Here is a 288358-nt window from a genome sequence, read left to right on the forward strand (position 1 = left end):
TTAAATAAAGAAAAAATATGCATGTCTTACTTTATACATGGTACATTCCCTCTGAGGAAAGTGCGTGGTCCAGCGCACTCAATATCCTTTAGTGCAGAGCAGCGGACTGGGGTATGTTGCACTTCATTGTAAGCTTGGCCACCAAACTGTTGATAAAGTAAAAGGGGAATTATGAATTTAACTTCTGGCCCTTCAGCAACAATCAAGGTAACATTTTCATCATACTGAGGATAGTGGTGGTGCTGGTGAAAGAGTGAAAGATTAAAACTAAACAGTTCTGGGTGTCTAATGTGTTTGAACATTGTAAATACTCAATAGATCATTTAAAGTCTCTAGACGGTAAAGTAGATTTAGCATTTCAGATCAAAGGCTTTTCATGAGAGCTCACAAAACATTAACTGTTTTCTTCTTCACAGATGCTGCCTGACCTGCTGAGTATTTATATTTGCGCTTATTGCATTGTGTTTATATTAGTGAGACACATTCAGCAATGTTTGTCAGGAATAAATCTCTATTCTACACACGATTTTCTACAATTTTAATACTGCACATATAAAATGGTAACATACACAAAATGCCAGAGAAACTCAGTGGATCAGGAAGCTTCCTCAGAAATGAATAAATAGTCGATGTTTCGGGCCGAGACCCTTCTTCTGGACTAGAAAGGTGATTGGTCTTAAGCACAACCCTTACATCAAGAATTCCCTTTACATATTGCTCTTCCTTACTGAATTCTATGACCACACAATGGCAATTCAAATAATTTCACTCTTTCCATTTCACTGAGCAGATTCCTGTAAACAGATCTGCCACAAACTGCCTAATTTTATGATTATGAACTCTATGCAATTATCAGAAGCTGAATGTTTGACCAGAAATTCCTCCCGCCAGCAGAGGACAATTCTGGCAGCTTCACCACCATATATAAGTATCCAAAACCAGGAAAAAAAAATCAAAGTTCTAGATACACTCGGGTAAGTCAGCGTATTTTAGCAGAAAACATTTCAAGTATAATACTTTACTCATGTGCTGTTTGATTGGGCGTTTTATTGATCTACATAATGAGAGCTGACAACTTCGAACAAAAAGCCAAGACAGAAATTAAGTAAAAGTAAATACAAACTACTGGAGGAATTCAGCAAGTCAAACAACATCTGTTTGAGGGCGGTTGGGGGAAAAGGAACTGTCAATGTTTCAGATCAAAACCTTTATCAGGATTGGTCCTGATGACTCAATTCGAAATGTCAACAATTCCTCTTCCTCCACAGATGCTGCACGACACAGTAAAGTTTCTTCAGCAGTTTGAACTTTGCTGCAGATTCTGGAATCTGCAGTCTCTTCCTGCAGTTTATACTGTGTCAAAAACAAAAATGTAGTTTCCTTACTTTTACACAGCCATATCCTTGTTCCTGGTATGCTGTTGTGTTTCCGAGAAGGTCCACTGGATCATCACATTCAACAAATTCATCTGGCCTGCAAGGAAAACAGTGCTAAATTAAATCTACAAAATATTGTTTAACAAACCAGAAACTTGGAACTCTTATTTAATAAATATGAACTTACTTTTACTCTGATAGATGAAGAATTTCAGAGTTGCATAACAAATAACGCTTGAATCTTTTAAACCTGAATTGTTAATACAGGTTGAGCATCCCTTATCCGAACTCCAAAATCCGAAAACCTCCAAAATCTACAATTTTTTTGTGCAGCGACATAACATCACAAATGGAACATTCCACAGGGCACTGGGAAGGTTCCCAGGCAACGTGCAGGTCTCTGTGCACCCCAGGCAGTTTTGAGAAGTGACCTCACATATGTGATGAACAGAAGTAAATGAAGAATAGAAAAATACTGCATAAAGTGTAATATGAAGATCTACTGTGAATTGAAAGAGTGGATGTGTCAGCAATGGAGTGAACATGTGTTACTTAACAGCATGCTAATCATGAAACAAGCAAAGATTTATCATGATGAATTGAAAATTGAAGGTAATATGAATATTCAATTTAATTCAAGTTTAATTGTCATTCAACTATACTGAAATATCTATGGCTACAGCCAAAAGAGATAGTATTTCTTCGGGGCCAAGGAGCAAAACACAGTACCAACAGTCACACAACACAAAAACACATACAAGATAGAAAACACATAAAAATATCAGTATGATACAGCCATGCAAAAAAATAGTCCAGACCCGAGCCATGAATGCCACAGAATTCTGTAGTTGACCACTATACTGCTTGGCTTCGACAGAGTGAACACTGTGGGGGGGGACTCCGGCCTGGACACTGTGTCACTTTGCCCCTGGTGGAACACACCAGCTCTGTCACCACTCTCCTGGCAGCTGTGAACAGGCAATACTGAGGCTCGAGGCCCAGTTCTCGCAAATGACTGAGGCCACGCATCTCCCCTGCTCTCCGCCAATAAATCACTGAATCAAACTTGAGGCATTCAACATTATCAATGTCCAAAAGTGTCCTGCAATCACAAGGAAAGCGACCACGACAGTCACTCATTATTAGATTGTACACCTCCTTTGATACAGGCAGCAGCGTGATGCACAGCAACTTCATTTTCTCTGCCAACGAGTAACTTGCTGATGGGGTAGACATACAATACTTTAAATTCTTAATACCTAGCAGATTCTTGCAATCATTGCAAAAAATACATTTAAAAAGGGCAACAGCACCTCCTGTTGACCCTGTAGAAGCCACAGCAAACAAACACGCCACCATCTTACCCCAATCCGCAGGCTGGTTGCAGAAATTTAAGGCATGACATTAAATTTTTAAAGATTCGTGGTGATAAAGCACCTGCTGATCATGAAGCAGCAGAGAAATTCATTGATGGTTTTGCCAAGATCGTCAATGATGCAAACCTAACACGTGGAATAGCTGCATCATAACAGGTGTGTGATGGTGAACAAGTGCAAGACAAAGACTGCTTTCTGGTAGCACACAAATTCAGAGTCGGGAATGATGGTGATCCCAGTCACTGATTGTCCCAGTTGCTTGAAAGGCCAACTTCCTGATTGTTCAATGTACATATTATTGTTTCATGCATAAAATTATTAAAATATTATGTCAAACTAGAAAATATTGTGTAAAACGACCCCCTCCCCATTGTAGTTGATGTGGAGCAGCGACTGCTTGAAAACAATGGCGGATATGAAGCCATCGGCTGCGCTGGAACCTGGTAACAGACACGGTCAGGGGGCGGGTGGTCATGCTCTGACAGTTTGTGAGGGACTCAGCTCCATCATGTCAGATTGTGCTCTGACAGCAGACTGCCACCTCTACGAGCTTCACACTAGCTCTACATAAGCTGTAAGTGTAGTGTAAATGGATCTCGTGTTTAGACTTGGGTCCCATCCCCATGCTATCTCATTATATAGATGCAAACATTCCAAAATCTGAAATACAAAGCACTTCTGGCCCTAAGCATTTCGCATAAGGGTTGCTAAACCTGTACCTCAGAACCCGACAAGCATTCTAAATAACAAAAAACAGAAAATGCCAGAAACACTCAAGAACCTATGGAAAGATGAAGTTAATATTTCATGTCCAGGACCCTTCATCAGAGAAAATACGTTAGCTTTGGGAAGCAAAAGTGGAGGAGAGTGGGTTTTTATTTTCAATGAACATTTTGTTTTGTCTGCAGTGTCCCAATCAGATTGATAATATAGGAGATTCAGCAGTTGCATAGAGAGATTGGATAGGCTGGATACTTTCCCAGGAACGGAAGAGGCCAAAGGGTGACCTGCTGGAGGTACTAAGGGGATCAATAGGGTAAATTGTACAAAAACATTTTTCCACTGGTGGAGGTGTCTCACACAATCAGGCATAGGAATAAGTTAGAGGGGTTGGAGGAGGAATTATTTTCCCCTTAAGAGTTTGGCTGAAATCTGAAATGGGTGCCCAATGGGTGGTGTGGTTTTTCTCACCGTTAAGCAGCAGTAACAAGCACTAAGCGATGGAAGTTTGAAATTCTTGCACAAAGTGCTGACCCTGTTATTGGATTCTCCAGTGTCCTGCTGTCAGATTCTGCACCAGGCTGGAACATCCAATAACCTGACCATTTCAAAGCAGTCTTGACAACTGCAATGAAAACAAGGTAAAATTAAGTGAATGTATGATTTATTGGTGCTTATAGATCTTTTAAGTATTTGGGCATTGTACTTATCGATTCAAAATTTTATTTGTAGTATTTTAATTAATTTATAATTCAGTAGCACAGTGAAATACTGACCACTTTGACAAAGGGCAAAGCTGAATGCAGAGCTTTGCCACAAGTTAAACTCTTCTGAGGCATTTCATGCCATGGCTTCTCCTCCCTCATCCACTTGCCAATTATACAGTACAATGAGGTCCTACCACAGCTCGAGGCACCACTACTCATTCCAGGACCGTCTAGGCCAGCCAGAATAACTCTCCACTATATTGATGCGCCCTTACTGGTAAATACAAAGAGGCGGGAAACCTTCAGTAAGATCCCAAGCTAATGTTTAAGGCTAAGGACTCTGGGATTGAGCTTCCTGAGTTGAGATGGTGGTTGCCCATGGGGAGAAATTTAAAATTTACCGCAGGGGTTTTTCAGTCCTAAGTGATTGTGCCAAACAAGGAAAATTTCTAACCCCGCCTTCCAGTCAGAAGCCAAGGAAGTCTGAGTTCTTCAACCATGCATGCAAATATTTTTTAAATGGGACTAGATCTTCTGCCTCTGAGCAATCCCTCCAGCATTTGTGTGTGTGTGTGTGTGTGTGTGTGTGTGTGTGTGTTGCGATTTCCAGCATTTGCAGATTTTCTCATGTTGGGATTCTTCTGCCTCTGACACTCTTTCAGACACTGAGTCCCAGACGTGCATCATGAGAGGAAACACTCATGTTCAAGGGTGGGAAAAATGAATAAACTCATGTCCTATAGTAATAGAAGATCCTTTATGAGGGGATCACTGGGAAATAACAAATAAAAACCTTTCCCACTCCATCCACCTCATCCATACCGCTTTCCCCATCCCTCCATCCCCCCTCATCCTTCTCCCTCCTCCACCAACTGCCCTGGGACGGTGACGTCCCATCCCTCCCTCTGTCCCTGCGGAACCCACCACTCGGTCGGGGTCCACACTCACAGGAAGCTGCAGAGGACGAGCGGGGACCGCGGATCGCGGTACTCCAGCATCGTCGTCGTCGTCGCGGGCACCGACACCGTCACCGCCTCCGCCTCCTCCCCCTCGGCCAGCTCAGCCGTGCCGTTTGACGAAGCAGAGCCCGACAGGCCCTGCAGCAACGCGGCGATCGCCAGCAACGCCACCTGGACCCCCAGTAGCAGGTGACTGGGCGACACGCCCGGCATCCTCGCCCAACAGGCCGCGCTAGGCCTTCACCACCATCACAACCTCCCGTCTCTGCCCATAATAGACAGCAACAGCACCCAATCAAGTGTCTGAACTGGTCCTCCCGGGTGTTTCCGGCAGATTCCGTTTTTCGATTGACATAGATAAACACCAATCGGTAACGTAGCCGGCATTGGTGGGCGTCACCGGACAGCTGATACTGCGGCAATTGATGACTTTGTCCAATCAGTAGGCCGTTTCTCACATGTCCGCCTGATGATTGGGCGGTGGTGCCGGCTTACTCAAGCGTCCTGTCCTACCATTGCAGGAATTGTAGAACACGTTGGTTGACTGACATGAAGTGATGTCCTATCAATGAGAGATGGAGGCGGGATTTCTCCAGCAAGGAAAACACAAGCGGTTTAATGTAGTAATCAAAGTTTCTGATTTGATTTCTAATTGTCATTTGAGGCTTGAATTACACTGACGGCAGTATAAAAGTTTGCAGTATAAATCTTTTTGCTTTATGTTTGATTCTAGGAATTAATCTTCGACATATGTTACATTACAACGACAGGATCCCTGCCTTGCAGATTACCTGAAATAGCTTTAGCTTTAGAAGACAACTGCATAGGCCAGGTCTCAGGGTATCCTACCATCCCTGGACATACAGTACTCCCTATCATTTACCCCAGAGCGCTCATCAACTGCTGGATTGCAAATTGCACTGACATTATTTCAGTTGTACCTTCAATCCTCTTTTAATAGCATCAGAAATTGGGTCGGCTTTATCGGGGATGAAGTCTAGGCAGCACATAATGCTATTTATCTTGGGTGGCACACATTCTCCTCAAACGAACATGCTTTATTAGTTGTTTGCTGACAGTCAAAGCAGTGTAATGCTACTGAATTTACGATATGCTCCCCACAGCAAGTCAGCACGTTACTGCCTGGATACGGGGGGGGGGGGGAGAAATTGTTTGAGACCAGTCCTGACGAAAGGTCTCGGCCCGAAACATCGTCCTATAGATGCTGTCTGGCCTGCTGCGTTCCACCAGCATTTTGTGTGTGTTGTTTCATTATTTGTAGTGTTATGGCAACACAAAAAACAATTACATTTCACTTTGAGTAGACTGAAAATGAGTATAGTAGCCCCTATTAGGGGCTTATCTCTAAAAGCAGTCACAACTCTTTTTATAAGCACATTCCATCCTCAGGCAACAATAAACATACAGGGAAACTTGATTCAGATACAATGTAGTACTGTTCATTTATAATCGGCACCCGTTACTTTTATGATTCATCCACATTCTCGTTCATTTCCTGTCAGTCCCAATCCTCCCAGCTTGAATGCCTTTACTATTACAGCTCCCAAATACTTTTTTTGAACAGATGCAATGGAGCGATGATGCAGTTGAATTCAATCTACAAGATGGCCTACGTCCCACTGCCTTGGTGTTTCCATTCAAATGCCGAGTATGCCCAAGTCTGTTTATTTAGGGAGCATGAAGGAAATACAGATCTATTGGCTCCCCAAATAGCAGCTAAGAAAGTTCACAGTTGAAAGTACATTTATTAGCAAACTATATATAAATTATACAGCCTTGAGATTTGTCTCCTTACAGGCAGTGTAAAACACGAAAGAACCCCATTTTAAAAAAAACTAACAACCAATGCACAGAGAGAGAGAAAAAAACACAAATCATGCAAACAATAAGAGCAAGCAACAGCAATCAGAACGAAAGTGAGACGAAGCCCGGAGCAGGCCCACAGCCTCAGACTCGATCTCTGTGCTGCAGAGGGTAGAGTAAGGATAGTTCCCTTCAGATAATGTCCTGGTTTCTCGTTTCTCACAAATGACAAGGAGATGCAGAAAACTCGCCAAGACGTTTTAAATTTTAATTTGCAAATCAAAGCTGAGACAATCAGAAAGCTAGTAGCTGACTGCCCATCGAGGCTTGTATACAACATTTTTTATAGCAATTTCTTATCTTAGCTATATTATCATATCCAGTCGGCCTGTGATTACATATCATCAATATACCCACTCTCGACTTTCCACTCTTGTTTTATTCCCCAACTTAATTATGTCCTAGTTTACATTTTAGACCAGGTGTCCTCTCATCCCTAACCACAGTTATTTCTTAATTAGTCTTGTGTTGACATACTGCCACATATTTCATCACCTTACTCGCCACGGTTATCTTTCTACTTGGTTTCATTCTAGTTCTGTTCATGAATTAATAGTGAACAGGTCAAAAGTCATGGCTACATAGTGAATACCTTCTATTGAGCTAGCAGTGGTTACATAGTAAATATAGAAAATACAATGTGTGCATTTGAGTAAATACTGTAATACATAGAAAATACAATGTATGCGTTTACATTTTCCAATAATAACATTACCGGTCAAGCTTTTCTTTACTGGGCACTTGTCTCCTTTCACCATCTCTCAGTTTAGATTCAGCCACAAAGTCAACCCTGTGTAGAAAATTTTGGAACATCTTGCAGGCCAGGCGGCATATGTGGAAAGAGATACCAGGTTGAGGATTGATTGACAGAACCGGGAGAGGGGTTTTGAGTACTGTTGGTCTTTGTTCTGAAACTTTCACCTTGTTTCTCTCTCCACAGACACTGCTTGGCCTACTGGGTGTTTCCGACACAGTCTGGTTTTATTTCAGATTTTCAGCAACTGCAGTTTTTTCTTTTCGAGTCATGGAGCCATTCATCATATAAATGAGCCTTCAGCCCACCACATCCATTCTGATCAGTGGATGTTCATCATGCTGATGTCATCTTCCAGCACTTGTCCCACAGCCTCCTTACGACCGGGTCATTCAAGTGGTTACAGACATCCCACCCTTCAAAAACTCATTTCATGGAGGTAGCACCATCAATTTGCGAAGACTCCCGGAACTTCCAGGAGAAGTGGGATGTCTGCAATAGAGTAGCTCCTTAGCAGCTAACCCACTAGTTTAAATAACATTAGCTATGCTAATGGATGAATGACACCTGTTAAACTCACCTCAACATGTCTTTTACAGTCTTAACCCACCATGGGCGATAGAAAGGTCACTGTTGCAAACAGTGCAGCGAGCAACACTGTGATTATTTTTGACCCCTATTAGGCAGGGGTACACTTTAGTGTAGTCTGGGGTGACGTACGTTTTATTTCTGGAACACTCTCGCTCTTGCTCTTTCTCTCTCTCTCACGCGCTCACTCTCTCGCGTGCGCTTGCTTTCTCGCTCTTGCTCTTGCTCTCTCTCTCGCTCTCGCGCGCTCTCTCTCCCGTGGTTGCTCTCTCGCGCTTGCTTTCTTGCTCTCGCTCTCTCGCTCGCTCGCTCTCTCACTCGCGCTCGCTGTCTCGCGCTTGCTTTCTTGCTCTCGCTCTCTCACTCGCGCTCGCTGTCTCGTGCTTGCTTTCTTGCTCTTGCGCTCGCTCCCACGCTCTTTCTCGCGCGTTCTCTCACGCTCGCTCTCAAAAAGTTCAATTTCCGGGACATTGTATATAATTTGCGGGCATCAGGGAGCCACTATTAATATGCGGGAGACTCCCGGTACTTCTGGGAGAGGTGGGATATCTGTGGTTATATAGACACTGTCAGTGACTCTACTTCCATCATTTTCTCAGGTCATAATTGTACTCACCACTCTCCGGGTGAAAACTTTCCCTCAGGTTGGCCCTAAAAATGCCCTCTTGTCTTTTCTACCTCCAATATGAGAAAGGTGGGGTTTTTTTGCTCGATCTAAAGTGCGAAGTAAATTTGTTATCAAAGTACATATAAGTTACCATATACAACCCAGAGATTCATTTTCTTGCGGGCATACTCAATAAATGCAATAACCATAATAGAATCAGAAAGACCCCACCAACAGGGCCGACAACCAATGTGCAAAAGACAACATACTGTGCAAATACAAAAAAAAGTAATAATAATAAATAAGTAAGCAGTAAGTGTCAAGAATATGAGATGAAGAATCCTTCAAAGTGAGTCCATAGGTTGTGAGAACAGCTCAGTGGTGGGGCAAGTGAAGTTGAGTGAAGCTGTCCCCTCTGGTTCAAGGTTGAGGGGTAATACCTGTTCCAGAACCTGGTGGTGAGAGTCCTGAAGCTCCTGTACCTCCTGCCTGATGGTGGCAGCAGTGAGACAAGATCATGTCCTGTGTCCCCATTTCACGTACATCTGCTCTCACTCCATCCTCCCACCACCCCACTAGGAATAGGGTTCCCCTGGTCCTCACCTACCACGCCACCAGCCTCCGAGTCCAACATATTATTCTCCGTAACTTAAGCCACCTCCAACGGGATCCCACCACTAAGCACATCTTTCCCTCCCCCCCTCTCTCTGCATTCCGCAGGGATCGCTCCCTACACAACTCCCTTGTCCATTCGTTCCCCCCCATCCCTCCCCACTGATCTCCCTCCTGGCACTTATCCATGCAAGCGGAACAAGTGCTACACATGCCCTTACACTTCCTCCCTTACCACCATTCAGGGCCCCAAACAGTCCTTCCAGATGAGGCATCACTTCACCTGTGAGTCGACTGGGGTGATATACTGCGTCCGGTGCTCCCGATGTGGCCTTTTATATATTGGTGAGACCCGACGCAGACTGGGAGACCGCTTTGCTGAACATCTACGCTCTGTCCGCCAGAGAAAGCAGGATCTCCCAGTGGCCACACATTTTAATTCCACATCCCATTCCCATTCTGACATGTCTATCCACGGCCTCCTCTACTGTAAAGATGAAGCCACACTCAGGTTGGAGGAACAACACCTTATATTCCGTCTGGGTAGCCTCCAACCTGATGGCATGAACATCGACTTCTCTAACTTCCGCTAAGGCCCCACCTCCCCCTCGTACCCCATCTGTTACTCATTTTTTCTCTCACTCTCCTTTTTCTCCCTCTGTCCCTCTGAATATACCTCTTGCCCATCCTCTGGGTCACCCCCCCCCCGTCTTTCTTCCCGGACCTCCTGTCCCATGATCCTCTCGTATCCCCTTTTGCCTATCACCTGTCCAGCTCTCGGCTCTATCCCTCCCCCTCCTGTCTTCTCCTATCATTTTGCATCTCCCCCTCCCCCTCCAGCTTTCAAATCCCTTACTCACTCTTCCTTCAGTTAGTCCTGACGAAGGGTCTCGGCCTGAAACGTCGACTGCGCCTCTTCCTATAGATGCTGCTTGGCCTGCTGCGTTCACCAGCAACTTTGATGTATGTTGCTTGAATTTCCAGCATCTGCAGAATTCCTGTTGTTCATGTCCTGTGTGGTGGTTCCTGCTGGTTGACGGATAATACCTGTTCCTGAACCTGGTGGTGCAAGTCCTGAGGCTCCTGTACCTTCCCAATGGCAGCAGTGAGAAGGGAGCATGTCCTGGGTGGTGGGGGGTCCCTGATGATGGATGCTGCTTTCCTGCAACAATGCTCAATGTCGATATGCTCGGTGGTAGGGAGGGCTTTGCCCATGACGGACTGGGCCATATCCACTCCATTTTGTAGGGTTTTCTGTTCTAGGGCATTGGTGTTTCCATACCAGGCTGTGATGCAGCCAGTCAATATATTCTCCACCGCACATCTATAAAAGTTTGTCAAAGTTTTAGATGGCACGCTGAATCTTCACAAACTCCTCAGGAAGTAAAAGCACTGCCAAGCTTTCTTTGTAATTGCACTTACATACTGAGCTCTGGACAGGTCCTCTGTAAGAATAACACTGAGGTATTTAAAGTTGCTGACCCCCTTCACCTCTGATCCCCCAATAAGGACTGTCTCATGGACCTCTGGTTTCCTCCTCCTGAAGTCAATAGTCAGCCGCTTGGTCATGCTGACGTTAAGGAAGAAGGTGTTATGGCATCACTCAGCCAGATTTTCAGTGTCCCTCCTATATGCTGATTTGTCACCACCCTTGATTCAGCCTATGACAGTGGTGTCGTCAGCAAACTCAAACGTGGCATTGGAACTGTGCTTAGCCACACAGTCACAAGTGTAGAGCGAGTAGAACAGGGGGCCAAGTGCATAGCCTTGTGGTGAACCTGTGCTGATGGAGATTGTGGAGAGGATGCTGCTACCAGTCCGAACTGACCTGGGTCTGCAGGTGAGAAAATCCAGGATCCAGTTGCACAAGCAGGTATTGAGACCAAGTTCTTGAAGATTATTGATTAGTTTTGAGGGGATGATAGTATTGAATGCCAAGCCATAATCGATAAAGAAACATAGAAACATAGAAAATAGGTGCAGGAGTAGGCCATTCGGCCCTTCAAGCCTGCACCGCCATTCAGTATGATCATGGCTGATCATCCAACTCAGAACCCTGTACCAGCCTTCCCTCCATGTCCCCTGATCCCTTTAGCCACAAGGGCCATATCTAACTCCCTCTTAAATATAGCCAATGAACTGGCCTCAACTGTTTCCTCTGGCAGAGAATTCCACAGATTCACCACTCTCTGTGTGAAGAAGTTTTTCCTAATCTCGGTCCTAGAAGGCTTCCCCTTTATCCTCAAACTCTGACCCCTCGTTCTGGACTTCCCCAACATCGGGAACAATCTTCCTGCATCTAACCTGTCCAATCCCTTTAGGATTTTATACATTTCAATCAGATCCCCCCTCAATCTTCTAAATTCCAACGAGTACAAGCCCAGTTCATCCAGTCTTTCTTCATATGAAAGTCCTGCCATCCCAGGAATCAATCTGGTGAATCTCCTTTGTACTCCCTCTATGGCAAGGATGTCTTTCCTCAGATTAGGGGACCAAAACTGCACACAATACTCCAGGTGTGGTCTCACCAAGGCCTTGTAAAGAGAATCCTGGTGTGTGCATCTTTGCTGTCCAGACGTTCCAGGGTTACGTGAAGAGCATCTGCTGTGGACCTGTTGTGCTGGTGGGCAAATAGAAGCACATCCGAATAGATTCTCAGGCAAGAGTTGATATGGTTCATCATCAACCTTTCAAAAGACTTCATCATTGTGGATGTAAGTGTTACTGTACGATACTCATTGAGGCAAGTTACCAATTTCTTCTTAGGCACTGGTATAATTGAAGCCTGCCTGAAGCACGTGAGTACCCCAGACTACCTCACACTCCAGTCAGTTGATCAGCACTAGTCTTTAGTGCTTGGCCAGGTACTCCGTCTGGGCCGGATGCTGTCCATGAATTCACCCTTCTGAAGGATGCTCTCACGTCAGCCTCAGAGGTTGAAGTCACAGGATCATCAGGAGCTGTGGGAGTTTGTGATGGTTCCTCCATGTTTTGACGGTCAAAGGCATTGAGCTAATCTAGAATCAAAGCCCTGCTATCATCTACATTGCTTGATTTCACTTTGTAGAAGTTGACAGCATTCAAGCCCTGTCACACTGTCAAGCATCCTTCATTGATTCAAGTTTACCCATGAGGTAACTTCACCTACAAGGTGGCTTTCTAGAGATTGTACCAGGACCTCTTGTAACTTTCTTGGTCACCAGACATGAAGTGCCTCTGATCTGACCCTCAGCAGATTGTGGATCTCATGGTTCATCCAGGGCTTCTGGTTGGGAAGACACTGAATGATTTTGCGGGGATGCACCTGTCCACGACTGTTTGTATGAAGTCCATGAGAATCTTGCAGATCCACAGATGAGTTTTTGAACATGGCCCAGACCACCGACTCAAAGCAGCCTCATAGCCACTCCTCTGCCTCCCACGATCACCTCTTTGTTGTCCTCATCTCTGAAGCTTTGCTCTTTATCCTCTGCCTGTATGCTGATAGGTGACGGACACAAAATGCAGTCTGGGAACAGAACAGAAGGCATTCCTTATCTTGGTACAGCAGTGGTCTAGTCTGTTGGGACCTCTGGTGCAACTGGTTATATGCTGATGGTAATTGGGCAGGGATTTCTTCAAACAAGCTTGATTGAAATCCACAACTATGATCTGAAATTCATCAGGGTTAACTGTTTTTTTTTTGTGTGGTGACAGTATCATGCAGTATCTCAAGGATCTGATTATAGTCAGCTATTAGAATGGTCAGCATTTGATCGTTAGATGTTCAAGGCTGGGGGAACACCAGTACGGCAAAGCAGCCACACTGGAGCACTACAGTTTGTCATGAAGCATACACCCCCACCTTTTGCTTTTTCTGAATTAGCAGTTCGATCCATCTGTGTATGGAGAAGACTTCAGGTCTGATCACCATATCTGATGTACTCTTGAGTAAGCCATGTCTCGGTAAACCACAGAACACAAGTATTTCTCATTTCCCTTCGATACAGAAAACTTACCCTTGGGTCCTCAATTTTGTTCTACAGGGATTGCACATTTACTAACAAGAACCTGGGTAGAGGGGGCCTCATCCCTTGCTTTTCAGCTTGGCTTGAAGTGCATTCCACCACAACCCCACCCCACTACCAGCCATGGCAATCAACCTTCCTCCGCTTAACGGTGCCATACCTATTTGCTTGAGAGTTAAGTCCACCCAAGTCCTTTAGAAAATCATAATACCAGTAGTTCCTTAAGGCAATTCAAAAGTGTGTTGCTTAAAGGAAATTACATGCTTCAGGTTGCAGTGAGAGGAATTCAGAAGAGGTATATTTAGAAGTATTGTACGTAGCCTGCAGAACATCACCATGGGTCACCAGCACCATTTTGATCTTGATCTTGACATTGTAAATCTGTACTCTTTGTAATTTTATATACCTCGAACACACCCCCTCTTAATCTCCTCTGCTCCAAGGAAAAAGACCCAGCCTCTTCAATCTCTCCTCATAACTGAAACATTCCATCCTAGGCAACATCCTGGTGAATCCTCTCTGTGATATTAATTATTTTTAAGAAATAGGGAAATCTAATTCACCATTAGATTCAACAGTTGGAGAAGAAAGTAAGAAAGGCGTTTAGAGATTCAGTAGGAGGAAATGTGGGCCTCCTCGTGAGTATTAAGGTGGATAAGTCCCCAGGGCATGATGGGATTTACCCCAGGTTATTAAAGGAGGCAAGAGACAAGATTGCTGGGCTCTTGACCAGTATCTTCGTGTCCTCTCTAGCCATAGGCAAAGTCCTAGAGGACTGGTGAGTGGCTCTATTCAAGAATCCTGTGAAATATAGACTGATGAGTCTCATGTCAGTTGTAGGGAAATTGCTGGAGAAAATTCTTAGGGATAGGGTATATGAGTAGTTGGAAACTCACAGCCTAACCAGGAAGAGCCAGCATGGCTTTGTGGGTGGCAGGTTGTGGCTTACCAACTTGATTGTGTTTTTTGACAAGGTGAGAAGAGAGATTGATGAGAGTAGGGCAGTGGATGTTGTCTAGATGGGTTTTCATAAGGAATTTTACAAAGTCCCTCATGGGAGGCTAATCCAAAAGATAATGATGCATGGGATTTGCAGTGAATTGGCTGATTGGATTCAGAACTGGCTTGCGCATAGAAGACATTGGGTAGTGGTTGAAGGGACTTTGGAGCTGGAGGTCTGATATGAGTGGAGTTCGATAGGGATCTGTGCTGGGACCTCTGCTGTTTATGATGTATATAAATGATCTGGATGAAAATATAGATAGGTGAGTTAGTAAATTTGCAGATGATACCAAGATTGGTGGAGTTGTGGATAGTGTAGAAGACTGGCAGAGAATACAATACAATATAGATCAGCTGTAGATATGTGCTGAGAAATGGAAGATGGAGTTTAACCTAGATAAATGTGAGGTGTTGCACCTCAGTGGGGCAAATGAAGAGACAGTATATTGTTAAGGGCAAAGTCTGATAGAGGTTTATAAGATTATGAGAGGCACAGTCAGAGTGGGCAGAGAGTATCTGTTTCCCAGGGTTGAAATACCTTACACCAGAGGGCATGCATTGACGGTGACAGGGGTAGGTTCAAAGGGGGATGTGAGGGGTAAGTTTTTTACTCAGAGCATCCCGGATGCCTGGAATGCACTGCCTGGTCTGGTGGTAGAAGGCAAACACATTGGAGGCTTTTAAGGGACGTTTGGATAGGCACATGACTGTAAGGAAAATGGATGGATACGGACATGGTGTAGGTAGGAGGGATTAGTGGCTGGGAGTTTTTGAGTTGCTTTTTAGCTGGTTCAGCACAACATTGTGGGCCGAATGGCCTGTTTGTGTGCTGTACTCTTCTATGTTTTATGCTCTATGCTCTACTTTCTAAGGGTGTAAGAAAAGTACATGCTCTGCTGAATCTACGACAAAGGGGTTCCTTAATATGAAGGGGAAGTTGCTTCTTCCACCTTTCATGTCCCTGCAACAGTCATGGAATCTTCCATGGCTTGGCTCTGTGGTGCTGGCTACGCAGCAGGTGATGGTGGCAGGATTGTCCACCAGGAAGACTTTCAGGGCCATGGTGTGGACTATGTGTAGGTACAGAACTTCTAAGCAAATCAAAGGGAAATTGAGGGGCAAGTGAGAAGTAACAAAGTAGGGAGATAGAGGGGGAATGGGACTGATGGGATCACTCTGCTGTGAGCCAGCATGCATAGTGGGCTGAATGGTCTCCTTTGGCGTCATAAGCAGAAATTCATGAACTAGTAGTTTGTCCCTGAAGCCTCAGGTAAGATCCTTAAGTAAAGTCAACAGATTCTGACGGAGGAAGTCTGTACCTTTTTTATTAACTTTAGGGTTCTTCCACTCTCTTTCTTTCTCTATCTCACGCACACACATACAGTCACTCTCTCTCTACTGTCTTTAATCCGTAGTAGTAGTAGTCGGCAGCCATCAATCCCAGGGAATCATGGGCTTGTGCCTCTGGTGGACTGTGTCCTCTCCAGGGCACAAGCCTGGGTGGGAAGATTTGAAGAACTGGCTGTTGCCCATGCAGGTTCCCCTCTCCACGTCACTGATGTAGTCCAAGGGAAGGGCAAGTGCCCATACAGCTTGGCACCAGTGTCGTTGCAGAGGTTGCCAGAGTGAAGTTGTAAACAACATCAAACTGCCTTAGGGACCCCAGCTCCAGATTTCTTCCTTGGGGTTTACTCCTGAAGCCTTTCCCATTGGGGGGGTATGGTCACAAGGCAGTGGAGGTTTAAAACCAGAGTTTTCCTTCTCCTCGGCGGGCTGCCGTCCAAGGCTGATGAGCCCCACCTGCCCGAATTTTAATCAATATTACCCTCAAAAAAACATCTGAAAACACAGCCATTTTACTGTCGTTTGCTATCCATGATATTGATGGATTTTTTAACAAAAACATACTGCAGAAAATGCGATTGGAGTTTTGAGCAGTTTCAAAGTGAGTACGTTATTGAATCACGTTTCACTTAAGTACAATGATTCTCACCTTCCCATTCCTGTCAAATTCTATGGGTTTTTATTCCCAACCTTTCAATTTATTTACACCATTACCAGTGGACTAGTTTTGAGCCAGTTTATCAATCCACATTGTGTAGGCCTGGAGATACTATTGTGCCACTTAAGGCTGGCTGCCAAACCCATCAAAACTGTCAGTACTGCTGGACAATGTGACTTTTTTTTGTACTTAGTGAGACAGCAGACTAGAACTAATCCCACTCCAACCACCTAAGGATAACATCAAGCTCTCTCAGGTCACACATATCATAATTAGTCAGCATTACACTTCAGGTCCTCATTGTCAGTAGCCCCATCTTGGTTAATCATTCTAAAGTGTTCTTAATTCACTGCACCTGCCCTCCCATGGTCTCAGTGAGCGAGATTACCTTCTCAAAGCCTTTTAATTATGAATTGTCAACGTTCTGTTGAAGACCAGGATCTGGCTAAAGTGCCTGCACACTGGCCTCGTGTGCGATCCTTCAAGCAGCAGGAATCTTCACATCCTGTGTCAGGCTGGCTTTGGGGCCCTCAGATTGGAAGCTCTGGTTTATTTCTCCATTCTGTGTGCTTCAATCTGATACCACTGCCATAGAATCATGGACTGCACAGGAGGAGAACTGAACTACCCCTGTGATTCATCTGTCACAGTCTTATCCTGGGACAACGAGCCAAATGTGCAAACAGTACCAGAGGAGCCGACTAGCAAACCCTTTAAAATAAACAGGAAATCTGTTTCTTCTAGTGTGCAGTAAGAACAGTTTGGCAGGAATAATCCAGAGAGATTGGAGCTACTTGGTCCGGATATTAAGTGATTTAAAACTGTAGGTTTACACAACGCTGTTTCGTTTGGTGGTATTCATGGGTATTCATGTACAGTTGAATGACAATTAAGCTTGAAATTGAACTTGAACAAAATATGCACCTAATGTAAATTAGTTACAAAGAAGGATTACAGAATTTTAAAAAATCCTACAGGGTGGAAGGAGGCCATTTCCTTTAATCCTTCCACATGACAACCCAGACAGTCACGCTTTATAAATCAAGTCAATGTTTAAATACTACTCCATGGGGAGGTTGTTATCCTTTCTGAATTACTTTGGATTTTCTTACTCAACTAGCACTTCTTGCACAAACAAGAGAAAATGCGCAGATGCTGGAAACCCAAGCAACACAAACAAAATGCCGGAGGAACTCAGCAGGCCAGGCAGCAGCCACGGAAAAAAGTAAACAGTTGACATTTCAGGTCAAGACCCTTCATCGGGACTCCATCGGTCCTGATGAAGGGTCTTAGCCTGAAACAGCAACTGTACTCTTTTCCATAGGTGCTGCCTGGCCTGCTGAGTTCCTCCAGCATTTTGCGGGTGTAGCTAGCATTTCTTGCATTCATTTACCAGCTCATCTCTCAAATTTTATGATTAACCGCTTAGGAGACAGTGATCATAATATGATTGAATTCATACTGCAATTTGAGAGGGAGAAGCATAAGACACGTGTATCAGTATTGTAATGGAATAAAGGGAATTACAGAGGCATGAGAGAGGAACTTGCCCACATGGATTGGACGGGGATGCTGGCAGGGATGACGGCAGAGCAGAGATGGCTGAAGTTTCGGGGAATAGTTCACAAACCATAGGCTGGATATTCCCACAGAAGTTGTTCTCAAATGGCAGGGCTAGGCAACTGTGGCTGACAAAGGAAGTTAAGCACAGCATAAAAGCCAAGGAAAGGTCTTACAAAGTAGCAAAAGTGAGTGGGAAGTTGGATGATTGGGAAGCTTTTAAAATCCAACAAAAGGCAACTAAAAAGCTATAAGAAGGGAAAAGATGAAATATGAGGGCAAATTAGCCAATAATATAAAGCAGGACACCAAAAGTTTTTGACCACTGGGAAATGATGCTGATGAGGTAGTAATGGGGGACAAAGAAATGTCAGATGAACTTAATTGTACTTTGCATCTGTCTTCACTGTGGAAGGCACTAGTACTTTGCCAGAGGTTTGTGAGTGTCAGGGAGCAGGAGTGAATGCCATTGCTATTACAAAGGAAAAAGTGACAGGCAAACTTTAAGTTCTTAAGGTGGATAAGTCACCTGGACCAGACGGACTACATCCCAGAGTCCTGAGAAAGGTTGCTGAAGAGATAACAGATGCATTGGTCATGACCTTTCAAGAATCACTTGATTCAGGCATGGTCCCAAAGGACTGGAAGATTGCAAATGTAACTACACTCTTTAAGAAGGGAAGAAGGCAAAAGAAAGGAAATTATAGGCCAGTTAGCCTGACCTCAGTGGTTGGGAAAGTGTTGGAGTCTATTATTAAGGATGAGGTTTCGAGGTGCTTGGAGATAAATGGTAAATTAAATTACTGTCAGCATGGTTTCTGTAAAGGGAAACCTTGCCTGACAAATCTGTTAGAGTACTTCGAGGAAGTAACAAGCAGGGTGGACAAAGGAGAGACAGTGGACGTTATTTACTTAGATTTTCAAAAGGCAGTTGATCAGGTGTCACACATGAGGCTGCTTAACAAGATAAAATCCTTTGGCGTTACAGGAAAGATACTGGCCTGTATAGAGGAATGGATGAGAGGCAGGAGGCACAAGTGAGAATAAAAGGGGCCTTTTCTGGTTGGCTGTTGGTAACTAGTGGTGATCCTCAGGGGTCAGTATTGGGACCGCTACTTTTCACATTGTTTGTCAATGATTTGGATAATGGAATTGATTGTTTTGTGGCTAAGTTTGTGGATGATACACAGATAGAGATAGTGCTGAGGAAGCCATGTGATTGCAGCAGGACTTAAGACAAATTGGAAGAATGGACAAATAAGTGGCAGATAGAGTACGGTGTTGGGAAATGTATGATAATGCATTTTGGTAAAAGGAACAATAGTGCAGACTATCATCTAAATGGGGAGAAGGTTCAAACATCAGAGGTGTAGAGGGACTTTGCAGTCATCGTGCAAGACCCCTAGATGGTTAATTTACAGGTTGAGTCTGTGGTAAAGAAGGCAAATGCAATATTTGCATTTATTTCAAGGGGAATAGAATATAAAAAGAAGGAATTAATGCTGAGGTTCTGACACTAGTCAAGCCGCACTGGGAGTAAGGTCAACTGCTTTGGGCCCTGTATCTCAGAAGCAATGTGTTGTCATTGGAGAGAGTCCAGAGGAATTTCATGAGGATGGTTCCAGGACTGAAGGTGTTAACATATGAGGAGCGTTTGGCAGCTTTGGGCCTGTACTCACTGGAATTTAGAAGAATGTGGGAGGGATCTCATTGAAACCTACTAAATGCTGAAAGGACTAGATAGGGTGGATGTGGAGAGGATGTTTCCTATGGTAGGGGTATCCAGAACTACAGGGCACAGCCTCAAAACTGAGGGGTGACCCTTTAGAACAGAGGTAAGGAGGAATTTTTTTGGCCAGGGGGTAGTGAATCTGTTGAATCCTCTGCCACAGACTGCTGTGGATGCCAAGTCCGTGCATATATTTAAGGTGGAAGTTGATCGTTTTCTGATCGGTTGGGGCATCAAAGGATATGGCAAGAAGGCAGGTGCGTGGAGTTGAGTGGGATCCGGGATCAGCCATGATGGAATGGCAGAGCAGACTCAATGGGCTGAATGGCCTAATTTTGCTCCTGTGTCTTATGGTTTTATAGATTCTGGTCTTCATGATTGTTGGTCTAACGAGCGAAACAGTTAATTATGTTTTTGTTTAATTCTGCATCATTCTCAGCAGAGTAATTATCTGGCTAAGAAGTATTCCATTTCTTCTATAATTAAAAGACTACAGCACAAGATTTTGAATGTTTAAGAGCCACTGATCTGATGAGAACTAGGGTAATAACAGTCACTGGTGCCGTGGCAGATAGCAAAGTGGCCAGCTCTGTGGTACACCAGGACATGCTGTTACCTCACTGCTCCAGGGACTTGGGTTCAGTCCTGAACTTCGATGCTGTACATGTGGGGATGACACAATCTCCCTTGCTAGTGTGGCTTTCCCTCGGGCACGCTGTTTTTCTCCCACGTCCCAAAGATGGAGTGGCTTTGCGAAATTGTGTCAATGGAGAAGCTCAACAAGCAATGAGGAAAGGGAAATGGAGAGTCACCCAGATACACGTAGAGGAGGAAAGATGCGAGGAGTCTGAAATACGGCATGAAGACAGCATGGATGGGCTGGGCTGAATGGCCTTCTCCCCATGCTATGTATCAGTCTATGAAAGGGATCTACAGATATGGGTAAACACATTTTCCTTTCATTGACATTGATTAATTATTGTCACATGTAACAAGATACAGTGAAAGTTTACCTTGCATACTGTTCATGCAGATTAAATTATTAGACGATGCATTGAGGTAGAATAAGATAAAACAATAACAAAGCAAAATAAAGTGCAAAAGCTTTTGAAAAAGTGCAGTGCAGGTAAATGGTAAGGTGCAAGATCATAACTAAGTAGACTGTGAGGTCAAGGGTCCATCTTATCGTACAAGAGTCTGATAATAGTGGGGTAGAAGCTGCCCTTGAGCCTGACCGTGTGTGCTTTCAGGCTTTGGTATCTTTTGCTGAAAGGGGGAGGGGAGAAGAGAGAACGTCCGGGGAGGGTGGGGTCTTTGATTATGCTGGCTGCTTCACTGAGGCAGCGAGAAGTATAGACAGATCCATGGTGGGGAGGGTGATACCCCGTGCTGAGATGTGTCCACAACTCTCAGCTGTTTCCTGGTTACATGATCCGGAAGTGTCAGAGCATGCTAATTCTTTACTGTGTTGCTACATGGACAGACCAGAAGATCAGGGTGCTGTAGCAATGTGGGCTGGCAGAGGAACTGTCTCAAACCTCTAGCGACCTGGATTCAATCCTCACCTCCGCTGCTGTCTGCGTGGAGTTTGCATGTTCTCCCTGTGAAGGCATGGGTGTCCCCAGGTGCCCTGGTCTCCTCCCCACATACCAAAGGGTTGGTTGGTTAATTGGCTACTGTAAATTACCCCAGCGGGTGGCAGAAAAAATGGAATGAAGTTAGACCAGAAGACTATAAGACACAGGAGCAGAATCAGGCCATTTGGCCCATCATGTATGCTCTGTGATTTGATCATGGCTGATGCATTTCCTTCTCAACGCCATTCTCTTCCCTTCTCCCTGCACTCTTTCATGCCCTGATTTATCAAGAATTTACCAACATCCAACTTAAATACACCCAGTGACTTGGCCTCCACAGCCACCTGTGGCGATGAATTTCATGGATTCACCACCCCCTGGCTAAAGAAATTCCTCCATCTCTATTATAAAATGGAATCCCTCTATTCTGTGGTTGTGCTCGCTGGTCCTGGACTCCCCCACTATAAGATACATGCACTCAATATCCACTCTGTCTTGGCATCAACATTCAATAGATTTCAATGAGATCCCCCTTCATTCTTCTAAATTCCAGCAAGTACAGGCCCAGAGCCTTCAAACACTCCTCATATGATAAGCTTTTCATTCTCAGAATCATTTTCGTGAATCTCCTTTGAACCCTCTCTAAATGTCAGCACATTCTTTTTCCGATACGGGGCCCAAAACTGCTCACAGTACTCCAAATGAGTGCCTTATAAAGCCTCAGCGTTACATTCTTGTTTTTTCATATTCTAATCTTCTCAAAATGAATGCTAACATTGCAATCGCCTTCCTCACCGCCGACTCAACCTGAAAGTTAAACTTTAGGGAACACTGCACGAGGACTCCCAAATTCCTTTCCACCTCGGATTTTCGAATTTTCTCCCTGTTTAGATAATACTGGGGCGGCAGGGTAGCGTAGTGGTTGACACAATGCTTTACCGTACCGGTGACCCAGGTTCAATTCCAGCCGCTGCCTGTAAGAGGTTAGTACCTTCTACCCGTGACTGCCTGGGTTTCCTCCGGGTGTTCCAGTTTCTTCCCACAGTCCAAAGACATACCAGTTGGTAGGTTAGTTAGTCATTGTAAATTGTTCCATGATCAGGCTAGGACTAAATCATGGGATTGTTGGATGGTGCAGCTCAAATGGCTGGAAGGGCCTACTCCATGCTCTACCCCAATAAGGAAATAAGTAAATATTTAGATAGATAAATAAATATTCTGTGCTTTTATTCTCTCTCCCAAAGTGCATGACCATACACCAGCTGACACTGTTCGCCATCTGCCACTTCTTTGCTCATTCTCCTAATTTGTCTAAGTCCTTCTGCAGCCTCCCTGTTTTGTCAATGCTATACCCTGTCACCTATCTTTGTATCATCCGCAATCTTGGCCGCAAAGCCATCAATTACATACAATGTCCAAAGAAGCTGTCCCAACACCGACCCCTGCAGAGCACCATTAGTCACCAGCAGCCAATCAGAAAAGGCTCCCTTTATTCCCACTCTTTGCCTCCAGGCAATCAGCCAATGCTCTATCCATGCTAATATCCAGGTTCTAGAGCAAGGATGATCCGACATCTGGATGATTTAAACGCCAGGCTGGATGGATTGAAAAGGCTGGGTGTTGGGACCAGAGGCGAGGTTGGGCTGGTTTTGTTTGCTACTCCACGACGTTTGCAGTTTTTCACTGACAGTGGACCTCAGGAGAGGGAAACCAGAGGCCCATGAGCCAGTACTCATCGGAGGATCAGAGGTGGAGCGGGTCAGTAACTTTGAATTCCTGGGTGCACTATCTCAGAGGACCTGTCCTGGACCCATCGCAGAAATATAATTGCAAAGAAAGCACGACAGTGCCTCTACTTCCTCAGAGGTCTGCGGAGATTCAGCATGTCATCAAAAATCTTGGCAAACCTCTATAGAATGTGTCGTGGAAAGTGTGCTGAATGGCTGCATTACAGCTTGGAATGGAAACACCAATGCCTTTGAACGGAAAATCCTACAACAGGTAGTGGATCCAGCCCAGTACATCAAGGGTAAAGCTCTCCCAACCATTGAGCACATCTACATGAAATGTTACAGTAGAAAAGCAACATCCATCATCAAAGATCTTCACCATCCAGGCCATGGTCTTTTCTCGCTGCTGCCATCAGGTAGAAGGTACAGGAGCCTCAGGACTCGCTCCACCAGGTTCAAGAATAGTTACTATCCCTCAACCATCAGGCTCTTGAACAAAAGGGGATAACTACCCTCATTCTACTTCTGGTGTTCCCACAACTGATAGTCTCACTTTAAGGACTCCGTCTTGTTACTTCATACTCATTATTTATTGCTATTTATTTATATTTGCATTTGCACGTATGTTGTTCATTGATCTTGTTTACAGTTACTGTTCTATAGATTTGCTAAGTACGCCCGCAGGAAAAGAAATCTCCGGGTTGTACATGGTGACATGTATGTACTCTGATAATAGATTTTATTTTGAAATTTGAACATACTTTAATAATAAATGTACTTTGAACTTTTTGCTTTTATGTTGGCTTTGACTTTTCTTGTCTACCATGGTGGCATCATCCTGCCTTTAGAATACTTCTTTTTTTGGGATGTGTCTATCCTGTGCCTTCCAAATTATTCTTAGAACTCCAGCCATTGCTGCTCTGCCATCGTCCCTTCCAATCAACATTGGCCAGCTCCTCTCTCGTGCCTCTGTAATTGCCTTTACTCCACTGTAATACATAGTCATAGTCATACTTTATTGATCCCGGGGGAAGTTGGTTTTCATTACAGTTGCACCATAAATAATTAAATAGTAATAAAACTATAAATAATTAAATAGTAATATGTAAATTATGCCAGGAAATAAGTCCAGGGCCAGCCTATTGGCTCAGCGTGTCTGACCCTCCAAGGGAGGAGTTGTAAAGTTTGATGGCCACAGGCAGGAATGACTTCCTATGACGCACTGTGTTGCATCTCGGAGGAATGAGTCTCTGGCTGAATGTACTCCTGTGCCCAACCAGTCCATTATGTAGTGGATGGGAGACATTGTACAAGATGGCATGCAACTTGGACAGCATCCTCTTTTCAGACACCACCGTCAGAGAGTCCAGTTCCATCCCCACAACATCACTGGCCTTACGAATGAGTTTGTTGATTCTGTTGGTGTCTGATACCCTCAGCCTGCTGCCCCAGCACACAACAGCAAACATGATCGCACTGGCCACCACAGACTCGTAGAACATCCTCAGTATCGTCCGACAGATGTTAAAGGACCTCAGTCTCCTCAGGAAATAGAGACGGCTCTGACCCTTCTTGTAGACAGCCTCAGTGTTCTTTGACCAGTCCAGTTTATTGTCAATTCGTATCCCCAGGTATTTGTAATCCTCCTCCATGTCCACTCTGACCCCCTGGATGGAAACAGGGGTCACCAGTGCCTTAGCTCTCCTCAGGTCTACCACCAGCTCCTTAGTCTTTTTCACATTAAGCTGCAGATAATTCTGTTCACACCATGTGACAAAGTTTCCTACCGTAGCCCTGTACTCAGCCTTATCTCCCTTGCTGATGCATCCAACTATGGCAGAGTCGTCAGAATACAGATACACATGACTTTAGCTTCTCCCTCTCAAATTACAGGGTGAATTCTATCGTATTATGATCAGTCTCTCAAGGGTTCCTTTACCTTAAACTCCCTAATCAAATCCATTTCATTATACAACTTACTGGGCTCAACCATAAGCAGCTCTAAAAAAACACCTCATAGGCATTCTTAAAATTCTCTCTCTTGGGATCCAAAATCAGCTCCAACCTGATCTTCCCAATTTACCTGCATATTGAAATCCCCCATGACTATTGTAACATTGCCCTTTCGAAATGCATTTTCTATCTCCAGTTGTAATTTATAACCCACATCCTGGCTACTCTTAGGGTCATTTTACCCCTGAAGCTCTTTAACTCTGCCCACAACAATTCTGTATTTTCTGATTCTATGTCACCTCTTTCTAAGAATTTTTTACCAACAGAGCCATGCAGCCCCCCCCCACTACTTGCCTGTCCTTTCGATACAATGTGTATCCAACTATAATCTTCTTTTGACTCCGTGATGCCCACGATGTCATTCCTGCCAATCTCTAACTACGCTACAAGATCATCTACCTTATTTCACATCCTGTATGCATTCAAATATAACACCTTCAATCCTGTATTTGTCACCCTTTTCGATTTTGTCCCCAAGTTTCATTGCAACTCATCCCACTGACTGCAATTTTTTCCTATCATCTGTCTGTCCTTCCTGACAGACTCAGTACACATGGCCTCTGCTGGTATACCAACTACCCCATCCTCAGCCCTATCACTCAGTTTCCCCTCACCTTGCCAAATTAGTTTAAACCCTCCCCAACAGTTCCAGCAAACCTGTCCACAAGGATATTGGTCCCCCTGCGGTTCAGGTATAAACCCAGCCCTTTGTACAGGTCATACCTTCCCCAGGAGAGATCCCAATGATCCAGAAATCTAAGCCCCTTCCCCCTGCACCAGTTCCTCAGCCACTGCCAAATCACCCTATTCTTACCCTCACTGACACGTGGCACAGGCAGCAATCCAGAGATTACTATCCTGGAGGTCCTGCTTTTCAGCTTTCTTCCTAGCCCCCTAAATTCTCTGTTCAGGACCTCCTCCCTTTTCCTACCTATGTCATTGGTGCCAATCTGTACCAAGGCTTCTTGCTGCTTGCCCTCCTCCTTTCGAACGCCGTGGACCAATCTGAGATGTCCCTGGCCCTGGCACCTGGAAGGCAACATACCATCCGGGTCTCTCTATCGCGTCAACAGAATTTCAGGTCTGTTCCTCTAACTGTGGAATTCCGTATCACTACTGAAACCCTGTTCTCCCCACTTTCCTCTGAGCCACAGTGCTAGTCTCAGTGCCGGAGACCCAGTCACCGTGGCTTACCCCCCCCCCCAACAGTATCCAAACTGGTATACCTATTTTTGAGGGGTGCTCTACACTGGAGGTTGAGGGAGTGAGGGAAAGGAGGTAACAGTGAAGTAAGTGAGGGAATGGGATTGGTGGGATCACTCTGAAAAACAACATTATCTCTATGGGGCGAATGGTGCCTTTCCTTGCCATAGGAAATAATAAATTTTAGAAAATAATTTCTTAATATTCAGAAATCCAGTGAACAGAAAAGCAAAGTCTGCAACACCTGACCATGCCCTGGAGAAACTCCGGGTGTAACTTGGCAGAGCTCACGTTTGTTCAGACTCCTTGCAATGGAAACGGAACGGTGCCTTCAGAGCCTGATTGTCACTACCCCTCTCATATCCAGCGCCACACCTTTCTCCCAGGAGGCAAACTCACAGATTGCAACTTAATCAAATCCTGGCAATCCAGCCATGACAATGAGCCTGAAGAACAAAGAGGTAAGTCAGCAGAGGCTCTTTGTGGCTGCAACCCACTTATGCCCAGGAGACCAAGAACACAGAAGGTACTTTAACACTGAAATATAATCCACTATAATTGCGTGCATTTTTGTTTCTTTGGCAGCACTTGAGGGTGACTTGTTTCCACCCTAGCTCTGAGGAGTGAAAGATGCCTATGTGTGAATTCCTTTAACAAGATGTTTGTGGACAAAGTCCTTTATATACTTAAGCAGTACTATGCCGAAGTCTAAGGTACATATATATAGCTAGGCTGCCTAAGACTTTTGCACAGAACCTGTAGTAATTTTATGTATCGCAGTTTACTGCTGCTACAAAAAAAACACGAATTTCATGACACGTGAAATGATAAACCTGATTCTGGTATGGGTCTTTATTGTGGACTGAGAATGGGAAGGGGGCAGGGAGCGGGTAATCAGGGTTGGGAAAAGGGGAAGGGAGAAGGGGGAGGAGCAGGAAGCACCAGAGGTGCGTTCTGTAATAATCAATAAACCAATTGTTTGGAATCAGATAGCAATTCCTTGTGTTTCAGGGCTGGATATGTCTGCCCCTGCACCTGGCACTCCTTCTCTGCCACCTGTCCCGCAGCGCTCCACCTTTGCCATTCCCAGCAGCCTTTGCTCCTGCCAGATTTGCAAACTGGCTCTCCGCTCGACGTCGACAGCTACAGTACTGTGCAAACCCTTAGGCACCCTAGCTATAGATATGTGCCTAAGACTTTTGCACAGTACTGTATATGTACATATACATGCAAGCACACACACACATATTTTCTATGTATACACACACAGGAAACTTTATTATATATATTCACTCCATGCAATCATGAAGTATTTGCAGAAAACATTCAAGGTATTAATTTTAGATTACAGTAGTGACACTATTACAACTCTGGGGGTTCCGGAATTCGGAGTTCACTTCCAGTGCTATCTGTAATTAGTTTGTGCACTCTCCCCAGGAGCCATGTGGGTTTCCTCTGGGTGCTCTGCTTTCCTCCCTCCGTCCAAAGACTTGTCGGTTAGTAGGCTAATTGGTCATTGTAAATCGCCCTGTGATTAGTCTTGGGTTACATAGGTGGGTTGCTGGGTGGTGCAGCTCGTCGGGCTGGAAGCAAGTAACCTGAAAGAACACAATCGAAAAAAATTAACCCAACCCCAGTACCCACAGAGAGGAAAAAAAAGCACAAGACAAATCACATAAACAATAGCAGTGAGCAACAACGACATCATTCCGAATCCAATTGAGTCCTAAGATCCAAATCCCGAGAGCAGCCTGGAATAGGCCCAAAGCCTCAGTATTCAGTTTGTCGTATTAGCGGGGCAAATCGCCGCAAAGTTTGCAGGCAGGAAACACAGCAGCCGGGGGCAGTCTCACAGGCTTAGTGTTGTGGAGGGAGGAGCCCCCAAACTATCTGGGCTGGCGTTTAAATTGTCTGAACCTTGCACTAGGACCTGGCTCCACTGTGGCGAATTGCTCTGGGCCTAGGTTTTACTGCCAGAGAAGCCGTTCTTGACCTCTCCAAATTACTGGGAAATTATCCAGTGAAGTTCTCCGAAATATGCCTTGTGGTTGTACATAGAACACGGGCGAACAAGAGGAAGGTGTTCAAGGAATGTTTCGACCTCTTGCTGGTTTAATCCTATTGAATTATTCACTAATGTAACAAACACCCACATGGAAGGAAGTAGCAGCTGCTTCAATAATCCCCTCTTGAGGGTTATCATTGTTACTGGTAAGGTTGCTGTCCTTATTGTTTATAGCACAAACCTAGGGCTAAAAATTGCCTATTTCACAGTCAAAATCTGTAGCTCGTTTTCATAAATCTGTTTGGCTTTACAACCAGTTTCCAGGAAATCTAGTCAAGAGCATAATGGAAAATATTGGACCGAATTTCAAGGTAAATATGAAATGAAAGGTGTTGACATTAGCTGTATGGTACTTTGAACACCAGAATTGCGCAAACACCTGTATTAACCTCTTTCTTAAACAAAAGTCTTGGGCACAGCTCTCGATTGGGACTGCTCCCACTATTCTAATATTCTCACTCTCCTTCTGATGCACCATCAATAACTCCAAAAGACTGGAAGTAGAGTAAATACTGAAAGGCTTTTATTAGCAGTAAAATGTGACCTCCATCATGCTGAGTATCTGCCCCTGGACTGAGGGAGGAGTAGTGGCACAATCGCCTTTATTCAGGGGTCTGTGGGAGGAGCCACAGGAGCAGTCAGCAGAGGGGCGAGTCCAGACAGGTAACCCAGTTACAACATATATATATGGTTTACCACACTTTCACAGACACAACATGGATGGAAGGTCTGCCAGTTACAAAAAGCATTGCTGCTACTTGCCCAGGCAACTCTGACAGCACCTATGACTCCTTACCAAGGAGGGTAAGAGCAGGCTCAGGGGAACACCACCTTTGGGTTCAAGGATAAATACACTGTATTGAGACAATTGCCCTATTATGGTGAGATGGACTCTTGACCTCACCATCTATGTCATTTTGGCCTTGCACCTTATTGTCTGCTTACACTGCACCTTTTTCCTGTAACACTTTATTCTGTATTTGTTATTGCTTTTTCTTGTATTAACTTAATGCATCGGCGTTATAAAATTTCATTGTACTTTACACATATGATATTATAAACCAATTGGAATTCCAATTCCCCTCCAAGTCGTACATCATTCTGATATGTCTCTATTTCATCATCAATATTGGGTCTAAATTGTGCAACCTCTTGCCAAAGAACTCCTTCACCACCTGTGTCAGTGCAATTCAAGATTGTCCTCAGCACCATATTTTCCAAGGACAATTAGGGATGGATGATAACTGCTATCCTTGCCAGCAATGCCCACTTCATGCAAACGAGTAATATTAGTATCACTGACTGAATCCACAGGACCCAACAATAACTGGAGAAGGAAGAGAAGGGATGATCTACATATGCAATTCTTTGTCAATGCAGAGAGGGAGAGGACAGGTAGGCACCTGAAAGTTTGAACTGGGGTCGGGGAACAAAGAGAAAAGAACTTCAAGCAACTCTTAGGGCAAGGATTAAAAAGGTTCAAAGGTTCAGTGTATAGTATGCATGAACAATACAACTCTGACATTTGTCTTCTCCAGATAGCCATGAAATACAGAGAAATCATGGGATTTGTTGAAAGGAAATATATCAACCCCCCCCCACCACACAAAAAAGAAAAAGAAACAAAACTCACAAACCCCAAACCACCCACCCACTCCCTCGCACAAAAAACTAACAGATCGACCACTCTGAATACGGCAACTAGAACAAAAACCCCCAACCTCCAATGCCCTCCCACACAAAAAACAGCGACAACCCTCTCTTTCACACACAAAAACTAACAGATGGCCCACACAGAAAAACACCAACAAGAACATCAGACCCCAAACTTCCAACTCCTCCCTAGTACAAAAAGTAACATATTGCCAATCGACAACAAGAAAGAAAACAGATTAGTGCACCATACCTCCCCAAGACGTGCCTACCTCACATCGTTGTTCTGGCTGTTCAACATTGTGTTTTAACTTCAGTTTCCCTGCAGTTCCTTTCTGTCTTGTGATTAAGCCCTCTGCTTTCAAAAATCACCATTCTGTCCACGATTTAAAAAAATAACTGCTCCTCATAACCTTTGACACCAATACTAATGAAGTACCCATCAACCTTAGCTTTAAATATACCCAATGATTTAGCCTCCAAAACTGTCTGTGGCGTGATGTTAAAAATGCGTGTTCATTTGTTCCCTGCATAACATAAGCATAGGTCCCTTTAAAAATCTGTCAAATTTAATTTTCTGTGCACAACCCTGCCACTAAACCTCGTACTTTCATGCAGAGGCTTCAAATTCAAAAAAATCGCACTCCTAACTCCTTCCTTCAGTTAGTCCTGACGAAGGGTCTTGGCCTGAAACGTCGACTGCACCTCTTCCTACAGATGCTGCCTGGCCTGCTGCATTCACCAGCAACTTTGATGTGTGTTGCTTGAATTTCCAGCACCTGCAGAATTCCTGTTGTTTGCACTCCTAACGAATAGCTTTTCCCGTGTGGCTCTTGGCTCCTTTGCTAATCAGATTAATTCTGCCCTAAGCAAAATACTGTAGGTGCCACAAATCTGAAATAAAATGGGGGAAATTGAGAGTAGATCAGGCTTTGCGTGTGATGTGTTAGTGTTCTGATTATTCACTCTCTTTTTCTCTCTGCAGGTGCTACTTGACCTGCCGAACGTTTCCAGCATTCTCTATTTTGCATTGGGATCTCTCACTGCTGTCAATTGGAGAGATTCCTGCTCCATTGCATTGTGAGGCCTGGTCTTCATTGTACACACAAAGTTTCGTTTCATTGGGCACAAATTTCAAAAGTGGAGCATTGGATAATGTATTAGACCTTTAACATGCAGGATAAATTCCTACCTAATATATTGGCTTGCTGGTGCCATCAAGCCATTCAAAACACACAAGAAGATAAGAAAAGTCCCAACTGCTTAACCCTTCTCAAATAAATGAAGTTTATAAATAAATGAAGTAGCAGCAGAGATACCGAGGAGCAGATTGGGAGGCAGATTTTGGAAAGGTGCAAAAATAACAGGGTTGTTATCATGGGTGACTTTACCTAATATTGATTGGCACTTGATTAGTTCCAAGGGTTTAGACGGGGCAGAGTTTGTTAAGTGTGTCCTGGACGGATTCCTGTCACAGTATGTTCACAGGCCGACTAGGGGGAATGCCATACTAGGTCTAGTATTAGGTAACAAACCGGGTCAGGTCACAGATCTTTCAGTGGGTGAGCATCTGGGGGACAGTGACCACCACTCCCTGGTCTTTAGCATTATCATGGAAAAAGATAGAATCAGAGAGGACAGTAAAATGTTTATTTGGGGAAGGGCAAATTATGAGGCTATAAGGCTAGAACTTGCGGGTGTGAATTGAGATGATGTGGTTGATGTTTAGGGATCTCTTGCAGGATGTTCGGGATAAACTTGTCCCAGTGAGGATGATAAAGAATTGTAGGGTGAAGGAACCATGGGGACAAGTGAGGTGGAAAATCTAGTCAGGGGAAGAAGGCAGCATACATGAGGTTTAGGAAGCAAGGATCAGATGGGTCTATTGAAGAATCTAGGGTAGCAAGAAAGGAGCTTAAGAAGGGACTGAGGAGAGCAAGAGGGGGCATGAGAAGGCCTTGGCGAGAAGGGTAAAGAAAACCGCAAGGCATTCTTCAATTATGTGAAGAACAAAAGGATGATAGGAGTGAAGGTAGGACCGATTAGAGATAAGGGTGGGAAGATGTGCCTGGAGGCCGTGGAAGTGAGTGAGGTCCTCAATGAATACTTCTCTTTGGTATTCACCAATGAGAGGGAACTTGATGATGGTGAGGACAATATGAGTGAGGTTGATGTTCTGGAGTATGTTGATATTAAGGGAGAGGAGGTGTTGGAGTTGTTAAAATATATTAGGACGGATAAGTCCCCGGGGCCTGACGGAATATTCCCCAGGCTGCTCCACGAGGCGAGGGAAGAGATTGCTGAGCCTCTGGCTAGGATCTTTATGTCCTCGTTGTCCACAGGAATGGTACCAGAGGATTGGAGGGAGGCGAATGTTGTCCCCTTGTTTAAAAAAGGTAGTAGGGATAGTCCGGGTAATTATAGACCAGTGAGCCTTACGTCCGTGGTGGGAAAGCTGTTGGAATAGATTCTTAGAGATAGGATCTATGAGCATTTAGAGAATCATGGTCTGATCAGGGACAGTCAACATGGCTTTGTGAAGGGCAGATCATGTCTAACAAGCCTGATAGAGTTCTTTGAGGAGGTGACCAGGCATATAGATGAGGGTAGTGCAGTGGATGTGATCTACATGGATTTTAGTAAGGCATTTGACAAGGTTCCACAAGGTAGGCTTATTCAGAAAGTCAGAAGGCATGGGATCCAGGGAAGTTTGGCCAGGTGGATTCAGAATTGGTTTGTCTGCAGAAGGCAGAGGGTCGTGGTGGAGTGAGTACATTTGGATTGGAGGATTGTGACTAGTGGTGTCCCACAAAGATCGGTTCTGGGACCTCTACTTTTCGTGATTTTTATTAACGACCTGGATGTGGATAGAAGGGTGGGTTGGCAAGTTTGCAGACGACACAAAGGTTGGTGGTGTTGTGGATAGTGCAGAGGATTGTGGAAGATTGCAGAGAGACATTGCTAGGATGCAGAAGTGGGCTGAGAAGTGGCAGATGGAGATGGAGAAGTGTGATGTGGTACACTTTGGAAGGACAACCTCCAAGGCAGAGTACAAAGTAAATGGCAGGATACTTGGTAGTGTGGAGGGGCAGAGGGATCTGTGGGTACATGTCCACAGATTACTGAAAGTTGCCTCACAGGTAGATAGCAAACACGTAGAATTCTGCAGATTCTGGAAATTCAAGCAACACACATCAAAGTTACTGGTGAACGCAGCAGGCCAGGCAGCATCTCTAGGAAGAGATACAGTCGACGTTTTGGGCCGAGACCCACCTCCCCCTTGTACCCCATCCGTTATTTATTTATATATACACATTCTTTCTCTCTCTCTCCTTTTTCTCCCTCTGTCCCTCTCACTATACCCCTTGCCCATCCTCTGGGGTTCCCCCCTTCCCCCTTTTCTTTCTCCCTGGGCCTCCTGTCCCATAATCCTCTCTTATCCCTTTTGCCAATCAACTGTCCAGCTCTTGGCTCCATCCCTCCCCCTCCTGTCTTCTCCTATCATTTTGGATCTCCCCCTCCCCCTCCCACTTCCAAATCGCTTACTAGCTCTTCTTTCAGTTAGTCCTGACGAAGGGTCTTGGCCCGAAACATCGACTGTACCTCTTCCTAGAGATGCTGCCTGGCCTGCTGCGTTCACCAGCAACTTTGATGTGTGTTGCTCGCAGGTAGATAGGGTAATTAAGAAAGCTTATGGGGTGTTAGCTTTCATAAATTGAGGGATAGAGTTTAAGAGTCGCGAGGTAATGATGCAGCTCTATAAAACTCTGGTTGGGCCACACTTGGAGTACTGTGTCCATTTCTGGTCGCCTTACTATAGGAAGGATGTGGAAGCATTGGAAAGGGTACAGAGGAGATTTACCAGGATGCTGCCTGGTTTAGAGAGTATGGATTATGATCAGAGATTAAGGGAGCTAAGGCTTTACTCTTTAGAGAGAAGGAGGATGAGAGGAGACATGATAGAGGTATACAAGATATTAAGAGGAATAGATAGAGTGGACAGCCAGCACCTCTTCGCCAGGGCACCACTGCTCAATACAAGAGGACATAGCCTTAAGGTAAGGGGTGGGAATTTCAAGGGGGATATTAGAGGAAATATTTTTACTCAGAGAGTGGTTGGTGTGTGGAATGCACTGCCTGAGTCAGTGGTGGAGGCAGATACACTAGTGAAATTTAAGAGCCTACTGGACAGGTATATGGAGGAATTTAAGGTGGGGGGGTTATATGGGAGACAGGGGTTAAGGGTTGGCGCAGCATTGAGGGCCGAAGGGCCTGTACTGTGCTGTACTGTTCTATGTTCTATGTTCTAAAACAGGAGCAGGTGTAGGCCACTCAGCCCCTCAAGACTGTACTCCCACTCACTATGATCATGGCTAATCTTGTGCTAGGTCCCCTGAACCCTCAGTTTCCCCATCTTTCAAAAATTTCCTTCTTTTTCTTTTAATATCCTCACAGATCTAATCTCCACCAGCTTCTGGGGTAGAGAATTCCAGAGATTCACCATCCTCTGTAAAGAAGAAAATTCTGCATGTCGTAGCCTTAAACAACCGTCTCCCGATCTTGTAACCATGTCCTCTCCTTCCAAGTCTCCCACAAGTGAAAATATCTGAATATTTACCCCATAAGACCCATCTACTGTGTACTTCCCATTGCTTCGTAAAAACAGCTGACATAATCAAGGACCCCTCCTACCTAGACATTCTCTTGTCCCGTCTCTCACTGGGCAGAAGATATAAAGAGCTTGAGAGCGCACGCCACCTGACTCGAGGACAACTCCTATCCCGCTGTTACCAAACTCTTGAACGAACCTCTCACACATTAAATGGTGAACTCTTGATTTTCCAATCTACCTCATCATTTATTATCTATAATTTATTTATTTATTTTTCACTGGAACTACTCCACCATATTCTGCATTCTGTATTTTTCTTACTACCACTTTGACATACTAATGAATGAAATATAGCATAAATATATATGTTATGTTTATGTATAACATCTGTCTGGATGGTATGCAAACACAATTTTTTCACTCTATCTTGGTGCATATGACAATTATAAACCAATACCCATTTGGATTTTACATGTTCCAATAAGAAACTGGAAATATCTCAACATACTATCAACTCCTCTTAATTAATCCCAGCATGCTGACCACTGCTGAAGATGGAGAATCCATTTTAAAGGACCGCTTGGCCTAATGAAACAACCTCTATGCTGTTTTGAATGGACGAACGGGCAGATGCTCAAGGAAGCTGCCACAAACACAGAAGACACAGACCTCGAGGAATGTGCCTCATCTGTCACCGGCTACATCTGTAAGTATGTAGACGGTGTTGGTACCTCAGGAATGGTCATCCCAGCTAGAAGCCCTGGCTGAAGGCAGAGGTGTGCTCCCTACTAAAAGCCCAGGGCACTGCCTTTAAGTCTGGAAAAAGAACAGCTCTCTGAGCAGTCAAGAGAAACCTCATCTTAGGCATCAAGAGGGCAAAGACTGCCTATGCATGAAAAAAAGTTCAGGAACATCTGTCCAATAACAATCCCCAGTGTATGTGGCTGGACGTTGAAGGCATTACTGATTATGCAAGGGAAAGCAATGCCAGCTACAGCGGTGATACGTCCCTCCCCGGTGCTCTAAACGACTTTTATGCACACTTAGAAGCATGCATCATAACGCCAGCCATGAAAGCTACCCACCCCCTCCCAGGTGAGCAGCCACTTTCTGTAACAGCAGCAGATGTGCGAAGGATTCTGTAGCCAGTGAAGCCCATAAGGCAGCTATATCCCAGGCTGAGAACTCAGAGAGTGTGCACACCAGCTTACTGACATCTTCACGGACATCTTCAGTACTCCACCTATCTATCGCCCAGGGACACTGACACCACTCATCATGAAGTGCTTTGAACGGCTAGGAATGACACACATCAAAAACACCATTCCTGCTACACTGGATGCTCACCAGTATGTTTACTCATAGAATCGCTCCATCACAGATGCCAGAGGTTTTGTCAAGCATCTGGCCCTGACACACCGAGAAAACAAGGACACTTTTGTCAATGTTGTTTCTAAATTTCATTTCAGCATTCAACCCAGACCTTGGTGAACTAACTCCTACTATATAACCATATAACAATTACAGCACGGAAACAGGCCATCTCGGCCCTTCTAGTCAGTGCTGAACTCTTACCCTATCCTAGTCCTACTGACCTGCACTCAGCCCATAACCCTCCATTCCTTTCCTGTCCATATATCTATCCAATTTAATCTAATATCTATCCAATCCAATCTACCCATGTCCTCTTGTTTGAATCTTCCCCACTCTCAATGGAAAAAGTCTAACCATGTCAACTCTATCTATCCCCCTCATAATTTTAAACACCTCTATCAAGTCCCCCCTCAATCTTCTACGCTCCAAAAAATAAAGACCTAACTTGTTCAACCTTTCTCTGTAACTTAGGAAATGAAACCCAGGCAACATTTTAGTAAACCTCCTCTGTACTCTCTCAATTTTATTGACACCTTTCCTATAATTTGGTGACCAGAACTTTACACAATACTCCAGATTTGGCCTTACCAGTGCCTTAAGCAAATTCAACATTACATCCCAACTCCTATACTCAATGCCCTGATTAATAAAGGCCAGCAAACCAAAAGCTTTCTTCACCACTCTATCCACATGAGATTCCATCTTCAGGGAACTATGCACCATTATTCCTAGATCCCTCTGTTCTAAAGCATTCTTTAATGCCCTACCATTTACCATGTATGTCCTATTTCAATTAGTTCTACCAAAATGCAGCACCTCACATTTTTCAGCATTAAACTCCATCTGCCATCTTTCAGCCCACTGTTCTAACTGTCCTGAATCTCTCCGCAAGTTTTGAAAACCTACCTCATCATCCACAACACCACCTATCTTAGTATCACCTGCATACTTACTAATCCAATTTCCCGCCCTATCATCCAGATCATTAATATATATTACAAACAACATTGGACCCAGATGTAAAAACATCAAAACCTCTTTGATCTAAATAGACCACAGTGCAACTGGGTGTTAGACTTCCTAACCAACAGACCCCAGTTAGTCAGGATGCACAATTGCTCCTCCCTCCCCATCATCCTCAACATGGGTGCCCCCGAGGGCTGTGTGCTGAGCCCACTGCTGTACATGTTGCTCACACACGACTGCTTGGCCAAACACCGAGTAATCACATCCCCAATTTGCCAATGTCACGACAGTGGTGGGGCTTATCACCACCAAACATGAGACAGACTACAGAGAGGAGCTGGTGCCAGGCAAATAACCTCTTCCTCCATTTCAGCAAGACAGCGGAGATGGTTATTGATGTCAGGAGATCTTTCAGCACACTCACACCCCTCTTTACATCGGCGGCAGAGCAGTGGAAACTGCGAGCGGTTTCAAACTGCCTGGAGTGTACATCTCGCACAACCTCCCATGGCCCCAGAGCACACTCAACACAGTCAAGGAACCTCTGCTTTCTAGTGAGACTGAAGAGAGCTGGACAATGCACATCAGTCCACGTATTGATGCACGTCCTTCTGCGGATGTGCAGTAGAGAGCATCCGAACAAGCTGCATCACTGCATGGTACGGAAGCTGCACTGTGGCAAACAGGAAGGATATTCAACAGGTAGTCCAAACTGCCTAATACATCACCAGCACCAGCCTACAAAGATATATTGAACAGAAAGGTGCCGGAAAAAGGCCAGTAACATCATGAAGGATACACCCCGCCCTGTTCATGGACTGGTTGTCCTGTTCCCATCAGGGAGGAGGCTATGTAGCATCCACGACAGGACCACCAAACTCCGAAACAGTTACTGTCCCCCAAGCAGTAAGACCGATCAACACCTCCACCCACTAACCCACCCCTCCACAACCCCAACGACCACTGCTGTATCATTTCCTGTCCGAGTCACCCCATGTACAGACACTTCTGTCGATAGCGTCACTTTGTGGACATACAATCAACCTATGTATAGAACACAAACACGAGAAGGTCTGCAGATGCTGGAAATCCAAACAACACACACAAAATGCTAGAGGAACTCAGCAGATCAGACAACATCAATGGAAAAGAGTACAGTCGTCGCTTTGGGCTGAAACCCTTCACCAGGACTGTCTTATGTATTTATCTGTATCGTGCTTGTTCTGGCTGTGTTCTTTATCTGATTGTGTGTTTTTTTTTGTGCTGCTCTGGATCCGTAGTAACAATTCTTTCATCCTCCTTTACCCTTGTGTACTGGAAATCACATTAAATAATCTTGATTCTTGAGATCTGTTGCTCAATGCCAGTAAAGCTAAAGAACGGACCGCTGACTGCAGGAAGGGCAAGACGGGCATGCATTCTCCAGCCGACACTGGGAGATCAGCAGTGGAAAGTGTTAGCAGCTTCAAAGTCCCGGTGTTAAGATGTTGGATGAAGTGTCGTGGGCCCAGCACATACTGTGCATGCAAACACAAGGAAGGTGTGCTGGCGTCGCTGCTGTCTTAGGACGTTGAGGAGGTTCGGCTTGCCACCAAGCACTCTAGCTTCTACAGATGTACTGTTTAAAGTATCCTGACTGGTTTCATCATGGTCCAGTATGGCAATTTGTAGATGCAGGAACACAAAGAAGCTGCAGAGAGCAGTGAACGCAGCCCAACACATCATGGTCTCATCCTTCTTTACCATCGAAAGTATCTGCACGAGGCACCACTGCTTCAGAATAGCAGCATCCATAATCAAAGACCCCACTACTGGGATCCTGCCATCATCTCACAGCTACCATTAGGCAGCAGGTACAGAAGCCTGAAGTAACACACCAATAGGTTCAAGAACAGCTATTTCCCTTCAGCCATGGGGTTCTTGAACATTAATCACTTATTCGGTAGGGCAACACTCCGCCATTTTCCACTACAATGGACTTTTGCTCGAATTGTGTTCTTTCTTTTATAATTTTTTATAATTTGCATTTACGCTTTTTTTTTGTGAATCTTGTGGTTCTAATGCTATGTGATGCTGCTGCAGGTCAGCAGCTCATTGCACCTGTTCTTATGCATACAACAAACTCAGCTTGACTTTAATAAGATCACCCTTGATTGTTATAAATTCCCAAGGATACTTTGGCATTTTCTGGTTTTAGATTTCCAGCACCCGCAGGTTTCTATTTTAGGTTTTCAAAGAATATAGAGTCAACATCTTCAGCTGCCTACGACTGGGCAATCCCTCCATCCCAACACTGAGCCTGGTGTATCTCTGTCGGGCTGCCTCAATTGCTAGTACTGTAGGTACTTCTCTGTCACACCTCCATCAGACAGGACAGCCTGGCGACCCTCAGCCTCCGGTTCAACGACAGCTTCGTCCCCGCTGCCATCAGGTTGTCGGACTGGCCCAAAAAATCCCGAACTCTGCCCCTGACTCAATTGGCACCAATGTTGCTCCAGTTTATTTTGTTGTGTAGCTGATGCATAATTTACGTTTATATAAATTATATTTGCAGTGTACTGTACTGTGCTGCTGCAAGAAGCGAATTTTTATGCATTTATTTCCTGGGCGTGTCTGCTCACGGCAATACACAGACTATCAGCAAGGAAGTATGTTATCTTGCTCTGTACGTCCATGCATCATCTGAATCAGATTTATTACCACTGCTACATGGGATAATATTCATTGTTTAGTCCCAGCGCTACAGTGCAAAGACATACACATCTATGAATTATAGAAAAAAAAAGTGCGAGAAAAAATAAACACGTGGCAGTGTCCAATGTAGGAAGAAAAGGTATTTTATCATCAGCCTCTGCTCTCAAGCTCTTCCCGTCCGCCAGGCGCTAGGAGAATGTACTGTTAGCTCAGTCGGGGGATCGCGCTGGCAGGAGGATGCGCAGTTGCGGCGAGGCCGGCTGCGCATGCGCCCGCCCGGGACACCCATCAATGGGAGAGAGAGGTTGAAGGCGGGCAGGTCACCGAGGAGCTACGGGTGTTACGAGGGCGGTAGTCCCGGCCACACCGCCGCTATCTCTGCCCTTTCCTACCCCGTGCCGTGAGGTTAAGCGAAGGGGAATGCACCGCTGCTGAGCATAGGACGCCCGCACGAAGATGGCTCGGAGTTTCGCGGGATCCTCCGTACTCACTGCGTTCCTGTGTTTGCTGACACCAGCCGCGGGTGAGTTACCACCTCACCGGACTCCCTCCCTCCCTCTTCAGTCTCTGTCCAAGCGCCTGTCCCTCAGAACCCTGAATTCAGCCCCCGCCCCCCAGCCATTGTCTCCTATCGAGCAGCCGATGGGATAAAGTTGTGGGTTATAAACTCAACCCTTCCCTCTTTGTGTTGGGAGCGCCGGCTTGTTTTGATCGGAGTGTGGTGTGGGGCGCACCAGTGTCCTGCTCTATAGGGAAGGGGAGATCCGTCCTACTTGATTTGTCTCTGACCACCTCGTAGTAATATCTCCAATTCTTCACAGTTAGTGTACCAGGAGATCTGATAGAGGCGTGTAGTATTAAGAGAAGTATAGAAAGGATGGATAAGCCTTTTGTTGTTCTAATTATGTTCTTTCTTGTATAATTTGTTTTCCTAGTGAATATTTTATATCTTATGTGATGCTGCTGTGAAGTTTGTTTTTGCACTTGTGCATGTGACAGAGAGAAAAAAAATCAACTTTTTATTTTTCCTCGGTGTGGGGTACCAAACACAAGAGGGCTTTGGTTTAAGGTGAACGGAAGCAAAATTTAAATGAGATTGGAAGGGTTGTGGTTTTTTTTGAACAAAAGTAATCGTTATCTGGAATGTGCTGCCGGAGGAATCGGGTAGAGTCACTACGTTTAAGTACAGTTTGATAGGAATTTAGGTGTGACATAGAAAGGTGCAGTCCCAATGCAAACAAATGGGATGTGTGTTGTTGGGTAAAATAGGGTCTGGATGGGTGAATGTCCTGTTTCTGTGTTATGTCTGAGGTAATTGAAATTGGTTTATTGTCAAGTACCGAGTTACAGCAAGAAGCTTGTCTTGCATACTGTCCATTGAGGGAATACAAGGTAAAACAGTAACAGAATGCAGGGTAAAGTGTTACAGTTACAGGAATAAAGCGCAGTACAGGTAGACAATATGGTGCAAGGTAGATTGTGAGGTCAAGAGACTGTCTTATCGTACTTGGAAACCATTTACTAGTCTTGGATTTCGTGTATTATCACCCAGCTCCCTTAAATGCTTCTTGAGGTATTTTGTAGCCAATGAGGTACTTTATAGGTGTTGTAGGAACCGAGTGTACTTATGCGCGGCAAGCTCCCAAAACAGCAGGGTGAGAGTGACCAGAAGTTCTGTTTTAGTGTACTGAGGGTGAGGTAAATATTGCCCCAGGAGGTGGGGGAGTTGTTGGTTCTTTTAGCTCAAATAAATCGGTAGTTTAACTTCTCGACAAAAGACCTGCAGTGTTAGAACTGCAACTCCCCTCAGAACTGCTCTGGAGGGGCAATGCCTGTGCATACGGTGGGGCTTGGAACTCGCCCGCACTTGATGCCGAGACACAAACCACACTGCTGCATTTCGCATTATTAAACTTTATCTTGGAGATGCTCTTGCTGATCTAGCGATGGTTGAGAATCGAAGAGTTAATTTTTCTGCCATCTGGAGTTTCATCGGAACAGTTCCGCAGTGTGAGTGAAGCTCCTCCACTCGTCATCAAGTGCACAGGCCCCCTGAACTGGCTACGGTAGGAGTAGCATTGACCTTCTGGGTAAATCCATGCAGTCTATCCCATCATCCTCTTGCCCAAATAAGGACGTGCCAGCCAGGAACGCAGGATGTGGGGTGGGGGAGCAAGATTTTGAATGAATATAATAACATAATCACTTCCATCTGATTACTACATGAAACTATTTGCAGAAAGCAGTTGTGTTTGATTTGAATGAGCAAGATCTAGTTTCTTCTGTTTGTCGAGCACAGTGCTTGTTATGCAGTCTCAAAGAAACGTCCCAGTTCTGAATTTTAGTATGTCTGTACGGATTTTTCTAGTACTGATCTGTTATTCCTTCCATTGTCTTGATTACGTTTAATGTGTCTGATTTTTCAGCAACTGTGCAAGAGCATGCTTGCTTTACTTGTTTTAAGTGCGGAACAGGACATGTATGCTTTGCTTCAGGGGCCTCCCAACACTGGCGTGAGATTTAAATTCTTGCTCTGTGAAAGTTACAGTCTGCCTAAAACTAGGATTGCTTTAGATGAGGTTCATTTAAAAAGTAAACCTGTAGCTTTACCCGAAGATTACATCAAGGGTCACCAATCTGAATGTAACAATTTGTGGAAAATATTAATGCTTAAATGAATTTATTAAGCAAAAAGCAGTACAAAAGACTTCTGATTGTCAGTAAGTTTTTATTGCAGCTTCTCTTCTCTGGAGGCAATGAAACAGATATTTTTGTAGAGCAGGATAGATGGCAGTGGGTTTGGATACAGAAAGCTCCCACAAACGTCAGATAAACCGTCTTTATGATGTGTTGTGGTTTAAACGTTGGCCAAGGTGAGCTGACTGTTTCATTGAAATAGTATCACGTATGCAATGCATTATCTGGAAAAGAACATTTGTCATCTTGTGTGGCAAAGGAGGAGGGCATCTGGCTTGTCAGGTATCTGTTGATGCCAAGTGGAGCAAATCCCTGGGCTCCAGCCCACTGTTCATTCCATCAGCTCTGTAAAGTACAGGCGACACTGTTCAGGTTACTGAAATTTGCCCTTGCAAAATTCATAAATCACAACCCAAAAATTTGATGTATATTAAATAAAATTCACTCCAGTGGAATTTATGTGGGAATGAAAAAAAAGTAAATAAGTCAACACAGAATTTAGTTTTCTTCAAAACGTGCTCCTTGACGCATGCAGAGCTGATGTGGCTTTAATTACGGGACTTCATGATATTCATTTTCCAGCAGACGTAACCCTTGGTTAGGTGGGGGTCATCCGTATCCTCTGCCCAGTGCTGATCTAGTAAACAACAGGAATTCTGCAGATGCTGGAAATTCAAGCAACATACATCAAAGTTGCTGGTGAACGCAGCAGGCCAGGCAGCATCTATAGGAAGAGGCACAGTCGACGTTTCAGGCCGAGACCTTTCGTCAGGACTAGTACCCTGTCATGATTGCTGAAGGCAGGGTGTTTCGCTCTCTCAGAAAGAAAGCGTTCCCTCTTTCTGTTTCTCACTCAGACTTTTTTACGTTGGTTCCCGCCCCTTGAACCATCCACTTCCTTTTCTGATGTTCAGCACTCCCCCACTAATGAAGTAGACAGCTAGCCTGGATTTTCTGCTTGGGTTTTTGCAGTGAGACCTGAACTCAGCTGCATGCACAGTAAGTCTGTTAAATACTCAGCCACAGTTGAAACCCTTACCCAATGTACTGTAAGTGGATCCCCTTGTCCATTACAAATACAAAATACTCTGCAGATGCTGGGGTCAAAGCAACACTCACAACACGCTGGAGGAACTCAGCAGGTCGGGCAGCATCCGTGGAAACAATCAGTCGACGTTTCGGGCCGGAACCCTTCGTCAGGACTGTAGAGGGAAGGAGCAGAGTCCCTATAAAGAAGGTGGGGGGAGGGTGGGAAGGAGAAGGCTGGTAGGTTCCAGGTGAAAAACCAGTGAGGGGAAAGATAAAGGGGTGGGGGAAGGGAGGCAGGGAGGGGATAGGCAGGAAAGGTGAAGAAGGAATAGGGGAAAACATAATGGGTAGTAGAAGGAAGCGGAACCATGAGGGAGGTGATAGGCAGCTGGGGGAGGGGGCAGAGTGACATGGGGATAGGGGAAGGGAGGGGGAGGGAATTACCAGAAGTTGGAGAATTCTATGTTCATACCAAGGGGCTGGAGACTACCTAGAGGGTATATGAGGTGTTGCTGCTCCAACCTGAGTTTAGCCTCATCATGGCAGTAGAGGAGGCCATGTATGGACATATTGGAATGGGAGTGGGAAGCAGAGTTGAAGTGGGTGGCTACTGGTGGCCCTTGTCCATTCTTCCTTCCACATCAATCTCCCTCCTGGCACTTAGCTCTGCAGGCAGCCCAAATGCCACACCTGCCCATACGCCAGCTCCCTCACCTCCATTCAGGGCCCCAAACCGTCCTTCCAGGTGAGGCAACACTCCACTTGCGAATCTGCTGGGGTTGTCTACTGTATCCGGTGCTCCTCTACGTTGGTGCGGCCCATTGTAAATTGGGGGACCACCTCATCAAGCAGCTCCGTGCCACCTGCCAGAAGTGGGGCTTCCCAGTGGCCAAACATTTTAATTCCCATTCCAATTCCTCTTATGCCAAGATGAGGCAACCCTCGGGGCTGAGGACCAACACCTTATATTCTGTCTGGGTACCCTCAAACTTGGTGGCTTGAATATTGATTTCTCCTTGAAGTAAACAGATCCCCCCCCCCCTCTTATTCCCCACTCTGACCTTTTGCTTCTTTTCACCTGCCCCCGGTGTCCCCTTTCTCCTATGTCCACTCTCCTCACCTATCAGATTCTTTCTTCTCCAATCCTTGTCCTTTCCCACCCACCTGGCTTCACTTATCACCATTCAGTTAGCTTCTTTCCCTCCTCCTGCCTTTATTCTGGCATGTTCCCCCTTACTTCTCAGTCTGGATGAAGGGTCTCGGCCTGAAGCACCAACCGTTTATTCTTTTCCCCACTGAGTTCCTCCAGCGTTTTCTGTGTGTAACTGTACGGTGTTGATGCTTTGACTGTGTTTTGATTCATCCGTTTTTGATATGGTTGAACTAAATCAGCTTCCATTCTATGTGGAGTTTGTGACCATACCGTTTCCTCTGGGTGTCCTAGTTTCCTTCTACATCCCAATGGTGTATGGACTGGTTGGTCAATTGGCCACTGTTAAAAAAAATTCCCTACGTGGGTGAGTGGTCGAATCTGGAGGAAGTTAAAGGATGTGCGGAAAGGTTTTATTTAAAAAAATAGGAATTTTTATAAGGTCAATGTAAAGCAACACACAGAATGCTGGAGGTTAATGTAAATGAGTGTGTGCAATGGCTGGCAAAGAGCCTGGTCCTGTCCTGTATGACCATGACTGAATCCAATTTTAAGTACTAGAGGGATTTTAAACCTTGACCCTCAGGAATCCTGGTGAAGGGTCTCGGCCTGAAATATTCACTGTTTACTCCCCTCCACAGATGCTCCCCGACTTTGATGAGTTCCTCCCGTATTTTGTGCGTGTTCCAGCACCTGCAGAGTCTCTTGTCTCGTTTTTCTTTTACCCTTAAACTTTCAGGAGTATCAGACAAGATTAATTTACAGTGTAACTGGATGAGACTGGGTACGAGGCTAAACTGGACAGTTTGTTCGTAGAATCTGCCTGAGTGCAATAGGTCACTGTTTGCAAGTTTCCGCGGTACTGAAAGCTACTGCTTTCCTAAGGCAAAATATTTGAAGGTTTACGTAGGCAGTGAAATGAGCTTTTAGAGCTGGTCAGAGTATCGCGGAAAGAGGAATAGACAGGTTCTCCTTTCCCTTGGGAATGGAAGACTAAGGGGTGACTTGGCAGAGATCTTGGAAACATTGAAAGCTTTTGGCAGGATGTGGGAGGGATGAGGGAGAGGAATTACTATATTATACATGCCTCACAGTTCAGCAGTTATACAGTGTATCAGATTGGCGAGCAAAGCTCTCACCCAGAACATTCCTGAAATAAACTCAAAACAAAAAAAATCTATAGATGTGGGAAATCTGAAATCAAAACAGAAAGTGCTAGAAACTTGCAGCAGGTGAAGGGAGGGAGAAGTGTTTTGTGTCGTCGATCATTCTGATGTAAGACTTGACGTGGGGAGTTAACTCTGGTGGCCATCGATGTCTGGAAATCGAATGGAGATTTCAGCAGGAAGTCCTTTTTCTCAAAGAGCTGGAGGAATTCAGCGGGTCCAGCAGCATTCGTAGGAGGGAAAGGATGGTTGATGTTTTGGGTGAAAATCTAGCTTCAGAACTGACCCAAAATGTTGACAGTTCCTGTTTCTGCACGGACACTGCTCATCCCGCTGAATTCCCCCAGCAGATTGGTTTGTGGCTCCATATCCCAGCACCTGCAGTCTCTGTGACTCTGGAGGGGATGAAGATCTCACTCCCACCTGAGGGAGTAGATACACTTACGAGCAGGCTGGATAGGCAGATCGAAGGGAATAGAGTCACACGGATGGATTCAGAGAGAATGGGAAGAGCCGAGGAAATGCTGAGATGGTCTGGATGGGCCAATAGTCTGGTTCTATGATGTATAAACTGAAAAAAGATGTATCTATGAAGACCATATTATGGATTTTTAGAGTCTTAGCAATTCCATAGTCATTGTAATGTGTTTGTGAAGTGGTACTACTCTGAATACTGTCTTTGAATGGTCACTCCAGCAGAGCAAGGTGGAAATTTTCCTTGATAGCTCAGTGACCACCTCCTTTTCTGTTCATCTTTGATTAACCCCAATATGAAGTTGTAATTTCACAGCCATCACTTGAGAGTCTTCAGCTCTCCTGACACACGTAAGCACCCTAGTTCAGGTCAACAGAAATTAATCTAGATAGATAGATACTTTATTGATCCCAAAGGAAATTACAGTGTTACAGAAGCATTACACGTGCACAAATATTAGAAGGGAAGTAAGAAAGAATAAAAATAAGTTACCTCAAACAGTCTAACAGGAGGGGTCATCACTTCCCCAGCTGTAAGTTGACTCATTATAGAGCCCAATGGCCAAGGGTAAGAATGACCTCATGGCGCTCTTTGGAGCAGAGCCCTCTGAATCTATTACTAAAAGTTCTCCTCTGTTCAGCCAGGATGGCATGTAGAGGCTGAGAAACATTGTCCAGAGTTGCCAGGATTCTCTGTAGGGTATTTTGTTCTACCACAGCATGCAGTGTGTCCAGTTTGACCTCTGTAACAGAGCCAACCTTTCTCATTGGTTTATTGAGCCTGTTGGCATCACACGTGTTGATGCCATTGCCCCAGCACACTGCCACATAGAAGATTGTACTAGCAACAACAGGCTGGTAGAGCACGTGAAGGAGAGGCCTGCATATTCCAAAGGACCTCAGTCTTCTCAGGGAATAGAGATTATTTTGGCCCTTCTTGTACACAGCCTCTGTGTTGGTGCTCCACTCAAGTCTGTCATCCAGGTGTACCCCCAGGTACTTGTAGGTCCTCACCACATCTATGTCTTCATCATCAGTAGTAACAGGGAGCAGTGCAGGCTTAGCCTTCCTAAAGACCATCACTATCTCCTTTGTCTTACTGATGCTGAGCTGCAGATGATTCAGCTTGTGCCATTTGACAAAGCCCTCCACCAGGCCCCCGTATTCATCCTCTTGTCCTCCCTTTATGCACCCAACTATTGCTGAGTCAACAAATAATTTCTACAGATGACATGACTCTGTGTTGTATCTGAAGTCTGAGATATACAGGGTAAACAGGAAGGGAGCCAATACAGTCCTCTGTGGGGCCCCAGTGCTGCTTATAGTCATGTCCGACACACAGCTCTGAAGCTGCACAAACTGTGGTCTGCCAGTCAGGTTGTCCATTATCCAGGATACAATGGAAGTGCCAATTTACATTGAACAGAGCTCTTCCCCCCAGCAGTGAGGGCTCTGTGGTGTTGAAGGCACTTGAGAAATCAAAAAACGTGATCCTCACAGTGCTGCCCAGCTTATCCAAGTGGGAGTAGGCTCTGTTCAGCAGTTAGATGACAGCATTGTCGACTCCAGTGTGCTCCTGGTAGGCAAACTGCAAGGTATCGAGGATTGACCTGACCAGGAGTCGGAGATGAGCCAGGATCAGCGTCGGTAGGGTCTTCATGATGTGTGAGGTCAGGGCCACTGGACGGTAGTCATTGAAGATTTTCAGTCAGCCCTTCCTGGGTACTGGGACCACACATGATGTTTTTCACACAGCCAGGACCCTTTCCAGGCAGTGACTCATATTGAAAATGCGCTGGAGAACTGCACACAGCTGCTCAGCACATTCCTTCACAACCTTGGGGTTCGCACCATCTGGTCCCAATGCTTTGCTGTGCCTGCGTTTTCCCAGAGCCCTTTTCACCCGCTCAGAACTGAAGATGATTCCATGATGACTGGGGAGTTGGTGGAAGGTGGGGGCTGGAGAGGTGAAGATCGGGACAATAGCAGTTGGTATGTGGAGATGTGGATGGTAGGTGCAGGGAAAGGAGGGTATGTAGACTGTGTTGGATATGTGTTGAACTAAAGGAGGGAGGAGAGGAGGTGTTAATGCTGAGGGAGCATTGGGTGCCTTGGCACCTGGGCTGGTGTGTTGATGGTTGGGGTGGGAGTGAACAGGAGGGCAATTGTTAAACCTATTGAAAAATTGGTTTAACTCATTAGCCCATTCACAGCTGCGTCTTGAGGCTCTACAGCTAGGCTGATCGAAGCCAATAATGTTCTTCATGCCTTTCCACATTTCCCGTGTGCTACTCTGACCAAGCACTCCGAAACTGAAGATAATTCATTCGGTGCACTTGAGTATCACTCTGCCAATTTAAGCATAAACTATAAATGTGGCCTGTATTTTCTAAACTGCAAGTATTTATTGTGAAGAGTGCATTGTAATAAAGGCTTAAGATTGTTTAATGTCAGTGTAAAGGAGAACAAAATGATTGCTACTCCAGATCCGATGCAGCACAAAATAAACGTAAGCTAAAGAACACAATGATAAAAATGCGCAATAAATATAAATACATAAGATTGTTTGTATACATGGATTGATTGGGTCTGATCCGATGCAGCACAAAAAAGCACAAGATAAAGGATACAGTAATAAAAACAAAACAGATATAGGTACCTGAAAGTTTATATACCTGGATTGATTGTATGTCCATAAAATGACGATAAGCATATGTCTGTACATAAGGTGACTGACAGGAAATGATAAAGTAGTGGGTTAATGAGTGGAGTTTTGATAAGCCTCGGGGAAAGTAACAGTTTTTGAGGCTGGTGATTCTGGGAGAGGGACAAACAGTCCATGAGCAGGGTGGGTGGTATCCTTAATGATGTTACTGACCATTTCTGTATATACATTCTTGATAGCGGATAGGTTGGTGACAGTGATGCATTGGGCAGTTTTGACTACCCGTTGTCGAGCCTTCCTATCCGGTGCAGTTTCTTGTACCATGTAGTGACGTAGCATGATAGGATGTTCTCTACTGCGCATCTGTAGAATAATGTGAGCATAGATGTGCATTGTCCAGCTCTCTTCACCCTCCTCAGAAAGTAGAGGCATTGGTGAGCTTTTCTGTTTGTGTAGAATGTTTTCTGGGACCATGAGAGGTTGTCAGAGAAGTGCACTCCCAGGATTTAAACTGTGGTGCCACCGATGTAAGGAGGGTTATGAGTGGTGTGAGTTCTCCTGAAGTCGATAACCCCCTCCTTTGTCTTGTTGACATTGAGGAAGAGGTTATTTGTGTGGCACCAGGTCTCGAGCTCTTCCACCTCTTCTCTGTAGGTCAGCTCATCGTTGTTGGTGATGACATTGTCGTGTCATCGATGAATGTTATGATGTGGTTACTCGGGTGTTTGCCGTACAGTCATGTGTGAGCCAAATCATAGCAATGGGCTCAGCACACAGCCCTGGACGGAACCCATGGGGAGGAAGATGGGGAAGGAGGAGTAGTATTGCATCCTGACTATGTGACATCTGTTTGCTAGAAAGTCCAACGCCCAGATGCGCGGTGGTCTATTTAGACTGAGGAGTAGGAGTTTGTTCACCAAGGTCTGTGTTGAATGGCGAAATGAAATCCAGAAAAAGCATTCTGACTTACGTACCGTTGTTTTCTGGGTGTGTCAGGGCCAGGTGAATGACAGACTCTTTGGCACCTGTCGTAGAGCGATTCTGTAGGTAAGTGTATGGGGGAGTGTCCAGTGTGGCAGGAATGGCGTTTTTAATGTGTGCCACTACCAACTGTTCAAAACACTTCATGATAACTGGCATCAGTGCCACTGGGAGGTAGTTGCTTAGTTCTGAAAGTGTAGAGTTCTTTGGTACAGGGACGATGGCGGCTGATTTGAAGCATGAGAGGCAGCAGCCTGAATGAGTGAAGTGTTGAAGATGTTTGTGAAGATATTAATGAGCTGGAGTGCATACTCCCTTAGCAGCCTCCTCGCTGACGATCAACACTGGTGCACCTCAGGGGTGTGTGCTTAGCCCACTGCTCTACTCCCTATATACCCATGACTGTGTGGCTAGGCATAGCTCAAATACCATGGATAAATTTGCTGACGATGCAACCACTGTTGGTAGAATCTCAGGTGGTGACGAGAGGGCGTACAGGAGTGAGATATGCCAACTAGTGGAGTGGTGCCATAGCAACCACCTGGCACTCAACGTCAGTAAGATGAAAGAGCTGATTGTGGACTTCAGGAAGGGTATGATGAAAGAACACATACCAATCCTCATAGAGGGGTCAGAAGTGGAGAGAGTGAGCAGTTTCAAGTTCCTGGGTGTCAAGATCTCTGAGAATCTAACCTGGTCCCAACATATCAATGCAGTTATAAAGAAGGCAAGACAGCGGCTGTACTTCATTAGGAGTTTGAAGAGATTTGGCATGTCAACAAGTACACTCAAAAACTTCTGTAGATGTATTGTGGAGAGCATTCTGACAGACTGCATCACTGTCTGGTATTGGGGGGAGAGGCTACTGCAGAAGACTGAAAGCAGTGCAGATGGTTGTAAATTTAGTCAGTTCCATCTTGGGTACTAGCCTACAAAGTACCCAGGAGATCTTCAAGGACCAGTGTCTCTGAAAGGCAGTGTCCATTATTAAGGACCTCCAGCACCCAGGGCATGCCCTTTTCTCACTGTTACCATCAGGTAGGAGGTACAGAAGCTTGAAGTACTCAGCGATTCAGGAACAGCTTCCTCCCCTCTGCCATCCGATTCCTAAATGGCATTGAACCCTTGGACACTACCTCACTTTTTTTAAATGTATAGTATTTCTGTTTTTTGCATGATTTTTAATCTATTCAAAATACATATACTGTATTAAGTACACTGAATAAGATTTACTTTTTTTTTCTTCTGTATTGCATGGAACTGCTGCTGCTAAGTTAACAAATTCCACGTCACATGCTGGTGATAATAAACCTGATTCAGAGTACTCAGCCTGGGATGTTGTTTGGACTGGCCGCCTCACAGGACAGGATCCCAACAAAATATCTTCACAACCCAGCTAGAAGCAGGAAGTTATGGACGCACTCAGCAGGCAGAGTTAACTTATCACATCCGTGATCTTCCATTGCGTTGATCATCGGCTTTGGGTTTACTGCTCTCTCCACAGATGCTGCCCAACCTGCTGAGGATTTTGTGTACTTTCTATGTTTACTTCAGTTTTCATGTTGTTTTATTGATAATAATTCGGCGTTCATTCTTCTCCCTGGCCTGCTCTTGACCCCAATCCTGCATATTCCTGCTCAGTGTTCTAGCTGTTGAAACAAATGTCGGAGCGACATGCCCTACAACCTTCTGTGATCGAACCCTGAGCCAAAATATGTGCTGTCAACATAATTGTCGCCACTACATTGCACAATCAGATTGTTCTTCCCAAGTTGTGGGCAGTAATGTATGAATTCAGAGCATTAGTAGGCTGTAGGGCCTTCAACATTCTTGGAGATGGTGCCTGATTGTTACCTCAGCTCCATGGTCCTACCTCCTAGTGGGATTCGTTCAAACCCCTTGCTTAACCTATCTACTTCTACTCTAAAAATACTTAAAAGCTGCCCTTTGAGGAAGAGAGTTCCAAAAGGTCATGACCCTGTGAGAGGGAAAAAATGGACTCATCTCTCCCCTTGTTTTTAAACAGTGACCGCTACTTGATTATCCTTCAAGAGGAAGTGTCGTCCACGTGACCAACATGTTGCAATCATTCATCTAACTTCAGTGAATAAACCTTGTGATTCTGAGATGGGTGGCTTGTAAGCACGTGGAATGAAAGTGAGGCTGTTTCAGCCAATTTGGAATGTTTTGTTCTGTTTATAGTTTCAAGTTTATTGTTGTCAAAAGGTATAATTACCATGAAGATTTACTTTTATAACTGGAGCACAGTATGTAATAATGGATTGAATTACACTTTAGGAGAGACAGTATTTCTGGATTTACGCAACACACATCAAAGTTGCTGGTGAATGCAGCAGGCCAGGCAGCATCTCTAGGAAGAGGTACAGTCGACGTTTCAGGCCGAGACCCTTCGTCAGTGGTGCGGCTAATGTAGATGAACTGAACACACTGATGAGGGAGAGGGAGAAGTGGAGAGTCTGTCATCGTGCCTGACGCCGGCCCCCTAGGCCTGAGTCAACGTAGTAGTAGTAGTCCATATCTATTGCATTGCTGTAGATGCCACACGTTTGACCTGATGCCTGCCCAGCAATTGTTTCATCAGGATCCCTTCTTTAGTTGAATTTGGTGCTTGTTGATATCAGAGGTGGCTGCATTTGTTCTAGTAGTTGACATTTGCTTTGTAGACGTTCTAGTCTGGAGCATGGAAACAGCCCTTTGTTCAAGATCTTAGATTTGTGTTAGTTAGATTCCTGATGGCACCTTACAGGTAAGCCTTGGTGAATCTCGAGCCCTGTGTGATGCAGCACGTTACAAGTCCCGTGTAAAGTTTGAGTTTGCCTTTGCGATCTCTCTGCAGTCTGGCAGAGGCTTGCAAAGTCTCGGTCTAGATGCTTTGTCTGCCTGCACTGCACTTTCTGCATAACTGTAACATGATATTCTGCGTTCTGTTTTATTCTTATTACCTCAATATAATTATAGGACAGTGGGATATGGTAGTGTATCTGTAAAGTTACAGCCATTATGGCATCAGCGATCCAAGTTCAATTCCGCCATCTGTAGATTCTCCCCTTGATAATGTGGGCTTTTCTTTGAATCCTCCATTTCCTCCCACATGCCAAAGACATGCTGTACGGGCTAGTAGGTTATTTGGTCACGTGTGTAATTGGGCTTCTCGGACTTCTGGAAGGGCCTATCACTGTGCAGTGTCTCTAAATAAAAATATATGACATGGCATTTAGAACACTGCTGTGTACATACATCTACTGATGCTTCTGGACTCATCTTCAGTGGTGTTCCTGGAATCATCGGGTGTTTCGGGTCTTTCAACATCATACAACTTCCTCCAGGTGACCCAGCCGGGGCTGATCAGAACCCAGCTTGTGTCTAAATGGCTAGCTACTTATGACTCCATGGCTCCCCTCTTTTGAGCCACAGCCATCTTGAGGCCCTCTCTGCCGCATCGGTGGTACAGCAGATGGTTCTCCTCTTCCTCTCTCCCTCGATGCCCAAATTGTTGAAGGCTCTAACTAAGGAACGGGTTGCAAATCCCCTACAACCAACGAGACCTGGGTGTCATTATACATCAGTCATTGAAAGTGGGCATGCAGGTACAGCAGGCGGTGAAAAAGGTGAATGGTATGCTGGCATTCATAGCGAGAGGATTCGAGTACAGGAGCAGGGAGGTACTACTGCAGTTGTACAAGGCCTTGGTGAGTGTGCAGTTTTGGTCCCCTAATCTGAGGAAAGACATCCTTGCCATAGATGGAGTACAAAGAAGGTTCACCAGATTGATTCCTGGGATGGCAGGACTTTCATATGATGAAAGACTGGATCGACTAGGCTTATACTCGTTGGAATTTAGGAGACTGAGGGGGGATCTTATTGAAACGTATAAAATCCTAAAGGGATTGGACAGGCTAGATGCAGGAAGATTGTTCCTGATGTTGGGGAAGTCCAGAACGAGGGGTCACAGTTTGAGGATAAAGGGGAAACCTTTTAGGACCGAGATTAGGAAAAACTTCACACAGCGAGTGGTGAATCTGTGGAATTCTCTGCCACAGGAAACAGTTGAGGCCAGTTCATTGGCTATATTTAAGAGGGAGTTAGATATGGCCCTTGTGGCTAAAGGGATCAGGGGGTACGGAGAGAAGGCAGGTACAGGGTTCTGAGTTGGATGATCACCCATGATCATACTGAATGGCGGTGCAGGCTTGAAGGGCCGAATGGCCTACTCCTGCACCTATTTTCTATGTTTCTATGTAACCAACCTCCACTGGGAGACACCTCGCTCTCCATCCAGCCTGCTGACAGTTGCTGACCTGTCCTGCGTACTTGGAGAGCTTCCTTTCAAAGGCCTCCTCCAAGCTATCTTCCCATGGGACTGTCAGCTCCAGCAGCACCACTTGCTTAGTAGACTCAGACACTAGGACAATGTCTGGTCGCAGGGTGGTGGCTGCGATATGGTTGGGGAACTTCAGCTAGAATCTTTTGACTGTATCTCAGTACATGTGACAATAATACCAATAGCAGTTTGCCCTGGAGATTTGGGCAGTTAGAATACAGCTTGGAGAAGGAGTTTTCCGATAGCCAATGGGACATTGTGCATTGGTAATGCTGATTGGCACATCCCGGGAACTTGGCTTCAAGACGGACAGACTGGAGGAATGGTGTAATTGTCACTGTTGTGACATCTGCAAACTGTGTAACTCCAGTGGAAAACCACCAGAGTAACACCTTTTGTACATTGCACACTGATCGATGTCACTCACCGGAGTACAGAAGGGGCTGCAGTGGGTTTTGGACATGCGCCTAAATTTCGGCATGAGCTGCAGAATTTCTCTGTCATTTGCTGTCTTGAGGAAAATTAAAGTGGATAAATCCCCGGGACCTGACAGAGTGTTCCCTCGGACCTTGAAGGAGACTAGTGTTGAAATTGCGGGGGCCCTGGTAGAAATATTTAAGATGTCGCTGTCTACGGGTGAAGTGCCGGAGGATTGGAGAGTGGCTCATGTTGTTCCATTGTTTAAAAAAGGATCGAAAAGTAATCCGGGAAATTATAGGCCAGTGAGTTTAACGTCGGTAGTAGGTAAGTTATTGGAGGGAGTACTAAGAGACAGAATCTACAAGCATTTGGATAGACAGGGGCTTATTAGGGAGAGTCAACATGGCTTTGTACATGGTAGGTCATGTTTGACCAATCTGTTGGAGTTTTTCGAGGAGGTTACCAGGAAAGTGGATGAAGGGAAGGCAGTGGATCTTGTCTACATGGACTTCAGTAAGGCCTTTGACAAGGTCCCGCATGGGAGGTTAGTTAGGAAAATTCAGTCGCTAGGTATACATGGAGAGGTGGTAAATTGGATTAGACATTGGCTCGATGGAAGAAGCCAGAGAGTGGTGGTAGAGAATTGCTTCTCTGAGTGGAGGCCTGTGACTAGTGGTGTGCCACAGGGATCAGTGCTGGGTCGATTGTTATTTGTCATCTATATCAATGATCTGGATGATAATGTGGTAAATTGGATCAGCAAGTTTGCTGATGATACAAAGATTGGAGGTGTAGTAGACAGTGAGGAAGGTTTTCAGATCCTGCAGAGGGACTTGGACCAGCTGGAAAAATGGGCTGAAAAATGGCAGATGGAGTTTAATACTGACAAATGTGAGGTATTGCACGTTGGAAGGACAAACCAACGTAGAACATACAGGGTTAATGGTAAGGCACTGAGGAGTGCAGTGGAACAGAGGGATCTGGGAATACAGATACAAAATTCCCTAAAAGTGTCGTAAAGAGAGCTTTTGGTACATTGGCCTTTATTAATCGAAGAATTGAGTATAAGAGCTGGAATGTTATGATGAAGTTGTATAAGGCATTGGTGAGACCGAATCTGGAGTATCGTGTTCAGTTTTCGTCACCAAATTACAGGAAGGATATAAATAAGGTTGAAAGAGTGCAGAGAAGGTTTACAAGGATGTTGCCGGGACTTGAGAAACTCAGTTACAGAGAAAGGTTGAATAGGTTAGGACTTTATTCCCTGGAGCGTAGAAGAATGAGGGGAGATTTGATAGAGGTATATAAAATTATGATGGGTATAGATAGAGTGAATGCAAGCAGGCTTTTTCCACTGAGGCAAGGGGAGAAAAAAACCAGAGGACATGGGTTAAGGATGAGGGGGGGAAAGTTTAAAGGGAACATTAGGGGGGGCTTCTTCACACAGAGAGTGGTGGGAGTATGGAATGAGCTGCCAGACGAGGTGGTAAATGCGGGTTCTTTTTTAACATTTAAGAATAAATTGGACAGATACATGGATGGGAGGTGTATGGAGGGATATGGTCTGTGTGCAGGTCAGTGGGACTAGGCAGAAAATGGTTCGGCACAGCCAAGAAGGGCCAAAGGGCCTGTTTCTGTGCTGTAGTTTCTTTGGTTCTATGGTTTCATTTGTGGGTACAAGTCAATATTTAGAAGAGTTAGCAAACAAGTTGGCTCTGTGTCACACATGAGGGCAGGTTGCCTTAACCTAGGTCAAGTAATTTGTTTTTTAAGGTGTGCCATTGAACAGGAAAAGACAGCAGGCTGAGCCAGCTCTTAGGTGCCTGGCCTGTTTAGTTGTTCTTGTGAAGGTGGTAGTGAGATCTCGACCCAGTGACTGAGAAGGAATGATGATACATTTCCAAATCAGGATATTTATTTTTTTGGCTTGGAGGGCAACTGTTCAGGCAAACAACAGAATTCCAGAGCTTGGAGTTCTTGGCTACCAACCATAGAATGATTAAATTCAGGAATGGAGCAGAGAAGTCTGAAATCTGAGGCAACTTTGAGAAGGGTGAGACTGGGCGGGAGACTAGAGGGAACAATGGCTATTTTATTTTATTGCATTTATTTATTTAATTTCTTACATCCAAGGAAGTAAAAATCTTTATGTTGCATTTCTGTCACAATGTATAAGTAACAAAGAGGGGAAATATGGGAGGATATTGCCCAAACAGTAAAATTGTGTACATGCAGCACACAAAATGCTGGAGGAACTCAGCAGGCCTGGCAGCATCAATGGGAAAAAAGTACAGTTCATGTTTCGGTCTGAGACCCTTTAGCTGGATTGCAATTAATTGCTTTGTATACAAGTATGTACAGTCAGATACACAATCAGATCAGTGTGTATTGGTCAGTCCGATGGCCTGGTAAAAGAAGCCTGTTGGTCCGGGTCTTGATGCTGTACCGTTTGCTGGACAGAAACAGCTGAAACAGTTTGTGGTTGGGACGGCTGGAGGCCCTGATGATCCTCTGGACCCTTTTTACACACCTGCCGCTGTAAATGTCCTGAATAAAGTAAAGTTCACATCACTGCCAGCTCCAGTCTCTGCAGTGCCCTGTGACTGAGGGTGGTACAGTTCCCATGCCAGGCAGTGACACAGCCGGTCAGTACATTGGTTAAATAGGCGAGGGGAGAGATAGATATTAAAATCCCCAAACCTTTGGCAACAACGTTCTCCGATGTTGTCTTTAACTTGTTGCTTCTCCTTCATTGATATCTTCAAGTGAAGGATAAAAAAGAGCAGAATTGAGGTGGATCACAGCTAAAGCTCTCCCCATGATTGAGCACATCAGAATGCAGCGTTGTCAGCATCCATCTTCAGGGACCCCCACCACCCAGCTCATGCTCTCTTCTTGCTGCTGCTGTCGGGAAGGAGGTACAGGAGCCTCAGGACCCACACCACCAGCTTCAGGAACAGTTACTACTCCTCAACTATCAGGCTGTTGAACCAAAGGGGACAGTTTCACTCAACTTTACTTGCACCATCACTGAACTGTTCCCACAACCCATGAACCCATTTACAAGGACTCCTGATCTCATATTCTCAATATTTATTGCTAATTTAATTATTATTATTATTATTATTATTATTATTATTTCTTCTTCTTGAATTTGCTCAGTTTGTTGACTTTTGCACACTGGTTAAATGCTCAGTTTTTCATTGATTCTATCGTGGGTCTATTGAGTATGCCTGCAAGAAAATGAACCTCAGGGTTATATACTTTGATAATTAATAAGTTTACTTTGAACTTTTGAGTCTTCAGTTCATGGCCTCTTCTCCCCAGTTGGCCAGTGTACTAGAATATCTATGAAAAATACTTGCGGCTCAGACAGTTTGCGTAGCTAGTGGTGAATGCTCACGAAGGTGACTCTTGCCTCTTTGTTAGTTTTTACTGCTGAGTGAAGCCTGCTTGTAAGCCCAGTTGGGGGTGTGCTGCTCATTGGAGGGACTGAACACCAATGCTGCAATCAGCCTTCAATATCTGCAGTCAGAGTTGGAATGTATCGGGAAATTGCCAGTGGAGACCGTGGCTAAAAATGAAGCCAAGCCTAAAATTAGGTGTGGGCTGCTGTGGGTGCCAGAGCTCGGTGGGAGTGAGGGGTTTGCTTCTGGACTGCCCACAACCAATTTCAATATTATTTTCCTTTGTGGGTCCTTGCTGGTTTAAAATTGTTTTTGCAGTCTTTCCCTCTCCAAGTGTTATGCGTAGTACTGAAGTTGTACACTGCTTGCCCGTAGTTCTGTGTGAACCTGCTTTCGGGTGTTTCACAGTGGCTTTACCCAGCTCCCTTTGTCACCCCGACTGCGAAGAAATGCTGGGGTTTTAGCACCAGCATTCAACACGATCATACCTTCAGTACTAATCAACAGGCTCTAAAACCTGGGTGTCTCTGTACCTGAATCTGCAAGTGGATCCTTGACTTTCTCACTGCGAGAGCACAGTCAGTTCAGATGGTCAGATAGTCTGCTCCTCACTGACCATCAACACCTATGCCCCTCAACGAAGTGTGCTGAGCCCACCTCCAAAAGATGGCATCCGTTAATAAGGACCCTCCTCACCCATGACATTCCCTCTGAATGCTACCATCGAGGAGGAGGTTCAGGAGTTTGAACACACTCAGCATTTTAGAAACAGCATCTTCTCCACTGCCAATAGATGTCTGAATGGACAATGAACCTGTGTACACTACCTCACTTTTTTTCATTTTTTGCCCTCTTTTTAGCTCTATATATATATATATATATAAAAAACTGTAATTTATGGTATTTTGTGTTGCAATGTATTGCTGACACAAAGCAAAATATTTCAGAATCCCGTTTAATAAATCTCTGCCATATGTCGTGAAGCTTGTTGCTTTGCGGCAACAGTACATTGCGATACATAATAATAAAAACTAAATTTCATTAAGATGTGCAATTAAAAAATAAACCTAAGTAGTGCAAAAAGAGAGGGAAAAATACTGGCAAAGTGTTCGTGGGTTCATTGTCCGTTCAGAGATCTGATGGCGGAGGGGAAGAAGCTGTTCCTGAAACACGGAGCAGTCTCTTGTACCTCCTCCTTGATGGGCGCCACGAGAAGAGGACATGTCCTGGGTGAATGGGGTCCTTAACGATGTATGCCACTTTTCTGAAGTTTCACCTTTTGAAGGTGGCCTGGATGCCGTGGAGGCTAGTGCCCTTGATGCATCTGGCTGAGGTTACAATTTTCTCAGCAGAGGCCCCTCCATACCAGACAGCAATGGAACCAGTTAGAATGCAGTGAACATCTGTAGAAATTTGAGAGTGTTTCTGATGACATACCAATTCCGCTCAATCTCCTAATGAAATATAGCTGCTGTCATGTCGACTATGTAATTGCATCAAAATGCTGGGCCCAGGATAGATTCTCAAAGATCTTGACACCCAGCAACTTGAAACTGCTCACCTTTTCCACTTCTGATCTCTCGATGAGGATTTGTATGTGTTCCCTCGACTTGCCCTTCCTGAAGTCCACAAATCAATTCCATGGTTTTACTGATGTTGAGGGCAAGGGTTTTGCCGTGATATCACTCATGCAGGTGATCCATCTCGCTCCTGTACGCCTCCTCATCATCTGAAATTCTGTCGTCAATAGCTGTGCCATCAGCAAATTTATCGTTGGCGTTTGAACTGTGCTCAGCCACTCATTCATAGGTGCAGAGAGGCTAGAGCAGTGGGCTAAGCATGCATCCTTGAGTTGTGCCAGTGTTGATTGTTGGTGAGGAGGAGTTGTTATTTCCGATCTGTCAGACTGTGGTCGCCGAGTGAGGAAGTCGAGGATCAAGTTGCATATGGATGTACGGAGGCCCAGGTTTTGGAGCTTTGCTAAGACTGCAAGAAGCATAGGCACAGCCCAAGCAGGGGAGGCTGATTTCTGAGATGTGCTGAGCTGTGTCCGCAACTCTGAGGTTTTTTGCAGGACATGCTGAGCAGTTGCCGTACCGAGCCATGATGCAGCCAGATAGGAGGCTTTCTATGGTGCATCAGTTAAAAATTGGTAAGGATTGATGGGAAGATGTTAAACAAGAGCTAAGCTGTCTCCCTGCAATCCTCTGGCACAATTAATCCTCTTAAATCTTTCTGCTTTTTAAAATCTGCCAGATTAGCTGGTCACAATCATGGATGAGATCTTGCCACACCTTGTTTTTGCTGTGTTTCTGAGATGCCATCCTATTTACAGTTCAAGACAACTTGCACTTGCTGTAAATTGGCATTGAAACCTGCCTTATACCCAAGGGAATAATAACATACTGTTTATGTTACCAAGCTGGTGTCCACAGACTTGGATTGGTGGAATCCTACCTCAACAACTGGGGGATTTAAATACAATAATATCATAAATTAAAGAGCACACTATTATTAACATTGATCATGAAATGACCTGATATTTAAAAAAAATCTCATCCCACTGATGGTCACTACTTTCAGAATTCCATTTACAGGAGGTAAGACTAGCAAGGAACAAATTATATTCATAGCTGTTCAGAAGGGAGGAACGGCAAAGTGGGCAATAAGATGAGCTTCTGAATTACTGTAAGTGGGATGTAGTGTCTCCTGAGTTTTAGTAATCCAAAAATAAAACTGTATGGGAATGAAACGGGGTTAGAGTAAAAGGTGTGCTTGAAGATTGGGACGGTAGAGCTCTTGGATGCTGAAGTTTTTACAATCCAAAAGTTCTTCAGTATTTAAGAAAGAGGCATCCGCCAGAGAAAGCAGGATCTCCCAGTGGCCACACATTTTAATTCCAAGTCCCAGTCCCATTCTGATATGTCTTTGTACGTGTGCTTGCAACACTGTGTGTCGGACAGAGTGATCAGCAGCACTGGGGCTCCACAGGGGACTGTCTTGTCTCCCTTTCTCTTTACCATTTACACATCGGACTTCAACTATTGCACAGAGTCTTGTCATCTTCAGAAGTTTTCTGATGACTGTGCCATAGTTGGATGCATCAGCAAGGGAGATGAGGCTGAGTACAGGGCTACGGTAGGAAACCTTGTCACATGGTGTGAGCAGAATTACCTGCAGCTTAATGTGAAAAAGACTAAGGAGCTGGTGGCAGACCTGAGGAGAGCTAAGGTACCGGTGACCCCTGTTTCCATCCAGGGGGTCAGTGTGGACTTGGTGGAGGATTACAAATACCTAGGGATACGAGTTGACAATAAACTGGACTGGTCAAGGAACACTGAGGCTGTCTACAGGAAGGGCCAGAGCCGCCTCTATTTCCTGAGGAGACTGAGGTCCTTTAACATCTGCCGGATGATGCTGAGGATGTTCTACGAGTTTGTTGTGGCCAGTGCTATCATATTTGCTGTTGTGTGCTGGGACAGCAGGCTGAGGGTAACAGAATCAACAAACTCATTCGTAAGGCCAGTGATGTTGTGGGGATGGAACTAGACTGTCTCACTGTGGTGTCTGAAAAGAGGATGCTGTCTAAGTTGCATGCCATCTTGGTCAATGTCTCCCATCCACTACATAATGTACTGGGTGGGCACAGGAGTACATTCAGCCAGAGACTCATTCCTCCGAGATGCAACACAGAGCGTCATAGGAAGTCATTCCTGCCTGTGGCCATCAAACTTTACAACTCCTCCCTTGGAGGGTCAGACACCCCGAGTCGATAGGCTGGTCCTGGACTTATTTCATAATTTACTGGAATAATTTACATATTACTATTTAACTATTTATGGTTCTATTACTATTTATTATTTATGGTGCAACTGTAACGAAAACCAATTTCCCCCGGGATCAATGAAGTATGACTATGTCTATCCACGGCCTCCTCTACTGTCAAGATGAAGCTACACTCAGTTTGGAGGAACAACACCTTATGTTCCGTCTGGGTAGCCTCCAACCTGATGGCATGAACATTGACTTCTCTAACTTCTGTTAATGCCCACCTCCCCCTCGTACCCCATCCATTATATATATATTCTTTCTTTCACTCTCCTTTTTCTCCCTCTGTCCCTCTCACTATACTCCTTGCCCATTCTCTGGACTTCCCCCCCCCCCCCTTTCTTTCTCCCTGGGCCTCTTGTTCCATGATCCTCTCATATGCCTTTTGCCAATCACCTGTCCAGCTCTCGGCTCCATCCCTCCCCCTCCTGCCTTCTCCTATCATTTTGGATCTCCCCCTCCCCCCGTCACTTTCAAATCTCTTACTAGCTCTTCTTTCAGTTAGTCCTGATGAAGGGTCTCGGCCTGAAACATCGACTGTACCTCTTCCTAGAGATGCTGCCTGGCCTGTTGCATTCACCAGCAACTTTTATGTGTGTTGCTTGAAAGTTGTTGCTTACGAAAGTTTTATTTAGTGTTACAAGGGAAAGGGTTGAAAGGAAGAAGTAGGGTGAGAGACAAAGAGGGAGAAGACAAAGGGCAGAGCAAGGAAAGAGAATAGTGTGATCGTGTACTAGATTACTGATAACAGGAAATTCTATTGAAAATATTAAGCAAAAAACAGCCAGATTAAAGTAATGTGACATCCACCACTGAGATCAAGGGATTTCTAGAAAAATACAGAGGTAATTATGACCACTGGAAAACTCGCTGCACAATTACATGTATATAGGTGGTTATATAAAAATACAAACAAGCATAAGAAAGGCAAATTAAAAGAAAAACAACAATTCTACACCACAATCCAGCAGGGTGAATCTGTGACTTGATGTCAGGCAACATCCGAGGTGACTGTGGGAAGGAGAGACGGAGTTAAAGTTTCATTCTTAACTCTTTTACTCCCTCCACTGAATGCTGCTTGACCTGGTGACCGTTTCTAGTGTTTTCTGTTTAATTTCTCACAAGTTTTAGTTGGCTGTGAGACTCCAGGGCGTGACGCGACATTTGCAGCAACTGCTGAAATATGACACGGGAGCCTCTGAGGACCAAAAACAGCCTTTGTGAGAGAAAAAGCAGCAAAGTGGTGGGCAGAATAGAAGTGGAGAAGAAAGACTAATTGTAGGGAGAGTCTTGTGAAGAAAATGATATGGTGGGAAGCGAGAGCATTGCATTGATAGGATATTAGTAATTGTCACCACTGCTTCATGTTGTTTAAAGCCTATTTCTTTTAAAAGGTATAAAGTTAATTTTAAAGTTTAAACAAAAGCTTTACAGTATAAAAATCAAAATGCATTGATTTACAGAGTTTGACCATTTTAAGTGTTTTATTTGGAGCTTTGTAATTTGGAATGGCTTTTGAGGGAGGGGAGGGAACGTCGACTCAGACCACAAGAGGCCTGTGTTGGGCATTTTCATGCCTTACATGCTTTGAGGGAACAGGGACGCTTTACTGGAATGATGCCTGAATGGTGAACTTGGAATGTTTGTGTCAGTGCAGCATTAACGGTTCAGGTCCATTAACTTTGCCTCTAATCATCAGAAGCTACTAGAACTACTCAGAGTTTCCAACGTTTTCGGTCTTCATTTTGGGTTTCTAACATCTGCAATTTTTTTTTTGTTTGATTTTTTTTTTCACTTCCCATTGACATGTTGGGGTTATAATTTCTCAGGGCAATATGGTTGATGTCTGTTCTGACTGGGACAGAGAACCAGATTACGTCCAGCAGTGTAATTAAGGTGACGTGTGAGGGAAAGAACTCGTGTAACTCCCTTCTGTTAAGTGGGCAATCGAACAAGAATTTGCTGCGGTTGGTAATGTGTGTTAAGACACCATTAATGTGTAATGGTATTCATGTACAGAAGTGTGGGTGAAGTGATACATAGAACGTTTTTTATTTATTCATTTTTATGTGATGTGGGTGTTGCCATCTAAGCCAGCATTTATTGCCCATCCCTAGTTGCCCTTCAGAAGGTGCCTCCTTGAGCCACTGTAGTCCCTGAGGTGTAGGTACACCCACAGTGCTGTTAGGGAGGGAATTCCATGATTTTTGAACCAGCGACAATGAAGAAATGGCGATATGTTTCCAAGTCAGGATGGTGAGTGACTTGGAGGGGGATTTCCAACTGGTGGTGTCCTCGTCCTACGAGACTGTAGCGGTTATGGAACATGGAACACAAGAACAGGCCCTTTGGCCCATTGTCTTTGTGCTGAGCCTCTGCTTACACACGATCCATGTCCTCTGTTTGCTGCACGAACACATGCCCTACCTAGAAGCCTCTTGAATACCAGTATCGTAAAGGATAGTGGACTGGTTGGGTGGTGTATATTTGGACAGAGTGTGGTTATAGATCTGTTTTCCTGTAGAAGCTGCAAGTAGTGCCTTGGATGGTAGTGGAAGTAAATACAAAAGAGGAATTTGAGGCTTTCAGGTAGTCACTGAATGTGCAGAGAATGGAAGGATGTGGGTCACATGCAACCGAAAGGGATTGGTTTGGTTAGTCATTTATTTGCTAGTTTAATGGGATTGGTACAACATCGTGGGCAAAAAGACCTGTTTCACTTCTGTTCTTTGAGTCATATTTATAGTTAATCAAGATAAGCAGGGTGTGGCTATCTGACTAAACACACAATTCAAATGTCTGCTGTGACATTTGGACTTTGCTTGGCTTTGTCCTAACTGCCTGGGTTTAAAAAAAACCTTTAGCTGTGCCTTCAAGCTTCTTGCTTGGTGTGAACAGATGGGAGTGACTCAAGGAAACTGTACCAGCAGCACATTTCACTTGCGGGAATGAGAGGGTCAGCAGTCTCTCAGGAACATAGAACAGTACAGCACAGTACAGGCCCTTCGGCCCTCAATGATGTGCCGACCCTCAAACCCTGCCTCCCATATAACCCTCCACCTTAAATTCCTCCATATACCTGTCCAGTAGTCTCTTAAATTTCACTAGTGTATCTGCCTCCACCACTGACTCAGGCAGTGCATTCCACGCACCAACCACTCTCTGAGTAAAAAAACCTTCCTCTAATATCCCCCTTGAACTTCCCACCCCTTACCTTAAAGCCATGTCCTCTTGTATTGAGCAGTGGTGCCCTTGGGAAGAGGCGCTGGCTATCCACTCTATCTATTCCTCTTAATATCTTGTATACCTCTATCATGTCTCCTCTCATCGTCCTTCTCTCCAAAGAGTAAAGCCCTAGCTCCCTTAATCTCTGATCATAATGCATACTCTCTAAACCAGGCAGCATCCTGGTAAACCTCCTCTGTACCCTTTCCAATGCTTTCACATCCTTCCTATAGTGAGGCGACCAGAACTGGACACAGTACTCCAAGTGTGGCCCAACCAGAGTTTTATAGAGCTGCATCATTACATCGCGACTCTTAAACTCTATCCCTCGACTTATGAAAGCTAACACCCCATAAGCTTTCTTAACTACCCTATCTACCTGTGAGGCAACTTTCAGGGATCTGTGGACATGTACCCCCAGATCCCTCTGCTCCTCCACACTACCAAGTATCCTGCCATTTACTTTGTACTCTGTCTTGGAGTTTGTCCTTCCAAAGTGTACCACCTCACACTTCTCTGGGTTGAACTCCAGGAAGAAATAGAAGACCCTGCGTTACACATTGAATGGGCACGTAGCTGTATTAACTAGGCTGTTAGCATTTACTGTAATCAGATTAATGAGAAGCCTGCAGGGAGGCCAGGCTTTGAGAGACGAAGGTCTGTACCGTAGAGTGAAGTTTGAGTTGTGGGAGTGGATGGATGCTGAGGTGGGGCGGTGCTGCCCACATGCACAAAATGCAGGAGAAACTCAGCGGGCCAGGCGGCATCCATGGAGAAAGAGTACAGTCGATGTTTCGGGCAGATTTTCTCTTGTTTGTGATTGGAGCAGTGCTGACATTGCTGTTTATCAAAAAGGTTTAAGAAAAAGATTGAGTTTATTATCATGCACAAGTGCATCTACACGTGAGTGCAACAATAGAGGCTGATTTGTACTTGTGCGTACTAGCTTACGCTGTAGCCTACGCAAGTGAGCTACGGCGTTTTGAGCATTTATACTTGTGCGTTGGTGTGTCTGCGTCGCTCTGCAATTCACCGCCAAAACGCTAGTTGGCGGTGGAGCTCCTATGCCACTGTGTTGAGTTTCTTCGTGTTGAAACTCAAACTTCAAACGATGGCGACTGAAACTGAAGGAGGGTGAATTTTCTGTGCTTGTCCGGCCACCGAGAGACATGGACGAGGAAATGCATTTCAAATATTTTCGGATGTTGGCAGGTAGATTTGACGATTTGGTTGATCGTCTCCAACCATTTATTTCGCATCAGTGTACGCTCAGTATACTCAGACTGGCAATCACCAGTTGAGATTTAGCTTCGGGTGGAGGTCATCAGGCTGTAGCAGCTAGCTACAAAGTGGCTTCAAGCACAGGGTCCTCCATAATTTCGGAGGTCTGTAAAGCTTTATGGAAAGCATCGCAGCCAGAGATCCTTCCCTGCCCTTCAGTTGGCCAATGGGAAGCTATTGCAGCGTAGGTGGAAATGCAATGCTACCAAGCGGACCAATCACAGTTGTTGTGGTCTGCGTCGCTGCGACGCGTAGTTACATTTTGGGAGAGGTGCGCGTTAGGATACGGCATAGGGTTCGGCGTAGAGTACAGCGTAGGGTACCTACGGCGTACATTTGACGTGCAAGTATAAATCAGCCTTATGCTTCCTTGCTGCAGATACACACCATTCACATGAATTTAGCACAATTTTTACAAGGAAAAATATAGTTGGAACAAAATAAAAACAAAGTCCATTGTGGTGCAATGTGGTCTCGGTGTTGCATTATGTAATTCCCGGAACTTAGAAATATCACGTGCAACTCCATCGTTTTTATGGGGAAGCATTGTTAATGTCAGTATTATCATGATAAGGGACTTTCAACTAAATGATTTTCAACTGTATTTCCTCTATACTCGTGATCCAGTTGATAACAGAGTACCTGTCTCTGTCTTGCTGTGGTTATTTTCTTCCTTTTTTCCCTCCCCTTCCTTCCTTCCTTGGTCTGATATGAGACCAAGCGAAGCGTTAGAGATGACCCGAAGACCTGGATGTCAGAGGGCTAAGCCGGCCCCCGCGCCCATGCTAAGGTGGGTGACGAGGGACAAGGTTTGTGTAGGTGCTGACCAACTCAGTCAGACTGCTAGAAAGGTGCTGTTCAGCCCACCTTGTTTGAGGGGAACACACGTGATGCAAAGGAACAAAGCTAAGCCACATCAGACTGGCTGAAGTACAGTCGAGCCAGGCAGAGCTGATGCAACACCCTAGGCACCCATGGGTGCAGGGAGCCACTCTGCCGGTCTCCGCTTTCACTGCGCTCATTCTCAGAATTCTTGTTAGTGTTCCTGTTACTTCAGGCTGATTTATACTTCTGCGTCAAATCAACACCATAGTTACGGCGTAGCTGCGAGACCTACGCAGATCCCTACACCGTAGCCTGACGCACACCTCTCCCAAAATTTAACTACACGTCATGGCAACGCAGACCGCAGCAACTGTGATTGGTCCGCTTGGTAGCATCGCATTTCCTCCTACGCTGCAATAGCTTCCCATTGGCTGACTGAAGGGCAGGGAAGGAACTCGGGCTGCAGTGCTTTCCATAAAGCTTTACAGAACTCTGAAATTATGGAGGACACAGTTCACTTTTATGAAAAAAGATGCTGGCTTTAAACTTGTTTAACCCGAGAAAGACTACCATGACCACGAAGCCTTGCACGGGCAGGTGTGTGCGCATGCACGACATGCCGGAATTGCAGAGCGATGCAGACACACCAACGCACAAGTATAAATGCTCACAACGCGCATCGGCCACTTGCGTAGGTTACGGCATCCATTTGACGTAGAAGTATAAATCAGCCTTTAGGCTGTGAGTGGCTGAACTCTGCGAGGACCAAGAGCGGTCAGTTACAGCCATCGCAGTCCATGCATTTTGATGAGGGAGCAGCGTCTCCTATTGCCTTGGAGGCAGTGAGGAGGGTTATCTCACCAGTTGGCATGTTCATTTGCTTCTGTCCCAGAAAGTTGGAAATATCCACTTCCACATTGTTTTGAAAAATCTCCATCTCCAACAGTTGAAAAAAGAAATCAAAGGCGGGGTGGGGGGGAAGAAGTGATGGTGGCAGAAACTGCTTCAGTTTATTGTCCTATAATATGACACCATTGTATTCCATCACAATCAGGTTTATTACCACTGATGTATGTTGTGTAATTTGCTGATTTGCACCAGCCGTACATTGCAAGACATAAAATTACTCTTACAAAAATTAATATACTGTATAGTGCAAATTTGTTGGACTGCAGATCATGGTCTCTCTTCGGGGGCTTTGCCATTGCTTGGTGGGTGATGCTTCCTGCTGAAATAAAGTGAGGGACGGGGAGAGGGGTGGGAGGGTTGATGCTTTGCTGCTGCTTGTGCGTGGGAGGGGGAGAGAGGTCTTTGGAGTTCTAATGTTTTAATGTCATTCATTCTTTGGGGATCTCTGTTTTCGTGGGTGTGTGCAAAGAACAGGAATGTCAGGTTATGTACTGTATAAATTGAAAGGAGGAGTAGTGAGGTAGTTTTGGCCCATGGGCCATCATAAATCTGATGGCAGAGAGGAAGAAGCGGTTCCGAAAACGTTGAGTATGGATCTTCAGGCTCCTGTACCAGCTCCCTGATAATGAGAAGATGAGGAGTAGAGAGGGTCTTTAATGATAGATGCCTCCTTTTGAAGATGTGCCTGATTCTCGGGAGGCCTGTGCCTGTTTGAAACTGGCTGAGTCTACAAACTTCTGCAGCCTCTTTCGATTCTGTGCATTGGAGCCTCCAAAGCAGGTGGTGATGCAACCAGTCAGATGCTCCCCATTGTACGTCTGTCCACATTTGCTCATCGCGCTTGTGCTGCCTAATGTCACCTGGTTTGTACTGAATCACATTCTCTTGAGGAAGTGATGTCGGTCTGCAAGCTCCTCTGCCTCTTAACCCATTAGCTAACCGTATAGACACTTTACTCTGAATGTCATGTGCTAAAGCACTGGATGAATTCTGATCGGTGCTATTTGCAGAGATGGAAATGCCTTCCATTTGCGTGTTGTCCCTCTGTGTGTTGAGTGCTGTGTGGTGAATCGAGCTGGAGACTTGAAACTGCTGACTAATACAGCAATTGACACTGAGCAAAGGGCTCAAAGCCAACGTACTTTTATCCAGAGAGAAAACATTAATATTTCAAGTGATAAACTCGAGTGAATATGCAGGTGCTAGAACAATGCACACGAAGTGCTGGAGGAACTCAGCAGGTCGGGCAGCATCTGTGGAAAGGAATAGTGTCGACATTTTGGGCTGAAACCCTTCAGGTAAATGACCTTTTCCCAGATCTGAGAAAAGACGGAGCAAAACGTTTTAAGGAGCAGAGCAGAAAGAAGAATGCATGGTGGTCTGTGATACAGTAGCAGGCAGGAAAGATTAAATATCCAAAGCTGTGGTTGTTACTAAGGACCTTGGTGTAGTCTGACAATCACACCTTCAAGGCTCCTGTACCTCCTTCCTGATGGTAGTAATGAGAGCAGGGCACGTCCAAGTGGCAGAGGTCCTTGATGGATGCCACCTTTTTGTAGCGTCAGGTTTTGAAGTTATCCTTGATAGCAGGGGAGGCTGGTGTCCATGATGGAGATGGCTGCAGGCATGGAACTTGGTGTAGGCTGACAATCAAACCTTTTGCACAGCAGGTCACCCCTGAGTTACAGTAAGGGCTGCGTTCTTAGAAAACAGTCCATAGGAGGATTTTCCATAACACAAAGCTACATCATCTGTGCCCGTGTCAGGAAACTTGAACTGAGGAGGAAAAAAAATCGATACAAATTCCATGAGAGCAAATTTCTGCCTGCACCTCAGATTTTTTTTAGTGATTTGTGTATTCAGTGAGGGTACCTTTCCATTGCCCGAACAGCTGTATGTGAGTTTCTTTATTTACACCGCTGAAGTGACAGAGGAATTCAACAGTAAGCTATGGAGATCTGAAACGTCTGAATTTTGAGTGGAGCCTGGAAAACTGTGAAGTGTCTAGCTGGAAGAGGAAGTGTCATTCCTTGGGCTTTGTTGCAAAAGTGCAGGAAACGGAGGGTGGGAGTAGGCATAAAGGTGGCAGGAGGGTGGAAAGTGGTCATGGAGCATGGGTTTAGTTTCTTAGTGTGGAATCAGGTTTATTAATCACTGATAAATGTCCTTAAATTTGTTGTTTTGCAGTAGCAGTACTTTGCAAGACATAAAATTTTAAAATTACCGTAAGAAATATATAGGATTAAATAAGTGATGCAAAAAGAGTGGTGTGAGGTTCATGGGTTCATTGTCTGTTCAGAAATCTGATGGAGGGGAAGAAACTGTTCCTAAAACGTCAAGTGTGTCTTCAGGCTTCTGTATCTCCTCTGGTAGTCGTGAGAGGAAAGCATGTCCTGGGTGGTGGGCGTCATTAATGATGCCTTTTAGAGGCATGACTTTTTGAAGATATCCTCTGATGAGGAGGCTAGTGCCCATGATGGAGCTGGTTGAGTTGACAACCCTCTGCAGCTTTTTCTGATCCTATGCATTGGTCCTTCCATACCAGGAGGAGGTGCAACCAGTTAGACTGTCTTCCACAGAACATCTGTAGAAATCTGGTGACATACTAAATCCCCTCAAACTCCTAATGAAATATAACCACTGGTGAGCCACCTTCGTAATTCCAGCAGTAGATCTTCAGAGCTGTTGATACCCAGGAAATGAAACAGCTCACCCTTCGCACTTCTGATCCCTGGATGAGGATTGGTGTGTGTTCCCTTGACTTCTCCTTCCGAGATCCACGGTCAATTCCTTGGTCTTACTGACGTTGAGTGCAAGGCTGTTGCACCACCGCTCTTAGCCAGAGAGTGACCAGATCTGACTATGAGCACCAAACGCAGGACACTGAATTCAAGGTTCTTTAATGTCATTTCCAGAACACCAATATAAAGTGAAATTAAATAATTGTTACTCTGGATCCAATGCAGAACACAATGACAATAAAAAGCTTAATAAATATAAATACATCAATAAATATAAATAAATAATATAGCCTATCTACACAAGCTATAGGAAGAGATAACGTAGTGATGGCTGGTGGTGTGGAGGGGTGGGTTAGTGGGTGGAGGTGTTACTGTTTGGGAAAGTTACTGTTTTTGAGTCTGGTGGTCCTGCTGTGTATGCTACACAGCCTCCTTCTAGATGGGAGTGGGAGAGACAATATATAACCAGGGTGGGTGGGACCCTTCATGATGTTGTTGGTCCTTTACCAGCACCTTTTTGTATATATGCCCTTGACAGCAGGCAGGTTGGTGCCAGTGATGCACCGGGCAGTTTTGACTACCTACTGTAGAGCTTCCTGTCCAGCGTACTTTCCGTACCAAGCAGTGATGCAGCTTGTTAGGATGCTCGCTACTGCACATCTGCAGAATGATGTGAGTATAGATGTGCATAGTCCAGCTCTCTTCAGCCTTCTCAGAAAGTAGAGATTTTGGTGAGCTTTCCTGATTGTGTAAGAAATATTCTGGCGCCATGAGAGGTTGTGCGGGATGTGTACTCCCAGCACTTTGAAGCTTTCCCCTGTTGTGCTACCGATGTAAAGGGGACTGTGAGTGGTGTAAATTCTCCTGAAGTTGATGACCATCTCTTTTGTCTTGATGATGTACGGGATTTTTTTGTATGTTAAATTTAAAATGGCTTCTTTGTTATGTTATGCTTGGGAATGCTTCTTTGTTATGTTAAACGCTGAGAAAGTCCTTCCCGCTAGCAGTTTGTTTTGTATTATCTATTGATATGAGGATGAATGAACCAATTGTGATGGTTGTTATGCTTTTGGTGTGTCTGAAGATATTGTATGCACGGGGTTTTTGGGGAGAAGGCAGGAGAGAGAGACAGAGAACGGACCAGGTGCTGTGAGTCCGCTAACAGGGGTCAGACCCTGAGCGGGGCATTCGGCTAGGAGAGGAGACGGAGACGGACTCGTGTGGAGCGTCTGGTCGACCGCCGTTGTTGGTCCCAGGCGGCCGGTTGAGGTGGTCTGAGGGGTCGCAGGGTGATGAAGAAGGGTCCTGAGCTCCAACTGTTTGTGCACGAAGAGATTGAACTTTGATAAGTGTGGCGCCTTTTATTTTCCTTTTATATTTTATTCTCTATTAATTATATAGTTCCAGTAATATCTATAAACTGTAAATCATTTAATCGTATCTGGTGTATTGTCTGTTATTTGGGCGGGGTGGGGTACATCACACAGCATCCAGACGAACTAATTACCCAGTTTGCCGGGGCCGAGGGCTGTTTCCCTAGACGACAGCGAGCCGAGCGACCCTGAGGGTGGCCAGGGGAGCTACAGTGACATTAAGGAAGAGGTTATGTGCCTGGCACCAGGCTTTGAGCTGTTCCGCCTCCTCCCTGCAGGCCACCTCATCCTTGTTGGTGATGAGCCACACCACTGTCATGTCACCGGTGAACTTGACCGTGTGGCTACATGGGTGTTTGGTTGTGCAGAGATGTGTGAGCAGGGTGTACAGCAATGGGCTCAGCACAGCCCCGGGCTGGGGCACCTGTGTTGAGGATGATGGGGAAGGAGGAACTGACTACGTGAAGTCTTTTGGTTGGGAAGTCCAACACCCATCTGTACAGTGGTGTGCTTAGACTGAGGTGTAGGAGTTTGTTCACCAAGGGACAATAGTGTTGAATGTCGAGGTGAGATCCAGAAGCAGCATTCTGACGTTAAGTGCCCTTGTTTCCTGGGTACGTCAGGGCCACATAGAGCTGTTCTATCAGTAAGCATATGAGTGAGTGTCCAATGTGGCAGGGATGGAGTTTTTGATGTGTGTCGATCAAAGCCCTTTTATGGTGTGTCAGTGCCACCGGGCTGTTGTTGTTTAGATGGGAAGATGGTTGGTTTGAAGCATGTGGGGACAGCAGTCCGGATGAACCACAGGTGTGCCCCCGGTAAGAGTCTGTGGGAGATGGTGGGAAGGGAGCTGGCAGTGTGTAGTAAAAGGTCAGGATGTAGAATCAAGTTCTTTCAGCCCAACTCTCCAGTTGCCTGTGACTTTAGTATACGTCTCCTGCAGCCCAGCCCTCCAGTTGCCTGTGACTTTAGTATACGTCTCCTGCAGCCCAGCCCTCCAGTTGCCTGTGACTTTAGTATACGTCTCCTGCAGCCCCCCAGTCCTTGTACTTGAACAAGGCCATGGCTGTGGGAAGTACTGTCGAAGAAGCCTTGGTGAGCAGCCAGAATAACTTCTGCTGATCTAATAATTCAAGTGTTTTGCAAACAGCTTGCTGCTCGGCTGGGTTAATATTGCCTTAATGGAAGCTATTTGTAGCACGCTACATGACTGCACAATACCAGTACTGAGCTTTCAGAGGCTGAAGTAATATGTTTGACTTGTTTTTAAGAGAGGGTGGTGTTAAATTCTTTCAGACTGCAGTGCACTTTTGTGCCTTTGTTCTGAGAACAGCCAACTTCAGCTTCATGAGGCCAGCGAGAAACCTCTGAAGTTCGGGTTAAGTCGCTGTGTTGAAGCCTCAGAGTGCTTGTGGCTGAACTTAATGCTGACCGTGCCAAAGTAACCCTGCCTTCCTGCATTTTAGTACAATGTCAGCGCAAGACAGGACATGCAGATAACAGTCTGGTTTTTGTGTTGTGGGAGAATGGCACGTTAGAGTGGAGTTACTTGAGAACAAGTGCCAGTTATGTATGGTGTAACTGGCCATTAAATTGCATCTATTTTGGCCAAACTTCACATAATTAGGAGCATATAGCATAGAACAGTACAGGACCATCAGCCTGCCAAGTTGTGCCGAACTTACACAATCAATCTAACCCATCTACACGATCCATATAACCACTCCCTCCTACATTGCTCATAACCTTCCATTTATCTAAGAGCCCCTAATGTGTCAGCCTCTGCCACCACCTCCGGACACTCGTCACCCTCTGCAAGAAAAGTTTTATAAATAAAACTCCTATCCCTGACATATCCCCTAAACTTTCCCTCCACTCGCCTCAAAACGGTGTCCTCTGGTATTGGCTGTTGCTGCCCTGGGGAGAAAGGTGCTGGCTGTCCACTCTATCCATGCCTCCATTGGCAACTTTCTTCCCTGACTGGAGAGGGAGGGGCTGTGTTTGCTGAGTAAGCCCCCACTCCCAGAGTATCACACTAGTGGCAGCAATGCTCACTATATCTTCCTCTGATGCTTCCCCCACTCCCCCTTTCTTTCTCCCTAGGCCTCCCATCCCATGATCCTCTCCCTTCTCCAGCCTAGTATCCCTTTTGCCAATCAACTGTCCAGCTCTTAGCTCCATCCCTCCCCCTCCTGTCTTCTATCATTTTGATCCCCCCGTCCCCCTCCCACTTTCAAATCTCTTACTATCTCTTCTTTCAGTTAGTCCTGACGAAGGATCCCGGCCCGAAACGTCGACTGTACCTCTTCCTATAGATGCTGCCTGGCCTGCTGCGTTCCACCAGCATCTTTTGTGCGTGTTGCTTGAAATTCCAGCATCTGCAGATTTCCTCGTGTATACTGTTGGTGTGTTTGGAATGCATGGAAGGCATCAACTATGAATGTGAAGAATGAAGAAGCATTGTCTGATTTATTCTTGTAATTTTTTTGTTATTACTAAAGATTATTTTAATAAAATAAAACAAGTTTCCTCCCTGCCTGGTTTCGATATGCTTCTGGTCAGGTACCGACAGCTCTGTACTCTTCAGTGTGCTCTCAGTGATGCATAGGTCTGCCATAGTGATAGAGTATGGAGACAGGCCCTTAGGCCCTTCAAGTCCTTGCTGTCCATCAGCCATCCATTCACACTAATCTTACCTTAATCCCATTTTTTCATATTCTTTTCTTATCAACTCTGTCCCCCCCCCCACCCCCATACACACAGATTCTGCACACTTACCTACAAACTGGGGTCAGTTTGCAGTGGCCATTGAACTTCCAGACCCCACATGGCCTTGGGATGTGGGAGGACACTGGCGCACCTGGGAGGGGAACCCGTGTGGTCATGGGGTGAACGTGCAAACTCCGGACAGACGGCACCCGAGGTTGGAGGCGAACCGCGGATCACCGTCACTGTCCCTTCTAGATGTGCCAAAGAGCTCCCTTGCTGTTTAGCAGCTGTTTGGAAGACGTGACCCTGTGTGTACTCGACAGAGGGGTCAACCTCCAACAAGTAAAGTGTAGGGATGACCCTTTCCCCTCAGTTATTTACACTGCTTGGCTCCCCTGTACACTTTCAGAGCAGCTGAACGGTTCTAACATGAAACGTTGACTGTCCATTTCCCCCCTCAGTTGCCGCCTGACCTGCTGAGTTTCTTCAGCAGCTCGCTTTTCTTTTTGCTGCACTGGGAGAGGTCTGTGAGCTAAACGTACACCCTCGCTCCCAGGAATAGTCCACAAGGGGAGACTGTGGATCTTTAGAATGCATATGTAGGAGGGAGCACATGAATAATGTCATTGATTCTCTGGAATCCATTGCTCTTTTGTTACAAGGCATTCTTTGTAATCGTTTCCACCCAGCCAAGGTGTCGAATTGCTCTGGCAACAGAAATGTCGGCGGACTCTGCAAGAGTTTTAAATCTCAGTTCAAGTTAATTGTTGTACACTTGAATACAGACAAGCGAACCAGTGTTCCTCCGGGGGTCAAAGTGCAACACACAGTACCAGCGGTCCCACGCATCATACATATGTACTATAGCAGTAAACATATATAGTCATAAAGATGTTATAGTCCACCCCCGAGTGTCATGGCCTGTAGAGTTGCTGATGCGTGGGATTTTGTGTTGGAGCCTCGTTTCTGCAAGAGCAGCTCTTCACGTGCTAGTGCAGCCGCAGACGAATGTGACCCAGCTTGTTTTCCAACTCACGGAAATATCATGAAATTCACGATAAGGCTACAAATTCAAAATGTTCCTGCAGAAATCAAGGTTTTATTCTTCCAGTATTTTTTTTTGCAATTCTGGATGTGAATCTTACTTGCAGTGTTGTGATGTATTGTCTCCCAATTTCTTTGAATTGGGTCATCTGCATTGCTGGGTCTGGAGTCATGTGTAGACCATTGTGTATTGGGACAATACACATAAAAATTGCTGGTGAACGCAGCAGGCCAGGCAGCATCTATAGGAGGAGGTACAGTTGACATTTTGGGCCGAGACCCTTCGTCAGGACACCCCGGAAACGTCGACTGTACCTCTTCCTATAGATGCTGCCTGGCCTGCTGCGTTCACTAGCAATTTTTATGTGTGTTGCTTGAAATTCCAGCATCTGCAGATTTCCTCGTGTTTGTGTATTGGGACAGCAGATTTCCTGCCCTGAGGTGTATCAGTGAACTAAATAAATTGTTACAATGATCCTTAAAATTCTTGACTTGCTCTGGTGGGATTTACAGTGACATAATCCAGTAATTTAACCACAATGACGCAGAATGCAGGACGTGCATGCCTCCATACAAGCTTTATGTTATTGCTGTTTTAGTGAGTCATTTAATTAACTTCCTCAGTAAGTAAAGTTTTTGTTTGAGTGCTCTGTGCCATTACTATTGGTCAGCAGGGATGCAAGGACCCAGATGTAACATTCTGAGTTCATCATGGTTGCATGGATCTGTAGATCTTTTCAGTGCTTACTTTTTTTTGATTATGGGATCGCTAGATGTTGGTGCAGATCGTTCTCCTCATGAGGCAAATTGGTGAGTGGCACGGGGCTATTCTACCATGTGTGGCATCTCTGGCAGGTAGAGTTTGGTGTTCTCAATTTTTGAGTTCCAGGTTCACAAGAAGGATGGTAGGGAATGGGAGCCCTTGCTTTGCCTATCGCCACTTCCCTTCTCCTTTTTTATACTGGCTCTCTTGCTTTTCCAATCTCAGTCCTGATGAAAGGAGTTTGACCTGAAATGTCATCGGATCATCCCTTCTCCCCCACCCCCACAGAGGCTGTTTGACTTCTGCTGAGTTCCTCCACCAGATCTTTTTTTCTTGATCCAGATTCCAGCATCCACTTTAACACAAGAGATTACTCTGGAAATCCAGAGTAACCCACACACAAAATGTTGGAGGAACACAGCGGGTCAGGCAGCATCTATGGAGGATGAATAAGCAGTCAACGTTTCAGGCCAAGACCCTTCATCAGGACTTGTGCTTATTCTTCTCCATAGATGCTGCCTGAACTGTGCTTATTCTTCTCCATAGATGCTGCCTGACCTGCTGAGTTCCTCCAATATTTTTTGTGTTTTCTTCAGCCTCTGTGCTTTTCCTGACTATCTCAATCTTTGCCTTCAAATCTGAAGCTCAGCTCAAAGGTGTTGCCCCCTTGATGTCCCCATTACCCAATGAGTATTTAAATACCAAAGGCATGAAGGTCTCGTGTTGTGGAATTACTCCTGTTGCTGAGCACGTTCTGTTGCCTGTTGGGACTAATTCTGCTCCTACATCTTATGGTCTTATGGAACTGGCCAACCACCAATAAGCATTTCTTTGTAACTCAAGAGATTCATTTTCTGGGAGTGTCCAGGTATGCAACACTTGGTATCACACTGCTGTGGTGGCTTGTGCTGAGCATTAAACCCAGTGTGACTTTAGTGCCTGTAACAATGGGGAGGGGTTCTAGCACCTCTGCGGAGAGCCTGACTGACCCTGTGACCTGAGATAGATGGGGCAGTGAAACCCAAGTGTAGATACTAGCTGGCACCCACAGAGGTTCAGTAACAAGCCACCACGCACAACGTGGGCCTGATGCTTGAAATCTCAGTAGCGCCTGGGAGTCAATTTCATGAGGGTGCACCCTTTCCTTTGGGCGATGTGCCAGTGAGACACACATGTAGGAAAACAGGCCATCTCCATAACACAAAATAATCTGCAGATGCTGGGGTCAAAGCAACACTCATCTCCATGTCTAGAACTGGTGAAGAAGGGTGAGGAGAAGATCCTGGAGTTGGAGTATCAGTTGCTGGAATCCACTTCTGCTGGTTGGGTATTTGAAAGGCGCTGAGCACTGCTTGGTGCTGTTAGGGACAACAGCGAGGGTTGTGGAGATGTGTTTGTGGGCGCCAATCAATGGGAGAGGCTGACAAACGAGATAGCGATTGTCAGTTTAGTGCAGGAGGTGACAATGGTGCCTCTGTTCCGGGGTGTGGGGCCTGGTGACCAGGCGAGTGGGGAGTAGGCGGGGAAGGTTGAGTAATGATGGAAGGCCCTGGTGATGGATTGAGGAGGGTGGTGCCAGTGCTGTGTTGGGAAGTGTCCGGTGTGCTCTGCAGTTTCTTGTGTTCCTGTACATTTGAACTGCTGTACCAGACTGGTGCAATCATGGGCTCCTGGAGGTTGTGTACAAAAAGTCTGGCTCCACACCAAGAGCTGAATGACATCCTTACAGAGAACCAGGTGCTCACTTCCACTTTGTCGGGTAAGCGAGGTAGTAAATGGCACCTTACCTGTAGCCTGTATGTGCTGAGAATAGAAGCCAGAAGGGAAGGTCCTGTGCTGCTGGGACCCATTCACCTTTGAGTCCTTTGAATGGACGCTTGTGGTAAAATGTTAATTATCCAGCCACATGTTAGTGCCACACATGTGCCAAGCATTGTCCATATTCAACAGAGAGCCCGATCGTTTCCCCCTGACATTTAACAGCATAAAGGCCCCACAATATCCATACTGACATAATGAATTGAGAATAAATGAGTTTATTCATCCCGTTAAATCTACTTCTCCATTCAATGAGATAATGGCTGATAGTGACGCCCACTGTACATTCTCACTAGCCTGGCAATCTTTCACCAACACTCCCCCACAACTCAACCACCCCTGCTGGTCAAGAAAGCATCTGCCTGTCCTTCAGAAGAATTGCTTCCACTGCTCTTCAAGGAAGAGAATTCCAAAGGCTGAGGATCCTCATGGAGAAGAGGAATTGCCTCATCTCCATCTGAAGTGAGGCATCTGTTATTTTAAACAACGATCCTCTCGTTCTGATGCAGGGTTTCGACCTGAAACAACGATTCCTTTCCCTACTGCAAATGCTGCTCGAATACAGAGGTCCTCCTGCAGGTTTTTTTTATTATTGCTCCAGATTCCAGCATATCCAGTCAAGTCACACGAGGAAATATCCTGTCGTCATTTAACATGCCAAGCTCCTTGGGATCTTGAATGCTTCAATCTAAATCCCCTCAAGCCTAGCCTCTCCAACCTTCCAAGTACCAGCTTAGCGAACCTTCTGAATCGTATGCAATATATTAAGCAACGCACACACAATGTTAGAGGAACTCAGCAACCATGGAAAAAAGTACAGTCGACATTTTGGGCCGAGACCCTAACGCGCTTCTTGAACTAAGGAGACCAATATTGAATGCACTATTTCAGTTACAGACTCATTAGTGCATTATATTATCAGAATCAGAACCTACCTTTTGTGTTTATTTCTCCTGTATTAAACAACACACATTCACTTTCCCAGGTTCTTGCTGAGTCTACCTACAAAGGGTGCCACATCAGCATAGCGGTTAGCATAATGCTAGCAACCTGCCATTGCCTGTAAGGAGATTATTCCTTTATGATGGCGATGTGCGTGTTTGTAACAGCCACTCTGGGTCCGACCAAAGGAGTAATTGTTCGTCCTTTTATGATCACAGAACACTGCTGGTTTCAATAGCTTTCCATAGGTACAACTAATGTCCGAAATATATACAGTATACATCCTGAAATTCCTTTTCTTCTGGTTATCAGGGATATCAAATATTGCGGGTCTATCCTATCAGTGAGTTGTTTGACAGTGACGGAGCTGGACTTGGTGTGGACCGTGTTGCTGCCTGCTGCAGGAAGGTGACAGAGTCAGTGCGAGAAGCAGTGTAAGAAGCCGTTGTCTTGGGCGTTTTCCTTGCGTTCACGAGACACTGCTGGGCATTGGTAACGTGGAACACTGCAGATCCAGTTCATTGGCGATACTGGCAGGGCAGCCGCGTGGCCTCGGTTGTAGCGCGGACTGTGTCTCAAGCCGCGGGGTCGTCTGTTGCAGCCGCCTGGGGGAGAGGCGGCGAAGTGGGTGTGGGAGAGAGCAGAGGTGCGGCTGGCGTGCTGGAGTCCGTGCTGCCCTCCAGCCTTGCTCGGTGGAAGCCAAACTGGATTGCGTTCGCCTGCGGACTGCTGCGGCCTGCTGCGGCCTTGTTTTTCCAGACACATGCAGGCACTATCAATCTGACAATCGGGTCTTTGGGTTATATTATGTATTTTGTGTGACTGTATGTTTACTGCTATTTTATATGTGCCTTGTGCTGTGTACGACTGTTGGCACTATGTTTTGCACCTTGGCCCTAGAGTGGCGAGATTCCCACAATGGGGTCACGGACCCCTCAGTTAACGTAAGGAATCCATGGCATAAAAAAGGCTGGAAACCCCTGCCCTAGAGAAATGCTGTTTGGTTTGCCTGTATTCACAGTTGAACTGAACTTGAACTTGTTTGTATATTCTCCATGTGACTGCGTGAGTTCCCTTTGGGCACACCGGTTTCCTCACACATTCCAAAGACGCATGGGTTAGTAGGTTAATCAGTCACTTGGGTATAATTGGGCGGTGTGGGCTCATTGGCCCGGAAGGGCTGATTATCGTGCTGAATCTCCTACTGAGAAAAGCAACCTTTGTGAATCATGCACAAGGACACCCAGATCTGTCCTAGATCTCGGAGTTCTCTTTAGATTATGAGAACACTCAATTCTCGTTTATTGTCATTTAGAAATGCATGCATGCATTAAAAAATGATACAATGTTCCTCCAGAGTGATATCACAGAAAAACAGGACAAACCAAAGACTAATGCTGACAGAACCACATAATTATAACATATAGTTACAGCGGTGCAAAGCAATACCATAATTTGATAAAGAGCAGACCATGGGCGCTGTAAAAAAAAAGTCTCAAAGTCCCGATTGACTCCCGAGTCCCCGATAGCAGGCGGCAAAAAGGAGAAACTCCCTGCCATAAACCTCCAGGCACCGACAACTTGCCGATGCCTTGGAAGCACTTGACCACAGCTGACACTGAGTCCGTGAGTCCGTCCGTCCGTCCGAAAACTTCAAGCCTCCGACCAACCCCTCCGATACAGCCTCCCGAACGCCTTCGACCTTGCCCCGGCCACTGAAACAAGCCGAGGATTCGGGGCCTTCTTCTCCGGAGATTCCGGACCACACAGTAGCAGCGGCAGCGAAGCGGGCATTTCAGAAGTTTCTCCAGATGTTCCTCTGTACTCTCACATCTGTCTCCATCATATCAGAATTGCGCGCGGTACCCTACTTGTCATTTAAATAGTATGTTCTTTACTATTTTATAGCCAAAATAGGCAATTTCTTTTTTTTTAAATATAATTTTTATTGAATTTTCAAAAAGTAATACATAAAAAGATAAAATCTACCCCCACCTCCCCTTAACCCTCCCCCCCCCATATATAATCCTACCTAAAAGAAAGAAAGAAAAAAAAAAGGAGCCGCCTGGGTATTGGAAGGTTTCCACATGCTCCATGGGATTCAAAATAAATTTGGTATAATTATTCGTTATTTTCCCCAAGTAACCAAATTCTTTGTCGGAGCACTTAAATATGACATTCTATCTTTTGTAAATAAGGGTGCCAAATATTCAAGAATGTTAGATAATTATCTCTTAAATTATAAGTAATTTTTTCAAGTGGAATAGAACTAGCCATTTCATTATTCCAACGATTCATACTTAAATACGAATCAGATTTCCAAGTAACTGCTATAGTCTTCTTAGCTACTGCCAATGCAATTTTTATAAATTCTTTTTGATATTTATTCAATTTAAGTTTTGGTTTTATCCCTTCAATATCACCTAATAGAAATAATACAGGGTTATGTGGAAGTTGAATTCCAGTAATTTGTTCCAATAAGACTCTTAAATTTATCCAAAAGGGTTGAATTTTAAAACAAGACCAAGTAGAATGTAAAAAAGTACCAATTTCTTGATTACATTGAAAACATTTATCAGATAGATTTGAATTTAATCTATTTATTTTTTGTGGTGTAATATATAATTGGTGTAAAAAATTATATTGTACTAATCTAAGTCGAACATTTATTGTATTTGTCATACTGTCCAGACAAAGTCTTGACCAATTTATTTCATCAATATTAATATTCAGATCTGTTTCCCATTTTTGCTTTGACTTATGGGTTCCTTGTTTAATTGTCTGTTCTTGAATCAAATTATACATACAAGAAATAAATTTTTTAATTTTCCCTTTTTGAATTAAAATTTCAATTTCATTAGCTTTTGGCAAAAACATTGTTTGACCCAACTTACCTATTAAGTAAGCCCTTAACTGAAAGTAGCAAAAGAAAGTATTATTAGATATTTTATATTTATCCTTTAATTGTTCAAATGACATCCCTATACCTCGCTCAAAACAATCTCCTATAAATTTAATCCCTTTTTGGTACCAATTATATAAAAGTTGATTGTCCATTGTAAAAGGAGTAAGTCTGTTTTGAAACAAAGGTCTCCTTGCTAATAGAGATTTCTGTGTTTCCTTATCAACATTTATCTTATTCCAAAGATCAATCAAGTGAGTTAATATAGGAGATTCTTTCTTTTCCCGTATCCATTTAGATTCCCATTTATATATTAAAATCTTCAGGTTTATTTTCTCCTATCTTGTCTAGTTCTATTTTAATCCATGCTGGTTTTTGATCGTCAAAAAAAGATCTAATAAATCTAAGTTGATTTGCTTTATAGTAATTTTTAAAGTTTGGAAGTTGTAACCCTCCTAACCTAAATTTACATGTCAGTTTTTCCAATGATATTCTTGACATTTTACCTTTCCAAAGAAATTTTCTCACAGATTTATTTAACTCTTGAAAAAATTTCTGTGGCAATTGTATTGGTAATGTTTGAAACAAATACTGTAATCTCGGAAATATATTCATTTTTACAACATTGACTCTACCTACTAATGTTATTGGTAGTATCATCCATTTGTCAAGATCATCTTGAATTTTTTTCAATAGTGGTAAATAATTAAATTTATATAAATTCTTTACATCACTATCAAGTCTTATACCTAAATACTTTATACCATTTACCGGCCATCTAAATTGGGTTACTAATCGACATTGACTATAGTCTCCTTTAGTAAGAGACAAAATTTCACTTTTATCCCAGTTTATTTTGTAACCTGATACCTTCCCATATTCATCCAATCTAGAAGATAATTTATGTAACGAATGTTGTGGGTTTGTTAAATAGATCAAAACATCATCGGCAAAAAGATTAATTTTATATTCCTCTTGGTTAACTCTAAAACCCATAATATCTGGATCCAATCTAATTAGTTCTGCTAATGGCTCTATCGCCAATACAAATAGAGCAGGTGATAGTGGACAACCTTGTCTAGTTGACCTTTTTAGCTGAAATGGTGTTGAAATTTGAGAATTTGTCACTACTTTAGCTTTAGGGTTAGAATTTAAAGTTTTAATCCAATTTATAAAAGATGTTCCTAACCCATATTTTTCTAATACTTTAAATAAAAAATCCCATTCTAATCTATCAAATACTTTTTCTGCATCCAAAGCTACTACTATACTCTTCTCATCCCTTTTTTGTGCCAAATGAATTATACTGAGTAGCCGAGTTACATTATCTGCCAGAAAAAAAAATAGGCAATTTCATATTTTACCACATTATATTCCTTTGCCAAATTTTTGCCCATTTGCTTATTTTAATAATGTTTAGGACCTAGGTATTGTCCAACGCAGCAGCATTTATTGCCCCTTCCCACTTGGTCTTGAGAAGATGATAACTAGTTAGCTTCTTGAACTGCTTCAGTCCTTCTGATGAAGATTGAGTTGGCAGTTCCAGGGCAGTGAAGGAATGTTACTATATTTCCATGTCGGAGTGGTGAGCAACTTGGAGGCGAGCCTGCTGCTGGTTGAACCTCTTGACCGCATTCCTCCTGTTGTGGATGTCACTTAAGTCATCGCTGTCCCTTTGTTGTCCCCTTGTGTCCATTCAACAGATTTAACTTTGGTGCTGTTATCTGTTTGTATTAGAGCTGTGGCTCCAGCCCTGGTCATTGAAGGTCACCATTTGTTACATCTTGCTGAACAGTCAAAGACCAATTTGACACCTCTCTCTTTCCTGATGGCCTTCTATCCACACCAGTATGTTAATTCCTATATCAGTAGTAATTATTTTCACTGATCATTTACAGTTGTTTTGTGGAAATCTGTAATGCATCCACAGGTTTCCCTTAATCCATAATGTATAGAGCTCCGGCAGAATGATCCTACATAGTTTCCCTTTCAAAAAATCACACTGACATTGAATTTTTCTTAGTGCTCTGGTAATGCCCCTAATAATAACTTCTAATGCTTTCTGTATGTCATTGTTAAACCAACTGATTTGTAGTTTCCTGCTTTCTTTATCCTTCCCTTTTTGCTATTTTTGAATCAAATAGAGCCGTCCACAAATGTAGGGAATTTTGGAAACTCCAAGCCAGTGTATCACCAGTCTTCCTGGCCACTTGCTTTAAGATTCTCGAGCCGAGTCCCTCAGAAGTTGGAGCCTTGCCGGCTCGAAGCTACAACAATTTGCTCCAGTGGCAGTCATTTTCCTGAATTCCTCTTCCTTTCAATTCCTGATTTGCAGCCTTTTCTGGGATGCTGTGTGCATTCTCTATAGTCTGATGTAAAATACCCATTTAATTAATGTACCGCCACCTTGTTTTCCGTTACAGGTTTCCCCCGCTATCCGACGGTAGAGCTTTCCTATGAAACGGTTCGTAAGCCGGAATGTCATAAAGTGAATAAGCAATTACCATTTATTAATATGGGAAAATTTTTTGAGCGTACCCAGACCCAAAAAATAACCTACAAAATCATGCCAAGTAACAACATAAAACCTATAATAACAGTAACATATAGTAAAAGCAGGAATGATATGATAAATACGCAGCCTATATAAAGTAGAAATACTTTTCTGCAGCACTGTATAGCACAATGAAAATCCTGCAGAAGCGCTCTCGGCAGAAACACTCTCTCCAGTAAACTTTAAGCTATGAAGCTGCCAAACCATACCAATAACACATAAAAATACACAGCCTATATAAAGTAGAAATAATGTACGTTTGTATGGGAACACTCCAATAAATTGCAGTTTCGTCACAGTTAAACACCTGCTTATACGAATAGCCACTTGGCTCAATCAGCAATCGGCTCTGATCTGGGCCGACATTTATGTGCCGGGCAGCACCTAATTAATTAGCTTGTTTATTTCGGCTTTTTTCTTGAAGATGTGCTGGGTGCACTCTGGCTACCGCTGCATTCTTCGCGGCCCGGTATCAGTCTGCGGCCCAGAGGTTGGGGACCACTGCTTAAACTATGAAGCTGCCCTTGCCTCAGAAACCGATCAAACCACCCATGTTTTTCCCTCCCCACCGTCCCCCCTTTTCCTTCTCCCTGGGCCTCCTGTCCCATGATCCTCTCATATCCCTTTTGCCAATCACCTGTCCAGCTCTTGGCTCCATCCCTCCCCCTCCTGTCTTCTCCTATAATTTTGGATCTCCCCCTCCCCCTCTCCCTTTTAAATCTCTTGCTAGCTCTTTCTTCAGTTAGTCCTGACGAAGGGTCTTGGCCCGAAACGTCAACTGTACCTCTTCCTAGGGATGCTGCCTGGCCTGCTGCGTTCACCAGCAACTTTGATGTGTGTTGCCTGAATTTCCAGCATTTGCAGAATTCCTCGTGTTTGCATTTTTAAAACCACCCATGACTATCTTTAAGTTGCACTTTCACAACACTTTCATCACCATTGTCCAGTGCTTTCTGTTTCAGCTTATTAAAAAGGCTGACTGATTTCTCCTTAAGTATAAGAAAACTTAATGGAACACCACGCTTTGTACTCCCATCAATCCCCTCAAGCAATAGACTTCCATTTTATCTATTATTGGATGCCAACTAAGAGAGACCACTTTGCTTCGAGCAGAACCAACAGTAACATCGGCAGCTTCCAAAATTCTTTCTCTCTGCGTATAAATAGTGCGAATGGTGGATGCAGGTAAGTTCAATGCGTGGACAATGACCTTACTTTGTTCGCCACGATCAAAATGCTTAGTGATGTCTAGTTTTACGCTAAGTGTAACACCCTGACGAGCTCTTTTAGGCTGTTCCGATACCTTAGAACTCATCTTGCTAATGGATGCACAAAATAAATCAAGCTAGAGCACGTGTTTAAGCAATGCCGGCTAGAATGCAGTTCCAGTGGAGGAGCTTGGCTGCTTGGGGCACGCGCTGCCTTTTTCCGTAACAGTGAAAACACTTTCTGTTAGTGAAAACGGGTAACTAATGTAGGTCTTTCGTAACAGTGAGGTGTTGTAAAGCGAACGTTCGGAAAACAGGGGCCACCTGTATTAATTCCACAGACTTGTGTTATGTAAGATCAAAGCTCAGTACAGAAGCTGTTCCTGTCTGTTTCTGTATCTGTGCAGCTTTATCCTTTACTGTAATTTTTCCATTATTAATATTTCAGGCATTCATTGCTGCCTTGGATTCTGTTCAATCTTCTGATCTGCTCCTAATCTTTGCAAATTATTTTGGTTCTCTTTAATTTTTATAATATTTTAAAAGTTTTAGTTAACCACAAATGGTGGGTCTTCCCTTAATAATTGTTTCTCTCTAAATATATCTATTCCATGTATTCTGAAAGATCCCCTTAAATGTCTGCCACTGTATCTTGACTAAATGAAACCCTATAGCAAATTTGCTCCTCGCTTTAGCTACCTTTGTTTGGTGCCTCATAACTGCACTTAGTTAAGTTTTAAACACTAATGTAGAACTAATTGTTCTTGGGACTGAGTATAAAAATAAATCACAACATGATCACTGCTCTGCAGGGACACCTTCACAATGAAGTCATTAATTAATCCATTGCTGCCCATACCTGGATCTAGTTCAAAGAAAGCTGTTGTAAAAGCCCTCCATGAACTCCTCATCTCTGTTTAAGATTGCATCTGGTTTTGCCTGTCCATATGTAAACTAACATCCCGCATCGTTGCTGTCAATCATCTCCAACAATGCTGATTGCTTTTTCTTTTGTACGCTGTCGACTGTATGGTTGTGGTTATGATGTCTGTGTCTCACTCCCACAATTGACTTCCAACCTTTTATTGTTTCCTAACTCCACCCAAAATGTTTCTACACCCTGGCTTCCTGAGCCTGGTCACCTTTCCTCATTACTCCAAACATTGTTGATTTAATATGTCCTTTCTCCATCTTTTCCTAACCCCCCGCCCTTCCTGAGTATCACGTGCCCTTCATTATTGATGTCCCATTCAATCTCATTTTGCAACCATGTCTACGTTAAGGGCACTTGTATCCCACTGGGGCTCCCAATGGTTCTGAATGCTTCATGTGTTTAGGTACTGTCATGTGTGAAGTCAAGCAGAGCTGCAGAACGGATGATGCTAATGAGAGAGATAACGAGAGACAATGGAGAACCATTCAAAATGCTAATAAGAGAGAAGAGAGAGATTAACGAGAAAGAAACACATAATTCAGATGTTGGCGTCTGCCACAGACAGTTTGCTTTGAACCTGAACTGTTTGAAGTTTGATGGACAGGTGATACCCCACCAGGGGGATAAAAATAGCGGGTTTGCTAAGGCACAAGACACACGCCATGAGACCCTGGAAAGAGCATTGTGCCCCACAAGTTGGTGGGAGTTTGGAGGACCGATTCGCGGGAATCGGTCAGATGCTCACAGGGTGTAAAGGTATGATCGGTGGGAACCTGGTGTGTGTCCGCCCTTGCCTGGGTGCCGGGTTCACCACGGAAGAACGATCGCATCCGGAACGGAGGGGTCACAGTTGGTGACCCCAGCTGGATCAGAAGGCATCGAAAGGTTTGCCTGCAACCAACTGCATATCTATCTCTCCCTCTCCCTCTCCCTCTCCCTCTCCCTCTCCCTCTCCCTCTCCCTCTCCCTCTCCCTCTCCCTCTCCCTCTCCCTCTCCCTCTCCCTCTCCCTCTCCCTCTCCCTCTCCCTCTCCCTCTCCCTCTCCCTCTCCCTCTCCCTCTCCCTCTCCCTCTCCCTCTCCCTCTCCCTCTCCCTCTCCCTCTCCCTCTCCCTCTCCCTCTCCCTCTCCCTCTCCCTCTCCCTCTCCCTCTCCCTCTCCCTCTCCCTCTCCCTCTCCCTCTCCCTCTCCCTCTCCCTCTCCCTCTCCCCTCTCCCTCTCCCTCTCCCTCTCCCTCTCCCTCTCCCTCTCCCTCTCCCTCTCCCTCTCCCTCTCCCTCTCCCTCTCCCTCTCCCTCTCCCTCTCCCTCTCCCTCTCCCTCTCCCTCTCCCTCTCCCTCTCCCTCTCCCTCTCCCTCTCCCTCTCCCTCTCCCTCTCCCTCTCCCTCTCCCTCTCCCTCTCCCTCTCCCTCTCCCTCTCCCTCTCCCTCTCCCTCTCTCTCCCTCTCCCTCTCCCTCTCCCTCTCCCTCTCCCTCTCCCTCTCCCTCTCCCTCTCCCTCTCCCTCTCCCTCTCCCTCTCCCTCTCCCTCTCCCTCTCCCTCTCCCTCTCCCTCTCCCTCTCCCTCTCCCTCTCCCTCTCCCTCTCCCTCTCCCTCTCCCTCTCCCTCTCCCCTTCTCCTCTCTCTCTCCCCCCCAACGGTACACAACAGCGATTACTTCAAACTGCACTAGACTGAACTGAACTCTGCTTCACCTTAAGACTGATCATTTTACCCCTAGACTGCAATAGAACTTGGTTGATTCCTATTACCCTATTTCTGTGTATATGTGTGTACTATCATTGCTAACCTGTTACATTTATATCCTTGCAGTTAGTGTACTGTATTACTTATTTCTTTAATAAAACTTTATTAGTTCCTAGTAATCACAGACTCCAACGAGTGTTCCATTTCTGCTGGTTTGACAACCCAGTTACGGGGTACGTAACAGTACAAAGCCTTCAGTTTGTACAGACAAGGAAGTACAAGCACTGGAGTCTGGAGCAACACAAAAGGTGCTGGGGGAACTCAACAGGTCAAACAGCATCTCTGCAGCGAAATGGGTGGCTGACATTTTGGGCCACCGCAACCAGAAACATTGTTTTCCTCCATGGTGCTGTCTGACCCACTGAGTTCCTCCTGTGTTTTTTTGTGTTGCCTTGTTTTAATTTTTGTGCCTTCTTGCCTCAATGACTGATTTGCTCTCCGACATCCAAATGGTCACCATTGTCCAGAAGCCCAAATGAGCTAGCCATGTGATTAGGGTGAAGAGTAGGTAAGAAGTTGTGTTCCTGCGCTGACTGACACATCTCCTGACACCACTACAAGGTCCAAGTCTGGAGGGTGATGGACGGGCAAAGTAATGCACCTCTCACCATCACATCACTGTGGGAGGTCAAATGGTTTTGAAAGACAGGTAGGGTATTGTCTTAATGATTCACTGGGACCTAGAATTTCTTTCTGAACCTCAGAAGGTACTATGAACTGGTAAGACATAATGGTCTTGTTCACGTCGTCCTTAAACTCTTCCCCCACCTCACAGTCTTATTTTATTACACATGAAACCCAAGAGACCATGTGCGATAAAATTAGCAACACAATAGAACTGGTTTGTCGGAGATAGGATTGTTCTGTGATTCAGAGAAGCCCAGAGGAGTTCAGACCTACCTTTTTGCAACTGAATGTAATTTTTTATTGCTGCTGTAAAACAAAAGTTGTGAAAAATGCTGCTGATAACAAACCTGATTCTGATTCTAATTAGATGAAGACGGTGAGGGCTACATCATAGGTTTAGCATAGGAACATGACGTCAGGTATGCGACCAGATAGGATGTGTACAGAAGGTATATGGAACAAGGTGCCAGGGGCAAGTGTATTTACAATATTTAAGTTAAATTTAGACTGGCCTGTAGTTGGAAAAAGCTGAGAGGGACGTGGGCCAAACACAGTAATGTGACTAGCTGTGACGAATACAATGCCAGATGTTGGAAATCTTGAGCAATGTACAGAAAGTGCTGGAAGAATTCAGGTCAGGTAGCATGTATGGAGGGAAATGTGCTGTCAGACTTTCGGGCCAAGACCTGATGAAGCCCAGAATGTCAACTGTCCACTTCCCTCTGTAGATGCTGCCTGACCTGCTGAGACACCTGGGTTGGTGTGTATGAGTTGGACCAAAGAGCCTATTTTCATGCCGTATAACTCTATAGCTTTAGCCTGGGTAAGTGCGGGTTTTAAGAAACTCAACTCCATCCAGGACACAGCAGCTGCTTAATTGGCTGCTTTCCCACCCCCTTAATATTTCCGTTGTTACAATGTGCATGACCTACACTAGTTATTGCGAAAGTTACTTCAACAGTGCCTCTCAAATGAAGAAGGGAGGCATAGATAGATTGGCCTTTTTCCCAGGACGGCAATGGCTCACCTTTTAAGGTGCGTGGAGGAAGGTTTAGGGGAGATGTCAGAGGAAAAGTTTTTACACTAAGAGTGGCCATTGCTTGGAATGCTGCACTGGGGGTGGTGGTAGAGGCTCATTAGAGACATTCAATAGACTCTTGATAGACACATGGATGAAAGAAAAATGGAGGACTATGGGATGTACAGGAGTAAGGTAGATTGTGGTGTAGGTTAAAAGGTTGGCATAGCATGATGGGCCAAAGGGCTTGTACTGTGCTGTTTTGCCCTATGTTCTATGCTCAACACTGCCACTTCCAGCCTCACCCATTGAAACTTGGAAATACAGTATATCAACTTCCTTTGTCATTGCTGGGTTGCAATCCTGATGCTCTTCATCCCACGGCAGAACGGGAACAGCTTCATTGGATGGACTGCAGTAGTCCAAGAGCGTGACTCACAACCTTCTCCAGGTCAATTAGAGATGGGAAATAAATGCAGTAGAGATGCCGAAGATGAACTGAAAACACGGCACAGGTGCTGGGAAATGTTTGGGGGCCAGCGATCCTTCATCTGCTCTTTCTGATAATCTTCACTCCCTGTTGAAGTAGTCTTCGGTACTCTACCAAATCCAACCTGGGGGTGAGGAACAGACAACGAGAGGTTGTGACTCGTGAACCAACATCAAATGTTGCTAGCACTTTGTTAGAGTTTCCATTGAAACGTTCATTATGTTCTCAGGGCAGTTTGACATGTTGTTTTAAGTACTTGGCCAGATCCAGTTCTTGGGCAAATGCCTGTTTTATGGCTATGACCAAAATGAAGGAGGAAGTATTTATTCATTTAATTATTGAGATGTAGTGCGGTATAGCCCCTTCTGGCCGAGCTGATTTAACCCTAGCCTAATCATGGGACAATTTACAATGACCAATTAATCTCCCAGCCTGTATAGTATGTCTTTGGACTGTGGGTGGACACTGGAGCACCCAAAGGAAACCTCTGCGGTCACGGGGAGAACATACAAACTCCTTACAGGCAGCATTTTGTGCCTTTTGATAGGAATCATGCCTAACTGTATGTTCTCCAACCAGTGCCCGGAATTGTAAGCTAAACATTCTTTCCGTATCTCTGCATGTCTGCCGAGGACGTTGAAGGCCCAACATCTGCGGGTTCAAATCCAAGTCAGCTGGAGGCCGTAGACTGCCTGTCCCTGTATGTGGAGGAGTGAGAGAGAACGAAAGGAATAGGACTTGTGTTGCTGTTGTTGGTTTGTTCCTTGTGTTCTATGTTGTTATGCTGAGCATTATACACATGCTGTGTTGGTGCTGGAATGTGTAGCAACACCTTTAGACTGTCCCCAGCGCACCCTTGGATGTATTGATTGTGAAAGCAATGATGCATTTCACTGTTTCGATGTGCATGTGATAATTAAATTTGAATTTTGAAGTATATATTTCCTGTAGTAGAGTTTGCGGTGATGTGATATTACATGGAAGGATTGGTGGCTGTGCAGGCGTAAGAGACTAGAGATGATGGAATCTAGAGTTAAGAACTGTGGGAGGAGCTCTGTGCTTATCAGCACCTTGGATTCAAAGTGATGATGGCCATTTTGGCTTGTTGCCCTGCTTCAGTCACTGAAATATCGACCATTCTTTGCCTCCGCAGATGTTGCTTGGCTTACTAATTTCCTCCTGCAGTTTGTTTTTTGGCGGCTGTGTATGTCTGAAAGGACTTGAAAGGAGCAGCTTGCTGGATGGTCTGACACCCTTTCAAAACTGCTGTGAAACACAGCAAACTTCGTGATGCGTGTCAGTGTTAATAAATCTGTTTCTGACATTCAGGGCATCATGCACAAACCTGAAGCGTTTGATAGGACGAGGCAATGGCCTGTAATTGGGGCCAGTGCACTTGTCCAGGGGAGTAACATCTTGAAAGAAGAATAGAGCTGAGTTCTAGTCTTTCATATGAAAATCCATCACTAATGAAACTTCTTGGAAGAAACACTTCCCTACATTTGTTTTGCAACATTGGTTATATGACTATAACAGTTATATTATATAACAGTTTCGTGTGGTTTTATTTTTGTTTAGCGGATGTCATCTTCCAGTTAGATTGTTGGGCAACACTGGTGTGGTTGGCTTCTCAAGGTCTTTGAGAGAACAGGTAGAAAATTTGTCACATCTTTCTGAAGTAACATAACCATTCTGTTTTAATTTGGATGTGTTCATGGACTGGAGATGTCTCTTACATTGCCAGCATTTATTGCCCATCCTTAATTGCTTCTGAAGAGTCGTAAGTCAGGCGTCAGCTCTGTTGCTGGTTTTTACAGCATGTGTAAAGTAAGGAAGAGGGGCAGCAGATTTCCTTCTGAATGTTACTGTGGTTTTTTTTCACAACAGCATAGTTTTATAGTTTCCATTACTCGGTCTGACACTTTATAAATTCCAGATTTTTTAACTTGAATTTAAATCCCCAACTCAGTTGGTGGCATCTAAACTTCCCTCCGGATCAATATTTCTACCTTGCTGCCATTATCTTAACCATTATGCTATCACAGCACAGTAAAGTGCTTGCATCTTCGAAGATGCAAAAGATGCAAAGATCAGAAGATCTATTGTGCACCCAACATATTGATGCAATTACAAAGGCAGTGGTTAAATGCCATCAGGAGTTCGAGAAGACTTGGTATGTTACCAAAGACACTCAAATTTCTACAGACTTGCACCTATCACTCAGCACTTAAATGGAAGTACCATGGACACTGGGATGCAGAGCATCCTGCAGATTGAATTCAATAAGGATCATTGATCTCAGTCACACTCCATTGTGTCTGTTTAAAGATAAGTACAGTATTTGGGAACTATAACAGTGAAGACTTAAGGAAGAGGAAGTCGAGAGAACACACACCAGTCCTCTTACAGGGATCAGCAGTGGAAAGGGTAAGCAGTTTTAAGTTTCTAGGTGTCAACATCCCTGAGGATCTATCCTGGGCCCAACATATTGATGGAGTTACAAAGAAGGCACGACAGCAGCTATATTTCATTTGGAGATTGAGGAGAATTGGGTGTAAATCCCAGCCTCTGGTTGTTGGTCCACTGCTGTGGTCCGTAGCACCTTCCTGCTTCCTCTGTGTAGCCTCCTTGTTACGTTGCAAACATCAGTTATATCTTCCACCGGCCTCTCTGTCAAAGAAGACGATCCCAGCGCATTCACTCTTTCTTCAATGGTTGGCACTGGGTGTCAAGACTTAAGTGCGTGGAGCATCTCAGGTTAACAATGTGACTGGTTTATTGTTGCCTCAAGTATGGAGATACAATGCAAAAATTGGTTTTGCTAGCGGCTCAAGACTGGTAATTTCAAACCATATGTATATCGAGGTAGTAGAAAGGGAAAAACGGTAACAACGTAGAGTTTCGTGTTAATTACAGAGAGAGTATACTGCAGGTGGACTTTAAGGTGTAAGGACCGTGGCAAGGTAGATTATGAGATCAAGAGCGCATCTTTATTGTATAATAGTGGCGTAGAAGCTGTCTTTCCACCCCATGGCGTCTTATTTCTTATTTTTATCTTCCGCCCAATGGAAAGGGCAAGAAGGGAGAATGACAAGTGGGAGGGCTCTGTGATCATATGATGCTTCCTATGTTGGGAAAGCCCAAGACCAGAGGACACAGCCTCACAGTAGAGGGACCTCCTTTTTTAAGAGGTGATGAGAAACTTCTTTAGCCAGAGAGCACTGAATCTGTGGAATTCTTTACCATGGGCAGCAGCGGAGGCCAAGCCCTTGGGGTTATGTTGAAGGCCGAGGTCGATGGATTCTTCACTGGTCAGGGCGTGAAGGGATGCGGGGAGAAGGCAGGAGATTGGGGCTGAGAGAGAAAATGGATTGGCCATGACGAAATGGTAGAGCAGACTCGATAGGCTGGATGGCCTAATTCTGCTCCTTTATCTTACAGTCTTAATTGGTATGTCACCAAAAATACTCGCAAACTTCTACAGGTGTACAGTGAAGAGCATTCTAACTGGTTGTATCAACATCTGGTATGGAGGGGCTACTGCACGGGATTGGAAAAAGCTACAGAAAGCTCCCAACTCAGCCAGCTCCATCACGGGCACCAGCCTTCCCAGCATCGAGGACTTCTTCAAAAGGCAATGCCTCAAAATGGTGGCATCTGTCATTATGGACCCCCATCACCCAAGACATGCCCTTTCCTCATTGCTACCATCAAGGAGAAGGTACAGGAGCCTGAAGACACACATTCAATGTTTTAGGAGCTGCTTCTTCCCCTCCTGCATCAGAATTCTGAATTGCCTTTGTAATTGCATCAGATGAATCTATGAAAACTACCTCATTAATTTTTTTGTTCTCTTTTTGCAGTACTTAAAAAGGGAGTGTTTTTTTAAAAATATTACATTTTGCACAGTACTGCTGCCTCAAAACAACATATGTCAGATGCCAGTGGTATTAAACCTAATTCTGATTCTCAGTCTGGTTCCTAACGCTTAGGAGATGCCAAGTGGCAAGCAGTAGAAATCACAACAGTACAGAGATTAGCCCAAAGACCTTCAGCTGTGACGTAGGAGCATGTCTTGGATAAACAATTACCAAGAAGGCCGTCCAACCATGACCTTGTTTTTTTTCCTTATGTTTTCTTACGAGTGGGAGCCACTTGGTCTGTAAAGTCTACAAAGGCTCTCAGAAGAGTTCCTACACTGTCATGTCCATAAACTCTGGCAAATTTGGCCACCCGATTCAGATTAACCCACCAGGCCAAAGGTCTTTGGGTGTGCCAGGAAACCTGGGGGAAACCGATGCACTCTCAGTGAGAGTATGTACTCGGGACATGTTTTATTTAGCCGAGGGGTAAAATTCAGGGAATTGGATTGAAAGTAATTTCAAAGAGGAGAGATGAAGGATTAGAGTATAGTGAGCTTTGAGTTCATTGCCTGAAATGGGTGGTGGAACAGAAGCCTTCATCACAGTAAGTGGGTGTGTACTTCAAGAGCTGGGCACAGACCTCTCCACCCAGTAGTGGAAGGTGGGATTAGACTGAGGAGCTCTTTTCTTTTAACCAGTGTGACTGAGCAGCTTGCTGTGTTGTAATTTTTCTCTGCTTCTATGAAATGTAACACCTGTGTGGTGTTCATTTGTAATACTGCTCTCTCACACTCTTCAGCAAATACTGAATTTCTGACTCCTGATTCTTTGTTTTCTGTACAGGTCATTGGCATCCAACCTCCCATCAGACCTCAACACTTTCTGCCTATGAAATTACAATCCCACAACAGCTGTCGGAGAGAGAGAAGAGAGACGTGGGTCCGAGCTCTTCATCGCAGGTACACTGGAAAGTAATTGTTCTGCTGGATCTTTCTGACTGGCTGTACTGGTGATGTTACGCAGGAGTATAACTTGGGAAAATATTTGTCACGCGTACCTCGAAATATTGAAATGTAACAGTGAAATGTAACGTTTTGCTTCATCAACCAGCATAGTTGGATAAAGTGCTGGGGAGCAGTGCGCAAATGTCACTGTGCTTCTGGCACCCACGTGGCATGTCCGCAACTTACAATATTGTGGCAGGAAAATCAATAACTCAGTATGTTATATGATGTGATTGAATCATTGGGATGATTGGGAAATGACCAGGCTGCAGGAATAAAACTAAGAAAGCTCAAAGAATGTTGGTGTTTATTGTGAGGAGAACTAATACAAATGAGGGGTGGGGGTTATACCTCAGTTCTGTTGAGTATTGGAGTATGTAGTTCAGTATTGATCTCCTAATTTACACTGGGATATGCATAGATTGGAAGAAGTTTACTAGACTAATATCTGGAAAGGGTGGGTTGGTTTATGAAGAAAAGCTGGACAGGTTATGCTTGTATCTGCTGGAATTCTGAAGAGTGAGAGGGAATGATTGAAACGTGCAGGATCTTAAAGAGTTGCGGAGAGGATGTTTTCACTGGTGGGAGAATCTCGAACTAAGGGGTCTTCTGTTTAAAATAAATGATTTCCCATTTAAAAAGTTGAAGCAAATATTTCTTTCTCGGCATGTCTTCGGAAGTCCCTTGCTCAAGGAACAGTGGAAGAAGTGTGAATCTTTTTAAAGTACATGGAATGGGCTGCTGGCAACAGTGGTGGAGGCGAATATGGTAGGGTCTTTTAAAAGACTTTTAGATAGGTACATGGAGCTTAGTAAAATGGAGGGCTATAGGTAAGCCTGGTAATTTCTAAGGTAGGAACGTGTTAGGCACAACTCTGTGGGCCGAAGGGCCTGTATTGTGCTGTAGGGTTTCTATGCTTTCTATGTTTCTAAAGCATTGCCAGACAGATAGATTATTTTAAGCAGTGGACTGCAAGGTCACTGCAGTAAACAGGAATCCAAATTAAGGCTGCAATCTGATCTTATTGAATGGCTTTGCAGGCTCGAGGGGCTGAATAGTCTACTCCCTCTCCTTGTTAGTGAAGTGGAAAAATTGTGGAGATTTTAGACGAGGATTTATTTAGGGCAGTTTATGGCAGCTGAACTTTGTTGGCCACTGTAAATCAGCAGCCAGTTAACCTACCAGACTGATTCAACTAGCGACCTTCTTGTCACTGATTTGACTGTCAATTCCCTTCAGGAGCCTTTGCCATTTTCATTGGAGGAATTACACCAGTGACCCGCACGGCTTTGCAATGTAGGAGTAAATTGGAGGGGACCGAAGTAGCCTCGGAGAGAATGTGCAAGCTTCACACAGACAGCACACATTGATGGACTTAATTGTGTTGGGTTCTATCGTGTTCCTTGTTTCGTGGCTGCCTGCAAGCTGACAAATCTCAACTTGTATACTCTGTACATACTTTGATAATAAATGTATCTTGAAGATTTGAACTTTATTTATCACATGCACATCTAAAGGTATAGTGAAATGTGTCTGTGTGAACAAAGTGGTTGATGAAAAATCGCCTGAGAATCCCCATTTACATAAAATGATTGTTCATCCTAATGTATACATTTCCTCAATTTCCTGAATGTCTGCTCTTCCGACACCCCTTACCTTTCCCATACAGGAGATTGAGTTCCCTCAGTTCTCACCTTTGACCACTATTTCCTCCACATCCAGCTTTTCAACCTTTGCTATGTTCCCCAGCAGCAGGATACCACACCTGTCCCACCTTCCCCTCTTTCTCCAGCCTCCCTTCTGCTTTCTTTAGGGACCACACTCTATGAACGCCTGACCCACTTCTCCCTTCCCATACCTTGCTATTTCAGGAAGTGTAACATGACCCTTCACCTCCATTTGAGGAAGAGGTTCATGTGCAACTTCTCCAACCTGCTCTGTTACATTCAGTAACAAGAACATCTGCAGATGCTGGAAATCAAAGCTACACACACAAAATGCTGGACAAAATGAGCAAGCCAGGCAGCAGCTATGGAAAAGAGTAAACAGTGGATGTTTCAGGCTGAGAATGTTGCATTCAGTGCTTGTGATGTGACCTTCTCTATATCAGTCAGACAAAGTGTAGATGAGGTGACTGATTTACTAACTGCCTCTACACTGTCCCCAGTGGCCATCTTGAGCTCTTTGTTCTGTACCACTTCAATCTCTCTTTCTCGCTCCCACGCCAATCTGTCCTCCAGCTTTTTCCATCCCAGTGTGAGCCCAAAGGCAAACAAGAGCAGATCCTCATAATCCACCTGGGTAGCCCTCAGCCCAATGGTACCAATACTGGGTTTTCCAATTTTAGCTATCTCTCCCACTCCCACCAGTCTGCTGAGGGCCGTTCTCCCTTTGTAGACCTTTTCCATCCCTCTCTTCCTCACTATCCTCTCTCACTTGCCTTAATTTCCCACTCATCTGAGATCTCTTCTCCCTAGTTACACCTTTCCTGTTCTCTTCCCCCACCTGGTTTCATTTGCCCATCATTACCTGTTTCCACCTATCACCTTTTAGCTCTTTCTCTACCCTGGAGGAGATGTACTTGTGAACAGCAGTACCATTGCCAGCAGGTACTGTCCCAAAAGATTCAGAGAGTGGCTGTGGCTGGAACCGTGCTACGACCAGGAAGCTAAGAGCAGAAGTTAAGATAACTTTGCAGCAGAGTGAGAGGGATGTGGCCAAGGAGGTCAGGAGTGCCTCTGTGTCTGTGGGGTGGAGATTTCAACGAGAAGCTCTGTGCATTGGTGACTGGCAAGATGACCGATATGTCTGCATTTGGTCTTTGCAATGAGGAGGGAGGGAGGCAGACCCTGAAATTACATATAGGCATTCAGCTCAAAGCAGTGCAATAAAAAAAAAACTACCCCTCCTTGTAGCCTCTTTCCTGGACTCTACCAGGTCAAAGTACTGACATATCAATAAATCATTTGCCACTAATTTCTGTTGACTTTAGATCACTGGTGCTACTAACTGAAAGTATAAATACTTGCCTGTGACAAGTTTATGTATTATAATTTCCTTTGATAAGCAAATGGGTTGTACCGGCCACAAAAGTCAATATTTTCTTTGATAAATTAGTTGCCAATTAAAAGACTCCATCCTATTTTTCCAAAATGTGGAGTTCTACATGAGAGCTATTGTGAGGGGAGGGAAGAGATAAAGATATCAACATTTTATTTAATCATTATTCATGTAGATGCAGTCAGCCTATTGTTTTGTCAGTGAATTATTGATGTTGTTCTTGTATTTTAAAAAAATTAGCTAACTATTCTATTTTTTTGTATGGAACGTTGCAGGGCAGGCTGTCGTATGTCATTCAGATAGCGGGACGTGACCATGTTATTCACCTGACGAAAAATGAGTGAGTATTTTCTCTTCATATTCCTAGTATTGTCTGTATTCTGCAGCTGCAATGTAATCTGTGTGAACAGCTTACTCGCATCTTCTCAGAATGGCTGTGAGGCCCATCAGGTCTATCCCAGAACTTGGATTACACGTTTCCTCTAATTTCATGTCATCATCAGGCACCATGCCCAGTTTGAGCTTTGACTGCCATGGCCCACACACTCCTGTTTCGGGTCAAGTGGATCAATTCATTGGTTTTCATTTCCAGTTCTCTGGCCGCTGTCTCCATCATCATTTGTCTTTGCCTTTCTCTTGCTTTCTTCCCTTCAATCTTTCCCATAATTACCGTGCATTCTAACTCCTCTTCCCTAATTACATGTCCAATGAAGTTACGTTGCCTTTTCATGATATCATACATTATTTCTCTTTTTGTGTTTGCTCTGTTCATGACATCCTCATTAAATATTCGATTCGTCCGTGATATTCTTTGCATCTTCCTCAAAAACCACATCCCTGCTGCTACAATTCGTTTCCTCATGTTACTAGATATTGTACAACATTCTGAACCATATAACATAGCTGGCTAAACGTAACATTTCAGTACTCTGAGGCGGGTTGTCATGCCTAGTTTAGTATTGGTCAGCATACTCTTCATTCTCGTAAAGGTGTCTTTTGCCATCCCTATTCTTCTTTTGATGTCCAAGTCGCACCTACCATCTGATGGCACCCAGCTTCCTAAGTAGCAAAAGTTCTGTACTTGTTTTATGCCTTCCCCATTTATTCTCAGCCTGCAGATAGGATTCTCCTTCTTTTTGGATACCACCATACATTCTGTCTTCTTGCAATTGATAAGTAGACCTATTTTTGCACTTCCTTCAAAAATTATATCAATTAAGTTTTGTAGTTCTTCCTCCGTACTTGCAATTAACACAGTGTCATCAGCATACCTGAAATTATTAATGTTTTCACTGCCAACTTTGATTCCCAATATGTCTCTTATTTTTGTAATATTGTTTCACTGTTCATATTATATAAACCAGGGGAGAAAACACACCCTTGTCTTAACGCCTCTCTTGATTTTCGTAAACTGACTCACTTCTCCATCTATTCTTACAGTGGCAGTTTGTTCCCAGTACAGATTTCTGATTAGGCGGAGGTCTTTCGAATCTAGATCTAGAGTTTTCTGTAATATTTCAAATAACTTATTGTGCTTCACTTTATCAAATGCTTTTGTGTAGTCGATAAAACAAACAAACAAATCTTTTTGCACTTGAATAGCTCGTTCTGATAGTATCCTTAACATCAATATTGCATTTCCTGTACACTTGTCTTTCACAAAACCACATTGTTCTTTGCCTGTTTCAGCTTGTATCTTACTTTTAGCTCTTGTCATCAAAATTCTTAGCAGTATCTTGGTGATATGACTCATTAAACTTATGGTCCTTATGTAAATTACATTCTATTGCTCCAGCTTTCCTAGGAAGAGTGATAAATACTGATTTTTTTTTTATCTCTTCTGGTGTTATTCCAGTCTCATAAATGTCATTGATTAAATCAGTAAGTTTTTCAATTCCATAATCTTCAAGGGCGATAATTTGTTCTATTACTAATTCATTAGGACCTGCTGCCTTTCCTTTCTTCATCTTATTTATTGCATTACGAACTTCAAATTTTAAAATACTTGGATTTTCAATGTTTTTCTTAATTTCTGGTTTTTCGCCTTGGTCGTCTTCAAACAATCCCCAAATATACTCAGTTCATCTGTTCATAACCTCATCTTTTTCCATGATAATGGTACCGTCCTTTGCTTTCAAACATCCACCTGAAGAACAGAGGAGCTTTTTACCAGTGATATACTTGATTTGTTGATGTAACCTTTTTGGATCAGTAATAGGGATTCTCATTCCTGGTTTAACCATTCTTCTTTGGCTTTTTGACATAAGCTTTTAACTCTTTTATCTAAAGACATATTCTATAGAATTTGCTTTCTTCTGTCTCCTTTCTTCCATTAGATTTTTGATTTCATCTGTCATTCATTTATTCTTTGGGCTTTTTTCTTTCTTAGGAATCACTGACTTTGCTGATTCTACCAAGGCATCCTTTAGAGAGTTAAGTTTCATTTCTACATGACTGCTATCATCTTCAACAGACTCTATTTCTAGACTTTGAAGTCTATTCCCTACTTCAATTGTAAACTTCTGTCTTAAGTTTTCTTCTTTAATTAATTGCAAGTAGTCAAGGGATTGTTCAGGTTTTTGCTTCATTAGTTTTTTAAGTTTTACTTTTACATGACATACTACTGGGTTATGGTCACTATTACAGCCTGCACCTGGATATATTTTGCACTGAGTCACTGAGTTTCTAAATCTTTGGTTTATAGTAATAAAGTCAATTTGATTTCTAGTGTTATCACCTGGACTTTTCCAGGTCCTCAAGCGTCTTGGATGGTTTTTAAAGTAGGTATTCATAATGACCTGATTATTCATCTTGCACCATTCTACCCATTTCTCACCTCTTTCACTTCTTTCCCCAGTCCAAATTTTCCTATGGTATTTCCATCAGCACCTTGCCCTACTTTAGCATTTAGATCTCCTGTGTCAATAACAATATCTTGAGATTTGCATCCATTATTTGCTTGTTCAAGCTCTTCATAGAATTTATCTATATCCTCATTTGTTCCATCTGTTGTTGGTGCATATACCTGTATAATTGCTAAATCAAATGGTTGTCCTCTGAATCTAACAAGGAGCACTTTTTCTGATATTGCCCAATGTCCTAAAAAACTTTTTGCCATGTCTTCATCCATAAGAATTCCTACTCCATTAGTATGGGATGTTCCACAAGAATAAACTAGTGTTTTATTTCTAACCGGACATGTTCCAGCACCTATCCAACGAACTTCGCTAATTCCCATGATGTTAATCTTTAGTCTTTCCATTTCATTTATCACATTGTCCAATCTTTCTGCTTGATATAGGGCTCTTACATTCCAAGTGGCAATAATTTTCTTTTGTGTTACTTTAATTTTATGAGCGGTAGCTTGATGATGGTCGGGGATCCCCTGCTGGCCAGAATCAACCCTACCAAGCAAAGCATCTTCAGAGTTGTCTTGAAGATCCTCTTGATGCTGTTGTTATCATTCTCCCTCCCCCTCCCCCCCCCCACCGGAGCTGGAACAATGATTAAAGTGCCATCTGTTCTACTTTGCAAAAGAGTGTCCTCTGTGTTCTTGACTTGAGTTTGCATACCGCCAAAGGCCGATTTTAACCAAGCACTTGAGGTATTGTGTGTAGCAATTAGCAAACAAGAAACAGCCTACCCCAACGCCTTTCAAATCATTGTCGGGTCTTCAGTCAGGCTTGTTTCAAGCAATCTCTGCCTATTTATCATCAGCTAGTCACCTGTAGCGCCAGGGATTCCAACACACTCGACCACAGGAATGCCTACTGTTCCATCCCTAGACCCCATTTTGGGAAATCTGATCATTTGGATGACGTGCTCTTACTAACATTCGGGCAGAGGCTAAACAGCAAGGCTCCAGAGATGAGGACGACAAAGAGGTGATTGCAGGAGGCAGAGGAATGGCTACGGGGTTGCTTTGAGTTGGTGCACTGGACTCAATAGATTATCACAGACTTTATAAAAACAGTTCTGGATGAGCGTGTGCCCACAAAATCGTTCAGAATGGTCCCCAATCAGAAGCGATAGATGAACCAAGAGATACGCACTCTGCTGAGCGTCAGATCAGTGGCGTTCAGTTCTGGCCACCAGGTAAAGTACAAGAGGTCCAGGTACAACGTCTGGAAAGCCACCTCAGGTGTGAAGTGGCAATTCCAGGCCAAACTTGAATCAGTGAAGGATGCTTGACAACTCTTGCAGAGCTAAAGGGCCATCACCTCCTACAAAGTGAAACCAAGCGACATAGGTGACAACTAGGTTTCGCTTCCAGTTGAGCTCAGTGCCTTCTGTGCTCACTTTGACCATTAAAGTGTGGAGGCACCCTCACGAGCTCTCACAGCCCCTGACAACCCAGTCATTTCCGTCTCTCAGGCTGATGTGGAGCGTCCTCCAAGAGGGTGAACCCACAGAAAGCCTCCTGCCCAGATGCGGTACCTGGCCAAGTACTAAATACCTGCGCTGATCAACTGGCTGGAGTGTTCACTGAGATCTTTAGCCTCTTGCTTCAGCAATCTGATTTACCCACCTATTTCAAGCAGGTTTCAATTACTCTGGTGCCTCAGGAAAAGCTGGTAATCTGCCTCAGTGGCTATTGCCTAGTGACCGTTACATCCATTGTAATGCAGTGCTCTGAGAGGTTGGTGATGAAACATATCAATTCCTGCCCGAGGAGCAACTTGGATCTGCATCAATTTGCCTATCATCACAACAGGTCAACAGCAGATGCCTTTCATTGGCTCTTCACTCAACACTGGAACATTTGGACAGTAAAGTTGTAGTAATCAGGTTTCTCTTCATTGACTACAGCTCAGCCTCGATAGCATCATCTCCTGAAACTAATCAATAAGCCCCAAGACCTCCTTGTGTAACTAAATCCTTGATTTTCTCAGGTAGACCACAGTCAGTTTGGATTGGCAACAGCATCCCCTCCATGATCTCCATCAGCACAGATGCACCACAAGGCTGTGTGCTCAGTTCAGCTTTTGTTGCTTTATACTTATGACTGTGAAGCTAAGCACAGCTTCAACACCATGTTCAAGTTTGCTGACAACATCATTACTACTGGCTGTAATTGCTGCCGAAGTGCATCTACTAAATACTGACTTGAAGGGAGTGAATACTTGCACAATCAATTATTTTCTGCTTTATAGTTGTAATTTAGATCACTTTGTAGAGCTCTGTTTTCACTTTGACATGAAAGAGTCTTTTTCTGTTGATCAGTGTCAAAAATTAGATCCACTGTGATTCAATGTTGTAACACAATGAAAACCTCTAAGGATGGAGGAATACTTTTTATAGGTACTTACAACAGAGACAGCCTTTCTAATCAGTTTTTTGAGCCGCATGCACACCACCGCAGAGAAGACTACTGGCGACAACAGACGGTAGAACATGTGAAGGAGAGGCCTGCATACTCCAAAGGACTACAGTCTCCTCAGGGTGGAGGCAACTCTGGCCCTTCTTGTACACAGCCTCTGTGTTAGTGCTGCACTCAAGACTGTCATCCAGGTGCACACCCAGGTACTTGTAATCCCTCACCACATCGTTGTCCTCACCATCAATGGTAACGGAGCAGTGTAGGCTTGGTCTTCCTAAAGCCCGTCACCATCTCCTTTATCTTAACCAGTTTATTGAGCCTGTTGGCATCACACGTGTTGATGCCATTGCCCCAGCACACAACCACATAGACGATTGTACTGGTGACAACAGGTTGGTAGAGCACGTGAAGGAGAGGCCTGTATATTCTAAAGGACCTCAGTCTTCTCAGGAAATAGAGGCTATTTTGGCCCTTCTTGTACCCGGCCTCTGTGTTGGTGCTCCACTCAAGTCTGTCATCCAGGTGTACCCCCAGGTACTTGTAGGTCCTCACTACATCTATGTCCTCATCATTGATAGTAACAGGGAACAGTGCAGGACTAGTCTTCTTAAAGTCCATCACCATCTCCTTTGTCTTACTGATGTTGAGCTGCAGATGATTCAGCTTGCACCATTTGACAAAGTCCTTACCAGAGCCCTGTATTAGTCGTTCTGTCCTCCCATTATGCACACAACTATTCCTGAGTCAGTGGAGAATTTCTACAGAAGACATGACCCAGTGTTGTGTCTGAAGTCTGAGGTATACAGGGTAAACAGGAAGGGAGCCAATACAGTCCCCTGTGGGGCTCCAGTGCTACTTATAGCCATGTCTGACACACAGCTCTGAAGCTGCACAAACTGTGGTTTGCCTGTCAGGTTGTCCATTATCCAGGATATAATGGAAGTGCCAACTTGCATTGAATGGAGCTTTTACCCCAGCAATGAGGGCTCTATGGTATTGAAGGCACTAGAAAAATCAAGATACATGATCCTCGTAATGCTGCCCTGCTTGTCCAAATGGGAGTAGGCTCTGTTCAGCTGGCAGATGACAGCATTGTGCCTCCAATGTGCTCCTGGTAGGCAAACCGCAGGGGATTAAGGGCTGATCTGACCAGGGGTCGGAGGTGAGCCAGGACCAGCCTCTCTAGGATCTTCTTGATGTGTGAGGTCACGGCCACTGGACAGTAGTCATTGAAGAATTTTGGTTGGCCCTTCTTGGATATTGGGATCACACACGATGCTTTCCACACAGTCGGGACCCTTTACAGGCGGAGACTCAGATTAAGAGTATGCTGGAGAACTCCACACAGCTGCTCAGCACACCCCTTCAGGACCACAGTGCCTCTGCTACTTTAGAAGTTTGCAAAGATTCTGCATGTTATCTAAAACTTTTGACAAACCTCTTCGATGTGTGGCTCAGAGTATATTGTCTGATTGCATTTTGGCCTAGTATAGAAGCACCAATGACCTTGACTGGAAAAGCGACAAAAAAATAGAGGATACCGCCAACTCCATCATGGGTAAAGCCGTCCCCCGCCATTTAGCACATGTGCATGGAGGGCTGCAGCAGGGAAGCATTCATCATCAAGGACCCCTACCATCCAGTCCATGTTCTCTGCTCACTGCTGCCATCAGGAAGGAGGTACAGGAGCCTTAGGACTTGCACCACTATGTTCAGAAACAGTTATTACCCCTCAACCATCAGACTCCTGAGCCAGAGGGGACAACTTCACTCTTTCCACAAACTATGGACTCACTTTCCAGGACTCTTTGTTTCATGTTCTTGATATTTATTGCTTATTTATTAACTTGTATTTGCACAGTTTTAGCATTCACTTTGGCTGTTTGTCCATCTTGTGTACAGTCTTTCATTGATTCTGTGGTGCTTCTTTGTATTTTCTACAAATGCCTGCAAGAAAATTAATCTCAGGGTTGTATATGTTCTTGGATAATAAATTTACATTGATCTTTTGAGTAGGGCTGATGGGACCATAATTTTTCCTGTCCATTGTTTCCCCAGGAAGGGAAATACCAGGGTCAGGTTGTGTAGATCAGAGGAGATCAAATGGGAAGGTATGATTTCCAAAGAAAAGGTGATATGGGAGGGTGCTTAATTTTATATCATTTATTATATAGATTGTAGAACAGGACGGGTTCTTCAGCCTATGGTTGCATTGTGCCTGCTCTCTTTGTTGTGGAGCAGTGGGCTGGATAGATAGATGGCAAGAAGGAGCTGATGTTCCAATGTGTGGTGCACGTACCCCAACTCCCCTTGGAAAAAGTGGGGGTGAACTGCCTGCACAAAACTCCACAGCATATGTGGTGGAAACGCTCCGTCAGCTCTGTTGGGGGAGGGAGTTCCTGGATTGAGGTCAGTGATGAAGGAGGAATATTTCTGGGCCAGGATGGTGCTTGGCTGGAAGGGGAACCTGCAAGTGGAATTCCCTGAACTGGGGGGAGATAGTTTGTAATTTCTCCCAGCTGACCACTTTGATGAGGGACTCCCATTGCTGAACGTATTTCGCACGCAGGGGCTGCGTGGAACTTTACTGTACAGGCACCCGGTGCGAACCCGCCCCAGGAGCGAGCGATGCTTTCCTCTGGGTGGACACTTCCTCTGGTACTTAGTGTGTGCATTTTTCCAGCACGTGATACTGTACAGAGATTAGAGGCAGAGTTGTTTGGACAATGGTTTTCCTACTGTTTGGCCAGAATCCCAGCTCCTGGCACCGTGCTAAAACTAAATGCACATTGCATTACCATCCTTGCCTCTGCAGTCACCTGCAAATGACACCAGAGTCAATCAAAACCACGTTGCAAAACGCCGAGGAGCTTTGAGAGTGCTGGACAAATTTAAGCAAACTGTTTTCCTTTGTGTTCTACCCATTAAAAATACCGGACAGGAACATCTTTAACATAATTTACTTTGGAGCTTTTAAGGAAATAGTGAGCACTGTGACTGGTTAGAAATCTATTACAGTTTCATTGTCCTGCTGTCCATTCTCTGAAGACTTTGGTAGAGTTGCCAGTCAGGAAATGCAAGAGATTCTAAGGATAATTTGTTGATGATCTAACTGGTATGTTTTGTTACATTGGCTAATTTTCTTATATTAATGAGGCTGTTTGTTATCCTTTGGAGGTCAGCTTTGTGTTCATTAAACAGAAACAATCTTGAGAGACTGTGGTAAACCTTGCCACGAGTAATTGTTAGTCTGCTGTCAAGAGCGGCTTGTATGTTTAAAATAAAATACTGGCACCTGAACCTAGCCCAAGTATTGTGAATAATTTTCCTAACCTGGTTAACATCTCTCTGTAAACTTACTGTTTCATCTTATACTCTGTATACACATGAATGGCTAAGCACAGCTTCAGTGCCATCTTCAAATTCACCAAATACAGTATTGTCGTAGGAAAAATCACAGTTGACTATGAGACAGCTTACCCATGTGAGATAGGACAGCCGGTTGAGTGATGCCACAGTAACAAACTCTTGCTCGGTGTCAGCAAAACTAAAGAGCTGATTGTTGACTTCAGGAAGGGGAAGGAGGGTGAACGTGTGCCAGTATATATTGGGGGATTGGTGGTAGAGTCAGTAGCTTTAAATTCCCTGTATTGGCTAGTGACACGGCGCTGAACTAAACTAAACTGAATACTACTGAACTCCTGATTTGATGTATGATGTTCTACATCTTGTTCACTCGCCTTTTGCCATTTGGACAATTTGTTCTTTTTTTGCACAATGTGTGTTTGATGTTTCTTGGGTTCCATGGCATTTCTTTGTTTCATGGATGATTCACAAATCTCAGAGTTATATTCTGTATACATACTTCGATAATAAATGTACTTTGAATCTTTGAAACAGAGGTGAGGATCGCAGTCTGGCCTCAGGAGCTTGAGACAGCAGCTCTTGCTCTCTGCCTCCTCCTGGTCCATTTTCTGCCCACATCTTGTCCATTCATACGAAAAGAAGGAATACATTCAGCAGATAAACTTGTGGCTGTGAGATAGGAAACAATGGTTTAAAAGAAATGCCTAATCTTAAACAGTTGTCTTACAATTTCAGCAAAGTTTGTTCAAGCTTCTTTAGTTATTGAATATCTGCAGGAACTGTGATTGGAGAGGAGCCTTTTCTGATGTGCTCTAACCATCAGACTTCCAATTGAATAAGAGGTCAGGATGACTATTTCTGAAAAAAAATCTCGTGCTTTCCTGACATATGTGACAAATAAACTCTTCTCGGGCTTCCAGCCAGGTACAGGTCTCGATTATAACCGATGTTTCGGTGACAAACTCCGCCATCTTTATCAGAGATGTCAGTTTGTTATCAAGATGAAGATGGTAGTTTGTCGGAAATGATTGTTAGCCATGAATGAATGGAGGAGCAGAATCGACGGGCCAGATGGCCAAATTTCTACTCTACTGCCTTATCCTAATTGATATCAGTACCCTTTTGGAAGCCTGAGAAGAGTTTTTTAACATTTGTTTTTTTCAACAATGTCTGAAAGGTATTGTGCAACAAAGTTTTTTTTGGAAGAGCCCTGTAATCTTACCACTCACTTACACTGCTGTTGCCATGGATAATAATTAAGAAGTTCAGTCAAAAGCCCTATAATACAGCAAACTCTAGCTCTATCCTGCCATTAGTAGGTTTCTGTTCAGATGCTGTGGTGGAAGAATTTCAGTCATAACAAGGGGTGCAATGTCTTTGAATATTTTCCATCTTTATATTGCCACCATAGGTTTTTTTTCTCCTGTATGAAAATACAAGAGCAAAGAGAATGTGACTTTAAAATAGAAGCTTTTGCAAACTTTAGTGAAAACCTTCGCCTTTGCCCATACCCGACTTGTGACCAGTTGGGCTGGGTCAACAAAAATGGGAAGGTAGATGGCATGGGACCAGCCTTGATTTCTCAGTGTGTTTGCAGGCAAGGAAATTGGATCGTCAGGCCATCGTGTTCTGGCAGCAACTGGTCTTCAGAATTTCTGGACTGTTGAGTCAGAGACGGGAGTTGAATTCCAACACAGAGCCAGGGAATTGAAATTCAAGGAGTTTGCTAAATTTGTAATGAAAAGCTGGTGATAAAAAGCAGCAGTCAGTTGTAAGAACCCATCTGATTCACTGGATGGAAGTTGACCATCCTTGCTCAGTGTGATCTATGTAATACTACATTTATCCATCTATGGGACGTAGACATCAATGCTGGGCATCTAGTGATCACTGTGAATTGGCTTTAAACTGAGGACACAGTTAACAGACAACTTTGTTGGTTCTCATGGAGTCAAATGCAGGGCCAATCAGGCAAAGAAGGAAGATTTTTTTTCCCCCCTATCGATCAGCCAGTTTTCATGATCACTGTTACAGAGGCCTGTACGTCAAGCTAGCAACTCGGCCTCGTTTTGTGACAACAAACCAAGTTATCAGAAGATTGATACTGATGAGAGAGATAAGGGAGGCAATGGAGAAGCGTTCAAAATGTTAATGAGAGAGGAGAGAGATTAACGAGAAAGAAACACACTTCAGAATATTGACAGACCGGTTGCTTTGAACCTGAACTGTTTGAAGTTTGATGGACAGGCGATACCCCAGCAGGGGAATAAAAAGAACAGGTTTGCTAAGGCAAGACACACACCACGAGATCACGAGATAACGAGACCCTGGAAAAGCGGTGTGCCCCCCACAAGTTGGTGGGAGTTTGGAGGTCTGGTTACGGGAACCGACCATAGACGCACAGGGTGAAAAGGTACGATCGGCGGGAACCTGGTGTGTGTGTCCGCCCTTGCCTGGGTGCCGGGTTCACCGCGGAAGAATGGTCATATCCGGAACGGAGGGGTCACAGTTGGTGACCACAGAAGACATCAAAAGGGTTTGCCCGAAAGCTAACTATGAAGAACAAAGGTCTGTCTGAATCAGATTTGCATATCATCCTCTCTCTCTCCCCAATGGCACAACAGCGATTACTGCGAAGTGTCCTAAGCTGAACTGAACTCTGCGTCACTTGAGACTGATCATTTTACCCCTAGACTGCGATAGAGCTTGTTTGATTCCTATTATCCTAGTTCTGTGTACATGTGTGTTTTATCATTGCTAATCTGTTGCATTCATATCCTTACGATTAGAGTACTGTGTTACTTATTTCTTTAATAAAACTTTCTTAGTTCCAGTAATCCAGACTCCAACTAAGTGGTCCATTTCTGCTGGTTTGGCAACCCAGATATGGGGTACGTAACAGTTTAAAAAAAGCAGACAGATGCTAAAGAAACAGCAAGATTGCCATACGGTGTGGAGAGGAACAACAAATTACTGAGGCCAGTCCTTTGTTTCAGCTTTGTATAATTACACTGAAAGCTGAAAATTGCATTAATGAGATTTTACATTCACCATTGACCCAGTGAGTCACACTTCGATAGAGAATGTGGACGGCCCTAGCATGTCAACATTTTGTCAGTGAATTTAAACCAAAAATGGAAAGAGTGCACACAACTCCCTGCGTTCACAATGAACTGGAGTGGAAATGTTGTTCTTTCTGGTGAAGATTGATGCCCAAAAGTCTGTTCATTTGATGACAGCTACTCAGTTATTTGGAGAATTAGGTATTTAATCTGCTCTTGAGTTTTGCCTTTTGCGATACTCCCATGTGATGGGGAAGGGGTGGCAGAGGACGACCAGTTGTATATTCAGGCTCAGTGATGGGGTGATGAAAGCTGGGATGGCTGAATGGATCACTTGCCCTGCTTAGAGGGGCATAACCCCAAACATTCAACAGGTGCTGTCAGAGCCAGAGTTCTGATTGTTTTGCTTCAGAGGTCTGCACTGTGGACCAGTGTCTGCCCTTTGCTATAATATACAGTTTGGCATGGCCTCAACTTCCTTGAGTATTGAATAAGAAGACACACAAAAATTCTGGCCCTACAACCCACAGCCTGTGCTGACCAACGACAACCCATTTAAACTGGTCTTGCATTAATCCTTTCTTCTCCTTATTCTCATATTTTCATCAACTCCCCCCACATTCTACTGCTCATCCACATGCCGAGAGATTTTCACTGGCCAGTTAACCACACGCTCTTGGATTGGAGTCTCGGGGAGAAGGTGCAAACCCAGCAATGGAGGATAGGATTGAACCAGATTGTTTGGGATTGCAAGGACTGCTACTAACTGTGCTGCCCGATGTGTCCCATATTATAGGATTCTATCTCGACAATTGCTTGAGCTGGAAGCGCAGCAGGTTGTGGATGCAATGACAACTTGTGGAAAATGACACAGTTGTAGTTTGTTTCCCCCAGCTTTAAGGGGGTTTCTGTTGCAATCTGCTGTGTAACAGTGTATGGACTACTGGCCGCACTCCGTTGCCATAGTAAGTCTGGGCAGCTGGAGCTTTGAACTCCACAGCTCCACCTTGGTGCTTCCGTTCCTTTGTGACCAGACTGGTCAACTCAGTCAGAGGATGTGGCAACTGAGCAGTGGCTGGCAGCCATTGTAGCAGGTGACCTGAGTTTTCGCACTGTAGTGGAAGTTACCTTTCCTGATGTTACTTTGAAAGAAGAGAGAGACAATGCTGGAAAAGCACAATAGGGTTCTGTCAGGGCAGGCCTGTGAGAGTGGACAAAACTGTTATAGATCCAGCACGTTCTGCTTCATTTGAGATTTTTAGCACATGCTGTTTTATCTTTGTCTTCGTGTTCCTATTCACCCTTTCCTGTAAATACTGGCCCACCTTTCTGTGAAATTGCACAGCTTCTATCCATGTCACCGATTCATCTGCCAAAATATCCCTTGATTTAAGCAGCAATTCTGCTTTCCCACATCACTGGGTGAGTCTACGGCCAGAGGGCACAGCCTAAGACTAAAGGGACATCCAATTAGAACAGATGAGGAAGCCAGAGGGTGACATATCTGTGAATTTGTTAACTTAGCAGCAGCAGTTCAATACAATACATAATCTAGAAGTAAGTAAATAAATAAAATAAAAAATAGTAAGTAAACAAGTAAATCAATTACAGTATATATATATATATATATATATATATATATAGAATAGATTTTTTAAAAATGTGCAAAAAAACTAGAAATACTGTATATTTAAAAAATGTGAGGTAGTGTTCAAGGATTCAATGTCTATTTAGGAATCAGATGGTAGAGGGGAAGAAGCTGTTCCTGAATTGCTGAGTGTGTGTATTCAGGCTTCTGTACCTCCTACAGAAGTCCAAGGACAGATTCCTGCGGAACACTGCTGGGCACAGACGTCCAGGCAGAATACTCTCCATCTGCTACCACCTTCTGCCAATTCTGAATCCGTGCAGCCAGATTTCCATAGATCCATGCCTCCTGCCCGTTATGGGGAACCTTTTCAAACACCTTACTAAAATACATATACACCACATTGACTACTCTACCTTTGTCATTTTGTTATCTTTTCAAAGTATTTGATTAGGCCTGTGAGGCATAGCCTACCCTTCACAAAACCATGCAGACGCTCGCAAATAAGACGATGCTTCTCCAAATGTTTGTATCTCTGGCCTGCAGAATGGCCTGCAATAGTTTGCTCACCACTTGTGTTAAGACTCACTGGTCAATAATTCCCTGGATTATCCCTCTTACCTTTCTGGAACAGTGGAAGAACATTTGCCATCGTCCAGTCCCCTGGTACCACTGGTAAGGAGGCAAAGATAACTAGCAACACTCCTGTAGTCTCTTTCCTCACTTCCCATCGTAACCTGGGGTAAGTCCTGCCTGGACCCACGGACAATGCATCCAAATGCTTTGCAGAAGCTCAAACACCATTTCTTTAATAATCTCAATGTGCTGCAGCACGTTTGGCAATCCATTGGGAAAACGTGCATTCATCTGTGCTTATTTGAGTCCCTCTGGCCAACAATTTGGTTTTCACCATTTTCAGCAAGAAAATTTACAACGCTGTTGCCAGGGCTTGAATTATAGGAAAAGATTGGATACGTTGGGTCTTTATTCTTTGGAGCGGAAGAAGATGAGGTGAGTTTTGATAGAAGTATGTAAAATTGAGGGGCGTATATAGGGTAAATGCAAACAGTCGTTGTCTTCTGAGATTGGGTGAGACTAGAAATAGAAGTCGTAGGTTAATTGTGAACGGTGAGGTATTTAAGGGGAACCTAAGAGAGAACTTTTTCAGTCGGAGGGTGATGAGAGTGCAGAACGAGCTGCCAGTGGAAGTGGCAGATGTGGGGTTGATCACCAACCAGATTTAAGAGGAATTTGTTAAAGTATACGGATGTGAAGAGTATAGAGGGCTATGGTATGGCCTGGGTGCGGGTGGATGGGACCAGGCAGAATAACATGGACTAGATGGGCCAAAGAACCAGTTTCGGTGATGCAGTGCTCTATGACTCTGTAAGAAGTCTGCCACTTGTCAACTGTGGGATGCTGTTGTGCAGCTCTTGTGTGTGCATTGGCTGCTCTGTTGGCCTGCGTTACAACAAAATGAGCAGTTAAGTTCAGTGGCGCAAGAGCAGGCAGAAAACTGGACTCACCGGGACCGTCTGTTTGTGGATCTTAGAAGCAGGATGTGTGGGGTTGGGGCATTGCGACGAGGAGATCTCCCATTATAACGTCAGTGACTGTGAGGGAGATGGTGGCCTGCTCTTCGTTGGTGAAGTCACAGTCCAGTGATTGGTGTGAGGAGGGGTCTGAGAGCTGTCAGCTGGTCTCTGCAAGGTGGAGGTCAGTCTGCCAGACTACAACGGCAACGTATGCAAAGCACTGGAGCAACTCAGCAGGTCAGTGGAAATGAATAAACAGTTCTTGTTTCACACTGAGATTTCATCAGGGCTGGATAGGAAGAGGAAAGATGGCAGAATCAGAAGGTGGGGGAGGGGAAGGTGAACAAGCTAGGAGGTGATAGGTGGTTGGATGGGGGAGGGGGATGAAGCTAGGAGGTGATAGGTGGTTCGATGGGGGAAGGGGGATGAAGCTAGGAGGTGATTGGTGGTCAGGTGGGTGGAGGAGGGGGATGAAGCAAGAAGCTACGAGTTGATAGGTGGAAAAGATGAAGGAATGGAGCAGAAGGAATCTGATAGGAAAGAAGAGTGGACCATGGGAGAAAGGGAAGGAGGAGGGGTACTTGTGGGAGGTGATAGGCAGGTTAGGAGAAGAGGTAAGAGGGGCGAAATGAAGAGGGATGTGGAGGAGGAAAAGAATTACTGGAAGTTGGGAATATAGATTTTTGTGCCATCAGGTTGGAGGCTAACTGGACGAAGTATAAAATGTTGCCCCTCCAACCTGGGAGTGCCCTCATTGTGGCAGAAGAGGAGGCCATTGACCCGACATGTCAGAATGGGGGGTTTGGAATTGAAATGGCCACCAGGAAATCCTGCCTTTTGCTGATGGAGCAAAGTTGCTGGACAAAGCGGTTTCTCCCCAATCTACGTCGGTTCTCACCAATGCAGAGGAGGCCGCATCAGGAGTACTGGACACAATAGATGACCCCAGCAGGTATTAGGTGAAGTGTTGCCTCACCTGGAAGGACGGTTTGGGGTCCTGCATTGAGGTGAGGGAGGGAATCTGCAGATGTAGCACTTCTGCCACTTGCAGGAATAAGTGCCAGGAGGGAGATGAGTGGGGAGGGATGAATGGAAAAAGTGAATCACTGAAGGAACAATCCCTGTGGGAAGTGGAGAGTTGGGATGGTGCAGGAAAGAAGTGTTTGGTTTGGTTTGGAAGTGTTTGAAGATGGCTGAAGTTGCAGAGAACGATGTGTTGGATGAAGAGGCTCATGAAGTGATAGGTGAAGACGAGCATTACCCCGGCAGGAAGATGGGGTGAGCGCGGATGTCTGTAGAATGGAGCAGATGTGGGTGAGGGCAGCATTAATGGTGGAGGAAGGGAAACCCTGTTCTATGAAGGAGGAGGACACGTCTGATGTCTTGGAAAGGAATGCCTCAATCTGGGAATAGATGAGCTGGAGGCAAAGGAAATGAGAAAAGGGAATGATGTTTTACAGGAGAGCATGGGAAAAGATATGGTCAAGGTAATTGTGAGAATCAGTAAGGTTATAAAAGATATCAGTAGACAGTTTGTCCACAGAGATGGAGACAGTGATGGAGAAAGGGGAGAAAGATGGCAGAAGTCAACCAAATGAAAGTTCGAGGCAAAGTTGATTAAGTTGATATTCTCAGTGTGGGTGCATGAAGCAGCACCAATGCAGTTGTCAGTGTAGCACAGAAAGAGTTGGGGAGCATTACCAGGGAAGGCTTAAAACAGAGGCTGTTCTGTGTAGCTAATAAAAAGGCAGGCATGGCTGGGGCCCATGCGGGGGCCCATGGCTGCACCTTGATATCGGAGAAATTGGGAGGAAATGAATGGAAAATTGTTCCAACAGAGGGTGATGGTGGAGGGGAACTGATCGGGTCTGTTGTTGAGAAAGGAGCAGAGAGCTTTAAGGCCTTCTCAATGGGGAATAGAAATGTATAGGGACTGGACACGCATTGTGAAACTGAGGTGGTCATGACTAGGGAACTGAAGGTTGTTCAGGAGATCAAGAGTGCGGAAGGGCTGAACGAAGGGAACAATATGGAGTTGAAATAAATAGACTTTTGCTCAGTGGGGTGGGAGCAGGCAGAAACAGTAGGGCCCACCCGAACAGTCAGATTTTTGGATCTTTGGTATAAGGGAGAAATGAGCAGTGCAGGGTAGCGGAACTATGAGTTTGGTGGCAGTGGACGGGAGGTGTCCAGTGTTGATGGGGTTGCTGATGGTGCAGGAGAGGCTGACGGTCCTCAGTGTGCTCCTTTTCAAGGGGTAAGTCAGAGGAGCTGTCTGAGAGTTGCTGCCTGTCCTCAGCAAGGTAGAGGTCAGTCCACCACACTATAACGGCATTGCACTTTGTCTCCGCTTTGTCTCCGGGTTTGGAGACTAGGTTGTGGTTGGCGCATGGTGAACGGAGGGCCGCGCATTCGGAGAGGGTGAGATGCTGATCCAGGATTTCGACTGAAAACGTCAACAGTTCCTCCCCCGTGTCCGCCCACAGATACTGCTCAACCCACTGAGTTCCTCCATCAGACTGATGTACATTACTGCTGGTTACTACAGCAAAGCTCAATTCACACTGCTGAATGAAAGCTCTTGTTGGTGGCCATCTGAAAATACATTTTGCTGTACTCGGTGTTTGTTTTGTCATCAAGCTAAGCATTGGCAAGCAAGCTGGTGTTGTATTTTAGTGAAACAGGAATAGTATATATTTTTGGATTTGTGCCTATTGTGTGTGCACGTGAGTCTGTGGGTGTGTGTGCATGTGGGCCAATGTATCTGTCAGCATGTGTGTGCACATGGATCTGTGTATGTGGGGGCTTGTGTGTGTGTGTTCACATGGGTTGGTATATGCAGGGGTTTATGTGTGTGTTTGCATAGGTCATTGTATGTGGGGGTAAGTGTGTGCATGGGCACATGTGTCTATATGTTGTGGTGTTGCTGCATGTTCACTGTCAGTTCCTCAGCTCCACATCCCACTTCTGAGCCTGGCGAGCTGGGAGACTCTCATCTGCTGCTGGAACTTGGCCCTCCTCCAGCCATCATGGGAAATCCAGCGGCCTCTTCACCTTTGGCCTATATTTTGTTCACATTAACTGTCTGAAGGAAGAGTGGAAATGTTTCCAGATTGTTCCAGCGATGATCCTTTTTCCCATGTGCGTGGCAATGATTTTCTGGTGCTGCTATAAAACTCACTGCTGTCTCCTTTCAAAGTAAATAGATGAGTGAAATGTGGCCATGAAGTTCAGAGATCAAACACTGCACGGTGCTGCTGTGTTTGATGTTCCCAGCAGGAATGGGTTCAGTCAGACTTCTCAGTTATTTTCACTTTGGTTAAATCTCCTTCACTCCAGGGAAACCAGCCAAACAAAGACCGATGAAGTCAAAGCAGTAGTTGTCATCATAAGGACTCTAGTAGGGCATTTGGCAATGTCCCACATGGTCAGCTGGTCCAGAAGATTCAGATACACTGGGACCCTTTCACTGAGAAAGGGTGACACCTCTCTGTCCCTTAGGGGGAGGGAAAGCCTGTGATATGTCGAATTGTTGGGTGAACGATTAGTTTTTATTGTGTGGCAGATCAGGTCTTTCTTGGGGGTTTTTGCTGTTGCTTGGTGGGTGAAGGGTGCTGATGTTTTTTTTTGCTGAAGTAAGTCCTGGGGGGGGAGGGTCGTTGCATTGCTGCCACATGTGCGTGGGAGGGGGGAGTAGCCGGAGCTTTGGGGTTCTAATATTTTTACTGTTACTCGTTCTTTGGGGCACTCTTCTGTTTTCATGGATGTCTGTGAAGGGCAAGAATTGCAGGTTGTATATTGTGTACATTCTGTGATATTAAATGGAACTACTGAACGAATGAACCTAAAGCAAACTGGCTCATTGGATTTAAAACAAGCTCAGTGAGAGGAGGCAGGAGGTAGTGGCAGAAGTCTGTGACCAGTGGTGTACCACAGGGACTGGCGCTGGGACCCTGAGCTGTTTGTGATGTGTATAAAAATGACTTGTTTATGAAGGTAGGAGGCATTATGGGTAAGTTTGTGAGTGACACAAATAATGGTGGTATTGTGTACGGCAAGGAAGGTTATCCAAGGCTATAGCAATATATAGATCAGGTGGAGAATTGGGCAGAACACTGGATAGAATTTAATCCTGACAAGTGAAAGGTTGATGTGCTTTGGCGAAGGCAAATTTAAGTGTGGAGTAGGCCAAGTGAGTGGCAGGGCCCAAGGGAATGTTGGTGAGCAGTGAGGTCTCAGGAATTAAGTCCTTAGTTCTCTGAAAGTGGCAACATAGGTTGATAGTATGGTGAAGAAGACAATGGCATGCCTGACTTCATAGGTAGGGCTTGATGGAATAAAAGATTTGGGGTGTTCCAACAACTAAGCATTGGTTAGACTGCACTTGGGGTATTATGGAGTATATGACATTATAGGAATGATGTGACTATACTGGAGAGAGTGCAGAGGGCATTCACCAGGGTGTTGGAGGATTTTAGTTATGGGGAGACACTGGAAAGGCTGGGTTCCTTGTCCCAGGAGGGAAGGAGGCTGAGAAGTGACTTGGAGTAGATGAAAAGCGTAGATAAGGAAAACATGCACAAAATGCTGGAGGAACTCAGCAGATCAGGCAGCATCTGTGGGGAAGAGTACAGTTGACATTTCGGGCCAAGACTCTTCAGCAGGACTGCAGAGTTCCTCCAGCGTTCTGTGTGTGCTGCTTGGACTTCCAGCATATGCAGATTTTACCTTGTTTAGGCATAGATAAGGTGTAGGTTTTATTCTGAAAGAAGGGGTATCAAAAACATGAGGGTACAATTTTATGGTCAGAGGAAAGTTTTAAAGCTTATCAGAGGAAACAATTTTTAAATGCTGGGATGAAGTCTCAGCAACACACGCAAAATGCTGGAGGAACTCAGCAGAACAGGCAACATCTATGGAAACGAGTACGGTTGATGTTTCGGGCTGAGATCCTTCAGCAGGACTGGAGGGAAAAAAGATGAGTAGAGTTAAAAACTGGGGGGAGGGAAGGGAAAAACATAAGGTGATAGGTAAAACTGGGAGGGGTGAAGTAGGAGCTGGGAAGTTGGTGAAAGAGATAGGACAGGAGGCAGTGGAGGGGTGGAGCACCAGAGGCAAGTGATAGGCAGGCAAGGAGATGAGGTGGGAGAGGGAAAAGGGGATGGGGACTGGTGGAGTAGGGGGCGGGTGGTGGGGGACCATTACCGGAAGTTAGAGAAATTGATGTTCATGCCATCAGGTTGGAGGCTACCCAAACAAAACTTAAGGTGTTGTTCCTCCAACCTGCGTGCGGTCTCATTGTGACGATAGAGGAAGCCATGGATAGACATATTGGAATGGGAGTGGGAAGTGGAATTAAAATGGGTGGCCTCTGGGAGATCCCACTTTCTCTGGCGGATGGAGCATAGGTGCCCGGTGAAGTGATCTCCCAATCCATGTCGGGTCTCACCAACATACAGGAAGCCACACCGGGAGCACCGGACATAGTATATGACCCCAACAGACTCACAGGTGAAGTGTTGCCTCACCTGGAAGGCCTGTTTGGGGCCCTAAATGGTAGGGAGGAGGTGTAAGGGCAGGTGTAGCACTGGTTCCACTTGCAAGGAAAAGTGCCAGGAGGGAGATCAGTGGGGAGGGATGAATGGACAAGGGAGTCGCGTAGGGAGTAATTCCTGCGGAAACCAGAAAGTGGGGGAAGGAAAGATGTGGGATCCTGTTGGAGAAGGCGGAACATGCAGAAAATTACGTGCTGGACATGGAGGCTGGTGGGGTGGTAGGTGAGGACAAGAGGAACCCTATCCCTGGTAGGGTGGCGGGAGGATGAGGTGAGGGCAGACGTGTGTGAAATGGAAGAGATACGGTTTTGTTGAGATGGTGAGTGAGAGACTGTTGTTATGTCACCACTCAACTAGGTTTTCAATCTCCCTCCTATATGCCAATTCATCACCGCCTTTGATTTGGTCAATGATGCTGTTGTCAGCAAACCTAAATACAGCTCTATTCCAGCTCAGTCACTTCATTGATCTTGTCTGCTTACCTTGCTCCAGCTGTGGCCTCATGAGCGTTTGGCACGTTTCTGAGATGGCCAGCCTCTCTTCGTATTCCACCCTAGGCCAATGAAAGCATGTCCCACCTCGCGTACCTGTCCCATTGCCTTCAGAGACCCAAGGAAGAGTACTCACTCCTTCTGTTTCTCTCTATCAAGTGTGTTGTCTTGGACTTCTCTGGGCTGAACAACATTTGCTCCTTGCCTATGCAGCAAGCCCATTCATACCTTCCTGCAGCCTGAACTCTCACCCACGCAGCCAACGCTAGTATCATCAGCCACTATCTCAGCATCGCCCCTGTGCTGAGTCCTGGTTCTCGACAGAAACCAGAAAGATTGAAAGGTCAAAGCCAAAAGGCTGTGCATATTGGCAGTGAACGTGCACTTCTGATAGTGTTAATGGGAATGCCAATTGTATCTATAAATTGAGCTGAGATCAGTTTGCACAGTGAAAGCTCAAATTGTTGGTGCTGTCTTCTTTCAGAGACTTTGTTGTGAAGGACTTCACCATGTTCACTTACGGAGATGATGGGGACCTCATCTCATCCCAGCCAGACGTTAAGGTATGTGATGAGATTACAACATGGTCTTCTAAAGTAGCTTATCAGTAGAAACTACTTCTAGACTTGGGTACAATTCCAACCTGTTGGCTTTTCTTAAATATAGTGGTAAGGCAAGGAAGAACAAATTTGATGGGCCGAATGTCCAACTACTGCTTTGGTTTTGTATTTTCTTTGACTTAGGTGTTTGGAAAATGGTACTTTTTTAAAAAATTATTTATTTATTTGTAAGAGTCAACCACATTGCTGTGGGTCTGATATCAGACCTGGTAAGGACGGCAGGATTTCTCCACTAAAGGACATTAGTGAATCAGATATATTCTTTTATTGAATTTACCATCTGCCTTGGTGGGATTCGAACTCGTGTCCCCTGCGTATAACTGAGTCACTATTACTAATCCAGTGGTGATTACCACTACACCAAATCTTCCCTGCTGAATTTCATTTGTTTTTAGAGTGGCATATTTTGTTTTTACATTTTCCTGTGTTTTGTTACTGTAGGACCACTGCCATTTCCAAGGATTTGTGGAAGGGATGGAACGTTCCGTGGTTGCTGTTAGCACCTGTGATGGGCTAAGGTAAGCGCACACTGCTCACTTTGTGTGCAGGTAACAGCGGTCTTTGCACAGGGGTAATTCATTAGTTAACATGTGGCAGTGAGTGACAGCTGGAGGTTTAAAGCTTTGGGCCTGCTTCACAGCTGTCAGTTGGTACTCTGGCTGGAGTAGGGGCGATCTAGGTCATGGCATTGGGCCTCTGGTGCCGGAGCCAGCTTTCTGCCCATCTTCCTGGGGGGACAAACTCTGGCAAAGCAGGCTCGTGCACCGTATCCTGTGATTCTTTCTTAAGAATGGTCAGACTGAATGTTGTTAGTCGAAGTCGTAGCGTCATCCACAGGGACACAGCCTTTTCAGCCACTTGGATCCATGCTGACCAACAAGCACCCATTTGCCATAATCCCAACGTGTTCTTCCAACGTTCCCATCAACATCCTGGGTTCCACCACTTACCTAAATACCAGGGAATTTACAGGTGTCAATTAGTCTATCAGCCTACAAATCTGTGGGGTATTGGGGGAAACTGGGGCAAATGATCTGGTCACAGGGACAAAGTGCAGACCTCACGTGGATAGTCCCTGGGGTTATGGCGCTCCCAGACATCAGCTTTACTAGTTGCACCTCTGTGCTGCCCTGAAGGCTTTTGTAAATGCTTAAATCTCTTTTATAGTCAGAGATTTAAAAGTTGTTCAGAGATTTAAATAACTAAAAAAATCAAATTAGTATAAGAATTAGTCTGTGTTTTTAAATCACTGACATATGTTGTGAAATTAGTTTTGTGGCAGCAGTACACAAAACTAATAATATATTAAAATTTTAAAAATCACTACAAGTTGCAATACTAAGGAATAGCGAGGTAGTGTCCATAGGTTCATTGACTGTTCAGAAATATGATGGCAGAGGGGAGTAAATTGTCCCTAAAACATTGAGTGTGGGTCTTCATGCTCCTGTACCTCATTGATGGTAGTAATGATAAGAAAGCATGTCCTGGGTGGTGAGGGTCCTGAATGATGGACGTTGTCTTCTTGAGACCCTGCCTTTTGAAGATGACCTTGATGGTGGGGATGGTTGTGTGCCAACTGAGTCAACAGCCCTCTGCAGCCTTTATACCAGGCAGTGAGGCAACCAGTCAGAATGGTTTCCATGGTACATCTGTAGAAACTTGGTACTGTCTTTCATAACATATCAAATTCCTCATTACAGTATAACCTTCTTTGTGATTTAAAACATTAAAATGATTTGCACATTATTCTTTTTTCCATTTTCCAAATGATCAGAGACTATGCCGATGAATAGGGTTTCTGTGTGCAGCGTGTCCCTGATGTGAAGCTGACAGTGCCCCATCTTTGATGAATAGTCTCTCCCCTGCTGGGTTCAAAGTCAAGTCTGGCACGGAGTGAGGGTTTTAAATACTGGCTTTTGCCCTTTGCGTCCCTTCAGATTTCTGTCCTCGGATAAGCACACGTGGAAAGCCAGAGAGAGCTGAACTATTGGTCAGCCTGGTTCTGTCACTGCTTGTAACTGGTTGCCTCTAGAAGTCAGAGCATTTGCAGTTGGTTATAAAGTTCATGCAAATATTGATGAAAATGCATTTCAGCTACAAATTTATTCAGCCTTGTTCGAAATGTATTTGTCAAAACACAACATCAAAATACCTGGGCAAAGCAACTCCCAAAAATTTCCTGTGCGGTGTATGATTGACATCACAGCCTCACTCTGCCACCTACAGCCCAGCTTTGGTCCTTTATATATTTATACGAGACCTCTTATGGATTGCACCAGATGTAGACTGTGCCAAAAAGGATTTCCCAGAAGGAACTCGTACAGCTTTGTTATTGACAAGCGGTCAGCTTTGACAACTTGAAGAGGTTTAATATGACCGCCTTGAAATCTCATCCTTGAAGTGTACCTTTGCCCTAAGAAGGGACTTGACCCAGAACGTTAACTGTCCGTTTCCCTCTCTTGATGCAACCTGACCTGCTCAGTTTCTCTGGGTTTTTGTGTGGTGCAGCTTTGCCTATTCTGGCCCAGTGTTCTGTCCTCAATTTAATGCAGGGCTGTTAAAGTGTACGGTATTCATGGAATCTTCTCAAGTTGTTAATCCTGCTCGCTGGTTGGCGTTTGCCCACTTCTGCGACACTAAAGAAACAAACTCTAGTGCCAGCAGTCATTCCATTTGATGAAAAAATTGCATGATTATGCTGAAATCCCTTCCAGCCTCCCCCGCCCCCTGTGAGCTCTGGGGAACGCTCTCTGCTGTAGTGTCACGGGAAGCAAACAAGTAATTAAAGGGCCATTTCCACAGTAGTTATTCTCTGATGGCAGATTCCTCTCTTTGAAGCCTCCCTTCAATAATCTAGTGCAATCATTGTGCCTGTCTGTTTACTTGTACTTAGTACAGATTCAAATGCAGCGAAGATAATGAAAAGTTTCAGCCGCCACAAATGTAATTGTACTTTGTTTTCGCAGAGGTCTGCTGCTCACAGACAGAACGCATTATGTCATTGAACCCCTGGAGAATTCCAGTACCTTCCAGCACCTGGTGTACCGTGTGGAGGATATGTTGGAAAAACATTTAACTTGCGGCGTGACCAATGAGACTGGTTTCTTGCCCCAGTATGATTCCGGTGGCACGGAGCAGCACCCGCGTGATGGGCACAGCATAACGAGCTTCCTGCGTGTAAGTCGGTCTTTGCCCTCTCTAACTTGGTGTAGTGAATGAGCAGGTCATGATGCAGGAATTGTCAAGTGTGTTGTTGTGGGTTTTAGGGTAGGAACAACATTCCCTCTAAATTGTAATGACCAGTGTGTGCGAAAGTCCTGTGCTGCCCAGTTTCTTGCCTGGTGACAACAACATGTGCGCACTGCATAATTTCTTCAATAAAACTAATGTAAATAAGCCAATTCTAAAATCTGCAGACAAATCATTGCAAACTCCATGTTGTCAACACTGTCCACATCAGAAACCGGAAAAGGAAGTGTGATTGTGTACAATCGTGAAGTATACTTAACGTGCCAATGAGGTAGAGGGTGACAACCTTTTGTGAGCAGTTTAAATTCTTTTGGATAAGAATAGAACATGTATGAAATTGTGATAAGCGTAAATAAGCAAGATATAGTGTGTTCCGGGAGTCAAGTTTGTTATCACTGTCATATCATGAAAGTTGTTTTTGTAGCAGCAGTACAGTAAATGACATAAAAAATTACTGTAAGTTACAATAAAAATAGGGAAGTAGTGCAAAAGAGAAATAATGAGGTAATGGTCATGGGTTAATGGACCATTCAGAAATCTGACGGAGAGGGGAAGAAACTGTTGCTAAAACGTTGAGTGCGAGTCTTCAAGCTTTTGTACCATCTCCCTGATATTTGTAGTGAAAAGAGGGCATGTTCCAGCTTGCGAGGGTCCTTAGTGATGGATGCCACCATCTTGAGACACTCCCTTCTGAACGTGTCCTCAGTGGTAGGGAGGCTTTTGTCTGTGATGGAGTTGGAGGTTATCTGGAACTCTGGATCCAGGGTAAGACCTTTAGGACTGAGATGAGGAGAAGTTTTCTCATTTCGAGGGTGTGGAATTCTCTGTCACAGAGACTGTGGAGGTTGTCGTTGAATATATTTAATGAGTGGGTGGGTGGGTAGATTTCCTGTCGGATAAAGCAGTGAGGGGCGTGGGGAGAAAACAGTGATATCGTTTTGAGATAGAAGATCAATCATGATCATAAATTGTGGGGCAGGACTGAAGAAGGGGAGAAGGAGGAGGACAAATACTCTGCGACAAGCCCAATGAGAGCTTAACATGCTGACCTGGGCGGATCCTTATACTGACTGGAAACCAATCAGCAATGATTCTTTGAGCATAGAATATGCTAATATTACCAACACACTGACTCAATAGTGTGATAAACTTACTGGCTGAACCACACTAAGAAAGCCATGCACTGGTTTTTGTGTTAGAATGTAAAACAGAGTTCTACAAGAAAAGTCCCTTCAACCCATGATGTGCCTAAATAAACCAATCCCTTCCCCCCAAACATGTCTGTCTGTCTTCCTCCTCTCTTAGAACCTCTTAAATGCCTCTGTCATATCTGCCTCCACCACCACCTCTGGCAGAGCATTCTTGTATATACTTCTGTAAATGTACTTTTGAAGTTTATAAAACACATTTTCTCTCTGTGCAGCTGCAGTCTGATTTGCTGAATTTTTGCAGCTTTTTCTGTCTTGCTCCAACACTCGATAATACGAAGGGAATCGGGGGATAAAGAGTAGTGTAAGAAAATGGCACTGAGGTAAAAGATTGCCCATGATGTTATTGCATGAGCAGAGTAAGGACATGGAGCCTAATGACCCACTTCTGCTTGTACTTTTGTTCTTTATCTTGACCCTCCCTAATCCCATCACAATCTTCCTTTTCATCCTTCCGAACACCCCCCAACATTCCCTCCAATTCAAACTCCAGTTCCCAATGAAAAGTCTGAGATGTTAACCTGTTTCTCTCTCCACGGATTCTGCCCGACTTGCTGTATGTTTCCAGCATTTTTCCCATTTATTGAAGGTACACAATTTAAGTGGAGACGAGTGTGTTCAAATTTTTAAAAAATGCTATAACCTCTGTTGCTTCCAGCACAAACGAGCCATACTGCCTCAGACTCGATATGTTGAGTTATTTCTCGTGTGGGACAAGGAGCTGGTAAGTGTGAAACCATTCTGACAAATGAAGGGTTTAAAACTGTGCTGTTCTCTTTTAATGACCATATTTCCCTCTTGTGCAGTTTGATCAAATAAAGAATGAGACGGCTGTGAGAGAGCAGGCAGTTCAGCTTGCCAATTACCTTGATGGGGTAAGTGTGCTCTCGGTTATTTTCATAGAATATACAACAGTACAGGCCCTTTAGCCCACAATGTTATAAACACTCCACAATCAATCAAATCTTCCATCCTACACAGACCATAACCCTTCATTTTTCTTTTATCTATGTGTTAATCTAAATGTCTCTTAAATGCTCCAATCTTATCAGCCTCTACCACCAGTGCATTTCAGACACATTAACACTCTGCGTTTTAAAAAAAAAACTTTCACTGACATCTCCACTAAACTTTCCTCTGCTCACCTTAAGGGTCTCAGCCTGAAATGTCAACTCTTTATCGCATTCCAAAGATGCTGCCTGACCTGCTGAGTTCCTCTGTTACTGGCCGTTGTCACTCTGCGTAAGAGGTGCTGGCTGTCCCCTCTGTTCATGCTGTTCATCTCCTTATACATGTCTTACAAGTTGCCCATCATCCTCCATCGCTCTAACGAGAAAAGCCCTAGCTTGCTGAACCTTTCCTCATAGGACATGTCTGTAATCCAGGCAGCATCCATAAGACACAGGAGCAGAATTAGGCCGTTCAGCCCATTGAGTCTGATCTACCATTCATCATGAATGATTTATAATCCCTCTCAACCCCATTCTGCTTTTTCCTCCCTGTAACCTTTGTCGTCCCGACTAATCGGGAACCTATTAACTTTGGCTTTAAATAAACTCCATGGCATGGCCCCCACAGTCACCTGTGGCAATGAATTCCATAGATTCACCTCTCCCTGGCAAAAGAAATTCCTCCTCATCCCTGTTCTAAATGAGCATTCCTCTGGTCTGAAGCTGTGTCTTCTGGACATAGACTCACCCACTCCTCCCTACATCCACTCTGTCCAGACATTGCAATTTTCGATAGCTTTCAATGAGATCCCCCTCATTCTAAGCTGCAGTGAGTACAAATCCAGAGCCATCAAACGCTCCTCAAATGTTAACCCTTTTATTCCCAAAACTATCCTTGTGAATAACCTCTGAACTTGCTCCAATACCAGCATATCTTTTTCTTAGATAGGGGGCCCAAGATTGCATACAATACTCCAATTGCGGTCTGAACAAGGTCTTATAAAGCCTCAGCATTACATCTTTGCTCTTGTATTCTAGTCTTCTGGAAGTGAATGCTAATATTGCATTTGCCTTCCTTACCATCGACTCAACCTGCAAGTTAATCTTTAGGGAATTCTGCCAGAGGACTCCCTTTGCACCTCTGACTTTAGAACTTTCTTCCCGTTTAGAAGATAGTCTACTCCGTTATTCCTTCTACCAAAGTGCATGACTATATACTTCCCTACACTATATTTCATCTCGCAAACAACAGGAATTCTGCAGATGCTGGAAATTCAAGCAACACACATAAAAGTTGCTGGTGAACGCAGCAGGCCAGGCAGCATCTCTAGGAAGAGGTGCAGTCGACGTTTCAGGCCGAGACCCTTCGTCAGGACTAATGTTTAATGGTTAATGTTAATGGTTAGTCCTGACGAAGGGTCTCGGCCTGAAACGTCGACTGCACCTCTTCCTAGAGATGCTGCCTGGCCTGCTGCGTTCACCAGCAACTTTTATGTGTGTTGACTATACTTCATCTGTCACTTCTTTGCCCATTCTCCTAATCTGCCTGGGTCCTAAAGCAGACTTCCTCAAAACTAAACTTTATAAAGTCTTTCTTTGACTGTGGAATGCTTTGGGGTGCCGTGAAATGTTAGTGTGTATGGACAGCATCCTTCCTTTCAGCCCCCATGAACAGCCCAGGCATTGCTTTCTTCCTGTGCTTATCTAAACTTAAACATGGGTGCAATTTCTGTCCCGCTGATTGAGATCCACCTTCTCACCATTTCCTGCACGAGGAAGTTTGTCATGATAACCCTGGGCTGATTAGTGACTGTCTTACACTATGTCTGCTATTTCTGGCCTGAATCCAGTTCCTCAATGCACAATGGGTGTCCTAAGCACTTTATCACATAACCCTATAACAGCAGGAACCGGGGGAACAGCTGCTTGAGGGAGATCTGACAGTAAGAAAGTGGAAATTGAAATAGTGAACTGGTGGGCAGCAGCCTCCTGTTGTTCGTTTTGGTTGACCACTGACTGGTCACATCCAGTGTGTCTCCTAGAGTACAGCATATGGCAGCTGTTAAAGTATCAACACTGATACTCATCTCAGTGAGTACTTGTCACTGAGTTACATTGCCACTGACAAACATCATTTCTGTCAAGGGTTGCCCAGTCACTGTAGATTTCATTTACTGGATCAGCCTACCACCGAGAGACCTTGCCTAATGCTTTACCAAATAAAGTCCATGTCAGCAGCATCCACTTATCAATTGATTTTTGTCATTTCCTCAAGGAAACTTGGTCAAGTTAGGACACCATGGTATGGCAGTGGTTAGCGCGATACTATCATAGCTCGGGGCGTCGGAGTTCGGAGTTTAGTTCCAGTGTCCTCTGCGTGCAAAGTTTTATGTTTCTTCCTGTGTGCGTGTGGGTTTCCTCCCACAGTTCAAAGATCTGGCCGGTTAGTAGGATAATTGGTGGTTATAAATTGTCCCGTGATTAGGCAAGGGTTAAATCGGCGGTTTGCTGGGTGATGTGGCTTGGTGCTGTATCTAAATAAACTGAGATAAAGTTTATAAGACCTGACCTCTGCCACACAAAGCCACTTTCACTATCCCTAATAAGTCCATATTTTCCCAGATGTGACTAAATTGAAACACTAAGAATCTTCTCCAGTCATGATCCTCTCCGAGCCTATAATTTGCCAGATTATCTCTGTTGCTTTTCTTAAACAATGGAACATAATTTTCAACTATATATTGTATTCATGAACCATGATACACGATGTGGATACAAAACGGGGCTGTAAGGAAATTAAGATCCCCATTCTGCTGTGAATCTGCTACTTTGTGCCTTAGTGAAGCTGTTCAGCCAGAAATAAATTAGAGCCATTATGAGTTAAACAGTGCATTTCTCCCTTTCATCCCCATCATGCCGCAGATGTACAGAATGTTAAACATTCGAATCGTGTTGGTCGGTTTGGAGATCTGGATGAATGAGAATCAAATCAGCACAGAAGGAGGAGCGGGCGATGTGCTGGGACGGTTTGTGCAATGGCGAGAGAAGAACTTGCTGCCACGACGACGACACGATAGCGGGCAGTTAATTCTGTGAGTCTTCTGGATGTTCACACCAAGTATACAAAAACTGATGTCATGTGCTTTGAAAATTTAGTCCTGAGCTGACAAATGTGTGTATTTCTCTTTCCACTTCTCAGACGATATGGGGATATCTTCTAAAGATGATTGGCGATTGTGTTAGTGCTCTTCTAGTAGTCATTTTTACAACGTTAAAGGGTTAAATGTTAATGGTTAGAGGCCCCATGTCGTGTAGCGGTTAGCATGAAGCTATTGCGGCTTGGGGCGTTGGAGTTTGGAGTTCAGTTCTGGTGTAGTCTGTAAGAAGTTTGTATGTTCTTCCTGTGAGTGCTTGGGTTTCTTCCAGATGCTCCGGTTTCCTCCCATGGTCCAAAGATGTTCTGGTCAGTAGGTTAATTGACCATTGTGAATTGTCCTCTGATTGGGCTAGGGTCAAGTAGCCCCAAGTAAATTGGTTTGCTGGGTGGTGCGGCTCAGGTCTGGAAGGGCCTGTTCCCTGCTTTGGTGCTGTCTGTGTGGAGTTTGCACGTTGTCTCTGTGACTGTGTGGGTTTGCTCTATGTGCTCTGGTTTCTTTCCCCTGTCCCAAAGACAAGCACTTTGTAGGTCAATTGCCTGCTGTAAATTGCCCCTGGAAAGAGTGGCTGATGGAATGCAGCGTAAAATGAGATTGTGAATGGGTGGCTGATGTTAACTGTGGTGTAGGTTTGGCTAATGGAACTCTACGATTCTGACTTGACACCTGGCAGTTAGTTAGAGGATGACCACGGGGGATGGGGGGTAGTTGTGTGAGGAGATAACAGGGGGTGGGGTGTTGTGTGAGGGGACGACCATGAGCCTTAAATAATGTCGAAAACAATCTGCTGGAGCAGCTCAGCAGGTTGAGCACAATCTGTGGAGGGAAAGGAATCGTCTTCATTTCAGGTCGAGATTCTACTTCAAGACTACATCAGCAGGGCTTCAATCCTCCACGGATGCCGCTCGACCCTCCAGCAAATTGTTTGGTGCTCCAAGCTCCAGATCCTGCAATCTCTTCAGTCTCCTGAGGATGAAGTTGAAGCCATTGAGGGAGAGTGGTGGTCACTGAGGAGGATTTTTCTGTTTGTGACTTGATGTCCTCAATGGCACCATGGTTTAACATGGAGGGGAGCAGGAATGTGAAGGTTCTATGATCCTTTCATATATATCTCTAATGCAGACAAACTTTATTTTTTCTTTGGTGTGGGTAGAGTTGACAGGTGATTTGACGGAGGGATTCAAACTACACAGGGAAACTGTTCCCTGTAGCAGAATGGTTCGAAGTTTAAAGAGAAGGATTTCAAGAACTAGGGTCAATGTCAGTAATCTGACCTGGAACACTCTGGCTGAAAGGGCAGTGGTTCACTTTCAAAAGCAAACTGAGCAAATACTGGGGGAGGTGGGGGGTGGGGGTGGAAGCTTTTGTGGATCGAACTGAGGAACAGATTGAGTCAATGAGCGAATGGTTTCTTGTGCAGAAACGATTCTTTTGATTCTCCTATTAAATGGCGACATGATGTCCCAGATTTTGTTCTTTTTTTTTGAAGATTTGCTTTTGTAGTGGCATGAAACTGCACGCAATGAAAACTCAGCCAATTTCTAATTGTCTAGAAATTTAATTGGACAGCACTTGAAAACCGTGTTCCAGTGTGAGTAACAATTGCGATCATTCACAGTTCAGGCCGGACCAGTCTGTGGGCATTTCCAGCTAATTCAGTTTGGTTTACTATTGTCACACGTACCTTGGTACAGTGAGAAACCGCTGGCATACTATCCAGACATATCATTCCGTACAGAAGCATGTTAAGGTAATACATAGGAAAATCACAAATAGAATATAGTGTCATAGTTACAGAGATTGTGCTGTGCAGGTAGACAAACAAGGTACAAGGTCATGGCAAGGTAGGCTGAGAGATCAAGATGCCATCTTTATCGTTCAATAATTCCATTCAGGAATCTTAGTAACAGCAGGTTTGAAGCTGTCCTTGAGCCTGGTAGGACGTGTTTTCAAGCTTCAGCCTGATGGAAGAGGTGGGAGAGGAGAGGATACCTGGACTGGGAGAAGGCCTGAATATGTTAGCTGCTTTCCCAAGGCAGCAGGAAGTGTAGACAGGGTCTCTGGGCAGGAGGCCGGTTTTCAGGTGGACTGGGCTCTGAAATTTCTTGCAGTCTTGGGCAGAGTAGTTCAATGCTGAGCTGTGAATGGTCTGGATAGGATGCCTTCTCAGGTGGTGAGGGTCATTAGTGACATGCCGAATTTCCTTAACCTTCTGAGAAAGTAGAGGCAATTGAAAGGAAGGTTGTTGCCTTGATACCCTGTCACTAGGTTTTTTAATCTCCTTCCCAAGTACTGTGTCTCATCACTTTTGGAGATCCAGCCCACTGTGGTGGATGAAGTTACAGCTGAACCTGGCCGTGCATTGTGACGAGTGTAGAGTGAGTAGAGTAGAGGTGGGGCTGGGAACACAGGCCTTGCTGGGCACCAGTGTTGAGAATAATTACGAAGTCTTGCCTGTAAACTAGCTCACCTTCACCATTTCCAGAGGGGCTGTTTCTAGCCAAGCCCAGGAGCTCTGATGTGAAGTCGGCTGTTCCTGAAGGAAGGTGGGGTTACCCTGTGGCGGTTTACAATCAGTTATCTTTGTTGGGCCTCAGCTGTCTGCACTGAGGACAGGTTTTCCATGTCAAATCTCCCAATCTACCTCATGGATTTTATCTGTCCACCTGCACTGTACTTCCTTGTAAATGCAACACGATATCCTGCACTGTTTTCCTTTGGTACTGCCCCTATGTACTTGTGTGTGGAATAATCTGACTGAATGGCATGATTGTGTCTCGATATGTGTGACTGTAATAAAATAATTCCAGATTCCAGTGTTACGACTCCCTGCCCTGTATGCCACTGGAAGAACTTTACCTGTGCGGTTCAGATGCATGCCTGTTGCTTGTTTGTGCCACTTGTTCCCCAGTGGGGGGGTTCTTAGTAAATCTTTCCAGGTAAAGACGCTTCAGTGCTCAACAACCCAGCTGTGAAATCCAGCTCTTTTCAACATGTTCACTCACCTCCTCGCTCTGCTCACTTCCACTCCCACTCCGCAGTAATGGGGTACTTGGACGCCTCTGACTTTGTCCAAGGTGGATACTTGTCCGAGGTGATGGTTGGAAATGTGAGGAGTGCCCGCTGTTCTAATCCCATGTATTCATCAGCTGGACCTGGGGAGGGGCAGGGTGGTATGTTATAGACTGAACGGAGGGCTTCAGTTTGCCCTGTGGTTTTAAGACCATAAGTCATAGGAGAAGAATTAGGCCATTCAGCCCATTAAGTCTGCACCGCCATTCCATCGTGGCTGATCCCGGATCCCACTCAACCCCATACGTGCCATTTCCCTTGATGTCCTGACCGATCGGGAAACTATCAACTTCCACTTTAAATAGACCAGTTAAACATACACTTTAAATATTCCACATTAAATGTATATTTTGATGCCTTTCAGGAAGAAGAGATTTGGAGGATTTGCAGGTATGGCCTTTGTGAGCACCGTCTGCTCAGGGAGCCACAGTGGAGGGATCAATGTGGTAAGGAGTCATTTCTCATTACCTGTTCTTTCAAATTAACATCTGGATTGGCTGTCCAGGCTTGTGTTTACATGTTGATTTTGATGCTCTTGGGGGGAATGAAGTATTATACTGCAGAGTCAAGAATTTAATCCAAAGTGAGGATGCTTTAGTAATGGAGAAAGCACAATTACTAACATGATTGTAATGTAATGAGCAAGATCCTCCAAACACCAATGGTCTTGCTTCTGTGGTAGAAAATTCTGGTACAAAATGAAAGCCAGGTTTGTATGCAACTGTGAGTAGAACTGTCACCACCTGCCGTGGTCCCACTTGGATCTGGTGGGTCAAGAAGGGGTTTGTGTGCCCCAGATACAATAATCCATTGGTGCAGGTGTATCCAGTGGGACGTCCAGTGCTCTGAGCTTCAAATGCTTCTTTGCTTGGGCTTTCCAGAAGAGAATAGCCGTTCAGTTCTGAGGCCAGGCCACATGGCACAGTGCGAGTGTGGGGGCAAGAGATGGTCAGCAGGGATTAGCCTTGGGTGGGATGGATGAGAGGAGTGGGTCAGGTCAGTGAGGAGAACCGGGGTTGTGTTGGGATCGGGGAATGTTACAAAGGTAGAGTGGAGACTACGGTCCCAGGAATGATGGGGTTAGGGGTTAGGAGGTGGACACAGTTGGTTGTTCTGGTGATGGGTGAGAGCCGAGTGAGGGAGAGAGTGAATTTGCTGGAGATCTTTGCAAAAACATATTTCGAAGCACCCATCACACCTGTATTCTTTGCCCGGTTGGAATGTGAATACTCTTGAAATCTATTTTTTCTATTGGCTCCAGTAAAACGTAGCAAAGAAAGCAAAATTCAGTCAGTGATTTTATTCACCGGGGGTCCTAGTGAATCTTGGAACTGTTCTAATGGTGGTGCCCCGGGCGTGGAGTAGAACTCAATCCCCGCAGGTCGAAATCATGCGAGCCAGAGCAGCTGCCTAGGTGTGGCAAAGTTACGGATTCTGTCCCAATCTCAGTCCCCCCCACTTCCCCTCCCGTGTGGAACTTGTACCTTCTTATGAATGCATGGGTCCCCCTCCACAGTGCACTGGTTTCTTGCCTCATCCCAAACACGTGGGGCGGCGGGTAAATTGATTACTGAAGACTGCTGTCAGCGTTCAGGTGGATGGTGGGGGTATCTGATGCGGGGTTGATGGGCATGTGAGGGAGTAGGTTGCAGAGATATTAAGAGCGAATGGAATCAGTAGGATTGCTGTGGGAGCCAGTGTAGACTAGATGGGGCAGACACCCTTTTTCACTGAGGTAAGAAAATATGAGAGAAATACGAGGTAGGTACTGGACTTGTAGAGGAACATCACTCCTCTTGCCTTGGGCATGAGCTGCTGTTGAAGTTCACCAAAACCCTCTGTAGATGGGGGTCATAGGTGGACCTGTATCTGCTGGTTCAGTGTCCACCCCTCCAGTGAACTGAGGAATTGATTTCTGTCACTATGAAGTCCCTGTTTATATCGCACCCTGAAGTCGCTGCCTTCTGGAGCTGGTTGCTTAGTAGAGGGGAGTTGGAAGCGTGGCTTTTCAGCAATTACATTGTGGTTTCTTTTACAGTATAGCTTCAGGATTCCTCAGTTGGCTTCCGTTGTCGCTCACGAGTTGGGCCACAACCTGGGAATGAGCCACGACGATGGCCGCAACTGTGTCTGTGAAACGAAGAGCTGTATTATGAATTCTGAAGCCTCGTAAGTAAACCGTCAATGCTATGCCTGCAACTCTAGATATTGGTGACTTCAGTGTGTGCATAGCATCTGTATCCTTTGCTGCACTTGGGTCACGTTGTTTTTGATGGAGGGGTGGAGGAGTCTGGTTGGAATCATTTTATTATTCCCAGACAAAGTGGATGTGACTGGGTAATTCCCCCGTTGATCGTGCTCGCTGACCAAGAGAGCCGCGAAGGGTCTGCTGGTGGAAATACATGGCTTCACCAGCATCTGTAATGAGGCGAAGGAATCATTAATATTGTGGGTCGAAACCCTGCATCAGGACTGAAATTTTGACAATTCCTTTGCCCCCTCCCCCCCCCCCCCAAAAAAAGGTGCTGCTGGATCCACTGGCTCCTCTGGCAGATTGTTTCGTAGCTCCAGATTCCAGATTCTCCCCACCTGCAGTCGTCAGTGTCTGCTGTAGGAGAGAGAGAAAGTGATTTTATGAACAGCATTTGTATCGAACTATCCTACACTCACTGTACTCTCTAAAGAGAAATCATCTACTTTTAATGGGAGATTTTGCTGCAGTTTAAATTCTTTAAGCAAAATCTGCCATCTGAGTGAATTGTTTGTTGCACAGCGAATAGATTTTGTTGGGGGTCCTGTGCTACACCCCAACGTCCAACCTGTTGCCTGGTGCCACGTTACTAAAAATACTCCTTTTCTCACACATCCCAGTTTGGATGTGGACAGGAGCTGGTCTGGGTTCTTGTAAACTTAATTGTGCAGCAAAGTCAAATTAGGCAGAAAGAAGAGACGTAAACACAGGAAATTCTGCCGATGCTGGAAATCCAGAGCAGCACACACAAAATTCTGGAGGAACTCAGCAAGTCAGACAGCATTTATGGAAATGAATACGCAGTCGACGTTTCAAGTGGAGATCCTCCTTCAGGACTGGAAAGGGAGGGGGAAAGACACCAGAATATGAAGGTTGAGGGAGGGGAAGGAGGATAGCTGGAAGGTGATAGGTGAAGCCAGGTGGTTGGGAAAGATAAAGGGTTGGAGAAGAAGGAATCTGATATGAGAGTAGACCATGGGAGAAGGGGAGGAAGGAGGGAACCTAGGAGGAGGTGACAGGCAAGTGAGAAGAGTTAAGAGGCCAGAGTGGGGAATAGAAGAACAGGGGGGGTAGGGGAAATGTTTTTACTGGAAGGAGACTTTTATATTCATGCTGTCAGTTTGGAGGCTACCCAGTTGGAAAATCAGGTGTTGCTCTTCCAGTCTGAGGGTGGCCTCATCGTAGCACAAGAGGAAGCCAAGGACTGACATATCAGAACAGGAATGGAAATTGGAATTAAAATGTTTGGCCACCGGGAAGTTGCACTTTTGCTGAGTGGAATGGAGGTGCTCAGTGAAGTGGTCTCCCAATTTACACAGGCAGCACCTGTGGAAGGAAGCGGACAGTTGACGTTTCGGGTCGCAGCCCTTCGCCTGAGCTGAAAGACGGGAGGTAAACAAGTGACGCAAGAACTGGCAGGTGGATCCAGACAAGGGCGATGACAGGCAGGTGAGAGAGGGGGAGTCCGGGAATGGCATCGTAAGCTGGCAGATGATATCTGGAAGTGTCAAAGGGCTGGCAAAGGAAGGGCAAGAGGTCTATTTAAAGAGAAAGAGAAGGAAGCTGAAGCCGCTTCTTGAAATAAAAGCAGTTACTCCATAAAATGCAGTGAGTGGAGGATAGTTACAAATATAATTCATTGTCAATGACTCGCAGTACTGCAGACATTGAATGACGGGGGATAAAAGCGGAAAATGCTCTATTCAGCAGGTCGGACAGCATCTGCGGAGAGAGAAATTGTTAATGTTTCAGTTCTGAAACGTTAACTATTTCTGTCTCCAAAGATATGCACAACCTGTGTAATGTTCCCAGCATTTTCTGTTTTAACTGCAGATTTCCAACATATGTGATTTTATTAAAATTTCCATTGGATGATATGGGGAATTAGCCAATCAGCTGCAGCCCTGCTGATAAAACGCAGGCGTGAGAGGCTGCAGATGCTGGGACGAGCAGCAACAAACAAGATGCCGGAGGAACTCGGTGGGCCAGTCAGCATCTGCAGAGGGAAATGGACAGTCGGCGTTTTGAGTGGAGGCCCTTCAGCCGGACTTCCCGTTCTCACACTGCCTAATGCTGTTGCAGGAACGCCGTGAACTTCAGCAGTTGTAGTGCCGATGACTTTGAAACGATGATCATGAACAAAGGAGGCTGGTGCCTGCTGAACATCCCCAGGCCCGAGGAAGAGTACAGTCCTCCATCCTGTGGCAATAAGCTGGTGGATACCGGTGAAGAATGTGATTGTGGATCGCCAGAGGTCAGTGCACATCTCCCTCCATCTCATTATTCAACACAGCTGGAGAACCTTGCTCGGCTACGGACTGATGGGCCTGGGCAATTGATAGAGTGACTCTTTGGGCCACAATTGTTGACCCTTTGGTCCAATGGTTCTTCCGTCCAGTGTTCTCTTCCCCCTTACTGTGATCCTATGAGTTCCTGTTAAAGGCTGATTTATACTTGTGCGTCAGCTCGACGCCGTAACCTACGCAAGTGGCCTTCGCGCGTTGTGAGCATTTATACTTGTGCGTTGGTGTGTCTGTGTCGCTCCGCAATTGGGGAACGTAATGCATGCGCACACACCTGCCCGAGCAAGGCATCATGGTCATGGTAGTCTTTTCTCGGGGTAAACAAGTTTAAAGCGAGTGTCTTTTTTTGTAGAAGAAAACTGTGCCATCCATAATTTCGGAGGTCCGTAAAGCTTTATGGAAAGCATTGCGGCCCGAGTTCCTCCCCTGCCCTTCAGTCGCCCAATGGGAAGCTATTGCAGCGTAGGAGGAAATACGATGCTCCCAGGCAGACCAATCACAGTTGTCACGACGCGTAGTTACATTTTGGGGGAGGTGCGCGTCAGGCTACAGCGCAGGGATCCGCGTAGGCACCGCACCTAGGGCGTCGAGATGACGCAGAAGTATAAATCAGCCTTAATGATGGAGTAATAATCACTCACTTTCTTCACTGGTTTAATTGGAACGCAAGTCACCTATTTTGACATGAATGCCCTTAAACAGCACTGCATTGAATCGCTAAAAGTGGCGTGTGTAATGCTTTACAGTACCAGTGATCATAAAATAGGGAATCACTTCCTGCCGCTGCCTGCAAGGAGCTTGTATGTTCTTCCGCTGACCGCGTGCTCTTGTTTCCTCCCACAGTCCACATTCATACTCATCAGGGATAGTAATTCCTTGGACTGTATTGGGCTTTGACATAAATGCCACATTTCACTGTGTTTCGATAAGCATGTGACAAAATAAAGTTTGCCTTTATCTCTTTAATCTTCGCTCAGGCCTGCACACCTCTCGTGCAGCCAAGGTGAAGCGCCAGAGATTTGCCACTCCCACAAAATGCTGGAGGAACTCTGCAGGTCAGGCAGCATCATTCAGGCCGAGATCTTTCATCAGGACTGGTCTCAGCCTGAAACGTCAGCTGTTTATTCCCCCTCCATAGATGCTGCCTGACCTGCTGAGTTCCGTCAGCATTTTGTGTGTTGCACAAGATTTCCAGCATCTGCAGAATCTCTTGTGTAGGAGATTTCCCACTGCCATTTGGGTGAGAGTGCGGTATAAAGTTAAAACCTGCAATGACTGACCTGTGGTCGAGGATTGATAATTGTTCCACCTCTGACCCAAGTGCATTTTCAGAAAGGCAGTAACGGAGACCTGCTTCACTGCACAGCCCGTAAGCAGGAGCACAGGCCTCGTGCGGAAACCCTGACCAAATCACTCTGCCCTGTATCAGCCCAGTACAATTTGAACTGGCACAGGTAGCTTGGTGCTGCCAGTGCTGGTGACACAGCCCACAGCCGGTGATCTCTGTGTGCAGGCGTGTCCACGTGCAAATCCTGAAGTCAAATAGATTTTATTTTCACATGCACAAGTTCGGTGAGGTACAAGTACAATTAAAAAAAACTTGCTTGCAGCACAGAGAAGGTAAATTGTATATCAATAAAACAAGGCAATGGACAGTTCAGTACAGCACTGGGACAGATCCTTCGGTCCAAAATGTGCCTGACTGATTGAGCTGATGACACCTAATTAAACTAATCCCTTCTGCCTGCACATGGTTCGTACCCCTTCGTTGCCTGCCTTTCTAAGGGCCTCTCAAACACCTTGGTCATATCGGCCTCCACCACTGCTCTTGGCAGTACATTCAAGGCACCAACCATACCTCTTTCGAACTTTTATTTACTGATTTAGCGATACAGCACGGAGTGGGTCCTCCTGGACCTTGGAGCCACGCTTCCCTGGCAACCCCCGACAAACCCGATTAACTCAAACCTCATCAGGGCACGGTTTACAATGACCCGGTACGTCTTTGAGCGGAGTGAGGAAGCGGAGAACATCCTTGCACTGCACGGGAAACGTACAGAGGCTCCTCACAGAGCAGCGCCAGATTTGAACTCTGAACAGTGCTGTAAACAGAGTCACGCCAACAGCTAAGCTACCCTGGTTCCCGTGTCCTCTCCTAAAATGCATGCCCTCTAGTATTAGACATTTCGACCCTGGGAGGAAAATATCGGCTGTTCATCTGTGCTTCTCATAATTTTATCGGCCTCTATCAGATCTCCCCTTGACCTCCACTGCTCCAGGGGAAACAACCCAAGTTTGACCACCCTTCCTTATCCCTCATGCCCTCTCATCCAGGCAGCATCCTGGTAAAAGTTTTCTCCATTCTTTCCAAAGCCTCAACATCCTTGCTATAACAAAGTGATGAGAGTTGCTTGTAGTTCTCCAGATACAGACTAACCAGACTCTCATAAAGCTGCAAAGTGATTTTCTGACTCTTGAACTTTGCGTCATGTAATCAAGGCAAGCTTTACTACCCTGAAGGGAAGATAGACTCTGCCAAACAAAACATTGGTGCAAAAAAAATATCAGAGACCAATCCCTGTAATGCAGGAGGTGGTGTGTAGTGTTCTGTTGCAGTGATTGAATTCGCTGGTGAGGGTGAACATCAGAGCCACAGTAAGTGATCACTGTACCAAACGAACTGGTGGAGAGCAATCTATTTAGTTAGCGATATAGCACGAAATAAGTCCTTCTGGCCCTTCAGGATGCTGGTTCGCTGGTCCACATGCTGCTCCAGTAACACCGATTAACCCTAACCTGATCTCGAGACAGTTTACCATGACCGGTTAATCTACCGGGTATGTCTTTGGACTGTGGGTAAAAACCAAAGTGCAGTGGGAAAATCAAAGCATTCCACGGGGAGGACATACAGACTGCTTACAGATGGCGGCAGAATTGAACTCTGAACTCTGGAACGCCCCCGAGCTGTGATAGTGTCACCCTAATCGCTAATCTACCATGGCACCCGACCAACAGAATTAGTCATAGAGAGGCTGTTCAGCCCACTGAGTCCCTGCTGACCGCTAACAGACTTCCAATTTGAGTTAATTCTGAGTTATTCCCGTCGTGTTCCTCCCACATTCTCCTCACGTTCTACCATTCATCCATGCGCTGAGGGCTGTTTAAGCTACCCACTCACATGTCTTGGGGATGTGGGAGGGAGCCAGGGGAGATCCACGTGGTTGTACGGAGAATGTGCCAACTCCAGACATGTTGAGGTCAAGATCAAATCTGGGTCACTGGACTTGTACCAACTCTGCGATACTGGCTGGAATACAGGAATTAAAATAGTCTTGTTTGCGTTAGTGTGAATGGTCCCTTTATGTCAAGTATGAGTCATAGGCTCCTGGAGTTGTACAGCACATAAACAGGCCCTTCTGCTGACCTTTCTGATCATTCACACTGATCCTCTGTCCCTTTCTGTGCGTTGCCTACCTGTTTAAATGCTCTTAAACCGATTGATTGTATTTGATTCTATCTCCTCCATTGGCAGGCATTTTCCAGACATCAACCGTTGTGTGTGTGTGTGTGTGTGTGTGTGTGTGTGTGTAAAGTCTCTGTGTTGCTGCTTGTGCTTAGTATGAGGGGGGAAGAGAAAGAGTTAAACTCCTTGTCCCAGTGGAGCCTGAAGCAAGTACTGTATGTCAGGGGACCAGAGAGCTTTGTCATTAACGATACCTGTTCCCTTGGAGCCAATTGACCCATCCTGTGCATGTGGTGTGAGAGACTGCAGGGATGTGTGGAATAGGTGAGGACAACATTTCCCGGAGCACGAGAGGATGAGGGGAGATCTTACAGAGGCGCACAAAATTGAGGGGCAGCAACAGAATGAATCCTTGCAGGGTTTTTATTCCTTTCAGGCTGGGCGAGAGCTTTGGGGCGAATGGTGAAAATACTTAAGGGAGAATCGAAGGAGGGAATTCTTCACGTGGAAAGGGAATTCTTTGTGCAGGGGGAGATGCGACTGTGGAGCGAGCTGCCAGCAGAAGTGTTAGGTGCGAGGTCAGCTGTAAGATTTAAGAGAAGTTTGGGTCGGTACGTGGAAGGAGGCGTATGGAAGACAATGACAAGGTAAATTTATTATCGGGGTGCATATAGGTCACCATATGACATTCATTTTCTTGCATACATTTACAGGAGAATAAAGGTAGAGAGGACTAAGCAGAGGATTAGTTCAGTATGGAGTAGATGGGCTGAAGGGCCACTTTCTGTGCTGTAGTGCTGTGACTCTATGATGGCCCAGTGCAGGTTGTTTCCTCTACACATGTTGTCAAGAATCACTCAGACCATGTAGAGAGCTGCTTCCGGGCATCATTTTGTCTGAAATGAGGCTTTCTAAATCATTGCTGGAAACTGCCATCCTAGGTTGGAGATGGGGTAGTGGTGTTCTATTCTGGTTAAAGATCACAGGCAGGAGTAGATTGTCCTACTTGTAACCCTGTGGAAACCAGCAGGATTTCAGGAATATGCAGGATTTTAGCAATGTCTCAATGAATACCACATCTTCATATACTGCGGGCATTTCACAGCACTCATAACCTTACTAAATCACTGGGAAAATAGGTTAAAGCCTTCGGGATGGAGGTGCAGAAATCTTCACATGCACCTATGTTACTGTGTGTTTGTAGATGCTGTTTTCTGAGAGGTCTGCAAATCTGGACCCTTTGAATCATAATCTGGAGCAGCAGCGTTGAATGGTGAATAACATTAAAACTGTCTGATGATGCAGAGCCTTTGCTCCCTCTGAACAAAGGGAGAGAGGTCGTCTCCCTCCTTCAGAGGTGCAACCTTGGAACTGATTTTCCCACGCAGTTGCATTGCGATCTGTTGGTGTAGTGTGCCACAGTGTGGTAGCAGGAGGTATTGCATGTCCATGGAATGAATTCTAATCGGACTAATCCACCCCAACCAAACCTGCACAGTATCTAGTGAGAAAATCTTTAACAGCTTGCACTGTGTGGGGCTACCATGCCCTATAAGCAGGATGAAGGGGGTGGATTCTCATCTGGTTAGTTTGGGTCAGGGAAGGACCTTTGGTAGGATATCAAGCATGTACGTGATGGACGTGCTCTCCAAAATGGCGTGTGGGGATGGAGCCAGGAATTTGGTCAAACTGTTAACACAGACATCCATAGTATAGTTCCAAGTAATGGGTGGGAAATGGTGACAACAGCCACCTTCTGCTTCATCTGGGGAATCCAAGATAGAGCATGTCTGGAGGGTGGAATTGTGATTGTGGGGGTAGATCAGCATCCCCAACATTACCTTTGTCCTGATAACCATCTACATGTGTGTCTGCATCAAGCTTTGCGTAAGACCAAAGTACGCCCACGCCAAGTGTCCCTCCGTGCAGAGGTTGTACCAGTCCCCGGCACTGTGAAGGAAGGGCTTGTCCTCGTTGCTGTGCAGTGTTCCATTCAGTCTGTCGTCACACTACCTGTCCTTTGTGAAAAAGTTCCTTCAGAAAAAATACTTTTGTCCACAGTGTTCTGCATGGAACATCTCGTTGGCTCTGTAGGAGAAAGACACGATGAATCCTGTGGGACAGTTCCTCAAGCAAACTGTCAAAGCCATTGATCATTGCCAGAACTTGCTAACAGGTCACTGGTCTGGCAGTGAGAGGGGCCCTCCATAATCGGTTGGAGTGTCACTCTCTGTGTGCACTGGGATAAGGTTCAGACAATTGTCCCCTCTTTCTTTGTGTTTGCAAAGGTTTGGAAAAGAATGAAAGGGTCCTTATTAAGGTTTGTCCTAAGTAGTCGCAGAACAGAGAGCTCTTTAAGCTACATGGTATGCCTAAGGCTGCTTACTGAGACAAATATCAAGTGCTGCAGAACAATTATCAGAGAAATGAAGGAGGCATTTTATTCTGCCTGAAACTTGCTGGTTTTCCAGTGCAGTGAGATGCAGAAGTAGATGCCGAGGGGTTCACAGAAGCTCGGTGCAGCCATTGCAAAGACCTTGTACCGAAGGGCTGCAGTCCAAAATTCTGATTTTACTAAACACGTAGGGTTAGGTTCTGTGTAACAACCCCATAGACATTGTAAAGTGGGGTTTCCCAACCTGGGGTCCATGGATCGCTTGTTTAATGGTATTGGTTCATGATATAAAAAAGGTTGGGAACCTCTGCTGTATGCTGTAGAACAGGGGTCCCCAAACTTCTTTGCACCGCGGACCGGTTTAATATTGACAATATTCTTGCAGACCAGCTGACCGGGGGGGGGGGAGGGGAGTGGGTATTAATCACGACTGGAATATAGGTGATAAGTCAACTATAAGTCACTTATCAGTGGCTAATACACTCAATTTTGTTTCTAAAAGGGTTTATCTAATGACACACAGCGCATATTTTCCACGCATGAATATAGTGGTAAGTCAATTATAAGTCATAAGGGGGTTCCTTATGTCCAGTCTATTCTGCAATTTAGATTTCATTGCATTCATTGCAGAAAACTCCGCTTCGCAGAGATATGATGTTGCAAATGGAAACAAAGTTTTCAGTGCTTTCGTGGCCATCTCAGGATATTCAGCCTTGACTTTGATCCAGAATGCTGGCAGAGATATTATGTCAAACATACTTTTCAGCCCACCGTCATTTGCAAGCTCGAGGAGTTGATGATCTTCCCGCACTGACATGGATGAATCACCGGGCACATTCAGAAATGGGTCACGGACCCATTCCTTTGCACGTCTTGGGTCATTTGCGGTTGGGAAGTAACGTTTGAATTCTGTCGACAGTGAAGATAGGTGTTCGCGCACCAGCTGTGAGAAGGACGATGCAGCCTCAGTCTCTCCCAAAATCCCAGCTAAAGCTGGGAACATGTCAAATATGCCCCTGTCCACTCACGGTCCCCACAGTTCCAGTTTGGCTTTGAAAGCAGACACTTTATCCACCAGCAATTTTTATGTGTGTTACTTCATCTGCCAACTTGAAGACAGTTGTCATTCTCCCCTGAAGTGACGAATTGAGTTCATTGAGCAGGTTGAAGATGTCACACAGATAAGCGAGTTTTGCTATCCATTCCTCGTCACTGAAGTGGTGACTTTTTTCCTGAAAGAAATCACTGTAGCTGCTCTCTTAACTCAAAAACCCTGGCCAGGGCTCTCCCCCTTGATAGCCACCTGACTTCAGTGTGAAAGAGAAGGCGTTTGTGCTCTGCGTCCATTTCCTCGGAAAGCTGCTCAAACAAAGCTTTTGCTTTGATGTGATTGATAACTTCAACAACGTCACTCAATACACTGTTAATATCGGGTGACATTTTTTGGCTAGCCAGCATTTCCCAGTGTGTGACGCAGTGTGTAGACTGGCATTGACGAGCAACCTCTTTGACTCGGGTAGTGAAACCAGACTCGTTAAGCTGTTCCAACAGCTGTGCTTCGATGTCCTCCACGATGTCATCAATTCTCCTTGAGACTGTGGTAGCTGAAAGAGAAACCTGTGCCACCTTGTTAGCTGCCGCTTCTCCCAACAATTCACCGCACACGTCCTTGGCAGCAGGCAGAATCAATTCTTCACCAACAGTCAAAGGTTTCTTAGCCTTAGCAATATGGCTAGGCACTACGTACGACGCTGTCAGAGCAGCCTCATTTGTGGAGGTAGTGGCTCTCAGCACTTGCGATTGTTCCGCTTGCTCACGTTTTTTCCGCTCAAAAAAGTCAACGGGTTTGTCTTTAAGTGCAGGGTGCTTGGACTCGAGGTTCCGAAGCAGTTTTGAGGGCTTCATTGCCTCATTAGACAGCTTGTCTCCACATACCACACACAGGGGGCTTGGAGGGTGTGAGTCACCGGTCGCAATAAAGCCATATTTTATGTACGACTCGTCGTATTTTCCGTTGAAGGAAGCTTTCTTTTTTTTTTGCAGTCTTGGCCTCAGCTGTCTCTGCATTATCATCATCATTAGGCCTTTTATGTCCCCTACCATCTCTTCCAAAGAAACTCTCAAGTGACGTTTGTTTTTTACTCATCGAGTAGTTGTAGGTTAATGACCAACTGATGTCCTTGCGTGGGTAATGACCTCGTGTGCATTTACGTTCAACAGTGGGCGTGACAGGGAATGAGGAAAGGAGCAGTTGACGCATATCGTTTCCTCGCGGCCCGGTAGCACATGTTTTGTGGCCTGGTGGTTGGGGACCGCTGCTGTAGAATGTTTTGTCCAAAGAGGTCACATGCCTTGTACATAGAATATATTGACTTAAGACACCACAAGTGCAAATACTTAACAGTATGTGAATAAATAGTGTGGACAACGCTGTGAAACTAAAGAAAGTCTACACTGGTTTGTATTTCTTGAATATCTTAAGAAGTTATTTTTGGGAAAAAAATCCAACTAAATTAACAGGGTTTATTACTGATAAAATCCATAAACCAGCTGTAATCATTCACTCCCATAAATTAACAAAGGTAGCAATGTATTGAAATGATGTCTTTTTTTTCTTAAGAAATCATAAATGTTCACAAAATATTCTAAGTTCAAGCTTATTGTTATCAGGGACATGTACAGTATACCCAGTATACAGTATACATGTACAGTATACCCAGTATACAGTATACATGTACAGTATACCCAGTATACAGTATACATGTACAGTATTCCCAGTATACAGTATACAGTATACATGTATAGTAGACCCAGTATACAGTATACATGTTCAGTATACCCAGTATACAGTATACATGTACAGTATACCCAGTATACCCAGGGTTAAATATCATGAAATTAGCTCAGAGCTTCAGCAGCGCAGTACATTACAAATAGGAGTTCATGTAAAATTATGTGTGTGTACAGATAGAGTAAGCATAATGACAAGATTGACAGAGAGTGAGAGAAAAAATATAGGCAGAGGTGGTGCTAAGGTCTTGTGGGTCAGTTTTGGAGCCTCATAGCAGTGGGGAAGATGCTGCTGTTGGACGTTGGAGTTGAGGGTCTTCAGTCTCCTACATCTTCATCAGTGTTCTCAATATTGACAGGGAACTGGACCAGGAATGGCTATTCAGTACACTGAGCAACACACACAAAATGCTGGAGGACCTCAGCAGGCCAGGCAGCATCTATGGAAAAGGGTACAGTCGACATTTTGGGCTCAGACCCTTCGGCAATATGCTAAAGCCCACTCTGCTAGGACATTCCCTCTATCCCCATTCCATTTGGTACATTTTGTGACCTGAAATCTGTCTACCTCCTTTAATATATTCAGCAACATGGCCTCCCCTGTGGTGGTTGAGAATTCCACTGGGCCATGACCCTCTAGATAAAGAAAGTTCTCCTCATCTCCTCCAAATTATGTCGGCAAAAACCCTGTGACTCGTTCACTCGTTCTCAAACACCAGGCAACAGATACTGGTACCAAGCTATTCTGCAGTTTGGGATTTTATTGACTTTGGGGGAGATGATGGATTTGGTGTTTTGGTGGTGAAACGTGTTTTTTATTATAGTTTGTAAAGACCAACATGTGTTGCCCATCAAAGCTGCTCATGAACTATGACAGCCCCTTTACTGAAGCCACACTTCAATTTACAATCAAACTGAAGCCCTTGGCGGTAACCTATGGGCCAAGAAGCACTGACTTTGCAGAGGGGCTGGAGTCGTGGAGAGTCTGGTTCAGTGGGGAGGCAGATGTTTTATTTACTCTGACTACACCCTGAAAGGCTGGAGAGGGCAGTGGGTGAAGAGTGAATTGCTTTCGTTCACCGGTGTTGAGTTGCCACGCTGAGGTTGATTGATTCTTTTTGCAGGAGTGTAAAAATGACCAGTGTTGCGAGGCGTCGACTTGTAAACTCAAGTATGGAGCAGAGTGTGCGACTGGGGTCTGCTGCAATAAGTGCAAGGTAAGTGTTGCAGATAAAGAACGGGCTACAGAATGGGGCAGGAGCCGTCCCCTCTGATCTGACCTGCTGTTCAGGAAATCGGGGTGGACTCAGTTCTACTCCTCTTAGGTTCACCAGTAGTTCGGAAAGTTAGCCTTTACTGACTTGTGCCCCTGCTGATCTCCGTGCAACCGATGCCATAGCATCTGTCATTCACCCGGCCCTGAGACGCCTAGAAAACAAGATCAGAATGTTGCTTCTGGATTTCAGTTTGGTGTTAATACTGTTGTCCCGCAGACGTTGGTGAACAAACTCCTCCTCCTCGGTCTAAGTATACCACTGTGCCTTTGGGTGTTGGACTTCCTCAGGTAGTCAGGATGCACAACCGCTCCTCCCTCCCCATCATCCCCCCCCCCGCCCCCCAGGGCTGTGTGCTGTGCCCACTGCTGTACCCTCTGCTCGCACGTGACCGCACGGCCAAACGCCCGAGCAATCGCATCATCAAGTTTCTGATGACGTGACAGTGGGGGGGGGGCTCATCACCAACAATGAGATGGCCAACAGAGAGGAGGAGGAAGAGCTCGAGGCTTGGTGCCAGACAAATAACCTCTTCCTCAATGTCAGAAAGACGAAGGAAATTATTGTCGACTTCAGGAGATCTAGCAGCACTTACTTGGCTCTTTGCATCAGCGGCACAGCAGTGCAGTTTCAAACTCCTGGGTGTGCACGTCACGCACAACCTCTCCTGGTCCCTGAACACATCCTACACAGTCAAGGAAGCTCACCAGAGCCTCTACTTTCTGAGGAGGCTGAAGAGAGCTGGACTTTGCTCGTCCGTACTCACGTCATTCTATAGATGCACGGTAGAGAGCACCCTGGCCAACTGCATCACTGCATGATATAGACACCGCACTGCGGCAGACAGTGAGGCTCTACGACGGGTAGTCAGAACTGCCCACCACGCCACTGGCACCAGCTTACCAGCCATCAAGGCCATGTATTCGGAAAGGTGCCAGTCACACCATGAAGGATTGCCCCCACCCTGCTCATAGATGGTCTCTCCCACTCCCACCCAGAAGCAGGCTACGTAGCATCCTTGCCAGGACCACCAGTCTGAAAAAGTTACTTTTCCCCAAGGAGTACCCCAGATCAACACCTCCACCAACTAACTCCACCACTACTTTATTATTTCCTGTCCGCCACCTTGTGTACAACCTGGCATCACTTTATGGATATGCAATCAATCCATGCATATAAGCTATCTTATGTATTGATATTTATGCTGCTTATTATTATTGTGCTCTGCATTTTTTTTTGGATTTTTTGCACTGTAATCAGATACAGAGTAACAGTTATTTTGTTTTCCTTTAGGAAATGACATGAATCTGTCTAAAATGGGTGTCCCCTTACTCTGTAACACTGCCCCCCGTTTTAGATTCCATTACCCGGGGGAAACACGTTCTCAGCATCCACCAATTAATCCCCTCACCCATTAGATTGTTACATTTTATAATAACACAAACATTAATCACATGTTTAGGAGCTAGTAACAGGTTGGGTTTGAAAAAAAAAGAGAAAACCATCCTAAATCGTGGGCCAGGCAACATCTGTGGAGGGAAATGGACAGTCGATATTTTGGGTTGAGATCCTTCATTTGGACTGACAGAGGGGAGGGGAAGGGCTGGCAAGTGATCGGTGGATCCAGGCGAGGAGGGGTAATTGATCGATCCAGATGGAGAAGGGAAGAGTTGTAAAAGGGATAGAGGCTGGGAGGTGATAGGTAGAGGCAACAGAGGGCAGCAGACCGTGAAAGCTGATAGGAAAAGAAGGTGGGCTGTGGAAAATAAGAGGGGTGGAAGGGCAGCTGGGAACAGGGGAAGGGGCAGACTCAGTGGGCAGATGGGAGAACGTGGGGAAGGAAATAGACTGATGCAAACGGGATGGTGCCGGAGGATTGGCGTATTGCCCATGTTGTTCCATTGTTTAAAAAGGGTTCTAAGAGTAAACCTAGCAATTATAGGCCTGTAAGTTTGACGTCAGGGTGTGTAAATTAATGGAAAGTATTCTTAGAGATGGTATATATAAGTATCTGGATAGACAGGGTCTGATTAGGAACAGCCAACATGGATTTGTGCGTGGAAAGTCATGTCTGACTAATCTTACTGAATTTTTTGAAGAGGTTTCTAGGAAAGTTGACGAGGGTAAAGCGGTGGATGTTGTCTATATGGACTTCAGTAAGGCCTTTGGTAAGGTTCCACACGGAAGGTTCAGACGTTAGGTATTAATATTGAAGTAGTAAAATGGATTCAACAGTGGCTGGATGGGAGATGCGAGAGAGTAGTGGTGGATAACTGTTTGTCAGGTTGGAGGCTGGTAACTAGTGGTGTGCCGCAGGGATCTGTACTGGGTCCAGTGTTGTTTGTCATATACATTAATGATCTGAGTGATGGGGTGGTAAATTGGATGAGTAAGTATGCAGGTGATACTAAGACAGGTGGAGTTGTGGATAATGAAAAAGTAGGTTTTCAAAACTTGCAGAGAGATTTAGGCCAGTTAGAAGAGTGGGCTGAAAGATGGCAGATGGAGTTTAATACTGATAAGTGTGAGGTGCTACATTTTGGTAGGACTAATCAAAATAGGACATACATGGTAAATGGTAGGGCATTGAAGAATGCAGTAGAACAGAGGGATCTAGGAATAATGGTGCATAGTTTCCTGAAGGTGGAATCTCATGTGGATAGGGTCGTGAAGAAAGCATTTGGTATTCTGGCCTTTAGGAGTTGGGATGTAATGTTAAAATTGTACAACGCATTAGTGAGGCCAAATTTGGAGTATTGTGTACAGTTCTGGTTACCGAATTATAGGAAAGATGTCAACAAAATAGAGGGAGTACAGAGAAGATTTACTGAAATGTTACCTGGGTTTCAGCACCTCAGTTACAGAGAAAGGTTGAACAAGTTAGGTCTTTATTCTTTGGAGCGTAGAAGGTTGAGGGGGGACTTGATAGAGGTATTTAAACTTACGAGGGGGATAGATAGAGTTGACAATGGCTTTTTCCATTGAGGGTAGGGGATATTCACACAAGAGGACATGGGTTGAGAGTTAGGGGGCAAAAGTTTAGAGCTAACATGAGGGGAACTTCTTTATTGAGAGAGTGATAGCTGTGTGGAACGAGCTTCCAGTAGAAGTGGTAGAGGCAGGTTCCATATTGTCATTTAAAGTAAAATTGGATAGGTATATGGACAGGAAAGGAATGGAGGGTTATGGGCTGAGCGCAAGTCGATGGGACTAGGTGAGAGTAATCGGCACGGACTAGAAGGGCCGAGATGGCCTGTTTCCGTGCTGTAACTGTTATATGGTGTAGGAGGAAATGGATCTGTCTGGAGAAGAGTGAGAAAAGGGACAGAGGTGGAGTAGTTTTTGAAGAGAATGTGTTCAGATATGGCAGTAAGTCGCAGGGAAACCAAACCAGGAAGATTTGGCAGGGGGAATAAATTACGGAAATCACAAATCCATTTGCTGTGAACTGGAACCATTTTAAGTTAGTAAGGCCAAGTGATCTGAGTTAAGGCTACATCCGAGCCAACAAAGGATTCTGCAGATGCTGGAAATCTTGTGCACCATGTGTAAAATGCTGGAGAAACTCAGCAAGTCGGACAGCATCGATGGAAGAGAATAAACAGTTGAATTTTGGGCTGAGAATTCTTGTCGGACAGCTGATGAATGGTCTCGGCTGGAAACGCCAGCAGTTTATTCCCTTTCTTTGGTGCTGCCTGACTTGCTTTGTTCCTCCAGCGTTTTGTGTGTGCTGCTCATGAAGGAGCGTGACTTTGCTGGAATTGGCAAACGGCTTTTTAAAAATTTTGATAAATTACATCCAAAACTGAGGTGAGGCGAGAAAGTTTTCCTCTACCCAGTCAGAGGTTCTGTGCCATCCACTGCTTAAAGGGTGGGAGAGGCAAACTCAAAACATTTAGAAGAGGATTGATGGAGGAAGGGAATTAATGAGATCGGAAAGCAAAGAGCTGAAAAGTTTGGGGTGAGGGAGGTAGCTCATACATGGTTCCAGGGTGAAAGCAAAAACTCCACGTGTCCGGCCCCAGAGGTCAGGATTAAACTGGAGTCTGGGAGCAGTACTACCAGCTGTACTTCTGTGCTGCAGGCCACTTGTTAATCCCAAATAACCTTTGGAAGCAGAACTCCAAAAGAGCAACCTTTACTGTAAAGAAATTTCCCCTTCTCTGCCGGAGGTTCTTGATTTCTCATCCTGGGGTAGCAGTGTCTGATCTCCAACCCTGTCCATCCCTCCCTTACCCCACTGGGAGGTTCCAGACTCCAGTGGGTCAAGTCCAAGCTCACTTTGCTCAGTCGAATGGGAGCTTGGAGATGGATACCCAGGCTCAGTGTTTTGACCACCATGCATGTTACTTCCAGCTCGCTGCCAGCTCCTAGATGTCACGTCACACTTGAATGTGAATCTGTGCATGGCTGTTCTTGAAATATTTCCAATTACAGTAGGTCTGGGTAACATTTGCAGCTGAGGTCCGGGGTGAAAGAGACTCCAGTACTGCAGTGGTCGTCCTGAATGGTTACGGAGCAATGTGCATGTCTGGTTGCGTTGCGGATGCTGACCTTGTCACATCTTCACCGTGTAGCTGACGTTTACTTTCCACTCTCTCCTTGCAGTTCCTGGCTGCCGGAACTGTGTGCCGAGCCTCTGAAGATGAGTGTGACCTGCCGGAGTACTGCAATGGAACAAGCCACAACTGCCAGGCTGATGTATTTGTGCAGAATGGCCACCCCTGTCAACACAACACCTCCTACTGCTACAACGGAATGTGTCAGAGTTATGACAGTCAGTGCGTGGCTCTGTTTGGCCAGGGTGAGTATCACCACATCACCACAATTTAACCTTCCTCTGAATTGCAAAAGAGTTATTTCAGGTGATCCAGCAAGTGATTTTTGTTTATGTTCCATGAGCTTTGGATATATCTTTTTTTTTAACCCACAATTCTTCTGCCTCCTCACCATCATTAAGGTACTGGCAAGATGGTGGTTGTCCAGTTGGAAGAGTTCAGTGACAGGAGAGGGGGTTTACAGTACATCACGATGGTGGGGTCGCTCACCATTGCAGTGTATGCAGAGAGAGTTAACATTTCCAGATTTGTTTAAGGATGATGGGGAATCACTCAGCAGGGCAGCTTATGTAGCGAGAGTTCGCATCCCCCATCAAGGAGGCCTCAAAGATCTCTGCTTTCTCAATAAAAGAACCAACAAGTTCCCTTCCACCACCAACCTCCGTTGTCCGTCCGATCTGGTCCTCGACCTCAACAATTTTTCCTTTGGCTTCTCCGACTTTCTCCAGACTCAAGGGGTAGTCATGGGCACCTGCTTGGTCCCCAGCTATGCCTGCCTTTCTGTTGGCTGCGTCCCTGGTAACGCTCCTCAACTCTTCCTACTCTACATCGACAGCTGCGTTGGTGCTTCATGCAGCCATGCTGAGCTTGTCAATTTCATCAACTTTGCCTCTAACTTCCACCCTGGCCTTAAATTCACTTGGTCCATTTCAGACACCTCCCTCCCCTTTCTCGATCTCTCTGTCTCCATTTCTGGAGACAAACTTTCAGTTGACATCTCTATGACTCGCACACTCTGCCTGTGTCTCTCTCTGTCTATGCATGTGTCACGCGCATTTTGCCTGGGCTCTCTATCTTTCTTGCTCTGTCTATGCATGTGTCTTGCACACCCTGCCTGTTTCTATCTGTCTATACGTGTCTGTCCCTCTCTGTCTCTCACACAGATTAACCATTCTCATTAATCTGTCAACTTGATCTATCCATAAGCAGTAGAATCATTACCACATCTTGTGCCTGACTTCATCACAAATATTCCTCATCCCACCTCTCCCTCCCCCACGTTCTCTGTTTCGCGGCTCTGGTGATAGGTCACTGATCTCAACCATTCATCTGATGTGTGTTGTAACTTAAACCATTGACTTAACTTAGGGTGCAGCTGCTAACTTAGCAAGTTGCATGGAAAGTGATGTTGGAGAGGCAGTAGCGGAGGTGAGGAAATAGCGAACAAATGAAACAACTGTGATAAGACTGCTGACCGGATCCTGACCCTGATCTGGGCCATACCCTCCAAATATTCGGACCTGCCTCTTGGTTTTTTTACACTACCTTACTTTCCATTTTCTATTTTCTATTTATGATTTATAATTTAAATTTTTAATATTTTCTATTGATTTGTACTCTAGGGAGCGGCAAGCGCAGAATCAAATATCGCTGTGATGATTTACATTCTAGTATCAATTGTTTGGCAACAATAAAGTACAAGTATTTTGCACCAATCTTCACCGTGGAAGACACTAGCAATATGCCCTAAGTTTAAGAGAGTCAGAGGACAGAATTGTGTGAAGTTACCATTACTAGAGAGAAGGTTCTTGGGAAACTGAAAGGTCTGAAAGTAGATAAGTCACCTAGAACAGATGGTCTGCAAGCCAGGGTTCTGAAAGAGGTTGGTGAAGAGATTGTGGAGGCATTAGTAATGATCTTTCACAAATGAATTGATTCTAGCATGGTTGTGGAGGGCTGGAAATTTGCAAATGTCACTTAACTCTTTAAGAAGGTAGCGAGTCAGAAGAAAGGAAATTATAGGCCAGTTAGTCTGACCTCAGCAGTTGGGAAGATGTTGGAGTCGATTGTTAAGAGTGTGGTTTTGGGGTAGTTGGAGGCACATGATAAAATAGGCTGAAGTCAGCATGGTTTCCTTAAGGGAAAATCTTGCCTGACAAATCTGTTGGAATTCTTTGAAGAAATAACAAGCAGGATAGACAGAGGATCAGTGGTTGTTATGTATATGGATTATCAGAAGGCCTTTGACAAGGACCACAAGTGAGACTGTTTAACAAGTTAAGAGCGCATGGTATTACAGGAGCATTGGCTGATTGGCAGGAAGCAAAGAGTGGGAATAAAGGGAACCTTTTCTGGTTGGCTGCTGGTGACCGGCGGTGTTCCACAGGGGTCTATGACGTGAAGATAAGTGGTGGGGCAGATAGTTCTGAGGAAGCAGAGAGCCTACAGAAGGACGTCGCCAGATTAGGAGAATGCGCAAAGAAGTGGCAGATGGAATACTGTGTTGGGAAGTGTATGGTCATGCACTTTGGTAGAAGAAATAAAAGCATAGACTACTTTCTAAATGAGAGAAAATTTGAGGTGCAAGGGGACTTGGAAGTCCTTGTGCAGGATTCCCAAAAGGTTAATTTGCAGGTTGAGTCGGTGGTGAGGAAGGCATTCATTTCAAGGGGACTAGAAGCAAGGATGTAATGTTGAAGCTTTGTAATCACTGATAAGGCCTCATTGGAGTATTGTGAACCATTTTGGGGCTCTTATTTAAGAAAGGATGCATTGACATTAGAGAGGGTTCAAAGGAGGTTCAAGAAAATGATTCCGGAAGTGGAAGGCTTATTATATAGAAGGATTTGAAGGCTCTGGGCCTCTACTCACTGGAGTTCAGAAGAATGAGGGGTGACTTCATTGAAACCTATAAATGTTGAAAGGCCTCGATAGAGTGGTTGTGGAGAGGATGTTTCCTGTGGTGGGAGAGTCTCAGACCAGAGCGCACAGCTTCAGAACAGAGGGACGTCCATTTTGAACAGAGATGAGGAATTTCTTTAGCCAAGTAGTGATGAATCTGTGGAATTTGTTGCCACCGGTAGATGTGGAGGCCAAGTCTTTATGTTTATTTAAGACAGAAGTGGATAGATTCTTGATTGGTCAGGGCATGAAGGGATATGGGGAGAGGGCAGGGGCTGAGAGGGAAATGGATCAGCCATGACGAAATGGCGAAGCAGACTCGATGGGCCGAATGGCCTGATTCTGCTCCTATATCTTATGGTTTTATGGATAACTTAAAAATGTTTCGTGTCGCAAGGTTGAACTACAGGGGAGTTTAACGCTTTGATCGAGGCAAGTGGAAGAAGTATCTGACTGGGCTCTTTGTATTCATTTCTATCCCCTCAGGTGCAAAGTCTGCTCCACACCAGTGTTTCCAGGGAGTGAACACTAAAGGTGACCGATTTGGAAACTGTGGCATGAGTGGCGTCCACTACAAGAAGTGTGAGATCAGGTGCTCCTCCTCGCTTTCTGATGCAGTCTCTCAGAATCGAGGTTGACTTGCCCCCACCCTAGTTCTTAAGGGTGGAAGGTGACTTGTGTGAATTCTTTTAACCTGGCTTGGGTGCTGCTAAGTAGCTACCAAGGGTGGTCAGTAGAGGGAGGTCTGAGTCCAATGCCAAGGAGATCCAAGACGAGACCAGGCTCTAGCATGGAGTTAACACAGGGCTAGCATGTGTACATTGATATGTTCTATAAAGTTAAACACACAGACACAAACATAGAACTTAAAACCTTTTCCTTGTCTACTCTAATCCTGTCCCTTCCACCCCTGCCTTAACGTTGGCACCACCGGAGTCATAGTTATTCTGCATGGAAATGGCCATCGGCCCTTGTCCACGCCAACCTCAAGTTGTTTATCTGAGTTAGTTCCATTTCCCTACATTTGACCCATATCCCTCCATTTTCCCTGTCAGAAATTGTACCTATTTCCACTACCTACTCTGACAACTTGTTCCATATGGCCACCGCCCTCTCCGAAGGATTTGCCTCAGATTCCTTTAAATCTTTCCCTTCTCACTTTTAACCTATGCCCTCTAATTTTAGACTACCCTATCTGGGAACAAGTCTGTAAGCATTCATGTTATCTGTACCCCTCATGTGTTTATAAATCTCTATAAAGTCACCCCTCAGCCTTTGACACTCCAAGTAAAAAATGTCCCAGCCAAATCTGAGCTCTTTAGTCCTGGTAACATCCTTGTCAATCATTTTTTTTTAAATTTTTGCATCCCCTCTTGCGTAATGGCATCCTTTCTATATCCAGGCAACTGGAACTGCATGCTATTCCAAGTGTAGTCACTCAGACAGAATCTCTTCTGCACGTGTTTCTAGCAGGTGAATTCTAAAGGTGACTGAGTTTATAGCTTCTACAGCCATAAAATGTCATCCTAACTCTTGTACTCTAATGAAATCATCTGACCTTTGGCTTTCATTCTCATGGTTATTGGCAGCACTGTAGTAAGCAGAGCATAAGGCATAAAAATATTCCTAGTTAATTTTGTACAGGGTGTTTTACTCGAGACTGGTTCTGAAGTCTGCCCATTGAATTTCCACCCTTTTCCCAGGTTTAGTGCCTGACATGACTTACAAATAATTCCAAGTAAATAATTATTCAACCTGAAGTGTGGTTTTAAAAAATCTGTAAAATACTGTTGAATGGTGAACAAAAATGGATAAGGTTCAAAGAGTTGTTGGGTAGCTGAGAAAACTGTGGATAGTGACAAGTATGATGGCATAGCTATTAAGATAATGAATTGTCAGCCAGGGTTCTGGATTCTTCACTCAAATTCCCTCACGACAGAAATTAAATGAAGCTGGAAAGAGACAATCCAGTGCAACTCCAATTAGACTGCTGTCCAACTATTTGGTTACATTTTCCAGTGAACAATATCTTTTTGAATAAAGAGGTGTGCTAGGATACTAATAGCAATAACACTAAACAGTCTGCAAAGTATGTTTATAAGAGTTTTATGGTTACGCTGTTGTGAGAACTCATTTGGTTCATTTTTCTTTAGAGAAGAGATTTGCCTACCTTCCCTAGTCTGGTCTAGTTCAAAAGTACAAAGGTCTATACGTGACTCCAGATCCACAAATGTGTGTGATAAAGCTGATCCCTCCGGTCAGGGGAATCAGGAGCAGGCAACGTGTGGAAGTTTTTGTGGAAAGAAAGACGGATGTGATGGCACCATTTTAGAATGTGGCCTCTTTTTCCGTAAAGGTTCACTTCTGGTTACGACAAAATTGCAGTGCAGTGGCAGTCAGTTGGCTCTAGTTATTACAGTGAGCCAGTGAACTTTGCTGGAATGTCGTCAAAGGGGCCTGTGAGTGACCTCGGATCGTTCAACTGAAGTGGACTTGGCCCGCTCCAAAGCAGCCGATATCACGTCAGGTGTCCACGTCAGCTTGCACGCTTATCTTTATTGAGCAGTTCTGATAGGTCCAGTCATTGTTTATCATTATGCAACCGCTTTTAGTTTTCAAGATTTTGTTAAATTTTGCGTTGGGAGGCAATTAATGAAATCGGCATAAAACTTAAATCGTAATAACCTGACTGATTGTGATGAGTAAATGTACATAATGAAATATAATTCTGCTCTTTTAATTGTACAATGACAGGTATCGCTCACTATACCTGCTGCTATCTGCAGTTTCCTCACTCTCCAGAGAACCCTTGATCCTCTCAATAACACCCTGATTTCGGGAATATGTCACTGGTGGTTCAATTGCACTGGTTCTCCCTTCCCAACATCACTGTGGGAGCTCCCTCTCCACAGGGAATGCAGCACTTTAACATGATGCTTCATTACCACCTTAACATGATGCTTCATTACCGCCTTATTGAGGCCGTAAAGGCTGGCCTGGGCAGCTGAACCTGGAAAATAATTAAAAAGGAAAACTAAAAGATTGTGCTGAAGTCTAAGTGATCTTTTGGTAGAAAAGGGCCAATTTGCTACAGCACCACTGTGATGCTGTAATCCAGACCTTTACCACGTTCTGTGAACACCTATTTCAAAGAAAGTCTTTTCATATCACTTTACTTTGCCGGTCGCTTTCATCATCGTGAAATTGCAGCTGAGGAGAAATTTTTCCCTCTTGGTGAGCTCTGAATTTTTTGAATCTCTGCTGCAGAAGACTGTGTAGGCTGCTGTGGTCTTGGGTCTCTCTAGGTTTACTGTCGGGGGGGTTTCTAACCTTTTTTTTTAAATGACAAAGCCTTACCATTAACCGAGGGGTCCATGGACCCCAAGTTGGGAACTCCTGTGGGGAGAATATGTTGAAAAAAGGAGGGAGAGAGAAACCAGGGAATTATAGACCGGTTACCCTAACATTGGTGGTGGGGAAAATGCTAGAGTCAGTTATCAAAGATGTGATAACAGCACATTTGGAAAGCGGTGAAATGATCGGACAAAGTCAGCATGGATTTGTGAAAGGAAAATCATGTCTGACGAATCTCATAGAATTTTTTGAGGATGTAACTAGTAGAGTGGATAGGGGAGAACCAGTGGATGTGGTATATTTGGATTTTCAAAAGGCTTTTGACAAGGTCCCACACAGGAGATTAGTGTGCAAACTTAAAGCACACGGTATTGGGGGTAAGGTATTGACGTGGATAGAGAATTGGTTGGCAGACAGGAAGCAAAGAGTGGGAATAAACGGGACCTTTTCAGAATGGCAGGCAGTGACTAGTGGGGTACCGCAAGGCTCAGTGCTGGGACCCCAGTTGTTTACAATATATATTAATGACTTAGATGAGGGAATTAAAGGCAGCATCTCCAAGTTTGCAGATGACACGAAGCTGGGCGGCAGTGTTAGCTGTGAGGAGGATGCTAAGAGGATGCAGGGTGACTTGGATAGGTTAAGTGAGTGGGCAAATTCATGGCAGATGCAATTTAATGTGGATAAGTGTGAGGTTATCCACTTTGGTGGCAAAAACAGGAAAACAGATTATTATTTGAATGGTGGCCGATTAGGAAAAGGAGAGGTGCAACGAGACCTGGATGTCATTATACACCAGTCACTGAAAGTGGGCATGCAGGTACAGCAGGCGGTGAAAAAGGCGAATGGTATGCTGGCATTTATAGCGAGAGGATTTGAGTACAGGAGCAGGGAGGTACTACTGCAGTTGTACAAGGCTTTGGTGAGACCACACCTGGAGTATTGTGTGCAGTTTTGGTCCCTAATCTGAGGAAAGACATCCTTGCCATAGAGGGAGTACAAAGAAGGTTCACCAGATTGATTCCTGGGATGGCAGGACTTTCATATAATGAAAGACTGGATCGACAAGGCTTATACTCATTGGAATTTAGAAGATTGAGGGGGGATCTTATTGAAATGTATAAAATCCTAAAGGGATTGGACAGGCTAGATGCAGGAAGATTGTTTCCGATGTTGGGGAAGTCCAGAACGAGGGGTCACAGTTTGAGGATAAAGGGGAAGCCTTTTAGGACCGAGATTAGGAAAAACTTCTTCACACGGAGAGTGGTGAATCTGTGGAATTCTCTGCCACAGGAAACAGTTGAGGCCAGTTCATTGCCTATATTTAAGAGGGAGTTAGATATGGCCCTTGTGGCTAAAGGAATCAGGGGGTATGGAGGGAAGGCTGGTAACAGGGTTCTGAGTTGGATGATCAGCCATGATCATACTGAATACTCGAAGGGCCGAATGGCCTACTCCAGCACCTATTTTCTATATTTCTGTGAAAACTGCCATGAGTTTATGGATTGGCGCTGGTTTGTGGGATATGATGGAGCAACAAATCCCTGGGGGGGGGGCGGGGAGATCTGAGAGAAGTTTTTAAAGAGCATGTGAGCCATTGATGGGACGATTTTTTCCCCAGTGTCAAAATATCGAACACTAGACAGAATGCATTTGAGCTAGAAAAGGCAAATTCAAAGGAGATGTGCAGGGCAGTCTCTTTTATTAAAACATAATATTGGGTACCTGCTGTGTGCTGCCATTGGTGGTAGTGGTGGCAAATATGGTAGCTCAAAGTATATTTATTATCAAATGAATAAATCAAATTGTGGGAGTTATGTTAGTTTTCTGTGATGGAGGGGGTTTGGGGTTTGATGTTCGAGCTGCCGTTCTCCGGGTCAGTGATCTGTTGGTTTTTTGTGTGAGGGAGGGGTTGGAGGGTTTACGGTTTGCGAGTTTTAGTTTCTTTCTTTTTCATATGGGGGTGGGGATTGATGTCTTTTTTTTCCCAACTGCAACCAAGTTTTTTCTATATTTCATGGCTATCTGGAGAAGACAAATCTCAGAGTTATATTCTGCAGACATACTTTGCTAATAACATGAATCTTTGAACACATATGCTACCCTATACAGTACTACCTTAAGGTTCAGTTTTTTTGCAGACATTTATAGGAAAGAAACTAAAATACAATAGAATTTTATGAAAAACTATATATAAAGAAAGATGAGCAATCAATGTGGAAAAGAAAGCAGTCTATGCAAATAAAGATAATGCAGAGAACATGAGTTGCAAGTAGTCTTGAAAGTGACTCTGTTGCTCATAGAATCAGTTCAGAGGAGTGGTGAATGAATTTATGCACTATGGTTATAAGGTAATACTCGCTCCTGAACCTGATGGTGTGGGACTTAAGGCTTCTGTACTTCCTGCCTGGTGTTAATTGAGAGAAGAGGGCATGGCCTAGATGATGAGGGTCTTTGATGATGGATGCTTCTTTCTTGGGGCAGTGCTCCATGTAAATGTCCTTAATGGTAGGGAGGGCTTTGGCTGTAACCAGCCTTTTCTGTTTCTGGGTATTGGGTTTCCATGGTTGCATCACAGCCTGGTATGGAAACACCAATCCATCAGAGAATGGATAGACATGAACATTGTGTAGGCAGAAGGGTTCGTGTAATTGGGTGTTTAAATAATTTAGCACAGCATGGTGGGCTTGAAGAGCCTTCTTTGTGCTGTACTGTTCTCTGTTCTTAAGTGGCCTTCTGTGTTCCAACTGTATGTGTTGTGTATGGAGTTTAAGTAACATAAAGCCAACTCTGCAAGGTATTAAATTCAACTCAGACCAATCAGCCAGCAGCAGACTTGGGCAGAAGAGAAGCAGCAACCAATCGCTCTGTGTCACTATCCCTGTTGCTCTGCTTTCTCCATCATGCTCTGCACAATGCCGTTCTCGTCTTGCACATTAACGCCTCCCGTTATTTTTGTTTATCCAGGAATTCGATGTGTGGGAAGTTGCAGTGTGTGAATGTGAACCAGAAGCCTATCTTTGGCATTGTGCCTGCCTTCAGCCTGACACCTATTGGTGACACCACCTGCTTGGGGGTTGATTTTATGATGGGGTCAGATGTCCCTGATCCTGGCATGGTAAACCCAGGCACCCGATGCGACACAGGCAAGGTGCGGTTAGAATCTCATGATCACCTTTTATCAAAAGTTGTGTTTTCTTTGGCATTGTAAAATTTTTTGCACTTGGGTGGGGACTTTGGGTCATAAGCTGCAACTGGAGAGTTGGATGTCGGTAGCTACCTAGAGAGCAGAGAATCAGAGTGCAGCTCTGATATGCATTCTTTTCACTGGATATTTGAACAACTACAAGGTCATGAACTTGTTTGATATAGGCCATCCCTCAATTGCAAATGCACAACATATGGACATCCCAACACATAAATGAGCTCTAATAATATTAATTTCAGAAGTCAAACATGCAGATTTCCATTTGGTTCTATTCTTCTCTCTCGCTCCACTTTTAGTAATTGTTCTTTATTATCAACCTTGTCTGTCTCAACACCATTCCATACAACACTGTGGAGCTGCGGATACCATATTGAGTATTAGTGTATATGGTTAAATATTGAGCAGTTGTGTACAGAGAAGATCAATTTTTGAACGTCTGTAAGAAAAACAACCCTGTTAGCTGGGCTGGCCAGTAATCGGCACATTTCTAAATTTGGGTGTGTTTATATCCTATCATATTTTGGCATGGGACTTGGTCCACGATGACAATGCATCCAGAACACAGAGATTCCATAGTTAGAGGAACAGAGGTGATATTCTGTGGACATGATAGAGAGATCTGGATGGTATGATGCCTCCCAGATGCCAGGGTCAGGGATGTCTTGGATCGGGTCTATGGCACTCTAAAGAGGGAGGGTGAGCAGCCAGAAGTCTTGGTATGTATTAGCATCAATGAGTTAGGAAAGATGAGAAGGTCCTGAAGAGGGATTTTAGAGAACCAGGTAGAAAGCCGAGAAACAAAATCTCCAGGGTAATGATCTCTGGATTGCTGCCTGTGCTGCTTGCCGGTGAGGGTAAGAATAGGATGATTTGGCGGATGAATGTGCAGCTGAAGAGCTGGTGCAAGGCTTCAGATTTCTAGATCATTGGGATCTCCTCTGAGGAAGGTCCAAAAGGGACGGGTCACACCTGAACCCGAGGGCAACCAAGACCTTTGTGGGGCTGAGGAGGGGAGAAAAGAATCAGCTGCAATTAAATGGTGGAGCAGACTGGATGGGCCAAATGCCCCAATTCTGCTCCTTTGTCTTATGCTCTTATGGCAGGTTTTCTAGAGGGTTTAAACTAATTCAGCTGGGGATTGGGAACCGGAGTGATAGGGTTGAGGATGGGGAAAGTTAGATTACAGACGGGCAGTGTATCGTGGGACTGTCAGCAAGGAGAGGCTGATGATCAGGCAATATTGCAGTCAACAGGATGAGTTGCAATGTAAAAGGGGAACAAAATTGAAGGGGTGATGAATGTGATATTTGAATGCCGGCAGTATACAGAATAAGGTAGATGAACTTGTAGTCCAGTTACAGATTGGCATTTATGACATTGTGCGTATCAGTGAATCGTGGCTGAAAGAAGATTATAGCTGGAAGCTTACTGCCCAAGGATACACATTGTATCAAAAGGACAGGCAGGTTGGGGTGACTCTGTAGGTAAAAAATGAAATCAAGTCATTCAGCAGACGTGGCATAGGATCAGAAGGTGTAAGATTGTTGTGGGTAGAGCTAAGAAACTGCAAGGGGAAAAACACCTTCATGGGAGTTGTATACAAATCTCTGAATGGTAGCAAAGATGTGGTCTACTAATTATAAAGGGAGACAGAAAATGCATGTCCAAAGGGTAATGTGACGATAGTCATGGGGGATTTCAATATTCAGGTAGATTTGGAAAATCAGGTTAAAGCAACACTCACAACACGCTGGAGGAACTCAGCAGGTCGGGCAGCATCCGTGGAAAAGATCGGTTGACGTTTCGGGCCGGAACCCTTCGTCAGGACGGTTCTGGCCCGAAACGTCGACCAATCTTTTCCACGGATGCTGCCCGACCTGCTGAGTTCCTCCAGCATGTTGTGAGTGTTGCTTTGACCCCAGCATCTGCAGATTATTTTGTGTTCTGGAAAATCAGGTTGGTGCTGGATCTCAAAAGGGGAGATTTGTATAATGCCAGTGAGATGGCTTTTCAAATCAGCTTGTGGTTAAGCATACTAGCAGATCAGCTATTTTGGATTAGATGTTGCACAATGAACTGGAATTGATTAGAGAGCTTTAGTGTAAAGGAATCCTTGGGAGGCAGTGATCATAACATGACAGAATTCACCCTGCAATTTGAGAAGGAGAAGTATCAGTATTACAGTGGGGTAAAGGGAACTACAGAAGTGTGAGAGAGCAGCTATCCAAAACTGGTCGGAAGAGAACACTAGCAGGGATGATGGCATCTCTGGAGTTTCTGGGAGCAATTCAGAAGGCGCAGGGTAAATACATTCCTGAGAAGAAGTAGTATTCTAAAGGCAAGGACACACAATCGTGGCTGGCAAAAGAAATCAAAGCCAATACAAAAGCCAAAGAAAGGGCCTATAATAGAGCAAAAATTCGTGGGAAGTTAGAGGATTGGGAAGCTTTTTAAAAATCCAACAAAAAGCAATTAAAAAGTCATTAAGAAGGAAAAGATGGAATATGAAGGTAAGTGAGCCAATAATATTGGAGGATGCCAAAAGTTTCTTCAGATATATGAAGTGTAAAAGAGATGCAAGAGTGGGTATTGGATTGCTGGAAAATGATGCCGGAGAGGAAGTAATGAGGGACAAGGGAATGGCAGATGAACTGAATAAGTATATTGCATCACGCTTTACAGTGGAAGATGCTATTAATGTGCTGGAAGTTTGAGAGTGTCAGGGGACAGATGTGAATGAAGTTTCCATTATTAGGGAGAAGGTACTCGGGAAAAATCTGAAGGCAGATAAGTTTCCTGAACCCCAGGGCTCTGAAAGAGGTGGCTGAAGAGATTGTGGAGGCATTAATAATGATCTTGCAAGAATCGGTTGATGTTGACATGGTTCTGGAGGACTGGAAAATTACAAATGTCACTTCACTCTTCAAGAAGGGAGAGAGGCAGAGAAAGAAATGATAGGCCAATTAGTCTGACCTCTGTGGTTGGGAAGATATTGGAATCGATTGTTAAGAAAGTGGTTTCAAGGTATTTGGTGGCACATGATAAAATAGGCCATAGTTAGCATGGTTTCCTTCAGGGAAAGTCTTCCCTTACAAGTGTGTTACAGAAATGACAACAGGATAGATAATGGAGAATTGGCGGATGTTGTTTACTTGGATTTTCAGGAGGCTTTTGACAAGATGCCACATGTGAGGCTGCTTAACAAGGTTAGAGCCCATGGTATTACAGGAAAGATTCTAGCATGAATAGACAATTGGCTGATTGGCAGGAGCCAGTGGGAATAAAGGGAGCCTTTTCTGATTGGCTGCCGGTGACTAGTGGTGTTCCATAGGAACTGCGTTGTGACCTCTTCTTCTTGCATTACATGTCAGTGATTTGGATGACGGAATTGATGGCTTTGTGGCCAAGTTTATGGACGATGCGAAGATGGGTAGAGGGGCAGGAAATATTGAGTAATCATAGAGGCTACAGAAGGACTGAGATAGATTAGGAGAATGGGCAAAGAAGTGGCAGATAGAATACATTGTTGGGAAGTGTACGATCATGCACTTCGGCAGAAAATTAAAAGTGTGGACTATTTTCTAAATGGAGAGAAAACTTAAAAATCTGAGGTGCAAATGAACTTGGGAGTTCTCATACACGGATTCTCGAAAGGTTAATTTGCAGGTTGAATCGGTGGTGAGGAAGGCAAATGTAATGTTAGCATCTATTTCGAGAGGACTCAAATATAAAGACAAAGGTGTAATTTTGAGGCCTGTTAAGGCACTGGTGAGGCATCATTTGGAGTATTGTGAGCAGTTTTAGTCCCCTTATCCAAGAAAGGATATGGTGATGTTGGAGAGGGTTCCAGGAGGTTCACAGAAATGATTTTGGGATTGAAAGGTTTATCACCTGAAGAGTATTTGATGGCTCTGGGCCTGTGCTCACTGGGATTCAGAAGAATGAGGGGAGATCTCAGTGAAACCCATCGAATGTTAAAGGGCCTCAATAGAGCGGATGTGGAGGGGATGATTCCTATGGAGGGGGAGACCAGAGGATATAGACTCAGAATTGAGGAATGTCCATTTAGAAAGGAGATGAATTTCTTTAGCCAGAAAGTGTTGAATCTGTGGAATTCATATCATTGGGTATATTTAAGGCAGATGTTGATAGATTCTTGATTAGATGGGGTTTAGAGGGATACAGGGAGAATTGGGACTGGGAGGGGTGCTTCAGCTGTGATGAAATGGTGGAGCAGACATGATGGGCCAATTGGCTTAATTCTGCTCCAATATCATGTGATCTTATGGCCTTATGACTGCACGGGGGCAAGTTGTACCTTTTGATGCTGGGGAGGAGAGTGAGGTTACAGAGAGCTACCCTCTCCTCTGTCTGAGTCCAAGGGAGAAAGCAATTATAACTCCTATCTCCAGTGTCAGCACTGGGTGTGGCCAGAAGGGCTGTAATTTTCAACAATGCACACACAACGTGGCAAAAATGCAAGCGTTGACATTGCACATGACTTCCTTGCATGTGTTGAGTCATCTTTCTATCTCAAGTGAATTACTGGTGATTGGGTGCTGAACTCAGGATTATTATTGCATTGTACAAGAGGAGCTTGGTAGTCTGTTGACACTGTTAATAGCTGCTCTTGAACAGTGAAAGAAAGCAGCTCGTGGGGTTTAATAGAATGAACCTTATGCCCTGAAAATCTGGAATAGCAGGACCCTGCATTATGGTTACATAAATAGACTAGCACCTAGAAGTGTGAACCTCATCCCACCAAAGTGCCATGGGAATTTCAATCACTTAAAGTCCACTGAACAAATCTGGAATACAAAGTTTGTCGGAGTAGGCATTGTACAGAAATGGCAAGGTCAAATGCAACCTCAACAGGCGAAGAATTTAACAAGAGGTGGAGAGAGATGAAAACCATTTGTCACATTGAAACCTACAGTGAAATGCATAGTTTGCATCAAATCAAATTGGTGAGGATTGCACTGGGCAGCCCATAAGTGTCGCCACTCTTCTGGCGCCAACATAGCGTGCCCACGACTTGCACGAACCCTAACCTACTACCTTGGAATGTGGTAGGAATCCGGAGCACCCGGGGAAAATCCATGAGGTCACTGGGAGAATGTGCAAATCCTTAGACTGCAGTGGGAATAAAGCTCAGATCTTTCAGCTATAAAGCATTGTGCTGACCACTATACTACCGTGCCATTCTTCATAAATCCACAGTTTAAAGGCTGGAATCAGTGATAGAGACCGGGAAATTGAAGGACTGTCATTACAGGCTTTTTTCCTTCCTTCGGAGGATACCTGCCACCTGGCCTGTATGTGGCTATGTTCTTAACAAGTGACTGAGCAACTGGTGCTCTATTCTGAAAGGTTGTTTCCTAGTGCACATCAGTATGAGAAATGTCTTCCTCATTTTAATGTTGATTGTCACTTGTATTAGAAAATTAGAATGTAGATCAGTTTTAGCGTAATTAAACCTGACATTTCACCATACTGAGTAAAAACTTATTAGCCACAAATTTGGAAAGGAGTAGTATTTTCTGATGCAGGTTGAGTACCCCGAATCCAAAAACCTCCGAAATCTGAAATTTTTTTGAGTTCTGACACGATGTCACAAATAAAAAATTCCACAAGGCGCCGGGAAGGTTTCAAGGCGATGCACGACTCTGCCCGCACCGCGGACAATTCTGAGAAGGGACCTGACATATGTAATGAATAGAAGTTAATGGAAAATGAAAATCACTGTGTAAAGCAAAAAATGAAAATCTCAATCCTGTATTAAAAGAATGAGTTCATCATTGTCAGAGTGAGAAAATGCCACTTGACATTATGCTGATCAAACAAGCAAAGAGCTATCACAACGAAATGAAAATAGAAGATAATTTTGAATACTTAGCTGGCTGGTTGAAGAAATTTAAGTAAAGGCACAGCATTAATTTTTTAAAGCTAAAGCGTCTGCTGATCACGAAGCAGCAGGCATTCATAGATAAATTTGCGAAGATAGTCACTGATGAAAATGTCACACCAGAAAATGTCTAAAATGCTGCTTGTTTTTATACCTTAAAAAAATACAAATCAGTGTACTCGAACCTTTTAATCATAGATGGAGACTGAAAGTCGTTGTTTGTTGCTGTTCAACGACTGATTCAGGTATTCTCCCAATACTGCTGTGCTGTTTTCGTTACCCTGCACACATTATATTTTCATGATATGAATGATATGTCATAATTTTTACTTTTAGGTACATGTGTAATGAACGAGTGTAAGATTAGATTAGATTATGAGGACACTTAGTCCTCGTTTAATGTCATTTAGAAATGCATGCATTAAGAAATGATACAATGTTCCTCCAGAGTGATATCACAAAAAAAACAGGACAAACCAAAGACTAACACTGACAAGACCACATAATTATAACATATAGTTACAGCAGTGCAAAGCAATGCCATAATTTGATAAAGAGCAGACCATGGGCACGGTAAAAAATAAAGTCTCAAAGTCCCGATCGACTCCTGTTAGTCCCCAATAGCAGGCGGCAAAAGGGAGAAACTCTCCCTGCCATAAACCTCCAGGCGCCGACAACTACTAATACATTGGAAGCACCCGACCACAGCCGACTCTGAGTCCGTCCAAAAACTTCAAACCTTTGACCAGCCCCTCAGATACAGCCTCCCGAGCACCATCCTCTGCCGAGCGCTTTGACCCCGCCCCGGCCGCCGAGCAACAAGCAAAGCCGAGGACTCGGGGCCTTCTGATCCAGAGATTCTGGATCACACAGTAGCAGGAGCAGCAAAGCAGGCATTTCAGAAGTTTCTCTAGATGTTCCTCCGTGTTCTCACGTCTGTCTCCATCAAATCAGGATTGTGCACGGCACCCTACTTGACAGATAACAGATGTCATTCACCGGAGAGGCCGCTGCGCGCTACGTCATGCTGCCATCTTCTCCTCCTCCATCTTCTTCCTAGACAAAGACTCCTTCCCGGTAGCACATAAATTCAGAGTCGGAAATGATGGCATTCCCAAGCTGTCTCATTATATATCCCAAAATCTGAAAAAAAAAAACCCTGAAACCCTTTTGGCCACAAGCGTTTTAGATAAGGCCTACTCATCCTGTAACATGATCCAGTTTATGTGTAGAAAATCCTGGAAGCACTCAGCGGGTCGAGCAGCATCTGGAGAGAGATGAACAGAGTTATCCCTTCGGGTTTCAGCTCCAATCAGTGCTCGGCAGAGTGCAACATGAACTGCATTTCCTCTTTCCACAGATGTTGTCTGACCTGTTGAGTGTTCACAGCATTTTCCATTCTTACTTCAGATTTTTCAGTAGCTATTTTTTTACACTACCCAGGAAAAATCAAGTGAGCCATGTTCTGTGGTGTTGATAATCATTTCGATGTGCTTTAGGTCTGCATGGATTTCAAGTGTGTGAATGTCGCTATCCTGAACTATGACTGCGATGTAGAGGTGAAATGCAGTGGCCGTGGGGTAAGTAAGAACTCCTGTGCAAGTAAATCCAATAATTTTTGTTTTGTGTTTCTATATTTCCTTATGACAGAAGAGGTGGCTATTTAGCCCATAAGCCCATGCCAGCTCACAGAGCAACCCTAATTTCCTGTAATCTTTTCTCCTGACATTCCCATCAACTCCCTCCCCCACTTAGATTTTAGGATGTGGGAGGAAACCATAGCACCAGGGGGAAATCTACACAGCTATAGCGAGAACAGGCTTGGGGTGCGTGAGCTCGGAATTGAGACCAGATTTCGAGCCGTGAAGTCGCTGCACTAGCGTGCTGCTCTGTGGTCTCTGGAGTTCGTGAAATACCGGTTTATGGAGTGTCAGGGAGCGGTCAGGGGCCAGGCTGCAGACTATTTGCTAGCCAGCTTCTGGACAGAAAATAGAAGGCAGGGATCGTAGAGCTATAGGCCACAGAAATGGCCCTACTGCCCACTGCTCCCCTTCTGCCTATCTACACGAAATAGAATCAAACAGCACGGAAACAAGTGTGTAGTATCAGGGAAACTTTTCACAGTGACAGAAGTTGGGTGGTGCTCCCTGTGTATGCTGGCCGAGACCACTGATCTTCACAAATCAAAAGTTCGCTTTCCAAATTTGGAGATGGTAGCAAATTTGGGGAATGATACCAAGGAGAGTTGCAGTAAATTATAGGAGGATTTTGATGAACTTGTTGAATGGACAAATAATTGGCAGATGAGGTACAAAACTGATTATTGGTAATTGTTAATTGGTTCAATGTTGTCACCTGTACTGAGATACTGAAGTGTTACGTTTATCCTGTTATGTTATATGGCTCAGAATGTTGGGCAATATCTGGTAACATGAGGAAAAGAATTGAAGCAGCAGAGATGTGGTTTTTGAGGAGGATGCAAAGCATATCATGGACGAAACGAATATTTAACGAGGATGTCATGAACAGAGCAAGCACAAGAAGAGAAATAGTGTATGAAAAGGCAACGTAACTTCATTGGACATGTAATTAGGGAAGAGAAGTTAGAATACATGGTAATTATGGGAAAGATTGAAGGGAAGAAAGCAAGAGGAAGGCAAAGGGAAATGATGATGGAGACAGCGGCCAGAGAACTGGAAATGAATACCAATGAATTGATCCACTTGACCCGAAACAGGAGTGTGTGGGCCATGGCAGTCAAAGCTCAAACTGGGCACAGCACCTGATGATGATGTACTGCGATACAGTGGAAAAACTGCTGTTTGCATGCCATCCATGCAAATGATTCCATCCCGATGTACATTTTTTAAAGTTTTTTTTAAACTTGAAGGAGGATAAGGAGATTGCTTACTGTTTGGAAAGGGGGAGTCTAGGTAAAATGGAGAAGGCGATGAGATCTCAGAATACATGTTTACCAATCAAGTTCAAGTTTACATACATGAATACGGCCAAAAGAAACAGCATTCCTTTGGGCCAAGGTGCAAAACACAGTACCAACAGTCTCACACAGAACAAGGCATATATAACGTATAGAGTTATGCTAGCAGTAAACATACAGTCACACAAAAATAATAGTCTAGCCCATGTCCCTGAGTGTCATGGCCTATAGATTGACGGTGGGTGGGATGCTGTCGGCAAGAACAAACCCATAGCAGTCCGATCATCGTGCATGAGCGCAGCCGCAGATAAACACAGTGCAGCTTGTCTTCCACTGGAGGACAGCATTGATGTGAGAGGATAGACCACCCCCCCCCACCCAAAACCAGCATGGACCACACCACCTACAGCATCTCCACCCTAGGGTGCCACAACAGGCGACGCCACAGCAAGAAGCCCTGGTCCGCGCTACAACCGAGGCCATGCAGCTTCCTCGCCGTCAGTCTCGCCAGTGAACCGAACTTGCAGTATTCTACATTACCAATATCGAACAGGGTCTTGCAATCACAAGGAAAATGCCCAAGACAGTCACTCGCACCGTTTGTTGGATCACGCACTGCCTCTTACGCTTTCTTCCCCTGCTGGCTTAAGCAGGCTGCAATACCGTGTGTAACAAGTCCACCTCCATCGCTATCAAGCAACATGCTGATGTGGTAGGCCTGTAGTACTTGATAACCAGCAAGCATCTCGTGATTGTACAAAAAGACATTAAGGACAAACAATTACACAGTTGGTTGGACCCAGAGAGGCCACTACATCCGAGTGTACCACCATCTTTTTTGTTAAAATAAAGTTGGTGTTACCTGTTAACAAGACCAGATAAAAGCAGAATTTCTTGAGACACATGGTTTCAGATGAATGTAGGTTATTGTGATCATGATGCACAGAATCTATAGTGTTTGGATTCAGAATTGACGTCCATAGGAAGCAGAGCTTCTTTACTCTGGCTGTAGTTACGTGACTAGTTTTGTACAGGGATCTGTAATGGACCCTCTGCTGTAATTAGATGACTTAGATAAAAGTGGTGGGTTGCTAGGTTCCAGACGATATGAAGATTGGTCATGTGCGGAGTGTGGAAAATTGCCAAATGATACACTGGGATGTACTGGGTACACTGAGTGCTTGGAATATGCTGCCGGGAGGGGAGAGGGGTGGCGGAGGCAAAATCATTTAAGGTGTTCCTAGATGTGTGAGTGAATGTGCAGAAATTAGAGGATTATGGACATTGTGTGGACAGAAGGGATTAATTGGCATGTAATTACCAATTTAATTAGTTTGGCACACCATTGTGGAGTGAACTCTGCTGAACTGTTCTATAGTAAGTGGGTGGTTGATGGTCAGCACAGACTTGGTGGGCTGGAGGACCTATTTCTGTGCTGTATCTGCCTGCAACTCTCATGAGAATAAAAGTCTAATAAATTGGTCCAAGAGGATGACAATCTTTTCGTGACTTGGAAGCTTGTTTGCCTCAATGACCCGGCTGGAGTCGGGGCTTTCTGCTTTGGTTCCTGGTAGAGTCACCCATGACAAACAGGTCAAAGGGTAGAGGCCAAGCTAAGAGTAGTCCACCGGTTCTCCTTGTTCAGGGGTTCAGCTCTGAGCTAACAGCCCTGACTGGTAAAACAAAATTGTTACGAAAACAGCAATGAAGAATCCTCCAACATCTGAGTGTGACAGTATTCCTGAGTCTCCACCTGGGACTTGCACAGCTAACAGTAGTGAAAAACAAGACGAAGCCACAGACATGAAGGAAGCTCTGAACACCACCAGAGATGGAGGACATTCATTCCTGCCCAAAATGCAAGCAGTCTAACGGGCAGTAACCAACAGGCTAATAGCATTGAAAAACCTTGGTAGAGTAAATGCAAGAAAAATAACTTTGCAAGTCTGAGTAAGAGGCCTTTAATGCAAGGCAGCTGGGCACAGATCCAGAAGGGGAATCTTTTTACAGATGATTACGAGGACACACAGTCCTCTTTTATTGTCATTTAGTAATGCATGCATTAAGAAATGATACATTATTTCCTCCGGTGTGATATCACAAAACACAGGACAGACCAAAACTGAAAAAAACTGACAAAACCACGTAATTATAACATATAGTTACAAACAGTGTAACAATACCATAATTTGATGAAGAAATCCATGAGCACAGTAAAGTTCAAAGTTTCTCAAATGTCCCACATCTCACGCAGACGAGAGAAGGAAGAAAAACTCTCCCTGCCATGCCGACCACAATCTGACTCTGAGTCATCCGAAAACTTTGAGCTCTGATCATCTCTCCGACACCGAGTACCGAGCGCCATCTCTGTCCGAACGATTCGACCTGATTCTCGGTCGCCAACAGCAGGCAAAGCCGGGGATTTTGAGGCCTACCCTCCGAAAGATTCCCGACCGCGCGGTAACGACAGCAGCGAACAGGCGGTTCAGAAATTTTTCCAGCTGTTCCTCTGCTTTCACGTCCATTCTCCATCAAATCAGAATTGTCCACGGCCCCTATTTAACAGATATGATATCATTTTTCACCGGAGGGCTGTGCACACGCAGGCGCACTGCCATCTTCTCCTCCCGCCGTAAGAGTGTGTGACGTGTTCCCGAGTGATTGAAGTGAATGCCACAGATGTGCTTATCAGGAGGCTGGACAAAATGCTTCGTCAGACAACAGGTGTGGGGAACTACTAAGCTGGCTGGAAGAACTGAGCAAGTGAGGCAGCAAAAGAGACGTGTTCACATTTCGGGCTGAGACACCACGTCCAGACTGGAGGTGGGGTAAGAAGAAAGGTGGCCCATTACACAGAAGTGGGTTAGGAGCTGGTAGGCGCTAGGAAAAGCAGATAGTGGGGTGGGGGGGGGTACAGAGAGAGAGAGAGATGAAGCTTGGTGAGGGAGGGGAGCATGGGTAGGGTGAACAAATGGAGACACTGAGTAGAATAGTGTGAGTGGGAAAGGAGCATGGATGGGTATGGGACGGGGGGAAGTTCCTGAAGTTGCAGAATTCGTTGGTCATGGTATTATAGGGTACCCAAGTGGAATATGAGGAGTTTTTCCAGTTTTTGTCTGGTCTCACTGTGCCAGTGGAGAAGGCAGAGGGCAGACAGGTTGGTGTGGGAACGAGGAGGGGACTGGAAGTGACGTGCATCCCAAAGGTTGAAATGTCCATCGCAGGCAGAGCGTGGGTGCTTTCTAAAACATTTGTCTTCAAATGTCTGATCTCACTGACATAGAGGAGGTCACTTGGTGAGGACAGAATGCCTTGGATCAGGTTGGAAGAGGTGCACGTGAATCTCTGCCGCACTCGGATGGGCTGTGTAGATTGCTGAATGGTGATGAGGGAGGAGCTGAAAAGCTAAAGGTTACAAGCTGTTTCAACTCCCCTTCTCATTCCCACACTGACCTGTCTGTCCATGGCCAGGCTGAGGCCAGCACGGTCTAGGAGAACAATGACACGTTCCGCTTGGACAACCCAACAAAATGAGCACTGAATATTCCAACTTCAGGTCATCCACGCCCCTGTGATGCTTTCCCACTCCCATCAGACCTCCAGGGTTCTCCCTCCTTTTATTCACCTTTTCCATCCCAATGGTTCTATTTGCCCGCCTATTACCTTCCAGCTCCTGCCTCCCCTTCCATTCCACTTCTACATGCTGGCCACTTTTCCTCTTGCCTCCCCCCACCCTCACCCCCCAGTCCTACTACAGGGTCGTGACCCAAAATGTCAGCACATCCCTTTCGCCTCCATAGATGCTGCTCGATCTGCTGAGTTCATCCAGCAGTTTTTTTTTTCCTTTTGCTGCAGACTTCCTCGTCTGCAATTCCTCATTCCTCCTTGTAAAACCTTGCTGCTGTTCAGTAATCTGCTCTTAATGTATGGTTCCAGCTGAGCAGAAGTGCAGTGCGCGTGACCGTTGTTTTGTACCTTGTCCACAGGTGTGCAATAACAATAAGAACTGTCACTGTGAGAAAGGCTGGGCACCCCCTGACTGTGCAAAGGCCGGCTACGGTGGGAGCATTGACAGTGGACCAACGTACAATGGTAACTCAAAACTACAAACGTTTGTACTTTATTGCATGGCTTCATGTGTGTTTTGGAGAGATTAAAATCTAAAAAATGCACATAAATTAAGCATTTGGAAAAAGAAAATGGATTGGTTGGTGGGTGCCTGGTATAACCATTTGCCACTGGTAGCACGTTGTCTAATTCTGCAAGTCTGATGAAATCAGGAATTTATCAAGGCTCCTTTGTTAATGAAGTCCACAACCTCCTTCGTCAAGAACAATTCAATTTGTCTGGTTAAACCCGTCCTTCAAGCCAAAAATTGTACCGCCCTCGCTGGGGTGTTGTAAGATCAACTAGACAGTCAGTCAAACTTCATTCAAATATGACATGAGAGTCAGGGTATAGCATTCTAGCTCCTTGGGTTTCTTGTAGGGTGAATGCCATGACATAGTGAATAAGGAGTGAATCTGAAAAACAACAAAATACAGTGCAGTTACCACATTGTTCCATTTACACAAGTAAATATAGATTAGATTATGAGGACACTCAGTCCTCGTTTATTGTCATTTAGAAATGCATGCATTAAGAAATGACACAATGTTCCTCCAGAGTGATATCACAAAAAAAAGGACAAACCAAAGACTAACACTGACAAGACCACATATAGTTACAGCAGTGCAAAGCAATAATATAATTTGATGAAGAGCAGACCATGGGCACGGTAAAAAAAAAGTCTCAAAGTTCCGATCGACTCCTGATCCGAAATGTTAACTGATCGTTTCCACGGATGCTGCCTGACCTGCTGAGTTCCTCCAGCGTGTTGTGAGTGTTGCTGCCGATAGTCCCGATAGCAGGCGGCAAAAGGGAGAAACTCCCCCTGCCATAAACCTCCAGGTGTCGACAACTGCCGATGCATTAGAAGCACCCGACCACAGCCGACTCTGAGTCCGTCCGAAAACCTTGAGCCTCCAACCAGCCCTCCGACACTGAGCACCATCTCTGCCGAGCGCTTCGACCCCGCCGAGCAACAAGCAAAGCCGAGGAGTTGGGGCCTTACACAGTAGCAGCGGCAGCGAAGAAGGCATTTCAGAAGTTTCTCCAGATGTTCTTCCATGCTCTCACGTCTGTCTCCTCAAACCAGGATTGTGCACGGCACCTTACTTTGTTTTAAATATAATTTTTATTGAGTTTTCAAAGTGAATACATGAAAAGATAATGTCTACCCTCCCCCCTCCCCTTAACCCTTCCCCCCGATATATACTCCTACCTAAAAAGAAAAGAAAGAAAGAAGGAAAAGAAAGAAAAACTGCCTGGGTATTGGAAGGTTTCCACATGCTCCATGGGATTCAAAATAAATTTAGTATATTTATTTATTACTTTCCCCAAGGGACCAAGATCTTTATCATTGGAGCAACTAAATATGCCATCCTATCTTTTGTAAATAAGGGCGCCAAATATTCAAAAATGTTTCATATTTATCTCTTAAATTATAAGTAATTTTTTCGAGTGGAATAGACCTGGCCATTTCATTGTTCCAACGATTCATACTTAAATACGAATCAGATTTCCAAGTAACTGCTATAGCCTTCTTAGCTACTGCCAATGCAATTTTTATGAATTCTTTCTGATATTTATTCAGTTTAAGTTTCGGTTTTATCCCTTCAATATCACCTAATAGAAATAATGCAGGGTTATGTGGAAATTGAGTTCCAGTAATTTGTTCCAATAAGACTCTTAAATTTATCCAAAAAGGTTGAATTTTAGAACAAGACCAAGTAGAATGTAAGAAAGTACCAATTTCTTACATTCTACTTGGTCTTGTTCTAAATTGATCAGATAAATTTGAATTTAATCTATTTGTTTTTTGTGGTGTAATATATAATTGATGTAAAAATTATATTGTACTAATCTAAGTCGAATGTTTGTTGTATTTGTCATACTGTCAAGACACAGTCTTGACCAATTTGTTTCATCAATATTAATATTCAGATCTGTTTCCCATTTTTGTTTTGACTTGTGGATTCCTTGTTTAATTGTCTGTTTTTGAATCAAATTATACATACAAGAAATAAATTTTTTAATTTTTCCTTTTTGAATTAAAATTTTAATTTCATTGGGTTTTGGCAAAAACATTGTTTGACCTAGTTTGCCTTTTAAGTAAGCCCTTAATTGAAGGTAACAAAAGAAAGTGTTATTTGATATTTTATATTTATTCTTTAATTGTTCATAGAACAGTACAGCACAGTACAGGCCCTTCGGCCCACAATGTTGTGCCGACCCTCAAACCCTGCCTCCCATATAAGCCCCCACCTTAGATTCCTCCATATACCTGCCTAGTAGTCTCTTAAACTTCACTAGTGTATCTGCCTCCACCACTGACTCAGGCAGTGCATTCCACGCACCAATCACTCTCTGAGTAAAAAACCTTCCTCTAATATCCCCCTTGAACTTCCCACCCCCTACCTTAAAGCCATGTCCTCTTGTATTGAGCAGTGGTGCCCTGGGGAAGAGGTGCTGGCTATCCACTCTATCTATTCCTCTTATTATCTTGTACACCTTTATCATGTCTCCTCTCATCCTCCTTCTCTCCAAAGAGTAAAGCCCTAGCTCCCTTAATCTCTGGTCATAATGCATACTCTCTAAACCAGGCAGCATCCTGGTAAATCTCCTCTGTACCCTTTCCAATGCTTCCACATCCTTCCTATAGTGAGGTGACCAGATCTGGACACAGTTCTTTAATTGTTCAAATGACATCAATATACCTCGTTCATAACAGTCCCCTATAGATCTAATCCCTTTTTGGTACCAATTATATAAAAGTTGATTATCCATTGTAAAAGGAATAAGTCTGTTTTGGAACAAAGGTCTCCTTGCTAATAAAGATTTCTTTATTTCATTATCAACATTTATCTTATTCCATAGATCATTCAAATGTTTTAATATAGGAGATTCTTTCTTTTCCCATATCCATTTAGATTCCCATTTATATATAAAATCTTCGGGTGTATTTTCTCCTATCCTATCTAATTCTATTCTAATCCATGCCGGTTTTCGACCATCAAAGAAAGATGCAATAAATCTAAGCTGATTTGCTTTATAATAATTCTTAAAGTTTGGAAGTTGTGACCCTCCTAACTCAAATTTACATGTCAGATTTTCCAATGATATTCTTGACATCTTACCTTTCCAAAGAAATTTTCTCACATTTATTTAACTCTTGAAAAAATTTCTGTGGCAATTGTATTGGTAATGTTTGAAACAAATACTGTAATCTCGGAAATATATTCATTTTTACAACATTGACTCTACCCACTAATGATATTCGTAGTATCATCATTTGTCAAGATCATCTTGAATTTTTTTCAATAGTGGTAAATAATTAAATTTATATAAATTCTTTACATCATTATCAAGTCTTATACCTAAATACCTTATGCCATTTACCGGCCATCTAAATTGGGTTGCTAATCAACATTGGCTATAGTCTCCTTTAGTAAGAGGTAAAATTTCACTTTTATCCCAATTTATTTTATACCCTGATACTTTCCCATATTCATCCAATCTAGAAGATAATTTATGTAATGAATGCTGTGGGTTTGTTAAGTAAACCAAAACATCATCAGCAAAAAGATTAATTTTATATTCCTCCTGATTAACTCTAAAACCCTGGAATGGTGTTGAAATTTGAGTATTTGTCACTACTTTAGCATTAGGGTTAGTATTTAAAGTTTTAATCCAGTTTATAAAAGATGTTCCTAACCCATATTTTTCTAATACTTTAAATAAAAAATCTCATTCCAATCTATCAAATGCTTTTTCTGCATCCAAGGCTACTACTATACTCATCTCCTTCCTTTTTTGTGCCAAATGAATTATACTGAGTAACCGAGTTACATTATCTGCCAATTGTCTATTTTTAATAAATCCTGTTTGATCCATATGTATTAATTTTGGTAAATATTTAGATAATCTATTCGATAAAATTTTTGCTACTATTTTATAATCCGTGTTCAACAAAGAAATAGGCCTGTGTGATGCTGGTTCTTTTACTCCGAAGGAAATCCAACCTGAATCCGAGGCTCCATCGCTGCAGTAGGCCCTTTTTTCTTCCCATCTCGCGGCGACTTCGCAACAACAGACTTCTGTTGCGGTTTACGAGGCATATCGTAAAGTAGTCTTGCGAAGTTTATAAGTAGTTTTCGGAAAGTATTTATTAACTTTGCTTTGTTTAAACGGTACTTTGCTGATTTTTTTACGGGAGAGCTGGATTTACACGTCTCAATCCCATGTCATCACGTGATGTCCCCCACGGCACCCTACTTGATAGATATCATTCAATGGAGTGGCCGCTGCGTCGCGTCGCCATCTTCTCCATCTTTACACAGATAAGTAAGAACTTAGTTAATTTACCGGCAGGTAAATGTTATAAGATTCTGTCAAGTAAATACTACAGGTAAATAGTATGTGTAAATGATCAGCATCTAGATTAGTGTCCAATAAACTCAAAAGTAACATTTCATTTCAGCAAAATCCTGTTGATGCCTTTAGATTAACTTCTAAACAGTACAACATCAACGTGTAGGCAGTACTTCCGCTGGGGAAATAATGGGTTGGCTTTAAAAAGAAACTTTTGTTCCTAACATCTAGCCTTCTACCAGCAAATGTGTTTTCCTACTTACTACTTCCTGACTGCACAGGAGGTGACCCAATGCAGATCTGAAACTGCTCATTCCAAAGTAAAAGGTGAACGTGCTGAATCACACAGTAAAACGAAATGAGTTGTCCAAAGAGGAGAACAGACATATATCACCATTTGTTCTTCATTGAGCTAAGCTCCTAGAGCCTGTAATATTTCCTCCTGAACATCACACATTCCCCATAAGAGCGCTCTTATTTTGTGAGGATGCGACTGTCACTGTAATGATCTGATTACAACAGCGCAGAACAGGTATGATCTGCAGGAGGCGTGATGGGCTGGTGGATCAGGAAGCCAGATATTAGGATCGTGGCTGCAGGGACCAGTTCTTCTCACCAGCTGGGACATGTGTTATACCAGGGTGCCCATCGAGCACAGGCTGAACAACTTTGCCACCCTCTCAGTCTGTGCGTATTGGTCCAGGGCCTCTGTTTCCCTATCTGCCACTCTCTGTTCAAGGCCACAACTATTGGTTTGCCTGTTCAGTTAGCTTTAGCTGCTATCCATCATGTCAATCAAAAGAACTGTAAACTTGACTGAACCTTGCTTGATATTTATTTTCTTTTTCACCGTCATTTCTTGGGATCCCTGGCGAGGCCAGTGTTTCTTGCCCATCCCTGATTGCTCTTGAGACTCGCTTATGTGGTGCTGATGAGATGGCTTCTGGGGCCATTGCCATCCTTCTGGTGAAAGTACTCCCACAGTGCCATTTGGGGGAGGGGGGGGTCCAGAATTTAAACCCAATCAATGGCAAAGAAACGATGACATGTTTCAAGATCAGTGTGGTGGATAACTTCAGAGGAATTAGCATGTGTGGTGTTCCCCTGCACCTGCTGCCCTCGTCCATCTTGGCGGAAAGTTGTGGGTTTGAATTGTTTTGGGCTGCCCTGTGATGTGAGTGCATTTCGTGGATGGTTTAGTGCTGCTGGCAGCGGGAATGAGCATTCAGGATGGGGCGTGGAGTGCTTTGCCCTGAGCTTCTCGGGTGCTTCTGGAGCTGCACTGGTCCAGGCAAATGCAAGGCAGAGAAAGCTGTAGTGGTAATCGTAATTCTAGCTCAAATCTTGCAAAAACACAAATGCTGGAAACACTCAGACCAGAGAGCATCTGGGGAGAGAGAAACAAAAACAGATGTTTCAGGTCAAAGACCCCTTCACTGGGCTGTTTTCAACATTTTGTGTGTTTTTTTCAGAATTCCAGTAACTGTAGTTCTTGATTTTTGTTTATTGTTAAAATCTTCCTAACTCCAACCAAAAGGCATTGTGGATATATTTTACCATAGCAGTTCAAGAGGGGAAACTCACAGGTCATCTGTGGATGAGTGATAAATCCCAATGGTGCCTTGTTCTGAACAAATGTTTAAAGCCATATTTTGCCTCATTGTTGCAATAGGGAAGACTAATACTAATGATCACTCACTGACTGGAATTAGATTATTATTGTCACATGTACCAAGCATCACTTGCATACTGTTCGTACAAATTAAATCATTAAGTAGTGCCTTGTAATAGGCAAGGTAAAACAATAACAAATGCAGCATAATATGTAACTGCTATAGAGAAGGTGCAGTGCAGGTAGACAATGATTTACAAGGTCACACAGAAATGAATTACGAGGGCAAAGGTAAATTATTGTGGCACTCAAAAGTTCTAATGTTACTGTATGTCAGCAATGAGAAGGTTAGATAGGACCTTTCACACTGATGTCAATGGCGAGGTGGCCTACATTTGAGATGATTAGAAGAATTGGAAGATAGAGATCCATTCAAGTACGATAGTCTAGACCATCACACCCTGGCGGTGGAGGCTAACACTTCAGTGCATTTAAGGAGCTCTTTTTGGGTACAAGAGCTGGAAACTGGCCATAGCTTTGGCTAGCATGAATAGAATGGGCCAAATGGCCTCCTCCATAAATTTCTCTCATTTTACAACTTGGAGACCACAGATGACATAGATGGTGTCAGTAAGGCGTCTCTGTTTACAGGAATTCTTATTGCGACAGAATGAGTGCTTTTCATGTTGGGTTTTTCTCCTCTCAGGTCACCTCTCAGCCTCCGACGCTCCAAAGGAAACTGTACAAGTTTATCCAATCTCTCCTTATAGCTAATCCCCTCTAATCCAGGCAACGTCGTGATGAAGCTCTGCTGCACCTTCTCCAAAGCTGCCACATGCTTCCTCTTATGGTCAGAGCCTTTTTCCCTAAGTTGGATATGTCAAATATTAGGGAGTGTAGGTTTAAGATGAAATGGATAAAGTTTAAAAAAGATGTACAAGGTATTTTTTTTTAACACAGAAAGTGGTTGCTAGGGGCATGGTGGACGCAGATACAATAGTAACGACTAAGAGGCATTTAGACAGACAGGCGAGCAGGCAGGGAACGAAGGAGTGTACATTCAGTGGCGACTTTATTAGCTGTCTCTTATACCTAATTATCTGGCCACCGAGTGTTTGTTCATGGTCTTCTGCTGCTGTACCCGTCCACTTCAAAGTTCAACATTTTGCACGTTCAGATTCTCTCCTGCACCCCACTGTTGTAATGTGTGTTTATCTGAGCTACTGTCAGCTTGAACCTCCCTCATTAACAAGGCATTTTAACCCACAGAGCTGCCATTCACTGGATGTTTTTTGTTTCTGACACCATTCGCTCTGTAAACTCTAGAGACTGCTGTGTGTGAAAATCCCAGGAAATCAGCTGTTTCTGAGATACACAAACCACCCTGTATGGTACCAACAATCATTCCACAGTCAAAGTCACTTAGATCACTAATGTTTAGTCAGAACAGCAACTGAACCTCTTGATCACGTCTGCATGCTTTGATGCATTGAGTTGCACCCACATGATTGGCTGATCAGATATTTGTATTAATGAGCGGATGTACCTAATACAGTGTAGAGCACGTGCAGGCGTTATGGTTGGCATTGTGGCTCAAGAACTTGTTCCTATGCTGCTCTATTCTATGTTCTTTGACTGCTCATCCAAGAATCAAGTTGGTTTACAAAGGCAAATTGTGCCAAGATGATTCCGAATTGCTGAATGTTTGCACTTAAAGGATCCAGTAGTCCCTGAGTGCACTACTGCCTTCATCAAGGGCTTCTGGCCAATTCCACTCGTGAGTAATGCTTCTCTCTCTCTCGCCTTTTCCAGATAAGGACACATCGCTGCGGGATGGATTGCTGATTTTCTTTCTGCTGGTGGTTCCACTAGTTGTTCTGCTCGTGTACATGTTTATCAAAAGGAATGAGCTGAAACGAAGATTCTTTCAAACACGAAGGCACAAGTAAATGTTTTGCTCTTTATTTCAAGAAGAAACTTTGAAAAGCCAAAGTAAAAGAGAAGGTGTTTATAGGTGGTGCTTAAAATTGCTACAATTTTGAATTGCACCTATGTAAGTGATAAATTATGTTTGATTTGAAAACTTCCTTACCAATTTTCACTTCAATGTATAACTTCAGTTAATCTGAAGTAGAAGCTCAGTAAAAGTGAAGATATTTTCTCATACAGAACTCTAGGCTATGGTGGTACTTTGAGTTCCAGTTCTATGCTATGAAATATGACTTTCAATTTTATCCCCCCAGTCAGATCCCATAAACAGCAATGCTATTGTGGCAATGGGACCTGCTTTCATTGACGGGGTAGTGGGAGTTCAAAGAGGATTTCGGTTTAATATCTCACTCACATGAAGATGAATGTCTAGCAATGCTACTCTCCCCTCAGTTCTGCACTGGGCTGTCAGTTGTGGATTCATATCTCAGAGTTGTATTGTAACCTGTGACCTTCTGACTTGACTGCAAAAGCTGTCGATGACAAGTAGAGTTCAATCATCCTGAACTGCGATTATTCAATTTATTTTTGTTTGGCAATATGGGAAATCCATTTTTCTCCTACGTTCATGACTGCCTTGTTGCTTAGCAGTGAAACACATGCAGCCAGTTGGCACGCAGCCATTGAACAATTGTGTGTCGGGGATGCTACACTGGTCAATAGAGTTAACTTTCAGATGAGTTGTTAAATCACATAGTTCTGTCCATTTTCCTGTTGAAAGCAAAGAGGGAATTTTCTTGATATTCCTTAATTAACCAGGTGCTGTAATCTGTAAATTGGTAGAAAACTAAATGGGTTAACGGACACTTTCCCTCAGTTTCTTGGATCTTTCTCCATATTTTATTCACCAATCAATCAGAAGGATATTGTACTTCAATAGTAGGTCACCTTAAAATGCTTTGATGGACTGGTGTTGCTATATAAATTCACATTAGTCAACCTTTGTTACATAGTTGTATCTCTGTGTATGTTCTTGTATCAAAATACAGTCTAACTTCCTGTCATTCTGATAATTGCATATTGAAAGCTGTTGAGATTAACTACGCCATTTTTATGAAAATTGGATTACCATTAGAAATTAACGATGTTGTTTTGCCGCTCCTAATGTGTCTGCCTTAGGTCTGAAAGCACAGCAGGGCCAAGAAGAGCCCCGAATAACTTGCCTAAGGAAGGGGTAAGTGAAAGTGGCCTTGCAGTCACTTCTTCGTCTGTTCTGGTGTTGTTGGGAAACGGCAAGGATAATTTTTAACGCTGTCTTTAGAAACCATGTGTTTTGTTGCAAAATCTTGGCTATGTCATGCTAACTTGAATTTTCCACCTGTCTCTTTGCCTAGTTGCAAGAGCAACAGGGCACTCTCCCTCAGCAGAGGTGGCCGCAGACGGAAGGATTAAAGGGGAGTTGAGGAGAAGGCTCTTGCCAAGGTCAAAATTGAGTTTATTGCCATCTGCACCAGTACATGTATGCATAGGTGCAATGAAAAACCCACTCGCAGCAAAATCACAATTAGCATCCTATAAGCAGCATTCTCAAGAAAAACAAACTATTTTTATGAGAAAAAAACACAATTGGAACAAAAAAAAAGTCTGTTTTAGTGCAAATTGATTAGAGCTCGAGGCACTGGGATCCCGATGTTGGTTTAGACTGTTGGCTTAGACACAAGGCAGAGGGAAGAATAAGTGGGTCGTTTTCGGGTAGGGAGGCTGTGGCCGGTGTATGCTATCGGGCTCAAGTGCTGGGGCTCTGAATGCTCACAATCGGAATCGATGACTTAGACGAGAGGATCGACTGTAACATATCCAAGTATGCTAACCGTGCAATTTGGGTTCTGAGGAGAATGGGGCCACAGCGGATACAGGTAAGTGGGTTAGGACCCAGCAGGTGGAATATATGATGAGGAAAGTCAGGGGCATATATTCAAAATGGCCAGCGGGAACGTTGTTGGTGTCCAGAAAGATCTAGTTATCCTTGTACTTGAATGGCTGGAAGTTAACATCAAGGTTAGCAGCAAGCCATTGGGAAGGTAAACAGTATATTGGCTTCAGTTCAAGTGGATCTGAACCGTTCATTCATTATATGTTGTATCATATGACGTAGGCGATCATGGTCTTTCCATGACCACGATTGTTCCTGGCAAATTTTTTGACAGAATTGGTTTGCCATTGCTGCCTTCTGGGTGTCTTTACAAGACGGGTGACCCCAGCCTCTATCAATACTTCAGAGGTTGCCTGGCATCAGTGGTCGCATAACTAGGACTTGTGATGTCCACCAGCTGCTCATACGACCATTCTCCACTTGCTCCCGTGGCTTCATGTGACTCTGATTGGTGGGGGTGTGTGGCCGGGGGGTCTAAGTAGGTTGCAGGCTAGTGGAGAAGAGAAGTGCCTTATGTATCCACCCCGCCACCCATACAAAGGTAAAACCTCCACACACTGCAATTATCTGGGAACCCACTGGACTGCGCCTGGAATACTGTCATGCCCCAAGGAAGGATATACTTGAGGGAGTGCAGTAAAGATTCATCAGTTTAACTTCTCAGATAGAGAACAGACTGGGTTTGTACTTTGCAGCACTTTCAAATGCTCATCACATCTGGCAGCATCTGTGAAAAGGGACAGTTCAGGTTGGGGAACTTCCATCGGGAGTTTTGTGGGCTTAGGCTCTTTATGGTTTAGTACAAGAAGAAGTGAATTTGCAGAAACTTAGAGAATTTTTAATGGGGAAGATACAGATGATGTTTCCTTTAACTGGGTTGCCTAGAACCTGGGCTCACAGATTGAAAATAGAGGTCAGCCATTCAGGACAGAGATAGAAGAATTCCTTCACTAAGAGATTGGTGAATTTTTAAAATTCTGCAACCCAGAGGGCAGTAGAGTCTTGGCCTGTGTGTGTACTCAGGGTAGAGAGCAGTGGATCTTTTTTTATGAACTGAATTGAGGAATATGGAATTAGAGCAGGGAAGTGTCACCGAGCTAGAAGATCAGCCATGTTCTTACTAAATGGAGGAGTAAGCAGCAGAGGCCGAAGGCCTCCTCTCCTGCTGCTTCCCACCTTCTTTGCAAGTGCCCATTTGACAATGCAGAAGGGCATCTCTAAGCTTGCTTTGGTGCCAGTTGGACCAATGTTTCGACGAGAAGATGGAATTTTCTGGTAAGCATCTGAGGTGTTAGGTTCTCTCTTTTGATTTGTGAACTGTGCCATTCTGTGAAGCCTGTAACCTTTCCCAGAAAGACCTGCTATTAAATCTCTACACCTCCCCTCTCTAAAATCTGGCAAATCAATATGGCACAATTGCTTTAAGGGCCTGTTCCTGTGCTGTGTTGTTCCTTGAGAATTACTCAGTAAAACCTCTCATCCTCGACCTGTTCTTCCTGCTCATTTATTGCCATGAAGTCTTGTGCTTACAGTATTCTGAAATGTATGGTTTAACCAAGTATGACTGCGCAGAGACTGTTCTCCACTACTCGTTGTGAGGGTCGAAGCTGGAACCTGCCAACACCGAGCATTAGATAGTTTAGGACTTCTGTCTTTGATCTTTTAGATGCAGCAATAATATGTTTTATTTTTAAAATACCAGGTCCAATTAATACCAGCCCAAGAGGTAAGTTGTCTTAATGAATCCTCAGGGAGACCTTTTGGGAATTTCTTAAGAGTTGGTGTTCTGACCCTCTGCTTTTGTAAAGTGTTTGATGAGAAAGGTGGGGATTTCATGAAATACAAGCACACAAAGTTCCTCTGTTCTGTGCAGAAATTCACCTTAAAATCGGCTGGACTGAAATTAAGCTTTATTTGATGTAAAGCACAATAAGTGAGCCATATTTAAATAAAGGGTGTGAAAAGACCGCTGTCAATGTCACTGTGAAGACCAAACTAATTTTTTAAAAATCCAAACGTTTTATGAATATACTTGTTCACAATGCAGGCTTGCTAAACTTTGGAATCAAATGCAAATACGAATTTGCTAACATAGGCCCCTGCCTACTCGAGCCGAGACACATGAATTTGGAGAACTTTGTGGTTTTTTTTAGGAAATTTTTAAATCTAAAATAAAAACAGAAGATATTTGATACAGGCAACACCTCTGCAAGGAGAAACAGAGGTGATGTTTAGAGTCAGTGACCATTCGCCACAACTGTTTCTGCCTGGCCTGGCAAGCATATCCAGTGTTTTCCGTTTTTATTTCAGATTTCCATCACCTGCAATTTTTTTTTTTTGTGCGCTTTGCAGCTATGAATTAACTTTGCAAGCTGGTAATTGACCATGAGTTTAACGTTCACAGTAACAGCATCTACATTTTGCTACATTTTAGAGGCAAAAGGAAGTAAATACCTTTGGAAAGATGGAAACTTGTAATGACCTCAGGAAGAATTGTGTCCTGCTGTTACTGTAACTGTTACCCATTGCGCTTCAGATCGTTAAAGGAGCTAAAATCTGCCCTAGACTGACTTTTATCCCTGGCTGCAAGTACTAAACACTGTATACAATGGAACTAAGCATTGTTGACCGAGTACAACGTACTGCATAGTGTGGTTAGAACTACTGATGGGGAATAAACGCCTGAGCTTGGTTGTCTTCCTGATTAAACCTTTTTAAATGTGATTTGTTGGTGGATAATTAATGAGACTGTGATTTGCTGTTGTCTGATGCATAGCTGAATTAATCTGCAAAGATAAGTTAATGGCTGCCTCCCTGCAGATAACTGATGTGTTGATGATGCTCAAAACAGTATATAAAATGTTTTTATCTCCTCTGGGTTTAGTGCAGAGTAAGGGTAGGTTTTGGTGTGCTCCTGGCTGGGTGACCAGCTTCTCGAGGGGAAGTGATGAAAGAAACTGAAGGAGAATAAATCGCAGGGTAACGGGGAGGAAAGTTTTTATCTATTCTCTGATTGGCTTAAGACATCAGAGGTGGTTGTCTCAAGCCAAGTCAGTGCATTAATTTTCCCTGCATTAATTCTCGAGATTAATCATAAGCTCTGCTACACACTAGGAGCAATGTACAATGTACTCATTCACAGGGTGAACGTGCACTGGAGGTTGGGATTAAAACAATGTGGTGTAACATGATGACCCATCCCTTAAGCTCAGTGTCTTTGCTTGCTATGTTTTCTTTACCATCTTGTCTCCCAATGTTGCTGCCTTCAAGAAACTCAATACTCCAGGTTTTCACTCTTCAAAGGCATTTTCCCTGCATTAATTCTCAAGATTAATCATAAGTTCTGCTACTCACTAGGAGCAATGTACAATGTACTCATTCACAGGGTGAACGTGCACTGGAGGTTGGGATTAAAGCAACCTCACCGTGTATTCACCGTGATTTTGATTCACCGTGTATTTTCTGGCCTGGTTGAACTTCACTTTAGCACTTTTCTGAGTTAGATTTCACCTGCCATTCCCTTGTCCACTTTCCCAGTTTATCTACATCGCATGGTAGCAACTCTGTTCACTGTCCAAACTATGCCACCAATTATGGGGTCACCAACAAAATTGGTAATTTATATCCACCTTCATTCTGATGTAAATCATTAATTTTTGCAAATTAACTCAGGAGTGGGACAGAACGGAGGAATCTTCAGTTTTAGGCTTCAGTAGGAGTATGGAAATGTACTGCAAGTTGTCCGTGCTGACCATGATCCCCATTTACTCATGATACTGTATCCTTCTATTCCTTTCTTCCCCGAGTCTCCGTTCAAGTGCCTTTTCGTGGAACAAAGAATATAGAACAGAACCACACAGGAACAGGCCTTTTACTCCATGTCTGTGCTGAGCATGATGCCACGTTAATCTCTCCTGCCTGCACGTGGTCCCTCCACTCCCTGCATACTTGTCTGTCAATCCCAAAGCCTCTTTATCACTGCCATCACTGCCAGTATTGTGTTTGCTTCCCCCACTTCCTCTTTCAGCCCGTTCCAAGGACCCATCACCCACTGTGGAAGAGGAAAAAACCTGTCCGCACACCTTCCTCCTTTGAACTTTGCCCCCCTTGTCTTAAATGCATGTCCTCTAGTTCTTGGCATTTCTATCATGGCATAGAGATTCTGACTGTCTACCCCATCTATGTTCCTCAATGTTATAAACTTCCATCGGCCTCTGATGCTACAGAGAATGCTAGTCTGTATCTCAGACTCTCTAATCCAGGTAGCATCCTGGTAAACCTCTTCTGTACCCTTTCCAAAGCCTCCACGTTCTTCCTGAAATGGGGTGGAAGGAGAGATCAGATGTGCACATGATACTGCAAGCACAGCCTAACCAAAGTTTTATATAGCTTCAGTCTGACTCTTGTACTCAATGGTCCGACCAATAAAGAATAGTGTCCTTGTAATGGCACTTTCAGTGGGCTATGTATCTGGACCAAAAGATCCCTCTGTACATCAGTGCTGTTCAGGGCCTGCCACTTTATGTATGATTTTCCCTTGAGTTTAACCCTCCAAAATGTATTATCTTCCACTTGCCCAAATAAAACTCTATCTGCCATTTCTCTGCCCATATCTATAACTCATCTACATCTTGGTGTGGCTTTTGACAACCACCTTCACTGTCCACAACACCACCGATCCTTGTGTCATCTGCAAACTTTCTAGTGCAGCTACCTACATTGTCATCCACGTATGCCACCACAGAGGTCCCCACAGTGATTGCTGCAGAATAGGTCTCCAGACATCCAGCATGAAATACACCCTTCTGCCACTATTCTGTCTTCTGTGGCAAGCCAATCTGAGTCCAGACTACCGAGTCATCAGTGATTTTCGTAACTTTCGATAACCAACCCCTCCACCCCCTTTTTTTGGTCTTCATCCCACCAGCCCTCATAAACCCCCTCTCCTCCGTAGCTATTTTGATTTTGCCTATCAACATGCACTCTTTCTACTGGTTCCCCCTTCTCACCTCCTTCCCTTTATTACGTGCTCCACTGTCCTCTCCAATAAGATTCCATCTTCAGCCCCTTTTCACTGCCACCTGTCACCTCCCAGCTTTTTACATCATTCCCCCTCTCATCCTCCCTTCCCCAGTATGTCTATCACACTCCTCAACTGGATGCACCTATCATCCACCAGCTCTGTTTCCCTTTACCTTTTTACATTGGCTATCTCCTCCTTTCTTTCCAGCCCTGGTGGAGCGTCTTGACCCAAAACATTAATCCTCCATTTCCCTCCCCTGACCAGCTGAGTTCCTCCAGCTCCTTTCTGTATTGCTACCAAGTCAGCGTGGATCGCATACATGGGCCTACCATGCAATACCTCGTCAAAAGCCTTACTAAAATCCATGTAAGCAACATTCATCTCCCTGCTCTTATCAATCAGCTTCTTAATTTCCTCAAAAAGAAACTGAGTCAAGTTTGTGACCTACTCTGAGTGTTGTATTTCTGCTTGAGCCTCCTCCTCCTCCTCCTCCTCTGCCAGATTCGTCAACCTCTGTGTGGGAAAGCTCACCCCTGAGATCTCCTCGAATGTTGTAGAAATTGCAGAAAATCTGTTTGGCAGTATGAATATTGTGTGAAAATAAATAAAAGTGGGCAAATACTTTACAATATTGTCATATCCACTTGCCTTCCAGCCACGAGTAAGCACATGGTGTGCTTGCTTAGTTGCTTTCAGTTCTGATTCTGTACTGTACCACAGAATCCATTTTATCGGCTTCTTCACTGGAGGAATTACTGGGAGGCATTCTTCTGTGCTCACAGAGGTTTTGAGTCCTGTTTCTACAAATTATATGCTTTTATTTCTTTTTAAATAGGTTGTTCCAACAAGGACAACAGTGCCAACATATGTAAACAGACCACCACAGCTGACACCATCCAGGTATGTTCCTTCCTAACTATAAATGCACGTATTCCCCCATCAGTGTTAAAAATTGGTCACTTGTCAGTTTCAAGTTCCAGCTTCCTTTCCTTCTTTCTCTCTCTAACCCCTGGTTCATTAGAGCCTGGGTTTTGCCAGACTGGAAGCTAGCTGGTATTGTTTGGAGGTTCCCCATTAAAAGTTATCTGAAATACAGATGAGAGCCATTGGCCTGCTTTTTGTGCTCTGTCTCTGCTTGTCTCTTCAGTAATCCTATCGTCCTGTTTCTGGTGTCTGCCGTTGCGCTGGCAGGACAACTATGGTTTGGGGTCCCAAAGCTCGCTCACCTTTCAGATTCAGAGCATATATGAGGGAAGGTCCGTGAAGAAAACTAGACAGGTTAACCAGACTAAGTTGGAGCAAAGAAACGTGCATTTATTCAGTACCTTTCACAACCTTGGGGCATTGCTGGCAAGGAAAGAGCTCTGAACAGCAAGATACCAAATGAGACTATGTTCTCCTTGGGTCCAAATTCCTATCTGTGCGGGAGACTGCAAAGATTCACTAGGTTTGGAGGACTATAGTAAGGGACAGACGCTGGATTTCTTATGCCTTATTTTCCCTGCATCAGAAGAGATTGAGGGATGACCTGATAGAATTATATAAGATAATGAGAGGCAGAGATAGGGTAGATAGTTGGAATTTTTTTCCCCTGATAAGGAGGGAGGGGTTATTAATTGGTCTTCGTCTGAAGTTGAAAGGAAGGGGTTTTAAACAGGACCTGGGCTGTATGGTATTTACACAGAAAGTGGTTGATGCTTGCAACATGTTGCCAGAGGAGTTGGTGGAATAGAGTGCAATTACGATGCCTGAAATAAGCCAGGTGTAGAGACAGACTAATGAGATTAGTGCAGATAAAGTCAGCGTGTAAGTGATGAGCCAAGTAGCCAGAAGGCCTGTTTCTGTACTGAATTTCATTCTCTAGCTCATCGTGAATCTACTTCAGTTTTCTGACTATTTACTGCTTCAACCCTTTGAGGAAGAGCATCCATCAAAGAGAAAATCCTTCTCCTCTTTACACTGTCTGAAGTATGTAGCCTATTTTTTCAAAGCAGTGGTGGAAAAGACTACAACAGGTATAATTTACTGATGAGGAATAAGTATTGGTGAGGCCAACACTTGAGCTCCAATACTTCACCATTTGCAGGATGCAAGCTTTTTGTGTGTACAAGTTATCGCAGGATTTACATTGCAAAGCCTGCCATTTTCTGGATGCTGGCTTGCAGTTTATATCACACTGGACAGCAGATTTTTTCAAAAGTGTTGCTTTCTTAGAATTTTTTTTGTTTATGATAGACTGCTTGAAGATGAACACAAATATAATTTTAGACTACTTGTATCACGTAGGAATCTGGAGAAACAACAAATTAACTGTTAATGAATATAGTGTGTTTAATTGCATAATGGTGCTGATGCTTTGCAATAGTTCAACTAATTTAAAAATACTTTGTTAATGATTTTTATTTCTACGTAGTGTCTGAGGCTTCTCGCTTAAGTGTCCAACAATAATTCACCAGCATTGATGGATTCCAATTGCCCTGGTATCTTTTCTGCATGACCACAATGTTCTGGTGAAACCTTTCACCATGCTTGTCACTAACAGCACCAAGATTTGCAGGGAAGAAGTCTAAATGGGAATGCAGAAAATGAATCTTTAGTGACATGTTGCACTTCATGGTTTTATATGCTTGAAGCATGCTTTCAACCAGCCGCATGTAGTTTGGTGCTCTGTAGATGCAGAGAAAAATTTCAACAACTTCCTTGAATGCCTTCCATGTGACTTTCTCCGGTCCTACTAGAAATTCTTCTAATTGCCTGTCATTGATGACCTGTTTGATTTGTGGACCAACAAAAATGCTTTCCTTAATCTTGGCATCAGTTATTCTGGGAAGCATCTGTCTCAAATATCAAAATCCTTCATCGAAATTTTTGTGCCTGGTGATAGCAAATTCCATCCTTACAGTCCTGAACCCAATAATTATTACCAAAACCTGTCCTGCCATGCAGCAGCTGCACTACCTAAGCATGCCCGAGCATGCCTGGACAAGATAGGAAACTTTCCAGCTTACATTGTAGGCAACATTTTAATTGACTTGAATTATGAATTGAAATAATAAATGTAAGTGATTTTAAAAAATGGTGTGTGATAGGGAAATTTCATCGTGATTTTCATGATCAGTAGCCCAAAGTTCATACACCTAAAGGTATTCAGGAAGCAAAATCTTTATTGTCCAGTGTTATTATTACCATTCTGTATTCAGAGAATCAGTTCACAGCTTCTGATGTGCTGTGCCCTGTGAGGAGGAGAAAAGGGGGCAGGATGGGCCTTCCAAAGCAATCATTGGTGACCCAGTACCTCTCTGGATAGGGGAAACCTGGGAGCTCAGTTTTCAAATTGTTCGGTGTGTTATCAGCTTGAGTTATTTTATTTAGAAGTACAGAGCAGCAACAGCCCAAAGAGCCTGTGCTGCCCAGTTACATCTCTGTCACCTATTAGCCGCCTTATCTGTATGTGTCTGGATTGTGGGAGGAAACGGGAGCACCTGGAGGAAATCCATGCGGTCACGGGAAGAAGGTAGATATTTCTTACAGACAGTGGCTGGAATTGAACTCAGGTCACTGTAGTAGCATTGCGCTAATGGCTATGCTACAGTGCCACCCCACTTGTATCCCCCATGACCTTTCGAGACTCCAGACATGTCCTTGGCAGTTGCATAAGCTCAACTGCAAACATAGTGAAAGGTTAATTCCTGGGATGGCAGGACTTTCATATGAAGAAAGACTGGATGAACTAGACTTGTACTCGTTGGAATTTAGAAGATTGAGGGGGAATCTGATTGAAACGTATAAAATCCTAAAGGGATTGGACAGCCTCGATGCAGGAAGATTGTTCCCGATGTTGGGGAAGTCCAGAATGAGGGGTCACAGTTTGAGGATAAAGGGGAAGCCTTTTAGGACTGAGATTAGGAAAAACTTCTTCACACGGAGAGTGGTGAATCTGTGGAATTCTCTGCCACAGGAAACAGTTGAGGCCAGTTCATTGGCTATATTTAAGAGGGAGTTAGATATGGCCCTTGTGGCTACGGGGATCAGGGGGTATGGAGGGAAGGCTGGTGCAGGGTTCTGAGTTGGATGATCAGCCATGATCATAATAAATGGCGGTGCAGGCTCGAAGGGCTGAATGGCCTACTCCTGCACCTATTTTCTATGTTTCTATGTTAGATATGAATTTGTCTGGAAGCCCACTGATTCCAGCTCCACTTCTATCTGTGGTGGGGGCATACTTGCAAGCACAAATACTGGTGATGTTATGGGTGGAGTGAATAAGGTGAGATGTTTGGTTTATTTTGGTGCATTCACCAAATCTCCTCAGATCCTAATGAAGCAGAGTTGCTGCTGTGCTCTCTTCATGTTTGCATCAATATGTTGGGGGAGAAAGGTCAGTCTCTTGTGTCACTGATTTATCGTGCATTTTGAAAATTGCAATGCATTGGCGTGGTTCTACTTCGTTCTTTTGCTACCCAGTGTTACATTGGTTCCAGTGTAAGCTCATGGCTAAATGCACCAAAGGGAGAATTGCAGGACTTGTGTGAGAGGGAACTGAAGAGAGTGGGATCAATAGGAGCTAGCATGGGCTTGATGTGCCAGATGGGCTCCTTCTGTCTAAAGGTGTAGCAAAACCTGGCTCATGAATTCCCTTCAAACATGAGCATTCTACTATTACATCGTGCATGTAAATTCCCATCATAGCTTGGGAATCGGGCAGGAAAAGTACCACGAGCTCAAAGTGGGGGATGGCTGACCTTTCTCCCCTTTCCAGTGCGCGTCTGGGATCTTGATTCACAGATTAGGGATGTTATGTGAAATTTTGTGGGAGTTTGTTATTCCGAGTCTTCCAATGGAGCACCATTTTCCTTCTAAGTTATTGCTTCTGTGATCCTCAGCTTTTAACTGGAGCTTGCCTTTGAAAAGTGAAAGAGTGGGCGCTTTTGATCAAAAGGATAACGCCACCCAGCCGAGTTAAGTTAACTGGGATAATAAACTGAATTACTGGGCTATTTCATTACTGGATCTGAGCGTCGTGATAACTTTATTTTTATTCTACTGAAAGTGTTTCTTTTTATTGAATTCTAGGCCGGCACCAGCTCGACCTGTGCCTTCAAGACCTGTCCACCCACCCCAGAGGGTCTAGCTTGTCATTACACTTGCAGTGCAGTTGCTCAGTCCGGATAGTCCTATGATCAGTGCTCAGTATACTCTGCCCTGACAAGCTCCCTGAGTGTCAACGGACTTCCATCTGAGCCAGACTGATCAGCAGGATTTTCCTGCACTGTACATGTGCTTCACTATTTCTCAAGAAAACTGAGTGTCTGCGGTTACCAGTCTCTGAAGGAACGTTGCAACTGAATACCTCTTACGTGTCTCTTCTTTTTTTTTTAAAAAAAATCATGATTATCTGGAATGATTATGTTGTAAGCTTTAATTACTTTGAAGAAACCCTGATGTTTCTACGCACTGGTCACCAGTGGTCACCAGCTATCAGATACCCAAATGCCCAATAGAACAGAAGGGGATAATCCATTACTACTGAGGACTGACCTGAAACTTTAACTAATCACGTCCCTCCATAGATGCTACCAAACATGCTGAGTTCCTCCAACACTTTGTGTGTGTGTGTGTGTTGCTTCAAATTTCCAGTATCTGCAGTCAGGACTATCATCAATGACATATCATGAAATTTATTCGTGTGCAACAGCAATACAGTGCAATACATAAAATATACTCTACAATACGTTAATAATGCAAAGGAGGAATAATGAGGTAATGTTCGTAGGTTTGTGGACCTTTCAGAAATCTGATGGAGGGTAAAAAGCTGTTCCTAATACATTGAGAATGGGTCTTTAGATTTCTGTTCTTGTCTCCATCTCTTGTAACAAGAGGTTATGTCCTGGATGTGAGGATCCTTCATGATCAATGCTGCTTTCTTGAGGCACTGCCAGACTAATATCGGTGCAGCTCTGAGCCACGTAAATTAAAACCCTTTAACACTACTGTACTTTAAAAAAAATAATAAATTAACTTCCCTGAGTCCTTTTGTTCACAAATTAAACTTGCCCTGCTGTTCTGAAACTGATCTATTTTTTTTTATTTTTAGGAGTTTGTAAAAGAATGACAAAATTGTCCAGAAAACTAGCCCAGTACTTTGCTAATTTTGGGTTCCTGCAACATAGTTTGAACAGGAAAACTTTTAATCTTGTTTGATTATTCAATTCGCAGATGAACAACATTCTAAATTGCATTGGGTTGATCTGTTTTTAAGAAAAAGGCTAACATCAGCATGACTTTTTAAGATTCAGACTTATGGGAGTTCAAGATTGAAGTTGGAAAGGTGGCAAGATATTCTGAGTCTTTGTCTTTTGGGTACTTTGGGTCATCTGAATTTCATGCAAGTTCATCAGAGTACTGAAACAGTTATATTTTGTATCAGTAGTAAGGATACAAAGGCTGTACCTTAACTATGGGCTGTGTGATCCACCAGTGACCTTTCAGAGAACAACAGGATGCTGCAGCTGAAAGCTTGGGTGTTTTTTACGAGTGTATTATCTATTTTTAGATTTCATGCATATATATATATATATATTATACAGATGAATTTAAGTGACACCCTCGGAGTGAATTGGAGCTTGGAATCCAGGTCACAGTGTTTTATAGAATCTTCGGAGACAGCCTTGTTGGTCCCTGCAGATACTCCCGGAGATGCCCCTCATTGTATATCCTCTATCTTTTTCACTTGAATATTTGCACTTTTTGTTTTACAATGATTACTGTATATCATTTTCAAAGATGCTGATTATTTTTTCTTAAGAGATGTAAAGAAGTTATGCATACATAAATTACAGATGGCTTTTATTTAATCTGTACAAAGGACAATGATGCAATAAAGATGATTTTTTTTTCTAATATGAAGTATTCATTTAAACTGATCTGCGAGGGTGTGTTCTCATCGGGGGTGCAAAGGGTCAGCAACTTTAAATTCCTCAGTGTTACCATTTCGGAGGGTCTGTCCTTGGCCCATTACCATTACAAAGGAAGCACATAAGTGACTCTACTTCTTTAGGAGTTTGTGAAGATTTGCTATGGCACATAAAACTTTTACAAACTTCCATAGATGTGTGGTGGAGAGGATATTGACTGGCTGCATCACAGCCTGGTATGAAAACACCAATGCCTTTGAAAGGAAAATCATGCTAAAAGTAGTGGATACTGCCAAGTCCATCACGGCTAAAGCCTATCCACCACTGAGCACATCTACATGGAGTACTGTCACAGGAAAGCAGCAACCATAATCAAGGACCCCCACCATCCAGGTCGTGCTCTCTTCTCACTGCTGTCATCAGGAAGAAGGAACAGTCAGGGCCCACACCACCAGGTTCAGGAACAGTCATTACCCCTCAGCCATCAGGCTCTTGAATCCAGAGGGAAAATTTCACTCACTCCATTGCTGAGCTGTTCCGATAGCCTATGGATTCACTTTCAATGACTGTTCACCTCATATTCTTGATATTTTTTTGCTCATTTATTTTGATTATATTTTCCTTTTGCATTTGTATAGTTTGATGTCTTTTGCACATTGTTTGCCAATCCTTTTGGGTGAGGTCTTCCCGTGATTCTATTGTTTCTTGGATTTACTGTCTACACCCACAAGAAAATGAATCTCGGCATTGTACAGTATATGGTGTCATCCTGTATATGTACCTTGATAAATTCAGTTTGAACTGAGAGATTTACAGTGAAATCTACAGCTATTGGTCTGCTGAGTAAAGTGAATAATCTTCAATAAGTATTTACAACATTGTGCAACTCCTGTGCGCAAAAACTGCTTAATAAAATGTGTTTCAATTTCAAACCTAAATGTCCTAAATCTCTGCATGTGAATAAACCAGCTGAGGACTGCTTTACATACATGGGGGTTAATGTTAAAAAGGGAGGGGAAGATGCTTTAGATGGTGAGAGAGAGCAGTCCATCACTTCCTCAATCCACTCTGGTCAGTAAGTTAGGAGAAAATTAGATACCAGGCTACTCGTTGATAGAAGACTGGTTCGTAAATGCAATGGCACTGGAAACCTAATAGGGAAAGAGATGGGTTGCATCCCACAGTGAGTTGGATGAACTTGCCAACTCAGGCAGCACCTATGGACGGAAATGGATAAAAAACATTCAGACTTTTCAGAAAGAACTGCGTACTTATTGAGATATAGTGTGGAATAGGCCCTTCCACACCTTCGAGCTGCACCACCCAGCAATCTCCCAATAACCCTAGCCTAATCACGGGACAATTTACAACTGGTACATCTCTGGACCGTGGGGGGAAACCCATGCAGTCGGGTGGGGGGGGGGAACGTACAAACTCCTTACGGGCAGCAGCGGGCATTTTAGTGGAGCGCTCAAGAATTTGGAGGTTCTCTGCAGAATATCCTCAAGAAACAGTGACGGAGGAAACGTCACAGTATTCTATTACTTGTCTGGCCTACTGCAACAGTGACCCCTCCCCCCCAAGCCCACAACCTTGACCTCTAAGGAGCTCGAGAGCAGCAGATGCATTGGCAACACACTAACAGCAGGTTCTCTCCAGCAAGTCACACACAACGCTGACTTCGAGCTATGTTGTTCATTCCTTATTAGCACTGGGTCTCCCCTTTACCAGAATGGGGTCACTTTCACCAACACTTTCTCGAGGGCAGTAAGGAAAGGACAATTAATTTGGGCTTTGCCAGTGGTGCATGAATGATGCTACTGATGATGCATCCAAGATGCATATAGACAGGAAAGACCTTAAAGAAATCAGAATATTTTAGCCTGTAAGTTTGATTGCTGTACTGTTACACTTCTCCAGGTCCCTGCCTGTGTAACCCGTGAATCCCAGCCTTGCCACTGCTGTGCTTTTGGATTGCGTCGTTTTGATGTATCACCCTGGCCGTTCTCTTTTCTCTCTTCTGCCTGCTGGAACATGAAAACCAAGATGTTTAGACTTCAGAACACTTCATCCCCACTGTTACCAGACTTCTGAACCAGTCACCCCATTCACGTCCCCTTCCCAGTGTTGCTGCCACATTCCCAGTCCCTTAATTCTACATCGTCTGCTATTTTTACTTTTTCCTTTCTGCTCGACTGTACTTTGCACAGTTCTGTTGTTTGTGCTTGTTGCTGTCTTTATTCTTTTATTTACTATTACCGTGTATACTGATTCCTCTGTGAGCTTCACAGTAGCAAGGAATTTCAACGCACCCCGGCGTATATGACCACAAACCAGTCTAGATCTGGGTATCCAGTGAATCCATCCTCTTACCTCACCAGCTCTGAATCCCATAAACAATGTGTGGAGAGAGAGGAAAAAAACTGACCAGGCACCAAATTTCAGCCCAATCCACAGACATTCTTCCCCAAGAGTTTACCACAGTGAATCTTTGCTAATGCAGGGAATTCACTGAAACTTGCAGGTTTTGTGGTCTTTTGGATGTTATTAAATGCAACATGGATACACAGGTGATTTTTAAGATCTTACCTGATACTGCAATACATTTCCCAGTGAAGTTAGTATGTTTAAAGGGAGAGTGGAGAAGCACTGGTCAGTCTGAAGTGAGTGCAGTCCTGATCATGATGAGTTAATTGGGAGTACGGGAACTGAAGCAGTGGTGAGCAGCAAGGGAGCAGGACTGAACCATTAGCTTATCCAGATAGTGGGTCGTCAGAGTTTTACTGCACTAGATATTTACACTTAGTGGTATCCAAAACAGAACTGAAACAGAGAGGACAAGGGTGCCAGAGTATAATAGTTATTTATCTACTTTTACTAGGGAGGAACAAATGCAAAGAAAGGCGCCAGCATAGGAAATCTGAAGCAGAGAGAGTCGCCTTCCTTCAGGACCGAAACAATAGTCAATTGCAGATTTCAATGCCAGGAAGCCACTAGGGACTGCACTCAGACCAGCTGTTCATCTCCCCACCACACCCGAAAGGCCCTCTTGTAAACGGGCCAGACAAGGTGTGGCTCTTGAACCTAATCTGTGTGCACTTTTAAAACAAAAGATTATTTCTGCAAATTTTCAATCCAATTACAACACTGCTCTGAGCTTTGATGCTCATTGTGAGGACAGAGTCGGGAGAGGTTACCTCATCCACCTATTTTGGATTATCTAGATGTGGAGGTAGACCAGAGTGAAATACCAGCACTTCAGATGAACGTGTCAGAAATCCTATCTATCTCATCGTCTTTTGTTAGCTCAATTCTATGCAACGGAATGTGCATAAGCTTGTATTTTAATCTTCTACACACAGGAATCGATGGTAGGGGGTCACCATAAGGTGAAAGGCTGACATTCTGTCCAGTGCTTACTGTGAGAAGTCTGGATAGGGTATTTGTTTTATTATCATCATATATACTGAGATGTACAGTGAATAGCAACACACACAAAATGCTGGAGGAACTCAGCAGGCCAGGCAGCATCTATGGGGAGAGAAAATAGAGTCAATGTTTTGGGCCGAAATGCTTTGGAAGGGCTGGTGATAAAAGCTGAGGAGTAGATTTAAAAGGTGGGGGTGGGGGCGCAGGAGGGGAGAGAGAAACACAAGATGATAGGTGAAACCTGGAGGGGGAAGGATGAAGCAAACAGCTGGGAAGTTGATTGGTGAAAGAGACAGAAGGCGAAGGAAGAAAGAAAAAAAAGGGGGGAGGGGGGGCATTACGGGAAGTTTGAGGAATCAGTTGGTAGCTACCCAAACAGAATATAAGGTGTTGTCCTCCAACCTAAGTGTGGCCTCATCACAACAGTGGAGGTGGCCATGGATGGACACATCGGAATGAGAAAGGGAAGTGGAATTAAAATGGGTGGCCACTGGGAGAACACCTTTGTTCTGGTGGATGGAGCAAAGTGGTTTCCCAGTCTAAGTCGGGTACCACCGATGTACAGGAGGGAAGGCCACACTGGGAGCACCGAACACAGTTAATGACCCCAACAGACTCACAGGTGAAGTGTCGCCTCAGCTGGTAGGTCTGTTTAGGGCCCTGAATGGTAGTGAGGGAGGGGTGTTGGGGCAGCTGTAGCACTTGCAAGGATAAGTGCCGGGAAGGAGATCAGTGGGGAGGGACAAATGGACAAGCGGATCATGTAGGGAGTACAGTGACTAGCTTCTAATTGCAAGTCACCTTGACAGATCGTCACAGACTGAATCAGAATCTGGTTTATTATCATTGTCATATGTCATGACAGTTGATGTTTGCGGCAACAATACATTGAAATGCATGAAATATACTGTGAATTACAAATAATAAATATATAAAAATAAGTAAATAATGCAAAATAGAGCAAAGATATTGAGGCATTGTTCATGAGTTTGTGGGCCTTTCATAATCTGATGGTGGAGGAGAAGAAGCTGTTCCTAGAACGTTGAGTGTGTGTCTTCAGGATCCCGTTCCCTATCCCGGATGTAATGAGAAGAGAGCATGTTCTGGGGGGTGAGAGTTCTTAATGATGGATGCCACCTTTTTGAGGTATCATTGTTTGAAGATGTCTTCGGTGGTGGGGAGGCCAGTGCCAATGATGACGCTAGCTGAGTTTACACTCCTCTGCAGCTTTGTCCGATCCTGTACTGTGGGTCCTTCATACCGGGCAGTGACGTGACCAGTTAGAATGCTCTCAAGATTATTTAACATCATTTCTAGTATACAAGTGTAAAGGAGAATGACTCTGGATCTGATACAGCACAAAATAAAAACAGTAAGATAAAAAAGCATAATAATAAAAAACACAATTAATACAAATACTTAAGCTAGCTTACATACATAATTGATTGTATAGCCATAAGCACAAGAGTATCTGTACATATGGTGACTCTGACAGAAAGTGATAAGGTAGTGGTTCTCAGGGGTGATTTTGGGTGAAAGTGTTGATCGGCCTTACTGCTTGGGGAAAGTAACTGACTTAGAGTCTGGTGGTCCTGGCGTGGATGCTGTGAAGCCTCCTCCCAGATGGGAGTGGGACAAACAGTCCATGAGCAGGGTGGGTGGGATCCTTCATGGTGTTACTGACCCTTTTCCAGCATTTCTCTGTATACACGGTATGTATGTCTTTGATGATGGGTAGGTTGCTGCTGGTGAAATGTTGAGCAGATATGTCTACCCATTTTGGAGCTTTCCTGTCTGCCACAGTGTATCTAGAAATATGCAGGAGTCTTTGATGACCCACCAAATCTCCTAAATCCCCTAATGAAGTATAGCTCCTCACATGCCTTTTCTTGTAATTGCTTCAATATGTTGGGCCCAGGCTAGATCTTCAGAGATGTTGACACCCAGCAACTTGAGTTTGCTCGCCCTTTCCACTACTGACCCTTTGAAAGAAGCTGGTATGTATCCCCTTAACTTCTCCTTCCTAATGTCTACAATCAATTCCTTAGTCTTGCGGATGTTGAGTGAATGCTGTTGTGACACCACTCAACCAGAAAATCTATTTCACTCCTGTACGCCACCTCATTGCCACCCGAAATTCTGCCAACAACATGTGCCATTGGCAAATTATATAGCAAAAATATATGGCAAATTATATATGGCAATTATATGGCAAAAATATATATGGCAAAAATATATAGATGGCGTTTGTGCTATGCCTAACTCACAGACATGGGTGTAGAGCGTGTAGAGCCCTGGGCTAAGCGTACATTATTTCTACCTCACCATACTTTTGGACATGATAGTAAACTTGACTTGACTTTGTGTTGGTTTCTTCACAATGTGCTTGTGTGTGACCTCGTATGGAATTAACTCATTTCGCTTTCAGAATCAGGTTTAATATCACTGGCATACGTCGTGAAATTTAACTTGGTGGCAGCTTGATAAATATAGAAAACTGAATTACAGTAAGTATACATGTATATTAAATAGTTAAATTAAGTTAAAGAGTGCAAAAACAAATTTTAAATAAGTAGAGAGGTAGTGTTCATGCGTTCAAGGTCCATTTAGAAACTAGACAGCGGAGAGGAAGAAACTGTTCCTGAATTGCTGGGTGTGTCCCTTCAGGCTCCTGTACCTCCTTCCTGATGGTGACAATGAGAAGATGGCACACCCTGAGTGCTGGAGGTCTTTGATGATGGAAGCTGGTTTTCTGAGTCACCGCTCCTTGAAGATGTCTTGGGTACTACGAGGCTAGTGCCCATGATAGAGCTAAGTTTACATCACAGTCGAAGCTGCTTGGCCACAGACTGAGCGCAGGGACACAGGAGGATGTTTCATGCCTTTTAACGTTGGTGGGGTGGCAGGTTTGTTAGCGAGGTTCTGCTGAAAGGGGCGCTGGTGACTTTTCTTCATCTTGTGGAAGAGGTGAGCCACATTTCCCAGCACAGGCAGCTCTGCTGCAGGATGGACTGAGGTGGTCAAAGAGCTGGTCATAGATAGGGCCGTAGCAGATGGATTTGGTTCACACAGTCCTTGTCCAGTGACTGTGAGGCAGGTGCTCTCAACTCCCAAAGAAACTTAGCGACAGAAGCAGGAGGAGCACTCTAACGGCTGATTTATACTTCTGTGTCAACTCGACGCCGTAGATACAGCGTCGCCGCGAAACCTACGCAGAGCCGACGCGGATCCTACGCTGTAACCCGACGCGCACCTCTCCCAAAATGTAACTGCGCGTAGACGTAGACCGCAACAGCCGTGATTGGTCCGCTTGGTAGCATCGCATTTGCTCCTACGCTGCAATAGCTTCCCTGACTGAAGGGCAGGGAAGGAAATCTGGCTGCAATGCTTTCCATAAAGCTTTACAGACCTCCGAAATTATGGAGGATACATTTCGCTTTTACGAAAAAAGACGCTCAGTTTAAACTTCTTTACCCCGAGAAAGACTACCATGACCATGAAGCCTTGCACGGGCAGGTGTGTGCGCATGCGTGACGTGCACGAATTGCAGAGCGACGCAGACACACCAACGCACAAGTATAAATGCTCACAATGCGCGTAGGTCATTTGCGTAGGTTACGGCGTCGAGTTGCCGCAGAAGTGAAAATCAGCCTTTACTCAAACTTTCCCTTCATGTTGCAGACTACTTCTGTTAGAGATCTTTGGTGGATGGTGAACAATCAGTTGTCACTACAGCAGGAATTAGTCTGGCGTTACGATCACTTCAAAGGGGCCACACTGCAGATATTATTGGTGATATTATTGAAGATAAAATGCAGTGACAGCAGAGAAAGACAATCAGTACCTCTGCTTCAGGAGAATTATCTTTGATGAGAACTGATCCAAGTAGTGTTTTCAGGAGAGGAATTTAGTCCGTAATGTTAGCTCCTTGCTTCTCTCTCCACCATGAGTATTTCCTGCTTGCTGAGTATTTTCATGGTTGTCTGTTTTTATTTCAGATTTGTAACACAAGACCATTCGGCAAAGGGGCAGAATTAGGCCAATCAGCCCATTGTGTTTGGCTGATTTATGGACAACAAATCATTCGCTTCCTGAATACTTTGGGGTGTATCTTGTGGATCTTGTGCTGCTAATCATGAAAATCACCATGAAATTTCCCTCACACCATTTTAAAAAATTGTTATTTCAATTCATAACTCAAGTCAGAATAATTGATGCCGTGATTAAGGAAGGCATTTTTGTTCGTCCACAAATCAAACAGGTCATCAATGACAGGCATTTCGAAGAACTTCTAGTGGGATGTTGCTGAAAATTTTCTTGGGAACTACAGAGCACCGAACTACATGCCTTGACAGCCTTAAAGCATACAAAACTGTGAAATGCAACAGGTCACTAAAGATTAATTTTGCCGCATTCCCATTTAGACTTTTTCCCTGAAAATTTTGGCACTGTCAGTGATGAGTATGGTGAAAGGTTTCACTAGGACATTCCAGTCATGGAGAAATGGTATCAGGGCAACTGGAATCCATCAATACTGGCTGATTATTGTTGGACACAAGTGAGAAACCTCAGACACTGAGTACAAAGAGTACAAATGAAAATCATCAACTAAACGTTTTTAGCTTTGTTGAACTATTGCAAAGTGTCAGCACCACTATCCAATTAAATGCATTATATTCAATAAAAGTTAATTTTTTGTTTCTTCATATTCCTAAGTGGTACATGTCACCTGAAATTATATTTATAGTCAGCTTCAAGCAATCTATTATAATCACAAAATAATTCTGAGGAAGCAGTATCTTTGGAAAAAATTATTATCCCGTGTTGTATGTATCATCTGCGGCTTTTTTCATTTAAGAAGCAGTGGCTGTTATTTTACCTGGAGTCTTCACATGAGCTGCTAACTCTGGCAGCATTCTTTGTGTTCTTCAATCCAAAAGGGCAGATTACTCAGTCTCAGGCTGACGCTTTTGCAAAGCTGGAGCAGAGATCGCCAAAGACCACATCTTAGTCTCCCACGCATCCCAAATTTGACACTGCACCGGACCTGTCACCACAACTCGGCAGTCCACTCCAGCAAAATCTCTGCTTGCTCTGCAAAATTCCACTCCCCAACCCAACCCCCATCATTTATGGACCAATGCAAGTGAACTTTGCATACTTTCATCAGTACAAAAATGATGTGAGAATTATTGTCCAAGATTGTTCTGGTTGAACATTATGGCATTGAGAAATGGCTTCCTCCAACTCTACTTTCTTATGTAAACACGAGGAATTCTGCAGATGCTGGAAATTCTAACAACACACATCAAATTTGCTGGTGAACGCAGCAGGCCAGGCAGCATCTCTAGGGAGAGGTACAGTCGACGTTTCGGGCCGAGACCGATGAAGGGTCTCGGCCCGAAACGCCGCCTCTACTTTCTTATGTCTTTTGCCTTACTCATCTGCTCATCTCTAGTCACCCAGACAGGATACAGCAGCAGATTTGCACCTTCTTTGGATCCAACTCACCTTATCTCTATTCTCCTATCTTGCCAATTGTATTATTTATTCTATCTTGGAACAAGTAAACATCACTTGGTCTCCCCTGATGCACCCTCACAGTAAATTTTACATTCCAGCCAGCTAGTTCAGAAATTTGAGATAGCCAATGAAATTAATTGGACACTCAAAAACCCCATTTAAACCAACCAGCTGTGGGACCGAAGTCCAATGTTCAGCTTGCACTATATCTGTTTCCCTCCTCTGCCTGATGACAGTTCTCAGCCTTAGGTAAAACACATTTGGAAGCAATTGTTGCAGTTCATCCTTGACAGAGAAGTAAATTTCACTCTAGCATCATTAATATTTCTCATTGAGCAATGGACAAGGGAGAGAATAACACATCAGATGGAGAGTACTTAAACGTGGACAAGTTTCATGTCTCCAAAGAGTATGGATTTATTTTACCAGAGCCTTTGGTATGTAATCACTTTTTCTACTGGTATTGTATAAATGCTTAATTCTATTGCATTACTTTCCTTGAGTGTAGTTGTAACGCCCGTGAACAATATTAATATATTTCTGTCTTTCAAAAAGAGTTTCAGGGATTGAGCCCGTGGGGAAAGTTGAGGGGAATTTGCCTCCTCAAGTTTGGAAATAATGATTTATCTTGCATTAATGTGGAGCTGAGCATGGAGACAAGCTGGTCACTCCCAGAACCAGTGACCAATCTTCTCTCACCATTAAATGAAGCTCTAATTGTGAGTGAAGCATCCTTCATTATTAGCATGGCTTTAGATCCAGGACTTACGATGCTGCAAATCTTTTGTTTTTAATTTTATCCCCAGCATTTTTGCAATCATTTATCCTTGTTTGAATCTGCCATTACTAAATATTCTGCAATAAGGATCTCTGGGTGCTAAAGTGTTGCCTCATTTTTACTTGCATGTCATAAAGCAATGTTTAGTTATTTTAATTTGACTGCACACTTGTCCTTTCCTGTATCTGTTAGTTGCAATTTGGGGAGCAGTGTTATTCCATTTTCTTCCCTTTCTATTTGAGGTTTTTGATCTCTTATCTTGTATAAACCACCCAGAAACAGAATCACACTCTTTATTTGCTGGACGAATTTGAGTTTTCAGAAACAAAGTGGAGAAAAATGGAAAGTTGTCACTTGTTAAAGTCAAATGGCCTTCCTCAGGAAACAAAGCTCCTCCAATGCAGGGAATGCGACAGGAATTTAATAAATCTTATTTACGTTAGGTTAATATCTGGAACATTAAACTCCATTTATCTTGACATCAAGAAATACAATTTAGCTTTACAATCACAAATAGTTTCCTCACCCAAGTTTTGCACGGTTTATATGTGGCTCAGAGAGTGAATAGTTTATTTCTTCTTACCAGTATGAACTCCCGAAATTCTACCAGCCGTGGATGGATATTGCGAACAATTTGCCTCAGTTGATTGAACTTCAGCAACTTCGTCATGAAGTGAATAAAGTAGGTACTTCATTCATCCTCTATTCCTGATCTAATGAAGAAAATGTGTACTTATATCAAGTCGCCAAATAAAGTTTATGTATGTAGCACGTCAGGGGGCTACTGACCAAGGCAGAAGGCAAGGCAATGTTAATTAAAAAACACCCCACAGATTAGTTTCTGCAATGCTCTCTGAGGATGCTGAGAGATGACAGTGCAGGCTATAGAAAACCATCTTATTCCTGAACCCAAGAATCAGAATCAGGTTTATTATCACTGTCATGTGTTGTGAAATGCGTTGTTTTGTGGCAGCAGTACAGTGCAAGAACATAAAAAATTACTACAAGTTACAATAAAAAATGTAACAAATAAATAGTGCAAAAAAGAGGAATAGTGTTCATGAGTTTATGGACTGTTTAGAAATAAGAGGGCAGAGGGGAAGAAGCTGTTCCTAAAATAATAAGTGTGGGTCGACAAGCTCCTGTACCTCCTCCCTGAGGGTAGAAATAAGAAGAGGGCACGTTGATGTTTTGGGCCAAGAGTCTGCCTGGTCTGCTGAGTTCCTCAAGCATTTTGTGCGTGTCGCCTTGGATTGCCAGCATCTGCAGATTTTCTCTTGTTGTGAGAAGAGGGCATGTCCTGAATTATGAGAGTCCATTATGTATACATTTGTATAGTTTATGTTAAATTTTCCTTCTTCTGAAGGTGGTGTGTCTCTAATGCTATGTGTGTGTAGTGCTGCTCGAAGTTTTTCACTGGACCTGTGCCTACATGGCCTGGTGCCAATGGCAGAAACCTTTGACTTTGACTTTGAAATTAAGAGCAGACTCATCCTGAAGAATCAACCTGGAAAAAGAGAAAAGGACCAAATGAGGGGGACCTTGGATTAAATATCTCGAACGATAGATGTGTGAATTCCAATACCAAGACGTATTTTAATCAGAGGGTAGTAGATGGGATGCTGGGGTGATGGTGGAAGTGAATGTAATGGGAGTATTAGATAGTCAAATGGATATGCAGGGAATAGAGGTGTAGTTTAGTTCAGTACAACACAAACATCATGGGCCAAAGGGCCTTTTCCTGCACTGTTCTATCTCCTATACCATCTTTTTTGCAGATGGAGCTTCTGGACACACATCTACTCATTGGGCATAAACAGCTGCGGTTGGCGCACCTGGCCTTGAGCTTCATTACGATGGGCTACGTGTGGCAGGAGGGAGAGAAAAACTGTGCAAAGGTTTGAAAGCTCGTCTTGTGTCATTGACTCCTGTTTTGCAAGCACTTGGCACTGAGACCATTTCACAACTGGTTGGAGCTTCCGATGTTGTTGCTGCTTGTGGAACTGAGGCACTGTGTAAATGTTGTAAAAATGGATTGGACGTTTGTTTTGCATTGCAGTGATACATCGTCAGGTACAAGATGATAAGAGACAGGTTGAGTGGATGGCCGGAGACTATTCCCCTGATGGAAATGGCTAATGCGAGGGGACATAATTTTAATGAGATTGGAGGAAAGTATCAGGGGATGTCAGGGGTAGGTTTTCTACACAGAGTGTGGTGGGTGTGTAGAATGCCCTGCCAGGGGCAGTGGTGAAGGCAGATAATTTAGGGACATTTAAGAAACTCTTAATTAGGCACATGGATGAGAGAAAAATAGAGGCCAAGTAGGAGGGAAGGGTTAGATTGATCATAAAATAGGTTAAAAATTCGGTACAACTTCATGGGCCAAAGGGCCTTACTGTGCTGTACTGTTCTATGTTTACAAAACTGCATGGCTATTTTTACCTCTGTAAATAGAACAGGATTGAAAACATTTGTCCGTCAGCTGGTTGAAGACCAACTGGCAAAAGAAAAACTGAACATGGCTAATAATGAAGGATTTTTCCTTAAAAACCCCAGAACGTATGCATACATGAAGCAAATGATAATGTTAAATGCTGTTGCTCATCTCACAGAATCACACGTGTTATAAAAACTACACTTACTGTTTTTAAAGGTATATAAACCTTTGTTGAGAGAAAGATGCAGTAGTTGGGAAGAGTGACCTAAGTGGGGTTTTAAGCAGGTTCTGAAAAGAAGAGAAGGTGTACGGGGTTAGAGAGGGATATTCTTGAGTCTGGGTCCGAGGATGTTGGAAGCTGAAAGTCGACTTAAAAGGAGTAACATGTAACAAGCTGGAAGAAGCTAGTGAGTCAAATAGCATCCTCCACGGAGGTTGTTTGACCCAATCAGGTCTTCCTGCAGGTTGCTCCAGTTTCCAGCATCCAGGCTGCTCGTGTGGTCTCCATGGTAACGAGTTGACTCTCGCTTTCTTTGTGGCTTGGTACATTCTATCAGGTGCTGCCCAAGAACCTTGTGGTGCCCTTTTGCAAAGTATCTGAAATCATCGGACTGCCACCAATCTTAGTTCACGCTGACTGTGTTTTATCAAATTGGAAGAAAAAGGATCCCAACAGGTAAGAACTTTGGCCTCATTCTTCTGGATTGTGATAAAGAGAAAGTGTGCAAGGTAAGTGGGTGTAGTTACTGTTGTCGTAATGTTCCACCTCCCCTTGTCCTTCTCAGCCAATGGCTGTTGAGAATACTCAAACCTCCAACTTTAGTTGCTTATTTTGCACCACCTGACTGGATGGAAGACATCAAGTGGGTATTTTATCCCTCAAGAGCAGGCCTGTTTCCCCACTCCACCTGCAGCTTGCTCCCAATGCCCCGCTTCTTCCTTGGCCCAACATTCCCCAAGGAATGGTGAAGCCTCAGCTGGCAAGTCCAAGGCCCGGCCCCCAAACAGCCCCATTGGCTCTTGGAGTCTCACGGCTGGTTAAAGGCCTTTGAACTACTGATGCACCTTCAATTACTCCAAAAGGCAGGTAGAAAATACTGAAAGGCTTTTATTAGCAGTAAAATGTGACCTCCATCATGCTGAGTATCTGCCCTGGACTGAGAGGAGGAGCAATGGCGCAATCGTTTTTATTCAGGGGTCTGTGGGAGGAGCCACGGGGCAGTCAGCAGAGGGGCGTGTCCAGACAGGTAACCCAGTTACAACATATAAATATGGTTTACCACAACTACTGTCCCTAGTTCCACTCTCCCCTCCTCCACCTGCCTATCATCCCCCTCACCTGGATCCACCTATCACCTCCCAACCTCAGTTGTTATTTCCATTCCCACCTCCACCATCTGCCTATTAACCCTCCTTACCCAGATTCACATATTCTCTGCCTGCTCTGGCTCCAACTCTTTACACTGGCTATTTCCCATCTATCTTTCAGTCCAGGTGAAGGCTCTCGACCCAAAACGTTGACTGTCCATTTCCATAGAAGTTGCCTGACCCACTGAGTTCCCTCAGCATTCTTGGGGTGTTACTCCATATTCCAGCCCCTGCAGTCTCCTGCGTCTCCACTTTTTAAAAAAATAATGTTTAGTGTTTCCACATAAGTGAAACACACTGCACTATGTACTCCAGTTATCTCTGGCGTAATGCTGAGCATATCAAAGGAGCAAAGAACATAAGACAAGCAGGAAAAGGTTTGGCCGCTCATGTCTGATCTGCTATTTAATTAATTAAATCTTGGGTAATCTTTTACCTGAGTGTCACTTTCCTGCAGTAACCCTGTATCACTCAATTCCCTGAATATCTAGAAAAATACCAACATCTGCCTTGAACATAATCAGCAATTCCACTGCCTACTGGGGTAGAGAGTTCCAATTCTCTTTTACCTAGTTCATATCTTCTCATCTCTGCACTGAATGGCTGATCCCTCATTTTCTCCCTGTGACCCCTGGACCTAGACAATCCAGGCCTTGGAAACCTTGGACCTGCCCTGTTAGAAGTCTGTCTATTTCAATATCACCTCCCATTCTGCTAAAGACCAGACAGTGCAGGCTCGGATTATTTTTCTCTCCTGTTGGACAAATGAATTTCCACTTCTCTCCCTCTGTTGTAAGCATATCTTTCCTTAGGTAGGGAGACCAGGCCCTGACTAATACTCCAGAAGAACCGTCACCAGGTCCCTTATTTGAAGTCTCAGCAGGGGCCAGTATAATTGGAGCAAGATGCTTCTAACTGTGAACTGAATTTGTCTTGCAACAAATGCCAACATACTGTGTGTTTTTCCTAAGCTGTTTTCTTGAGCACCTTCATCACTCTAGGCCTATGCTTCAGTTTCTGGGAGGTTTACTGTGCCTTCTTCTGTGAATTCAAATGCTGTTTAATTTCTCTGTCATTCTTTTCTTCATCATAATTTCTCCTGTCTCTGTCTGTAGGGGCCCTTATTAACCCAAGCTAATGTTTCCTTGTTACGTATCCAAGGTAAATGTTACAGTCACTTTTACAGTTCTTGTCAGACTACCCTTGCATCCTCTCCATTTCCATATCAATTCCCCTTGCTGTTTAGTGAACTGTGAAGATTTCACAGTCTTTTCACCGTGTTTCTTTTTGGGGTGTCACGGTAGTGTCGCAGCTGGCGCGACACTATTACAGCTTAGAGTTCAATTCCGGCGCCCTCTGTAAGAAAGTTTATATGTCCTTCCCACGTGTGCATGGATATCCTCTGGGTGATCCAGTTGCCTCCCACAGGCCAAAAACGTACTGTTTAGTGGGCGAACAGGTCATTGTAAATTGTCCTGTGATTAGGCTAGGGTTAAATTGGTGATCTGCTGAGCTGCATGGCTCGTTGGGTGAAAATGGCACATTCTGTGCCATATCTCTAAATAAAAAAATAAAATAAAACTTTTACTTTGATATCACATACTATGCATCATAATACAAATTAATTTTAATATAATTTATCATTCAAAATTCTAAAATAATATTTATACAATGTACATCATATCTTGATATGACTATACTCTTGATATCCATAACCATTGAATATTTCCCCCCTAAACACTGTCTATTATTTATAATTTCTGTTCCATTTACTAAAGGGGAGATTTTGCTGTCATTCCCTTTCATATAGGTTCCCATTCCACCTTCACCAACCCAGACCACATTGCCTTGTTTGTTTTACTCAGATTTAAGACTGGTCAAAATCACTATCAGATTTTTTTAAGACCTTTATAATATAATTACCATTTCCAAAGCCAGCTGAACTACCAGACGGTCAACAAATCCTTTTTCATTACACATATTACTTCTACATCAGCCTGTTCCCAATTGGTTCCTCAGAAGATAATCTTACCCAATCTCTTTATTCATTCTTCACAACATTACAGTTCTTCTGGTTTGTTGTAGATTGAAATCCCCTGTGATTAGTGTATTATCCTCGTTACATGCATCTTATCTTCCTGAGTTGCACTACCTCTACAGCTTTTGGTCATATAGACAGCTCCCACTTCTGTTCTCTGTCCTTTTCCTCTTTTGATTTCCAAACAAGCTGATTCGGTCCTTGATTTGCTGAGTGAATGCCCTTTCTCTCTGCTGCCTTTCTCCCATATTCTTCAACACCATGTCTGCTTCAGCTCTTTTACCACTCTGCCTGTCTCTTCTAAAGGTTGAAGTCCTCTAGCGCTCTTTACTTCCCATCCTACGTTATGTTGTGACCATATCTCTGAAATGGCTATTAGACTGCATCCACCTATTTCTTATTGTGCTAACAATTTACCTGTTCTGTAACAGATTAAGATCTTTAATAGTCTTTGTACCGTATTCCTTGTTCTGACTCTGATTGAAGGTACATTCTTACACTGCTCTGTCCCTTCCAGGTAGATTCTGATTAGCAGTCGCTGAATTACAGCACTGCAACCTTGCTTTGTCATTCCTCATTAACTCCCAAAATTCCTTTTCACCAAAAGCCTTCCTCACTATCTACTTTCGTGCCCTAGTTACAACTGCCTTCTATCTGCTGCGGCACAGGCCCCAGTTCTATTCTAGTGAAGTCCGTCCCTATGGAACCGATGCATTATTCCCCAGTGCTGATGCTAGTCCTCTATGGTTTCAAATCAGATCAGACTCTTCAATAAACGCCTTATGTGCTCAAAGGTGAACTTCCTACCTTGTCTTGGCCCTTGTACTTTCTTTGTGTAAATGCACTGAACTTTCTTTGTAACCGCTACACCATCTTCTACATTCTGTTTGTTTTACTACCTTGAGGTACCTATAATCTGAGTAACGGCATGCAAACAAATTCTTTTCACTGTTTCTCAGTACATGCGACTATAATAAACCAATACCAGCCTATTTTTCCCCACATTAATGATGGCAAAGATGATCCCTCTGTCTCGAAGGGCAACAGACTGTGGCACTGGAGTGACATCTCCACAGCACGAGCCTGGGCAGAAGGTATGGGGATGCCCAGTTGTCAAGATCCTCTTCTTGGCCTCACCAGTGTAGTCCAAAGGAGAGCTTATGAAGCAATACGTTTGGCACCAGCTTGGCTGCAGGATCTGCCAGGAGGATGTTCAATGACATCCAGCCGCTTTAGGGGCTCCACTCCGGATTTGCTGTCTGGGTTTACTCCCGTAGCCTTCGTCTCTCTCAAGGCTGCCCTCATGGCGGTGGGGCTATTTACCCATAGCTGGGGATCTGGTTCACGAGCACCAGGGCCTGTCCACACGCCGATGGGCCTGTGTGCTACGTGTGCAGGGGCCAGACCTCCTCCCCCTCCTCTGTAGTTCAGCCTGAGTCCAAAGGGTGTACGGTTTTCATGTGTCGCCAACAAGGAGGGACTACGTGAGGCTTGCTGTTGGAGAGGCTATGTACTGGCAGGGAGAGACTTACACACTCAGCTCTCCTTTTCATGAGACTGCTAGCCAGCGGTGGAAGCAGGAAACCAGAATGACAAGCATTACCCACTACACTACCACACTAGATGTGTCACAACCATTTGACACACTTCCACATCAATATTTAAGCCACAAGTCACAGAATACAGAGTGCAGAACAGTAGAGCAAAGGAACAAACTCTTTGGTCCAAAATGTTGGCGCTATGCTAATTAAACTAGTAATTAAACACCAGTTAAGGTTGTCCCTTTTCCTGACACAAGTCCATTTTCCTCTGTTCTCTGCTTGTTCACATGCCTATCCAAGAACCTCTTAAACACCCCTATTCTATTTGCCTTCACTGCCCCGTTGACAACTCTGATCTTATTGATCCCATGCCAAATTGCATACAGCTTGGGTAGAAATCTGTACCCTGTTACCTTTGTAGTTCCGATTTAAAAAAAAGGTTGGGCCCTGGCTGCTCCAGTTCCTTGGCTGAGCCTTCATCTTTACCCAATCAATGTATTTGTGTCCAAGTACAAAGGAGACCAGAGACTAGGATAGGATTGAACAAAGAATTTTTATTTTGGATTGGTTTGTAGAGAACACAGGCCAGGACTCAAGAATCACTGCACACAGGGTATGTAAGCTCAAACATGAGCAAGGATGAGAAATTGGATGGAACTTCAATAGACAAACAGAACCAGGCACAGGCGGACTGATAACTAAAACAAGACACAGGTGAAAACAACTGGCTAATAATCAGAGGAGAAGGAGCATTGGAGCCTGGGGGACCCTGGCACCCGAGGTGGTCTGATCAAGGCATGACAAAATCTCTGATGATCCAAATGAAGCTCTGATGAAGTTGCAGAACCTGGGCCTCTGTACCTCCCTCTGCAACTGGATCCTCAGCTTCCTAACCAGAAGACCACAGACTGTGTGGGTTGGTGATAATATCTCCTCCTCGCTGATGATCAAGACTGGCACACCTCAGGGGTGCGTGATTAGCCCACTGCTCTACTCTCTGTATACCCATGACTGTGTGGCTAGGCATAGCTCAAATACCATCTATAAATCTGTGGTGGATACAACCATTGTTGGTAGAATCTCAGGTGGTGATGAGAGGGCATACAGGAGTGAGATATGCCAACTAGTGGAGTGGTGCCATAGCAACAACCTGGCACTCAACGTCAGTAAGACAAAAGAGCTGATTGTGGACTTCAGGAAGGGTAGGCTGAAGGAACACATACCAATCCTCATAGAGGGGTCAGAAGTGGAGAAAATGAGCAGTTTCAAGTTCCTGCGTATCAAGATCTCTGAGGATCTAACCTGGTCCCAACATATCAATGCAGTTATAAAGAAGGCAAGACAGCAGCTGTACTTTATTGGGAGTTTGAAAAGATTTGGTATGTCAACAAATACACTCAGAAACTTCTATAGATGTACCATAGAGGGCATTCTGACAGGCTGCATCACTGTTTGGTATGGGGGCGGGGGCTACTGCACAGGACTGAAAGAAGCTGCGGAGGGTTGTAAACTTAGTCAGCTCCATCTTGGGTGCTTGCTGACAAAGTACCCAGGAGATCTTCAAGGAGCAGTAATTTCCGTAATTTCCATTATTAAGGACCTCCAGCCCCCAGGGCGTGCCTTTTTTCACTGTTACCATCAGGTAGGAGGAACAGAAGCCTGAAGGCACACACTCAGCGATTCAGGAACAGCTTCTTCCCCTCTGCCATCCGATTCCTAAATGGACATTGAACCCTTGGACACTACCTCACTTTTTAAATATATAATGTTTCTGTTTTTTGCATGATTTTTAATCTATTCAATATATGTATACTGTATAAAGTGTACTGAATAAGACACTTGCGCTGTTATTATTTTCTTCTATATTATGTATTGCATTGAACTGCTGCTAAGTTAAACAAATTTCACGTCACATGCCGGTGATAATAAACCTGATTCTGATCCTGATTCACTATCGGACCACTCAGAGTTCCTGGTGGTTCCCCATCTGACTTCGAAGGTAATGTTTGCCACATTCCCTTCCAACTCCCTGTGCACCAGGTTCCTGCATTCCCCTTCTCATTCATCAGGCCTTGGTTCCCACTAACCCTTTGGACTTATCAGAGTCCTGTTTCTCGTGCTCTCTTTAATCTTACTGGCCTCAAATGTGTCACAGTGCTGTGTAATATCTTTTAAAAAAGTGAATTAGTATCAAATTACATAAAATAACATCCAATATTCTGGAAGATGTACTAATTCAGTGTGACCTAAGTCGCAGGTTTGCCAGATGATTGTAGTTTTACTTAACTACAGTTGCAACACATTAGCAGCTTTAAGCATTTCAAGACATGTCTGCAATTTAATCAACAGACCTAATTGGTCCTTATCTCCCCAGTCCTTTGCTCACCAAATTCCTTACTCTGTGGACATTCCATTCACAGGACACGCGCTAAAATCACACTGTGCTTTTAGTTACTGCTTTTACTGTTATCAACATCTTGTGTGATCAGAATTAATCAGTTCTAGCTGGTTACTTTGGTTCCTGAGAGGTTAAAGACTACTTTTCATGACTGTAAATTGAAGCTACAGAATTTAACAGAGAAGATAAAAACTAAACACAATCCAAACAAAATTCGAAGCACTGTCCTTGCTCACTAAACTGGCCTCTTTAACTCATGAAGTCAGTGCCTCTTATTGCCTCCTTAGTTCCCCTGTGCTTTTCACTGTGTCTGAGCGCACATGACAATAGACCAATGCCAAATGCCAGTTCACAGGATTGTAGAGATATACTGTGCAGAAACAGGCCATTCAGCCCACTGAGACCATGCTGATCCTCAACTCCCATTCACACTATTCCTAACCTGGCCCTATTTTATTCTCCCTGTTACATTTGCATCGACACCCCAAAAGTTCTCCCAAACACACACACTCACTAGGGGCAACGTAAAGTTGTCAATTAACTTAACAACTTGCAACTTTTTGTGTTGTGGGAGTAAACCAGAGCATCAGGGGATGAAACCCATGGGGTCTCAGGAAGAACATGCAAATTCCACACAGAACCCATCCGAGGTCAGGGCCAAACCCAAGTCCCTGGCACTGAGAAGCAATAACTCTACCTGCTGCACACTGCATCACCCGAAATGTGATCATAGAATAGTACAGCACAGTACAGGCCCTTCAGCCCACATTGTTGTGCCGACCCTCAAACCCTGCCTCCCATTTAAGCCCCCACCTTAGATTCCTCCATATACCTGTCTAGTAGTCTCTTAAACTTCACTAGTGTATCTGACTCCACCACTGACTCAGGCAGTGCATTCCATGCAACAACCACTCTCTGAGTAAAAAACCTTCCTCTAATATCCCCCTTGAACTTCCCACCCCCTACCTTAAAGCCATGTCCTCTTGTATTGAGCGGTAGTGCCCTGGGGAAGAGGCGCTGGCTATCCACTCTATCTATTCCTCTTAATATCTTGTACACCTCTATCATGTCTCCTCTCATCCTCCTTCTCTCCAAAGAATAAAGCCCTCGCTCCCTTAATCTCTGATCGTAATGCATACTCTGTAAACTAGGCAGCATCCTGGTAAATCTCCTCTGTACCCTTTCCAATGCTTCCACATCCTTCATATAGTGAGGCGACCAGAACTGCACACAGTACTCCAAGGAATTTTCATGGAATTTGGAATGGAATTCAATCATGGAATTTTCCGACCCCCTTTTAACAGGCAGGTAATCCATTTTAATACCCTCCACTGCCCGAGTGTGAAGGAAATTCTCAGCATGTTTCATCCGGAAACAAGTTATAACAAAGGGAAAATGCCAGCACGCAGCATTCTCTGTTCATTATAGCTCATCTGTTTTATCCCCTGGATCTCAAGACAAAGCTCTCACTGGTCCCCCTTATTGTTTTACTGAGATTGCTTGGGAAGGAAGTAACTGGAACACAAGGCTAAGCTTGTCCATCCCATGTCCTATGTTCCTCTGGTGCCCAGTGTCCAGTCATTGCTTTAACAAGAAATACATATTAATTGTGGTTACCATTTTCATGATGGATTTTCAGGTGAAATTAGTGTGCACTCAGAAGCTGGTTAATTTTCCTTACATGCAGAATTGTGGAAAATGCTAATTATTTGTTCATTTCTTTCTGCTGAATCTTTTCAGGGGCATGGAGTTAAGGTAAGCACTGAGGCTCTTAGTTCTTCTCCTCATTATGATTTTTTTTGTACTTAGAATTGTATCAGGTTGGGCGGGTGATGCAGTCTGCAAATGAGCTGTGTGCAACCTTCTGCCTTTTCCTGCGGCTATGTGAAAATAAGTCAAAAAATGTCCTTCGACAGGGATAATGAGAAATTGAAGCACAGAGTGGTCCTCGTAAGGTCAAAGGGCAATGATATTACTTCACTTATAATTCTAATTATATGGAAGAAGGCTATTTGGGCCACTGAGTCCGTGCTAGCTCCCAGTGCAGCAATTCCATTGACCCAATTTACCCCTTATCCCTAACAACGTTTTCTCTCTCATGCACATATGCCCATCAGTTTCCCTTTGATTCTTCTCAGCATTAATGTTTACTATATTAGAGACATTTTCAGCTGTAGTCGATACAGCTTTGGTTGGTGGTAGTTAAGGCTTCAAGGGATCAGAGATTTGACAGCTATGGAGAAAGGCCCTGATGTACAATTGCCATTTTATTCTCCCAAATTCTCATCAATTGCACCCCCCCCCCCCAAATTTTACCATCCATCTGTGACAGGGGCAATTTGCAGTGAGCAATTAATCTACCATCCTGCTCTGATATGTGAGTGGAATTCCCAGAGGAAGCCCATACAGTCACAGGAAGAGCTTGCAAACTCCACATAGACAGCCAGGAGGAAATCTGCAGATGCTGGAAATCCAAGCAACACACACACAAAATGCTGGAGGAACTCAGCAGGCCAGGCAGCATCTGTAGAAAAGAGCAAACTGTCGACGTCTCGGGCCGAGACCCTTCATCCACGTAGACAGCGCCGGGGTCATGGGTCATGGCAGCAATGGTACCAGCACCACCATGGCACTGGCCCAGGTACTGAGCAAGTACTTGCTGGCCAAAATGGGCTCTGGTTTAGCTTCCATCGCAGCTGTTGCTTCACACCATGGGAGGTAGAGACAGACCAATAGCCCTGGACAGGTACTTTGTCAATGTGGGGAAGGCATCTTCTCCACTGCCTCTGCAAGAAATGTGAGCCAGACCCTGACCACAATCTGTACGAATTAGTTCTTTTTTCCTCAACACTTTGACCCTAAATCCTGTAGAAACTACATTTCCATTTACATTAATCAGCTCATGATTGAATGGCGGAGCAGACTCACTGGGCTGAATGGCCTACTTCTGCTCCTATATTTTATGGTCTTATGGTCTTACGTCTTATTTACTGACCTCTCCTGCTGAGGGAAGCATATCTTTCTTGTCCTCTTGGAATTTGAAACACCTCAATTAAATCCCACCTCATTCTGTTGCAAAGAAAGCACCCTGTGTCTAAATAGTCTCTCCTGATATCCATAACTCACCAGCCCTGGCAACATTCCCATAGGTCTCCTCTCCATCTCCGTCGCCATCTCAGAATGGTCATAGAGCTGTAGCTGTGGCCTAACTTGTGTGTTTTGTTCTGTTCCTATATGACTCTGCACTGTGCCCAATGAAGGTAAATGTCCCATGTACTTCTTAACCTGTCCCGCTCCACTCAGTTGTCCATTGACCTGTGGCCTTGGACACTCCCTCCCTCAGCTAATGCCTGCTAGATACAAAACCCATGACCAGATGCTTCACCATAGTGTCAGTGACCAGGGCAGCAGATCAGATCACCAGCATCCTGAATTGCCCCGGCTGTGTCCACAACCTGGCCGGCTCACACCCTTGTACATGACAAGATACAAGGTTGTGGTGTGCGGAGAAAGGAATGACATGGATGTGTACTTACACCACTTTCAGCTCTTCTGTTAGAAGAGGTTTTAACTTGAGGGCTGGTAGGAGGACGAGAGGAGAGGATATTGTTATTGGTAGTTTCAGCCTTACTCCCTGCAACAGCCATTGCAGTCATGCCCATCACCGTATGCTGAGTGGGGTTGGGAGATATATGGGACCTAACAGTCTCCTGGTAATCGAGCCCTCCTGCCTCCAGTCCTGAGCCATTTTGTCCGAGAAGGGAAAGGGAGATGTGACAGTGGGAGAAAGGTCACCTAATGTGCTTGGGAAATGCACTCATGAGAAATGTTTGGGAGCAAGGCTGACTGGCGAGTCCAACCTGAAAAATGTGGCATTACTAAGCGTGATTAATAGTCTATATAAATGTCAAATCCAAGTCCCAGTTAATGCTTTCTTTGCAACAGAATGAGGTGGGATTTAATTGAGGTGTTCCAAATTCCAAGAGGACAAGAAAGGTATGCTTCCCTCAGCAGGAGAGGTCAGTAAATAAGATGCAAGACCATAAGACCATAAAATATAGGAGCAGAAGTAGGCCATTTGGCCCATTGAGTCTGCTCCGCCATGGAATTGGCCCTTCCAGCCCTTCGAGGCACACACCTATTCAACCCTAGCCCAATCACCAAACAACTTGCAGCGATCTATTAACCTACCAACCAGTACGTCTTTGGACCGCGAGAGGAAACCCACACAGTCACGGGGAGAACGTACAAACTCCTCGCAGTCAGCGGCAGGAATTGAGCCCCAGTTGCTGGTACTGTGAAGCGTTGCGCTAACCGTTACGTTATTTCTTGAACCAGCCGGTGCGACCCTAATTACATTCTAGCAACAAAATGACAAATTTGATCATTTGATAGGGGCTATTGTTCTATTTATGTTCTTTCTCATACAAAATTGTGTATAATTTATGTTATCTGTTACTATGTGCCTGTGATCCTGCAAGTAAGTTTTTCATTGCAGCTGTGCATACGGGTATTTGTGCACATGACAATAACTCAACTTTGACTCGGAGCAGAGTCTGAGGTAAGTGGTACGGTTGCCAGGAATTGGCACAGACCAGTTGCCCTTAATGACTCGTCTGAGGTCATTAAACAACTTCTTGCTTTCCAACTAAGTCCAGGGCATTGACTATCTTCTCAGTTCATGTCATAAGACCTCCTGCCACATTGAGTACACTGGTGTCTCTCCAGCTGCGCACCTCTGCTTCTTCTGTATAAGCTGCTCTGCAGTGTTCTTGTATGTAAGAAACTGTTGGTCCAATGTTAATGTGATTTCATCCAAGGAAAATTGTCCCATCTCTTCACACAAATGTAAGAAACATAGAAAATAGGTGCAGGGGTAGGCCATTCAGCCCTTTGAGCCTGCACCGCCATTCAGTATGATCATGGCTGATCATCCAACTCAGAACCCTGTACCAGCCTTCCCTCCATACCCCCGATCCCTTTAGCCACAAGGGCCATATCTAACTCCCTCTTAAATATAGCCAATGAACTGGCCTCAACTGTTTCCTGTGGCAGAGAATTCCACAGATTCACCACTCTCTGTGTGAAGAAGTTTTTCCTAATCTCGGGCCTAAAAGGCTTCCCCTTTATCCTCAAACTGTGACCCCTCGTTCTGGACTTCCCCAACATCGGGAACAATCTTCCTGCATCTAGCCTGTCCAATCCCTTTAGGATTTTATACGTTTCAATCAGATCCCCCCTTAATCTTCTAAATTCCAACGAGTATAAGCCTAGTTCATCCAGTCTTTCATCATATGAAAGTCCTGCCATTCCAGGAACCAATCTGGTGAACCTTCTTTGTACTCCCTCTATGGCAAGGATGTCTTTCCTCAGATTAAGGGACCAAAACTGCACACAATACTCCAGGTGTGGTCTCACCAAGGCCTTGTACAACTGCAGTAGTACCTCCCTGCTCCTGTACTCGAATCCTCTCGCTAGCATACCATTCGCCTTTTTCACCGCCTGCTGTACCCACATGCCCACTTTCAATGACTGGTGTATAATGACACCCAGGTCTCGTTGCACCTCACCTTTTCCTAATCGACCACCATTCAGATAATAATCTGTTTTCCTGTTTTTGCCACCAAAGTGGATAACTTCACATTTATCCACATTAAATTGCATCTGCCATGAATTTGCCCACTCGCCTAACCTATAAGGTTGCTTTCAAGAAAGTAACCAGACTAAAATTGGTTTATTTTGACAAAAAAACATGTGCTGGTATTTTGTATGACCACTAGGTGGTAATACATTTCTTCCAGAAATTTGGACACAATCTTCACATTGCCTGGAGGAAGCAGCTTGAAGGGATTCTTTCTGGTGACATTACAGGTGGAATTGGCAGCTGTACAAGGCATCAAGGTATGCGAAGGGTCACATATCTGAAGGGGTAAGGGTGAATTGCATGATCTAAGTGAATTGTTTGCTTTTATTAATATTGTTACGTATCCAAAGTCCACTGTTTTAGAAGGCAAACATTTGGTAACAGCATTTACGCATTTTCAGAAAGGCAGTCGAATCCAATACCTGTATCTCCTATTTCTATTGTGTGCAATTTATTTAATGACGCAGTCTTTATGAAGTTTTAAAATCTAGTTCATTGCTTCATGTTCACTGAGATCTTTAACCTTTCCCTTCAGCAGTGTGTGGTACCCACCTGGTTCAAGCAGTTTTAATTATACTAGTGCCCAAGAAGAGTGTGGTGACTTGCCTGAGTGTGCTTACAGCCACTGTAATGAAGTGTTTTGAGAGGCCAGTGATGAATTATATCAACTCTTGCCTGAGAAGCAATTTGATCTGCTCCAATTTGCCTGTCAGAGCAACGGGTCCACAGCAGATGCTATCTCATTGGCTCTTTACCCTATCCCGGAACATCTGGACAGCAAAGATGTATACATCAGGATGCTCCTTATTGACTACAGCTTGGCATTCAATACTATCGTCCCCCTAAAACTAATCAATAGGCTCCAAGTTCTTGGTTTCAGTAACTCCTTGTGCAGTTGGATTTTGGATATCCTCACTTGCAGATACCGGTCAGTTTGAATTGACATCATCTCCTCCATGATCTCCATCAGCTCGGGTGCAGCCATGCCCTGCTCACTTTACACTCGTGATTGTGTGGCTAAGCACATCTCCAATGCCACATTCAAATGTACTCATGATCCCACTGTCCTAGGCTGAATCAAAGGTGGTGATGAATCAGCATAGAGGAGGGAGGTTGAAAGTCTGGCTGAGTGATGTCATAACAACAGCCTCTCACTCTCTGTCAGCAAGACCAAGGAGCTGATTGTAGACTTCAGGAGAAGGAAACCAGAGGTACATGAGCTAGTCCTCATAGGAGGATCAGAGGTGGAGAGGGTCAACAACATCAAATTTGGTGTTATTATTTCAGAGGACCTGTCCTGGGCCCAGCAAATTACAAAGAAAGTAAGGCAGCACCTCTACTTCCTTTGGAGTTTGAGGAGATACGGCATGACACCTAAAATTGACAAACTTCTATAGATGTGTATTGGAGAGTGTATTGACTGGCTGGATCACAGATTGGTGTGGAAGCACCAACGCCCTTGAATGGAAAATCCTACAAAAAGTACTGGATACAGCCCATCCATCATGGGTAAGGCCCAAGTCCCAACCACTGAGCACATCTACACGAAACGTTGTCGCAGGAAAGCAGCACCCATCATTAGGGATTCCCACCAACCAGACATGCTCTCTTCACGCTGCTGCCATCAGGAAGAAGGTACAAAAGCCTCAGGACTCACGCCACCAGGTTTAGGAATAGTTACTACCCCTCAACCATCAGTCTCTTGAACAAAGGAGATAACATCATTCAACTTCACTTGCCCCATCATTGAAATGTTCCCACAGCCAATGGACTCACTTTCAAGGGCTCTTCATTTCATGCTCTCGATATTTATTGCCTATTTATCTATCTATCTATCTATTTATTTATTTATGTTTCTTCTTTTGCATTTTCACGGTTTGTTGTCTTCTACACTGGTTGAACGCTCAAGTTGGGTGGTCTTTTATTGACTGTTATAGTTATTATTCTATAGATTTGTTAAGTATGCCCACAAGAAAGTGAATCTCGGGGTTGTATATAGTGACATATAATGTACTTTGATAATAGTATTTACTTGCAGTAATAACTAACCATTGCAGTCACTTGTCGAGCACAGGTGAATGACCTGACTGAACAATAGCTTTTATGTTATTATCAGTGGAAAACAAGCTGTTTACAGATTGAGCCATTTAGCTCAATATTCTGAGGTTTAATTTTACCCTTAGAGTGGTATGCCTTCCTCATGTGACCTGCATAAATTTATACTTCTCCCTCAGAGCCCCGAACTCCTTGATTGATGTCTCCATGTAGCTGCTATTGACTGTCCCTCAGCCCCACCCCTCCCTGCACATTACACCTCGATTTAGTTTCCTCCTTGTAGGAGGCTGCCTCTTCTCTGCACAGCATCATGGAGGAACTCAGATGAATAGAAGCCACACCTCACTACAGTGTGAAGGTCACTTCAGCCGACAGTTAGCTTTAGGGCTAAACCTGCATCTTCAGGGTGGGAGTCCTTGCACCGACTGTTCAGTATGACTGTTAGAACCTTTCCGGTTCTCCTCTGAGCACACTCTCTTCCTGAAGTTGCAGTACCCCGTCTCTTTCCTTGGTCCTCTTCTTCACTTGCTGCAGGCACTGTATATAATGACTGGACTTCAGCTCCCCTGTTCTGAGCCGCAGTACCTTACCCAGGCTCAGTCTATTCCTAGATAGTTCTGAAACAGAAATATAAGACCTTTAAAAGAGCTTAAAATGTGCAGATGCAGGTGTTTGGTCTTTGACTTTGAGTGATGCCATTTTTTGTTAATTATTTTATTTAGAGATACAGCAAGGAACAGGCCCTTTCGTCCCAACGAGGGGCGCTGCCCAGCAACCCATATTTAACCCTAGCCTAGCCAAAGTATAACCTGGAACACACATAAAAGTTGCTGGTAAACACAGCAGGCCAGGCAGCATCTCTAGGAAGAGACTTCTCAAACTTCCGCTAATGCCCCACCTCCCTTTCGTACCCCATCCGTTATTTATTTATATACACACATTCTTTTTCTCTCTCTCCTTTTTCTCCCTCTGTCCCTCTCACTATACCCCTTGCCCATCCTCTGGGCTTTCCCCCCCTCCCCCTTTTCTTTCTCCCTAGGCCTCCTGTCCCATGATCCTCTCATATCCCTTTTGCCTATCACCTGTCCAGCTCTTGGCTCCATCCCTCCCCCTCCTGTCTTCTCCTATCATTTCGGATCTCCCCCTCCCCCTCCCACTTTCAAATCTCTTACGAGCTCTTTTTTCAGTTAGTCCTGACGAAGGATCTCGGCCCGAAACGTCGACTGTACCTCTTCCTAGAGATGCTGCCTGGCCTGCTGCGTTCACCAGCAACTTTGATGTGTGTTGCTTGAAATTCCAGCATCTGCAGATTTCCTCGTGTTTGCATCTCTAGGAAGAGGTACAGTCGACGTTTCGGGCCGAGACCCTTCGTCAGGACTAACTGAAAGAAGAGCTAGTAAGAGATTTGAAAGTGGGAGGGGGAGGGGGAGATCCGAAATGATAGGAGAAGACAGGAGGGGGAGGGATGGAGCCAAGAGCTGGACAGTTGATCAGCAAAAGGCATATGAGATCATGGGACAGGAGGCCAAGGGAGAAAGAAAGGGGGAAAGGGGAAGCCCAGAGGATGGACAAGGAGTATAGTGAGAGGGACAGAGGGAGAAAAAGGAGAGAGAGAAAAAGAATGTGTGTACAGTATATAAATAAATAACGGATGGGGTATGAGGGGGAGGTGGGGCATTAATGGAAGTTAGAGAAGTCAATGTTCATGCCATCAGGTTGGAGGCTACCCAGACGGAATATAAGGTGTTGTTCCTTCAACCTGAGTGCGGCTTCATTTTTACAGTAGAGGAGGCCGTGGATAGACATGTCAGAATGGGAATGGGATGTGGAATTAAAATGTGTGGCCACTGGGAGATCCTGCTTTCTCTGGCGGACAGAGCGTAGGACAGAGCAGTATAACCTACCTACTAACCACCATGTCTTTGGACTGTGCGAGGAAAATGGTGTAGCCAGACGAACCCACACCCACGTGGGAAGAACTACAAGCTCCTTACAGACAGCACCAAGAATTAAACTCCAAACTCTGACGCCGGAACAGCTACGCTACGGAGGCACCCTATGTTCTCTGTGAAAGTATTTGGGATCCCAGCCATGCTTGCTGTTTTCTGTTCTGTGTATCCTAAAATGTATTGTGTGGATTCCCAAAGCAATTCACCTCAACTTAAAGAACTAATTGACGATCATAACCTAGCAGTCTAACAGTTCCAGTCAGGATTATTAGAGCCATCCTGTCAATTGTGATGGGAACAGATCCATTTCCGGACAGATCAAATGTTGTTTTGAGATCGTTTATTACATCCTGAACTGAAACTTTATTTAACGTCAGCAGATGAGTTTCAGAAATGGGAATGGCATCAGGTGGGTGGGTGGGTGTTAGGGAGGGAGGGAGGGAGGAAAGGGACTTGTTTCGCCGTTGTTTTTTCGCCTGTTGGGCTCTGTCTTGCTGTAGTTTGTATTGTCCTGCCGAGCGTTGTCAACGTGCTATGTTGGTGCTGGAATATGTGGCGGCACTGCCGAGCTGCTCTGGCACACCCGTAGGTTGTGTTGGCTGTTAACGGAAAACAACGCATTTCACCGTATGATTCCGAGTCTGAGGAATTAGACGCAATGAAAGCATGGCAAAGTGCCGGGATAGCATATTAAAATTGTCAGTTCTCACCTCACCCATGCTATGAGGAGCAACTTGCGAGCTATATTCAGGGTGGCACAGTGCTGCTTCAGAGAGTAACGCTGCTACAGAAACCTAGATTCAATCCTAACCCCTGGCGCTGTCCGTGTGATGCTTGGACATTCTCCCCGATTCCTTCTGGTGCACTGATTTCTACCCCCCAACACCACACACACATCCAAAGAGGTGGATAGGTTGAAAGTTCAAAGTAAATTTATTATCATAATGTGTATATGTCACCATGACATCAAAGGAAATTTATTTGCATACCTAATGCAAGTGCTCCTCCTCCTCATTGGCCAGGCTATTGCCACAGCAACTGAAGCGGTTTGGAAGCATGAGGATGATTCCATTAAAAGTGCTTTGCAAGATGTGGCTGCATCGATCAGAAAGATGAACCAGGCCTTCAGGAAGATGGATGGTAAGTGTCGGCACACTTTTACTGATACTGTCGGGTCCTTTGCTGACTGACCACCCTCTCGGCATCTTCTCCGAACGAATTAAACCGTGTTACTTCACCAAACTGTGTGAAATACCAGAAAGGTGGATGGTTGATGGGTAGGAATATTGGGAATAGTCCTGGAACTCCCCTCCAGCAGCACTGGAACATGCAGTAATCAGAGTACCTTCACCAGAAGGAATGCATTAGTCGTAAAGTTATAGAGCTCACGATCAAAACAGGCCCTTCGGCCCAACCTGTCTGTGCCAACCGTGTTAGTCCCATCTCCTTGCATTTGGCCCATTATCCCTCTAAACCTTTCCAACCCGTAGACCCGTCCAAATGCTTTCCAAATGTCGTAATTGTACCCGTATTTGCAACTCATTATGAAATAATCTGTCTTGGTGCCTGACGACCACTGGCCAGACCCCAGCCTAAGATTTACCTTCACGGACTGGCCCATTTTCCTCTCCTGTACAATGCTTTAATTGAAGAAGGATCTGTTTCTCTCCACAGAGCATGTCGACCCTGTTGTATTTTATGGAATCATTCGCATCTTTCTGTCTGGGTATGTAGTCACTATTAAAACTCTTTTCTATTTTGTAGAATTATGTACAACTTTCAATGAATTAGCTGCCCATGTATTATGTTAATTTTATCCCCTAAACTCTTAATCCCAGTTGGCCCAAAACCTTTTCCTTTGAATAACCATCTATTTTTAAGGCTGTCATAGTCTTCAAGGTACTTTTAATGCAATAATGCATCCAACAGCTGCAGAATTTTCTATGTAATGACACTAGCCTGGTTAACTAGTCTTGCAGACATACTCAGTGGCCACTTTATTAGATACATCTATACAACTATTGGTCGATGCAAATATCTAATCAGCCAGTCACCTGGCAGCAACTGTCAGGTGCATAAAAGCATGCAGACATGGTCAAGAGGTTCAGCCGCTGTTCAGACCAATCATAAGAATCGGGAAGGAATGTGATCTAAGTGACTTTGACCATGGAATGATTGTTGGTGCCAGACGGGGTGGTTTGAGTATCTCAGAAACTGCTGATCTCCTGGGATTTTCATGCACAACAGTCTCTGGAGTTTACAGAGAATGGTGCGAGAAAACAAAAGCATCCAGTGAGCGGCAGCTCTGTGGGTGAAGATGCCTTGTTAATGAGCGAGGTCAGAGGAGAATGGCCAGACTGGTTCAAGTTGACAGGAAGGTGCCAGTAGCTCAAATAACCGTACGTTACAGCAGTGGTGTGCAGAGGATCCTTTCTGAACCCCCAACATGTCAAACCTTGAAGCGGATGGGCTAAGGCAACAGAAGACCACTGCCATACACTCATTTGCCACATTATTTAGGTACCTAATGTAGTGTATGCCCGATGAATCAATATAATTCTCCCTGCTTTGTTATTTCACTTCCACAATATTACGAACCACCAGTAAGATGGCAGAATAAATAAAGTGTGTGGCTCTAGTTGTCACACTATAAGGACAATGTGATTGTGCTGAAGAGAGTGCAGAGGAGATTCACCAGGACGTTGCCTGAATTTGGAGGACTTTGGTTATCAGAGGGATTGGAGTGACTGGGCTTGTTTCCCCTCTGTGAAGGGGTGATCTGATAGAAGTACATGAGAAGAAGACAGGCACCCATAGGGGTTGATGGCCAAACCCTTTTCCCCATGGTAGGGGTATTAAAAGCAGGAGCGCAGAGGGATAAAATGAAAGGAAGGAATCCTCAAGGGGATATGAGGAGATTTTTTTATACAGAGTGTAGCTGATATCCTGAAAACACTGGCAGAGTTGGTAGAGGGATCAGATACAATTTGGGGGATATTTAGATAGACACGTAAATAGGCAAGGCACAGAAGGATACTGTCCTAACGAAGGCAAATGGGATTAGCCTTCGTTATAAAGACAGCATGGATGAGTTGGGCTAAAGGGCCTGTTTCTGTGCTGTATAACTCCATGGCTCCAGGAAATTGAATAAAGTCCCTGTAATAATACAAAGGTTGCTGGAAATATTCAGCCGTTCAGGCAGCGACTGTGGAGAGAGAAATAGATTAATGCTACAGGGCAATGTGATTCAAATGATGTGAAACCTGAACTTCCTTTCTTTCTCCTTTTGGAGCCCTCCTAGCACTCTCTCTGCAGATTTTCAGCAGTTGCAGTCGTTTGCATTTGTAGTAGCACTCATTTCCCAGTGCTCCAACATTTCTTAAAGCCTCATGCTGTGTTAGGGAACATCTTCACCAAACCACACATTGATCAAAGCAGCCACACAGCCCAACATTAAATCACCCTGCTGCTTAGAGTGCGCCAACTGTGGTCACAGGAAAAATAGTGAAAATCTTTGCCACCATTCACAGATTGTGGTTGGTCTGTATTACAAAAGCCAGTGAAAGAACAAAGTTAAATCAGTGGATTAGTAATCCAGAGGCTTGAACCAACAATCTAGAGATCAAATCCAAATTAACTAAATTTGATTTAACTAAAGTTAAATTCAGTTAATTTAGTAGCATTCAATCTTTATGTGAACTAGAATCAGGAAGAGTGATGATTACATTGCTGGATTATCACTTCTCAAGTGAACTAGAATCAGGGGCAGTGGTAATGACATTGTTAGATTAGCACTTCAGGTTCGGAGGAGGGAATCGATCTCCCTTACCTGGTCTAGCCTGCGTGTGACTCCACACCCTGCAGTACATCTGACTCTGAAATGGCCTGGTGCTCAATTGCAGGTTTACCACCAGTATGTCAATCCCAAAATACCTTGATTGTCCTTCTGAAGGTCAGCTCAGATCTGTGGTGTTCCTTGTGTTGGACGTGTTTAATTTGTACATCCTCCAGGGGCTGCTGGGGCTCTTGGAACATCAATCATGGAACAGTACAACGCAGGGACACGGTGCACAATTTCGTGCCAAACTAGTGCAGTTAGTAAATGAATGCTCAACTAACTAATCCCTTCTGCCAGTACATTTCCTGTATATTTATGTGTGTATCTATGAGCCTCTTGAATATATATTTGCCTCCACTACCACTTTTGACAGCTCATACCAGGCACCCACTAATCTCTGTGTATAAAAAAACTTGCGCCAGACATCCCCTTTGAACTTAGCCCCCGTCATCTAAAATACATGCTGTCTAGTACCAGGCGTTTCGTAGAAACTTAGAAAACCTACAGCACAATACAGGCCCTTCGGCCCACAAAGCTGTGCCGAACATTTCCTTACCTCAGGAATTACCTAGGGTTACCCATAACCCTCTATTTTTCTAAACTTCATGTACCTATCCGGGAGTCTCTTAAAAGACCCTATCTATTTCTGCCTCCACCACCGTCGCTGGCAGCCCATTCCACACACTCACCACTCAAAATCTGTCCCCTCTTGTGCTAGCCATTTCAGCCCTGGGAAAAAGCCTCTGTTGTATATGGTTATATTGCAGGTCGGTGGGACTAGGTGAGAGTAAGCGTTCGGCATGGACTAGAAGGGCCGAGATGGCCTGTTTCCGTGCTGTGATTGTTATATGGTTATATGATCTACAAGATCAATGCCTCTCATCATCTTTTACACCTCTATCATGTCATCTCTCATCCTCCGTTGCTCCAAGGAGCAAAAGCAAAGTTCACTCAGCCTATTATCATAAGGCATGCTCTCCAATCCAGGCAACATCCTTGTATATCTCCTCTGCACCTTTTTTATGGTTTCCACATCCTTCCTGTACTGAGGCAACCAGAATTGAGCACAGAACTCCAAGTGCGGTCTGACCAGGATCCTATGTAGCTGCAATATCCCTCTTGGCTCCTAAGCTCAATCCCATGATTGATGAAGGTCAATGCACCGTATATGCTTTCTTAACCACAGAGTCAACCTGCGCAGCAGCTTTGAGTATCCTGTGGACTCAGTCCCCAAGATCCCTCTGATCCTCCACACTGCCAAGAGTCTTACCATTAATACTATATTCTGCCATCATATTTGACCTACCAAAATGAACCACCTCACACTCCATCTGCCACTTTTCAGCCCAGTTTTGCATCCTATCAATGTCCCTCTATAACCTTTGACAGCCCTCCACACTATCCAAAACACCCCCAACCTTTGTGTCATCAGCAAATTTACTAACCCATCCCTCCACTTCCTCATCCAGGTCATTTATAAAAATCACGAAGAGTAGGGGTCCCAGAACAGATCCCTGAGCACACCACTGGTAACCGACCTCCATGCAGAATATGACCCGTCTACAACCACTCTTTGCCTTCTGTGGGCAAGCCAGTTCTGAATCTACGAAGCAATGACCCCTGGATCCCATGCCTCCTTACTTTCTCAATCAGCCTTGCATGGGGTACCTTATCAAATGCCTTGCTGAAATCCATATACACTACATCTACTGCTCTACCTCCATCAAAGTGTTTAGTCACACCCTCAAAAAATTTGATCAGGCTCATAAAGCACGATCTGCCTTTGACAAAGCCATGCCAATTATTTCTAATCATATTATGCCTCTCTAAATGCTCATAAATCCTGCCTCTCAGGATCTTTTCCATCAACTTACCAACCACTTAAGTAAGACTCACTGGTCTATAATTTCCTGAGCTACCTCTACTCCCTTTCTTGAATAATGGAACAACATCTGCAATCCTCCAGTCCTCTGCAACCTCTCCTGTCCCCATTGATGATGCAAAGATCATTGCTAGAGGCTCAGCAATCTCCTCCCTCGCCTACCACAGTAGCCTGGAGTACATTCCATCCAGTCCCAGTGACTTATCCAACTTGATGCTTTCTAAAACCTCCAGCACATCCTGTTTCTTAATATCTATATGCTCAAGCTTTTCAGTCACTGTAAGTCATCCCTACAATCGCCAAGATCCTTTTCCGTAGTGAATACTGAAGCTAAGTACTCATTAAGCACCTCTGCTGTCTCCTCCGCTTCCATACACACTTTTCTACTGTCACACTTGATTGTCTCACATCTTATAGAAACATAGAAACATAGAAAATAGGTGCAGGAGTAGGCCATTCGGCCCTTCGAGCCTGCACCGCCATTTATTATGATCATGGCTGATCATCCAACTCAGAACCCAGCCTTCCCTCCATACCCCCTGACCCCTGTAGCCACAAGGGCCATATCTAACTTCCTTTTAAACATAGCTAATGAACTGGCCTCAACAGTTTGCTGTGGCAGAGAATTCCACAGATTCACCACTCTCTGTGTGAAGAAGTTTTTCCTAACCTCGGTCCTAAAAGGCTTCCCCTCTATCCTCAAACTGTGACCCCTCGTTCTAGACCTCCCCAACATCGGGAACAATCTTCCTGCATCTAGCCTGTCCAATCCCTTTAGGATCTTATACGTTTCAATCAGATCCCCCCTCAATCTTCTAAATTCCAACGAGTACAAGCCCAGTTCATCCAGTCTTTCTTCATATGAAAGACCTGCCATCCCAGGAATCAATCTGGTGAACCTTCTTTGTACTCCCTCTATGGCAAAGATGTCTTTCCTCAGATTAGGGGACCAAAACTGCACACAATACTCCAGGTGTGGTCTCACCAAGGCCTTGTACAACTGCAGTAGTACCTCCCTGCTCCTGTACTCGAATCCTCTCGCTATAAATGCCAGCATACCGTTCGCCTTTTTCACCGCCTGCTGTACCTGCATGCCCACTTTCAATGACTGGTGTATAATGACACCCAGGTCTCGTTGCACCTCCCCTTTTCCTAATCGGCCACCATTCAGATAATAATCTGTTTTCCTATTTTTGCCACCAAAGTGGATAACTTCACATTTATCCACATTAAATTGCATCTGCCATGAGTTTGCCCACTCACCCAACCTATCCAAGTCACCCTGCATCCTCTTAGCATCCTCCTCACTGCTAACACTGCCACCCAGCTTCGTGTCATCCGCAAACTTGGAGATGCTGCATTTAATTCCCTCATCCAAGTCATTAATATATATTGTAAACAACTGGGGTCCCAGCACTGAGCCTTGCGGTACCCCACTAGTCACCGCCTGCCATTCTGAAAAGGTCCCGTTTATTCCCACTCTTTGCTTCCTGTCTGCTAACCAATTCTCCACCCACACCAATACCTTACCCCCAATACCGTGTGCTTTAAGTTTGCACACTAATCTCCTATGTGGGACCTTGTCAAAAGCCTTTTGAAAATCCAAATATACCACATCCACTGGTTCTCCCCTATCCACTCTACTAGTTACATCCTCAAAAAATTCTATGAGATTCGTCAGACATGATTTTCCTTTCACAAATCCATGCTGACTTTGTCCGATCATTTCACCGCTTTCCAAATGTGCTGTTATCACATCCTTGATAACTGACTCCAGCAGTTTCCCCACCACCGACGTTAGGCTAACCGGCCTATAATTCCCCGGTTTCTCTCTCCCTCCTTTTTTAAAAAGTGGGGTTACATTAGCCACCCTCCAATCCTCAGGAACTAGTCCAGAATCTAACGAGTTTTGAAAAATTATCACTAATGCATCCACTATTTCTTGGGCCACTTCCTTAAGCACTCTGGGATGCAGACCATCTGGCCCTGGGGATTTATCTGCCTTCAATCCCTTCAATTTACCTAACACCACTTCCCTACTAACATGTATTTCGCTCAGTTCCTCCATCTCACTGGACCCTCTGTCCCTTACTATTTCTGGAAGATTATTTATGTCCTCCTTAGTGAAGACAGAACCAAAGTAATTATTCAATTGGTCTGCCATGTCCTTGCTCCCCATAATCAATTCACCTGTTTCTGTTTGCAGGGGACCTACATTTGTCTTTATCAGTCTTTTCCTTTTTACATATCTATAAAAGCTTTTACAGTCCGTTTTTATGTTCTCTGCCAGTTTTCTCTCATAATCTTTTTTCCCCTTCCTAATTAAGCCCTTTGTCCTCCTCTGCTGAACTCTGAATTTCTCCCAGTCCTCAGGTGAGCCACTTTCTCTGGCTAATTTGTATGCTACTTCTTTGGAATTGATACTATCCCTAATTTCTCTTGTCAGCCACGGGTGCACTACCTTCCTTGATTTATTCTTTTGCCAAACTGGGATGAACAATTGTTGTAGTTCATCCATGCAACCTTTAAATGCCTGCCATTGCATATCCACCGTCAATCCTTGAAGTGTCATTTGCCAGTCTATCTTAGCTAATTCATGTCTCATACCTTCAAAGTTACCCCTCTTTAAGTTCAGAACCTTTGTTTCTGAATTAACTACGTCACTCTCCATGTTAATGAAGAATTCCACCATATTATGGTCACTCTTACCCAAGGGGCCTCTCACGACAAGATCGCTAATTAACCCTTCCTCATTGCTCAAAACCCAGTCCAGAATAGCCTGCTCTCTAGTCGGTTCCTCGACATGTTGGTTCAAAAAACCATCCCGCATACATTCCAAGAAATCCTCTTCCTCAGCACCTTTACCAATTTGGTTCACCCAGTCTACATGTAGATTGAAGTCACCCATTATAACTGCTGTTCCTTTATTGCACACATTTCTAATTTCCTGTTTAATACCATCTCCGACCTCACTACTACTGTTAGGTGGCCTGTACACAACTCCCACCAGCGTCTTCTGCCCCTTAGTGTTACGCAGCTCTACCCATATCGATTCCACATCTTCCCGGCTTATGTCCTTCCTTTCTATTGCGTTAATCTCTTTTTTAACCAGCAACGCCACCCCACCTCCCCTTCCTTCGTGTCTATCCCTCCTGAATATTGAATATCCCTGAACGTTGAGCTCCCATCCCTGGTCACCCTGGAGCCATGTCTCTGTGATCCCAACTATATCATAATCATTAATAACAATCTGCACTTTCAATTCATCCACCTTATTACGAATGCTCCTTGCATTGACACATAAAGCCTTCAGGCACTCTTTTACAACTCTCTTAGCCCTTTTTAATGCTTGCCCTGGATTTGTCGGCCTGCCACTTTTACTTTTCCCCTTGTTCTTCACATACTTATAGAATGCCTTGGGGTTTTCCTTAATCCTGTCTGCCAAGGCCTTCTCATGGCCGCTTCTGGCTCTCCTAATTTCATTCTTAAGCTCCTTCCTGCTAGCCTTATAATCTTCTCAATCTTTATTATTATCTAGTTTTTTGAACCTTTCATAAGCTTTTCTTTTCTTCTTGCCTAGATTTACAACAGCTTTTGTACACCTCAGTTCATGTACCCTACCATTCTTTCCCTGTATCATTGGAACGTACCTATGCAGAGCTCCATGTAAATATCCCCTGAATATTTGCCACATTTCTTCTGTACATTTCCTTGAGAATGTCTGTTCCCAATTTATTCTTTCAAGTTCCTGCCTGATAACCTCATGTTTCCCCTTACTCTAATTAAACGCTTAATTTGTCTGTTCCTATCCCTCTCCAATGCTATGGTAAAGGAGATAGAATTGTGATTACTATCTCCAAAATGCTCTCCCACTGAGAGATCTGATATTTCCCAATACCGGATCAAGTACAGCCTCTCCTCTTGTAGGCTTATCTACATATTGTGTCAAGAAACCTTCCTGAACACACCTAACAAACTCCACCCCATCCAAACCCCTTCCTCTAGGGAGATGCCAGTTTGGGAAATTAAACTCTCTCACCATGACAACCCTGTTATTATTACACCTTTCCAGAATCTGTCTCCCTTCTGCTCCTCGATGTCCCTGTTACTATTGGGAGGTCCATAAAAAAACACCCAGTAGTGTTATTGACCCCTTCCTTGTCCTAACTTACATGCACAGAGACTCCACAGACAATCCCCCCATGACTTCCTCCTTTTCTGCAGCCGTGACACTATCTCTGATCAGCATTGCCACACACCCACCTCTTTTGCCTCCTCCTCTGTCCTTTCTGAAACATCTAAAGCCTGGCACTCAAAACAACCATTCCTGCCCCTGAACCATCCAAGTCTCTGTAATGGCCACAACATCATAGTTCCAACTACTGATCCACACTTTAGGCTCATCCACTTTGTTCATAATACTCCTTGCATTAAAATAGACACATCTCAAACCAGCGGTCTGAGCGCATCCCTTGTCTATCACCTACCTATCCTCCCTCTCGCACTGTCTACAAGCTTTCTTTATTTGTGAGCCAACTGTCTCTTCCTCCATCAGAAACATCCCGGACCCTGGCACCTGGGAGGCAAACTACCATTCATGTTTCTTTCCTGCATCCACAGAATTGCCTGTCTGACCCCCTAACTATAGAGTCCCCTATCTCAGCTGCCATCCTCTTCCTTTCCCTACCCTCCTGAGCCACAGGGCCAGACTCTGTGCCAGAGGCGTGGCCACTGTTGCTTCCCCCAGGTAGGTCTTCTACTCTATCTACTGGCTTTCTACTCTATCTATGCCTCTCATATCGCATAAAACCTCTATCAGATCTTCCCTCAGGCCACAAAAACTGGGATTTCCTGGTAGCCACCCGTTTCAATTCTACTTCCCATTCCCATTCTGACATGACAGTCCGTGGCCTCCTCTACTGCTGTGAAAAGGCCACCCTCAGGTTGGAGGAGCAACACCTTATATTCTCTCTGGGTAGCCTCCAATCTAATGACATGAATATCGATTTCTCGAACTTCCAGTAATTAACCCCCGCTCACCCTTACCCATTCTTGCATCCATCTCACACCTTCTCTTCTTACCTCTCTCTGGTCTCTCCTCCCTCTTCCCTTTCTTCCATGGCCTTCTGTCCTCTCCTCTCAGATTCCCCCTTCACTTTCACCAATCAATTTCCCAGCTCTTTACTTTACCCCCTCGCCTCCCTCACAGTTTCACCTATCACCTGCCACCTTGTACGTTTCCCTCCCTTCCCCCCACTTTCCTATTCTGACTTCTTCCCCCTTCCTCTCCAGTCCTGATGAAGAGTCTCGACCCAAAACGTCAGATGTTTAGTCCCATCCATAGATGCTGCCTGATCTGCTGAGCTCCTCCAGCACTTTGTGTGCAGTGCTCTGGATTTCCAGTATCTGCTGGATCTCTTGCATCTAAGATCTCCCTTCAGCGTGCTGCTCCAGAGAAAACAACCCCTTCATTAGTTGCCCTTGCTCTTACCCTTGCCCTAGGGCATTTTGGCAACCTGTGGTCCAGAGTTATAGGCAAATAGAAAAAACACCCCACTACGAGTTAAATGCTCTTGTCTGAAAGAAGTTGGTGAATGAGATGGGTCCTTGTAGCAACCCAGTAGTTTTGTGGTCACCATTAATATTGTCAAGATACAGGTTATAAACTGAATTTAAACCTTAATGATGTAAGGATCCATTTCATTCACTAATTTCTCTCAGACAAAGCATTTATCTTGCAGCAGGGTGCTGTTTATATATGGCTCTGGATGGCAGGTTGCTGAAATGCCCTAGCAAGGGCAATTAGGGATGCATAATTTCTCTGGAGCAGCAGAGGCTGGGAAGAGACCAGGTAGAAGTTTTTTGATTAAGATGTGGAAAAAAAATTCAATTATAGGGTACGATAGCCTAGTGGTTAGCACAATCACTTTACAGTGTCAGCCATCACTGATAGAGGTTCAAATCCTGTCGCTGTCTGTAAGGAGTTAGTAAATGCTCCCCTTGACCGTATGGGTTTCCTCCAGATGCTCCAGTTTCCTCCCATGTTCCAAAGATGTACATTTTAGGTTAGTCAGTTGTGGGCATGTTACGTTGGCACTGGAAGTATGGTGACAGCTACGGGCTGCGCCCAGCACAATCCTCAGCCTGTGTTGGTCGTTGAAACAACGCAACGCATGTGACTGTATGTTTTGATGTAATCGTGACAAATAAATCTCACCTTTAAAATCTATAAATGGTGACTTTATGACTGCACATCTCTGGATGGTTAGTTCATTTCTCCGAGTTGGTGGTTTGATAATTCAACTGCTGCACCGCCAGATTTACTGTGGAATATTATTGCCTTCAACATTACTGAAGTTGGGCAGTGGAGTAAAATATTCAGTTCTGGCTCTACATATCTTCCCAGGCACTCTAATTAAACTCTAATCCAATGCCAGTGATTATCCTGACAAAAGGAAGCAGGCTGTGTATCACATTGGCTACGTGTGTTCCCTTCACCGCACTTGCCCCCGGACCTCACTTGGATTTTATCTTGCAGGTGGAAGGATAACCCAGCTGTTCCGGATGGGCTGCTGTATGAGGGAGTGTGGGAGAATCCAAGGCAATTTTCAGGGGGAAGTGCTGCCCAAAGCTCTACACTCCAGTCCTTTGATGAGTTTTTGGGAGTACATCACAACGAGCAAAGCGGTAAGCATTGTCTGCCATGCCATTTCAGTCTAATGTTTGGGCGTAAGCAACAGGGAGAGGTTTGACTTCTGCTGTATGAGAAAATGCATTTGTACGTCGAAGTCCATTTGAGTTCTGTTGAACTGAATTGCAAAATGTTCAAACTGCTCTCGTTTCCATGTTACTCATTCTAATAATAAATTCCAACCCTACTCACAGGTTTTACATTATGGTTTGACGCATTAACTGAAATCCTTTCTAACTGAAGTGGCTACTTTAATTTGTGAACATTTGGGTTTTAATTCCCTGTCGCAGAAAGGACAGGTCAATGTTTTAAGCATTAGTCTGCATGTACTTAGGATCTTGGTTTGACTGAGATGAAAGATACGATGCCGGGAGAAGTTCCTGTTTTTTGACACAGAAGAATGTTCAATTTATATCAGAGTGAAACACTTCCAGCCAAGACGTGTAAGGTGTAGTTTATTTTCCCAATCCACCAGCTTAATGGGCATAGTATGGTCATGCACTTTGCTGGAAGAAATAATGGGCAGACTATTATTTAGATGGGGAGAGAATTTGAAATGCAGAGATGCAAAGAGATTTGGGAGTCCTTGTGCAAGATATCCTAAAGGTTAACCTCCAGGTTGAGTCGGTTGTGAAGAAGGCGATTGCAATGTTGGGATTCATTTCTAGAGGTATAGAATACTAGAGTTGGGACGTGATGTTGAGGCTCTATAAGGCACTCGTGGGACCACACTTGGAGTATTGTGTGCAGTTTTGGACTCCTTATTTTAGAAAGGATATACTGACATTGGAGAGTGTTCAGAGAAAGATTCATGAGAGTGATTCCAGGAATGAGAGGGTTACCTTATGAGGAGCGTCTGACGGCTCTTGGGTTGTATTCCCTGGAGTTCAGAGGAATTGGTGGGGGTGGGGTGTAGAATCTCATAGAAACATTCTGAATGTTAAAAGGCCTGTACAAATTAGATATGGCAGTTATTTCCCATGGTAGGGGATTCTAGGACAAGAAGGCACGACTTCGGGATTGAAGGATATCCTTTTAGAACTGAGATGCGGATAAATTACTTAAGTCAGATGGTGGTAAATCTGTGGAATTTGTTGCCACGTGCGACTGTGGAGGCCAAGTCATTGGGTGTATTTAAGGCAGAAATAGATAGGTTCTTGATTAGCCAGGGCATCAAAGAGTATGGGGTGAAAGCAGGGGAGTGGGGGTGACTGGATGAAGTGGATAAGCCCATGATTGAATGACTCGATGGACTGAATGGCCTACTTCTACTCCTAAATCTTATGGTTTTATGGTCTTATAGTTCGTTTTATCTACCCATTACTTAACTGGGTAATTTTCTGAAGTCTTTGCCAATTCACAAAAGAAAAAGAAACGATTTTTCTGTACAACACATGCAAAATGTTGGAGGAACTCAGCATGCCAGGCAGAATCTATGGAAAAAAGTTCAGTCTGGCCTGCTGAGTTCCACCAGCATTGTGTGTGTGTGCGTGCGCGCGCGTGTGTGTGTGTGTGTGTGTGTGTGTGTGTGTGGGGGGGGGGGGGTTTGGCTTCCCAGAGCAATGGTGAATAAGGTCAGAGAGTCCCACCCAGTGATGGAAGCCTCAACCTGACTGGTTGAGCTCTCAGCCATCCATCTTCCAACTACACTCTGCCACTAGGTCCCATAGATCCAGTAGCCAAGCAGGACCTCATTGACATCACACAAGATCTCAAAGGCCAATCACTAAACCGGGGAAAGAGGCTGTCGGGGAGGAAGGGAAAAATAAAGTGTTTGTTTACTGTTTTTAAGTTATTTAGCAGCACTTTACACTTAAAAGTTTAAATTAAGCTTTTAAATTATGGAATCATTTGGTATATACAGAAAGGTGCCAGGAACAGGCCAGCAATCTCATGAAGAATCTGACCCATGCTGTTTATGGACTGTTTGTCCGATTCCCATCAGGGAAGAAGCTGTGCAGCATCCACACCAGCCCCACCACACTTAAAAACAGCTACCTCCCCAATCCGTCAACACCCCCACCCAGTAATCCACCCTGGCACCTCCCACTATCACTACAAACACAACAGCTAGAGCCACTTTATGTACATACAATCAGTTTATGTACGTATATCAAGTAGGTTGTGTTTGATAGGATATATAGGCATCCGTTAGTCTCATGAGACCATGGATTTGTGCCTTGGAAGGTTTCCAGGGCGCAGGCCTGGGCAAGGTTGTATGGAAGACTGGCAGTTGCCCATGCTGCAAGTCTCCCCTCTCCATGCCACAGATGTTGTCCAAGGGAAGGGCACTGGGACCCATACAGCTTGGCACCGGTGTCATTGCAGAGCAATGTGTGGTTAAGTGCCTTACTCAAGGACACAACACGCTGCCTTAGCTGAGGCTCGAACTAGTGACCTTCAGATCACTAGACAAATGCCTTAACCACTTGGCCATGTGCCAACACATAGGATTGCTTTAATATTTATTTTTATTGTGCTTCCTGTGTTTTTTCCGGAGTCATTTTGTTCTTCTTTACACTCATGTCCTGCAGAATGCCAATAAACAATCTGGAATTGTGAATTTAGAGACATTGATGGATTTGGCAACTGGCTAGACAGGGTAAGCTTGTAGTATCATAAATATGAGAAAGCTCGCAGATGCTGGAAATCCAAAGCAACACACACGTGATGCTGGAGGGACTCGGCAGGTCGGGGAGCAGGTCTTTGTAAATGAATAAAGGGTTGACATTTCCGGCCGAGATGCTTCTTTGGCATCATTTGAATAGATGCTACCTGACCTGCTGAGTTCCTCTAGCACTTTGTGAGCGTTATGTAGGCTTGTACTGCCTGTCACTGAGGCTTGTGCGTGGGCCTTATTGTGGCCTGCCCATGTCCTTCCATTGGCTCCCTGGCTAACCTCCTGCCTGGTAGCAACAACAAGGCCGGCCTTTCAGACCCAGGTAAGCCAAGCTCTCTGAGTATGCAGGTATACGCAGAAATTACAAACCATCGAAATTTCATTAAGATAAGCGCTTTATATAAATACAGTGACACAAGCCATCAATAACACAAACACTGCATGGTTTGCATCCAAAGGGGAAACTTAAATTATAATCCATAGCTGCTCGTGACAGAAATCAAATTCGGCTGAAAATAAAACTCAGCAAAAGGAATAAACAGAGTGGACTCTTCTCACCAAAGCAGTTTGTATTATTGAAAAGTTTCAAGGGAATACTGTACGTAGAAGGTGGCAAATACTAATAATCTCATGGAGTCAGTTCAGATTGGCAAAAACATCTCCTCCATAATCTCCATCAGCACAGGAGCACTGCAGGGATGTGTGCTTAGCCCCATGCTCTACTCACTTTACCCTTATGACTGTGCGGCTAAGTACAGCTCCAACGCCATATACAAGTTTGCTGATGACACCACTGTTGTGGGCTGTATCAAAGGGGATAATGAATCAGCATACAGGATAAGTGGTGTAATAACAATAACTTCTCACTCGATGCCAATAAGACCAAGGAACTCAAACAACAGGAATTCTGCAGATGCTGGAAATTCAAGCAACACACATCAAAGTTGCTGGTGAACGCAGCAGGCCAGGCAGCATCTATAGGAAGAGGTGCAGTCGACGTTTCAGGCCGAGACCCTTCGTCAGGACTAACTGAAGGAAGAGTGAGTAAGGGATTTGAAAGCTGGAGGGGGAGGGGGAGATGCAAAATGATAGGAGAAGACAGGAGGGGGAGGGATGGAGCCGAGAGCTGGACAGGTGATAGGCAGAAGGGGATACGAGAGGATCATGGGACAGGAGGTCCGGGAAGAAAGACGGGGGGGGGGTGACCCAGAGGATGGGCAAGGGGTATATTCAGAGGGACAGAGGGAGAAAAAGGAGAGTGAGAGAAAGAATGTGTGCATTAAAAAGAGTAACAGATGGGGTACGAGGGGGAGGTGGGGCCTAGCGGAAGTTAGAGAAGTCAATGTTCATGCCATCAGGTTGGAGGCTACCCAGACGGAATATAAGGTGTTGTTCCTCCAACCTGAGTGTGGCTTCATCTTTACAGTAGAGGAGGCCGTGGATAGACATGTCAGAATGGGAATGGGATGTGGAATTAAAATGTGTGGCCACTGGGAGATCCTGCTTTCTCTGGCGGACAGAGCGTAGATGTTCAGCAAAGCGGTCTCCCAGTCTGCGTCGGGTCTCGCCAATATATAAAAGGCCACATCGGGAGCACCGGACGCAGTATATCACCCCAGTCGACTCACAGGTGAAGTGATGCCTCACCTGGAAGGACTGTTTGGGGCCCTGAATGGTGGTAAGGGAGGAAGTGTAAGGGCATGTGTAGCACTTGTTCCGCTTACACGGATAAGTGCCAGGAGGGAGATCAGTGGGGAGGGATGGGGGGGACGAATGGACAAGGGAGTTGTGTAGGGAGCGATCCCTGCGGAATGCAGAGAGAGGCGGGGAGGGAAAGATATGCTTAGTGGTGGGATCCCGTTGGAGGTGGCGGAAGTTACGGAGAATAATATGTTGGACCCGGAGGCTGGTGGGGTGGTAGGTGAGGACCAGGGGAACCCTATTCCTAGTGGGGTGGTGGGAGGATGGAGTGAGAGCAGATGTACGTGAAATGGGGGAGATGCGTTTAAGAGCAGAGTTGATAGTGGAGGAAGGGAAGCCCCTTTCTTTAAAAAATGAAGACATCTCCCTCGTCCTAGAATGAAAAGCCTCATCCTGAGAGCAGATGCGGCGGAGACGGAGGAATTGCGAGAAGGGGATGGCGTTTTTGCAAGAGACAGGGTGAGAAGAGGAATAGTCCAGATAGTTGTGAGAGTCAGTAGGCTTATAGTAGACATCAGTGGATAAGCTGTCTCCAGAGACAGAGACAGAAAGATCTAGAAAGGGGAGGGAGGTGTCAGAAATGGACCAGGTAAACTTGAGGGCAGGGTGAAAGTTGGAGGCAAAGTTAATAAAGTTAACGAGTTCTGCATGCGTGCAGGAAGCAGCGCCAATGCAGTCGTCGATGTAGCGAAGGAAAAGTGGGGGACAGATACCAGAATAGGCACGGAACATAGATTGTTCCACAAACCCAACAAAAAGGCAGGCATAGCTAGGACCCATACGGGTGCCCATAGCTACACCTTTAGTTTGGAGGAAATGGGAGGAGCAAAAGGAGAAATTATTAAGAGTAAGGACTAATTCTGCTAGACGGAGCAGAGTGGTGGTAGAGGGGAACTGATTAGGTCTGGAATCCAAAAAGAAGCGTAGAGCTTTGAGACCTTCCTGATGGGGGATGGAAGTATATAGGGACTGGACATCCAAGGTGAAAATAAAGCGGTGGGGGCCAGGGAACTTAAAATCATCGAAAAGTTTAAGAGCGTGAGAAGTGTCACGAACATAGGTCGGAAGGGATTGAACAAGGGGTGATAAAACAGTGTCGAGGTATGCAGAAACGAGTTCGGTGGGGCAGCAGCAAGCTGAGACAATAGGTCGGCCAGGACAGGCAGGTTTGTGGATCTTGGGTAGGAGGTAGAAACGGGAAGTGCAGGGTGTGGGAACTATAAGGTTGGTAGCAGTGGATGGGAGATCCCCGAGCGGATAAAGTCGTTGATAGTGTGGGAGACAATGGCCTGGTGCTCCTTAGTGGGGTCACGATCGAGGGGTAAATAAGAGGAGGTATCCGCGAGTTGTCGCTGTGCCTCGGCAAGGTAGAGGTCAGTACGCCAGACTACAACAGCACCCCCCTTATCAGCGGGTTTAATAATAAGGTTAGGATTAGTGCGGAGGGAGCGGAGAGCAGAGCGTTCCGAAGGAGTGAGGTTGGAATGGGGACAAGGTGCGGTGAAGTCGAGACGGTTGATGTCCCGTCGGCAGTTGGCGATAAAGAGATCCAGAGCAGGCAGAAGACCAGAGCGGGGTGTCCATGAAGAAGAGGAGGGTTGAAGACGGGAGAAGGGGTCATCGGTGGGGGTGGAAGAGTCCTTGCCGAAGAAGTAGGCTCGGAGACGGAGACGGCGGAAGAAAAGTTCCGCATCGTGGCGAACACGGAACTCGCTGAGGTGTGGGCGAAGGGGGACAAACGTGAGGCCCTTACTGAGAACAGAGCATTCTGCCTCCGACAGTTGAAGGTCGGAGGGGATGGTAAAGACCCGGCACGGATGAGAGCTGGGATCAGAGGGGGGAGGGGGGAGGCTGGGGGTGTCAGTGGAGAGGGGAGGGTTGGGGTGAGAGGAAGATGGAGCCTCTGAGGGCCCAGGAGCTGACGGTGGGATCTGAGGAAGACGGGGCTGCAGAGTGGTGGTGGGGGAAGGGGAGACGGGAGTCACAACAGCAGCACATAAAGACCCGGCCTGGAGTTCAAGGCTGGAGTCGCAGTTGGTGGTTGCGCGATCGCTTTGAATGTCTCCATGGTCGTTGCTGGAGTCCGGGTTTTGAATATGTCCTGAGGTGTTGGAGCCGCCGAGACCAACGGCAGGTGCCGCAACCGAAAGTTCATGCCTGCTAGCGTCGGGGCCGGCAAGCTCTGCAGTCCGTAGATGTAAGATCTTGCGATCTTTGCCTAACATGACAAAGTCAAAGAAACGGCGATTGCAGGCGTGGATCCGACGGAGGATGAAATAGCGGGTAGGACCATTACAGACGGCGAAGAAAGTGTCCCGAAGGTGTGGAAGGGTCTGGGATAGGGACACCAAGTACCTCCTCATGGCGGAGAGCGTCGCCTTCAGAGCTTGACGGGAGAAGCGGCGAGAGGCAGAGTCAATGAAATGTGAGTACCTGGGATCCTTAGAAGGTCCAAATTGAGAGGCTTGGAAACGAATCCTAAAGCCAACTGGAGTAAGTTGGCGATGGAGGCACGTTCCAAGAAAGGATATATGGCTGTGATAGCGAGTTTGAGTCAAAGTCTGGTCGAAAAGTTGAAGAGCCGAAGAAATCACAGATGGGGAGCAGTGAGAGATGGTTTCACTGAACTCCCGTCGAAGAGAGGATCTAAACTTCTTCGGTGTAGGCATCACCGGAAGAGGCTTCGCAATAGTGAATTTAAACGCAAACAACAGGAATTCACCAGATGCTGGAAATTCAAGCAACACACATCAAAGTTGCTGGTGAACGCAGCAGGCCAGGCAGCATCTATAGGAAGAGGCGCAGTCGACGTTTCAGGCCGAGACCCTTCGTCAGGACTAACTGAAGGAAGAGTGAGTAAGGGATTTGAAAGCTGGAGGGGGAGGGGGAGATGCAAAATGATAGGAGAAGACAGGAGGGGGAGGGATGGAGCCGAGAGCTGGACAGGTGATAGGCAAAAGGGATACGAGAGGATCATGGGACAGGAGGTCCGGGAAGAAAGACGGGGGGGGGGGGTGACCCAGAGGATGGGCAAGAGGTATATTCAGAGGGACAGAGGGAGAAAAAGGAGAGTGAGAGAAAGAATGTGTGCATTAAAAAGAGTAACAGATGGGGTACGAGGGGGAGGTGGGGCCTAGCGGAAGTTAGAGAAGTCAATGTTCATGCCATCAGGTTGGAGGCTACCCATACGGAATATAAGGTGTTGTTCCTCCAACCTGAGTGTGGCTTCATCTTTACAGTAGAGGAGGCCGTGGATAGACATGTCAGAATGGGAATGGGATGTGGAATTAAAATGTGTGGCCACTGGGAGATCCTGCTTTCTCTGGCGGACAGAGCGTGGATGTTCAGCAAAGCGGTCTCCCAGTCTGCGTCGGGTCTCACCAATATATAAAAGGCCACATCGGGAGCACCGGACGCAGTATATCACCCCAGTCGACTCACAGGTGAAGTGATGCCTCACCTGGAAGGACTGTTTGGGGCCCTGAATGGTGGTAAGGGAGGAAGTGTAAGGGCATGTGTAGCACTTGTTCCGCTTACACGGATAAGTGCCAGGAGGGAGATCAGTGGGGAGGGATGGGGGGGACGAATGGACAAGGGAGTTGTGTAGGGAGCGATCCCTGCGGAATGCAGAGAGAGGCGGGGAGGGAAAGATATGCTTAGTGGTGGGATCCCGTTGGAGGTGGCGGAAGGAAGACCAAGAAACTGATAGTTTCAAAGGTTTCAAAGGTAGACTTCAGGAGAGGGAAACCAGAGGTCCACGAGCCAGTAACCATTGGAGAATTCAGAGGTGAAGAGGGTCAGAAACTTTAAATTCCTGGGTGTCACTAACTCGGAGGACCTGGCTTGGATCCCTCATATAAATATAATTGCAAAGAAAGCACAACAGCACCTCTACTTCCTCAGGAGTCTGCGGAGGTTAGGCATGTCATTGAAAACCTTGGCAAACTTCTATAGAATGTGTGTTGGAAAGTGTGCCAACTGGCAGTATTACAGCCTGATATGGGAACACCAAAGACTGAGCAGAAAATCCTGCCAAAGTTAGTGAGTTCGGCCCCGTACATCACTGGTAAAATTCTCCCAACCACTAAGCTGTAGAAAAGCAGCATCTATCACCAGAGATCCTCACCACCCAGGCCATGCTCTTTTCTTGCTGCTGCCATCAGGTAGAAGGTGCAGGAGCCTCAGGACTCACACCACCAGGTTCAGGAACAGTTACTACCCCTCCATGATCAGGCTCTTGAACAAAAGAGGATAACTACACTTATTTGTGGACTCTGTTATATTGTTATTTCATGCTTGTTATTTGTTGATATTTATTTATATCTGCGTTTGCACAGTTTGCTTACAGTTTATAGTTCCTGATGTTTAGAATAGAAACATAGAGACATAGAAAACCTACAGCACAATACAGGCCCTTCGGCCCACAAAGCTGTGCCGAACACGTCCTTACCTTAGAAATTACCTAGGGTTACCCATAGTCCTCTATTTTACTAAGCTCAATGTACCTGTCCAGGAGTCTCTTAAAAGACCCTATCGTATCCGCCCCCACCACTGCCGCCGACAGCCCATTCCACGCACTCACCACTCTCCGCATAAAAAACTTACCCCTGACATCTCCTCTGTACCTACTTCCAAGCACCTGAAAACTATGCCTTCTCGTGCTAGCCATTTCAGCCCTGGGAAAAAGTCTCTGACTATCCACACGATCAATGCCTCTCATCATCTTGTACACCTCTATCAGGTCACCTCTCATCCTCCGTCGCTCCAAGGAGAAAAGGTCGAGAAAAAGAATGCCCGTAGGAAAAGAATCTCAGGGTTGTATGTGGTGACATGTATGCACTCTAATCATAAATTTTGCTTTGAACTTTGGGCAAAAAACAAGTTGCTGAAGGAACTCAGCAGATCGAGATGCATTTGGCAGGGACAAAGGGAAGGTTGATGTTTCATGTCTTGATGTAGGGTCTCAACTCAAACATTAATTATCGTTTTATTTTTACAATGCTACCCGATTCTCTGAGATCCTCATACTCCACATTGTAGCATCTACAGTCTCTTTTGTCTCCAGAAATGTTCACGTCTGAAATGGACACTTGAATTGAAATGTCTATTGTCTTCACATTTGTCACTCTGCTGCAATAAACAGGGAAAATGGTCTCAAGTTTAATTGCATTGTTACTGAGGTTAACTGTAGAGAATCCACAAAGATTCAAGATTGTTTGATTCAATCTAGTCTGTTATGAACTGTTATTCTGCCTTGACTCCTGTACACAAGTGTAAAGGAGAAAGAAATAATTGTTACTTTGGATTCGATGCAGCATAAAAAAACAAAATAAGGTAAAGAACACAATTATAATAGAAACACAATAAATATAAATACATAAGATATCTTATACTGTATTCATAGTTGGATTGTATGCCTATAAAGTGATGCTAGACACAGGAGAGTCTGTACAAAAGGACACTGACAGGAAATGATAAAATCATGGCGGTTGGGCGTTGTATGGGTTTGGGTTAGTAGGTGGAGATGTTGATTAGCCTTACTGTTTGAGTCCTGGTGTGGATGCTACATCCCATCCTCCCTGATGGGAGTAAGACAAACAGTCCACGAGCAGGGCGGGTGGGATCCTTCCTGATGTTACTGGCTTCTTTCCAGCATATATATGTGTACATGAAAGGAGGATATTTCTCCAGATATGGATTTGCACAGTGGCACATCAACATATTCAGATAGTGGTCAAGTTTCATAAAACATCAAACATAGAAAATCTACAGCATATTACAGGCCCTTCGGCCCACAATGTTGTGCCGACCATGAACCTACTCTAGAAACTGTTTAGAATTTCCCTACTGCATAGCCCTCTATTTTTCTAAGCTCCATGTACCTATTTGAGAGTCTCTTAAAAGACCCTATTGTATTCGCCTCTACCACCGTCGCTGGCAGTGCATTCCATGCACCCACCACTCTCTGTGTGAAAAACCTACCTCTGACCTCCCCTCTGTACCTACTTCCAAGCACCTTAAAACTATGCCCCCTCATGTTAGCCATTTCGGCCCTGGGAAAAAGCCTCTGGCTATCCACTGGATCATTGCCTCTCTTCATCTTATTCACCTCTATTACATCACCTCTCATACTCCATTGCTCCAAGGAGAAAAGGCCAAGTTCACTCAGCCTATTCTCATAAGGCATGCTCTCCAATCCAGGCAACATCCTTGTAGATCTCCTCAGCACTCTCTTTCTATAGTATCCACATCCTTCTTGTAGTGAGGTGACCAGAACTGAACACAGTACTCCAAGTGGGGTCTGTTCAAGGTCCTATATAGCTGTAACATTACCTCACGGCTCTTGAACTCAATCCCATGGTGGATGAAGGGCAACACACCATACGCCTTCTTAACAACACTATATGCATCTGAATGAACCAATGTTAAAACAAAACATTTTCACATACTGGGGCAACAAATGCGACCAAATAATTCACAGAGTACCGGCAGGCACGTCCCCTCCATAGAATGAAAGTTGCAGAAGTAGAACATGTAGAACGTAACCTTTGCAAGGCATCATGTGAGGACATAGTGTCATAGAGCATTACAGCACAGAAACACGCCTTTGGCCAATTTAGTCCATTATTCTGCCTTGACCCATAGTCCTCCGTATCCTTTCCACTTCTGTACTTATCCAAATTTCTCTTAAATGTTGGAATCGAGCTAGTATCCACAATTTCCACTGGTAGCTCGTATCACATTTGCATCACCCTCTTTGTGGAGAAGTCCCTCCTCGGGTTCCCCTTAAGTATTTCACTTTTCACCCTTTAATCTATGAACCCTGGTTCTCGTCTCACCCAACCTTAGTAGGGAAAAAACCTGCTTACATTTATCCCATCTGTACCCTTCATAATTTTGTATGCCTCTATCAAATCTTCCCTCTTTCTCCTGTGATCCAGAGAATATTTCTCAGGTTTTCAAGTCACAGCAACATCCTTGTAATTTTCTCTGTATACTTTCAATATTATTGGTATATTTCTGGCAAGTAGGTGACCCGAACTGCTCAGAAAACTTGAAAGTTGGCCTCACCAACACATTAGATAACTTCAACATAACATCCCATCTACTGTACCCAATACTTTGATTGATAAAGGCTAATGTGTCAAAAGCTGTCCTTGCCACCCTATCTACATGCGTCACTACTTCCAAGAATTATGGATCAGTATTCCCAGATCCCTTTGTTCTACCACATTCCTCAGTTCTCTACCATACACTGTGTAGGTCCTACCCTGGCTTGTCCAACCAAAATACAAAACCTCACACTTGTCTGCATTAAATTCCATCTGCCATTTTGTAGCCCATTTTCCCTCCTGGTCTAGATTCTGCTGCAAGCCTTGATAGCCTTCCTTACTGCCCACTACACCCCACTATCTGCAAATTTGCTGATCCAGTTTGCCAAATCATCATCCATATCATTAATGTAGATGGCAATCAACCACAGACCCAGCACTGATGCCATCTACTACCACTCTCTGTCTCCTCCCGCTAAGCCAGAGCTCAATCCAATTTATTCATTCAGGGGGAACTTTCTGAACCAGCCTCCCATGCAGGGCTTTGTTAGACATGATCTACTATGTGAAAACCACGTTGACTATCCGTAATGAACTCTGTTTATCCAAATACTTATATACCCTGTTCCTTAGAATACCTTTCAATAACTTACCCACTATTGGCATCAGGCTCACCAGCCTACAATTTCCCAACTTATTCTTAGAGCCTTTAATGAAGTACAGAACAACACTAGCTATCCTCCAGTTCTCTGGCACTTCAAATGTGATTTGGACTTTTTGAATACCTCTTCCAGAACTCCTACAATTTCTACACTAGCTTCCCACTTGGTCCAAGGGGACATCTTGTCAGGGTCTGGTGACTTCTCCACCATAATTTGCCTCAAGGCAGCAGCACTTCCCCTTCTGTAATCAGGATACAGTGCATGACTTCATTAGTGTTATACCTCAGTTATATAGACTCTGTCTCCATCTCCTCAATAAATATAGATTAAAAAAACTGTTCAGGATTTCCCACATCTCTTTCAGCTCCATGCATAGGTGACCACGTTGATACTCATTTTTGTCCCTTGCTATCCTTTTGCTTTTAGTATACAGTATCTAAGGTAGAAGCCCTTGGGGTTCACATCACCTTATCCGCTAAAGAAACCTCATGCCTTCTTTTAGCCCTCCTGATTTCCTGTGCTTGTGCATTTCTAATACTCTTCAAGTGCGTTCTTTGTTTTTTGCTGTTATACCTGCCATGCACCTCCTTTTTCCTAACCAGGGCCTCAATATCCCTCAAAAAAAAACAGGGTTCTTTAAACCAGTTAGCCTTGCCTTTTATTTTAACAGGAAAATGGCAACTTTGTGCCTACAATGTTTCACCTTTGAAGGGCTCCCATTTACCAAGCATCCCTTTGCCAGAAAACAACCCATTCCCATCCACAACTATCAAAACATTTCTGATGCCTTCAAAGTTGGCCTTTCTCCAATTTAGAATCTCAACCCGAGGACCAGTCCTATCCTTCTTCATATGCATTCCATCTCTGAGCAGTTTGTGTGGGAAATTGTGTGAGATCACTTTTGTTAAATCTTTGGATATTTACCGATGACTTGGTCTGTTTAAGGAAAGTGGAGAGAACGTTGGGAGAGATGAGCCAAGCAATCGAGCGTAAAGCGGTTTGGTCAGGTGCTCAGTGAGAATGGTCTGTCAGGTGACCAGGAGTGGAATTGACAAAATGATTTGGGGGGGGGTGCGGTTATTCTAGCAGATTACTCAGGATGGGGGAGAAGGAATTTGGGTGGGGTTAGATCAACATAGCGGTCAGGGAGAGCATTGTTCTCCCTGAGAGAACAGGGAGAACAGACTTGATAAAATGTTGTAGAATACTGCGATTCTGGTTCACTGGCAAGACCAACAGGAGAGGAGTTGTGTAGCCTCGGTTGTGGCACAGCCAGGCCTCATTCAAGCCTCGGTGTCGCCTGTTGTGGCTGCCGAGGAAGAAGGTGCTGGAGCTGGCTGTGTGCTGCTGGGTTCTGCAGTGGGTTGGAAGCTGGCCCCTCCCATCAGTGCTGCCCTCCAGTGTTTGTTTAACGTGAGGCAAGATGGACTGCATTTGCTTGCGGCTGCACTATGCAATGTGACGAACTGCTGCGGGCTGTTCTCGCAGAAATGAGGCTCTAGGACAGCATCCATGTACATCATCTACAGGCCAATGTTCAGTGTGTTCATTGGACAAAAGGTCGGAGAGTGCATTAAAATGTCAGTCATGGTCGCCGGGGGGAGTGTTGGACTGTTGATAACGGTTGGTAGGTGTGTGGTACTGTCGGTAATGGTCGAAAGGAGCGCTGGTTGGGGACAAGCAAGAGGAAATCTGCAGATGCTGAAAATCCAAGTAACACACACAAAATGCTGCAGGAACTCAGCAGGCCAGGCAGCATCTAGCAAAAGTGTATAGTCAATGTTTTGGGTCGAAACCCTTCGGCAGGACTGGAGAAAAAAAGCTGAAGAGTAGATTTTTAAATCAGCCTTTTTCTCCAGTCCTTCCAAAGGGTTTCGGCCCAAATCATCAACTGTACTATTTTCATAGATGCTGCCTGGCCTGCTGAGTTCCTCCAACATTTTGTGAATAATGGTTTGAGGGAAGCATTGGACTGTCAGTAATAGTTGGGAGGTGCTTTGGACTGTCAGTAATGGTTGGTAGGACCGTTGGACTGTTGGTAAAGGTTGGGGCCAATGTTGGACTGTCAACAATGCTCGGGGTGAGCATTGGACTGTTGGTAAAGGTTGGGGGAGAGCATTGGAACATGGGTAATGGTCAGGAGGACCGTTGGACTGCTGATAATGACTAGAGTGATTTTTAGACATGGTCTTGTAGGGTGTTGGACAGATGAAAGTGATAAGAATGTAACTAGTCAAATGAGTTAATGTGCTGATAGCATCACTTGTAACGTACTCATAGAGACCTCATGAGTTTTTGGTTGCCTGCATGGTTACTTGATTAGATGTGACATTGAGAGTAATTGCATCCAGGTTGACATATTGTCTTCTGATTAACAGCTGCATTCCTCCATCGGATGAGGGATTACATGCCACCGGCACACAAGGCATTTATCCAGGGTATTGCCTCAGGCCCATCCGTGCGTGAGTACATCATCTTACACCCAAGTCCCAGTCTCCGAGACGGATACAACGACTGCATACAGGCCCTCGTTAGTCTCAGGAGCTACCACATCACAGTGGTCACTCGGTACATCACAATCCCGGCCTCCGGAGCAAAAGCGAAGAAGGGCAAGCCCACTTGCACGCCTGATATCTTACAGAAAGCCCCAACGTCCCTGGAAGAGCGGGGGACTGGCGGCTCGAAAATCATGTCTCTGCTGAAAAGTGCACGGGACGCAACTAAAGAAATGATGATCAAGGAAAGAGGACAGTAGTGATTGAAGATAACCATTGTTTTTGGTAACTCAGAAGGGTTATTTACAGGTATAGCTGTGCAATGCTCGGTGCAAACACTGTGAATTATCAAGTACTTAGAAAATACTAACTGCCAGTGAATTTGGCTAACTTTCCAATAATTAAACTGAAACACTATATTAGTTCTTGCAGCTGCTTCAAAAGCTCATGGTCTTGACATTGAAGATAGTTAAATCTGTTTCCTGCCCTTTGATCATTTCTAAGTTTCCCAGTTGCTTTTCTTTCACAATGGATGCATTATTCTTGCTCCAATAAATGCAATGGGCAAATTGCGATCCACATGTCCTGCGCCATCGCAATTGCCTCCTTGCATTACTGCTCAGAGCTGCAGCAATCCGTCCTGGTTCCATGCGTTCTGCCAGCACTGCTTTCTGGGCCGTTCCATGAATCTGAGCGGTGACTTGACATCAGATGGCAGAAGATAAAGCCCCACCCATGAGGCTCAGATGGCTCTCTGACAGCATGTGATCAGAGACATTTAGAGACAACTGGAAAAAATGTAAGTAAAGCTAATGAAAACATGAAATAAAACACATTTTAAAAGCACATTGAGCTGCTGTTAATTAATTAAAAATCTGATCTATTCCATTGATTTAAATATTTCCTTGTGGTCCTTCAGCCCCTGAAGGTCTCTGCCAGACCCAGTACAATCCTTGAGTTTAATTCTCCCTCCTCTTCTCTCTCACATGTCCATTTCCTCTCCCTTGATGATCCTACCAGGAACCAATTTACTGACGAAACAGGAGGATGCTTTCGAGATGTGAGGGGGAATGGAAATGGTCGCAGACTGAGCAGAGGTCAGGGTTGGACTTGTGTCAGAGACTCCACCTGTGGTGCCACAGTGCAGCACGAGGTTATAGTTCTAAGGAAGCAGTAGAACTATACCGCAGTATCAGCCCATGTGTTTACACATCCCCAGTGTGGGATTTGATTCATACCTCTGCAGTTTGAAAAGGTCATGCTTTGAACGGATCCATGATAAATAAAGCAATAACCTTCCCTTTCAAGTAAAGACTAATGAGCCCATTCAAACAATGGCTGTCATAAAGCTGGAACAGAGTGTATCCCTTGACTCAGCATCTACCTCTTGCTCCATCCCAGAGTCATTGGTGAGTGAGGGATGGGGCAAAGCATTAGATGTGCAATAACTCCAGTGCGTGCCCAAATTCCAAGTAGGAGCACTCAGGCATAATAACAAATAATAAGAATAGCTTATTTATACAGCACTTTTCATACAAAGTATGTAGTTCAAAGTGTTTTACAATGGGCTAAAGTGCAAACATGAAAATAAAAGATAAGCTGTTGGTTAAAATCTAGGTTAAATAAATGGGTTTTGAGCTGTTTTTTTTTTGAAGTGTCAGCTGAGTCTGCATCCCTTATAGTTTTAGGTGTTGAATTCCACAGTTTAGGAGTGTGGTTCTATAAAGCTGACCTGCCAATTATTTTTTAAGTCTAAGAGACAGGCAGAAGAAGACCTAGCTGCTCAAGCAGGGTTACAAAGCAAAAAAGTTTCTGTGATACACTCCAGTCCCAGACTATTAAGAGCTTAAAAAACAAGTAAGAGAACTCTAAAGTCAATTCCAAAAGATACAGGAAGCCAATGCAGACTAGCTAGGACTTTGAGAGAACTACCAGCCATCTAGGAGCACATTCTAGCCTAATCGAAGCAGTGTAATACAGTAGGAAAGCAACACACACAAACTAATTTGTAAGAGGAAAATATTTTCTTTTTCAATATTTTTATTAGTTTCTACATGAAAGAATACAGGGTACAAGAAGATATATATTATAAATCAAAAAAAAGATAAAATAATTCCAAATGCATTATATTAGAATCACACTTGCAATCACATTACCCTATATTCATGTAAATTAAATTAAATTGTAATATTGAAATGTAATAATTTTACTATACAGAAAAAAAATCTAAACCCACTACCAAGATCAAAGCTGTTTGGTAAAGAAAGAAAAAAAGGAAAAAAATCCTTACCATAAAGTGAAATATGTTATTAGCCACCATCTGTACTTTAACAGCAAGTTAAAGGTTTTGAAAATAGTTCAAAAATGGTCCCCACAATGTCTGAAAGTCTTGACTAGATTCAGAAATTGAGCAATGGATCTCTAAATTTAAGCATGATATAACATCACATAACCATTGAGTGTGAGGAAAATATTTTAAAGTATACTTTTGTTCAGCCCATGTTAAAGTACAAGTTAAAATATTTATTTAAGAAATGACACATCTCAGGATTTGAATTCCTTTGAAGTCCCACTTTAAATGTAATCATCTGAGCATTCACTTTGCTGTCATCTTGTAAGTGGTCGAATCTGTAATGTGCAATAAAAGCTCTGCTTAACAGCATAACATTCCTACTAAAATATTATTGAATTTATTATTAAAAGATGTATATTTTTATCAAACTTGCTTTCTGTTGTGCCAAATATAAGCAAGCAGCATCTTTATTGAATAAACCAAATTAGATTTAAAGAAAAATTTTTTGGAAGAATTTATATCATATTACTTTCTTCTCTCCGGAATTGCTCTAATGCTCCAAACAATTTGAAGTAAGATATTCATGAGGTATTATCAGACTGAGTGGATTCCCCATGGGAAGAGAAATAAGCATTAATTCTGTTATGCTCTTTGCAGATGTTGCCCAGCTTGCAAAGTATTTTTAGACCATAAGACATAAGATCAGAATTAGGCCATTTAGACATTTGAATTTGGTCTGCCGTTCCATGATGGATGATTTATTATCCCTCTCAACCCTGTTCTCTTGCCTTCTCCCTATAACCTTTAATACCTTTACTAAATATGAACCTATCAACCTCAGATTTAAATATACCCAATGACTTGGCCTCCACAGCCTTCTGTGGCAATGAATTCCACACATTCACTGCCTTCTGGCTAAAAAAAAATCTTTCTTATCTCTGTTGAAAAGGGCTGCCCTATTCTGATGCTGTGCCCTCTGGAAACATCCTCTCCATGTCCACTCTATCTAGGCTTTTCAACATTCGATAGGTTATAATGAGATCCTGTCCACGTTAACGATGTTGACTTTGAGAGGATTGAGAACTTCAACTTCTGAGGTGGCAACATCACCAATATCCTGTCTTGGTCCTACCTTATTGACGTCATGGCTAAGAGAGCTCACCAATGCATCTACTTCCTCAGGAGACTAGAGGAATTTGGGATGGCCTCATCAGATCTTACCAATTTTTATTGATGCACCATGAGAAGCATTCTGTTTGGTTAATGGCTTGGTCTGGCAACTGCTCTGCATGTGACCACGAGAAACTGCAGAGAATTGTGGACACAACTTACCTCATCATAGGAACCAGCCTCCTCTCTTCAAACTCTCTCTATATATCTTGCTGCCTCAGTAAAGCACAGAGCCCACACACCCCGGGCATTCTCTCTTCTCGGGAAGAGACAAAAGCTTCAAAGCGTGTATACCAGACTTAATAGCAGCTTCTAACCTGCTGTTATCAGTTTCTTTGAAGTATGATAAGATGAATTCTTGGCCTTACAATCTACCTTGTTATGATTTTGCACTTTATCATTTACCTTCATTGGACTTTTTCCTTTAGCATTTGTACCTCATTCTGCATTGTTATTGGTTTACCTTAGTTTAGCTCAATGGATTGTGTAATAATTTAATCTGTATAAAGCAGCATGCAAGACAAGCACTTCACTGTATCTGTAAAGGCAGATATTGGTATTGCTTCATTATTGCCAATGTATCATATGACAATAATAAACCAATATCTGTCCATCACCTCTCTCTCTGGTTCCCCTCGTCCTTCCCTTTCTTCCATGGTCCACAGTCCTCTTTTATCAGATAACCCTCTTCTTCAGCCTATCTTCCACCTATTAACTCTCAGCTTCTGACTTCAATCACCTACCCATTTCCTCCTCACCTGTTCTCACCTATCTCCTTCATCCTCGTCTACCCACCTATCTTCTCCCTCACCTATCACCTTCATCCTCCACCCCCTCACCTTCCCCTTCGCCTGGTCTCACCTATCACCTTCACCCACCAACCCACCTGGTCTCACCCATCACCTTCACCCTCCTTCACCCACAAACCCACTTGCTCCCTCACCTGGTCTCACCTATCATCTGCACCCTCCTTCACCCACCAACCCACCTGCTTCCTCATCTGGTCTCACCCATCACCTTCACCCTCCTTCACCCACCAACCCACCTGCTCCCTCACCTGGTCTCACCCATCACCTTCACCCACTGACCCACCTGCTCCCTCACCTGGTCTCACCTATCGCCTTCACCCTCCTCCACCCACCGACCCACCTGCTCCCTCACCTGGTTTCACCTATCGCCTTCACCCTCCTTCACCCACCGACCCACCTGCTCCCTCACCTGGTTTCACCTATTTGCCTTCATCACCCTTCACCCACCCACCCACCCACCGACCGACTCACCTTCTCCCTCACGAACAAGAGAAAATCTGTGGATGCTGGAAATCCGAGAAGTACACACAAAATGCTGGAGGAACTCAGCAGGCCAGGCAGCATCTATGGAAAAAAGTACAGTTGACTTTTCAGGCCAAAATCTTTTGGCAGGACCCATCACCTTCGTCCTCTATCCACCCACCCACCTTCCCCCTCACCTGATCTCACCAATCACCTTCATCCTCCCCCTACTCACCTTCTCCCCTACCCGGTCTCACCTATCATCGTCATCTCACTTGGTCAAACAATATCAACTGCTTTGTCTTCATAAACTTTCCTGGTAACTCCCCCCAAGATTTCTGTAGTAATGGTTAGACACAACCTACCTTGCACAAAGCCATTTTGACTATCCCTAATCATTCCCTGTCTATCCAAATGCTTATATTTCTGGTCCCTTTGAATATCTTCCAATAACTTACCCACTACTGAAGTCAGGATCACCAGCCTATAATTTCCTGGCTTAATCTTAGACTCTTTCTTACACAACAGAACAACAATAGCTATCCTCCAATCTTCCAGCACCTCACCTCTGCCTAAGGATGTTTTAAATATCTCTTCTAGGATCCCTGCAATTTCTGCACTAGACTCCCACAGGTTTTGAGGGAACACCTTGTCAGGCCTTCACCTTGTCTACTAGAGCAGCCACATGCTTTCATTTAGCCCACCTGATTTCCTTCTTACAGTGTTCTCTTGCATTTCTTATACTCCTCAAGTACCTCAGTTGCTCCTACTTAAACATAGAAACATAGAAAATAGGTGCAGGAGTAGGCCATTCGGCCCTTCGAGCCTGCGCCACCATTCACTTGCTTATATTTGCTCTGCGCTTTCTTCTTTTTCTTAACCAGGACCTCATTGTCACTTGGAATCCAGGGTTCCATAAACCTTTTTATCTTTGCCTTTTATTCTGACAGAGATATACAAACTCTGTGCTCTCAAAATTTCATTTTTGAAGGCCCCCCACTTAGCAAATACACCTTTGCCGGAAAACAGCCTGTCTCAGTCCACAGTTCCCCAATGCTGTCTGATACCTTCAAAATTGGTCTTTCTCCAATTTAGAATCTCAACCGGAGAACCAGACCCAACCTGCTCCATAATTTTTCTGAAATTAATGGCATTATTATCATTTTATGTAGTGTTCCCCTTCACGAACTTCTGCCATCTGCCCGTGGAATTGAATTTAGGAGCCAAGAGGTAATGTTGCAGCTATATAGGACCCTGGTCAGACCCCACTTGGAGTATTGTGCTTAGTTCTGGTCGCCTCACTACAGGAAGGATGTGGAAACCATAGAACGGGTGCAGAGGAGATTTACAAGGATGTTGCCTGGATTTGGGAGCATGCCTTATAAAAACAGGTTGCGTGAACTCAGCCCTTTCTCCTTGGAGTGACGGAGGATGAGAGGTGACCTGATAGAGGCGTATAAGGTGATGAGAGGCATTGATCGTGTGGGTAGTCAGAGGCTTTTTCCCAGGGCTGAAATGGTTGCCACAAGAGGACACAGGTTTAAGGTGCTGGGGGGTAGGTACAGAGGAGATGTCAGGGGTAAGTTTTTTACGCAGAGAGTGGTGAATGCATGGAATGGGCTGCTGGCAACGGTGGTGGAGGCTGATACGATAGGGTCTTTTAAGAGACTTTTGGATAGGTACATGGAGCTTAGAAAATAGAGGGCTATGGGTAACCCTAGTAATTTCTAAAGTAGGGACATGTTTAGCACAACTTTGTGGGCCGAAGGACCTGTATTGTGCTGTAGGTTTTCTATGTTTCTATATGTTTCTATGTCTCATTCCATGATAGAAGATTTAGTATCACACTCTTTATCGTTGGAACCTCTATGTTTTGATGAAGGAAACTTCCCTGAACACATTTGACAAACTCTATCCCATCCAGCCCTTTTACAGTATGGAAGTCCCAGGCAGCATGTGGAAAGTTAAAATCACCTATTATGGAAACCTCAAACAAGAGAGAATCTGCAGTTGCCGGACATCTAGGCAACAGACACAAAATACTGGAGAAACTCAGCAGGCCAGGCAACATCTATGGAAGAAAGTACAGTCGACGTTTCTGGCTGGGACCCTTCGGCAGACTTATATTTCTTGCAACAGTCTGCAAACTCTCTGCAAATTTGCTCCTCTAAATCCTGTGAACTGTAGGGTGGTCTCTAATTTAGTCCCATTAACGTGGTCATGCCTTTCTTATTCCTCAGTTCCACTCATGTAGCATAGTAGGTGAGCTCTCCAATTTCTCCTTTTTGAGCACTGCTGTTACATTTTCACTGACTAGTAGTTCCATCCCTCCCGCTCTATCATGTCTAAAGCAATGGAATCCTGGAACATTGAGCTGCTGTGTGATAATTCCAGGTCCTGATCCTTGCCCTAAGCTCATCCACCTTTCCTATAATACTCTTTGCATTAAAATATACACAACTCAGAACACAGTTCCACCATGCTGAATCTTTTGATTAGATTAGATTAGATTAGATTATGAGGACACTCAGTCCTCGTTTATTGTCATTTAGAAATGCATGCATTAAAAAATGATACAACGTTCCTCCAGAATGATATCACAGAAACACAGGACAAAACAAGACTAAAACTTACAAAACCACATAATTATAACATATAGTTACAACAGTGCAAAGCAATACTATAATCTGATAAAGAGCAGACCATAGGCATGGTAAAAAAAAGTCTCAAAGTCCCGATAGCCTCACCATTCCACGGAGGCGGCAGAAGGGAGAAACTCTCCCCGCCATGAACCTCCAAGCGCTGCCAACTTGCCGATGCAGCACCATTGGAAGCACCCGAATGCAGCGGACTCTGAGTCCGTCCGAAAACTTCGAGCCTCCGGCCAGCCACTCTGACACAGCCTCTCCAAGCACCATCCTCTGCCGAGCGCTTCGACCCCACCCCGGCCGCCAAGCAACAAGCAAAGCCGAGGACTCGGGGCCTTTCCCTCCGGAGATTCTGGACAACACAGTAGCAGCAGCAGCAAAGCAGGCATTTCAGAAGTTTCACCAGATGTTCCTCCATGTTCTCACTTCCGTCTCCATCAAATCAGGATTGTGCACGGCACCCTACTTGACAAATAACAGATATCACCACCGGAGTGGCCGCTGGGAGCTGCGTCGCGCCGCCATCTTCTCCTCCTGACGCTGTATGTAAACTTAACACCATCTTCCTAATAAACTGGCCACTGAAAGAATATTGGGATTGTGAGAGTTAAAACTATGTTTGCAGATTTTCCGTTAGTGATTATCTTTGACTTCCTTTTTTGGCAGAATGTTTACGCGTAAAGACCAAAACTAGATGTTTCAGAAATTCATCATGTTTTCATGACATTTCCCAGAAAGCTCACTCTAATTGCCATGTCAACATACATTGATTAAATCAGAGTATAAATTTCCTCTCTTTTTCATTCTAATTGGTTTGTTGTTACTACAATATTGTACATGTTTATTCTTAGAACTACTGCTAAAAAGCCCATTTGGGATTGTGATTAATGCAAACAACAGGAATTCTGCAGATGCTGGAAATTCAAGCAACACACATCAAAGTTGCTGGTGAACGCAGCAGGCCAAGCAGCATCTATAGGAAGAGGCGCAGTCAACGTTTCAGGCCGAGACCCTTCGTCACGACTAACTGAAGGAAGAGTGAGTAAGGAATTTGAAAGCTGGAGGGGGAGGGGGAGATGCAAAATGATAGGAGAAGACAGGAGGGGGAGGGATAGAGCCGAGAGCTGGACAGGTGATAGGCAAAAGGGGATACGAGAGGATCATGGGACAGGAGGTCCGGGAAGAAAGACGGGGGGGGGGGTGACCCAGAGGATGGGCAAGAGGTATATTCAGAGGGACAGAGGGAGAAAAAGGAGAGTGAGAGAAAAAATGAGTAACAGATGGGGTACGAGGGGGAGGTGGGGCCTGGCGGAAGTTAGAGAAGTCAATGTTCATGCCATCAGGTTGGAGGCTACCCAGACGGAATATAAGGTGTTGTTCCTCCAACCTGAGTGTGGCTTCATCTTTACAGTAGAGGAGGCCGTGGATAGACATGTCAGAATGGGAATGGGATGTGGAATTAAAATGTGTGGCCACTGGGAGATCCTGCTTTCTCTGGCGGACAGAGCGTAGATGTTCAGCAAAGCGGTCTCCCAGTCTGCGTCGGGTCTCACCAATATATAAAAGGCCACATCGGGAGCACCGGAAGCAGTATATCACCCCAGTCGACTCACAGGTGAAGTGATGCCTCACCTGGAAGGACTGTTTGGGGCCCTGAATGGTGGTAAGGGAGGAAGTGTAAGGGCATGTGTAGCACTTGTTCCGCTTACACGGATAAGGCCAGGAGGGAGATCAGTGGGGAGGGATGGGGGGGACGAATGGACAAGGGAGTTGTGTAGGGAGGCATCACTTCACCTGTGAGTCGACTGGGGTGATATACTGCGTTCGGTGCTCCCGATGTGGCCTTTTATATATTGGTGAGACCCGACGCAGACTGGGATACCGCTTTGCTGAACATCTACGCTCTGTCCGCCAGAGAAAGCAGGATCTCCCAGTGGCCACACATTTTAATTCCACATCCCATTCCCATTCTGACATGTCTATCCACGGCCTCCTCTACTGTAAAGATGAAGCCACACTCAGGTTGGAGGAACAACACCTTATATTCCGTCTGGGTAGCCTCCAACCTGATGGCATGAACATTGACTTCTCTAACTTCCGCTAGGCCCCACCTCCCCCTCGTACCCCATCTGTTACTCATTTTTTCTCTCACTCTCCTTTTTCTCCCTCTGTCCCTCTGAATATACCTCTTGCCCATCCTCTGGGTCACCCCCCCCCGTCTTTCTTCCCGGACCTCCTGTCCCATGATCCTCTCGTATCCCCTTTTGCCTATCACCTGTCCAGCTCTCGGCTCTATCCCTCCCCCTCCTGTCTTCTCCTATCATTTTGCATCTTCCCCTCCCCCTCCAGCTTTCAAATCCCTTACTCACTCTTCCTTCAGTTAGTCCTGACGAAGGGTCTCGGCCTGAAACGTCGACTGCACCTCTTCCTAGAGATGCTGCTTGGCCTGCTGCGTTCACCAGCAACTTTGATGTATGTTGCGGGGATTGTGATTACCTCAGTTTGATTTCAGGGAATTGTATTTAAACGTAGAAAAATTGTATTTAAATGTGGAAAAATATCGTTTAAGCGTGGAAAAAGTGCCGACCATCAACCACCCACTTGCACTCTCCTACGCTAATTGCCACATTCCTGTTCACTCCTCCCCATTTCTACCATTCACCAGCACTCCAGGGCAACATACAAGGGCCAATTAACCCATCAAACCAGCCGTTTCTCAGGGTTGAAATGTCTAATACCAGAGGGCACGCATCAAAGGTGAGAGGGGGTAGCTTCAAGGGGGATGTGAGGGGTATGCTTTTTTACTCGGAGAGTCATGGATGCCTGGAATGTGCTGCCTGGTATGGTGGTCGAGGCAAATACATTGGAGGCTTTTAAGATACGTTTGGATAGGCAAATGGATATCAGGAAAATGGAGGGATATGGACATGGTGTAGATAGGAGGGGTTAGTGTTTGGGTGTTTTTGATTTGCTCTTTAGCTGGTTCAGCACAACAGTGTGGACTGAATGGCTTGTTCCTGTGCTGTACTGTTCTATGTTCTACGTTCTCAGTGAAGGGCTTTCTTGACTGAGAACTGGAAATATTCTTTGCTGGTTCACAAGAATAGTTTTAGAATGATGATACCAATGGGGCCCATGTCAGCTGCGAGTTAAGAAGTAATAATATGGAAAGTTAAAATGGAAACAGGGATGTTGAAGCAACATTTTCGCACTTTGAGTGCTTTCCCAGGCATTGCATTACATTGGGGAGGAGGTACTGGAGCCTGAAGTCATACACTCAAAATTTGAGGGAAGTTTCTTCCCCTCTGAGCAGTCCAAAAACGTATGAACGTGACCTCACTATTCCTTTTTTACACTTTTTTTTATGTCTTACATCTTCCTGTTTTCAGAAAGGGCGCTGAGGAGATTTACAAGGACGTTGCCTGGTTTGGGGAGCGTGCCTTATGAGAACAGGCTGAGTGAACTCGGCCTTTTCTTCTTGGAGCGACGGAGGATGAGAGGTGACCTGATAGAGGTGTACAAGATGATGAGAGGCATTGATCGTGTGGATAGTCAGAGGTTTTTTCCCAGGGCTGAAATGGCTAGCACAAGAGGGCACACGTTTTAGGTGCTTGGAAGTAGGTACAGAGGAGATGTCAGGGGTAAGTTTTTACACAGAGGGTGGTGAGTGTGTGGAATGGGTTGCCGGCAGTGGTGGTGGAGGTGGAAACGATAGGGTCCTTTAAGCGACTCCTGGATAGGTACATGGAGCTCAGAAAAATAAGAGGGCTATGGGTAACCCTAAGTGATTTCTAAGGTAAGGACATGTTCAGCACAGCTTTGTGGACCGAAGGGCCTGTATTGTGCTGTAGGTTTTCTACGTTTCTATGTTTCTGTGTTGTTGCAAAACAACAAACTGCATGATATATGCCAGTGATTATAAACCTGATTCTGATTCTGAGCCCCAGCAAGTAAGCACGTTCTGTAGGTTCACATTGCAGACCCCTCAAAACTGGAAAAACCAAGCCCAGATTGGCTGAGGACTCTGGAGCAGCTGCATTCAGGTGACCCTCAACTTCCAAGTTGCCTGCGAGTGTAATTTTCCCTTTCCACCTCCAATCTCACCTACCTGTGCCCAGCCTCCTACATTTCAATAATGAGGGTGTCAACGTCTCAGAGGTTCTATCCTGGGCCCAACATATTGCTGCAGCCTTGAGAAGGCACACCGGCCGCTCTTCTTCATTACGAGTTTGAAGGGCTTTTGTATGTCACCAAAGACTGAAAATTTTCTTCAGATGTACTGTGGAGAGCATCCTGACTGGTTGCATTACTGTCTGGTATGCAGGTTCCAACGCACAGGATCGAAAGAGGCTGCAGCGTGTTGTCAACTCAGCCAGCTGCATCATATTTACTAGGCTCTCCACATTCAATACATCTGTAAAAGAGGGTGGGTAAGAGGGCGGCCTCCATCATTAAGGACTCCCACCATCCAGGACATGCTCGCTTCTCAATATTGCCATTAGAGAGGAGGTACAGGAGCTTGGAAAGTCACACTCATTGTTTTAGGGCAACTTCTTCTCCTCTGCCGTCATATTTCCGAACGGTCCATGAACACTATCTCACTATTTTGCTCCCCTTTTGCCCTTTTTTTTGGTTCAATGGTTCAATTTAATATCAGAAAAAGGATGTAGTGTACAACCTGAAATTCTTGCTCCTCACAGACATCCACAAGACAGAAAACCCCCAAAGAATGAATGACAGAAACGTCAGAACCCCAAAATCCCCTTCCTCTCTCCCTCGCACAAGCAGTGGCAAAAGTGTCAACCCCCCCCATTCCCTGTCCACCCACTTGCTCCAGCGAAAGCTCTGAACTCACACCCCCATCATGCAAGCAATAGTAAAGCCCCCAAAGAGACCATAATCTAAGTTCATCAAAAGCTACAGTCCATCCCAATACATTGACACCTTGGACAGGTTCTCACTCATTCGCTAGGGAGAGAGATATCGCCCCTGCGACAAGCGGGAGCGGGAGACCGGGTCTCACTATAGTTCTTATTGCAACTTTAAATTTTTTTTTATGTATTGCTCTGCAAATAAATACATTTCACAACATATCTCAGTGATAATAAACCTGGTTCTGATTCTGTGGGTCATCTTTACGGGACAGTACACACCCCCTCTTCCATCAGGGAAAGCTGCAGCCTTCTGTTGTCAGCATTGAATTCTACTTCAGTAACTTACATTCTCTGTCGATTTGAGAACTATCCCAGGACACCTACGTGTGATATTGGCTTATTATTCTCATTCCAATCAGCACAGCATGATCCTGAGTCCTACATTTTGCATTTCCTTGTCTGTTTTCTCATTCTCTATGAACAATCCCTCCCTCACGATTCCCATGTGCCCATCAGCCAGTTGACCTTGAGTACTGCTAATCCCCTAGGCAACCCTCACCTTACAATATCAGAGATATTCATATTCATGATGAGAAATCAAACTGCTGGAGGAACGCAGCGGTTATGGCAGCATCTATGGAGGGGAGGCAGTTGAGGCTTCAGATTATGACCATGTGTCAAGATGGAGAGGGTTTCTCATATTCTCATGTCTCCATATTCTTATCCTCTCTGTCTCTCCAGCTTGCTAACAACTGCAAGTTTAATTATTATTCAACTATGCTTGAATATAGCCAAACAAAACAGTGTTCCTCTGGGGCCATATTGCAAAACACATTACCAACAGCACACAGCACACTGCCAGAGCACAAATAGTACACCTGGTTACAAATTCAGGAAAAAAAACATACAGAAGAAAAAAATAATATAGCCCAATTGCAGGAGTTGTCCTGGTCTAGCTTGTGCTTCTTCTGAATGAGCACTAGAGGGAAGTACTGAGAGGGTAACAGAGAGCAGCACTGATGGGAGGACTAACCTCCAACCCAGTACGAAATCCAGCAGCGCACAGCCAGCTCGGGTGTCTTCTTCGCTGGAACCCGCTACAAGTGACTCCGGGGTGCGAGGGCCTTATCCACGTAACATCTGAGGCAACACAGCTCCCCTGCCATTGGTCTCAGTAGTGAACCAGATGCAGTATTCAACATTACCAATATCCAACGGAGTCTTGTGGTCACAATGAAAACTTCCAAGAAAATCACTCGCACTGTTTTTCGGGCTGCACACCGTCTCGGCACAATGATATGCAAGAAGTCCGGGCAGCAACACAACCGTGGCACACAATTAGTCCAACTCCATCACTATCGAACAACTGGATGATGGGATAGTCCTGCAGTACTTGATATCCTCAGCATCCAGCAGTGACGTGCGATTTTAAAAGAGAAAGACAAGACGAACAAAATACACCTTTGTCTACCCTTCTGCATATAGATATATGAAGAAATGTAGACAGACACACTGATGATCAAGCAGCCATGGTTAACCAAAGGGTTAAAGTGATTATGAAAGCTGAGACGGATTTAGCTGTGGAATTGGATGTAAACATCAAAGCAATGTCTGGCGGATATGCAAAGAGATATACAAGAAGTACATCTGGTACAGTTGGTAATGACAACGGCAAAGAATAACCATCACAAAAGAGGACCCTGAGGTACTCAGAGAGGAAATTGTTAAGATTGAACTCCAGATTCAGCTCGAGCTGGTAGTGTCTGAATACAAGAAACGAGTTTAGAACTTGTGAAACTAATCATTGAGTTGCTTAACTAAAGCGTTAATAACTTTCGTTTGAAACTATGTTAAAAAAACTTTGATTCCATGTACTGATAGTGATTAATAAAGAATTCTACTTATTAGGCAAGTTCGTCGTCTGGTATGGTTTGCCAGGTGTTTGTCACTTTAAATTGTTACAGCATGAAGTCACATATAGACCAGACCAGTTGTGGAAAACAAGTGTCTTTCCATGAAAGGCATTAGTCACTGCCGCTAAGCATTCTTCTTAACAGTCCAAATGTACATAGTTCCATAAATTTAAGTTCTCCAGCTGTGATACTGGGAAATTTAAGTTTAAAGATCTACTCACAGCCCCACATCAGTGGTCCGGGTCACTGGCTGCTGTTCTACTAGGCTTCCACATTCCAGAAATGAAATGCATCTTTCGTTCTCTCCACGACTTTTAACCCTTTTTCTCAGGTGACTTCTGACTTGATAATTGGCTGATCGGCATCTTCCCGCTGTTACCAAACCACGAAGGGTTAGCAAGAGCTGAAGAAACTCTGTCACTAGGGTTCTTAGTAAGCACTTTTCAAAAGAGTTACAAAATACACATGGACTAAGATGTTAACTGGCCTGTGCTATCACCAGTGGGATCATCAGTTGATCTGCCACCTGTCTTCAGGAGTTTTGGACCGCTTATGATCAAGACTCCCTCGAGGTGGTGGGCCAGCAGTGCTAAAGCACCACCTCCCACTGGTGAGCTTAAAAACTTGGCATCTGCCTCTATCAGAGTTGTTGGTCACTTCCGTCCAACAGATAGTCTACTCTTCAGGTGTCTATGCAACTATTGAAGGCTTTGCAAGATATGTATACACTGTCTGACTATCTGCCCCTCTGGACATACTTGGTCCACACCCACGCTGATCCTTTCTCTGCTGCCTCAGCTACAGCCCTGCTGGTTGACTTGATCTCTCTTCTAGCGAAGCCAAGGTAACGCAGCCACTTCTGGAGAGCGAACGCAGTAAGCCCACGGCAGCCTACTTCGAATGGATAGCATGAGACCTTCCACCCTCTGTCTCTGCACTCTGATCTTAACTCTGCATACTTGGTTAACTTGCTCTCATGGGCTTCATCGATGTTGTCTTCCCAGGGGACTGGGTTAGCGTTGCTCAACCGAAGAGAAGGCGCAGCTCAGCACATCGCAGGAAACAGCCTCCCAGATATGAACTCCATCTCTACTTCTCAGTAAAGCAGCCAGCATAATCAAAGACCCCATCCACCCCAGACGTTCTCTCTTCTCCCCTCTTTCATCAGGCAAAAAATAAAAAAAAGACTGAAAGCACCTGCCACCAGGTTCAATGGCAGCTTATACTCTGTTATTAGACTCTTGAATGGATCTTTTGTACGCTAAGCCCGCTGCTGTTTATGCTGCTGATGCATGACTCCAGTGCTAGATGCAGTTCACACCATGGTTGGCCTCATCAACAGTGACAATGAGATGGCTTAGAAAGAGGAGGAAGAGCGGCTGATAGAATGGTGCAAGGCAACAACTTGAGTCTCAGCATGGACAAGACCAAAGAGATGACTGTGGACTTTAGGGAGGTGTAGGCTGACCACTCCTCACTGCACAGACACAGCTCCACCATGGAAAGAGTTAGGAGCACCAAATTTCTGGGACTGCATATAACCTGGTCCTTCAATGCCACTTCTTTGGCCAAGAAAGCACAGCAGCGTCTCCACTTACTGTGGAGACTGAGGTGAGTGAGGGTCCCCAAACCCCTGTCATTCTAACCAATTTTTCCAGGAGCACCGTCAAGAGTGTCCTGACCAGCTCCATCAACATCTGAACACAAGTCCCTATAGAGGATTGCAAGGACTGCTGAGAGGATCATCGGGGCCTCTCTTCCACCCATCAGATGGTAATGATGAGTTTGAGTACAGAGAGCAAAGTAAGAACCTGGTGGAATGGTGCGAAGACAATAACCTATCCCTCAATGTCAGCAAGACGAAGGAATTGGTTGTTGACTTCAGAAGGAGTAGCGGACCGCACGACCCAATTTACTTCGGTGGTGCGCAAGTGGAACAGGTCAAAAGTTTTAAGTTCCTCGGGGTCAATATCACAAATGACCTGACTTGGTTCAACCAAGCAGAGTTCACTGCCAAGAAGGCCCACCAGTGCCTTTACTTCCTGAGAAAACTAAAGGAATTTGGCCTGTCCCCGAAAACCCTCACTAATTTTTATAGATGCACCGTAGAAAGCATTCTTCTCAGGTGCATCACAACCTGGTATGGAAGTTATCCTGTCCAAGACCGAAAGAAGCTGCAGAAGATCATGAACACAGTGCAGCACATCACACAAACCAATCTTCCGTCTGTAGACTCACTTTACACAGCACGCTGTCAGAGCAGTGCTGTCAGGATAATCAAGGACATGACCCACCCAGCCAACACACTTTTCGTCCCTCTTCCCTCCAGGAGAAGGCTCAGGAGCTTGAAGACTTGTACGGCCAGATTTAGGAACAGCTTCTTTCCAACTGTGATAAGACTGCTGAACAGATCCTGACCCGAATCTGGGCTGTACCCTCCAAATATCCGGACCTGCCTCTCGGTTTTTTTGCACTACCTTACTTCCCATTTTTCTATTTTCAATTTATGCTTTATAATATAAATTTTTAATATTTACTAATTTTAACTATTTTTAATATTTTTAATATTTAATATTTGTAATCCAGGGAGTGTGAAGCGCAGAATCAAATATCGCTGTGATGATTGTATGTTCTAGTACCAATTGTTTGGCGACAATAAAGTATAAAGTATAAAGTATTAAGTATTTATGAAGAGCGTTGTCCATCAGGCAGAAAGTACCACAGCACTAGGACAAGAACTGTTGGGATGGGAAACAGCTTCTTCCCCCAAGCAGTAAGACTACTGAACTCCCTGCCACCACCCGGGTCTCATCACGTATGAAGCTCCAGTGGCATTACACTTTTCAGTTAGCTTTTAACTTGTGTTGTAAATATACCTTATTATTTGTTAATTTACTTGTGGTAACATTAGTTTATGTGTTATGTGTGTGAGGTATATTTACCGTCTTGTACAACTTCTCTGGAGCAATGTTGTTTTGTTTCGTGGTGTACATAGGTACTTAATCTGAACCCGATAAAATGGATTCTTGGCCATTATGATCTTGCACTTTATCATTGACCTGTATTGCACTCTTCCAGTACTTTTCTCACTTTATTCTGCATTGTTATTGTTTTACCTTACATTAGCTCAATGCACTGTAATGATTTGATCTGTATAAATAGAATGCAAGACAAGCTTTTCACTGTAACTTCATATGGGTGACAATAATAAGCCAACACCAATACTAATATCAATATCACTTTGTAGCTGCTTTGTACCTGAAGGATTCCAGTGTGGATGAAATATCCTCCTCTCCTTTAGGAGAATTAGCAACACTGGTCCTTTTCCAGGGACAAAAGAGCAGGGTCTGCCCATAAAGAAGTTACAGGGGACAGAGGAGCTACACCAGACTATTCAGCCCAATTGCTCTGTGCAAAGATGGTACTCTTCCATCTTTTGCTCTTCTGCATCTCACCGCCCTTAAAATATTGTGTACAATTCTGGTCGCCAATCCACAGGAACGGTGCGGCTGTGCTGGAGAAGGTACAGAGGAGATTCGCCAGGAGATTGCCTGAAATGAAGGACTTCAGTTATGGGGGAGAGATTGGATAGGCTAGACTTGTTTTACCCGGAGTGAAGGAATCTGATAGAGGCTTATAAAATTAAAAGAGGTCCAGACAGAATAGGTAGTCAAAACCATCTACTCCTGGCAGGGGTATCAAAAACAAGAGGACACTTGTTATAGGTGAGAGGAAGACTGAAAAGGATCTGAGGGGTAGTTTTCACATAGTGATAGAAATCTGGAACTTGCTGCCAAAAGTGGTGGTGGAATCAGATATAATCACTATATTTAAGAGATAGTTGGACAGGCACTTGAATAAGGAAAGTATAGAAATAATGTTAGTGTAGATGGGCAAAAAGGTTGGCATGGAACTTATGGTTAGAAAGGACTGTTGCTGTTACTCCACGACCCTATGGCCTCTCCATTCCCCTCTTGTCATGGTCCCGACCGTTAATTCCCCATTTTCTTTGAATTTCCTTTGATGGCAGCACACCTGATTTTCATCAAGACCTGCAGCATAAGAACCCTGGCTTTGCACCCACTAGTTGCCAGATCGTTGGTTTTGCCAGTGTGGTAATTAATGTTTCCTGGCCGCTTAGGATTGTGTGTTCTAAGTTTTGCTTCAGTACCGAGATTTACCTGTGAAACTCAGTCTCTCCAGGTCAAGATAAGTATTCTAAGTTTTACTTCAGCACCGAGGTTTACCTGTGTAACTCCATCTCTCCGTGCTAAGAAAATTTTTGACTGCCGCTTTCCTTTCTACACTCCGTGTCAAGGTAAGTTCTGCCTGCCTCTTGCTTTCCTGCACTCCCTCCCGTTTGCCGTTCAACGCTCACACCCGCGACTGCATCGTAACCCAATCTCCGTGCCTGTGTCCTGCGTTTAGGTTTGCCTCATTCGTTGCAACACCTCTCACCTATCTAGCCTCTCTTTAAGTACATCATTAGCTTTCTTCTCAATCGTTCCCCGTTGGAGTAACTTCTACATGCCCTTTGGTCTATGGGGTAACAGATTCTCCATTATTCCAAAATTGAATTAAATTGAATTGACTTACTTACATTCTTCATATACATGAGGAGTAAAAATCTTTATGTTATGTCTCTGTCTAAATGAGCAATGTACAATTATAGTACCTTGTGTACAACAGGATGGTCAATGTAACATAGAAATACAGTTGTGTCAGCATAAATTAATCAGTCTGATGGCCTGGTGGAAGAAGCTGTCCCGGAGCCTGTTTGTCCTGGCTTTTATGCTGCGGTACTGTTTCCTGGATGGTAGCAGCTGGAAGGGTTTGTGGTTGGGGTGACTCGGGTCCCCAATGACACTTTGGGCCCTTTATACACACCTGTCTTTGTAATGTCCTGAATAGTGGTAAGTTTACATCTATAGATGTGCTGGGCTGTCCGTACCACTCTCTGCAGAGTCCTATGATTGAGGGAGGTACAGTTCCCATACCAGGCAGTGATGCAGCCAGTCAGGAGGCTCTCAATTGTGCCCCTGTAGAAAGTTCTTATGACAAGGCGCAAACCTTCCAAGGCGCAAATCCATGGTCTCACAAGACTAACAGATGCCTTTTTTTTAGAAAGTTCTTAGAATTTGGGGGCCCATACCAAACTTCAACCTTCTGAGGTGAGGTGCAACACACACAAAACGCTGGAGGAACTCAGCAGGTCAGGCAGCATCTATGGAAATGAATAAACAGTCAACATTTTGAGCTCAGACCCTTCATCAAGTCTGGAAAGGAATGGCGAAGAAGCCAGAATAAGGAGGTGTAGGGAAGGGACATTGTGCAATCTCAAAGGTGATAGGTGAAGCCAGGCAAGTGGGTGTGGGGGTGTAGTAAGAAGCTGGGAGATGATAGGTGCAAAAAGCAAAGGGCTGGAGAAGAACCAATCTGATTAGGGAGGAGAGTGGATTATGGGAGAACGGGATGGAGGAGGGGCACCAGGGGGAGGTGATAAGCAGGTGAGAAGAAGAGAAGCGATTAGGTAAGAGGAGAACCAGAGTGATGCATTGAAAAAGAGGAAAGGGGAAGGATAAGTTAGAGAAATCGATGTTCATGCCATCACGTGGAGAATACCCAGATGGAATATGTGTTGTTACTGTTCCATCCTGAAAGTGGCTTGATCATGGCATTCGAGGAGGCCATGGACTGACATGTTGGATTAGGAATGGGGATTGGAATTGAAATGATTGGGCACCGTGAAATGCTGCTTTTTACAGATGGAGCGAAGGTGATTGACAAAACAGTCTCCCAATCTACGTCGGGTCTTTTCAATGTTGAGGAGGCAGCATTGTGATCACTGACTATAGTAGGTGGCCCCAACAGAATTACAGGTGAAGTGTTGCCTCACCTGGATGGACTATTTGGAGCCCTGAATGGAGGTGGGGGAGGAAGTGAATGGGTGGGTGTAGCACTTTAGCAACTTGCAGAGATAAGTTGCAGGAGGGAGATTAGTGGGGAGAGACAAATGGACAAGGGAATAGACAAATTTCTTGGTGACCATCTTTCATCAGTGGCCTCGACTTACACTGTTCTCTACACACAGAAACATTGTCTCAAAACCCTGTCGCTCAAAACCTTCCACTCTTCAAGACATCTCAACCTGATATCTTACTATGATTACTAAGCACATGATAGAAGAACCATATAACCAGGACCTGAATATTGTGGTTTCAACTTGGAAGAAATGTACACCTGTTTATTCTTCATTAATAAATATTCGTGCCAATAATAAATGACTTTCCCTCATTTTCTGTTTAGAATGTTGCACTTGCCTTTCAAAATGTGCAGTGTCTTCTCAAAGTTCAATGTAAGTTTTATTATCAAAGTACATTTATGTCACCATATACCACCCCGAGGTTAATGTTCTTGTGGGCATACCCAACAAATCCACAGAATACAGTAGTTGTTTTAACAGAATCAATGATTGGCCCCCAAACTAGTGCTTTCAGCCAGAGTGTAGAAGACAACAAACTGCAATAACTATCGAGAACATGAGATGAAGAGTCCTTAAACATAGAAGATAGGTGCAGGAGTAGGCCATTCGGCCCTTCAAGCCTGCACCGCCATTCAGTATGATCATGGCTGATCATCCAACTCAGAACCCTGTACCAGCCTTCCCTCCATACCCCTGATCCCTTTAGCCACAAGGGCCATATCTAACTCCCTCTTAAATATAGCCAATGAACTGGCCTCAACTGTTTCCTGTGGCAGAGAATTCCACAGATTCACCACTCTCTGTGTGAAGAAGTTTTTCCTAATCTCAGTCCTAAAAGGCTTCCCCTTTATCCTCAAACCCTGACCCCTCATTCTGGACTTCCCCAACATCGGGAACAATCTTCCTGCATCTAGCCTGTCCAATCCCTTTAGGATTTTATACGTTTCAATAAGATCCCCCCTCAATCTTCTAAATTCCAATGAGTATAAGCCTAGTCGATCCGGTCTTTCATCATGTGAAAGCCCTGCCATCCCAGGAATCAATCTGGTGAACCTTCTTTGTACTCCCTCTATGGCAAGGATGTCTTTCCTCAGATTAGGGGACCAAAACTGCACACAATACTCCGGGTGTGGTCTCACTAAGGCCTTGTACAACTGCAGTAGTACCTCCCTGCTCCTGTACTCGAATCCTCTTGCTATGAATGCCAGCATACCATTCGCCTTTTTCACCACCTGCTGTACCTGCATACCCACTTTCAATGACTGGTGTACAATGACACCCAGTCTCGTTGCACCTCCCCTTTTCCTAATTGGCCACCATTCAGATAATAATCTGTTTTTCTGTTTTTGCCACCAAAGTGGATAACTTCACATTTATCCACATTAAATTGCATCTGCCATGAATTTGCCCACTCACCTAACCTATCCAAGTCACCCTGCATCCTCCGCACAGCTAACACTGCCGCCCAGCTTCGTGTCATCCGCAAACTTGGAGATGCTGCATTTAATTCCCTCATCTAAGTCATTAATATATATTGTAAACACCTGGGGTCCCAGCACTGAGCCTTGCGGTACCCCACTAGTCACTGCCTGCCATTCTGAAAAGGTCCCGTTTATTCCCACTCTTTGCTTCCTGTCTGCCAACCAATTCTCTATCCACATCAATACCTTACCCCCAATACCGTGTGCTTTAAGTTTGCATACTAATCTCCTGTGTGGGACCTTGTCAAAAGGCTTCTGAAAATCCAAATATACCACATCCACTGGTTCTCCCCTATCCACTCTACTAGTTACATCCTCAAAAAATTCTATGAGATTCATCAGACATGATTTTCCTTTCACAAATCCATGCTGACTTTGTCCGATGATTTCACCGCTTTCCAAATGTGCTCTCATCACACCTTTGATAACTGACTCTAGCATTTTCCCCACCATCAACATTAGGCTAACTGGTCTATAATTCCCCGGTTTCTCTCTCCCTCCTTTTTTAAAAAGTGGGGTTACATTAGCCACCCTCCAATCCTCAGGAACTAGTCCAGAATCTAAAGAGTTTTGAAAAATTATCACTAATGCATCCACTTTTTCTTGAGTCCATTGGTTGTGGGAACATTACAATGATGGGGCAAGTGAAGTTGAGTGATGTTATCCCCTTTGTTCAAGAGGCTGATGGTTGAGGGGTAGTAACTGTTTCCGAACCCAGTGGAGTAAGTCTTGAGGCTCTTATACATTCTTCCTGATGGCAACAGTGAGAAGAGAGCAGGTCCTGGGTGGTGGGGCATCCCTGATGGTGGATGGTATGTTGCTGTGACAGCGTTTCATGTAAATATGTTCAATGGATGTGAGGGCTTTATCCATGATGGACTGGGCTTCTTCACTACTTTTTGTAGAATTTTCCATTCAAAGATATTGGTGTTTTCATACGGTGATGCAGCCAGTCAATATACCGTCCACTATACTTCTATCGAAGTTTGCCAAAGTTTTCGGTATCATGCTGAATCTCTGTAAACTCCTAAGCAAGTAAAGGTGCTGCCATGGTTTTTCATGTGCTGGGCCCAGGACAGGCCCTATGAAATAACAACATTTAGGATTTTAAAGTTGCTGACCCTCTCCACCTCTGATCCGCTGATGAGTCTGGGTTGTGAACTTCTAGTTTCCTTCTCCTGAAGTCCGTAATCAGTTCCCTGGTCTCGCTGATACTAAGTGAGATGTTGTTGTTATGACACCACGCTGCCTGATTTTCACCCTCCGTCGTATGTGCTGATTCGTCACCACCTTTGATTCAGCCCATGACAGCGGTGTCGTCAGCAATCTTGAATATGGCATTGGAGCTGTGCTTAGCCACACAGTCATAAGGGTAAAGTGAGCAGAGCAGGGGGCTAAGCACACAGCCTTGTGGTGCACCTGTGCTGATGGAGATTGCGGAGGAGATGTCGTTGCCAATCCCAGCTGACTAGTGTGTACAAGCGAGGAAGTCTGGGATCTGATTGTACAATTGAGGTATTGAGGCCAAGGAATTGGAGCTTATTGATGAGTTTTGAGGGGATAAGTGCTGAGCTGTAGTTAATAAAGAGCATCCTGATGTTTGCATTTTTGTTCTCCAGACGTTCTAGGGTTGAGTGAAGAGCCAATGAGATGGTACCTGCTGTGGACCTGCTGGTCCAGTAGGCGAATTGGAACAGATCCTAGTCGCTTCCCAGGCAGGAGTTGGTATGCTTCATCACCAACTTCTCAAAATACTTCATCACTGTGGATGTAAGTGCCACTGGGTGATGGTCATTGGGTCACTACATTCTTCTTGGGCACCGGCATAATTGAAGCTTGCTTGAAGCAGGTGGGTACCACACATTGCCAAAGCGAGAGGTTAAAGATCTCAGTGAACACACCAGCCAGTTGATCAGCACACGGCTTTAGTACGTGGCCAGGTACCCCATCTGGCCCAGATGCTTTTCATGGGTTCCCCCTCCTAAAGGTAACTCGTGCAACAGCTTCAGAGACTGAAATCATAGGATCATCAAGGGATATGGGAGATTGCAATGGTTCCTCCACATTATGATGGTCAAAGCAAGCATAGAAGGCATTGAACTCATCTGGAAGTGAAGCCCTGGCACCTCCCATGTTGCTTGATTTAACTCTCTAAGAGGTGATAGTATTCAAGGCCTGCCACTACTGTCAAACATTCTTCGTTGATTCAGGTTTGGTTCAGAATTTCCACTTTGCCCGTAAGATGGCTTTCCAGATAACATACCCGGACTATGGTGCACTCATTCAGATCAATGACTTGAAGCAATCCTGTAGCCGTTCCTCTGCTTCCTGCGACCTCCTCTTCATTGTCTAATCTCCGAAGCTTTGCTCTTTAGCCTCTGCCTGTATGCAGATAGGGGAAGGACAACCAAGTGATCCAATTAACCAAACTGCAGTCTGGTCAAGGGAAAATAGATATTCCTTATCTTAGTACAACAGTCGTCCAGTGCACTGGGACCTCTGGTCTTGATGGTAATAGGGCAAGGTTTTCTTTAGACAAGCCTGTTTGAAGACCCTGACTATGGTTTGAAAAGCACTGGGATGGACTTCCTTATTTGGAGATAGCATCATGCAGTATCTTGAGCACTTGATTATTGTTGGCCACTGGTGGAATATAAACTGTGGTCAGGATTATGGAGGAGGACTCCCTAGGTAAATAGAATGGACGGCATTTGACCATTAGGTGTTCAAGGCCAGGGAACACGAGTTTGACAGAACCACCACATTGGAGCACCAACGAGAGTTTATCATAAAACATGCACCTCCTACTTTTACCTTTCCCGAAACAGCAGTTCAATTCATCCTGTAAATCAAGAAGCCTTCAGGTTTGATCGCTGTATCTGGCATGCCTGGAGAAAGGCACATTTCCGATCACCCCTTTCGGTTTCTGGACGTGCTGTCGATCAAAACCATCCTCAACTGTAGTAAGTTTTAATGATTAGCTGGCATGACCTTGAAAAGAGATTGAACTGCTACCATCAACTTCACTTTGGTTTCCCCTTACAAGTACAGAGAGTCGTAGAGGCTTGGAGTACTACAGTACAGAAACAAGCTCTTTGGTCCATCTCAGCCATGCTGAAGTATTATTCTGCCTACTCTCATGGAGCTGCACTTGGACCATGGTTCTCCCTTCCATGTATATCCAAATTTTATCTTAAAAGTTCAAATCAAACCTGCATCCACCACTTTTGCTGGCAGCTCATTCCACACTCTCACCAGCCTCTGAGCAAAGAATTTCCCCCTCACGTTCCCCTTAAACTTTCCACCTTTCATCCGTAACCCATGAGCTCTAGTTCTAGTCTCACCCAACCTCAGCGGAAAAAATCTGCTTGCATTTGCCCTGTCTGTACCCCTCATAATTTTATATACCTTTATCAAATCTCCCCTTATTCTACTATGTTTTAGGAATAAAGTCATAACCTATTCAACTTAGGTCCTCGAAACATCCTTGTAAATTTTTAGTGCACTCTTTCAATCTTATTGATTAGTTTCCAAGGTAAGTGACAAGAACTGCACACAATACTTCAAATTATGCTTCACCAACGTCTTATACAACTTAAACATAACAACTCAATTCCTGTATTCAACACTTTGATTTGTGTGCCAAAAACTCTCTTTATGACCCTATCTACATATACCTCTGAAGCCACTTTCAAGGAATTATTGATCTGTATTCCCAGATCCCTCTGTTCTACCACATTCTGCAGTGCCTTACCATTCACCATGTAAGTCCTAACCAGGTTTGCCCCTAGTCCTACCCTTTAACTTTTGACTAAAGTTATTTTGCTTTGCTATAAAATAACAATCATACAAACTCTTATCTAAATGAAAAATAAAAACTGAAAAATGCAAGTTCTGCTTACAAAATACTTGGATTTCAGCTAGCCTGCTGTTTGAAATGCAAGTACTCTGTGTCTTGGATTTTAAACAGCAGGCTATTGGAAATCCAAGTAATTGACTAAACAATATATCAAAACGCTGTGTGTCCTTGGACCTGAAGCAGGCCACGCTTATCACATTGAAGAAACCTCCACCTAATAATGCACAACTAATATTTTATTCTTTAAGCAGTGGGAGGATATGCTGTGGCTGACAGCTATTTGTAAGCTTTTAATACCATTTATTTATCGGGACCAATTCCAGCAGCAAGAATGGCTTCCAGTCATAGATTCTGGGGAACCATAAACACTGGAGGAGCCAAAACACTTCCCTATATCATTTAATTAACAATGGGCTAATTTCTACATTTCCTGAAATTGTTTAGGTATTGTTTATCTCTGGGACGTTGTTGATATCAACGCCAGCATTTAATGACCCTCCCGAACTACCTCCCACTGTACTCTTGGAGGTAATTTAGAGTTGATCACAATGCTGGGACTGGAGTCACATTTTGACCAGATTGTGTCAAGATGGTAGGTTTTCTTCCTTGCAGAGCAATGGTGTTAAATGGGAATTCAAAACAATGCAGTGGCTTCACTAACTCCATCACCAGTTCGAGTCTTGGTTTGATAAGTTTGAGATGTATTTGAAATTTTTGAACTTGACTTTTCCCATGCCTTGGTAGAATTCGAAACTCGTTGATGCTGGACCAGTGTAGCCATTTTGCTACTAAAAAGTGACATCCATTGATAAGGAGCATTGCCACCCAGGACATGGCCTCTTCTTATTACTACCATCAGAGAACAGGTACAGGAGCTCGAAGAAATACACTTAATGTTTTAGGAACAACTTCTTCCCCTCTGCTATCAGATTTTTGAATGGGCAATGAACCCATGAACACAACCTCAAGATTTTGCTCTCTCTTTGCACCATTTACTTAATATATATATATAATAACTTATAGTATATTTTAAGTATTGCACTGTACTGGTGCAACCAAACAATGCATTTCATGACATATGTTAATAATAATAAACCAATTCTGATTTTGATTGGTTACCACTATTAGAAGTTACCTTCAATGAATTTTTAAGTTTTACATCAATATCTTGAGACATCTTTGTGAGTTCTCAATTTCTTGGATGTGAAAGAAATCTCCAGTGGATGAGAGACACTGAAAATCACACTTGGTGATTTATGTACAGTATAAAAACAGAAGTCTTTCACGTGATGTGGATTCTGGCAGCAAGCATAGCATCTTCTGCCACTTCATTTCTTATTTCACTGTCTTTCTTAAGTCACTGTTGTCCATGGGGTGAAACTGCTATTTAGTTGGAAGTTTAGAATTTTACCAAATTCACTGATTTATTTTCAACTGCGAATTCAGCCTGACTTGGAGAAAAAGAGGAAGGTAGATGGGGAAGGGTAGAGGGAGGTGGAAGGGGAAGGTGGAAGGGGAAGGAAAGAGGGAGAGTCCTTTTGTCCTGTCCTCTCAGCTGCTGGAGGAAGTGAATATTTAGGATTATGAATAAGTTGACAGTCAAGGAAGATGCTGTTGATATTTCTGAGAATTGTTTAGGCTCCACAAGTCCAGACAAGTGAACAAGTTATTCATCTCCCTCTTGACTCAGCTTTTAAATGGTAAAAAGGCTTTGAGGAGTCCAGCGTTGAGACAATGTTACAGGTTGGACAGCAGATGACTGGTTTTTAGCTCAATAAATGAGTGTTGGTCCAATTAATTTTCTGGCCATGGTATCCCCAAGGTATTGATTGTGGGGACCATCTTTCAGGTTAGTATTTCACTTTGTAGTTCTATACAAATGTATGTTGTACAAGATGATTTCAGTTGGAACCTGAGAGTGGAAATGGGATGGAGATTTACAAGATAATGATAAGTGGCTGGAAGGTCTTCAACTGTAGGCTGAAAACTTGTTTCTTTGCTGTGTTGTTCGATATGGCATTCTTCTTCTTGTTAGCTCCCAGTGGAGCATAGGCCATTGGTGACCTCCTGTCTCCATCATTCTCTATCCTAAGCCAATTTCTCAAGGGTGGACCTGGAGTGTCCCCAGTCTGTTATCTAATTTTGGCCTGGGCGCATCTCCTCCATGTGTTCTTTGGATGCCTCTTTTCCCTCCTTCCTTGGAGATTCCATTTTATTGCCTGCCTGGTGATGTTACTGGTTGGCTTTCTCAACATGTGGCCAATCCACATCCATTTCCATTTGCATATATGTATCTCTATGGATTCCTGGTTGGTGTTTTCCCACGGTGTCTGGTCAGTTAATTTGTCATCAGTTCATCTGATGTTTAGGATCCTTCTCAGGCACTGGTTGATGAAAGCCTATAGTTTTTGTAGTGTCTTCTTTGTTGTTCTCCAGGTTTCAGAACCATATCGGAGCACTGTTTGAGTTGAAGATTTCAATTTTGGTTTTCCCTGATATGAATTTAGATGTCCACACTTTTTTCAAGATCTTGTTAACTACTCTGGTCTTTCTCAGCCTGGCTTTGACATCCTCATCCGTTCCACCATATACACTCATAATGCTTCCAAGATAGACAAAGGGAGTCACTTCTTCCAGGGTTGTATCTCTCATCACTATGGGTCTATTGCTGGTGTAGTTCATCTTCATCACTTTCGTTTTATCTACATTTGGCCTTAGACCCAGCATAGTGGAGTTAGTGGCTGAGAGTATCGCATCTGTTGGTTAGAGCTAGACAGTAGGGCGATGTCATCTGCAAACTCTAGATTATCAAGATGCCACCACATAGTCCACTGGATTCAACTTTGTTTTCACTTGTCTGTTTCATAGTCCAGTCTATGGCCATCAAACACCTCTGTGTCACCCCACAGTTGACGTGGAAGCTTCTTGACAGTTTTTCCACATGTATGATTTTACATGACATGTACAAGTTCATGATGATATTGATAAATTTCTGCGGTATTCCATAATGTTCCATAAATTTCCATAGAGTGTTTCTGTCTAAGCTATCGAAGGCTTTGTCATAGTTAATGGAGTTTACGTAGAGAAAAGTATTCCATTTGATTGACTGTTCCATGATGATTCTTATAGTAGCAACCTGGACTGTGCTTGTCTCCTAAAGTCTGCTTGCTAGTCCCTTAATGTTCTGTAAACAGCTTGTTGTAAGCTTTGCAGAATAAGGAAATGCTTCTGTAGTTGTTACAGTCTTGTAGGACACCTTTCTTTGAAAGCTTGATTATGTGACTTTCCTTTGACACTTGTGGCATCTCTCCTTTGTCGCAGATGTTGCAGAACAAAAGTTCAGGGTCTGCCTTCAACGCCTCTGGTGGTATGCTGTCTGGGCCAGCTGCTTTTCCTGACTTTAGCCCTTTGACTGCCTGAACGATTTCCTTCTTTGGTGGACTTGGCATCCAAGTCTGATGGTGCTTCTGGAATTAAAGGAGATTCCGGAGGTAGTTTGGTCAAAAGATCATTGAAGTACTGTGCCCAACCTTGGAGCTGTTCATCTCCTTCAGTTTGGACATTTCCATCTTTATCCTTCACTTGGGTGTTGATCTGGTTGAATTTGCCAGCTTGTTTCTTGGTAGTGTCGTATTGTTTTTTCATATTTCCATTTGCAGAGGCTGCTTCTGCTTGGGATGCAAGGATATTGGTGTACCCTCTCCTGTCCTTCTTGAGGTTTCTCCTTATTTCCTTGTGCACTCTGTGATATTCCCTCTCTGCCTCTGCTTTCTTGTTGCTCTTCCTGCTTCTATTGCATTTTTCTTTTAGCGTTTGCCTCTTGTTGATTGTTTCCGTCATTCCCGGTTTAATTCATCCCTTATGTTCAAGTGTCCTTCTTCCCGGTACTCCCTCACATGTCTCATTTATTGCCACTTTGACAGCGGTCCATTCGTCTTTGCTATCAAGGTCCTCAAGTGCCTCGAACCTGTTGGAATGTGAGAGGGCAGACCTCTGAGCTGTATTTCAGGTAGATCACATTGTACTTCAGTTGCTGATCCGGAGGAGCAAAGCGTCTTTTTTGCTTCACCTGTACTTTGGCAATCAGAAGATGGTGGTCTGATCCTGCATTGGCACTATGTTTCACTTGTACATCATGGAGTGATCTTCGAAGCTTCTTTGCGATGCATACATGGTTGATCTAGTTCTATGATACCGAGTTTGGTGACATGCATGTTGCCTTGTGTATTTACTTATGTAGGAATAAGCTTCCTTCAATAACTAGCTTGAAGTTAGCACGAGTTTCAGCAAGTTGTTCCCCACTTTCATTCATTTCTCTGAGACTGTGTCTCCCCATCACCTGTTCATATCCTGCACTATCCCTGTCTCTTTTCACATTAAAATATCCCAGGACAATGCTGAAGTCTCTTTCCTTCTCTCTACTGATGACTCTACTGATTGCGTTGTAAAACTCGTCTTTGTCTTCTTCCTTAATGTCATTTATTGTGTAACATTTGATAACTGGAGCTGTTATTTTCTTGTGGTTGGTTTTAAAGTTAGCAGTGATGATCCTGGACCTGATGGCTTCCAATGCGATCATGGATCTATGTGCTTCTGGTGTCATCATGAAGGCTGCACCCTCTGTCTGTGGTGCATCATTAGTCTGATGACACTTAATCCTGTTTGTCGGTCGCATGTCCCCAGATGATGCCCATCTTGTCTCACTCAGTCCAAGAACTGGCAGATTGTACCTTTTCATCTCATTTGTTATGATGGTGGATTTTCCTTCCTGGTACATGGTTCTCACATTCCAGGTACCCAAGGTAGATGTGGACTCTGGTGACAAAAAAGTCGTCGGCTGTGCAGGATCCTGAAGACTTTCTGGTTTAGTCAAATCAAACTAGTGAAGTTTGTTCTGGGCAGCCTGAAAGTGTAATCAATGTTCATAACATCAGGTTGGAGACGACTGCCTGAATGGAATATGATGTGATGCTCCTTCTACATGCATTGTGGCAATAGGGGAGACCGTCGATGGACATGTCGATGTGGGAGCAGAAAGTCGAATAGAAATGGTTGGCCACTGAGCGATCCTGTCCCCCAAGCTGTGTCAGGTCTCACCAATGTAGAGGAAACCACATTGAAACACTGGGTGCCATAAATGACCCCAACAAACTGACAGGGTAAGTGCTGCCTTTCATGAGACCATAAAACCACATGGCATAGGAGCAGTATTAGGCCTTTTGGCCCATCAAGCTGCTCTGCCATTCCATCGTGGCTGATTTATTATCCCTCTCAACCCCGTTCTCCTATCTTCTCTCTGTAACCTTTAATCCCCTTACTAATCAAGAACCTATTAACCTCTGCTTTAAATATTCCCAATAACTTAGCCTCCGCAGCCAAAGTGGCAATAAATTCCACAGATTTACCACCCACTGGCTAAAGAAGTTTCTTCTTATCTCTGTTTAAAGGGATGCTTTTCTATTCTGAGGCTCTGCCCTCTGGTCCTAGACTCCCCCACTACAGGAAATATCCTCTCCACATCCACTCTTTCTGGGCCTTTCCACTTGGAAAGAAAGCTGTTGAGACAGGAGAGGTGTTGCACCTGTCACGGTTGTCGGAATATTTGCCCCTGTCTGGAGTGTATGCTAAGGGGGTCTGTGGGTCAAATTGTAATGGATTACCCCTTCTCAATATTGACTCAATTAATAATGTGGATCAAACGAGGACAGAAAACAGAGAAACAGAAAGGTCAGGGGAGGATATTCCAGATTGAGGGCCATGCCAATGATTGTCTGCTGACAATGGAGCAAAGAAATTGGAGGAGGTTGGGAGATTAATGGAGAAGGCAGGATTGAAAAATATGCTGGAAGGAATAAAGAGATGTTTAAGTACCATTATGACCTTTGAAGCCAACATATCACAGTCAGTTACAACTGGTCAATATATAAAAAGTGATATAACCTTTTATGGCAACCTCTACGTTAGCCAAAATACTTGAAAAAAAAACTTGGCAGACCCATATTTCCTTTTGACTCTAAACAGAATCCCTTATCTAGGCACCACAAAGCATTTCCTGTCTTGTGTTCCATAGTTACTGCCCTGTTTGTAACCTCGGTGACTAAAATACGTTGAACTCTCCTGAGTATTGATAGCACTTTCAAAACCTAGAACCTTCCTTTCGGAGTTTACCTATAATGTAATGTTCTGTCACCACCGAATTTACAAATATGTTTGTACAGTTAACACATTTGCATCCACACATCTCTATAAATGCCATCATCTTTGCTGGTGTGTTTGGCCCAACGTGGTGTGAAATGGTTCCTGTAATAGTCTGTGCATTACCGCACTGAATACAGGCTCAACTGTGATGTCTGAGGCCAGCGTCCCTGCTAGTCTGCACCTTGAGATATCATCCCCCACTGGCACGCAGTGCTCTGGTGTGATCAGCTGAGAACTCCATACAGACACTGTGTCTGAGGGACTGGTACCTCCTCACCTAGCTTGCTGTGGTTCCTGTCAGATTAGTGCTGCCACTGAGGGACCCTGGATTGAATGCCCAATTGGTGCGGACTTTCATTGATTGTACTGAGCTAAAGACCTAGGCTCACATATATAGCTCAGGTGCCTAAGAGTTTTCAACTGCACTGTATGGTTATTATTTTACAATGGATTTATTGAGCATACCTACAAAAAAAAAGAATCTCAGGGTTGTTTATGGTGATATATATGTACTTCGAGAATAAATTTACTTTGAACTTGGATCTTTGTTGCTGTTGTTTAGCTGCATGTCAGAAGGATCCATCCATCTTTTTAATGCAGAGTTGATACATGTCTGACTTGTCAACAATTCAAGGATGATCTCTGAAAGGAAATTTTGCATAGTGAGTTAGACTATGCAAAACTTCCGGAACCTCAATCTTTATCAACATTGAAGTTGCCAAAATATCAAAGTGTGTATGGCAATTGTTTCCACTAAGCACTGTTGATCTAAGCAGACAGCTTGTGAGCCATTGATTCACACCTGGACTCCCACTGGTTTCACTCCTGTTCTATGGGGAAGAGTGAACAATCTGCTAGACCATTCAGTACAAGATCTGATCTATACTGAGCACCCAAGAAAGTTCAGACTCTGGTCCACAGTCAAAGATTCCCTGTACATGTGACAATAGTAAACCGATTTACCAAGTGTGCAAATCTATTTGAGTCTGTCAGTTCCAGATAGCAAGTGTTAGGTCTGATTTTCTTCAGCAAGTTGGTCTTTCTTACTATCTGTCATCCGTCTGTGATTGTGGCTTAGTTTTTCTTTCTGTTTGTATGGACTGCATTGCTTAGTCCCATATCCTTGCCTCGAGCACCATTACACAAAGAAACATAAAATGCTTCCAACTGCCATATTGCCATTTGGTCTCACCCTCTCAGAGATATTCCCTTGGTTCTAACTTCTCTTTTCTCTTCCCCAGTCTGAAATATTCATTGCTTCTCGATCCACAGATACCTCCAGACTTGCTGAGTGTTTCCAGCGTTTTCTTCTCGAAAGCAGAGTCACGGTTGAAAATTCTTGAACAACGTGTGCAAATACAGGAGGTACTCATCAGGTCAGGCAGCAGCTATGGAGGGAAATAACACATCAGGCTGTGACACTTCATTGGGTCCTTAGATCTCGTCCTGATGAAGGATCTGGGCTTGAAATGTCGACTGCTCAATCCCGTCCATTAATACTGCCCGACCAGCTGAATTCTTCCAGCATTTTGTGTGTGTAGCTTAAGGTTTGCAGCATCTGCAGAATCTCTTGTGTTCTTGAAAAACCTTGAGCTGGGAAGGCAGTCATTTGACGAGATGCCTCCTTCTCTCCTCTAGAAATTGGTCCATTAAGTCTGTGCTGGGTTAATCCACAGAAAATACAGTGTTCCCATTCAAGTGAGTGCGAATAACTGGGCGCCAGAAGAATTGTTTATGATCATGTATTTGAAATCTAAATGCAAAAGTTGCTACTTTTATTTGTAAATGCTTTTGGATATGAATGAACGTGAATTCACAAATGTCAGTTTTGACAGCTGATGTTTGGGGTGCCTCACCAATTGGCCAATCCAAGAGTTTTGAGGACTCTTGGGTTGTAGTAATTGGCAGGAAGTTGGCCTTGTCATGAATAACTATCTCTAGGACAGACTGCTGCTTCATACAGATCCTTCCAAGCACAAACAAGAGATGAGCTCCCCAACTCAGAGTGACTGAGGAAGATTCACAGAAATAACCACCACAAAACCATTACTGTATAAAGCAACTTTATTCTTCCTGGATTTTTATTTTTCTGGTTTGAAGGGGCTAGCATTTCCCAAAACTAATTAATAGATCAAAATTTGGGAAAATCCAATACAGCTGTGACCAGGTAGCAGCTGGTAGATCAAAGTCATAGACAGAGACAGGTTTATTGTTATCTGCAAAAACACATGTTTGCACAGGTGCGAAGAAAAACCTACTTGCGGCAGCATTATGGGGACATGACATCAGATAAGCACCAACATTCAAAATAAATTTATTATCAAAGCGCATATATATCACCATATACAGCGCCGAGATTTGTTTTCCTTCAGGCATGCTCTGCCAATCCAAGAACCATAACAGAATCAATGAAGGACTAAACCCAACAGAACAGACGAACAGCCAAGGTGCAAAAGATGACAAAATGTGCAAATACAAAAGAAAAAAAAAGAAATAATAATAATAGTACTTAGGCATTATCAAGTGGCAAACATCACTCATCAAAATCTTGCTTTAAAATACAAGCTCATAAATGAAATCATTCCTTACTATAAATACAAGCCTGATCCAGTTTCAGAACCAGAATCCCACAAATCATATTCTGACCGATCAATTATTACAGATAGGGCAATCTATAATAACTGTCTGTATATAATAATACAGGATAAGCAACCAAGAACAACTTATTTAATAGATATTGCCATTCCAAACACACATAACTTACAGAAATCAATAAGTGAAAAACACCAGAAAAATGCTGAAATAAAGAGTAAATTGAAAGACTATGGAACATGAACAGGGTATACGTTGTCCTGATAGTAATATCTACAACTGGTGTCATCCCAAAGACGCTGCACAATAGCATTAAGCAGTATCTACTCTATGTAAATCTTCAGAAAGCCACAATACTAAACACCATGAGAATAGTTGGGAAGTTCCTAGTAATTGACAAATGAGTGTGCTTGGCTATGCCCGTACCTCGGGTTTTACCATTTTGACCTGAGGAAAATAAATAATAATAATAATAATAAATAAGCAACAAATATTGAGAACAGAGGTGAAGAGTCCTTGGAAGTGAGTTCATTGTTGTGGGAACAGTTCAGTGATGGAGTGAGTGAAGTTATCAAGAGCCTGGCCTGCTGCGTTCACCAGCAACTTTGATGTATGTTGTTATCAAGAGCCTGATGGCTGAGGGATAATAACTGCTCCTGAACCTGGTGATGTGAGTCCTGAGGCTCCTGTACTTTCTTCCTGATGGCAGCAGCAAGAGGAGAGCATGGTCTGGTTCATGCACAAGAAAAACATAAATTATACAAAAACAACACAATTAAAAACAAAGTTCACAGCAGTTCAGCCTGGTCATAGTATTTCCATACTAATGTAGTGACTAGGATTGTGCCACTTTGTTGAAGAATGCAAAGGCTGAAGGGAAGTAACTATTCTTGAATTCAGTGGTGTGGGATATCAGACTTCTCTACCTCCTCCCTGATGGTAGGTACAAGATGGCATAGCTTGGGTGGCAGGGATATTTGGTGATAGATGTTGCCTTTGTGAGATAGCACGTCAAGCAGATACTACTGGTGGTAGCATTTGGAGATTGAGCAGAGACTATTGAGGAAAAAACTTTTGTACAATTCATCTGTGCTTGGTCAAGCCAAGTCTGAGAAATGTCTTCAATGTGAGTTACGAAAGACTTGCATGTTGAACTGCAGGGTAAATATATTCTGCATCTTGCTTAAAATAGGATTACTTTTATTTAATTTTTGACTGAAGTTAATTAAGCAGAAGTAATTATAATTAGTGCAATTCAATTTCCACAATATTATGTATATTTATGGCGGATATTAACATCGCAGGTTAACTGATTGTGTGACAGTCTTCTCTCTTTCCCCTCCCAAGACAATATATTTGTGACTGCAGTGAGAACAATGACAAATAAGATACAACTTATCTGCAAGAAGCACTCTAACACCCTTTCTGTGGCCATATAAAATGTCCGGGAGATGAAGCAGTCCTGGCAAATGCAGCCCCTCAGCTGTTTCCTCTAATTGAATTCTGTAGTTCACTATTGTTCTGAAGTCTTTAAGGTGGGTTAAACACAGGCGCTCGAGTTGCTTGCATTTCCTTTTAAGGCGCCTCTTTTTGATATTGGCTTCGGTTCACAAAAATAGCATCTGAAGCCATTCTATCTTGAAGTTAGTACAAGGACAGCAATTCGAAATATGCAATTTTTTAACATTATACTATTTAAAGGTTTTATTTTCCAAAACTGCTGACTGTTTGTGTTGATAAGAATCCCATAAGAATTTGATGCTATTATTAGAATTGCTGAGTGGGAGATGAAGAAGTATTTTTCACCCATGAAGATCTGGAGCTGATTGTCTGAAAGGGTTTTTAAAGATTTACAGTATATATAAGCTTTATTTGTCACATGTACATTGAAACATACAGTGACATGAATCTGTTTTTCGTCAAATCAAATCAGTGAGGTTTGTGCTGGGTGGCCCGCAAGTGTCACCATGCTTCCAGTGCTAACAAGGCATGCCCATAATTCAACTAACCCAAACTCTGCATCTTTGGAATATGGTGGGAAACCAGAGCACTCAGAGGAAACCCACTCAGTCACTGGGAAAATGTACAAACTCCTTACAAATAGTGGCGGGAATTGAACTCCGAATCCTGTAGGTGGCGCTGTAAAGCATTATACTAACTGCTGCACTACCATGCCACCCCCTACTCGTTCCCCACCCACCCGCAGTAGTGGAGAAAGAAACCTTTAACACATTGAGGCATACGAATTCTGATGTTTGCAGCTAGCATGGGGAAGAATTGGTTCAACGACCCATCTCAGAGGCGCAAATTTTCTGCGATTTTATAACTCAGGGAGGTGGTGCCTTTGAATGTTCAGGGCACACCATATGCGAAGCATGAGGCTAAAAATTCAGGCGCTGGAAATGCAGGAATTTTGGAAAGTGCAAACCATAGTGGATTCAGCCCAAAATATTGCTGGCATATTCCTCCCTACCATTGATAGTATTACATGGGGTGCTTCCTAAAGAAGGCAGCATCTATCACCAATGATCCCCACCATCCGGGCCATGCTAACTTTTCTCAGTTACCACCGGGCAGGACGTGCAGAATCTTGAAGTCTCGTAACCCCAGATTCA

At 44.3% G+C, this 288358-nt stretch overlaps 3 protein-coding genes across 6 annotated transcripts in view; 2 read left to right on the forward strand and 1 right to left on the reverse strand.

Annotated features, from left to right (window-relative positions):
- tm2d2 (TM2 domain containing 2) overlaps positions 1 to 5461 on the reverse strand; it is an 8771-nt gene extending 3310 nt beyond the window's left edge. The window contains exons 1-3 of the mRNA XM_063055300.1: positions 5128 to 5461; positions 1386 to 1473; positions 31 to 146 (exon numbers count right to left, since the gene is read on the reverse strand). Of these exons, the coding sequence (XP_062911370.1) occupies positions 31 to 146; positions 1386 to 1473; positions 5128 to 5351 (428 nt within the window). The 5' untranslated portion in view covers positions 5352 to 5461. The remainder of the gene's footprint in view (positions 1 to 30; positions 147 to 1385; positions 1474 to 5127) is intronic.
- Positions 5462 to 39933: 34472 nt separating this feature from the next.
- On the forward strand, positions 39934 to 196270 carry LOC134350974 (disintegrin and metalloproteinase domain-containing protein 9-like). 2 transcript variants are annotated; one of them, XM_063056913.1, is made up of 23 exons: positions 39934 to 40293; positions 95742 to 95857; positions 99238 to 99302; positions 120364 to 120442; positions 120941 to 121017; positions 123466 to 123676; positions 125615 to 125680; positions 125763 to 125831; positions 128829 to 128998; positions 132498 to 132579; positions 134172 to 134302; positions 136467 to 136638; positions 146460 to 146552; positions 151218 to 151413; positions 154556 to 154661; positions 160391 to 160574; positions 168036 to 168116; positions 173461 to 173566; positions 181371 to 181503; positions 182667 to 182721; positions 185123 to 185146; positions 189279 to 189343; positions 193517 to 196270. In XM_063056913.1, exons 1-23 carry the CDS (start codon positions 40227 to 40229, stop codon positions 193572 to 193574), a joined length of 2406 nt encoding a protein of 801 aa, XP_062912983.1. In that variant the 5' UTR covers positions 39934 to 40226; the 3' UTR covers positions 193575 to 196270. The 2 variants fall into 2 exon arrangements, with proteins under 2 accessions (XP_062912983.1, XP_062912984.1); XM_063056914.1 differs by lacking the exon at positions 185123 to 185146 and having other exon boundaries at positions 39935 to 40293.
- An 8262-nt stretch (positions 196271 to 204532) lies between these two features.
- On the forward strand, positions 204533 to 254313 carry ido1 (indoleamine 2,3-dioxygenase 1). 3 transcript variants are annotated; one of them, XM_063056915.1, is made up of 10 exons: positions 204533 to 204746; positions 205674 to 205769; positions 206866 to 206985; positions 208085 to 208203; positions 216613 to 216627; positions 220674 to 220773; positions 225543 to 225660; positions 226195 to 226246; positions 236779 to 236927; positions 251345 to 254313. In XM_063056915.1, exons 1-10 carry the CDS (start codon positions 204648 to 204650, stop codon positions 251719 to 251721), a joined length of 1245 nt encoding a protein of 414 aa, XP_062912985.1. In that variant the 5' UTR covers positions 204533 to 204647; the 3' UTR covers positions 251722 to 254313. The 3 variants fall into 3 exon arrangements, with proteins under 3 accessions (XP_062912985.1, XP_062912986.1, XP_062912987.1); XM_063056917.1 differs by lacking the exon at positions 204533 to 204746 and adding an exon at positions 204858 to 205028; XM_063056916.1 differs by lacking the exon at positions 216613 to 216627.
- The last annotated feature ends 34045 nt before the right edge of the window (positions 254314 to 288358 follow it).

Source organism: Mobula hypostoma, chromosome 8 (assembly GCF_963921235.1).
Source record: "Mobula hypostoma chromosome 8, sMobHyp1.1, whole genome shotgun sequence".
Lineage (NCBI taxonomy): Eukaryota > Metazoa > Chordata > Chondrichthyes > Myliobatiformes > Myliobatidae > Mobula > Mobula hypostoma.

Excerpts from the sequence above, each read along its gene's own strand:
- ido1 (XM_063056915.1), top strand. The coding sequence starts at position 204,648 with ATGGACAAGGGAGAGAATAACACATCAGATGGAGAGTACTTAAACGTG. Across the intron at positions 220,774-225,542 it reads CAGCTGTACAAGGCATCAAG|GCTATTGCCACAGCAACTGA; the intron begins GTATGCGAAGGG and ends CTCATTGGCCAG. Across the intron at positions 226,247-236,778 it reads ATTCGCATCTTTCTGTCTGG|GTGGAAGGATAACCCAGCTG; the intron begins GTATGTAGTCAC and ends TTTATCTTGCAG.
- LOC134350974 (XM_063056913.1), top strand. The coding sequence starts at position 40,227 with ATGGCTCGGAGTTTCGCGGGATCCTCCGTACTCACTGCGTTCCTGTGT. Across the intron at positions 40,294-95,741 it reads TTTGCTGACACCAGCCGCGG|GTCATTGGCATCCAACCTCC; the intron begins GTGAGTTACCAC and ends TTTTCTGTACAG. Across the intron at positions 123,677-125,614 it reads GCATAACGAGCTTCCTGCGT|CACAAACGAGCCATACTGCC; the intron begins GTAAGTCGGTCT and ends TGTTGCTTCCAG.